This window comes from Ranitomeya imitator, chromosome 5, assembly GCF_032444005.1.
Source record: "Ranitomeya imitator isolate aRanImi1 chromosome 5, aRanImi1.pri, whole genome shotgun sequence".
In the NCBI taxonomy this organism is placed as follows: Eukaryota; Metazoa; Chordata; class Amphibia; order Anura; family Dendrobatidae; genus Ranitomeya; species Ranitomeya imitator.
This window is the reverse complement of record NC_091286.1, coordinates 228,655,936-228,886,295: the sequence shown is the minus strand read 5'-3', so window position 1 is coordinate 228,886,295 and position 230,360 is coordinate 228,655,936. Positions and strand designations below refer to the sequence as shown.

The 230,360-nt window shown below is 45.0% G+C and overlaps 2 protein-coding genes across 6 annotated transcripts; one reads left to right on the top strand and one right to left on the bottom strand.

Moving 5' to 3' along the window:
- Positions 1 to 2,407: 2,407 nt before the first annotated feature.
- Positions 2,408 to 137,223, bottom strand: REPS1 (RALBP1 associated Eps domain containing 1). Of its 4 annotated transcripts, none has more exons than XM_069725937.1 (20): positions 136,574 to 137,223; positions 124,723 to 124,846; positions 110,601 to 110,794; positions 93,102 to 93,255; positions 90,799 to 90,923; positions 76,535 to 76,697; positions 73,293 to 73,356; positions 69,187 to 69,341; positions 57,190 to 57,308; positions 53,707 to 53,787; positions 48,912 to 48,999; positions 46,197 to 46,289; positions 38,184 to 38,256; positions 27,691 to 27,809; positions 25,636 to 25,700; positions 19,659 to 19,838; positions 19,247 to 19,339; positions 17,689 to 17,831; positions 15,340 to 15,445; positions 2,408 to 3,524 (listed from the first exon to the last, which is right to left on the bottom strand). In XM_069725937.1, the coding sequence occupies exons 1-20, from the start codon at positions 136,724 to 136,726 to the stop codon at positions 3,456 to 3,458; spliced, it is 2,361 nt and encodes a 786-aa protein (XP_069582038.1). In that variant the 5' UTR covers positions 136,727 to 137,223; the 3' UTR covers positions 2,408 to 3,455. The 4 variants fall into 4 exon arrangements, with proteins under 4 accessions (XP_069582038.1, XP_069582039.1, XP_069582040.1 ...); XM_069725938.1 differs by having other exon boundaries at positions 90,862 to 90,923; positions 136,574 to 137,222; XM_069725939.1 differs by lacking the exon at positions 53,707 to 53,787.
- A 65,113-nt stretch (positions 137,224 to 202,336) lies between these two features.
- On the top strand, positions 202,337 to 211,852 carry ABRACL (ABRA C-terminal like). 2 transcript variants are annotated; one of them, XM_069725935.1, is made up of 3 exons: positions 202,337 to 202,470; positions 205,989 to 206,059; positions 211,445 to 211,852. In XM_069725935.1, exons 2-3 carry the CDS (start codon positions 205,999 to 206,001, stop codon positions 211,627 to 211,629), a joined length of 246 nt encoding a protein of 81 aa, XP_069582036.1. In that variant the 5' UTR covers positions 202,337 to 202,470; positions 205,989 to 205,998; the 3' UTR covers positions 211,630 to 211,852. The 2 variants fall into 2 exon arrangements, with proteins under 2 accessions (XP_069582036.1, XP_069582037.1); XM_069725936.1 differs by lacking the exon at positions 202,337 to 202,470 and adding an exon at positions 202,621 to 202,678.
- Positions 211,853 to 230,360: the final 18,508 nt, after the last annotated feature.

Genomic DNA, 230,360 nt, shown 5'->3' with positions numbered 1-230,360 from the left:
GGCGCCGAAATAGAGCGCCGGAAACAATGCGGCGTGAGGGAGGCTGGCGCCGCTGAAGGGCGCCGCAGACAACACCCTCCCGCGGCGCCAGAGCAATGCGCCGCAGGGAGAAGCGGCGCGACAGCCTGCAGGTCACAGAAGGGCGCCGCAGATAACCACCTCCTGCGGCGCCAGAGCAATGCGCCGCAGCGAGAAGCGGCGCGACCGCCTGCAGGGCTGCCGCGCAAAGGATGTGCCCAGAGTAAAAACCGCAGCGCCGGTAATGCGCCGCGGAAGGAGCGTACGGCAGCCATAGAGCTGTCGTGGAAGAAATGCTGGCCACAGGGGAAAAGAGCGCGGTGGCCTAAAAGGGGGCCCCCGCGCTGGAGAGCAGAAGGCCCCTGCAGAAAAGGGGAAGAAATGTGGAAATACCAGCCGCGCCACCGAAAGACAGGCAATGACCGGGTAAGCGAGTCGCCAGGGAGCCCCTAACAAGAACCCTATCAAAGGTCTGGGATGGGAGGGGAAGGGAGAATATACTCACCTAAAAATTCCACGCGTACTAACCTTGAAAAAGGGTTGAGACGTCCAGGGAGCTGATGGACGTCCTCGTCTCCTCAACCGACAGGCTCTGGTGGGCGAGTGGGTGGGTGACGGAGCCAGGACCGGACTTCTGAGCACGCTTGTGTGCTAGGCTCTTGGTCCTGGAGAGGGATCTATGAGGATACGGGGTGGCAGTACACACCGTACTCATAGTCCGCCTTGTGGGACTACAGGTGTGACTGTTCACCCTGTATCCCTCCGGGAAACCTGTAAAGGAAGCGACGCACATAGAGGTAGATAAGGGTCTAATGAAAGACCCGTGTCCACCTCCTACTGACACTAAGCTAAACTGAAGAGTATAATGCCAGTCGGTGGGGTGTACACTGCAGAGGAGGAGCTAACTTTTTTATTTGCATAGTGTCAGCCTCCTAGTGGCAGCAGCATACACCCATGGTTCCTGTGTCCCCCAATGAGAGGCGATAAAGAAATTATGTCCTCCCTCTTTCTGCAACTGGATCTGTCCATATCTGAACTTCTTGAGTTTCCTCCCTCTACTAACCGAATTTGCCATTTCTGTGGGTAGCTCTACCATAATTCTAAGCAGTACAGTGACTGTCTTGGAGTTGAGTCTTGGACTCAACTCTTTCCTTCACCCGTTATAGCAAATCACTTGCTCGCTCATATTACATGCAAGTCAAACATTTTGATAATTCAACCTTTTATCTTTTAAACTGCATAGATTCCCTTCTGCCAGGACTGCTGCAACTCTCTACTATTTGGTCTCCCTCAACCTCTCTCCATTTTATCCTGAATGCAGCAGCCAGGGTTATGTGTCTGTCCACCCTGTGCCAGTCATTACACTGGTTACTCATCAGCTACAGAGTACAATGTAAACTTATCACCTCACCTACAAAACTGTCCACAGTTCTGCACTGCTCTACAGATCCTGCCTCATCTCTGCATACCACCTACCTGTGCTCTCCTTTTCGCTAATGACCTAACACCAACATCTGAAACCCCCACTACCATCTCTGGGGCTTCTCTCGAGCTGCACCAGTTTATTGGAATTAACTCAGACAATCATGTTAATCACCAGTTTTAAGCATCCCTAAAAACACATTTCTATAGACTGGCCCATCACCTCCCCTCTAACTATTCCCTGTTCTTTTCCTAATGTTTCTTCACTTTGTGACTGCACTTAGACACAGGTTGATGACTGGTTCATGTAGCTTTCTTTGAATCTTTTTGTAAAGTTATGATTGGACCATACACGACAAGCATCCTCTTAATTGTAGCATAATGTATTACTCGTGTCTTCTATCGTTCGCCCATATCACCTCTGAATTGTAAAGTGCTGTGGAATATGTTGGTGCTATAGAAATACAATAATTTATCAACTTTGGATAATAAGGTCACCTGCATGATGGTCGTCTCATACCAGCCTAAGGCCGGAGTCACACTAGAGCGAGATACAGCAGAGTCTCGCAGGTTAATAACAAGCTCTGGCACCGGTACTCCAGAGCGGAGCGTGCAGCTCCATGTATTGCTATGCGGCCACACGCTCCGCTCTGGAGTGTCGGTGCCAGAGCTTGGTTTTAACCTGCGAGACTCGGCCGTATCTCGCTGTGTGTGATCCTGGCCTAAGATGGAATACATCAATCTAATTTTTGCCTGTCTTACAAACCCCACTTTGCCATCAGATGGAACATACAAAAAAAAAACAAAACAAAACGTAGCATGTCAGAGAGCAGTTAAAGTGGAGACCCTCTGTAAGATGCCATAACAAAGGGTAAATGAATGGTCATTGTGTGCACATAATATACATTAAAAAAAAAAAAAAGCTGAAAATGAATCTGCAGGACAAATGGAGGGAGGATCCGAGTGGTTAAAATATTGTGCTGTTTTATTGGTGTAAAAATCACACTTTTGCTAGATCTGATTCTGCAGAGATACATCCATGCACTTTAACATCTATGATCCCACAGCCAGAATAAGCTATTAAATACAATAGTTGCTGTTAGTCAGCTTACAATTCAAATTTACATATGAGATCAAAAGGTGTATATCATACAATATAGAACAAAACCCTATTACAGTACGGCAACCTGAAGAGCAGGAAACACTCGGAGATTGCTGCGATTAGTAAAGCCTGTCTATAGTTCAAAGTAGTAAGGCCTTCAGGAGATGGAAGAGAACCCAGAAATATACTGCTCCGGAGAAAACTGAATAGTCAGGATCAGCAAGGGCAGTGTAGGATACAAACAAAACGTGTCCTATCCAAGGGACAAGGTTTTGGTGAAGCCGACAATTAAGACGTGCAAATCCAGGAAGGGAGTGAAAAGACAAATGCCATTTTTATGCATGTGATATGCTGTGAAGAATGAATCACCTTTGGATTAGGTTTAGTAGGTTAGACTGTGATTGAATAATGAGTTAGTAAACTTTCATATACTACTGAATCAGTCCCCCTCGTCCACTGTATTATACAAAGTGACGGTCGTGTGTGTATGGTGCCAGACACATGGCCACCACATCGGCTGTAACAGTCTCACTCACATGATTACAATTCATAGTGCTTTAGAAAGAAATCTGAATACACTGCCAGGCAGATATGACAAGATGGCGCAACCATCAGAAATACTTTGTAAAGTATAGCAACCAGGAATCTCCTTGGCATTTGCCCGACTGCTACTTATTACAGACCATGCTGCTCCTCCACCATATGCAAACTTCTTGGATAGTTAGCTAGGTCGTGACGTACATGCGGAAAAGGTAAAACAAGGGCGGTGGGGAGAGGTCATTCACTTAATTCACTTCTTTGAACTAGTGTAAGGACAGATATGGCAGAGCAATGGAGTCGCATCACTGCGAAGAGCTGGGAATCTGGGCTGGTTATAGAGCAGGACTGTTTTCATGGATACTGAAGAGTTTATTTAGAGGTGAGAAAATGGCCGCAGTTGTTCCAGTTGAACTTCCAAAGATATCCTTTCTTCAAGAACGTCCTGAAACGAGGCAAGGCAGAAATGACAGTGGTTAGGCTTGCGGCTTTGTACACTTGATGTCTCAGTTCGCAATTAATTCTTGTAAAACAGTGCCACTGCTACAGAGCATAAGTATAGACAGATGCAAGTGTGCAGCTGCGATCACCTGTGCTAGCACTACACCAGCCCTGCTATGTATAGCGTGATTATAGCTAGCCACGGGCTGACAGGCATGGGGGTCATCAGCAGAACGAGCAATGACATGCCCCCCGCCTGCACATGTTAAATGACACGGTCAGAGATTGATAGCAGGATTTAACAGGTCAACAGCTGTGAGTGGAGCTTCACCCACGTCTGTTAGAGGCACATGATGGCTGATTAAAGGGAACCTGTCACCCCCAAATCGGAGATGAGTTAAGCCCACCAGCATCAGGGACTTATCTACAGCATTCTGGAATGCTGTAGATAAACCCCCGATGTATCCTGAAAGATGAGAAAAAGAGGGTAGATTATACTCACCCAGGGGCGGTCCCGCTGCGGTCCGGTACGATGGGCATCGTGGTCCGGGGCCTCCCATCTTCTTACAATGACTTCCTCTTCTTGTATTCACACTGCGGCTCTGACGCAGGCGTACTTTGTCTGCCCTGTTGAGGGCAGAGCAAAGTACTGAAGTGCGCAGGTGCCAGGAAAGGTCAGAGAGGCCCAGCGCACTGCATCAGACTGCCCCCCAGGTGAGTATAATCTAACGTCTTTTTCTCCTCTTTCAGGTAACATCGGCAGGTTATCTAAAGCATTACAGAATGCTGTAGGTAAGCCCCTGACGCTGGTGGGCTTAGCTCATCTTCGATTTTGGGGGTGACAGGTTCCCTTTAACCCCTTCATGACCCAGCCTATTTTGACCTTAAAGACCTTGTCGTTTTTTGCAATTCTGACCAGTGTCCCTTTATGAGGTAATAACTCAGGAACGCTTCAACGGATCCTAGCGGTTCTGAGATTGTTTTTTCGTGACATATTGGGCTTCATGTTAGTGGTAAATTTAGGTCAATAAATTCTGCGTTTATTTGTGATAAAAACGGAAATTTGGCGAAAATTTTGAAAATTTCGCAATTTTCACATTTTGAATTTTTATTCTGTTAAACCAGAGAGATATGTGACACAAAATAGTTAATAAATAACATTTCCCACATGTTTACTTTACATCAGCACAATTTTGGAAACAAAATTTTTTTTTGTTAGGAAGTTATAAGGGTTAAAATTTGACCAGCGATTTGTCATTTTTACAACGAAATTTACAAAACCATTTTTTTTAGGGACCACCTCACATTTGAAGTCAGTTTGAGGGGTCTATATGGCTGAAAATACCCAAAAGTGACACCATTCTAAAAACTGCACCCCTCAAGGTACTCAAAACCACATTCAAGAAGTTTATTAACCCTTCAGGTGGTTTTGAGTACCTTGAGGGGTGCAGTTTTTAGAATGGTGTCACTTTTGGGTATTTTCAGCCATATAGACCCCTCAAACTTACTACTGAGTAAAAAAATGTTACTAAAAGATAATTTTTGTGACTAAAAAGTTAAATGTTCATTTTTTCCTTCCATGTTGCTTCTGCTGCTGAACATTTAACTTTTTAGTCACAAAAATTATCTTTTAGTAACATTTTTTTTATTTTCCCAATGGTAAAAGGAGAAACCGAACCACGAAAGTTGTTGTGCAATTTGTCCTGAGTACGCTGATACCTCATATGTGGGGGTAAACCACTGTTTAGGCGCACGGCAGGGCTTGGAAGGGAAGGAGCGCCATTTGACTTTTTGAATCAAAAATTGGCTCCACTCTTTAGCGGACACCATGTCACGTTTGGAGAGCCCCCGTGTGCCTAAAAATTGGAGCTCCCCCACAAGTGACCCCATTTTGGAAACTAGACGCCCCAAGGAACTTATCTAGATGCATAGTCAGCACTTTGAACCCCCAGGTGCTTCACAAATTGATCCGTAAAAATGAAAAAAGTACTTTTTTTTAACAAAAAAATTCTTTTAGCCTCAATTTTTTCATTTTCACATGGGCAACAGGATAAAATGGATCCTAAAATGTGTTGGGCAATTTCTCCTGAGTACGCCGATACCTCATATGTGGGGGTAAACCACTGTTTGGGCACATGGTAAGGCTCGGAAGGGAAGGAGCGCCATTTGACTTTTTGAATGAAAAATTATTTCCATCGTTAGCGGACACCATGTCGCGTTTGGAGAGCTCCTGTGTGCCTAAACATTGGCGCTCCCCCACAAGTGACCCCATTTTGGAAACTAGACGCCCCAAGGAACTTATCTAGATGCATAGTGAGCACTTTGAACCCCCAGGTGCTTCACAAATTGATCCGTAAAAATGAAAAAGTACTTTTTTTTTCACAAAAAAATTCTTTTAGCCTCAATTTTTTCATTTTCACATGGGCAACAGGATAAAATGGATCCTAAAATGTGTTGGGCAATTTCTCCCGAGTACGCCGATACCTCATATGTGGGGGTAAACCACTGTTTGGGCACACGGCAGGGCTCGGAAGGGAAGGCGCGCCATTTGACTTTTTGAATGGAAAATTAACTCCAATTGTTAGCGGACACCATGTCGCATTTGGAGAGCCCCTGTGTGCCTATGCATTGGAGCTCCCCCACAAGTGACCCCATTTTGGAAACTAGACCCCCCAATGAACTTATCTAGATGCATATTGAGCACTTTAAACCCCCAGGTGCTTCACAGAAGTTTATAACGCAGAGCCATGAAAATAAAAAATAATTTTTCTTTCCTCAAAAATGATTTTTTAGCCTGGAATTTCCTATTTTGCCAAGGATAAAAGGAGAAATTGGACCCCAAATATTGTTGTCCAGTTTGTCCTGAGTACGCTGATACCCCATATGTGGGGGTAAACCACTGTTTGGGCGCACGGCAGGGCTCGGAAGGGATGGCACGCCATTTGGCTTTTTAAATGGAAAATTAGCTCCAATCATTAGCGGACACCATGTCACGTTTGGAGAGCCCCTGTGTGCCTAAACATTGGAGATCCCCCAGAAATGACCCCATTTTGGAAACTAGACCCCCAAAGGAACTAATCTAGATGTGTGGTGAGGACTTTGAACCCCCAAGTGCTTCACAGAAGTTTATAACGCAGAGCCATGAAAAAAAAAAAAATTATTTTCTCAAAAATGATCTTTTAGCCTGCAATTTTTTATTTTCCCAAGGGTAACAGGAGAAATTTGACCCCAAAAGTTGTTGTCCAGTTTCTCCTGAGTACGCTGATACCCCATATGTGGGGGTAAACCACTGTTTGGGCACATGCCGAGGCTCGGAAGTGAAGTAGTGACGTTTTGAAATGCAGACTTTGATGGAATGCTCTGTGGGCGTCACGTTGCGTTTGCAGAGCCCCCGATGTGGCTTAACAGTAGAAACCCCCCACAAGTGACCCAATTTTGGAAACTAGACCCCGAAAGGAACTTATCTAGATGTGTGGTGAGCACTTTGAACCCCCAAGTGCTTCACAGAAGTTTATAATGCAGAGCCGTGAAAATAATAAATACGTTTTCTTTCCTCAAAAATAATTATTTAGCCCAGAATTTTTTAATTTTCCCAAGGGTAACAGGAGAAATTTGACCCCAATATTTGTTGTCCAGTTTCTCCTGAGTACGGTGATACCCCATATGTGGGGGTAAACTACTGTTTGGGCACATGCCGGGGCTCGGAATTGAAGTAGTGACGTTTTGAAATGCAGACTTTGATGGAATGCTCTGCGGGCGTCATGTTGCGTTTGCAGAGCCCCTGATGTGCCTAAACAGTAGAAACCCCCCACAAGTGACCCCATTTTGGAAACTAGACCCCGAAAGGAACTTATCTAGATGTGTGGTGAGCACTTTGAACCCCCAAGTGCTTCATAGAAGTTTATAATGCAGAGCCGTGAAAATAATAAATACGTTTTCTTTACTCAAAAATAATTATTTAGCCCAGAATTTTTTATTTTCCCAAGGGTTACAGGAGAAATTGGACACCAAAAGTTGTTGTCCAGTTTCTCCTGAGTACGCTGATACCCCATGTGTGGGGGTAAACCACTGTTTGGGCACACGTCGGGGCTCAGAAGGGAAGTAGTGACTTTTGAAATGCAGACTTTGATGGAATGGTCTGCGGGCGTCACATTGCGTTTGCAGAGCCCCTGGTGTGCCTAAACAGTAGAAACCCCCCACAAATGACCCCATTTTAGAAACTAGACCCCCCAAGGAACTTATCTAGATATGTGGTGAGCACTTTGAACCCCCAAGTGCTTCACAGACGTTTACAACGCAGAGCCGTGAAAATAAAAAATCATTTTTCTTTCCTCAAAAATGATGTTTTAGCAAGCATTTCTTTATTTTCACAAGGGTAACAGGAGAAATTGGACCCCAGTAATTGTTGCGCAGTTTGTCCTGAGTATGCTGGTACCCCATATGTGGGGGTAAACCACTGTTTGGGTGCACGTCGGGGCTCGGAAGTTAGGGAGCACCATTTGACTTTTTGAATACAAGATTGGCTGGAATCAATGGTGGCGCCATGTTGCGTTTGGAGACCCCCTGATGTGCCTAAACAGTGGAAACCCCTCAATTCTAACTCCAACACACCCCTAACCCTTATCCCAACTGTAGCCGTAACCCTATTCACAACCCTAACCCCAACACACCCGTAACCCCAACACACCCCTAACCACAACCCTAATTCCAACCCAACCCTAGCCCTTAGGCTATGTGCCAACGTTGCGGATTCGTATGAGATTTTTCAGCACCATTTTTGAAAAATCCGCGGGTAAAAGGCACTGCGTTTTACCGCGGATTTCCAGTGTTTTTTGTCCGGATTTCACCTGCGGATTCCTATTGAGGAACAGGTGTAAAACGCTGCGGAATCCGCACAAAGAATTGACATGCAGCGGAAAATACAACGCAGCGTTCCAGCGCGGTATTTTCCGCACCATGGGCACAGCGGATTTGGCTTTCCATATGTTTACATGGTACTGTAAACCTGATGGAACACTGCTGCGGATCCGCAGCGGCCAATCTGCACCGTGTGCACATAGCCTAATTCTAAAGGTATGTGCACACGCTGCGGAAAACGCTGCGGATCCACAGCAGTTTCCCATGAGTTTACAGTTCAATGTAGACCTATGGGAAACAAAAATCGCTGTACACATGCTGCGGAAAAACTGCACGGAAACGCAGCGGTTTACATTCCGCAGCATGTCACTTCTTTCTGCGGATTCCGCAGCGGTTTTACAACTGCTCAAATAGAAAATCGCTGTTGTAAAACCGCATTGAAATGCGCAGAAAAAACATGGTAAATCCGCCATAAATCCGAAGCGGTTTAGCACTGCGGATTTATCAAATCCGCAGCGGAAAAATCCGCAGAGGACCAGAATACGTGTGCACATACCGAAACCCTAACCCTAGCCCTACCCCTAACCCTTCCCCTAACCCTACCCCTAACCCTAGTTCTTACCCCAACCTTAGTGGAAAAAAAAATAAAAATATTTTTGTTATTGTCCCTACCTATGGGGGTGACAAAGGGGGGAGGGGGGGGGGGGGTCATTTACTTTTTTTTTTTTATTTTGATCACTGAGATATAACCTATCTCAGTGATCAAAATTCACTCTGGAACGAATCTGCCGGCCGGCAGATTCGGCGGGCGCACTGCACATGCGCCCGCCATTTTGGAAGATGGCGGCGCCCAGGAAAGAAGACGGACGGTCCCCGGGAGGCCAGGTAAGTATAAGGGGGGGGAGATCAGGGCACGGGGGGGGGGGGCGTCGGAGCACGGGGGGGGGGGGGGGGATTGGAACACGGGGGGGGGGGTGGATTGGAGCACGGAGTGGGGGATCGCTGTGCGGGCGGGTGGATCGGAGCACGGGGGGGGGGGAATCGCTGTGCGGGGGGGGGGGGATCGGAGTGCGGGGGGGTTTGATTGGAGCACGGGGGGAGCGGGCAGGAGGACGGGGGAGCGGAGCACAGGACCGAGGGGAGCAGACCACAGATCGGGGGGCTGGGGGGGGCGATCGGAGGAGTGGGGTGGGTGCACATTAGTGTGTCCAGCCATGGCCGATGATATTGCAGCATCGGCCATGGCTGGATTGTAATATTTCACCATTTTTTTTAGGTGAAATATTACAAATCGCTCTGATTGGCAGTTTCACTTTCAACAGCCAATCAGAGCGATCGTAGCCACGAGGGGGTGAAGCCACCCCCCCTGGGCTAAACTACCACTCCCCCTGTCCCTGCAGATCGGGTGAAATGGGAGTTAACCCTTTCACCCGGCCTGCAGGGACGCGATCTTTCCATGACGCATATGCTGCGTCATGGGTCGGAATGGCACCGACTTTCATGACGCAGCGTATGCGTCAAAGGTCGGGAAGGGGTTAAATCAGCGATCATGTACGGGGAAAGATGTGGGCTTGGTGTGCGAGCCACATCACAGGCAGGGACACTACATATGGTGCAGTTTACTTCATATGTCATGAAGGGGATAAAGCTTGCCACAAACATGAAATATTGCCCAGTTTATTGGAGTCGTTCTAGCATTTAACCCCTTAACGGCATCGGACGTACTATACCGTCCGATGCCGGCTCCCCTGCTTTGATGCAGGGCTCCGCGGTGAGCCCGCACCAAAGCCGGGACATGTCAGCTGTTTTGAACAGCTGACATGTGCCCGTAATAGGCGCGGGCAGAATCGCGATCTGCCCGCACCTATTAACTAGTTAAATGCCGCTGTCAAACGCAGACAGCGGCATTTAACTACCGCTTCCGGCCTGGCGGCCGGAAATGACGTCATCGCCGACCCCCGTCACATGTCCGGGGGTCGGCGATGCGTCTCCATTGTAGCCATAGAGGTCCTTGAGACCTCTATGGTTACGGATTGCCCGTCGCTGTGAGCGCCACCCTGTGGTCGGCGCTCACAGCACACGTGCAATTCTGCTACATAGCAGCGATCAGCAGATCGCTGCTATGTAGCAGAGCCGATCGTGCTATGCCTGCTTCTAGCCTCCCATGGAGGCTATTGAAGCATGGCAAAAGTTAAAAAAAAAAGTTAAAAAAAATGTGAAAAAAATAAAAAAAACATTAAAGTTTAAATCACCCCCCTTTCGCCCCAATCAAAATAAATCAATTAAAAAAATATCAAATCTACGCATATTTGGTATCGCCGCGCTCAGAATTGCCTGATCTATCAAATAAAAAAAAGTATTAACCTGATCGCTAAACAGCGTAGCGGGAAAAAAACTCGAAACGCCAGAATTACGTTTTTTTGGTCGCCGCGACATTGCATTAAAATGCAATAACGGGTGATCAAAAGAACGTATCTGCACCGAAATGCTATCATTAAAAACGTCATCTCGGCACGCAAAAAATAAGCCCTCAACCGACCCCAGATCACGAAAAATGGAGACGCTACGAGTATCGGAAAATGGCGCAATTTTTTTTTTTTTTAGCAAAGTTTGGAATTTTTTTTCACCACTTAGATAAAAAATAACCTAGTCATGTTTGGTGTCTATGAACTCGTAATGACCTGGAGAATCATAATGGCAGGTCATTTTTAGCATTTAGTGAACCTAGCAAAAAAGCCAAACAAAAAACCAATGTGGGATTGCACTTTTTTTGCAATTTCACCGCACTTGGAATTTTTTTCCCGTTTTCTAGTACACGACATGCTAAAACCAATGATGTCGTTCAAAAGTACAACTCGTCCCGCAAAAAATAAGCCCTCACATAGCCAAATTGACGGAAAAATAAAAAAGTTATGGCTCTGGGAAGGAGGGGAGCGAAAAACGAACACGGAAAAACGAAAAATCCCCCGGTCATGAAGGGGTTAAGCCCCGAGGGTGGTTTGCACGTTAATGACCGGGCCAATTTTTACAATTCTGACCAAAGTCCCTTTGAGATTATAACTCTGGAACGCTTCAACGGATCTTGGCGATTCTGACACTGTTTTCTCGTGACGTATTGTACTTCATGTTAGCGGTAAAATTTATTCGATATAACTTGCGTTTATTTGAGAAAAAAACGGAAATTTGGCGAAAATTTTGAAAATTTCGCAATTTTCCATCTTTGAATTTTTATACCCTTAAATTACAGAGATATGTCATGCAAAATACTTAATAAGTAACATTTCCCACATGTCTACTTTTACATCAGCACAATTTTGGAACCAACTTTTTTTTTTGTTAGGGAGTTATAAGGGTTAAAAGTTGACCAGCAATTTCTCATTTTAACACCATTTTTTTTTATGGACCACATCTCATTTGAAGTCATTTTGAGGGGTCTATATGATAGAAAATACCCAAGTGTGACACCATTCTAAAAACTGCACCCCTCAAGATGCTTAAAACCACATTCAAGAAGTTTATTAACCCTTCAGGTGTTTTACAGGAATTTTTGGAATGTTTAAATAAAAATGAACATTTAACTTTTTTTCACACAAAATTTATTTCAGCACCAATTTGTTTTATTTTACCAAGGGTAACAGGAGAAAATGGACCCCGAAAGTTGTTGTACAATTTGTCTTGAGTACGTTGATACCCCAAATGTGGAGATAAACCACTGTTTGGTCACATGGCACAGCTCGGAAGGGAAGGAGCGTTATTTGACTTTTCAATGCAAAATTGACTGGAATTGAGATGGGACGCCATGTTGCGTTTGGAGAGTCACTGATGTGCCTAAACATTGAAACCCCCCACAAGTGACACCATTTTGGAAAGTAGACCCCTTGAGGAACTTATCTAGAGGTGTGGTGAGCACTTTGACCCAACAAGTGCTTCATAGAAGTTTATAATGCAGAGCAATAAAAAAAAAAAATCATATTTTTTCACAAAAATGATTTTTGCCCTTAATTTTTTATTTTCCCAAGGGTAAGAGAAGAAATTAGACACACAAAAGTTGTTGTGCAATTTGTCCTGACTAATTTGTCTAACGCAGATTATTTCACAAAAATGATTTTTTAGTCCCCAGTTTTGTATTTTCACAAGGGTAACAGGATAAATTGGACCCCAAAAGTTGTCCAATTTGTCCTGAGTACGCTGATACCCCATGTGTGGGGGAGAAGCACTGTTTGGGCGCATGGCAGAGCTCGGAAGGGAAGGAGCGCCATTTGTAATACAGACTTACCGTAGATGGATTGGTCTGCAGGCATCACGTTGCATTTGCAGAGCCCCTGATGTACCCAAACAGTAGAAACCCCCCACAAGTGACCCCATATTGGAAACTAGACCCCCCAAGGAACTTATCTAGATTTGTTGTGAGAACTTTGAACCCCCAAGTGTTTCACTGCAGTTTACAACGCAGAGCCGCGAAAATAAAAAAAATCTTATTTTTCCCACAAAAATGATTTTTAGCCCCCCACATTTTTATTTTCCCAAGGATAACAAAAGAACTTGGACCCCAAAAGTTGTTGTCCAATTTGTCCTGAGTACGCTGATACCCCATATGTTGGGGTAAACCCGTTTGGGCGCACCGGAAAGCTCGGAAAGGAAGGAGCACTGTTTTACTTTTTCAACGCAGAATTGGCTGGAATTGAGATCGGACGCCATGTCGCATTTGGAGAGCCCCTGATGTGCCTGAACAGTGGAAACTCCCCAATTCTACCTGAAACCCTAATCCAACAAAACCCCTAACCCTAATCCCAACGGTAACACTAACCACACCCCTAACCTTGACACACCCCTAACTCTAATCCCAACCATAAATATAATCCAAACCCTAACTTCAGCCCCAACCCTAACTTTAGCTCAGAACCCTAACCCCAACCCTAACCCTAGCCCTAACCCTAGCCCCAACCCTAGCCCTAACCCTTACGGGAAAATGGAAATAAATACATTTTTTTTATTTTATTATTTTTCCCTAACTAAGGGGGTGATGAAGGGGGGTTTGATTTACTTTTATAGCGTTTTTTATATCGGATTTTTAGGATTGGCAGCTGTCACACACTAAAAGACGCTTTTTTTTATAGCAAAAAAGGTTTTGCGTCTCCACATTCTGAGACCTATAATTTTTCCATATTTTGGTTCACAGTGTCATCTGAGGTCTTGTTTTTTGCGGGACGAGTTGACGTTTTTATTGGTAACATTTTTGGACACGTGTCAGTTTTTGATCACTTTTTATTCCGATTTTTGTGGGGCAGAATGACCAAAAACCAGCTATTCATGAATTTCTTTTGGGGGAGGCGTTTATACCGTTCCGCGTTTGGTAAAATTGATAAAGCAGTTTTAGTCGTCGGGTCAGTACGATTACAGCGATATCTCATTTATATTTTTGTTATGTTTTGGCGCTTTTATACGATAAAAGCTATTTTATAGAAAAAATAATTATTTTGGCATCGCTTTATTCTCAGGACTATAACTTTTTTATTTTTTTGCTTATTATGCTTTGTGGCGGCTCGTTTTTTGCGGGACAAGATTACGTTTTCAGCGGTATCATGGTTATTTGCATCCATCTTTTTGATCGCGTGTTATTCCACTTTTTGTTCAGCGGTATAATAAAGCGTTGTTTTTTGGCTCTTTTTTTTCCTTACGGTGTTCACTGAAGGGGTTAACTAGTGGGACAGTTTTATAGGTCGGGTCGTTACGGACACGGAGATACTAAATGTGTACTTTTATTGTTTTTTTTTTTAGATAAAGAAATGTATTTATGGGAATAATTTTTTTTTAAATTTATTTAGTAATTTTTATTTTTTTTTTACACATGTGGAATTTTTTTTTTTTTACTTTGTCCCAGGGGGGGACATCACAGATCACCGATCTCACAGTTCGCATAGCACTCTGTGAGATCGGCGATCTCACTCATCGCTGCAGGCTTACAGAGCTGCAGCCTGCTCCTGACCCGTAAGTACTCCCTGCAGGACCCGGATGCAGCCCTGCAGCCATTTTGGATCCGGGGACTGCAGGGAGAAGACGCTCGGTACAAGATGAGCACATCACCTTGTACCGATCGTCTCAGGGAAGCACGCAGGGAGCCCCCTCCCTGCGCGATGCTTCCCTGTACCGCCGGCACACCGCGATCATGTTTGATCGCGGTGTGCCGGGGGTTAATGTGCCGGGAGCGGTCTGTGACCGCTCCTGGCACATAGTGCCGGATGTCAGCTGCGATAGGCAGCTGACACCCGGCCGCACTTCCCCCGTGAGCGCGGCCGATCGCCTATGACGTACTATCCCGTCGGTGGGAATTAAGGCCCACCCCACCTCGACGGGATAGTACGTCATATGAGATTAAGGGGTTAACTTTGATCCATTTTGCTCCATCCATTTACATAAAGAGACTCATTTTATCTCTATACATTTTTGTCAATCTTATTAAAAACGGTACATAAAAAGGGTTCTTGCAACACAACTGTAAACTACATCTTTATGCCCACCTCAACTAGGCATTTACATCTGAAAATGAGTCCATGTGCTCTGCTGCACATCTGCATCATTATAATCAATGGCACTGTCCTCTCATATGCCGGAATCCCTTTCTGCAGGGGTTTGGACGCAAGTTCTGACAAAGCCACTAAACAGGCAAACGGATGTGAACATAGCAAAAGGCGTTTCACCCACGAGTCCTTAATCATAGCAAGTATTCCTGTAATCATGTCTAGTGTCCAGAGTTATGTGTATTCATGGCTTTTATTGAAATTAAAATATTTATTTTTTTCAATTGGAGCCAGATTGCAACTTTTTAGCTTTATTGTTCATTCGAGGAGATCAGCCCGTTGTTGTCTGAGCATCGTTGGATGGATTTCTAATTGCATTTTTTCAGCTTCGCGATGAGCTGAAACTATTCTTTTCTGCGTTTCCATCATTCAGGAGGTGGTTACCTTTAACTGCTGCTGTAATTCACTGTTCAGCCGTGCAAGAACTGTGTTTGTTTCTTTATTGCGTCGAATGGAGGCCTGGATTGCTTTTTTGTCCTTTCCAGCTGATCTAAAAACAATAAAATGTAAAAATGTCAGTCATTAGAGATTTACATCCACTTGTGGTGTTCAGTTAAAACGTTCATAGAAGAATAATTCTGATAAAGGGGTTAGAGAATTAACTTGAGAGTGACAAGGGAAACTAATCAAATTTGCAGACGATGCAAAGCTAGGATGGATAGCTAAAGGCCCCTTCACATTAAGCGACGCTGCAGCGATACCGACAACGATCCGGATCGCTGCAGCGTCGCTGTTTGGTCGCTGGAGAGCTGTCACACAGACAGCTCTCCAGCGACCAACGATGCCGGTAACCAGGGTAAACATCGGGTTACTAAGCGCAGGGCCGCGCTTAGTAACCCGATGTTTACCCTGGTTACCAGCGTAAAAGTAAAAAAAAACCAAACACTACATACTTACCTGCCGCTGTCTGTCCCCGGCGCTCTGCTTCTCTGCACTCCTCCTGTACTGGCTGTGAGCACAGCGGCCGGAAAGCAGAGCGGTGACGTCACCGCTCTGCTTTCCAGCTGACCGACGCTCACAGCCAGTACAGGAGGAGTGCAGAGCACAGCGCCGGGGACAGACAGCGGTAGGTAAGTATGTAGTGTTTTTTTTTTTTTTACTTTACGCTGGTAACCAGGGTAAACATCGGGTTACTAAGCGCGGCCCTGCGCTTAGTAACCCAATGTTTACCCTGGTTACCAGTGAAGACATCGCTGGATCGGTGTCACACGCCGATCCAGCAATGTCAGCGGGAGATCCAGCGACGAAATAAAGTTCTGGACTTTGTTCAGCGACCAACGATCTCCCAGCAGGGGCCTGATCGTTGGTCGCTGTCACACAGAACGATTTCCTTAACGATATCGTTGCTACGTCACAAAAAGCAACGATATCGTTAACGATATCGTTATGTGTGAAGGTACCTTAACACTAGAAAAGACAAAGGATTCAGAAGGATCTAGATAAGCTTGAACAATGGACAGCGACTAATAATGGTATTTAACAGGGAGAAATGCAAGATTCTACATCTGGGCACGAGAAACGAAAATTACATCTATAGAATGGGATGAACAGAGCTAAGCAACAGCACATGTGAAAAAGACTTGGGTATACTAATAGATCACAGACTGGACCTCAGTCAACAGTGTGATGCTGCAGCAAAAAAGGCAAACAGTTCTAGGATGTATTAAAAAAAGCATAGAGTCCAGATCACGTGAAGCAATTATCCTCCTCTACTCCTCCTTGGTCAGGCCGCTTCTGGAATACTGTGTCCGCTTCTGGGCAGCACATTTTAAAAATGCCATTTAAAAACTGGAATAAGTTCAGAGAAGAGTTACCAGGATGTTAAGCGGACTGCAAAGTATGTCCTATGAGGAACGGTTAAAGGATCTGGGAATGTTTAGCTTGCAAAAAACAAGGCTAAGAGGAGACTTCATAGCGGTCTACAATTATCTGAAGGGATGTCACAGTGTAAAGGGATCATCCTTATTCGCATTTGCACATGGAAACATGAGAAGCAATGAATGATAATAAAAGGGAGAATATAGATTAGATATTAGAAAAAACTTTTTGACAGTGAGGGTGGTCAATGAGTGGAACAGGCTGCCATGAGAGGTGTTGAATTCTCCTTCAATGGAAGTCTTCAAACGGAGGCAGGGCAGACATCTGGCTGAGATGGTTTAGTGAATCCTGCATTGAGCACGATGACCTTTGAGGTCCCTCTAACATTATATGACAAACAGACTAAAGTTTAAAAGGATTCCTGATCCATGGGATAAGGGATAACTATCTAATCGCTGGGGATTCAGATGCCGTGGCCCCAGTAATCCTCAAAATTGGGGCTTTGAAGAGCCACGGCTGAACAGAGAAGAGGTCGATCACGCATACTACTGCTCCATTCACTCGAATGGGATCTCAGAAAATCACCCGAGAACAGCACTCTGATCAGAACTCCCATTAAAAATGAATTGAGCGGTAGTGTGCATGGACTGCTTCATTCAGCTGGGGATCTGCCGCGCCATGGATCTCGGACTTAGTAATTAACTTTTAATTCCATACAAATTATTTTTCCTTGCAGCCATAAGAGTTTACAGCCAGAAGCTGAAAGCTTGTACAGAACCAATATTTCTCACTGCTGCAAGATAGACATAACTCCACCCAATCTAAGCTATTACCTGACCTAAACCACAAGTCTCTTGGCACAATGTATTAGCATTGAACAAGTGTTTCAGCCTGAGAAAATGTCATTCAGGTTACCTTGGGATAGACGGCTGGGGGGCAAGTACAGTACCCTGCTTCTGATTGGATTCTTCCACTTCTGGTCTGAGTTCATCTTCAGATTTTAACCGTCTACGGACAGGTTTAGGAGGTGGTGCAAGAGGTGTGCTGCTGACTTTTCCCTAATAAATTTGAAAGGGAGAAAAAAAAAATAGAAGACCTATTATCTAAATAAACGCACTGCAGACATGTATACAGTAGGATGGAAGGGTTTCAAAGTTCCCACCACAAATGGGAAAGCAAGAGGCCAAAGTGGAATGGTCTGTTCCTGGTTTACATCTATGGATGACTGAGGGAAAAGCACTCCCAGCTATTTTACACATGTGTTGTAGTAGAAGTGTATTAGAATTCGTACCAATCGTGGTCTTTCCAGAATGGCTCTAGTCCTTTCCTGAACTCCAACGACCACGGAGTATTTACTGGGTGGGGCAGTGCGGCTTACCAACTGTAAAGCCGGGCCTAAACCCCAGCGCAGGTGGGACAGGGTGATTTCATGCCACGTAGTCCACGTAGATCACTGGAGATTGCCATGTTACTATGTAAGGATTTTAACACTTGCACTACGTACATATTTCGAAAACATTAGGATGAACAAATGCTGGGAGAGTATCTCACCACAATGCGGTGAGCAGTGACTGTTGCTGCGCTGGCATACCTGTATGGGGGCGTATAACAGACGACGATCACATCACAATGCTCGGACAGGCCGGCAGCTCTCCTGACCAGAGGGTCACAGCATGTATTTCTATGCAGCCGTCACGCTCGAGTCAGTAGAGTAGCCGACCAGTCCACGCACAGGGATGCGATCCTCATCGGTGTTAGAAGTCTGCCGGACTGAGCCCCAAGACCAAGCTGGCGGCTCCCAGGAGTAATAGTCAATTTTTTCACATGTAAGTAGACAACAGACTAAATGTACAATGTTCAGATCATCAGTGGCTAAAGTCCTTCTCTATAGTACCGACAATCTCTAAGTGTGTAAACCATATGGAAAATGCCAAGAAAATATACAGATGCAACCTCACCTGAGACGGACTAAATAAAATATACCAAGATCTATTTCCACTATGAAACATATGGTGGGATTGCGGGGTGATCTCTTCATTATGAAAAGCAACCAGCGAGGTTTTATCCAGAATTTGTAATTCTAAAATGTCTAACGGCTGAACAAGCGCAACTAACGCTAAATGTAGATGCTTTCTATGTGGCCACGAGTATGAAGATAGCCTATTGGAAATAACCAGAGCCTGCGACACTTGCTGAAATCATTACCAATCAGTGACCACTGCATACCTGAACGATCTATTGCCCTTAGCCTAATATAGTCACAAGCTTTTTATTAATTGGAATGTATGGACTGGACTCATCCTATAATATCAAAGCACTGACATCCATTTCTTGTATTTATTGGATTCTAAATGTACAGAACTTCCTGTGCACCAATGATTGTTCCATAACTTTGCTGTGAGGTTTTATTTGGCGTTCCGTTGTTTTACACATAAACCTATGAACCACTGTGGAAGCACATACAGATACTTACTGAATTTGCAGGGACGACAGCAACAACTGCTTTCTCTTCAACGCGTCCATTTAACTTGGCACTGCGGACCCCATCAGCTGATGGCTTCTCAGCCTATTGAGGTAATAAGGAGACCGCTTTAAAGGATACAATAACCCAATCAAGCATTTTATTTATATACATATATTAATAAAAAAGTGTACAGAGATGGTTGACAGATTTGCATGACATTGAGGAACAACATGTAATGCCATATATATCAAGAATGCAGCTATGAATATAACACAAGGTTAATTAAGATCATCATATTAGTCATGTATGAAATCTAGCAGCAGAATAAAATGTCTCTGGTATAAAGTGTAAAATGGTTCTCTAGAGCTGTGAAATCCTGTGTGAAACCTTGTTCATTTCCTGAATTCTGAGTTCTTCACACCTGTACAACTTCTGGTTTCTCAGGATCCTCCGCTTGCTCTTCTGTCACACATGATGTAAATACTTCAAACTGACTGAAGTCCGCAAAATTTGGCTGCTCTGGAATTTGCTGGGGAGATGTACTTGAATGAGATAAAAGACCTTCAGCATCCACTGAGCGGTGCACATGTGAGCCAGAGGTCTGGAAGGAATATGAACAAGGACATGATGAAGCAAAGCTTTGTATTCAATGCACTAGTAAAAACCCAGCAGCCTGTGTTGTGCTTTTGTCCAGTCGTTACACCGATGCCTCCACCTTGTGCCCGTCATTGCACTGGTTACCCATCTGTGGCAGAGTGCAATATAAACGTCTCTCTCACCCACAAAGCTATCCACAGTTCCTCACCACAATGCATCTCCTACCTCATCTCCGTCTAGCACCCTACCTGTGCTCTCTGTTCTGCAACTGATCCAAGACTAACACCCTCCATAATCCGAACCTCTCACTTCCATCTCCAAGAGTCCCAGTTTTCTGGAACTACCCCATACGATTTAAAACCAAATAATAACTGCTCTCTGTTACTGCTAAACTAAATTTTACTCTGAATCTGGTCCCTGCTATTCTTTGTCTCCACATCCTCCATGCACACAATAGCACTTGGTAATTGTAATTTGACACATACTGGCTGAAGACCGGATCATGCAGCTTTATTTGAAAACCCCTATTTATTATAATAAGCAGGATCCTCACTCCTTGTGTAACTGTTGAACAGTGCTACTTGGTACTATCTTAATTTTATGTATATGTCCTCTCTTAAAAAGGGACTGTCAGCACAGAATGACTTTTCAAACCCAGCACAGGCGCTCTGTTCATCATGCCGTGGCCAAACACTTAAATGCAGCATCTCACCTGCTTATTCTCTCTCTATCTCCACACTTCCCTCTGATTGGCAGCACTGGCTTTAGAGAGTCAGAGTGGGGCAGAGATACCAAGCAGGTTGGAAGGTGCAGTAAATGTTTGGCTACGCCAAGCGAGCACGGAGCACCTGAACTTTGAACAGTCATTCTGTGCTGACAGAGGCCCTTTAATTGTACAGTGCTACTGAATTACTACTGTCCTTAAACCCAACAAGATGTAATTTGCGCACCGTATAACTATGGTAGGCACAGAATGCTTTACAATAGCTCCCTTCACTTTGTACAGTTCAGGAGATTTTAGTGGAGTATACATCACCAAATATTTCCAATATACACAAGGAGAGGATTATGTCGATAAACAATCATGAGGAAAACCAAGTACACCCTCTTAATTCTATAATTTTACATTTCTGGGTATAAAAAAAGATCTGATCATTTTGGGATTTCAATGAATAAAATGAAGACGTGTGGTCTGTGCCACGTTTGAGGAAAACCAAACTCTGTTTGTCAGAACAAACATCTATCAACTGACAAGCATGGTGGCGGAAGGGTGATCATTTGGGCTGGTGTTGCAGCCATGGGGATACATGCACCTATGAACCAAGCGGGCGCTCATTGCTAAAGAGGTGTCAAACATGTGGACGCTACATGTGGTTTATGCTAAATAACCAAGACACTACTGTATCCGATACACAAGTAGTGTCCAAAACCATCAGCATATATGGCAGAAACTTGGCATGCCAAACGGTAATAAGGTGGATGCTCGAATATGTTAATAAGCTATCCACAAATGTACAGAAAACCATTTTGGTCTCAGACCTTCATCAGTGTACGAATTGCTAGTGAATACACAGAAAGGACAATGCAGGAAAAGTACCGTGAACACAGCGTCCATCGTTGGCTACAGGCAAGCTTACCAGTGGCGGACGCCGGTTTCACCATGCTTTTCCTGCATGCTCTGCGGACACCACTGAATCATAGGCCAGACAATATCCAAAGTGACTCCATCTACCTCATTATAGGGAACTAGCCATTTACAGTGTCTTCAATAAAATGGCGTCTGAGATCACGTTATGCTCACTTGTTGACTCCAACACCATTTTATTGAAGAATTCTATTACGGTAACATAACAGTGCGCAAGTTCCAGCCATTGTCTTTTTCCCTATGGCTATCATGTGCACACTGCTATGTTCATGTAGTAGAATTCTTCAATAAAATGGTACAGAAGTCAGTACATGCGCATACCGTGCTATCTGGCGCCATTTTATTTAAGGCACTGTTTGCAAATTTGCATGTACAGAGTCTTCAATAAAATGGCGCAGAGATCGCAGTATGCGTATGTTCACTCTACCGCCATTTTATTAAAGTAATGAACTATGTCACCATAGCAGTGTGCATGCGCAGGCAGTGCACCCAGCTATGTTGACATTGTAGTAGAATTCTTCAATGAAATGTTGCCGCAGTCAACGAGTGCGCATCCAGTGATGTCTAGCACCACTTTGTTGAAGACAGTCTGAATTTGCATACACGGTGTCTTCAATAAAATGGCGCCGTGGTGTGGTATGCGCACACGCCGACTCGGCCGCCACACTGAGCAGGCCATCCAGGCATCGGACAGAAGGCTGTATTCACCATTCTAGACAAAATGTTCCATCGGGGGTTCTGTCTGAATCACATATTTCAGAGATTACACGGAAACTCTGGTGTGAGCACTGGGTAAATCTGAGCCAAGCCTTACTGCAATCCTTAGGAGGCAGAGTTAACCAAATCAACAGCAGGTGAAGAATTTGTTCTATTTTTTTTTTTTTTTTACGCAGTTTCTCGTGCAGTATAAGTGATTAGACGACTTTATTTTTCAGGTTGGTGCGATTGCAGATTTATATAGTTTTTTTTTTTTTTACACTTTTTTTTGCAAAAACACGATTTTCATTGCCATATTTCAAGAGCTAGAATTTTTCTATATTTTTGCTGAGAGTCATATGCGAGTTTGTTTTTTGTGGGACAAGTTGATGTTTTTATTGCTACCATTTTTGGGCGCATGAATTTTTTGATCACTGATACAGAATGAACAAAAACAAGCAATTCAGGAATTGTTCATTTTTTTATGCCGTTCACCATGTCCTAAAATTGATAAGGCAGCTTTATTCTTCGGGTCAGTCCAATTACAGCGATACCCCATATATATCATTTTTTTAGTTTTTGCTGCTTTACATAAAAACTTTTATAGAAAAAAAATTGTTTTTACATAGCCATTTCTGAGAACTATAGCTTTTTCATTCCTCCGCTGATTGAGCTGTGTGGCAGCTTGTTCTTTGCAGGACAAGATGTCGTTTTCACCGATACCATTTTTATTTCCATTCGAGTTTTGATAGTGTTTTATTCCACTTTTTGTTTGGCAATATGATGAAAAACCACAGGTTTTTGCCAGGTTTTTTTTTTTTTTTTTTTAACGGTGTTCACTGAAGGGGTCAACTAGTGTGACAGATTTATAGATCAGGTTGTTCTGGATACAGCTACACCAAATGTGTATTTATTATACATAAATATAGTTATTTATTGATATATTTTTTTTGTCTTCGTATAGGACTTCAACTTTTATTTCAACTTTTATTTCTCTTATCACTGGTATCATGCATTGCAATACAGATGTACTGTAACGCGTGAGACCTGGCAGCTTTACACTGGCAAATCGCCTGTTAGACCCAGCCAGAAGCAGGGTCTAACAGGTCACCGTAGCTGACACACCCAGAGTTCGTCATGTGACCTCAGGCTGCCATGACAATTCTCAGCTCCTCTGTAATCACCTCACGGTGGTGCAGGAGGGGTGAGAGGCTCCCACTTACATCATCTAGAAGATAAGACGGTTAACATCACCGGGACCCAAGCCAATCCGGTCCCTATGATGTAGTCTGTCTGAATTAGCGTTCTGGAGATCCACAGCTTTGCAAGATCACGGATTGTAGAGAGACACATTGGTGCTGCACAAAGCCCATTTATTTATGGTTGGCGGCTGTGAAGGGGTATTAATACAGGTTTTTAAGACAAAGCCAAGAGGAGACCTTTCAGTCTCAAATTTCCTTCATTGAGTCTCCACTACTAGATTTAGCATAAAAAAACAGTACAAATAACCGATCAGCATCCAGCAATTTTATTGAATATACTAAGGCTATGTGCACAGAGAGGTTTATTTTTATTTTTTGAAGGAGTTTTTGTCCAAATTTTCCTTTAAAATCTTCAAACTCTGAAAAAACTTGGGAGTTTTCACTCAGTTTCTGCTCCAACTCAACAACAACAAAAAAAAAAACATCCAGACAGAACAGTTTTGCTACATCAGCGGTCAGATTTGTAGAAGGCATCCTCTACAAACAACTGATGGGCTGAGTATTTACCCATTACAATTTCTAACCTGCCCTTATTCTTTTGACTTGATTTATTAACCCCTTCATGACCTTTGGATTTTTTGTTTTTCCGTGTTCGTTTTTCACTCCCCTCCTTCCCAGAGCCATAACTTTTTTATTTTTCCGTCAATTTGGCCATGTGAGGGCTTATTTTTTGCGGGATGAGTTGTACTTTTGAACGACACCATTGGTTTTAGCATGTCATGTACTAGAAAACGGGAAAAAAATTCCAAGTGCGGTGAAATTGCAAAAAAAGTGCAATCCCACACTTGTTTTTTGTTTGGCTTTTTTGCTAGGTTCACTAAATGCTAAAACTGACCTGACATTATGATTCTCCAGGTCACTACGAGTTCATAGACACCTAACATGACTAGGTTATATTTTACCTAAGTGGTGAAAAAAAATTCTAAACTTTGCTAAAAAAAAAAACAAAAAAAAAAAAACAATTGCGCCATTTTCCGATACTTGTAGCGTCTCCATTTTTCATGATCTGGGGTCGGTTGAGGGATTATTTTTTGCGTGCCAAGATGATGTTTTTAATGATAGCATTTTGGTGCAGATACGTTCTTTTGATCGCCCGTTATTGCATTTTAATGCAATGTCACGGCGACCAAAAAAACGTAATTCTGGCGTTTTGCATTTTTTTTCTCGCTACGCCATTTAGTGATCAGGTTAATGCTTTTTTTTAATTGATAGATCGGGCGATTCTGAGAGCGGCGATACCAAATATGTGTAGATTTGATTTTTTTTTTAAATTCATTTATTTTGATTGGGGCGAAAGGGGGGTGATTTAAACTTTTATATTTTTTTTTATTTTTTTCACATTTTTTTTAACTTTTTTTTTTTTTTACTTTTGCCATGCTTTAATAGCCTCCATGGGAGGCTAGAAGCAGGCACAACCCGATCGCCTCTGCTACATAGCAGCGATCTGCTGATCGCTGCTATGTAGCTGAAAATCAGGTGTGCTGTGAGCGCTGACCACAAGGTGGCGCTCACAGCTGCCGGGGATCAGTAACCATAGAGGTCTCAAGGACCTCTATGGTTACTATTCTGAAGCATCGCCGACCTCCGATCATGTGATGGGGGTCGGCGATGCGATCATTTCCGGCCACCCGGCCGGAAGTGGTAGTTAAATGCAGCTGTCTGCGTTTGACAGCGGCATTTAACTAGTTAATAGGTGCGGGCAGATCGCGATTCTGCCCGTGCCTATTACGGGCACATGTCAGCTGTTAAAAACAGCTGACATGTCCCGGCTTTGATGCGGGCTCACCGCCGGAGCCCTGCATCAAAGCAGGGGATCTGACCTCGGACGTACTATCCCGTCCGATGTCAGAAAGGGGTTAAAAAGGATCAGGAGTTCTCTCTCCCTGTATAATTATTGGATGACTGTCGTAATACTTGATGTATATGGTCATATTGACCTGCTCTATAATTATCTGACCTAAATAAAGATTTTTTCCAATATCTGAGTGATCACAGTAATTATAGGGAATAATAGGGAGGTGTATTTATCCTACCCGATGGTCAGAACCACAAGATGGTTTCTAACCAACAACACAGTAAGAGCAGGCTAATAAGAGTGCAGGACGAATACTACAAACATGCTGGGCTATGGTCAGTCAAATTCTAGCAGTGTGTCTAGAGAACCTGAAGACCCTACAACAGCCTATACTGTCACATACCTGAGTAGGCAAAGGCCGGGGAGGAACGGCAGGTGGATGTGGTACTGCGGCAGGCTGGGGCTGTCCTGTGATAAGAGAGAAGACAATAAGACCACCTACATGACCTCACAGGCTTACCGTGTGGCATAGCACTGACACGTGACCAGTTACAGAGCAGTGTCCATCTCTTCCCATGGCCACATTTACCGTGTTACAGTACATGGATATGACCACAGAGAACACCACTTCATAGATCTGTAGTACTACAAGGCTATGTTCAGACATTGCATTTTTGATGCATTTTCTCCCGCATGCAATACCTGCTCTCTTGGCACTAAAGATGCAACGTTAAAAAAAAAAAACAGGTTTTGTTGAGTGTTTGAGGCAGTTTTTCCCTGCGGTTTTGTCAGGGTACATTTGTCTCTTGTGCATGATCATAAAGTTTAGTGCATAGAAAAAAATTCCCCACCCCTGCTGTAATAGACATGGTGTAGACACTTAACCATACATCTATTATCTCCCTATTGTACCCTGATGGTGACACCTCCATTTTTTTTTATACCAACAGGGAAGTTTTATTTAGTAGGAAATGCGTTTCCCATTTCTACTGTCCAAACCTTTGGTGCATCTTATAGTAAGGCATGCGATAAAGTCTGACATTATATGTATGTACACAATAAGACCACGTCCATGACCCCACATGCTTACAGCGTGGCACTTGGCAGGACACACACATACAATGGGTCTGCAATTAAATTAAGGAGACCTCCTCATGGGATAAGTTGTCCACGGAGACTGCTCTCAATGCTGCAGCACTTCTCCATAACAGTGTGCAGGCAAAGAAATGGGAGAGTGGTGGCAACGTCTCTTACCACATAAGAATATCATGGAGGAAACCGCTCATCCTTGTGACCTGCATTACTGTGGTGCTGTGACATAAAGGGAATCTGTCAGTAGGATCAATCCTTCTACAACATGTACCGTATATAGTCATAGAACGCTGAATAAAATGATACCTTGATGTCTGTAATCCAATGTTTTATTCCATAGAAATCCAGGTTTCTCATATGTAAATGAGCTGTTCAGTGCTATGGGACGGACACTGATCTGCATGAGAATCTGCCTCCAGAGAATATTTTACGTAAAGCTGGGGAGTTACCAGTGTGAGACATGTAATGGCTGCCCTCTCGTGATCTCACTGCAGAGCTGTGTGTGATTATAACTGACACATCTGCAGGTTCCTCTGAGCTTCCATCTCACAGGCAGACAGGGTTGTAATATTGTTGCAATACAGCAGAGATGGGAGAGCTGCAGCAAATGTGTTTGTAAGAAGACAAAGTTCAGTTTTCCTATTCTGTGTTACTTACATGTCTCACACTAGTAACTGCCCCTTCATATAAAATAAGCTCTGGAGGCAGATTCTCATGCAGGTCAGTGTCCAGCCCACCGTCCTGAACAGCTCATTTACATATTAAGAAAAACGTGGATATCTCTGGAATAAGACATCAGATCACAGATCTCAAGGCATCACTTTATTCAGCTTCCTATGACCTGCGTGCCCATATAGACGGCTTAGAAGAGTTGATCCTACTGACTAATTCCCTTTAAGGAAAATGAAAAAAAAATAAAATAAAGCTAAAAAATTGGGACTCAATTTAGTTCAGTGAAGATTTTTTCTTTTTAATGTTCCCTTTAAGAGATACCAAATGTGTCCGTGTGTAAATAGTTTATATATAGCTACCAATAAATGAAGCACAAAGCTCTGCAATTGTGCCTACTCTAGTCTTGCCATCCTGCATTTCCTGGAATATAACCAAATCCATCTCCTTAGGGAGTGAGTGTAATAGTTAAGACACATTTATTGGCATTTTCCAGGACATTTTCACAATGCTAAAGTGATCGTAAGATCGCCAACACTACTTTATCAAGAATTCCCTGAGGAGAAGAATGAAAGGTCTCTAAGTTATAAGGATCCCAGCAGTTCTGTTTTAGTTCTCATCCACTGTTATTCTTCCCAAAGGAAAAAATTTTTACTATAAAACTTTCTACATCCAGTTAACTTACAGAAGTCCTCACCTGTTGTAACTGCAAATGTTCTGTTCATATCCAAGGATGAGGAGCGAGAATGGGACGCGTGCGGTCTTGGTGGAGGAGGTGGTGGTGCTGTGCTGTCTGGAGAAGTGCCAGAATGGGACCTACAATAAAAACAATGACACTTCAAACAAAAAAAAAAACACTTAAGAGTTAAAACAATCAGTCACAGTAGCTCACCATTAAAGTCACCGCTTCAATTTGTCCATTTCTTGCTTCTATTTGTGTGCATTCAAAAGAAATGCTGCTCACTGTCCTAATGAGCCAATGCTGGACAGATGCAGGGCACAGAGCGGGCGGTGGGCTGCTGGATCTGCACACTGCCACCTACTCTGCATCATTCAAGGCATCTAGTTAAACTACTAAGTAGGTGGAACAGATTTTACAGAGCCAAGTTGTCATAGAAACAAGTGTCTTTTAGGGCGTTGGTTAAATATCACATAGGACACAGGTAGAGAAATTATTTCAACATCTGACTGTTAGGCAACTCCTGTTTACCGGCTAAGAACATTGTGGCTTTTTTGTGTTATTTTTTTTTATGTGTGTTTTATCAATATACTCCCAACATGAAACCAAGGTAGTTGTTAGATTGAAGTCCAAAGAAAAACCTGATCAACAGGTTCAAGCTAAGAACCCCGTCGTGACGGTAGAGTGTGGGCTAGGGGAATACAGGAGATATGGTGGGGTTAGTGGGTTCTCCACTAGAAATAGAAAACCATTAAAGAGCCCATATAGGGCACGGCTAGAGGATTTCTATCATGCTAAGCTCAGTGTGAGGCATCTCAGATACAAATAACACACATATGCTATATATAGTATATGTGTGTTTACTATGAGACTGGCTGATTATAACCCTACTAGATGGAGGCCTGATGCTATCGCATTGGGAGGGCGGTAAGGTCACGATGGGGGCAGGCTTTGCAGCGTTGATCGCATCGGGAGGGCGGTAATGTCATGATGGGGGCAGGCTTTGCAGTGTTGAGAATCTCTCCCCCCCATGTGCTCACCCACATATCCACTCTCTCTTTCCCCATGTACTGACTTCTCCCGTCTGTGCTCTGTTCTTTGACCTTTCTACCCCATGTGCTATCCCCCTTGTCTGCTGTCTCTCGCCTGTAGACACGTCGCACATCTGCCGCCAGGATCAGCCGAATGATTCACTGCACCTGCGGTGTGTGTGTGTGTGTGTGTGTGTGTGTGTATGTATATGTATGTATATGTGTGTGTGCTTCCATCACTTGGGTGCCCCAATATGGTGGTCGGTAAACTTCCGCCTCTTGGAATTCTGAGATCCGGACACATCTGGACAGAACAGGATGTGAAGACATTACAAGATAAGTATATGTTAAGATAAAAGCATCCTTGTCCTTACGGATGGCGGAACGAAAAAAAGATGTTCCGAACTACGCAATACTTTGAAGAAAGAGAGCCGGTCATCTCCTGGCCCTGGTGGAGATAGTGCTTATATAATTGCCTTAAGGAGAGCAGATGGGCAGGAGGATAGAGATACTGTGGGCATACTGGAGGTGATGGAGGGCTTTTATATTAATCTATATAGATCACAGGCACAGCCGACAGATACAGAGATTAATGATTTTTTGGTCAGAGCTGAGCTTCCCAGATTGCCTGCAGAGAATCAGCAATTATTGGATAGACCGTTTAGCTTGAAGGAGCTGGAGGTAGCGCTGGCCTCTATGGCTAATGAAAAGGCTCCAGGGGGGGATGGTTTGCCCTGTGAAGTATACAAAAAAATATGGGAAATGTTTGCTACCTGCTTTGCTGGAAGTATATAAGGCAGGGTTGGAAAGAGGTGAACTCCCACAGTCCATGCGGGAGGCAATTATTGTTGTGCTCCCTAAGAAAGGCAAGGACCCTACTGAGCCGGCCTCGTATTGCCCAATCTCACAGCTAACGACGGATGCAAAACTTCTGGCTAAAATGATGGCTAACCGCCTTAATAAAGTTAGAACATCTATAGTGCATGGGGATCAGGTGGGCTTTATACCGAACAAATCCACAGCAACGAATTTGAGGAGACTTTTTATTAACATGCAAGTGAAGGCAGATAGCCTAGGGCATAGAGCGATCTTGTCGTTGGATGCGGCCAAGGCATTCGATAGCGTAGAGTGGAAATAATAGGGCCAAGGTAGGTGTTAATGGGCGAATGTCTGAGGGGTTTTCCTTGTTTAGAGGCACACGACAGGGATGCCCTTTATTGTTTGCTATACCAATAGAGCTACTGGCGGCAGTGATTAGAAGGGATCAAAATATTGCAGGATTTAAAGATGGGATACATGAGGAAAAAGTGGCACTCTATGCTGACAACATGTTGCTATTTTTGGGAGATGCGGAGAACTCCCTGGGGACGGTGATGAAGGTTCTAGACGAATATGCCGGTATATCTGGGATCTGCATTAACTGGGATAAGTCCGTTTTGTTACCGCTGGATGGTGGGACACTTGTTGTAGCCAACTCCGGTTCAGGTGGTTACAGAATTCACTTACCTGGGCATCAGGGTGTCAAATAATATTGAAGATTATGAAAGACTTAATTTGAACACGCTGCTAGGTAAATTTAAACAGAAGATTATGGCATGGAGGAAATGACATTTAACAATGACCGGGCGTGCTAACTTAATAAAGATGATACTTATGCCTCAGCTTTTGTATGTGCTACACAATGCACCGGTTTGGCTGCCTCAAAATAGATTTGATAAAATTAGCGCCATTTTCCGTGATTTGATATGGAAAGGAGGTTGAGCACGTATTAAGCTAGAACTGTTGCAATGTCCAAAAGATGATGGAGGTTTGGCGGTTCCCAACTCATGGCTGTATTACATTGGGTCCCAGTGCCAGCATTTGGTGGGATGGGGGGGATCACGATCTTATAAGCTCAGTGGGGAAGGTTATTTCTCATGTGGTGGGGAGGGGTCCACTGTTGGCTGCTCTGGAGGCGGGTAAATTTCATCTGAATCGTAAAAGGTTTCCAACTTTGGCTTAAAGGTACCGTCACACTAGACGATATCGCTAGCGATCCGTGACGTTGCAGCGTCCTCGCTAGCGATATCGTCCAGTGTGACAGGCAGCAGCGATCAGGCCCCTGCTGTGCTGTCGCTGGTCGGGGAAGAAAGTCCAGAACTTTATTTGGTCGCTGGACTCCCTGCAGACATCGCTGAATCGGCGTGTGTGACACCGATCCAGCGATGTCTTCACTGGTAACCAGGGTAAACATCAGGTAACTAAGCGCAGGGCCGCGCTTAGTAACCCGATGTTTACCCTGGTTGCCATCCTAAAAGTAAAAAAAAAACCAAACACTACATACTTACCCAACGCTGTCTGTCCTCCAGCACTGTGCTCTGCACTCCTCCTGCACTGGCTGTGAGCGTCGGTCAGCCGGAAAGCAGAGCGGTGACGTCACCGCTCTGCTTTCCGGCCGCTGTGCTCACAGTCAGTGCAGGAGGAGTGCAGAGCACAGCGCTGGAGGACAGACGGCTGTAGGTAAGTATGTAGTGTTTGTTTTTTTTTACTTTTAGGATGGTAACCAGGGTAAACATCGGGTTACTAAGCGCGGCCCTGCACTTAGTAACCCGATGTTTACTCTGGTTACCGGCATCTTTGGTCGCTGGAGAGCGGTCTGTGTGACAGCTCTCCAGCGACCAAACAGCGACGCTGCAGCGATCCGGATCGTTGTCGGTATCGCTGCAGCGTCGCTAAGTGTGACGGTACCTTTACTTGAAAAACTGTGGAAAAAATAAAGCTATGGAGGGGTATAGGGGAATACACGAGATACACAGACATTTGGTATGAACTGCTAAGTCTATGGAATTTTGGACACTGGAGAAGAATAGGTATATGGTATGTGTCGCAGCTGCTAGATGGTGAGACATTTAAAACATTTTAAACACTCAGGAAAGAGCTACCTTTGGAGCATACTATGTTTTACCAGTATCTACAGTTGCGACACGCATTCTCTAGACAGTGGAGAAGGTCACTGATAGTGATACAGAGTGACAGTATGTTGAATATACTTGGTCCACAGAGGGGTACTAGGGGTATTATATTTCTAATTTACAGGGGACTGCTGGATACATTTTTGGATAGACACCCATTGATGGCTAGAGCTAAATGGACAAGGGATTTGGGAGACATATCAGATGATCTGTGGGAGTCGATTTTACAATATGTCCCTAGAATATCTATAAGTGAATCTGGGAGGGTGTCGAAGTTATTCGCTATACATAGGGTATACAGGACACCTGTGTGGATAAAAAAAGCTGGACTAAGGGCGGACTCTGGATGCCCGAGATGTACAATGGATGAAGCTGATATTCTTCATATGCTATGGTCTTGTCCAAGACAACAGGCATTTTGGATTGTGGTTCTAAATTTAGTGGAAAGAGTGACGGAAGCAACTATTACTCGAGATCCATTGACGTGTATTTTAGGACATGTAGAGGAGGTGGCGTCGGATGAATGGGGTTGGCTAGCAATAGCCAGACTGCTTTATGTTGCAAGGAAAACTATCACATTGCACTGGTTAGATGAAAATCCTCCTACTAGGAAGGAATTTGTAAATAGAGTCAATTTTGTAATCCTTATGGAGCGAAGAGTATACATGAAAAGAGGCAAGATGAACCACTACGGGAATATCTGGGGGGCTGGTTAGACTTTCCCAGAACGGTTTCCGCAGAACTAGATAAAAATAGGATATTCGGGTAATAAAATAAGTACAACATTGTAATACATGGATAAGGATTGTAGAAGCGTGACGGGGAGTAGGGGGAGGTTTTGTTGTTATGGGAGGGGGGAGGGATGTGTTTGGTGTATTTACATTTATTAAAGGGAACCTGTCACCCCGTTTTTTGAGATTGAGCTATAAATACTGTTAAATAGGGCATGCGCTGTGTGTTCCTATAGTGTATGTAGTGTACCCTGATTCCCCACCTATGCTGAGATATAACTTACCAAAGTCGCCGTTTTCGCCTGTCAATCAGGCTGGTCAGGTCGGGAGGGCGTGGTGACATCGCTGGTTCTTCCTCAGTTTTACGTTGGTGGCGTAGTGGCGAACAAGCAGCGCGCGATCTGCGCTGTAATCCCTTGCATCGGTGGGGGCGGCCATCTTCCTGGGGCCGCGCGTGCGCAGATCGAGTGCTCTGCTGCACGGGGCTTCAGGAAAATGGCCGCGGGATGCCGCGCGTGCGCATTAGAGATCGCGGCGGCCATTTTCCCAAAGCCGAGTTTGCAAGGGATTACAGCGCAGATCGCGCGCTGCTTGTTCACCACTACGCCACCAACGTAAAGCTGAGGAAGAACCAGCGATGTCACCACGCCCTCCCGACCTGACCAGCCTGATTGACAGGCGAAAACGGCGACTTTGGTAAGTTATATCTCAGCATAGGTGGGGAATCGGGGTACACTACATACACTATAGGAACACACAGCGCAGGCCCTATTTAACAGTATTTATAGCTCAATCTCAAAAAACGGGGTGACAGGTTCCCTTTAAAAAATAGGGAAAGTATTATCATTTGTACTCTAATGTATGCTTATGTATGTAATGTTATCCTGTTTTTTTCAATAAAAAGTATTTGATTTATAAAAAAAAAAAAAAAAAGATTAACCCCTTTACCCCCAAGGGTGGTTTGCACGTTAATGACCGGGCCAATTTTTACAATTCTGACAAGTGTCCCTTTATGAGATTATAACTCTGGAACGCTTCAACGGATCCCAGTGAATCTGACATTATTTTCTCGTGACATATTGTACTTCATGATAGTGGTAAAAAATCTTTGATAGTACCTGCGTTTATTTGTGAAAAAAACTGAAATTTGGCGAAAATTATGAAAATTTCGCAATTTTCCAACTTTGAATTTTTATGCAATTAAATCACAGAGATATATCACACAAAATACTTAATAAAATAACATTTCCCACATGTCTACTTTACATCAGCACAATTTTGGAACCCAAATTTTTTTTTGTTAGGGAGTTATAAGGGTTAAAAGTTGACCAGCAATTTCTCATTTTTACAACACCATTTTTTTTTTTTAGGGACCACATCTCATTTGGAGTCATTTTGAGGGGTCGGGTCTATATGATAGAAAATATCCAACTGTGACACCATTCTAAAAACTGAACCCCTCAAGGTGCTCAAAATCATATTCAAGAAGTTTATTAACCCTTCTGGTGCTTCACAGGAATTTTTGGAATGTTTAAATAAAAATGAACATTTAACTTTTTTTCACAAAAAATTTACTTCAGCTCCAATTTGTTTTATTTTATTAAGGGTAAGAGAAGAAATTGGACCCCAAAAGTTGTTGTACAATTTGTCCTGAGTACGCCGATACCCCATATGTGGGCGTAAACCACTGTTTGGGCGCATGGGAGAGATCCGGAAGGGAAGGAGCGCCGTTTGACCTTTCAATGCAAAATTGACAGGAATTGAGATGGAACGCCATGTTGCGTTTGGAGAGCCCCTGATGTGCCTAAACATTGAAACCCCCCACAAGTGACACCATTTTGGAAAGTAGACCTCCTAAGTAACTTATCTAGAGGTGTGGTGAGCACTTTGACCCACCAAGTGCTTCACAGAAGTTTATAATGCAGAACCGTAAAAATAAAACAAATTTTTCCCCACAATTAATTTTTAGCCCCCAGTTTTGTATTTTCCTGAGGGTAACAGGAGAAATTGGACCCCAAAATTTGTTGTCCAATTTGTCCTGAGTGCGCTGATACCCCTTATGTGGGGGGAACCACTGTTTGGGTGCATGGGAGGGCTCGGAAGGGTAGGAGCTCCATTTGGAATGCAGACTTAGATGGAATAGTCTGCAGGCGTCACATTGCGTTTGCAGAGCCCCTAAAGTACCTAAACAGTAGAAACCCCCCACAAGTGACCCCATATTGGAAACTAGACCCCCCCAGGGAACTTATCTAGATGTGTTGTGAGAACTTTGAACCCCCAAGTGTTTCACTACAGTTTATAACGCAGAGTCGTAAAAATAAAAAAATCTTTTTTTTTCCCCACAAAAATTATTTTTTAGCCCCCAGTTTTGTATTTTCCTAAGGGTAACAGGAGAAACTGGACCACAAAAGTTGTTGTCCTATTTGTCCTGAGTACCCTGATACCCCATATGTTGGGGTAAACCCCTGTTTGGGCACACGGGAGAGCTCGGAAGGGAAGAAGCACTGTTTTACTTTTTCAACGCAGAATTGGCCCCTGATGTGCCTAAACAGTGGAAACCCCCCAATTATAACTGAAACCCTAATCCAAACACACCCCTAACCCTAATCCCAACCCTATTCCCAAGTGTAAATGTAATCTAAACCCTAACTGTAACTTCAGCCCTAATCCTAACCTTAACTTTAGCCTCAACCCAAACTGTAGCCCCAACCCTAATCCTAATGGGAAAATGGAAATAAATACATTTTTTAAATTTTTCCCCAACTAAGGGGGTGATGAAGGTGGGTTTGATTTAATTTTATAGCGGGTTTTTTAGCGGATTTTTATGATTGGCAGCCGTCACACACTGAAAGACGCTTTTTATTGCAAAAAATATTTTTTGCGTTACCACATTTTGAGAGCTATAATTTTTCCATATTTTGGTCCACAGAGTCTTGTGAGGTCTTGTTTTTTTGCGGGACGAGTTGACGTTTTTATTGGTAACATTTTCGGGCACGTGACATTTTTTGATCGCTTTTTATTCCGATTTTTGTGAGGCAGAATGACCAAAAACCAGCTATTCATGAATTTCTTTTGGGGGGAGGCGTTTATACCGTTCCGCGTTTGGTAAAATTGATAAAGCAGTTTTATTCTTCGGGTCAGTACAATTACAGCGACACCTCATTTATATCATTTTTTATGCTTTGGCGCTTTTATACGATAAAAGCTATTTTATAGAAAAAATAATTATTTTTGTATCTCTTTATTCTCAGGACTATAACTTTTTAATTTGTTTGCTGATGATGCTGTATGGCGGCTCGTTTTTTGCGGGACAAGATGACGTTTTCAGCGGTATCATGGTTATTTATATCTGTCTTTCTGATCGCGTGTTATTCCACTTTTTGTTCGGCGGTATAATAATAAAGCATTGTTTTTTGCCTCTTTTTTTGTTACGGTGTTTACTGAAGGGGTTAACTAGTGGGCCAGTTTTATAGGTGGGTTCGTTATGGACGCGGCGATACTAAATATGTATACTTTTATTGTTTTTTTTATTTAGATAAGGAAATGTATTTATGGGAATAATATATATATATATTTTTTTTCATTATTTAGGAATATATATATATATATATATATATATATATATATATATATATATATATATATATATATATATATATTTTTTTTTTTAACACATTTGGAAAAAAATTTTTTTAACTTTTTTACTTTGTCCCAGGGGGAGAACATCACAGATCGGTGATCTGACAGTTTTACACAGCACTCTGTCAGATCACCGATCTGTCTGAGAGCACTGCAAGCTTCACAGTGCCTGCTCTGAGCAGGACCCGGATGCCGCGGCCATCTTGGATCCGGGCCTGGAGCAGGGAGGGAGGTAGGGAGACCCTCGCAGCAACGCGATCACATTGCGTTGCTGCGGGGGGCTCAGGGAAGCCCGCAGGGAGCCCCCTCCCTGCCCGATGCTTCCCTGTATCGCCGGCACATCGCGATCATGTTTGATCGTGGTGTGCCGGGAGCGGTCCGTGACCGCTCCTGGCACATAGTGCCGGATGTCAGCTGCTGACACCCGGCCGCGATCGGCCGCGCTCCCCCCGTGAGTGCGGCCGATCGCGTATGACGTACTATCCCGTCGGTGGTCATAGGGGTCTACCCCACCTCGACGGGATAGTACGTCTAATGTCAGAAAGGGGTTAAAGCATCCCAGCTTGTTTTTTTCCATTCGTACTTAAAAGGGAATGTTTTTACTACAAAATCTGAGAACAGTATAATGGTAGGGGCAGAGGTGCGAACTTCAGCTTTCATTTAATGCATCCCTTGTCTAATATTCTGCACTACTTCTGTACTGCAGGGTATTAGACTTGTCAGTTTTATACTGAAAGGATGCCCAACAGGCCACAGTACCTGGTAGACCTGGAGGCGCTTTAGGTGCCATGACAACCAGCGGCTCCCTGTGATTGAGTTGCAGGGATGCCAATGGGTTGAGACACAAACATCTAAAGGAGATGTAATATATGTATCTATATATCTTTAAGCAGTTCGGTTTAACAGATAGCCGAGCTCCTGCTGTAAAACAGAATATAAATATACACACACACGATTCTGTTACAGTAGGTGCTCAAATATTGGTTAAGTCGAACTCCTGTGGCTTGGGCACAGTTTGTGTACCCACATGATCACCAAGATGCACTGGTACTTCAATGTTTGGCAAACTACCTGCAAGATAAGACATACTAGTAAGTCCAATAATGGGAAGGGATTATAATAGCCAAATCAATTGTCAGGAGAGTAAAACTATTCTCTGTCTGTAATACGAATTAACATGTATGAATCTTAAGATGAAGAAAACAAGATCAGCTTTCAAGCAGACTCAAGTGTTCGGCTGTGTGCCCATGTTGCATAAAACGCATAAAAATGCTTAAAAAAACGCATTCCCATGCAATCCTATTGGATTCCGCAGTGGCTGTGCCTATGCTGCGGCTATTCACGCTGCGGAATTGCATAGCGATAAAATCCACAGCATGTTCATTATTTCTGCGGAATCGCGGCGATTCCACCGCCATAGGATTGCATTGAAACGCTCACTTTACACATGGTGGGCATAGCCAAATGCGTAAAGTGGGCGCTTCATATGCAGATGGTACTCAGGGTCTGGAGGAGAGGAGACTCTCCTCCAGGCCCTGGGTACCATATTCCTGTAAAAAAAAAAATTAAAATAAAAAATAGGGATATACTTACCATTTGATGGCCCCCGAAGTCCTCCCGCCTCTCAGCGGTGCAGGCGGCGGCTTCCGTTCCCAGGGATGCATTGCACGAAGGACCTGGGATGACGTCGGTCACGTGACGTCACAAAGGTCCTTCATGCAAAGTATCCCTGGGAACGGAACGTACTGGGAGCCACGCTGAGGAGATCGGGGCCGTCGGAAGGGGAGAATAACCATATTTTTATTTTTTTAAACATTCTATCTTTTACTATTGATGCTGCAGAGGCAGCAGCAATAGTAAAAAGTTGGTAACACTTGTCAAGTGTCACCAACCTGTCAATCACTTTTCCAAGCGATGCTTCAAATCGCTTGGAAAAGCGCAAGCATTCTGCAAGCTAAAAACGCTTGTGTTTTGCGGGAAAACGCATGAGAATTCCACATGCGGTTTACCCACGACAGGGAGTTGCGGAAATGTGGCGGACATTTCCGTAGCATTTCTGCAACGTGGGCACATGGCCTTAAAATTCAAAAATCCAAAAGAAATAACAGATTACACAGAAAAAGGAGTACAAATATAGAAGAAAAAGAACTAGTACTCACCGCTGCCTTGTAGCCACACTTCCAATCTCTTCAGGATCAGAGTTATAACTGTCCGAACTGCTATAACCATCTGCTGCAAAATCATAACAAAGAGTACTTCTATTACTTCACACCATGAAAATGCAGTCCAACGTGCAGGCACAATGTTACAGAGCAGGGGGAGCGGAGTAGACTAATATATAGTCAGGTCCAGAAATATTGGACAGTGACCGAAACTTTGTGATTCGGGCTCTGCATGCCACTATTTAACCCCTTCACAATCTTGCGATTTTCCGCTTTTCCACATATTTATTTTTTGCTCCCCTTCTTCAGAGAGCCATGGCTTTTTATTTTTTCATCAATATGGCCACGTGAGGAATTGTTTTTAGCAGGACGAGTTGTACTATTGAACGAAACCATTGATTGTACCATATAGCATACTGGAAAACAGGAAAAAAAAGCCAAGTGCGGTGAAATTGCAAAAAAAAAAGTGAAAATTCCATAATAGTTTTTTTTTTTTAAATTTACCATGTTCAACATATGGTAAAACTGATTCCCCAGGTCAGTACGAGTACAGAAATAAGAAAAGCCTATACATGTTTGGTATTTAAGTGGTGAAAAACATGGAAATTTGTAAGAAAACTTTTTGCTTATGTCGTTATTTTCAGAGACCCGTAACATCTCCGTTTTACGGGATCGGAGTCTTGGTCATGCCATTTACATTACAATGTTGTGGCAGGCAAAAAACAGGATTTTTGGTTGCTTACCGTAAAATCTGTTTCTTGAAGCCTCCATTGGGGGACACAGGAACCATGGGTGTATGCTGCTGCCACTAGGAGGCTGACACTATGCAAATAAAAAAGTTAGCTCCTCCTCTGCAGTGTACACCCCACCGACTGGCATTAAACTCTTCAGTTAGTGAGAAAGCAGTAGGAGAAAGAACAAGGTTGAAAAACCATAACCACAAACTTGAGAACTGTAAACGTGAGAACAGTCAGAGAACATATAACAAAAACATTGGGAGGGAGCTGTGTCCCCCAATGGAGGCTTTAAGAAACAGATTTTACGGTAAGCAACCAAAAATCCTGTTTTCTTTATCGCCTCTCATTGGGGGACACAGGAACCATGGGATGTCCCAAAGCAGTCCCAAGGGCGGGAAAAACAGACTTCCATCAGGTCAGAGGACTCACCACTGCCGCCTGCAGGATCCTTCTGCCTAGGCTGGCGTCCGCCGATGCGTAGGTATGGACCTTGTAAAATTTGGCGAACGTGTGGATGGAAGACCAAGTTGTCGCTTTGCAAAGCTGTAGGGCGGAAGCCCTGTGGTGCACCGCCCAGGAGGCGCCGACTGCCCGGGTAGAGTGAGCCTTAATCCCAGGAGGGGGCACTCTGTTCTTGACCCGGTAAGCCTCCAAAATTGCCATTCTGATCCAGCGAGCAATAGTCGCTTTAGAAGCCGGCTGGCCTCTGCGCGTGCCATCAGGAATGACGAAAAAAGAATCCGTCTTCCGGAAAGTGGACGTTCTGTCCAGATAGATCCTCACAGCCCTGACAAGGTCCAGCTTGTTCAACGATCGCTCCAGAGGATGAGTCGGAGCTGGACAAAAGGAAGGTAGAACGATGTCCTCGTTGAGGTGGAAGGTGGAAACCACCTTAGGAAGAAAAGAAGGTGGGGGCCAGAAGACCACCTTGTCCTGGTGAATGACCAAAAACGGAGGACGGCAAGACAGGGCGGCCAGCTCGGAAACGCGGCGAATGGACGTGATGGCCACAAGAAAGGCCACCTTCCATGATAAAACTGATAGAGGAATCTCCCCAAGAGGTTCAAAGGGAGAAACCTTCAGAACGTCCAGTACCAGGTTTAGGTCCCATGCCTCCACAGGGGCCCTGTACGGCGGGACGGCGTGGGCTACCCCCTGAAAGAAGGTCTTAACCTGTGGCCGAGAGGCCAAGGTCTTCTGAAAGAGGATGGAAAGCGCAGAGACCTGACCCTTCAGGGAACTAAGAGCCAGGCCCGAATCCAGTCCTGCCTGAAGGAAGGCCAAAAGAGAAGGCCGGGAAAAAACCATAGGCGGAACGCGGTTGGACTCGCACCAACGGAAGTAGGCCTTCCAGGTGCGGTAGTAGATCCTGGAAGACGAAGGCTTCCGAGCCTGAATCATGGTGTGAATCACCCGGTCCGAAAGGCCGGACGCCCTTAGAACCGCGGTCTCAACAGCCACGCCGTTAAACTGAGCGACCGAGAATTCGGGTGGCAGATCGGACCCTGGGACAGCAGATCGGGCCTGTCTGGAAGGCGCCAGGGAGCGTCCGCGAGAAGGTTGACGAGCTCCGCGAACCAAGCTCTCCTGGGCCAATCCGGGGCGATTAGGATGACCGGCACCCCTTCCGCTTTGATCTTCTTCAACAGTTTGGGAAGTAATGGAAGGGGTGGGAACAGGTAGGGCAGCTCGAACTGTGACCAAGGAATGGCCAGAGCATCGACGCCCACTGCGAGAGGATCGCGGGACCTGGAGACGAACTGCGGAACCTTCCTGTTGACTCGAGACGCCGTGAGATCCACATCCGGAGTTCCCCATCGAAGACAAATCTGATGGAATACCTCCGGATGCAGGGACCATTCCCCTGCCGCGAGGCCCTCGCGGCTGAGGAAGTCAGCGGCCAAGTTTTCCACGCCGGGGATATGCACCGCGGATATCACCGGAACCGTTGCCTCTGCCCAAAGGAGGATCTTGGATACCTCGGCAAGGGCCAAGGAGCTCCGAGTCCCCCCTGATGGTTGACATATGCCACAGCCGTGGCGTTGTCCGTCTGGATCCGGACTGGAAGGCCCCTGAGGATCCTTTCCCAGTGGCGGAGGGACAGAAAGATGGCCCGAATTTCGAGGACGTTGATTGGCAGAGATGACTCCTGCGGCGACTAACGGCCCTGAACCGTCAGGTGGCGAAAAACCGCACCCCAGCCGATCAGGCTGGCGTAAGTTGTCACCACCTGCCAGTGAACCGGAAGGAAGGACCTGCCCTGGGAGATGAGAGGTGACGTCAGCCACCAGTTGAGAGACCGCCTGATCCAGGGAGAAGACCGACCTGTCCCACTGAGACAGAATGGCTTGCTGAAGGGGTCGCGAATGGAATTGGGCGAAGGGAATCGCTTCCAATGTAGCTACCATCCTCCCCAGAACCTTCATGGCCGAACGGAGGGAGGGAGGTCGAGGACCCTGGAGCAAGCGTATGTCCCGACAAAGAGTGGATCTCTTGTCTTTGGGAAGGAAGACTCTGCTCTGACGAGTGTCGAAAAGCATGCCCAGAAAGATGATGCGCTGAGAAGGAATAAGGCAGGACTTCTTCCGGTTTACCAGCCACCCGAAACGGGCTAAGGTGTCGAGAACAATGGACAGGCTTTCGTGGGCCTGAGCAAAGGACGGAGCCTTGATGAGGATGTCGTCGAGATATGGAAATAGGACCAAGCCTCTGACTCTCAAGATGGCCATCAGCGCCGCCATGATCTTCGTGAACACTCTTGGCGCGGTTGCGAGACCGAACGGCAGGGCGACGAATTGAAAATGATCTCGTTGCACTGCGAAGCGCAGGAAACGGTGATGTCCGGGAAATATCGGGACATGGAGGTAGGCGTCCTGGATATCTATTGAGCATAGAAACTCCTGAGCCTCCATGGAAGCAATTACTGAACGAAGGGATTCCATCCTGAAGTGTCTCAGGCGAACTCTCCTGTTCAGCAATTTGAGGTCCAGAATGGGGCGAACGAAACTGTCGTCTAGGAGGAGGGCGACGAGGCTTAGCCTGGGGGAGAATAGAACTTGTACCCCCGGTGGCGTCCTTAATTATTTGGTCCAGCTGGGAACCAAAGAGACGAGAGCCCTGGAAGGGCAGACTAGTGAGGGACTTTTTGGAGGACAAGTCCGCCTGCCAGGCCTTGAGCCAAACGGTCCGGCGGATGGCAATGGCATTGCTGGAAGCTTGAGCCGCACAAGACGCGACATCCAGGGAGGCAGAAACCAGGTATTCACCAGCGTGGGAAATCTGGTTGGCAAGTTCCGCTAATTGCGCGGGAGGCGCCCCGTCCAGGATACCTCGCCGAAGATCCTTGGCCCATTTTGAAATGGATTTTGAAGCCCAAGTGGACGCAAAAGCTGGACATAGAGCCGCTGAAGCCGCTTCAAAAGCAGATTTCGCGAAGGATTCTATAACTATCGTTAGAATCCTTCAGAGATGCTCCGCCGGACAGAGGAAGCACCGTGTTGGTGGACAGCCTGGACACAGGTGGATCCACCGAGGGAGAGACCGTCCAATTGGCGGTAAGTTCTGGAGAAAAAGGATATAGCACACCCAGGCGTTTTCCCCTCTGAAAACGCCTAGTGGGGTTCTCTCTCTCTCTGGACAAGATTTCCTCGAATTCAGGATGAGGAGCGAAAAATTTAGAAGGTGGTTTGGCCCGTCTAAACGAAACCGCCTGATCTGCGGGTTCCGTAGAGGGATCCTTGATGCCACAGGTTTGGTTTATTGCCCCAATGAGGTTCTGTACTGTCTCACTCATGGTGGCGATTTGGTTAGGATCCAGCTCCGAAATATCCTCCGAAGGCGCATCAGATAATGCCTCGCCTGACTCAGGGGAGGAGGATCGGTGGGACACCAACCGCGGGGGAGGGCCAAGCGGCGAGATGGAGCGCGAAGAGGACTCAGACCGACGTTCCTGTCTGGACCTTTTGTGGCTTATCAAGGAGGGCTTGGGCGGCGGTTCCTGCGACCCGCTGGCCACTGCAGGGGTCTGCAGGGGTAACCGATCCAGCGCGGACACTAGGGTTTGAGATACCCGTGTTAAATCGGCCACCGATTGTGAAAGAGGCGGCCCAGCCTGGGATGGGGGGGATCACTCTCGGGCGGAACAGCCGGGGGATCCTGGGCGGTGGGAACAATCGGGTTGCTGCAGGACTGACACAGCGGGGAGGACTGACCTGAGGGAAGTTTGCTGTTACAGGACGAACATGCAAAGTACGTGACTAAGGCAGAAGATGAAGAAGTCGGAGGACGAGAGCGGCCCCCTTTAGAGTTAGACATTTTGAAGAGGTCCCTGAAGAAAATGCCAGCAGGTTAGGGGACAGTGGGGCAGAGGAGGGTGTCCGTCTGCAGTGCAGAGCTACTCACGGCAGACGAAAAACCCCGGATACCAGGAGCTGCAGGCCTGGAGGAAGATGCTGTGGATCCCCAGTGCAGATGGCGTGCTGTGTTCCCAGAAAGAGCGCTCTGCGAAGTTCCACCTGGCGCAGGTGCGTGGCACGATGAAGAAAACTCGTGCCCTGAGCGTCCAGTAGCGGCGTGGAGGAAGGGGCGGAGCCAGCCGAGATGGCGCCGGTGGGTGGGGAATGCAGGGCAGAGTTTGTCGGGCGGGAGAAAGCCCGCCCGATGATACCGGAAGTGGGCGGAGCGCGTCACCGGAAGTAGGCCCCGGGGAAAGCCGGGGCCTAAATTAGAAGCCGGTGACCGCAGAAAAGGTGGTAATCGGCGGTGCGGCGCAAAAAACAGTGCGAGCGCCGCTCGGCTGATAGGCGCGGCAGCCGCCGCAGGAAAGGGGGAGCGCCGATGCCGGCGCCGGAAGTAGGTTGAGAAGTGCGGCCGCAGAAAAAATAGCGGTGCGGCTGCCAGTAAGGCGCAGCTCTGCTCAGAAGGAAAGCTGCGCAGGAAACGTAGGGAATCCACAGAGCCCCCTAGGAGGAGTAGCGACTGATAGGGAGCACAAATACTCACCTAACTTCCCACGCCGTCGGTACTAACCTTAAAAAAAAGGAAGGTATTAGACGTCCGTGTAGGTGGTGACGGACGTCCTCGTCTCCTCCGACCGACAGGCTCTGGTGGGCGAGTGGGTGGGGGACGGAGCCAGGACCGGACTTCTGAGCACGCTTGTGTGCTAGGCTCTTGGTCCTGGAGAGGGATCTATGAGGATACGGGGTGGCAGTACACGCCGTACTCATAGTCCATAATGTGGGACTACAGGTGTGACTGTTCACCCTGTATCCCATCCGGAGAACCTGAAAGAAAAACGACGCACATTGAGGTAGATAAGGTCTAATGAAAGACCCGTGTCCACCTCCTACTGACACTAAGCTAAACTGAAGAGTTTAATGCCAGTTGGTGGGGTGTACACTGCAGAGGAGAAGCTAACTTTTTTATTTGCATAGTGTCAGCCTCCTAGTGGCAGCAGCATACACCCATGGTTCCTGTGTCCCCCAATGAGAGGCGATAAAGAAAAACCCCTTAATTCTGGCGTTTCCATTTTTTTTCTTGTTACACCATTAACAGATTGGATTAATTCATTTTATATTTTGATAAATCTGACATTTCTGAAAGCAGCCATAACAAATGTGAATTTTTTTTGTTTTATTTTTAATGGGGCAAAAGAGGTGATTTGAACTTTTTTAAAAACATTTTTTTTCACTTTTTACTTTAATAGTTACAGTACCTTAGAAATCATGAAGCTGCGTTCATTCAATCACCTGTGCTATCCCCATAGCGGGGTCTTCAGCCTGCCATGTCTAGCATATGTAGCATAAATCATTATCTCCTATGAATGTTAGCCATGAGCCAGCGTTCATGGGAGATTCACAATCACAGGCACTGGGGTCTTCTGTAGACCCCTGACTATCTTGACAACCCATAGGCGCCCCGCGATCACATGACAGAGGCGTCGATAGGCATGACTTTCTGTCTGGTTTGAACACTACATGAAAAAAAAACTGGTGCAAATTATAAAAACTATCTGTACATGTAAAGATAAACAGTGGAAATTAATTATCATATATACTCATGTATAAGCAGAGTTTTTCAGGACATTTTTATAATGCTGAAAAAGCCCCCATGGGCTTATACTTGAGTGAGGGTTCCACTTACAGTATTTTTCAGACTAAAAGACTGAGTAGGAGCGGAGGAGCTAAAGAGAAATGAATATTCACTGCTCTCCACGGCATGGGAGTGGAGATATTTGTGCAGGTGTCTCTGAACATTAGAACAATGTATCTTTCTGAAGTGCTTTTGCAGCCAAGTGGGGTTCTGATTTGCCTCTAGCAATCCTACGAGCAGATCTCACTGAAATGTTGCTTTGTCTTCCAGACCTTTTCTCAACCTCCACTGTTCCTGTTAACTGAGTCTTCTTAGTTACCTAACTGAGGCAAAGGCAACTTCAAAACGCTTTGCTATCGTCTTCTAGCCTATACTTTGTGGGCCATTTTCAGGACGCTACGCAGCTGCTTAGAAAAACTCATTGCTGCTGTTTTTTGGCACAAGGTTAGAGGAGGCTGGGTTTTTATAAAGCTGGCAAATTTGCATCACATGGATTTTCCTAATAATGATAGTGAACCAGGCATAACCCTAACAGGCTAAGGTCTGAAACTTTGGTCAAGGTTATCCGCGCACACAAATCTCCAAGGGCGGCATTTTTTTTTTTTAATCAGCCCATTTTCCTTTTCGTAATTTTTAAAATTAAAAGATGAAAATATATATATTTTTTTCCCTAAAATTCAAAGGAAATGTGTCATCTTTAACTTAGGCCTTTTAGAGATCATTTAAACTCAACTTGATTAACTGTTCACAATAACAGTAATTTTTTTTTTTTTACCAGGGGTGCCTTAACGTTAACATGCCAGTGCAATATATTGTAGCTGTTCACTATCTGGCATTCAACCTTATTCTATATCACCATTTGGGCTTGTTAGTACATAGTACCCCTTTATTAAAAAGGGTCAGAAAATCCCGCCCTTAACACATCTTTTAAAAGAAAGGTAATGTGGCCAACCTCGCAAACTCATTCTGCACGGTGTTTCAATCAAATACAAAAAAAAAATAAAAAAAATTGGTTCATAATTTCAGAGATGCTTGATAGCCAACATACAGAAAACTTAAACGGTTGATCATGTCAGGTCTAATGGTTTCAACACAGTTTCCTTGTACTAAACAGGAAATTACACTTCTGAAGAAAAAGGATTGTATAATGTATAAAAACACCAGCCATTAAGTCATTACTTACCAACTGGATTCCCAGAACCAAATTTAACAGATGAGCTTTCCTCTGGAAGTTCTTGAGGTTTTACATTTATAGGACTTGTGGGGTTGGCAGAATCTAGAAAATGCAGATAGACTGAATAAGTAAATAGCCTGAAAAGTTTTAGGAATTGGTCAGGATTAAAATATGCCGTTATTTTTATTTAATCATTTGGCTTAACAAAAAGCTCTACAAACTACACTGCTCAAAAAATAAAGGGAACACTCAAATAACACATCCTAGATCTGAATGAAATATCCTCATTGAACACTTTGTTCTGAACAAAGCTGAATGTGCTGACAACAAAATCACACAAATTCAACAATGGAAATCAAGTGTATTAACCAATGGAGGCCTTGATTTGGAACGATACTCAAAATCAAAGTGGAAAATCAAATTACAGGCTGATCCAACTTAGGTGGAAATGCCTCAAAACAAGGAAATGATGCTCAGTAGTGATGAGTGAGTATACTCGTTGCTCGGGTTTTCCCCGAGCACGTTTGGGTGGTCTCCGAGTATTTGTTAGTGTTCGGAGATTTCGTTTTCATCACCGCAGTTGAATGATTTAAAACTATTAGCCAGGCTGAGTACATGTGGGGACTCTCTAGCAACCAGGCAACACCCACATGTACTCAGCCTGGATAATAGCTGTAAATCATTCCACTGCGGTGATGAAAACAAAATCTCCTAACACTAACAAATACTCGGAGACCACCTGAACATGCTCGGGGAAAACCTGAGCAACGAGTATACTCGCTCATCACTAATGCTCAGTAGTGTGTGTGTGTGGCCTCCACGTGCCTGTATGACCGCCCTACAATGCCTGGGCATGCTCCTGATGAGGCGGCGGATGGTCTCCTGAGGGATCTCCTCCCAGACCTGGACTAAAGCATCCGCCAACTCCCGCAGTCTGTGGTGCAACGTGACGTTGGTGCAAGACATGATGTCCCAGATGTGCTGAGTCGGATTCAGGTCTGGGGAACGGGCGGGCCAGTCCATAGCTTCAATGCCTTCATCTTGCAGGAACTGCTGACACACTCCAGCCACATGAGGTCTTGCATTGTCCTGCATTAGGAGGAACCCAGGGCCAACAGCACAAGCATATGGTCTCACAAGAGGTCTGAGGATCTCATCTCGGTACCTAATGGCAGTCAGGCTACCTCTGGCGAGCACATGGAGGTCTGTGCGGCCCTCCAAAGAAATGCCACCCTACACCATCACTGACCCACTGCCAAACCAGTCATGCTGAAGGATGTTGCAGGCAGCAGATCGTTCTCCACGGCGTCTCCAGACTCTTTCACATTTGTGGCCTGCTGGAGGTCATTTCGCAGGGCTGTGGCAGTGCTCCTCCTTGCACAAAGGCTGGGGTAGCGGTCCTGCTGCTGGGTTTTTGCCCTCCTACGGCCCCCTCCACATCTCCTGGTGAACTGGCCTGTCTCCTGGTAGCGCCTCCAGCCTCTGGACACTACACTGACAAACAGCAAATCTTCTTGCCACAGCTCGCATTGATGTGCCATCCTGGATGAGCTGCACTACTGGAGCCACTAGTGTGGGTTGTAGAGTTCGTCTCATGCTACCACGAGTGTGAAAGCACAAGATTCAAAAGTGACCAAAACAAGCATTAGTACCGAGATGTGGTCTGTGGTCCACACCTGCAGAACCACTCCTTTATTGAGTGTGTCTTGATAATTGCCATTAATTTCCATCTTTTGTCTATTCCATTTGCACAACAGCATGTGAAATTGATAGAATGCTTACTTCTAAAGTGCCATAATATTTCGCAGCGCTTTACAGACATAACTGCTCCTTTTGGGGCTCACAATCTAAATTCCCTATCAATATTAATATATAATATATATATTGCATTAATACAAATAAAGCTTTAGACTTTTGCATACTTTTATACTTAATGACAAGTAAAAGGTTAAGAAAAAAAATAGCAGACCGCATGAACATAGCTAAGGTCCTATTCACATGTGATCACAAGTAAGCAGATTGGATAGCGCTCAGACTGATCACTGAAAACTAAAGTCAGTGAGTTAATTCACAAGTGTGATTTTAGGCACACACTGGGAAAAATCATAATGGTTCTGTGAAAAGAGGAATGCAATCAGAGGAAAGGTAGATACAGCTAGGAGAGGGATTCATGGGGGGGGGCCTGACTATTGACTCCCCCAGCTATCCTGAGGTCAAGACTTTGGAACCCCAAAAACAGAGTTCTGTAACTGCGTTCCTGTGTGGAGCAGAGGTGTGCATGCATAGCCTCCATTACATTAATTGCCTAAAGGGACTGCTGGAGATCTGTACTCTGAACTCTCAATGAATGGAGAGGAGGCCGCACATATATAACTTCTATATTCAGGTAGAGGCTGTAAAGGACCAGAGGTCAGATACGCAGGGATCCGCAATTTATCACCCATCTGGTGGATAAGGGATAATGAACACAAAGTTGTTACAATCTGATAGGATTTAAGAGGCTGAATATACCCAACAAATTCTGTCACTGGATGTAACGCTCACAAACATCCTCCTTCCATCCCTCTAAATGCTGTAGTGCAAAACATGTCTGGAAAAAGTCAAGATGTATTGATAGAAATTACAGAAACAAAAATGGTGACGATATGAAGCATTTAAAGAAAATGTTTGTTGTTGTAAACATTACAAGCTTTGGGAAAGTAACGTCATAGGAGGGCCTCTCACCGCTTCCAGTTCTCTTAAGCTCCATTTCCTGCAGGTGAATTTTACTTGGCGTCATCCGGATTGGGACTGGATGGACTATAGCGGTATCCTGTCAATAAAAGGGAAAGATCTCAAAAATGTGAAAATACAGAAAGGACAAGAGTAAAATGATTCATGCGCTTCTTTATTCTGACGGACTTTAAGGGTATAGAATATAAGAATGCTGCCACTGATTAATACTACCAATTTTTCTTTGAAAACATTTCTAAACATGCTATTGACATGAAATTCTCACCAGATGTTGTAACAATTTATGGCCAGGTGTAATGATAAAGGGAAAAGGTACTGAACACTTCAACTGATTTTTTTTTTTTTTTTTTTATAGGTTATGTGCACACGTTGTGAATTTGCCTGTGGATTCGCAGTAGTTTTCCATCCGGTGTACAGTACCATGTAACCCTATGGAAAACAAAATCTGCAGTGCACATGCTGCGGAAAATTCCACGTGGAAACGCTGTGGTTTATTTTCCGCAGCATGTCAATTCTTTGTGCAGATTCCGCAGCGTTTTACACCTATTCCTTAATAGGGATCTGCAGATGTAAAAACACAGCTAAAATCCGCACAAAAACTGCACTAAATCCGCAGTAAATCCATGGGGAATCCGCAATGTGTGCACATACCCTAATACTTCATACATAAGTTTTTGTTGGTGATGACAGCTTCCAAACTCCTCCTGTATGGAGAAACTAGTCACATGCATTTCTCAGGTATGATTTTAGCCCGTTCTTCCACACAAGCACTCCTCAAATTCTGAAGGATCTGTGGGCTTCTTTTATGAACTCTGAGCTTTAGTTCCTTCCATAAATCTTCGATTGGATTCAGGTCAGGTGACCATTCTCTGTAACACATTGAGAGTGCTTGCTTGGCTGTGTGTGTTTGGGATCTTTGTCTTGCTGAAAACACCACCCTCATCATCTTGGTAGATTGCAGCAGATTTTTATCAAGAATGTCTTGGTAAATTTGTCCACTTACCCTTTCTTAAAATAATACGAAAGCTTGCCAGTGCCATATGCTGAAAAGCAGCCCAACACCATGATGTCCACACCTCCAAACTTCACTGTTGGTACCGTGTTTTTGGGGTTATATGCTGTGTCTATGCCTCCAAACATGGTGTGCATTATGGCATCCAGAGACCTAAATTTTGGTCTCATCTGACCAAACTAAAGTCTCCCAGTATTTCACAGGCTTGTCGAAATGTTGTTGAGCAACTTTAAACACACTTGAACATGCTTTTTGTTCAGCAATGGAGTCTTGCGTGGTACGTGTGCATACAGACAATGGAGGTTGAGTGCATTACTTATTGCTTTCCTTGAAACAATTATACCTGCCGATTCCAAGTCTTTCTGTAGCTCTCCATAGGTGGTCCTTGGCCCTTGGACAACTCTTCTGGTAATTGTTTTCACTCCTCTGTCTTATTTCTTGCGGGGAACATCTGGCTGTGATCGGTTTATGGCGAATTGATGTGCTTTTCACTTTCGGATTATGGCTGGCTCACTGGTATTGCCTATCATGAGACGTTTGTGTGGCACCTTGGTAATGACACTTCTCTATAGGCCATCAGTTGAGCCAGCTGATAATGTTTTTCACTAAGTGGCAGGATTGCTTTCTAATTACTGATAGAGTTCCGTTGGTGTCATGACTTTCCATGGCTTTTTGCACCTCTTTCTTTATGTGTTCTATACTTTTTCCCTGTGTCACTTATTATTACACCCAATTTATAGACATCTATGGTTTGATTTCTTTGTCTCTTGATTGGTTGGGTTGTTACAGACATCAGGTGAGAACCATTAGAAATACATTACTTAACGTGCGCACAGGAAAAAGATGCACTAACCAAATATAGTCACACATGCTACACGTTTTTGGCCATTGTCTGGCTGTGATGGAATTGCAAAGTACATTAAGCACTAAACAAAATCAGGTAAACTAAATGTATAATGGACAAAAAAGTTTATACTTTTTAGATGATAATTTCCTTTTTCCAGCATTAAATCTTCCGAACCCGATAAGATTCAGCAAAAAATACTCCAACTTTACTCTTGCACTGTGTTATACAAAGCTATAACGGTGCCCATACATGTCTATATGGGGATTTTATATGCAGAGGGGCTTTTGTCTCGCTTAGCTGCAGTACAAATCTAACAGAAATAAGTTTAGCCATGTTTTTGGAAGCTGTATGTCCAGGCTCGGGAGACAGAGCTCTGAAGGCAAGGCTCTGTACAAATGGCAGCGGATTAGTACAAGGAGATGGTAAAGGACTCCGTGCACCACATACACATGCTTGAATTCACTGCACAGACATATTCAGATGTCCGTACAAATCGGTCAGTGATCAGACCGCAATGCACAGACAGGACGCAGAGCTTCTGAAACTTTCACATTCAGGGCAAGATACCCACAGCCAGTCTGTGCATTGTGTTAGTCTGCCAAAGACTTCAGTATTACGGTGCTGAGGAATAGACGGAGATCCACCTGCTCTTCTGGTGCACAGTGTGTAAATCTAAGGAGACCCCTTAGTTTCCATTTTCAGTGTGCAAGCTTCCTAAATTGTTTCTCCTGCCAACCCCAATTAGTTGCTTCCTCCAAGCTTGTGGGCTCATTTAGATGTCTCTAAAAATCTCGGATTGATTTGTACAGACGTCTGAATTCGCCCTAAAAGCTTGGAGGAGGCAACTAATTAGGGCTGGCAGGAGAAAGATACTGTATGTCCCAGCTGAAATGTCACATACACAGACACGCAGCAGAAAGAGTTTTGGTTCAGGGCAGGCATAATGAACTAAATGGTGTACTCTGCATCATGGCCAGTTAGACAGAATACTACATTCTCAAGGTTATTCTGCTGTAGTCAAGGGAGGAGGCGCCTTCTGAGTGAAAGATATGCTTGTATACATGGACAACAATCATTCTGAAGAGCTAAAGGGAATGGGAGGGGACATCAGAAAATGACCCACTGTGTAAAATCAGGTTTTTGTGTTTAAGAGGACAGAACACCAAATTTTCATGTTTAATTGGACACACTAATGTAATCGCAGCTGCAGAACTGAATAAATGAATATATATATTTTTCTGGAGATAATTAGCAATCAAAGTTAATAAGTTAAAAAGAAAAAAAAAAGTCACGTTTAAAGCATGTAATAGAATTTTCCCTAGAGGCGTTACTTCTGCCTGCATAATGCTGGCCAGTTATAAGCAAGCGGCAACAAAGGAGAAAAAGATCAGGCATTCAGCATGGCTTCGAAGAGGCTTCTCAGCATATGAAACTTATGACAGGCCAACTTTCCTGGGGTACCCTCCTGCATGATGAGAAAGCACTGGCTGGGAGGGCAGCACAGCTGAGATTAGCTGGGCCACATCACAAACATTTCAATCCATAGCAAGGAGAATACAGCAGCGTATCAGGTTTCATGAAGAAGTAGCCCCTGGTAATGACAGCATGATCGCACTGTGGAGCCTGAGCAGTAGCACAGTAGACATTAGTGTGATTACATCTCATACGCTGAGAGACCTGTTTACGCTACTGTGGCGGCATGTTCTTTCTCCAGTGGTTTTCCACCTGCTTATAATAGGTCAGTATTATATATAGGTACACAAAGCACACATTCCCAGTGAACACTGTCTGGTAACAACTCCTTACGTGTCAAATACTTTGATTGCTAATGTGTCTACAACAGAGAGGCAAAAATATATTTGGAAAATGGGGGGGGAAAAAGCAGTCATCTATTGATCCCCCGCCTGGTGGGGTCCTCCCTAAGTCACTGACTGACTGCAGTGGTAAGTAGATAGATGAGCAGTGGCTGGGTTCCCCTCTCCTGTCCTCATCTCCTTCTCTTCAGGTACTGTTTGGCAATCAGTGCCCAGAAGAGAACAAGAGGAGGTAAGTGGGGGACATGGTCAGCAGAATGGAAGATCTATAGGGGCCTTTTTTTTTCTTTTTCAATAGCACACTGCAGTTATAGGTTAAAGGAGAGGGGTAAAAAAAAACCTCTAAAAAACCGCATAAAAGATCTTCATATTTGCCATAAGCTACAAACCCTGATTTTATGTGATAGGCAGCTACATAAAGTGAAGGTTTAACATATTGGAAAAAAAAAATGACAAATGTAAAGATTTTTCACTAGAAGATGAAATAAAACATTAATATGAAGCTGTAAAGGCGTTCTCCAGCACTTAGTACTGTGACTGTTTGGTTGGAATATTGCATACAGGTGTAGTTTATGCGTACTACTTGGGTATAGAATGTCCCTCTATAGCCACGTGTACACACACTGGTCTATATAGGGTGAAAACCTAGATCATATAGGAAATGTGCAGTTCAGTGACATATGCCTGTGGGGGGTAATGAGTCTGCAAATTAGGCTTGTGATAAGAGATGTGCAGGAATATGTTAGAACCCATAAGTAAAATGCACTGATAAAACTGAAACTAGTCAAAGAAAGAAGTCACACTAGGATTACGGTTATTATCGACTGATTATATGGACATATCGGACGCTAGGAAAATAATACCATCTAAAAACATTTACTGTTCATCTTCCATTTCACTCATGAATAACACAGGTCTAATGTCACAGAAGCCTATACTGCTCCCATCTTCGCAGAAATGAGAAAATAAAAGCTTTTTCTACAGATCAGGCCTATCCACCATTAGAAGCATTGAATCATGCAATAAAATAAAGAATTGCAGAGCTCCACTGTACTGAAATTCGTGTTAATACATTGATTAATATCAAACAAGCGAGCTATGTGATTGACTTACAGGATCAGCTGGTGCAATGTTAGAATCAAATTGGGTCAGAGTTTGTGAGCTTGAAGAGCGTTCGCTAAATGTCTCCCACTGCTGAACAGACAGAGGAGACACAAGTCAGCATGATAAGAGGAGAGGAAAAGATCGGAGCAGAAACAAACCCTCATTCATGGCTTCCACTGCCAGCTCTGTGCCAATTCTACAGGTAGCGTGGGAGAACACATACAGATCATACACTATCCCCCACACTTGGAGCTTGAGAAGCAATCATTGGGTTTTTATAGTTTAGTAATTGGCATAAGATACCAGTCCGTGCAATCCATTCTGCAAGGATTAAACTGATCGATATCACACTGATTAATGGGACAGGTTAATAAGAACTGTGCAATAACATGAGGACACGTAGAACGATATGTGAACCGGGCTTTCTTCCCCACACAGTTGTGCAGAAGAATAGCGGAAAGACTGGCCTCTGGCCAGGACAGGGTTATGTATCATGCAATACATAGGATGATATGATCAGAGCACTTACAAAGCAAACCAACCACGTCTACAAAAATAATGAAACAGGCACGTGACATGAGGATGGTGGGCCTGCCATTATGTGAGGAGACACTATGGCCAGCACAATTCCCAGGATCGGCCAGTGTGCAATAGCCACAATAAACACTTTACATTATCCATTACTTGAGGCAATCGATTTTATTTCTATGCCTGCATTTGTGGCTAAAAATCAGCTTGCAAGTCAGTTTCATTCAAACTTTTGCAGGTTCTTAGTTTCCCCTGCACATTCCGCTTTGACGCAAGAAATCAGGGGAGAGGTCAGAAAAAGATAAAAGTGTTAGAAACTCCCATTGGACCAGGAAAACGAGCTCACTGGGGGATTCTCGGCTACCCCATTGTGCAACCAGTGTTATCCAGTGTAAAAACGGCAAGGAGTGCAAAGTGTCATCCATTTTAACAATTGTTTTTAGCCAAAAATACATGCATTTAACAAAAAAAAAAGTGTCCCCAAAGGTTGGCAGCTCCTTTATTCAGCAGTGTATGATAAGCGTGTGAGTTTGGGACAGGTCACATATTTCATTATTTATTGAATGAGTGGGAAAGCATGCACAATCACCTAGCACAGAGTCATTAGGAGTAAAGAGCACAAGCACACCAGGGACTGCAGTAACCATGGCACATATACAGTTCTCCTACGGTTACATCAGATAACAGCTAGGAATAGGAATCAATAACACTTTGCACGAGTTCTTTATCAAACAGAATTACTACACAAATATATATACATTTTCTATATTACAGGATTATCTCGGAAATGTATCACATTACTATGAAACCATACACTTGCTCATTGGAAGCGGCATTTCCCTTTTTTTCTCCGATCATCTGGAACTCTGTGTTGTAGGTAGTAAAATAACAGATGCACCTAAATAATTTGTAGCTAAGGGCAAGTTCACACACTGTGGTCAAATTGTAGTTCTAGCAGCAATATGAGTAATTGATCAGTGTGCGGACTCAGACAGCATAACTGAAGATATTGGTCAGATCCTAAGATTTTATATTTTTTTGTTACAAAACAATACCCACCCACCTAAAGAGGTCATAAAGGATCAATGGGAAAGTTTTTTTTTTAATTTATTCAATGTAACTGATCACTGTTTAGCACTGCAGCGCTGGGGTCCTGGGTTTAAATCCCACTAAGGACAACATCTGTGATGAGTTTGTATGTTCTCCCCATGTTTGCGCGGGTTTCCTTCCACACTCCATGGGGACAGTAATGGGGGATTTAGAGTGTAAGCCCCAGTGGGGACAGTGTGGTCTGTAATTGAGGAATATGATGGTGCTATATTAGTGAGCAGAATAAATACTGGACATCCATAGGAGCCCCAGTCACCGGTGAAACAGCCTTCACATTGACAACTCCCTGCAAAACTGATCCGGCTCTGCTATGCCAGCAGACAACCGGCGACCATGAGATCACAGGGCCCGATAGAAGCGTCCTATTCGGCTTCTATTATTCTATTAACTACTCAGCGTTATTTGATAGCTGTATAGCAGATGTAAAAGAAGACAGAAGCAGTGATAACTTCCATCTTCTTGAAGGGTCCTGCAATCAGATGGAGAGCTCCTGCAAGACTGTTGGATATCACTTTACACTTGGGGTCTGTACTGCCACTAAACTAAGACAGTGGGCATTCTTGGAAGGAGTTAAATGAGAGTTCTGCATTTTAGTATCATTTGAGAGTTTTCTGGAAGGATACTAATGTCCCATCCTTGGGATAAGTCATCAATATCAGATGGTTTGGGGGTCTGACCTGCACGATCTTCATGTAGTGACAGTACATTGTGCATAGAAAGGGGTCAAGTCCACAGCATAAATGATCATTGCAGATTTCAAATCCACAGCATCGGTCAATTAACATTGCAGATTTTGTGAAAGGGGAATTTTGAGGGAGCCGGTCACGAAAAACACTATTAACCTGAAGATATGGGGTTAATCTGCTGGTTAATAGCATTCTGAACTCATGTAGCCACCGCACTGAAAGCCCGGTTGCCAGGAAGAAATTACCTTAAAGGGAACCTGTCCCTCCCCCCACCCCCATGCGTTTGTAACTAAGAGAGCCACCTTGTGCAGCACTAATGCTGCATTCTGACAAGGTGGCTCTTTTAGTTCTTGGTGCTGTAACTGCAGAAATAATCGATTTTGCAATTTGTCCAAAATACCTTGAAATAGTTCTGGGGGCAGGTCTTTCCCGCCCTAATGCAGATGCAGCACCACCGTCACTCATGCCCTCTTAGCGCCGCCTCCTAAGCATTGTTTTCAACTGTCTTGGCGCCTGCGCTGTTATCTTATGCCTTGGGCATGCAAAGTTAGCGCTGCCCGTCTTCTGACATCATTTGATATCTAGCTGACTGCACCTGTGTGGCTGCGCTGCCCGAGATCCCGCCCCGCAGTGTCTTCTAATTTATTCACACTCCGGGGCGGGATCTCGGGCAGCGCGGCCGCACAGGTGCAGTCAGCTAGACGTCAAATGAAGTCAGAAGACGGGCAGCGCTAACTGTGCATGCCCAAGGCATAAGATAACAGCGCAGGCGCCGGGACTGTTGAAAACAATGCTGAGGAGGTGGCGCCAGGCGCCAAGAGGGCATAAGTGACGGCGGTGCTGCATCTGCATTAGGGCGGGAAAGACCTGTCCCCAGGACTGTTTCAAGGTATTTTGGACAAATTGCAAAATCGATTATTTCTGCAGTTGCAGCACCAAGAACTAAAAAAGCCACCTTGTCAGAATGCAGCATTAGTGCTGCACAAGGTGGCTCTTTTAGTTACAAACGCCTGGGGGGGAATGACAGGTTCCCTTTAATTCCTCCTGGCAGCTTCTCTCTACACTGTACAAGTTGGAATCAATCTGTATGAATGTAGGTTTGTTTTGTGAAATTACAAGAAAGGATAAGCAATACAATACAAGAGCCATGTCTGGTGCATATTCTTACCTCACTACTTTGGTTCATCTCTGGCCATGTCTGATTCAAAGATGGCATAGAGGGTGATTTACTTGGAGGGGGGTCAACAGGAGAACTTGAAAATCCTACCTCACTAGATTGTTCTCCAGCTAAGAAAAAAATAAATAAAATACACAAATAAAAAGCATAAGCTTCCATAAGTGATTTATTAGAAAACAGAACAAATTGAAATCTCTTGCTGAGACACTGGAAAACATGATCAGTGCAGTTTTTTACGGTCCCCAGTCACGTGATCGCCGTTATTTACCGAATAACAGTGATCACAAAAAAAAAATACTGATTTAAAATTCATTTCTCTCTCCTCGGATATGATTTAACATATCAGAAAAGAGAGAAATGGGGTCCCCCCGAGTACTCCCCGATACCTCCTCCTCCGGCCCTCTGCGTCATCTTCATGGAAAAAAAAATGGCAGGCACATGCGCACCTGCTGAGATCTGCTGGCTGGTATCTAGGCAACAATAGGGAATTTTTCCTTATTGGTTCCATTCGATCACTGTGATAGACCCCTATCAGAGTTATCAAAATAAACATAGTAAATCAAATCCCCTTTGTCACCCCCGTTAGTTAGATAAAAATGATAAAATAAAAAAAGAATAAAAAATGTATTATTTCCATTCTTTGCAGCTAGGGTTGGGGTTAGGGTTGAATTTAGAATCTGTTTTTTTTTTTTTCTACTTTTGTAAAAAAAAAATTACGACTATATGATGGTTAGTGTTGGGCGCAAGTGCTGGCTCCTCTAGTTTGCATTGGGCGCTCGGGTATGCACGGAGTATCGCAGATCCCTGTATGTTTTTTTTGGGTGTAACAGCTGAAACATGTGGGGCCAGGATTCGATCATGTCACTCGAGTACCAGCAATATTCAGTGCATACCCAAGCACCCGATGCAAACTGGAGAAGCACTTGTGCTCAACACTAATGACGACATATTCAATATGACAACCTAATGTTATCAAATTCTGTGTCGCAACTGGGGATTTATTATGATGGAATATAGGCTGAACTGGATGGACAAATGTCTTTTTTCGGCCTTACTAACTATGTTACTATGTAACTGTACGTTCAAAATGTTCACTTTACCTTGAGGGGTCTAGTTTCCAAAATGTATGTATGTATGTATGTATGTATGTATGTATGTATGTATGTATGTATGTATGTATATATGTGTGTGTGTGTGTGTGTGTGTGTGTGTGTGTGTGTGTGTGTGTGTGTGTGTGTGTGTGTGTGTGTGTGTGTGTGTGTGTGGTGTTTCCTCTGTTTAGGCACATCAGGGGCTCTCCAAACGCAACATGGCGTCCGCTCCCGATTCCAGACAATTTTCGGTTCAAAAAGTCTAACGGTGCTCCTGTCCTTCCCTGAGCCCTGCCATGCGCCCAAACAGTGGTATTCCACCACATATGGGGTATTTATGTGCTCGGGAGAAATTGCACAACAAATTTTGTGGTCTATTTTCTCCTTTTACCCTTGTGAAAATAAAAAAAAAAAAAGTTTGGGTCTAAAGTAAATTTTGTGTGAAAAAAAAAAAAATGAACATTTTTTCCTTCTACATTTCTTCAGCTTTCGTGTAGCACCTGAAGGGTTAAATAAACTTCTCGAACTTCAACTTTTAACCCTTCTAACTTCCTGTCCCAAAACAACAACAACAAAAAAATATGTCAATTAGACATGTGGGAAATGTTATTTAACTATTTTGTGTGACATAACTCTGGCTTAAGGGGACAAAAATATAAAGTTTGAAAATTGCAATATTTTCAAATTTTTTGCCAAATTTGTGTTTTGTTTGGTGTTTTTTAACCCCTTCAAGTCGCGGCCCTTTTTCATTTTTGCGTTTTCGTTTTTCGCTCCCCTCCTTCCCTGAGCCATAACTTTTTTATTTTTCCGTCAATATGGTCATGTGAGGGCTTATTTTTTGCGGGACGAGTTGTACTTTTGAACGACATCATTGGTTTTACCATGTCTTTTACTAGAAAACGGGAAAAAAATTCCAAGTGCGGTGAAATTGCAAAAAAGTGCAATCCCACACTTGTTTTTTGTTTGGCTTTTTTGCTAGGTTCACTAAATGCTAAAACTAACCTGCCATTATGATTATCTAGGTCATTACGAGTTCATAGACACCTAACATGACTAGGTTATTTTTTATCTAAGTGGTGAAAAAAAATTCCAAACTTTGCTAAAAAAAAAAAAAAAAAAAAAAAAAGAAGTGCCATTTTCCGATACCCGTAGCGTCTCCATTTTTCGTGATCTGGGGTCGGGTGAGGGCTTATTTTTTGCGTGCCGAGCTGATGTTTTTAATGATACCATTTTTGCGCAGATACGTTCTTTTGCTCGCCCGTTATTGCATTTTAATGCAATGTCGCGGCGACCAAAAAACGTAATTCTGGCGTTTCGGATTTTTTTCTCGCTACGCCGTTTAGCGATCAGGTTAAGGCTTTTTTTTAATTGATAGATCGGGCGATTCTGAACACGGCGATACCAAATACGTGTAGGTTTGGTTTTTTTTTAATTGTTTTATTTAGGATGGGGCGAAAGGGGGGTGATTTAAACTTTTATATTTTTTTCATATTTTTAAAAACATTTATTTTTACTTGTGCCATGCTTCAATAGCCTCCATGGGAGGCTAGAAGCTGGCATAGCCTGATCGGCTCTGCTACATAGCAGCAATCATCAGATCGCTGCTATGTAGCAGAAATGCCGACCACAGGGGGGCGCTCACAGCAGACCTGCATCAGTAACCATAGAGGTCTCAAGGACCTCTATGGTTACCTTCCTGATGCATCGCCAACCCCCGATCATGTGACGGGGGTCGGCGATGACGTCATATCCGGCCGCCCGGCCGGATGCGGTAGTTAAATGCCGCTGTCTGTGTTTGACAGCGGCATTTAACAGGTTAATAGCGGCGGGTGAATAGCGATTTCACCCGCCGCAATTGCGCGCACATGTCAGCTGTACAAAACAGCTGACATGTCGCGACTTTGATGTGGGCTCACCGCCGGAGCCCACATCAAAGGGGGAGACACGATATGAGCAGTACATGCACAATTTATATAGAAGAAATGTTACCACTATCATAAAATACAATATGTCATGAAAAAAGTCTCAGAATCACTATGATCCGTTGCAGTTTTCCAGAATTATTACTACATAAAGTGACACTGGTCAGAATAATAAAATTTGGCTTGGTCATTAAGGGGTTAAAACAAGATGAAACTGGACAAACATGCAGACCCCTTATTTTCTGTCCAGCGCCTTGTCTACTTTTTGCCTGTTATTCATTTGTGTCTTATTCTTTTAACTTACACCTTTTTTAATGGTAATTTGTCATCATATTGTTGCTGCGACATCTGGGAGCATCATAATGTAGGGCACAAACCACGATTCCAGCAACGTCTGACTTACCGAGCAGCTTGCTGTCATTTTCATAAAATCACTGATTTGCTAGTCCTCTAGTGATAATCTGCTAATAAAACAGCGACATTGCTGGAATTTCGGGTCTCTACCTCTACATAATGCCGCTTTCAGATTTGGTAGCAAAAACCTGGTGATAAAATAGACTTTAACCCCTTAGTAACAGCCAATTTGGTACTTAATGACTGGGCCAAATTTTACAATTCTGACCACTGTCACTTTATGAGGTTATAACTCTGGAACGCTTTAATGGATCCCGCTGATTCAGAGATTGTTTTTTCGTGACATATTTTACTTCAAGTTAGTGGTAAAATTTCTTCGATATTACTTGCGTTTATTTATGAAAACAATGGAAATATTGCAAAAAAAATTTTTTTTAAATTTTTCAAGTTTTCAAAATTTGAATTTTTATGCTCTTAAATGAGAGATATGTCACAAAATAGTTAATAAATACCATTTCCCACATGTCTATTTACATCAGCACAAATTTGGAAACACTTTCTTTTTCCATTAGGAAGTTTTAAGGGTTAAAACTTGACCAGCAATTTCTCATTTTTATAACAAAATGTACAATTTTTTTTTTTTTGGGGGGGGACGACATCACATTTAAAGTCACTTTGAGGGGTGTCCATGACAGATAAAACCCAAAAGTGACACCATTCTAAAAACTGCTCCACTCAAGGTGCTCAAAACCACATTCAATAATTTTATGAACCCTTTGTGAAGCAATGTGGAAGGAAAAAATTAACATTGCGATCACATCAGAGAGAAATTAAATAAATGGCACATCGGACTTTTTATTTTTTGCGGCCACCGCTACACTGTTAGTAGCGGCGATCGCAAAACTGGGTCGGTAAGAAACGACCCGAATTATGCTCTTTGGGGTCTTGGCTATCCCCGGCAGCCGAGGCTCCGAGATCTGCCGAGTACCGCATGCGCCCGCCATTTTTTCTGGGTAAAGGTGGCAGCGCCCATGGGGGGAGGAAGTAGGAGGACCCACGGACACCGGTAAGTAATCGGGGACCCCATTTCTCTCTCCTCTGATTTTTTTTTGCGTCTGCCGGTAAACTGTTAATTACTGGCAATTGCAACCCAGGGGTCTGTAAAAAGGAGATTTTTGTGTACTCACCGTAAAATCTTTCTCCGAGCCAATCATTGGGGGACACAGTAAACACAAAGAATTAACTCCTTCTCTGCAGTATACACCCCTTGACTGGCCAGTAACGACCCAGTTCGGTAGTAAAGCAGTAGGAGTATAAGAAAAACCAAGACAAGTAAACCATGTCAAAAACTGAGGAACAAACCACAACCAGCCAATAGGCTAACAGGGTGGGTGCTGTGTCCACCAATGATTGGCTCGGAGAAAAAGATTTTACGGCGAGTACACAAAAATCTCCTTTTCTCCTACACCTCATTGGGGGACACAGGACCATGGGATGTCCAAAAGCAGTCCCTGGGTGGGGAGCAATTGCACTGCTAAAACCCCATGTACCACTGGCTTACTGAGGTACCGCAGTCTGCAGAATGCGCCTGCCAAGGGCAGCGTCTGCCGAAGCCTGGGTATGAACGTAATATTGTTTCGTGAAGGTATGCAGACTGGACCAAGTCACAGCTTTACAAAGCTGTTGTGCTGAAGCCTGGTGCCGAATGGCCCAAGAAGCACCGACCGACCGAGTCGAATGCGCCTTAATCCCTGCTGGGACAGGGGTGTTCCTGAGGCGGTAGGATTCCTGAATAGTGGAGTGAATCCACTTGGCTAGAGTGGCCTTTGAGGCGGGTAGACCTTTCCTATGTCCCTCTGGAAGCAAGAACAGGACATCCGACTTACGGAAGGGAGCCGTGGGAGATATGTACCACCGAAGAGCTCTAACCACATCCAGAGTATGGAGAGCTTTCTCGATACGATGGGTTGATGCCGGACAGAATGAAGGCAAGACAATGTCCTCATTTAGATGAAAGGAGGAGACGACTTTAGGTAGGAAAGAGGGATAGGTTCTCAACACTACCTTGTCTGGATGAAAAATCAGAAAAGGGGGTCGGCAAGAGAGGGCCGCCAACTCAGAAACTCTCCTGATTGATGTAATCGCCACGAGAAAGACCACCCTCCAAGAAAGGAGGGTGAGAGAGATGTCCTGCAATGGTTCGAAAGGGGCCTCCTGAAGAACTCCGAGAACCAAGTTAACCCTTATCTGACCTTGGACGGGATAGTACGTCCAAGGTCAGATCCCCTGCTGTGATGCAGGGCTCCGCGGTGAGCCCGCATCAAAGCCGGGACATGTCAGCTGTTTTGAACAGCTGACATGTGCCCGTAATAGGCGCGGGCAGAATCGCGATCTGCCCGCACCTATTAACTAGTTAAATGCCGCTGTCAAACGCAGACAGCAGCATTTAACTACCGCTTCCGGCCGGGCGGCCGGAAATGACATCATCGCCGACCCCCATCACATGATCGGGGGTCGGCGATGCGTCTCCATTGTAACCATAGAGGTCCTTGAGACCTCTATGGTTACTGATTGCCGGTGGCTGCGAGCGCCACCCTCTGGTCGGCGCTCACAGCACACCTCCATTTCTGCTACATAGCAGCGATCAGCAGATCGCTGCTATGTAGCAGAGCCGATCACGTTGTGCCTGCTTCTAGCCTCCCATGGAGGCTATTGAAGCATGGCAAAAGTAAAAAAAAAAAAGTTGAAAAAAAAATGTTAAAAAAAATTAAAAAAATATAAAAAGTTTAAATCACCCCCCTTTCGCCCCAATCAAAATAAATCAATAAAAAAAAAAATCAAATCTACACATATTTGGTATCGCCGCGCTCAGAATCGCCCGATCTATCAATTAAAAAAAAGCATTAACCTGATCGCTAAACAGCGTAGCGGGAAAAAAATTCGAAACACCAGAATTACGTTTTTTTGGTCGCTGCGACATTGCATTAAAATGCAATAACGGGCGATCAAAAGAACGTATCTGCACCGAAATGCTATCATTAAAAACGTCATCTCGGCACGCAAAAAATAAGCCCTCAACCGACCCCAGATCAAGAAAAATGGAGACGCTACGAGTATCGGAAAAATGGCGCAATTTTTTTTTTTTTTTTTTTTTTTTTTTAGCAAAAAGTTTGGATTTTTTTTTCACCACTTAGATAAAAAATAACCTAGCCATGTTAGGTGTCTATGAACTCGTACTGACCTGGAGAATCATAATGTCAAGTCAGTTTTAGCATTTAGTGAACCTAGCAAAAAAGCCAAACAAAAAACAAGTGTGGGACTGCACTTTTTTTGCAATTTCACCGCACTTGGAATTTTTTTTCCTGTTTTCTAGTACACGACATGCTAAAACCAATGATGTCGTTCAAAAGTACAACTCGTCCCGCAAAAAATAAGCCCTCACATGGCCAAATTTACAGAAAAATAAAAAAGTTATGGCTCTGGGAAGGAGGGGAGTGAAAAACGAACACGGAAAAACTAAAAATCCCAAGGTCATGAAGGGGTTAAGATCCCATGAAGCCAAAGGCATTCTGTAGGGAGGGACCACCCAGGAGACTCCTTAGATGAACGTCTTAGCTGGCAGTCTGGAAGCGATGTTTCGTTTGAGCATTGCACCATGAAATATATATATATGACATATGTGCATGAATACGGGTTTCCTAGCACAAATCATGGTAGAAGAAAATCCCTGGAGAGAATCCGGCTTGGGCTAAAATCCAGGATTCAACGGCCACGCTGTCAAAGACAGGAGAGTTCTGGTGGCAAATCGGGCCCTGTGAGAGAAGATCCATGCGATCTGGAAAACGCCAGGGGACGTCGGCGACCATTTGGACGAGTTCCGCGTACCATGCTCGGCGCGGCCAGTCCGGCGCAACGAGGATCACCGGTCTCCCCTCTGCCCTGATCTTCTTGATGACTCTCGGGAGCAGAGGAAGAGGCGGAAATATGTATGTATGGCAGCTGGAACCGATGCCACAACAGGACCAGAGCATCTGCTCCGATGGCGCAAGGATCGCGGGATCGAGCAATGAACTGGGGAACCTGATTGTTTAGCCTCAAGGCCATGAGATCCACATTCGGCGTCCCCCAGGGAAGACAAATCTGCTGGAAGACTTCCAGATGGAGGGACCTCTCGCCCGAGGCAAGACCTTGGCGACTGAGGAAGTCCGCTTCCCAATTCTCCACACCCGGTATGTGGATCGCCGAGATGAGCGAATTATTGGTCTCGGCCCAGCGTAGGATGTGGGAGACTTCGAGCATGGCTGCCCTGCTACGGGTTCCCCCTTGCTGGTTGATACACGCCACGGCTGTGGCGTTGTCAGATTGGATTCTAGTGGGATGGCCTGCAAGAAGGTGGTGAAAGTTGTGTAAGGCAAGTGTGATTGCTCGAATCTCCAAGATTTTGATTGGAAAACGCGACTCTCTTGTGGACCAAAGACCCTGTGCCATGTGGTGATTGAAAACTGCGCCCCAGCCCAAAAGGCTGGCATCGGTGGTCACCACTAGCCAGCGCACTGGGAGAAAGGACTTCCCTTGTTCCAGGGAGGACTGCAGCGTCCACCACCTGAAGGTCTGCCTGACCTGTGGGGACAGATGAAAATGACTGTCGAGGGAGAACGGACTCCTGTCCCAGGCTAACAGCAGCGCCTGTTGCAGGGGACGGAGATGGAACTGCGCAAACCGAACTGCTTCCATCGCCGCAACCATTTTCCCGAGGATGCGCATCGTTAAGCGAATGGAGTGAGGGACTGGGTGGGAGAGCTTGCGCGTGCCCTGTTGTAAGGACAAGACCTTCTCTGGAGGGAGAATGACTAACCCGCGGGAAGAGTCCAAAATCATGTCTAGGAAACAGATTTGCTGAGCCGGCACTGGAGAGGATTTCTCGAAGTGGATTTTCCAACCCAGGCGAGAAAGAGAATCCACACTGATATTTACAGACTCCTCGCAGGCAGAATGGGACGGACGATTGATTAATAAGTCCTCCAGATATGGAAGAACTACCACTCCCCGAGCGTGAAGAATGGCCATGACGGCTGCCATGACATTCGTGATGACTCTGGGGGCAGTGGCGAGTCCAAAGGGCAAGTCCAAAAACTGGAAGTGTTCTTCCTGGACTACGAATCGCAGGAACTGCTGATGAGAGGCAAAAATTGGGATGTCTAGATAAGCATCCTTGATGACTATGGATGCAAGGAACTCTTTTTCCAGGGACGCAACAACGGAACGGAGCGAGTCCATCCTGAAGTGTAGGACCCGTACGAACTTGTTTAGCAGTTTGAGGTCCAGTATGGGCCGTAGAGTCCCATCCTTTTTTGGGACCACAAATAGGTTGGAGTAAAACCCCTTGAACCTTTGGTCTCGAGGGACCGGAACGATGACACTGTCCCTTTTGAAGCGCCTGTATGGCCTGAAGATGTGACGCCCTTGATTTGGGGGGAGAGAAGACTGGAAGAAGGGAGGGACTGAAGTAAATTCGATTTTGTATCCGAAAGACACGAGCTCTCTGACCCACTCGTCGTGAACGACTGAGAGCCAATTTTGACGGAACGAAAGAAGACGTCCGCCTACTTTGTCGGTGTCCGCCGGACACGTCGACGAGTCATTGTGTAGAAGGTTTAAGGGATACGGATGCCTTAGGGCCAGAAGGTCTCGGGCGGGGCTTCCAGGAACGGTTAGGTCTGTATGAGACCTGGGGATTTCTGTTTTCCTGCTGTCCTGAACCAGGGGAAGTGGAGGACCAACTGGAGCTGTTAGGAATGGACCAGAATCGAAACTGTTGTTGATTCCGAAAAGGCCGGGCAGGTTTTTGCTGGGGAAGAAATTTACTCTTCCCTCCAGTAGCGTCAGAAATGATTTGGTCTAGTTTTCCCCCAAATAAATGGCCAGCTTGGTAAGGTAACGAAGTCAGCGACTTTTTAGAAGCAGAATCTGCTTGCCAATCACGGAGCCACAAGGCCCTCCTCATGGAGATAGCGTTTGCAGCCGCTTGCACTGCGCAATTAGCAGCATCTATGGAAGCATTAACTACGAAATCTCCGGCCTGAGCTATCTGGTTAGCTAGTCTAGCTGCCTCTGGTGGGAGATTACCGTCGTGGACGGTAGAGGTTAACACCTCTGCCCGGGAAACCATTGTCTTAGCCACCCAGGTAGCGGCAAAAGACGGAAGGAGAGCGGCTCCTGAGGCCTCAAAGACTGAGCGAGCCAGGTAGTCAATTTGACGGTCAGAATGATTTTGACTGATGAATCATCAGACTGATAAGATAAAACTGTTTTGGATGCGAATCGCGATACGGCAGGATCCACAGAAGGAGATAGAATCAACTCCATCAGGTCCTTGGAGAAAGGATATTTAGCTTCCGTGGCTTGAGCCGTAAATCGCTTCTCCGGGTGTTCCCTGTGTTTTGGACAATGTCCTGAAACTCAGGGTGATTAGCAAATATCTTTTGAATGCATTTAGTCTTTTTAAAAGACATGACGTGTTCCTGAGTGGATACAGATTCCTCGTCCACCATTAGTGTTTCGTTGACAGCCTCAATAAAGGGAGTCAAGTGTCTCCTGACCGATAGAGGAATCTTGGGTTAAAGATTCCTCCGACTCGTATTCCAAGTCATGTACGCTGTGACCCTCGGGGGAGCGAGAAGATGAGCTCGTAGATGCTGAAGCTCGAGCTTGTACGGGAGAGGAGGAAAGGGTCCTTTTTCTGGCACCCCGAGATTCCTGTAGTACAGAACACCCCCTGTGGTCGGACGGCCCCGCATCGGTGCCAGATTCCGTTGCAGTCGACGGAGGTGAGTTCTGGCTTAGGGAGGATCCCCGCAAAAGAGTCCAATGCCTTGACCAAGGAATCCACTGAACGTGACAAGGACGTGGCCCACTCAGGAGGGTTAGGCTCGACGGGGTCGGTGGAGACATTGGAGGTGGAGGCAGAAGGCGGCTGCGCACAGGCCTGGTCACAGTTCTGGCACAGAGGAGTATTGTGGGCACGTGGCAACGCAGAATTGCAAGTGGCACATGAAGTAAAGAACACAGTGTGATTTTTTATTGACCCTTTTAGCCTCCTTAGATTGAGACATAGTGTATGTCTATTCTCCAATAAACTGCGATAGCAGGGCTATGGGTGCAGAGAAGGGGTTAAGCTTTTCCATATGGAGTGGAGCAGCTTACCCACGGTCCTGTGCTGGCGTCCCCAGGGAGGAAGAGAGCGAAGTAGCGTTTTTGGCTGAATTATCCCCCCCAGAAGTGGAGTCCCAAAATGGCGCCCGAGATTTGCAGGGCTCTTCTCGTTCAGAGCGAGAAGCGAATGAATAGTGGGCGGGGCTATGGCGGTGGGAGGGAATTTTTGAACTGCGACCTAGTCCAGCTGAAGAAGCCGGGGACTAAATTTGTGGAGCGCGCCGGCGGCCGCGCCTAATGATCGTCGCCGTCATCTAGCCAGCGGTACCTCTCCCCAGGGACCCGGACCGCACCTTCCCACGCCAGCAGCGTGAGGAAGGGTAGTACTCACCGAGGAGGGAGCCAGCTCCAGCTCAATCGATCCTGCCCTATGCCGTGGGATGGAGAGCGTCCTGATGTGTGCCTGCCGCAAGGGACTTACGGCTACTGTGGGGACTACATGACGCAGTCAGGTGAGGACTTAATTGCGGAGGAGCCCGGGAGATGCACATAAGCAGTGTACTCTGTGTTCGCCATCTTACAGGGGGGCGATCGGGACCGTACAGGAACTGTCGCCCTAGCGTAGATTAGGCGTGCCCCAGTCGTCGCAGGAGAGATACGGGGAGGTATACTTGCCGTGCTCACCTGTTCATGGTTCGGGGGAGAGCAGACCCTGAAAAGGAATCCGTCGCCCCCTTCACGCCGTTAATTTAAAAATAAAAATTTACAGAAAAAAAACAAAAACAAAAAAAAAAACGTTGGGGTCTGAAAAACAGACCCAAGTGCCTCCTACAGACACTAAGCAAGAACTGGGTCGTTACTGGCCAGTCAAGGGGTGTATACTGCAGAGGAGGAGTTAATTCTTTGTGTTTACTTAGTGTCCTCCTAGTGGCAAGCAGCATAACACCCATGGTCCTGTGTCTCCCAATGAGGCGTAGGAGAAAACAGACCAGAATCATGTTCTCTGGGGTCTCGGCTACACCCGGCAGCAGAGACCCTGGAGAAAATCCAACTCTGGGGGGCGCTATACACTTTTTCCATATGCTGTGGTTTAAGTACCCTTAACTACAGCCGTTAAAAGGCGTATTGGCGGTTTTTAAGGGCTTAAAGGGAATCTGTGTGTGTTGACAGTTTGTTTTTTCTCCATTTTTTACGTTTGCCATGATGGCTTGGGTTTGGAGTTTCCAGCCGATTCATCAATTGCAACTTTTTAAAAAGTACATATTTATTTTCTAAATTTTAACCTTTTAATCCTAAAAGTTTGTGTGAAAAGGTAAAAACAGACCATTTTATATTTTGTCAAAATTTCATAAAATACCTGTGGCATTTTGAAGAATTTGGTGCAAGCAAAAAATAAAAAGCAAACATAATGAACAGGGCCTTAGACATGTCTTTTTTTTTTTTTTTAAAGGCCATAAGCTAAGAAGTACCTGCAGTATCATCCAAGTCTATGAGCTTAGGCATTAAGCTTTCAGGTAGTTTTTCAGGCAAATCATATCCATTTTTTCGAGCAACTACAAGATGAAAAGCAGCACAGAATTCATCCAACGTCAACGCTCCATCCTTATCAAAATCTGAGAGCTCCCTACAATGAGAAATTATTATAAGCACACAACACACTGCTTAGAACAATTTAGTACACCCCATCGAAGTGTCACATTTTAATCAATATCTCACGTAATACAAGAACAATTTCAGAAATTTTGACAACAGAGTTTCATAGAATACTTTAACCCATAACATGAAAGGATAATAATATAAGTCATTATAAAATTGTCAGTTTTATTCAAATTAGTTGGTGATTAGTTGGAGTGTATTCATTTCTGCATCAACAACTACATACAGTATTTTGTATGACCTCCATGATTCTTAGGCTGCCGTCACACTAGCAGTATTTGGTCAGTATTTTACATCAGTATTTGTAAGCCAAAACCAGGAGTGGGTGATAAATACAGAAGTGGTGCATATGTTTCTATTATACTTTTACTCTAATTGTTCCACTCCTGGTTTTGGCTTACAAATACTGATGTAAAATACTGACCAAAGACTGCTAGTGTGACGGCGGCCTTAAGGACAGCACCCAGTGTTCTAGGCATGGCATGAACAAGTTGGCGACATATTGCAAAAGCGATCTTTTTCCGTTCTGTAGGTACAACCTCCTTTACAGCCTGGATAATGTGATGCTCCACTAGTCTTTTCAGAAGTCCCCATAGGTGATCAATTGGAGACAAGATTGTTCGATCAGGAGACATAATTGGTCATTAAATCACTTTCACTCTGTCTTACTTCAAAAACGCAAAAGATGTGTGCTTGTCAAAATTTTGGAAATTGTTCTAGTTTTCAGTGACAGATTGATTAAAATCTTACTTTTAATGCACTCATTTATGCTAAGCACTGTATATACACAAACGAGCATATAAATATCTCCAAATAAAAGATTTAAAGGAACCAGTCACCAGTTTTGGCCGATATGAGTTACGGCCATCAACTTTCAGGGCTGATATACATCATTCTGTAATGCTGTATATCTGCCCCCAACCCGATCTGTAAGAAGAAAAAAAACTTATTATACTCACCTGCGGGGCGGTCCAGTCCAAGGGGTGTCCCTCTTCTTGATCCTGCACCTCCCATCTTCTTACGATAGCCATACTCCTCCTTGGTTCGAACGGATCACACGTCCCTGCATCATCCACAGGCTCCCCGGCATCGCGCTCCTGCGCAGACGTACTTCTCTGCCCTGTTGAGGGCAGAGCAAATTCCTGCAGTGCACAGGCGCTGGGCCTCACTGACCTTTCCCGCTGCCTACACACTGCAGTACTTCACTATTCCCTCAGCAGGGCAGATACGACTGCGCAGGATCACGGTGTCAAGTAGACTCTGTGGATGATGCAGGGACATGTGATCCATTTGATCCAAGGAGGAGGATAGCGATCGTAAGAAGATGGGAGGTGCAGGATCAAGAAGAGGGACACCCCTCGGACCGGATCACCCCGCAGGTGAGTATAATAAAAGTTATTTTTCTTCTTACAGGTTGGGTTGGGGGCAGATATACAGCAATACAGAATGCTGTATATTATTATTCATTTTTATAGCGCCATTTATTCCATGGCGCTTTACATGTGAAATCAGCCCTGAAAGGCGGTGGCCGTAACTCGTATCGGCCAAACCTGGTGACACGTTCCCTTTAAATAGATTTCAAACATTGTGAATACAAGAGATACACATGTACCTCCAATTTAAAAAAAACAAACAAACAAAAAAATACAAACAATTTTCCATAAATGAGTAGTACCAGAAAAGATGATACACAAACATATCTTACTACAGATAAATACTCCACTTCCCCTTCACTGGGCCATCACTCTGAATTCACTGGTAAAATCCATCTCCAGAGAGGAGACAAACGTTCAGATCACCCAGAGATCGGATTACAGATGCTGCTCATAGAAGTCAATGGGAAGAAGAGGCGGAGGAGGGAGAAACAGACTCTGCAGCCTCTCATAGGTTTACTATCTGATCCCAGAGAGGGAATTAGAGCAGTGCTGCTGAATATCATCCTCCAAGCTGCTGATGTATCGGATGGTGTGCTACAGAGAAATAGGGGAGCAGGGTTTTCTCTTTTCTATGACATGTAAGGGAAACCTCAGCAGTTATTCTGAGTGAGAGGAGTAAAGGTGTTCGAGAAGTGGAGAAAGAGGCATTTTTCTAGAATAAGGTACATAAACTTCTTGTTCTTTAAAATTGATAAAAAGCATGTTTATATCTGCATGTACATAAAAGGGTTATTCTCAGCTTGTCTCTTGAGCAGCACACAACTTTCCAGTGTTTTTCACTTCCCGATTTCTGGCAGCACCAGCTCTTCTCCTTGAGTGCTATGGATTGGCGTGTGGCAGAGTTGTAGTATTAGGATATGTAATTATGTTCAATAATCATCCCTGAGAACGGATCCAGCAGGAATAAGGACAAACAGAAGCTGTGCAGACAACTTTTTATCCATATATTAAAAAAAACTAAACAAACCCTCACTTCATCTTGATCTTTTTTTCCCCCTTTTTAACAGACTATAGAAAATGGATCAGTTCATCAGCCATCCCTTTTTCTTTCATTTGGAGAGGATCCATTTTTTTGCTTACCGGATCAGTTTCAAAACAGATGGCTATCTAACTGATCCATTTTCCATAGATCCAGTTGAATTTTCTTTTTAGCTGGACAGAAGTTGTGTCTGCACACCTTTTTGTCCATGGATAGCGGCGGCATCCATTCTAACAGATGATTATTTACTATAGATGTGCATATAGCCTTAACAGAACTATTAGGGTGCGTGTCCACTGTCTGGATTGACAGCGCGGAAAGCCCGCACCGCCCAAAGCACCGCCCCTTCTGTACGCACGGTGAATCTCTGCACCCTATACATAGGACCCGGTTATTTACCTTGCGGCAACGGAGCGCCGCCGCAAGGTAAACAGACATGCTGCATTCTAAAAAGACACGCCGCATGTCCGGAAACACAGGGCCGCCAAGTGCGTGTTTCATAAAATCGCCTCCACTATGCTGTAACATCTGGACGCTGCGGGTTGAATGCTGCGGCTGTACGCAGCGTTCAATCCGCAGCTAATTCGGATGTAACCCGGCCCATGGACACATACCCTAAAGCTCAGCACAGTTCTGCTGTAACACAATAAGAGATCAGTTTGGTCTGAGTCTGCACTGTTACCACTATATTTACACTGAGATAACAGGGCAATTGAGAAAGCTCACGTGAGAGCAGAGATTATGAGAACTGCTCTAGAAACAAATAATGATGGGGATGGTGATTTTACAAGATTTATTATAGCAGCTTGTCAGGAGCGGAAAGGGAGGTGGATCTGAGCAGCTAAATCAATAGAAATCAATAGGATGGAAAGAAGTGACTAGTATGTTAAGAGTTAATGCCTCTCCTGGAATATAACTAGTGAGCACACTTGGCCAGGCACCATGGAAACCAGCTGTGCACTATGAAAGCTAAAAGCTCATTAAAAAAAGAGTATTAAAAGAAAAAACAAGTCAATTACAAACTTGCTTAATTTCACACCAACTAAAGCAATTTAACAACATGAGTACCCCTTTAATGGGGTTGTCCATTACTAGGACAACCTCTTCTGAATCTGATTTTTTTTCCCCCATTAAAACGAAAAAATCTAACTTCACCCCCACCCCGTACTGGCACCATTCCAGCAGAATCGGCACTTGAGTTCCCAGGGCTCACATGAGGCCATGTCACGTGAGCCATGTGCCCAATCAGCACATGCATCACTGTCTCCGCTTTCGGACGCATAATTAATCTAGAAAAAGGTGGAAACAGCGACACCAGCGCAAATTGGGCACAAAACTCATGTGACGCAACAACATCATGTGAGCCCTGAGAATGCAAGTGAGTGGAAGTGTTCTTATTCTAAAGGGGACAAACATTCATATCAAGAAAGGGTTGTCCTTGTAGTGAACAACCCGTTTACCACAAATAAACTAGATGGTTTACAATATACACATGGAAACGTACCATATATGAGAAAGCTCTGGAATTGGAAGCTTAGATTTTGTAAAAAATTCTTTTGCAGCTGATCCTACAAAAAAAAAAAAAAAATCTGTTCAGTGTAAAAATATACAATCACTTTGATGGACCTGAAAAACACGAAGATGACAAAATGTATAAAGCCTCTACTAATAAGCTGCAGTGCCACAACATACAGCAATGCCCCATTCCCAAAGGAAAAAATATATATCTTAGGTCAGAGTTCACTTTTTACTTCAGGGAATCTGTCAGCAGCATGATGTAGGGATGGGAGACTGGATTCCAGCGATGCACCACAGTTTACTGGGTGCAGCAGCTGTGGTAGGATCGCAGACCTAATAATGTGGAGCCGTTTATAGCCCCAGCGCACCGATTAGTAACGTTTTTCAATATACAGTGTACCCAGAAAATCTGGCAATCAGTGGTGGGGTGTGGTTGGACCCAAGCTCCAATTTATAAAGAGCAGAGATTTTCTTGACAATCTTGATGAAGGGGAATGGTGGAGTAAGACACTTCTGATCCATGAACATAATTTCCCTAAGAAGAGTAAGATTTCTGGGGTCGGGAACGCTTATGAATAACGATAGATAGAGTCATTTTATGCACAAAGATTATGTGGAAATTCTAGTCTGACTGGCTAAATATCTAAGCATCAGTAAAAGATCCACATAACAAAAGTCTACAATCAAAATACTCATCTAGATAAGATAGGGAAGGCTTAACCCTTGTGACGCACGAGTTGTTTAGGCCAGGGGTCCCCAACTCCAGTCCTCAAGGCCCACCAACAGATCATGTTTTCAGGATTTCCTTTGCATTGCACAGGTGATGCAATTATTACCTGGGCAAGACTAAGGAAATCCTGAAAACATGACATGTTGGTGGGCCTTGAGGACTGGATTTGGGGACCCGTGGTTTAGGCTATGTGCACACGTTGCAGATTTGACTGGAATTTCCTGTGCAGATTCTGCATTTCTTGGCAGAAAACGCAGATCAGAATCTGCGCCTTTTTTTGGTCTGTGCACACGTTGCAGATTTTTGTGCGGATTTCTTCCTTTTTTTTTTACCCCTGCAGATTTCTATTATGGAATGGGTGCAGAAACGCAGCAGACCTGCACATAGAATTGACATGGTCCTTTTTTTCAATCTGCTGCGTTTTCCGTCCAGAATTTTCCGCACCATTAGCACAGCATTTTTTTTTGCCATTGATTTACATAGTACTGTAAATCACTTGCAGATCTGCAGCGTTTCTGGGCGGAATAAAAAGCTACAGTTCTTGCAGGAAATCTGCAACATGTGCACATACCCTTATAGATAATTTCAGAATACACATTACTGCTTTGCTGCCATTCACATCATTTACACCAAAACATTTTATATTTAGGATTAAAGGGAACCTGTCACCCCGAAAATCGGGGGTGAGGTAATCCCACCGGCATCAGGGGCTTATCTGCAGCATTCTATAATGCTGTAGATAAGCCCCCGATGTTACCTGAAAAAGGAGAAAAAGACGTTAGATTATACTCACCCAGGAGCGGTCCCGCTGCTGGTCTGGTCAGATGGGCGTCTCCGGTCCGCTGCGTCGCCTCCCATCTTCTTTCCATGACGTCCTCTTCTGATCTTCAGCCACGGCTCCGGCGCAGGCGTACTTTGCTCTGCCCTGTTGAGGGCAGAGGATAGTACAGCAGTGCGCAGGCGCCGGAAAGGTCAGAGGCCCGGCGCCTGTGCACTACAGTACTTTGTCTGCCCTCAACAGGGCAGAGCAAAGTACGCCTGCGCCGGAGCCGTGGCCGAAGATCAGAAGAGGACGTCATGGAAAGAAGATAGGAGGCGCCGCAGCGGACCGGAGACGCCCATCTGACCAGACCAGCAGCGGGACCGCCCCTGGGTGAGTATAATCTAACGTCTTTTTCTCCTTTTTCAGGTAACATCGGGGGCTTATCTACAGCATTATAGAATGCTGCAGATAAGCCCCTGATGCCGGTGGGATTACCTCACCCGCGATTTTCGGGGTGACAGGTTCCCTTTAAAAACATTTTAAAGTGGGTTGCACCATAAATGATAACTTGCGGGTAGCTGTGACACCCCCTCTTGATTGCGCTGTTTAAATGGTACATTGTCTCACATGTTTACCCCTCCGCCATTGTCTATATGACTGCCAAGGCCAAGTTCATGCTGATTTCAGTTTGATAGTTGTGGTCACCAGGAATGTTATCGGGCAGGACACCATGGTGCAACTATTTAGGCTGCATCCCATTCTATATAAGGGACAACTACATACATTTGTGGATCAAGGTATACAGATACTGCACGAGTTGTACACTATCAGCAGTAATCCATGCCATCGGACATCTCAATTTATCGGTGACTTATTGCACTAATTTGTAGCACATTGACGGGTTGTGCGTTGTGGCCACCTGCAGTATCAGTGACTTTTAGTGGGTAGACGTCACTTTGAATTCCATGTTTGTACACTATACACAGAACACCTTAAAATGCATAAAGGACCTTAAAACAAGCCCCCAACTACACCTCAAAACTTAGTACAGAACAATCTGAACATCAATGTAACTTATAGGTTTGAAAAGTATATTAATCAGTGTAAAGGCTCATACTCATTGTGTTTAAATTAGACAAGTGCAATCCGATGGAAAAAAAAACAAAAAACGGATTGCACTCTTAGTAGTGTTAGTCAATGATTCTGTGTTCATCTGCAATTTTTTTCTCAGCTCGGACAAGGAAATAAATGGCAGCATGCTACGAGTGACCGCGTATATTGGACAAGACTCATCAATGCAAGTCAATGGAAGAGCTGAGGACAAGCGCCAGAACTGACACATCTAATACATGAGCCAGTTCTGGTGTGGCTGAAGGCTGATGTTCTTAGTCTAGGAGGGGGCCAATATCCATGGCCCCTTCCTAGGCTATTAATATCAGCCTGAAGCTGTCTACCTAGCCTATGATGGTTATTAATAAAAGGGGGACCACGAGAGAGAGAGAGAGAGAGAGAGAGAGAGAGAGAGAGATGCCGCAAATGCAACAGCAGACTTGAACACGAAAGGCATGATTTTCTTTGTTAGAACTGTGTCCGTTAGAAAGTGCTGTGCTTGAATGGAAGTGTCATTTTGTGCAGAAAGACTCCCTTAAAAAAAATCTCCAGTTTTCCTCGGTCTACAAATGCGTGATCCTTAAGTGGCAGACGAGAAAAAGTTAGGAATGGTTACAAGTCTTACCTGGGATGAATCCATTTAGATCAGGCTGAATGTTCTTGAACTGATTGACATAATACTGCCTTTGTTCATCAGTTATCTTCCAGGGATCGTCATAACTACTGGATTGTCTACGAATTTCCTTTGTGGTAGTAGCAGAAGCCACAGTGCGTACAGTTGTCTGGTCCTGGAATTACAGGTTAAGTCTTCCCTATTAATCTTCGAGATTATTAGAAAAGGAGGGAGACAGACCTACTTAACTGGAGAAAGCACAAAGTTATTGACAGATTAAAGTCAGAGTGCAAGTAAAAGTCTACGAAAATAGATCCTTAAAAATCAGCCACTTGCATGCAAGCAGGATTGAAACAAAAACAACATTTCTACAAGAAATGGAAGTTTTAGAATAAAAGCACACATAGTGTTCATTAAATGGATTAGTGATGCATGCTTTCACATGTAATGGAGTGAGGAGGAAACAAATCAGAAGTATGGTCAACTGGGATAGCCTGGAAGCATGTTAGCAGAAATGTGGTGATTTCAATAAAAAAAAAAAATACTTATCTACAGACATTGTTCTACATAAGGTTAAAGAATAGCCAGCATTGTAAGTTTTATTTCAGAGATCAGTAGTACAGATGAAAATAATAAACTTTATAATATATCAGTTATCTGCTTCTTTCTCCACAGAACTGATATTTCACTCAAAATTCTCAATTTTGGGGTAAAATCTATATTCAGTTAAGAAATGTTCCATTACTGAGATAGGAGATGGCAGTTACTACTGATAAGATTCTCTGTAGATAGAGGGACTCACATCTACACACAATCCTTCAGCCGATTCATCCCATCCCTTTCATCTACTACTGTATATACTGGTAATTGTCTAAGGATCACTTCCGTCTGTCTGTCTCGGATATTCATTGGTCGCGGCCTCTGTGATGGAAATCCAAGTCGCTGATTGGTCTCGCCAGCTGCCTGTCATGGCTGCTGCAACCAATCAGCGACGGCCACAGTCCGATTAGTCCCTCCCTACTCCTCTGCAGTCAGTGCCCGGCACCCGCTCCATACTACCTTGCAGTCAGGGCCCGGCGCCCACTCCATACTCCCCTGCAGTCAGTGCCCGGCGCCCGCTCCATACTCCCCTGCAGTCGTCAGGGCCCGGCGCCCGCTCCATACTCCCCTGCAGTCAGGGCCCGGCGCCCGCTCCATACTCCCCTGCAGTCAGGGCCCGGCGCCCGCTCCATACTCCCCTGCAGTCAGGGCCCGGAGCCCGCTCCATACTCCCCGCAGTCAGCTCCCGGCACCCGCTACATACTCCCCTCCAGTTACAACTCACACAGGGTTAATGCCAGTGGTAACGGACCGCGTTATGCCGCGGGTAACTCACTCCGTTACCGCCGCTATTAACCCTGTGTGATCAAATGTTTTTACTATTGATGCTGCTTATGCAGCATCGATAGTAAAAAAAAATCTAATGTTAAAAATAATAATAATAAAAAAAAAACCTGCTATACTCCGTAGTCCAACGATGCGCTCCCGCCAGCTTCCGGACCCAGAGATGCATTGTGAAATTACCCAGAAGACGTAGCGGTCTTACGAGACCGCTAAGTGATTTGGGTAATTTCTCAATGCATCCTGGGAACGCAAGATGGCGGCAGCCGCGCGCATCGCCAGAGGTTCGCTGGATCTACGCTGGATCCCGACGGGTGAGTATATAACTATTTTTTATTTTAATTATTATTATTATTTTTTTTTAACAGGGATATGGTGCCCACACTACTAAATACTACGTGGCCAGTGTTAGATACTGCGTGGCTGCTATATACTACGTGGCCAGTGTTCTATACTATGTGGGCTGTGCGATATATTACGTGAGCAGTGTTCTATACTATGTGGGCTGTGCGATATATTACGTGAGCTGTGTTCTATACTATGTGGGCTGTGCGATATATTACGTGAGCTGTGTTCTATACTATGTGGGCTGTGCGATATATTACGTGAGCTGTTTTCTATACTATGTGGGCTGTGCGATATATTACGTGAGCTGTGTTCTATACTATGTGGGCTGTGCGATATATTACGTGAGCTGTGTTCTATACTATGTGGGCTGTGCGATATATTACGTGAGCTGTGTTCTATACTATGTGGGCTGTGCGATATATTACGTGAGCTGTGTTCTATACTATGTGGGCTGTGCGATATATTACGTGAGCTGTGTTCTATACTATGTGGGCTGTGCGATATATTACGTGAGCTGTGTTCTATACTATGTGGGCTGTGCGATATATTACGTGAGCTGTGTTCTATACTATGTGGGCTGTGCGATATATTACGTGAGCTGTGTTCTATACTATGTGGGCTGTGCGATATATTACGTGAGCTGTGTTCTATACTATGTGGGCTGTGCGATATATTACGTGAGCTGTGTTCTATACTATGTGGGCTGTGCGATATATTACGTGAGCTGTGTTCTATACTATGTGGGCTGTGCGATATATTACGTGAGCTGTGTTCTATACTATGTGGGCTGTGCGATATATTACTTGAGCTGTGTTCTATACTATGTGGGCTGTGCGATATATTACGTGAGCTGTGCGATATATTACGTGAGCTGTGTTCTATACTGCGTGGGCTGCTATATACTACGTGGGCTGCGTTATTTACTGCGTGGCTTATTTTAACGCATAGGGTATTCTATATATATATATATATACACACACACACACACACATATTCTAGAATACCCGATGCGTTAGAATCGGGCCACCATCTAGTTTAAAATAAGCTCTGGAAGCGCTACGTCCAAAGATCTTAACATCTCAATTACATAGTAAGGAAAACATCGACTTCTCAGGAATAAGACATCAGATGGCAGATATTAAGGTATCACTTTATTCAACTTTATGACCTGTGTGTCCATATAGACGGATTAGGAGGTTTAATCCTATTGACAGAATCCCTTTAAAGAGAGAATGTAGTGGAAGATCTCCTGAAGAGCATGTTCTCCTGGATCCATGGTTTATCTACAGAAGAAAAAAATCCACTGCCCATTTTTCCCATCTCCAGTATGTCAACTGCAAAAAGCACTGGAATATGAAGTTTCAGAGCTTTCTTCACCGCTGAAGGGCTCCTGGTACCCCTTCCTCACTCATGGTTCAAACATTGCCAGCACGTCAGTAGTTGATCTGTATTCAAACAGGACTATTCAGGAGAGTTAGGAGGGGGAACAGTGTGAAATAGTCAGATCGATTATTTTCATCAAAGGAAAGGAGGAGTCAAATAGAACAACTTGGTTGAGGACAGGAAGGTACAACCAACTTGAGCAAGGCAAGTCTACCAGCAAAAAAAAAAAAAAAAAATTCACTTAACCTAGGAGAATTCTAGTGTGGGAAGCTTCTAATAGCTTTTTTTTTTTTTTTTTTTTTTTAGCAATATCCGAGTTAGAGACACACCTGTGGATGTATTTTAATACACACCTGAAACATGCCGTTTCTTTGTGTAGCATCATGGGAAAGTCTAAGGAAAACAGCCAAGATATCAGAAAGAGAATTGTGGCCTTGCACAAGTCTGGCTCATCCTTGGGTACAATTTCAAGATACCTGAAGGTGCCTTGTTCAGCTGTACAAACAATTATACACAAGTGCAAACAAGATGGGATGTCCAGCCATCATACCACTCAGGAAGGAGACTGGTTCTGTGTCCCAGAGATGAACGTGCTTTGCTTCGACATGCGCATATCAACCCACGGGCAAAAGCAAAAGACCTTGTGAAGATGATGGCGGAATCTGGTAAGATTGTGTCAATATCCACTGTGAAACAAGTACTGTTATCAACATAAGCTGAAAGGCCACCCTGCCAGGAAGAAGCCATTACTCTTTAAACATAAAAAAGCCAGACTAATGTTTGCAAATGCACACAGGAACAAAGACCTTAATTTTTGGAGGCATGGCCACTGATAGGATGAAAATTGAACTTTTTTAGCAGAATGACCATCCTTACGTTTAGAAGAAAAAGGGAGAAGCTTGGAAGCCTAAGAACACCATCCCAACTGTGAAACATGGGGGTGGCAGCATCATGTTGTGGCGTGGTCTTAAAGCCAAGACCTGAACTTTTAAAGTATTTGTGGCTAGTCCCTGTTCCAATTCCTTGCAGAAACTCTAAGACAGTTGTTATTGGAAACTCCCTCTTCTAACTTGGAACCTGAAAGGAAGTTCCTCCAGGTATCCCCCCCCCAGCAGTTTGGTAGTTCCTATATGGTCTTCTCTACTCCTGGAAACATTCACGATCAATATTATGGCTAATATTCTGAGGAGCTGCACCAGAGAAGTCTGGGTGACCAGCCTTTTGACCATTGCCACATATTAGGGCTCAGAGTAACGGCCCCCGACCACCTGCTCTATATTTCCACGAGGAGGGGACTTGGAGAAGCAACATGTGCCTGTTCAGACTGGATTGCCCAGTCATGCACCGCGACGTCTGCTTGCGTCATAAGGGCGCGTTCTCACCCCGCGCGTGCGCACTAGCCTCTGGACCTGGACTGCGGGAAGATTAAACCAAGAACAGTTAGTACATGGATAATGGCAGAGCATTAGGATGTTACACACATTACTCATCCAGGAGATGACGTCTATTCCGAATCCTTAGGTGTCTAAACCCTAAACAAGGGTTGGATGTTATTGCAACTAAGGAATACACAATCCGGCAGGTAATATTTCCTAACATCACCAGAGTTGGCCTTCTCATTAGAAACGTTGAAAGGGAAACGTGGATCATCACTCCTATTTTACTGACATTACACGCATATACATATCCTAAGAGGCAAGCTTGTCAGTATTATAGACAGCCATGGAGGGAGTAGCCATACTCTATGGCTAGAGAAAAGCAGGATTCTTCCCACCAGAGAGATGCTGATTCGCCACAAGGTGCCAAAGGCAGACATGCCGTCCCTGGTAACCATAATGCAATGTACTTATGGGACGAGAATCTGTCTACTGGATGTTAATCAAGGAAACCAGCCCGATTGTCACATGTGGAATTGGGAAGGATTTTTTCCTTCCACCCCTTGGTATTTTCTGCTCCCAGGACAGTAGTCTATCTCTTTATAGGTTGAGAAAAACTGTTCCATACGGAAGAACTGCTAATTTACTCAGATAATTAAAGCAAAGCTGCTTGCTAAGCCCTGTTGTAAAGAATGAATCAACAGAAGTTAGAACTGGGTACAAAACCACTAGGACTCTATAAGCCAGGGTTGGGGCCCCAAGACAAAAAATGAGAAATGGTAGACCAACAATATGCCTTGTGCGTGGCTGCAAGCCTAAATCAGAAGGTCTAACCCAGAGCCAACCGAAGTACTAGCATAGGGGCACTGAAGCAATATGATGCAATAAGATGACCGTAAGCACACATTTTGATGCATGGAGGCGCTATTCATGCAATGTGAAGCAAAAGCACAATGAAGCATCACGATGCAATATGATGCAATACAATGCATAAAGGCAATATGAAGCACTATGATGCAACATGATGTAATATGATGCAACATGATGCACAGAGGCACTGTCAACTATGATGCACAGAGGCAATAAGAAACACTATAACACGTGATGCACAGAGGCACTATGATGCAATATGATACACAGAGGCACTCGATATGATGTATGGAGGCACTAAGATGCGACATGATGCACAGAGGCACTCAATATGATGCATAAAAGCACAATGATGCAATATGAAGCAGAGGTACTCAATATGATGCATAAAGGCACTATAATGCAACATGATGCACAGCGGCACTCAATATGATGTATAGAGGCACTTAATATGATGCATAAAGGCACTATGATGCAACATGATGCATAGAGGCTCTCAATATGATGCATAGAGGCACAATAATGCAATATGAAGCACAGAGGCACCCAGTATGATGCATAGATGCACTATGGTACAATATGACACCCAGAGGCACTCAGTACGATGCACAGAGGCACCATGATGCAACACAACGCGCAGAGGAACTCAATACGATGCCTAGAGGTACTATGATGCAACAAGATACATAGAGGCATGCAATATAATGCATAAAAGCACTATGATGCAATATGATACACAGAGATATGCCATATAATGCATAGAGGCACCAAGATGAAATATTATGCACAGAGGCACCTAGAATAATGCATAGAGGCACTATGATGCCATAAGACACACAGTGGCACTCAGTAAGATGCACAGAGGCACCAAGCTGCAACATGATGCAGAAGCACGCAACATAAGGCATAGAGGCACTATGATGCAATATGATACGTAGAGGCATGTAATATAATGCACAGAAGCACTATGATGTGACATGATACAGAGACACTCGATATAATGCATAGAAGCAATATGATACACAGACACGCAATATAATGCATAGAGGCACCGAGACCCACAGGGCACTCGGTAAGATGCATAGAAGAATCATAATGCAATGTGTTGTACTCAATATAATGCATAAAAGTATCAACATGCCATGTGATGTCCAGCCACACACAATATAAAGCATAGAGCTACAGTCATGCTTGAAGATGTCAAACCGGCCCATAGTTAAAAGCAAAAGAACAATCTCTCAGAGATACTGATAAGCCTCCACTGAATAGTATATCTCATTTGTCCGACTGACCCCACCCGAAGGAGCTAACTAATGAGCCTCAGCTGAAGGGCAGTCTTCATGGAGAGAAAGTGCTTCATTAACACTATATGTCCTCCCAAGGCATAGAGTAGTTAAGTTGCAAAGAAAAGTGAGACACCTGTTTATATTGAGTCCAATCAGAAGGCTCTGCGCAGACAAGACATGCAACTAACTTAAGCCGAATCATGAGATGTAGCCTGAACATACGGCCTTATTATAGCCTAGAGGTCCAAGTTCTGGCTGTGTATATGTAAAAACATACCTCGCATATGAAGCTCTAGCACAGCTTAGCACAAAGGCATGAGCTATCAACAGAACATTCCGCCATGCACTTACCTGTGCTGGCTCCTTATCTGCTAAAAAACAGGGGGAGCTGATAACACCGAGAGCCCATCATGAGGGGAAGCGGCGTCCCATCAGGAATGCTGTATTGCGGTCAATGATTTTCTCTCCCCCATGAGGTCCAGGCATGGCAACCGAAGTAGCGGTGGCTTGCCAGTCGGCGTTGGCGCAGAGTGCCTCCACTGCGGGCGGAAGCGCTCCATCCAGGAGTCTCTTCACTGGGCTCTGTGGCTGAGGGACTCCTCCCCGGAGGGTTTCAGCCCTGGGCTCAGCTCCTGTGTTTCTCTGGAGAAGATTCTGGGAGAGGCAGCATGCGGCTTTTTTTTTTTTTTTTTATTTTAACGCTGCACACCTGGCCCCGGCTTTTGCAGATTGCAGGCTTACGCTTCAGGAGGGAGAGCGCCACTCTCCCCGTAACCACAGAGGGACCCCCCTGTATGTTTATCGCTGCTGCGGCATCTCTTTTTTTTTTTTGTGGCTAGTGCTGCTGTTTGCGCTGCGGCCTGTGCTGCGGCTTGCCCTTTAACAACTGATTACTGAAGCAGCCTCTTTTTATGCGGCGGCGATTCCCACCGCTTGATCCAATTATGCGCCTGCACAGAAGCGCCTCTTCCGGCGCCTGCGCAGGAATGCTGTCTGCCGGCGCCTGCGGAGTGTGCCATTATCGCTCTTTCCACCAGCTTGCGCCCGCGCAGTTTGCTCAAGATGGTGCCACACATGACCCGCTGCCCACTGGAGCTCCCGGTCTCTTTGCAGCCTGCCCTAACGCGCGGTTCCCTGCACGCCGGACGGCTATGCAGTGTGCAGGCTGATGCTTCCAAAGGGAGAGCCGCGCCGTTCCTCCCGCAACCACAGAGGGACCCCCCTGGATGTTGCCGCTGCTGCATCTTACCTGGAGAGGTGACCGCGAACTCCATGTCACCTCCCCCACACACCCTAAAGGCCTAAGGTACCGTCACACTAAGCGACGCTGCAGCGATACCGACAACGATCCGGATCGCTGCAGCGTCGCTGTTTGGTCGCTGGAGAGCTGTCACACAGACAGCTCTCCAGCGACCAACGATCCCGAGGTCCCCGGTGACCAGGGTAAACATCGGGTTACTAAGCGCAGGGCCGCGCTTAGTAACCCGATGTTTACCCTGGTTACCATCCTAAAAGTAAAAAAAAAACAAACAGTACATACTTACCTACCGCTGTCTGTCCTCGGCGCTCTGCTTCTCTGGTCTGGCTGTGAGCGCCGGGCAGCCGGAAAGCAGAGCGGTGACGTCACCGCTCTGCTTTCCGGCCGCTGTGCTCACAGCCAGACCAGAGAAGCAGAGCGCCGAGGACAGACAGAATATGTATGTATATAGCAGCCACATAGTATACAGCACAGGCCACGACATATTCTTGAATACCCGATGCGTTAATACAGGCCACGCAGTATATAACAGTGGCCACGCAGTATATAACACAGCCCACACAGTATATAACATTGCCCACATAGTATATAACACTGGCCATGTAGTATATAGCAGCCATGCAGTATATAACGCAGCCCACGCAGTAGATAACATTGCCCACATAGTATATAACACTGCCCACGTAGTACATAGCAGCCATGTAGTATATAACAGCCCACGCAGTATGTAACACAGCCCACATAGTATATAGCAATGTGGGCACTATATGCGTTTAAAAAAAAAAGACTTAAAATAAAAAATAAACATATACTCACCTTCCGTAGGCCCCTTGTAGTCCTGCCGCCTGTGTGTGGTGCACGTGGCAGCTTCCGGTCCCAGGGTTGGCATGAGCGCAGGACCTGTGATGACGTCGCGGTCACATGACTGACGTCATGGAAGGTCCTTCTCGCATAGCATCCTTAGCACCGGAACCTGCCGCTTGCACTGCCGAGGACAGCGCCACGTCGGAGGGTGAGAATAACCTTTTTTTTTTATTGTTATTTTTAACATTAGATCGTTTTACTATTGATGCTGCATACGCAGCATCAATAGTAAAAAGTTGGTCACATAGGGTTAATAGCTGCATTAATGGAGTGCGTTACACCGTGGAATAACGCAGTCCATTAACGCTGCTATTAACCCTGTGTGAGGAGCGGCCATGTTGCTGCCGGACTGTGCCCGTCGCTGATTGGTCGTGGCAATGGTTGTGGGCGTTTTGCCACGACCAATCAACGACTTGGATTTCCATGACAGACAGAGGCCGCGACCAATAAATATCCATGACAGGCAGACAGACGGAAGTGACCCTTAGACAATTATATAGTAGACTAGATGGTGGCCCGATTCCAACGCATCGGGTATTCTAGAATATGTATGTCCACGTAGTACATTGCCCAGCCACGTAGTATATTGCCCAGCCACGTAGTATATTGCCCAGCCACGTAATATATTGCCCAGTCACGTAGTATATTGCATAGCTACGTAGTATACAGCACAGAGCCACGTAGTATATTGCCCAGCTACGTAGTATATCACCCAGCCACGTATGTCACAGGTTAAAAAATAAAAAATAAACACTCACCTTCCGATCCAAGGGCCCCTTGTAGTTCTGTCGCCTGTTCACCAGCTTCCGGTCCCAGGTTGTGATGACGTCGCGGTCACATGACCGTGACGTCATGGAAGGTCCTTGTCGCATACCATCTTTAGCATCGGAGCATCGCGAAAAGTGGGAAAGGCGCCGGAGGGTGGGTATATGATGATTTTTTAAATTATTTTTAACATTAGATCTTTTTACTATTGACGCTGCATAGGCAGCATCAATAGTAAAAACTTGGTCACACAGGGTTAATAGCGGTGGTAACGGAGTGAGTTACCGCTGGCATGAACCTTGTGTGAGCGGTGACTGCGGGGAGTATGGAGCGGGCACTGACGGCAGGGGAGCAGGGAGGGACTAATCGGACTGTGGCCGTCGCCGATTGGTCGCGGCAGCCATGACAGGCAGCTGGCAAGACCAATCAGCAACTTGGATTCCATGACAGACAGAGGCCGCGACCAATGAATATCTGTGACAGACAGACGGAAGTGACCCTTAGACAATTATATAGTAGTTAACTCTGGAACGCTTCAACGGATCCTGCCGATTCTGACACTGTTTTCTCGTGACATATTGTACTTCATGATAGTGGTAAAATTTCCTCGATATTACTTGCATTTATTTGTGGGAAAAAAAAAGAGGAAAATTTTATTTTATTAACCCTTCAGGTGCTTCACAGGAATTTTTGGAATGTTTAAAAAAAAAAAAAATGAACATTTAACTTTCTTTTTTACTTCAGATCCATTTTGTTTTATTTTACCAAGGGTAACAGGAGAAATTAAACCCCAAAAGTTGTTGTGCAATTTGTCCTGAGTACTCCGATACCCCATATGTGGGGATAAACAACTGTTTGGGCGCATGGCAGAGCTCAGAAGGGAAGGAGCACGTTTGACTTTTCAATGCAAAATTGACTGGAATTGAGATGGGACGCCATGTCGCATTTGGAGAGCCCCTGATGTGCCTAAACATTGAAACCCCCCACAAGTGACATTTTGGAAAGTAGACCCCCTAAGGAACTTATCTAGATGTGTGATGAGCACTTTGAACCCCCAAATGCTTCACAGAAGTTTATTATTTAGAGCCGTAAAAATAAAAAAATATTTTTTTCACAACAATGATTTTTGCCCCAATTTTTTATTTTCCCAAGGGTAAGAAAAGAAATTGGACTCCAAAAGTTGTTGTCCAATGTGTCCCGAGTACGCAGATATCCCATATGTGGGGGTAAACCACTGTTTAGGCGCACGGCAGAGCTCAAAAGGGAAGGAGTGCCGTTTAGAATGCAGACTTAGATGGAATAGTCTGCGGGCGTCACGTTGCGTTTGCAGAGCCCCTAATGTACCTAAAAACAATAGAAACCCCCCACAAGTGACCCCATATTGGAAACTAAACCACCCCAAGGAACTTATCTAGATGTGCTCAGAAGGGAAGGAGCACGGTTTTACTTTTTCAACGCAGAATTGGCTGGAACTTGATTGGACGCCATGTCGCGTTTAGAGAGCACATGATGTGCCTAAACAGTGGAAACCTCCCCCAATTCTAACTCCCCCCAACCCCAACTTTAACCCCTTCATGACCTTGGGATTTTTCGTTTTTCCGTGTTCGTTATTCACTCCCCTCCTTCCCAGAGCCATAACTTTTTTACTTTTCCGTCAATTTGGCCATGTGAGGGCTTATTTTTTGCGGGACGAGTTGTACTTTTGAACGACATCATTGGTTTTAGCATGTCGTGTACTAGAAAACGGGAAAAAAATTCCAAGTGCGGTGAAATTGCAAAAAAAAGTGCAATCCCACACTTGTTTTTTGTTTGGCTTTTTTGCTAGGTTCACTAAATGCTAAAACTGACCTGCCATTATGATTCTCCAGGTCAGTACGAGTTCATAGACACCTAACATGACTAGGTTATTTTTTATCTAAGTGGTGAAAAAAAATTCCAAACTTTGCTAAAAAAAAAAAAGAAATTGCGCCATTTTCTGATACTCGTAGCGTCTTCATTTTTCGTGATCTGGGGTCGGTTGAGGGCTTATTTTTTGCGTGCCGAGATGACGTTTTTAGTGATAGCATTTTGGTGCAGATACGTTCTTTTGATCACCTGTTATTACATTTTAATGCAATGTCGCGGCGAGCTAAAAAACGTAATTCTGGCGTTTCGAATTTTTTTCTCGCTACGCTGTTTAGCGATCAGGTTAATGCTTTTTTTTAATTGATAGATCGGGCGATTCTGAGCGCAGCGATACCAAATATGTGTAGATTTGATTTTTTTTTTATTGATTTATTTTGATTGGGGCGAAAGGGGGGTGATTTAAACTTTTATATTTTTTTATTTTTTTAACATTTTTTTCAACTTTTTTTTTTTTTTTTTTTACTTTTGCCATGCTTCAATAGCCTCCATGGGAGGCTAGAAGCAGGCACAACTCGATCGCCTCTGCTACATAGCAGCGATCTGCTGATCGCTACTATGTAGCAGAAATGGAGGTGTGCTGTGAGCACCGACCACAGGGTGGCGCTCACAGCCACCGGTGATCAGTAACCATAGAGGTCTCTAGGACCTCTATGGTTACCATCCTGAGCCAATCGCCGACCCCCGATCATGTGACGGGGGTCGGCGATGACGTCATTTCCGGCCGCCCGGCCGGAAGCGGTAGTTAAATGCCGCTGTCTGCGTTTGACAGCGGCATTTAACTAGTTAATAGGTGCGGGCAGATCGCAATTCTGCCCGCGCCTATTACGGGCACATGTCAGCTGTTCAAAACAGCTGACATGTCCCGGCTTTGATGCGGGCTCACCGCGGAGCCCTGCATCAAAGCAGGGGATCTGACCTCTGACGTACTATCCCGTCCGAGGTCAGAAAGGGGTTAATGGGAAAATAGAAATAAATATTTTTTTAATTTTATTATTTTTCCCTAATTAAGGGGGTGATGAAGGGGGGTTTGATTTACTATTTATAGCGGGTTTTTGTTTGGCAACTGTCATACAATAAAAGATGCTTTTTATAGCAAAAAGTCTTTTTGCATAACCACATTTTGAGAGCTATAATTTTTCCATATTTTGGCCCACAGAGTCATGTGAGGTCTTGTTTTTTTTGCAGGACGAGTTGACGTTTTTATTGGTATTATTTTCGGGCACATGACATTTTTTCATTGCTTTTTATTACGATTTTTGGGAGGCAGAATTAACAAAATCCAGCAATTCATGAATTTCTTTTGGGTGGGGCGTGTGGTAAAATTGATAAAGCAGTTTTATTCTTCGGGTTAGTACGATTATAGCGATACCTCATTTATATAATTTTTTTATGTTTTGGCGCTTTTATACAATAAAAACTATTTTATGTAAATAATAATTATTTTTGAATCGCTTTATTCTGAGGGCTATAACTTATTTTTTTGCTGATGTTGTATGGCGGCTCGTTTTTTAAGAGACAAGATGACGTTTTCAGCAGTACCATGTTTATTTATACCAGTCTTTTTGATTGCGTGTTATTCCACTTTGTTTTTCGGGATGATGATAAAGAATTGTTTTTTGCCTCTTGCCGTGTTCACTGAAGGGGTTAACTAGTGGGACAGTTTTATAGGTTGGGTTGTTACGGACTCTGCGATACTAAATGTGTACTTTTATTGTTTTGTTTTTTTTTTTATTTCGATATAGAAGTGTATTTTTTTTGAAAAATATAGATATATTTTTCTTTATTTAGGATTCAAAAAAAATATATTTTTACACTTTTTTTAAATACTTTTTTACATTTTCCCAGGGTGGGACATCACTATATAAAGTCAGATCGCTGATCTGACACTGCAGTGACAGGCAGTGCAGGAGGCTTGCAGGCACCTGCTCTCGGCAGGCACTGACAAGCCACTTCCCTGCAGGACCCCGTGGCCATCTTGGATCCGAGGGCCTACAGGGAGGAGACCCTCGGAACACCACGATCACATCGTGCTGTTCTGAGGGTCTCAGAGAAGCACGCAGGGAGCCCCCTCCCTGCACGATGCTTCCCTGTGCCACCGGAACGCTGCAATCTTGTTTGATTGCAGTGTTTCGGAGGTTAATGTGCCGGGAGCGGTCCGTAATCGCTCCTGGCATATAGTGCCGGGGGTTAGCTGTGATAATCAGCTGATACATGGCTGCGATCCCCCCCATGAGCGCAGCTGATCGCGTATGACGTACTATCCCGTAGATGGTCATACGGGCCCGGGTCACCTCGATGGGATAGTACGTCTGATGGCAGAAAGGAGTTTAAGTATTGCATGTTTCAGACGCATAACTGTTCTTTTTGTGAAGTTAGAGTTTACCTATCTTTTCTGATCATGTGAATCAGTCTTTTGCAGGTACAAAAGTCAGTCTTTTCTACCTACAACCTCCTGCATCCATGCTTTTAAGGATTGTCAAATAAGGGTTTTTATGGGACAGCGAGTGCCGCTTTCTCTTCCCTCTTTGGAACAGACTGATAGCTGTCAGATTTCCTGTGTGCCCATGCATGTACCGTACTTTTGGGAGGAAGCGGTGGTGAGGTTGATCTTACTGCAGATTCCCTATAAACTTCGCAGTTGAAAAGGCTATAATTAAAAAAAAGTTTGAAATTGTTGCAGTCGTGAAAGCCTGCCTTAAGGCAATGAACTATTGTACCTTGCCTTCTACAAAATAGAAAACAGAAGGCAAAAGTGAAACAAAAAGTGATGGAAAATAAAGCCATTCTAGTGCTGCAAATTAAAACAAAGCAAATGAATATGCAACTAATAAAATGTCACACCTGGACAGAGGCGGGATGCATGGCTAAAAGAGCACTGCTTGGTGGAGTATCTGCAAAACTGACCCAATTTTCCTGATGTGGAAGTGGCGAGTGTGCTGGCCATGATCCGTCACCCGATGAACCACCTAGGCAGAAATCCAACAAATTAAGTATATGCAACAAAGATTTCAAGATTTCAAAAAATTCAGAGCAACTTCAGAATATATAACCTAGAACAATATTTGTGAACTTTAGCTGTAATCAGGGGTGTGACATCCCAGATGTGAAACATGGGAGACAGTCTGGCGATACTGCTGACCATAGTAGCATGTATAGACAGAGGCTGCTCACAGTAGCACGAGCAACATGGGGCCTGGCGTGATCATGTCGAAAATGGTTCCTGACCAAGGCAGGCAAGCATGTCCAGATGGAAGTAAAGCCTCTTATGGACAATGATCTGGACTGCGCCTTTGTCATGATGACGTCAAGTACACGATGGCTAAAACAACTTTGGGGTTGTAGTCAGGTGAAATTGGATTGCCACAAATTGGTAGTGGCTGGACCAGATAGCAAAGCAACACTGCACCTTGACGAGAGGAATTCACCCTGACTGTCCTAATGAAGTCTGTTTGGAAATGTAGCACCTTGAGAAGCGGTTGAGGCCTTTGAGGACTAAAAATCAGTATACCATAGACATGATTTTAGTTCCCCAGTCAAACCAAGACCCCCTGCTCTGAAGTCAGGATGCACAAGCCAGAGTAGCAAGGAAAAAACAGTTTTGGGCACATTGTGGCCTGTGGCAACCACCAGACTCCCTGATGTCCTCTGAAAAGGCTTGAGTCCCTAGCAAGTCAGCCCAAAAACTTCTACGTTGTGGAATATCGGCATGCAGAGGGGTCCAATAACTCTCTCTCTTGCAGGCATTTCCACTGGAAAATGGGCTAGAGAGTGTGGTTGGAATCCGCTTTGAATGTCCAAATCCCACTACTCGGAAGTTATGGAGCGACTATTGGTAGAGAGTCTGGCCCTTTAGGGAGATATTAGGGAGTGTTCACTTATATTGAGAAAATTCACCAGTCTGGGGCTGCCCACTTTTATTAAATAAAAAGAGCAACTCCTACTGGTGACGGGTAGTCTTTTTAAAGTACCTCCGTCTGCCTCCTAGTGGCAGCCATATATGGCTGAAGGTACTTACTTCACTCCATGGCAGGGACAAAAAAATTGTACAAAACCCTAAAGAAAGTTTTTTTTATGTCTAAGATTTATTTCAGCCCACAATTTACTAAAACTTGTGCATGCCCTCATCATCTCCGGCCTCGATTACTGCAACACCTTCCTCTGTGGCCTCCCCGCTAACTCTTGCACCACTCCAGTCTGTCCTCAACTCTGCTGCCCGGCTAATCCACCTCTCTCCTCGTTACTCCCCTGCTTCTCCCCTCTGCAAATCCCTCCACTGGCTCCCAATTCCTCAACGAATCCAGTTTAAACTACTAACGCTGATCTACAAAGCCATCCACAACCTGTCCCCTCCCTATATCTCTGAACTAAAATCCCACTATCTTCCCTCACGTAATCTTCGATCCTCCCAAGACCTCCTACTCTCCTCCACACTTATTTGTTCCTCTCACAACCGCCTCCAAGATTTCTCCAGAATATCCCCGTCCTCTGGAATTCCATGCCTCAACACGTCCGACTATCCACCACCCTCGGATCCTTCAGACAGAACCTGAAAACCCATCTCTTCAGGAAAGCCTATAGCCTGCAATAACCGAGCTGCCGCCTCACCACCACCCTCCGAGCTGCAGCCTCACCAACCACCCGAGTTGCTGTACCCTGACCGTCTGTCTCTTCCCCATTAACCCGTAGAATGTAAGTCCGCAAGGACAGGGTCCTCTTCCCTCTGCACCAGTCTGTCATTGTAAACCTGTTTACTGTAAACGATATCTATAACTCTGTATGTAACCCCTTTCTCATGTACAGCACCATGGAATTAATGGTGCTATATAAATAATAATAATATCAAAGTCTGACTTCCTGCACCATAAATCACAAAAGGGGCATAATTGTTCCCAAATTCAACCACTAAAAAATAATTTAAAGAAAAATTCCTTGGAGTAAATGGTTTTGGAGGTACTGACCAAATTTAAAAAAGACAAACGCATTTCATTGCAGCTAATCCCTGCTGTGACTCATTGGGGCCACACCAATTATGCCAATGATATAGCTAAATATAATTTGCTTTGTCATACATATTCAACATACACGCAGGTTGCTTGGACATTAGCAATGGAAAAAGGGGTTTCTAGGTCAGCATACAAACGTACCTGTCTGCGTTTCGTTGTAAGGTGTCCAAAATGGACCAGACCCTGATACAGCCCGTTCATTGTTTCCTCCACTGGCGTGTCGGCTGTGCTTCCTCCAACTATGAGGAGACGATGGTGGAGACTGCTCAGGGGATACTACGGGTGAAGTGGACTCCTTAGCAAAAAAAAAAAAAGGGAAGAAATAAATATTATTATACTCTTAGTGGTAGTAAAATGTTTTATGTGTATAAGGCAGTTCTCAGTAATGTAATACATTGCTAGTAAGGCCAACATAGCTTATTGGCTTGTTTAGGTCACAAAGTCAGAGTAGTCACTGAGGGTGGACAAACAAAAAGGTAGACCTATAGTGTCTTATTGAATCCAACCTCTTAAAGCATCCCAAGCCTCGGATTCGATGGCTCCATTCTTTCCTCAGACCCATTTTTCTCTGCTTGACTGCCAGCTCACCAACTATGTAGTGAAGTCAGCAAGTTGTCAGGGGACAATGGGGCTGGTCAATAGGGAAATAGCGCTAGGGAGGCAAAAGCTTCTTAAGTGCTCTGACACATCCAGAGCCTCTTTTGTATATGAATCAAAACAGAATTTGGTAAGGGAGTAACACATTCAATAAGTAACATGTAGATGACAATATTTTTCCCAGAGCAACATGACCATTAAAACAGTATTGTGGGGTGCAATGTTCTGACGGATTTCCATCCGTTGCACCACAGATCAAAATCTAACTCAGAGCCAAAGATAAAGACAGACTCGATAAGTCACTGCACTAAGGTAGTGTTATATATAATAAATAATCTTTATTTTTATATAGCGCTAACATATTCCGCAGCGCTTTAGTTTGCACACATTATCATCGCTGTCCCTGATGGGGGCTCACAATCTAAATTCCCTATCAGTATGTCTTTGGTATGTGGGAGGAAACCGGAGTGCCCGGAGGAAACCCACGCAAACACGGGGAGAACATACAAACTCCTTGCAGAAATGGTCCAAGGTGGGATTAGAACCCAGGACCCCAGCGCTGCAAGGCTGCAGTGCTAACCACTGCGCCACCGTGCTGCCCTGATATATGCAATCTAAGGAATGTCCAAGTTCCCTTAAGAATTATTATTTTTTTTTTAGTAACTCAAAAATATCCACAAGGCTGGTTTATTTCAGTCCTCATAAACCACATAATCAGAAAACGTAAATACAGCCTTTGTCTGGCACGAGGTAAAACAAAGTAACAAGTGCATACAATAGTGCTGGTTAGCCCACCTGGCAGGAGATCTGCCACCTCCGCACACACAGTCCTGCCTGGGAGTGGGATTTTCAAAGTGAACCACAGCCAGGGGTGGAGATATGGTGAGCAGAGGTCTCTCCCAACCAGTCATGGCTGACTAACCCGTCTCAGCACTTAGTGTGCTGGAGCATTTTCGCACTTGTACGGAAGCATTACTTTAAGTTGACCTTCCAATCACTAGTTGTCTGACAGTCATCTTAGGCTATGTGCCCACGTTCCGGATCTTTAGCGTTAAAGCCTTTCAGGAGGTTTTCCGCTGCGGAAAAACTTAAAAAAACGCTTAGATTAAGCATCCATCATTTTAATAAATTCAGCACAGCAATTTTTGTGCCCATGCTGCATTTTTTTCCGCAGTGGAAAAGCATTGCAGAAAAAAATGCAGCATGTTCATTAATTTTGCGGAAAATTGGCAGTTTTGCCGCTATAGAATTGTATTTGGACCATTGTTAAAAAAAAAAAAAAAAAAAAACTGCAAAAAAAAAAGGCGGAAAAAGCTCGACAAATATGAGATAAAAATGCAAAAAAACCGCAAGCGGACTTCCTGCGAAGGGAGGCCAGATTTTATCAGGAAAATTCTGCATACTTTCAGCAACGTGGGCACATAGCCTTAGGCTATGTGCACACCTTCAGGATTTCTTGCAGAAATTTCCTGAGAAAATCCTGAGATTTTCTGCAAGAAATCTGCATGTGTTTTTTACGCGTTTTTACCGCGTTTTTGGTGCGGATTTTTCCGGACATTTCCCAATGCATTATATAGTGGGAAATCCGCAAAAAATCCGCAAAATTAATAAAACACGCTGCGTTTTTTTCACTGCATACACGTTAAACCTGCTGTATTCGGCTAAAAATACACAACTGCATATAGTATAGGGCAGGGTTCCCCAACTCCGGTCCTCAAGAGCCACCAACGGGTCATGTTTTCAGGATTTCCTTAGTATTGTTCAGGTGATTGACTTGTTGCCTGTGCAGGTTCTGCAATTATCACCTGTGCAATACTAAGGAAATCCTGAAAACATGACCTGTTGGTGGCTCTTGAGGACCGGAGTTGGGGAACACTGGTATAGGGTATCATTACAGGGCATAAACATTAACCCATTCCACCTATATGATAAATCACCGTTACATGGTATTAACCCCTTAATGACCACCAATACGTCTTTTAACTGACCTGAGATATAAGAGAATAGCCTCCCCATACAGATGACAATCCAGCATCTGTCGGTTGTACACTATAGCTGACAACTTGCTGTACCAGCCACGATCAGTATTTGCACCATCTAAATCTGTTTAACCCCTTAGATGCTGCTGTCAATAGTGACTACATCATTATAAATGGTTAACAGTGTGTGGGGGCTTCTTCTTTGTCACAATTGGTGCCCTCAGATCATGATTTTGTTGTCCTGATGTTTGCCATGGCAATTCATGACCAAATAGTGGCCTTAGAGTCTGACGGCTGTAGTAATCTGTTTAGAAGTTAGCAACATTTAGGTGGTAAAAATACACATTTTCATTTCTGTCATACCACTTTGCATTAATTCCTGTAAAGCACCTGAAGGGTTAATAAACTACCTGACAGCAGTTTTCAATATGTTTAGGGGTGCTGTTTTTAAAATGGTATCACGTTTGTGGGTTTCCCAATATATGGGACCCCTAAAGTCACTTCAAACATGGATAAGTCCCTAAAAAAATAAATTTTGTAAATTTCTTTGAAAAAATGAAAAATTGTTGCTACATTTTTAAACCTCCTAAAATGCTAACAAAATAAAATAACATTTTACAAATGGTGCTGATGTAAACCAGACATGTGGGAAATGTTATTTATTAATGGTTTGCTGTTGTATGACTATCTGGATTAAAGGGATAATCATTCAAATTTAGAAAATTGCTAATTTTTTAACATTTTTCTAAAATTTTTGATATTTTTTATAAATAAACACAAAAAATGTTGAACAAAATTTACCATTATCATCTAATATATAATTGCCTAGAATACTACTTCCTGCAATTTGTGCCAACTTCCTGTCCGGAGCTAATGTCCGGAGCTAATGTCCGGAGCTAATGTCCGGAGATAAGTGACATCAACAGTGTCCAGTGTCTGATTGGTTGCCGCCTGCTGCGAGCGACCAATCAGAAACGTGCCGTACTGTGACACACTCCGCCCGCCATTTTGGTGTGATTTTTGAATTTTTACCTCACAGCAAGTTTCTACTGCGTGGAGGCGGGCCCAGTGACGTTGCTCTTCAAGCTCCTGCCAAATTTCGTCAAAAAAATGATAATACCATTTACCAAAACTATATATATATTTAGTTGTGAAGTGGTTCAGTGACATTTTCACACCAATTTTGAACTTTTGTTTGGTGTTTTCTCCATATACTGCCTATTATTCACTGACTGTTATACTGAGAGACTGCCGTTTATTAACCTCTTCTTTGCCACATTGGGTATATTGCTCTATTATTTGCCACATAAGGACATTGTCCATTATTGCCCAGCAATTTCTCTGCAATATAAACTGCCTATTTATTAATATCTGCATTCCTGCAAAGAACTATTGCCTATTATTAACTGGGTATTTTCCTACTACCTGACATTGTTCTTAAGCAAAGAACCGTTGTTGTGGCATTTGCCACAACACGCAAAGTTGTCGTCTGATGTCTTTCATCCCTCCCCTCATAAGCATGTTCATGGATCCTGTGTAACTGTACCTTAAATAACAAGAATTGTCAAGAGCTGGTGAGTGCAGCCATTTTTTGTTCTTTCTTACTATTATTTATTAATTGTATTATTTTTACATTTGAATAAATAAAGTATATATGGATTCTAGACTCCCGATTCTTTAGAATCGGGCTGCCATCTAGTAAAGTATAATGTGTTACGAAAAAACAATCTCAAAATCACTGAGATTTGTTGAAGCGTTGCAGAGTTATTACCACATAAAGTGACACTGGTCAGATTTCAAAAATTTGGCTCGGTCACTAAGGGGTTAAACTAGTCATCACTACAGATAATCATTCTCTAAATTGCATATAGAAGTAGATAACATTAGCTGAGGAGTGTAAGACTAAATACCTCCGTGGAGCTCATGGAAAGTAACAGGTATGTAATGTCCCGCTGCCCAAACGCGCGTTTCGCCACATTTGCTTCTTCCTAGTGGCGTCCCCAATTTAAAGAGAATGATTATGTGTAGTGAAGGCTAGTTATAATATCATGTAACAGGAATTTATATCATAAAATAAACAGTTTTTAATGGTACAATTTCGGTGTCTATACGTCTGAGGATTTCTTCCCCCGTGTATGTGAGACAGGATATTAGAATATAAAACAAAAAAAACTTCCTTCTCACCCCCAATGGGGGTGGTCTTTGTTGTCCTTTCTCAGTCTCGGGTCCTCTACCAGAGGCTTGGGAGTTTGAGGGTTCTGCGCAGGATCTTAGTTGTTCCCAGCATTGCGCTTTTCTGGACAGAGTTCAGATGTTGCTCCTGGGATCTGTTGTAGCCACTTTCCCAACTTAGGGGGTCACTGCTCCAAGTGCTCCTATCACCCAGGGAATCACTGTTGCCTTCACCTTCCACATCTTCTCTAGTTCTCCTTTGAGGCCCTGGTATTTCTCCCGATTTCCATATTCCTTCTTTCTGATGTTGCCGTCACTTGGCACTGCCACATCCATTATCATTGCTGTCTTCTGATCCTTGTCTACTATCACAAATATCTGGTTGGTTAGCCAACATCTGCTTAACTGTCTGGAACTTGAAGTCCCACAGGATTTTCATTCTCCACCACTTTTTCTGGTGTCTCCCACCTGACCCATCTGCTGTGCCGATGTTCCTGTATACAATTCCGCTACTTGGTTGTGGCGTTCGGTATACGCTGTACCTACTTGCATTTTGCACCCTGCCACTATGTGTTAGGCTGTTTCTGACGTTTCTTTGCATAGTCCACTATTGCTCAAAAAAATAAGGGGAACACTAAAATCCCATATCCTAGATATCACTGATTGAAATATAGGGATTTTTGTGTACTCACCGTAAAATCCTTTTCTCCGAGCCATTCATTGGGGGACACAGACCATGGGTGTATGCTGCTGACACTAAGAGATACAAAAAAAGTTAGCTCCTCCCCTGCAGTATACACCCCCCTGCTGGCTCTCAGCTAACCAGTTCGGTGCAAAAGCAGTAGGAGAACAATAATATATTAGAATATAGCATGTCAAAACATATATGAGAGTATTGCACGTCGAATTATATATATATATATATATATATATATATATATATATATATATATATATATATATATATATATATATATATATATATATATATATATATACACACGTTATAAAAACAACCACAAGCTAATAACAGGGTGGGAGCTGTGTCCCCCAATGAATGGCTCGGAGAAAAGGATTTTACGGTGAGTACACAAAAATCCCTATTTCTCCTTCGCCTCATTGGGGGACACAGACCGTGGGACGTCCCAAAGCAGTCCCTGGGTGGGAACAACATCAGATCAGGCCCTGTGTAATGCCACTTACAAGTGCGCCACCACGGCCTGCAGAGTCCGCCTGCCCAGACGTCTGTGGAAGTCTGGGAATTATAGTGCTTCAAGGATGAATGCGGACTGGATGATCCCGCAAAGCTGACAACGTGCTTTGCCGACGCCTGGCGTCTAGACCCTCCGAAAGCTCGATTGATCGATTGGAGGGAAAATAAGCAGACGACCCACATGGAAGGACTTCTGAATGTGTAAAGAATCCACCAGGCAAAAATGGCCGAAGAACGGCTAAGCCCTCCCTGAAAAAACACCAGGGAGCCCAATGAGTTGTCCATCCTCTCAAAGGACGCCGTCCTGAAAGGGTATCTACTCAGGGCACTCAACTTGTCCAGGGTATGGGGAACCCATTCAGTTTAGTGGACCGGAGCCGAAAGAGAAGAGGGAAGAGCGATGTTCTCGGAACAGTGGAAGTACGATACCACCTTGGTAACAAGGGAAGGGAACGGTCTGAGGACAACCTTGCCTTGATGGTAATAGGGAAAGAAGGTCTGGAGGAACAGAGCTGCCAGCTACGAAGACTCGTCTGAATTTACTTGGACAGTGCAGATCTCCCAGGATCAATGGGGCCTTCCTGTTTCCTTAAGACCCTCAGTGCTAGTGGAAGAGGCGTGATTGAGCTAGTATCACAGAAGAACCAGAGCATGCACTGCGATGGCTTTTGGATCTCGAGGCCTAGCCATGAACTCAAGTGCATTTGTGTTCAGTGTGGACGTCCTCTGATCTACGTCTGGAGTGCTGCAGTGAAGGCAGATATGCTGGAAGCCTTCCAGATGAAGTTCCCACTCACTGGGGCGAGACCCTAGCGGCTGAGGAAAAAACTGCCACCCTGAGGACTACTTCCTGGGATGAGCAATGCCAAAATCACCAAGAGCTAGATCTCAGCCCTTCAGAGTGTGAGGTACATAGGACAAGGTGCCTGCCCGCGGGACCTGCTAGATAATAGAGGTATTGCACAGCCGTGATAATATCCAACTGAATTTGGATGGGGTCACCTGCCAGAGGACATTGTGCCTGATGAAGGAGCCGAGGTGCCGTCCGGATCCCAAGAAGAAAACAGGTCGGAAAACTGGATTCCCGAAATAACCAGAGGGCTTGAGCAGTGTGGTGACTCTCCGTAGTCACTAGCAACCATTGAACCGGGAGAAAGGATCTCCCCCAGATGAGAAAGATGCTCAGAGCTTACCCTCTGGAAACCTGTTTGACCTGCAGAAAAAAAAAAACAAGCGGAGCAAAGTGAACTGCCTCCATTGCTATTAACCCACCCAAGGATGCTCATAGCAAATCAGACGGAATGAGGGCAGGTATGGACTGGGGCTGGAATCAGTCCTGTCTTGAGAACCCGCTTCTTTCATTCAATGATATAGCAGAAAAGAAAGCCCACAACCAGACAGGCCGTTCTGGCATTTGCCATTGAATTGCCGGAAGACTATTCCGGCCCGGAATGAGGGGATGAATGACCAAGTGCGGGGGGCTGTCCATTTTAGGGCCACGGCCTTGCCTCAAGGGAGGATTCCAACCCTCCGGAGGTGTCTAGGATCATCCTTAATAAAGATAGGCGCCGGGCTGGGAATGAGGAAGACCTGTCTAAGTCTATCCGCCAGCCCAGGAGAGGAAGGGTAACGTAAGCTATATATAACCGGGTTCGGCGTAATCCTGGAAGAACGGCTGGAGGACGACCAGATAGGGGAGGACAGCCACGCACCCAGAGTGCCAGAGGGACATGACTGCCACCATGATAATGGCGAACAAACTGGGAGCGGTAGCCCAGCCTAAAGGCGAGGACGTGACTTGAGAAGGAACACATCCCCAATGACGATGGATGCCAGAAAACACCACCTTTTTTCATTGAAGTGATGGCCGAATGGAGGAACTCCATCCAAAGAAGGAGGACCTCTTTGAAGCCTGTAAGAAGTTAGAGGTCCAGGATCGGTCTTACTTTTCGGTCCTCTTTGCTGGAACCAAGATCCCCTAGATCTAAACTGTCCTGGACAATCCTTCCGCTGTTGGTTGGATCTATAGGACACTTGTGATCCTTTGTTCCTAGGTAGGGAACACCCCCAACTATTCACACCGAATAAGCGACCACTCTGTAAGGGTGTGATGTCAGAGGATTTTTTTTTTTTGAACGCAGAGTATGCCTCCGTTCTCAGATCCATAAAGCCCTTCTGAAATAAATGGTATACACTGCGGACAGCGCCGTGCAACTAGCCGCATAGAAATCCTCCTGCTCACGAAATTTGATTGGCCAGCTGTACTGTCTCCGGAAAGAGAGAGAACTAATCTGAAACAAATAAATATAGACCAACACTGGAACCATCAGTAACAAGAGCAACACAGACTAAACACCCTGTGGTGGGGTGTATAGCACATTTACATAGGACGCTCCTATGTGTTGCGGACACTGCCCCAAATCTTTTCTGTTACTGTGAAGCAAGGTAGCTAACGTCTCCAGCCAGTAGACCATTGGTCTGGAAAACCCGTGCGGGCTAAGGAAAGGTAAAAAATGCTGAACTCTATGCCGCAAGACAGAGCGAGACATTGTCTAACAGTCCATGGTATTTTTTAAAAAGATCAGTGATACTGTTAGATATTCCATAGAAGTTAAACTGCCAGGTAGCAAAGTGCACGGCTGCATCCGCCAGGTGAGGAAAACAAGCCATCTCCTGAGTAGCTGCCGTCATTGAATGTGCCGAGATAAAAGGATGAACTCTCAATCCACCAACCCTGAACAAGGAGGTGGAGAGGAAACGTCCGCCACCACGCATCGTCCGTTAAATAGTGGCGATGCAGAGGAGAGCTGCTCTGACGTCAAATGGAGGGCATCTGTACATCCACGGAGTTTAAGTCCCCGGGATGACCGGGTTGGCATTATTCCCAACTGTAGAAGAGTATACATGGGGGCAACACTCCATGTGCTCATTTGATGATTGTGTGAGGAGATCGGTGTCCTCTGAAGGACCCGTCGCCCAGAGTACGCGTGGAAGTGACACTGCATGTGCTCATTTATTGATGATGTGAGGTAATCGGAGTCCTTTGAAGGACCCGTCGCCCAGAGGTAAAGTACTGCGGAATATGATGCCGCTATATAAATAAAATTATTATTATTATTATTATAATAGAGTATACGAGAAGGCAACGCTCCATGTGCTCCTTCCGCACCATGTGCTCATATGATGATGGTGTGAGGAGATCGGAGTCCTTTGAAGGACCAGTCGCCCAGAGTATACGAGGAGGCGACGCTCCATGTGCTCGTTCGCTCCATGAGCTCATTTCATGATGGTGTGAGGAGAACGGTGTCCTTTGAAGGACCCGTCGCCCTTAAAAAAAACAAACAAAAAAAAACAAAACAGTTAAACCAGCCATGGCATCTGGAGTCGCTTGAAGAGGTATCTGTTTCTAGAGCAAGACCATTTGAGATTGCTCATGGTAAGGCCGGAATCCTGGACTCCCATGCTGTATAAACACCAGTGTCTTCCACTACGTTACTATGGTGCTCGCCAGTCAATCTCTTATCCGGATGATCTGTCCCAGAAAAAAAAAAAAAAAAAAAGGGCAAATGCACTACTAGGGAGTTTATCTCCGTTTGGAGAAAAAGCAGCCTGATCTAGGGCAGAACCATGGTCCTTGTGAAATCGACGGATTAGTTGATGGCCAAAATAGGCGTGAGGGAAAGCAAGAAGCGAAGCTCCCGATTTAGAGACGCCTGAATGTGTAGAATTCTTGTGGCCTTTGCTAACCAATGGTCCCCGAGTAGGGGAGGATCCATCTGTATTGAGCCTGCGAGCACTCCAAACCACAGCGGGTTCAAATAGGATACAATCTATTGGTCCGAGAAGCCTGGATTGCGGCAGTGACGAACTCAGAGGAACTAGGTATTCTGGGGAAAAAGGGATCGACGGCGGAAGGCTCCTGCGCTCATTTGAACTAAATATTCAGACCGGCTTCGGGCTGGTTATGAGCCTTTCAGACCGTGCTGGGGATGTGGGTTTAAGACCAGGGAAAGCTTGTCCTGTGCCTTTAAGACCAGAGAATGCTGGTCATTTACCCTTAAGACCAGGGGATGGTGGTCGTGTACGTATAAGACCAGGGGTTGCTGGTCGGGAGCCTTAAGAATAGCTCTAGGACCAGGGAATACGGGGCATAGCGCTCATGCTGGTCGTGCGATGATGCCGGTCGTGCGTACCTACAGGATCAGCTTTATGGGCATGGAGCGGTGTCTCCCTACCCGGTTCCAGGAAAACCCCGGTCAGCGTTGGAAGAGATTCTCCGGCGCTGAAAACCGCAGGGACCGATGCAGCAGCCGCTTCCGGGTATACACAGCTTGTGTCCGGAAGCCACAGGGGGATGAACATGGCCGCCGAGAATATGGAGTGTTCTCATCTGGAGCGAGAAGCGCCTGAATGGGGGGGCGGAGCCTAAACGTGCGGCCTAGCATGGGCGGAGACTCCGGATTGCGGCCTACACCAAGGCAAAGCCGGGGGCTAAATTTTTGGTGCCGGCCGGCGCCGAGAGAGAAAGGAGGGGAAAATGAAAAAGGGGGTTACCGCCGCTTGCGCAGAGCCCTCCAGCCGCTCAAAACCCAGCACTTACCTAGAAATCTGCCGCAAGGCAGAGTATGCAGCTCTGTTTAGCAGGACATAAAGAAGGGAACCTCTGCTGTCGCTGCTGCTTGGACGGTGCAGTGATCGAGACAAAACCTCAATCCATCCTCCCATTAGCATGGAGGAGGAGAGGAACCGTCCGCCTCCTTGTACCATCCGCTTTTAATAGTGGTGGTGCAGTGGGGGCTGCTCGGACGCCACACTGAAAAGTGCCTCAGAACAGCCGAGGGTAAACCTGGTGTGCAGGGCTGAATGTCCGGCAATAGGCCTGGCTGCAGAAGAGGATACTGGAGGTGACACTCCAGTGCTCGTCTGATAAGGGGGGGGATGGGGGAGATCGGTGCCCTTGAAGGGGCCCGTTGCCCCTAGGATCAGCTCAGGCAGTGGCTTCCCACGTCGCAGGAGGGAATACGGAGAGGTAAAACTCCCGTGCTCGCCTGTTGTTGGTTCGGGGAGAACGGAACATGAAAGAATCCGTCGCCCCATTCGTCCGTTGTAAAAGGTAAAAAGATAAAGAGTTCTGGGTCTGAATAGCAGACCTGTCCGTGTGCCTCCTACGGACACTAAGCAAGAACTGGTTAGCTGAGAGCCAGCAGGGGGGTGTATACTGCAGGGGAGGAGCTAACTTTTCTTGTATCTCTTAGTGTCAGCCTCCTAGTGGCAGCAGCATACACCCACGGTCTGTGTACCCCAATGAGGCGAAGGAGAAATTCCAGTTGTACATCTTTATTCATTACATAGCGGAATGTGTTGAGAACAATAAACCCTCCCCGGAAGAAGCCCACGCGAAACGTGCGTTGGAGCTGCTACTTAGCGCGCACTGACAGATACGTTTATGGGTGAGTCCAGATGTCCTTAAAGGGGTATTCCCTTATACTTTGCATTATGTTAGGCAGGTTAGAATAAGGGTTGATGGAACATTTCATGTTTGCCGTTTCTATTGCTGATTTAATTTATATACTTACCCCTGTACTATAAAATGTATTGGATTCGTGTTATTATGACAAGGTGTATGGACTGTACCTCCAGGGTCTGCTGGACAGCCCTTTCTGTTACCACAGTGACGGAGCTATCCCACATGAGTCTTTTTGTCTGTGATTTGTTCATGCCTGTTCTTATATAGGCTATTACTATCTATTTACAAAGAAAATAGTTATTTTATTAATTTTTGTTTGGACTTGTACTCCTTTTCCTTTGTTATTTTAGCTGTGTGCTTAGGGTCATTGTCTTGTTGTAAGGTGAACCTTCAGCCAAGTCTGAGGTCCAGAGCACTCTGGAAGAGGTTTTCATCCAGGATATCTCTGTACTTGGCCGCATTTATGCTTCCTTCAATGGCAACCAGTGGTCCTGTCCCTGCAAATTAAAAACACCCCCATGGCATGATGCTGCCACCACCATGTTTCACTGTTGGGATTGTATTGGGAAGGAGATGAGCAGTGCCTGATTTCCTCCACATATACCGCTTAGAATTATCACCAAAAAAGTCTATCTTCGTCCAGAGAATCTTATTTCTCATAGTCTGGGAGTCTTTCGTGTGTTTTGTTTCGCAAACTATGCAGGCTTTCATATGTCTTGCACTGAGGAGAGGCTTCTGTAGGGCCACTCTGCCATAAAGGCGCGACTGGTGGAGGGATGCAGTGATAGTTGACTTTGTGGAACTTTCTCCCATCTCCCTACTGCATCTCTGGAACTCAGCCACAGTGATCATGGGGTTCTTCTTTACCTCTCTCACCAAGGCTCTTCTCCCACGAATGCTCAGTTTGGCTGGACGGCCAGTTCTAGGAAGACATCTGGTGGTCAAAAACTTGTTCCATTTAAAGGGAACCTGTCACCCCGAAAATCGCGGGTGAGGTAAGCCCACCGGCATCAGGGGCTTATCTACAGCATTCTGTAATGCTGTAGATAAGCCCCCGATGTTACCTGAAAGAGGAGAAAAAGACGTTAGATTATACTTACCCAGGGGCGGTCCCGATGCTGGTCCGGTCGGATGGGCGTCTCAGGTCCGCTTCTTCTTCCATGACGTCCTCTTCTGATCTTCAGCCACGGCTCCGGCGCAGGCGTACTTTGTCTGCCCTGTTGAGGGCACAACAAAGTACTGCAGTGCGCAGGCGCCGGAAAGGTCAGAGAGGCCCGGCGCCTGCGCACTGCAGTACTTTGCTCTGCCCTCAACAGGGCAGACAAAGTACGCCTGCGCCGGAGCCGTGGCTGAAGATCAGAAGAGGACGTAATGGAAAGAAGATGGGCGTCTCTGGTCCGCTGCGGCGCCTCCTATCTGACCTAACCAGCAGCGGGACCGCCCCGGGTAAGTATAATCTAACGTCTTTTTCTCCTCTTTCAGGTAACATCGGGGGCTTATCTACAGCATTACAGAATGCTATAGATAAGCCCCTGATGCCGGTGGGCTTACCTCACCCGCGATTTTCAGGTTGACAGGTTCCCTTTAAGGATTATGGAGGCCACTGTGATCTTAGGAACCTTGAGTACTGCAGAAATTCTGTTGTAACCTTGGCCAGATCAGTGCCTTGCCACAATTCTGTCTCTGAGCTCCTTGGCCAGTTCCTTTGACCTCATGCTCATTTTGGTCTATCAGTTTAATTAAACACAGCTGGACTCCAATGAAGAAGTAGAGCCATCTAAAAGGAGGATCACATGGAAATGAACAGCATGTGACTTAAATATGAGTGTCTGAGCAAAAGGGGTATGATTACTCTCCGTACCCACTGGGTGTATGTGTATATGTACCTTTGAACTATATATCTATGTATCTCTATCTATCCACTCGAGTATAAGCTGAGATTTTCAGCCCATTTTTTGCGGGGCTGAAAGTCCCCCTCTCGGCTTATACTCGAGTCATACCCAGGGGTCGGCAGGGGCTGTCTAATTATACTCACCTGCTCCTGGCGCGGTCCCTGCAGGTCTCCGGCTCCCTGGCCCCCAGCTTCTTCCTGTACTGAGCTGTCACATGGTACAGCTCATTACAGTAATGAATATGCGGCTCCACCTCCCAAAGGGGTGGAGCCGCATATTCATTACTGTAATGAGCGGTAACGGTGACCGCTCAGTACAGGATGAAGCTGTGGCGTCGGGGAAGCAGGGATGGCACAGTGCCATGAGAAGGTGAGTATAACGGGGAGGGGAGCGCAGTGCTCTGCGCGATATTCACCTGCTCCCCGTTCCGGGCGCTGCTCCATCTTCAGCGTCTTCCGCAGTGACGCTCAGGTCACAGGGCGCGATGAAGTGGTTAGTGCGCGCCCTCTGCCTGTACGGCAGTGCAGAAGACGCTGAAGATGGAGCGGCGCTGGAACGAGGAGGTGAATATTGAAAGTGCCGGGGGCCTGAGTGACGGAGAGGTGAGTATGTGATTTTTTTTTTTTTATCGCAGCAACAGCAAATGGGGCAAGTGTCTGAATGGAGCATCTTATAGGGCATAATCAACGTTTGTGCAGCACTATATGGGGCAAGTGTCTGTATGGAGCATCTTATGGGGCCATAATCAACATTTGTGCAGCATTATATGGGGCAAATGTGTCTATGGAGCATCTTATGGGGCCATTATTAACCTTCATGCAGGATTATATGGGGCATATTTTAATATGGAGCATCTTATGGGGCCATCATAAACTTTATGGAGCATTATATGGGGCTCCTGATTCAATATGGATATTCAAAAACACAACCTACTGATGTCTCAATTAATTTTACTTTTATTAATATCTATTTTTACTTTTGACATGCACCAGTAGCTGCTGCATGTCCCGCCCTAGGCTTATACTCGAGTCATTAAGTTTTCCCATTTTTAAGTTCCACCACTTAAAAAAGATGAGAAGCGTCTGTAATTTACATCATAGGTAGACCTCAACTATGGGAGACAAACTGAGAAAAAAAAATCCAGAAAATCACATTGTCTGTTTTTTTTATCTTTTTTTTGCATATTATGGTGGAAAATAAGTATTTGGTCAGAAACAAACAATCAAGATTTCTGGCTCTCACAGACCTGTAACTTCTTCTTTAAGAATCTCCTCTTTTCCTCCACTCATTACCTGTAGTAATGGCACCTGTTTAAACTTGTTATCAGTATAAAAAGACACCTGTGCACACCCTCAAACAGTCTGACTCCAAACTCCACTATGGTGAAGACCAAAGAGCTGTCAAAGGACACCAGAAACAAAATTGTAGCCCTGCACCAGGCTGGGAAGACTGAATCTGCAATAGCCAACCAGCTTGGAGTGAAGAAATCAACAGTGGGAGCAATAATTAGAAAATGGAAGACATACAAGACCACTGATAATCTCCCTCGATCTGGGGCTCCACGCAAAATCCCACCCCGTGGGGTCAGAATGATCACAAGAACGGTGAGCAAAAATCCCACAACCACATGGGGGGACCTAACTGCAGAGAGCTGGGACCAATGTAACAAGGCCTACCATAAGTAACACACTACGCCACCATGGACTCAGATCCTGCAGTGCCAGACGTGTCCCACTGCTTAAGCCAGTACACGTCCGGGCCCGTCTGAAGTTTGCTAGAGAGCATTTGGATGATCCAGAGGAGTTTTGGGAGAATGTCCTATGGTCTGATGAAACCAAACTGGAACTGTTTGGTAGAAACACAACTTGTCGTGTTTGGAGGAAAAAGAATACTGAGTTGCATCCATCAAACACCATACCTACTGTAAAGCATGGTGGTGGAAACATCATGCTTTGGGGCCGTTTCTGTGCAAAGGGGCCAGGACGACTGATCCGGGTACATGAAAGAATGAATGGGGCCATGTATCGTGAGATTTTGAGTGCAAACCTCCTTCCATCAGCAAGGGCATTGAAGATGAAACGTGGCTGGGTCTTTCAACATGACAATGATCCAAAGCACACCGCCAGGGCAACGAAGGAGTGGCTTCGTAAGAAGCATTTCAAGGTCCTGGAGTGGCCTAGCCAGTCTCCAGATCTCAACCCTATAGAAAACCTTTGGAGGGAGTTGAAAGTCCGTGTTGCCAAGCGAAAAGCCAAAAACATCACTGCTCTAGAGGAGATCTGCATGGAGGAATGGGCCAACATACCAACAACAGTGTGTGGCAACCTTGTGATGACTTACAGAAAACGTTTGACCTCTGTCATTGCCAACAAAGGATATATTACAAAGTATTGAGATGAAATTTTGTTTCTGACCAAATACTTATTTTCCACCATAATATGCAAATAAAATGTTAAAAAAACAGACAATGTGATTTTCTGGATTTTTTTTCTCAGTTTGTCTCCCATAGTTGAGGTCTACCTATGATGTAAATTACAGACGCCTCTCATCTTTTTAAGTGGTGGAACTTGCACTATTGCTGACTGACTAAATACCTAAAAACTTTTTTGCCCCACTGTATGTATATACACACACAGTTTTTTAAAGTCATTTTCTTGTGCAAACGTAGTAAAAAAATATCAGATTGATTATCACTAATTGCATTCACCCACACTATAAAACTGTGTCTATATCAGGAGGGGGTATAGCACGTTGACAGAAAAATTTTAAATTTTGGAGTTTCTATTTTTGCGCTTTTTGGGTATTTACTATACAGAATAAATAGTTTTAAATTTGATAGATTGGCCCCTAGTCCGTTAGTGGTGGATGACAGCTGTTTAACACTGCCAGAACCAACCTAGTGTGGAGCACTCCGTTACGACATAATAATAATAATTTTATTTATATAGCGCCAACATATTCCGCAGCGCTTTACAAATTATAGAGGGAACTTGTACAGACAATAGAAATTACAGCATAACAGAAATCACAGTTCAAAATAGATACCAAGAGGAATGAGGGCCCTGCTCGCAAGCTTACAATCTATAAGAAAAAACGGGTGACACGAGAGGTACATGGTAACAATTGCTTTAGTTATTCGGACCAGCCATAGTGTAAGGATCAGACGTTCATGTAAAGCTGCATGAACCAGTTAACTGCCTAAGTATGTAGCAGTATAGACACAGAGGGCTAATAACTGCATAAAGTGTATGAGAACATGATGCGAGGAACCCAATTATGTTTTTTTTATTTTTTATGGGCCACACAGGGATAGTTAGGGTAATGCGTTGAGGCGGTAGGCCAATCGGAACAAATGAGTTTTTAGGGCGCGCTTAAAACTGTGGGGATTGGGGATTAATCGTATTAACCTAGGTAGTGCATTCCAAAGAATCGGTGCAGCACGTGTAAAGTCTTGGAGACGGGAGTGGGAGGTTCTGATTATTGAGGATGCTAACCTGAGGTCATTAGCGGAGCGGAGGGCACGGGTAGGGTGGTAGACTGAGACCAGAGAGGAGATGTAGGGTGGTGCTGAGCCATGGAGAGCTTTGTGGATGAGGGTAGTAGTTTTGTACTGGATTCTTGAGTGGATGGGTAACCAGTGTAATGACTGGCATAAGGTAGAGGCATCAGTGTAACGGTTGGTGAGGAATATGATCCTGGCTGAGGAATATGATCCTGGCTGCAGCATTCAGGACAGATTGGATTGGGGAGAATTTGGTAAGAGGGAGGCTGATTAATAGAGAGTTACAATAGTCCCGACGAGAATGAATAAGTGAAACAGGTCTATTACACTCTAATATTAAAGGGAACCTGTCACCTGAATTTGGCGGGACTGGTTTTGGGTCATATGGGCGGAGTTTTCGGGTGTTTGATTCACCCTTTCCTTACCCGCTGGCTGCATGCTGGCTGCAATATTGGACTGAAGTTCATTCTCTGTCCTCCATAGTACACGCCTGCGCAAGGCAAGATTGTTTTGCGCAGGCGTGTACTATGGAGGACAGAGAATGAACGTCAATCCAATATTGCAGCCAGCATGCAGCCAGCGGGTAAGGAAAGGGTGAATCAAACACCCAAAAACTCCGCCCATATGACCCAAAACCAGTCCCGCCAAATTCAGGTGACAGAGTCCCTTTAACATTTTAATGTTTTTGAAGTGTCATCTAGTTACACAGGTCTTGTAGTACATTGTTGTGTATAATAAAAGTTGGTGCTCACTCAGTTTCATTATGCGTGGTGCCAATCAATCATTTTATTAGAAAAAAAAAAAAAGATGAATTTTACCTGTTCTGTTGGACCATGAGACGGAATAGCATCATGACTGACTGAGCTTTTCTTGACGTTAGTTCTGCCAGGAGGAGGTGGAATAACTCCTGAATAAGACGAGGAGTTATCACCGTCTGAACCGTGGGCGACCGAGTGTCTTGAATCTTGCTCGTTTTTCGACACCAGGAATCTCGGAAGAGGCAGATCCTTAACTGAAATAGGAAGAGAGTGATTTCCATTTGGCTTTTTGTTAATAGATAACGGCGTTAGTTTCTGGCTCATTGTGGCGGTTGTGTTTGCTGGAGTGGCAGGTGGACTCACCACAATTGGTTATCACATTAGATTCTCAAAACTTGAAATTACCGTGTCATTTTCACAGCATGAGATGAAAGCTTTCTGTCAGAAGCGATGGGCCGCAAGAGAGCTGCAGCTTGGGTCTGATTAGATTATCCCTATAATCAAATTCATTGTGGCTTCTACCTGTCTATGGCGGGGTTCACATAACATTTTTCCTGCGTTTTTTTTGGCAGTGAAATCCACCTCTCTAGTCAAAACTCTGCATTCAAGACATCCATTTACAGGATTTTTTCAGTTTTTTTTTTGCAACATTTTCTGGGTGTGGATTATATGCTTTGGCTACAGTCCATGTTTAACCCCTTTCTGACATTAGACGTACTATCCCGTCGAGGTGGTATGGGCCTGTGTGACCACCGACGGGATAGTACGTCTAACGCGATCAGCCGCGCTCACGTGGGGAGAGCGGCCGGGTGTCAGCTATCGCAGCTGACATCCGGCACTATCACGGACCGCTCCTGGCACATTAGCCCCCGGCACATTGCGATCAAAGATGATCACAGCGTTCCGGCGGCATATGGAGGCATCGCGCAGGGAGGGGGCTCCCTGCGTGCTTCTCTGAGCCCCTCGGAGCAAAGCGATGTGATCGCGTTGCTCCGAGGGTCTCCTACCTTCTCCTCCCTGCAGGCCCGGATCCAAAATGGCTGCGGGGGCCTTCCGGGTTCTGCAGGGAGGTGGCTTTCAAGCGCCTGCTCAGAGCAGGCTCCGGGAAGCCTCCCTGCACTGCCTGTCAGATCGCTGATCTGACACAGTGCATTGCAAAGTATAGTGTGCGCGCCGCCCTCTGCCTGAACAGTCAGTGCGGAGAGACGCTGGGACAGGACGCTGAGGAGTTGCAAGCAAGCGAGGTGAGTATGGCATTTTTTTTATTTTTTTTTTATTACAGCAGCAGCATTATATATACCGGTAGCAGTTTTATATGGCACATCTATGGGGCAATAATGAACGGTGCAGAGCACTATATGGCACAGCTTTATATGGAGCATCTATGGGACCATAATGAACGGTGCAGAGCACTATATGGCAGAGCTTTCTATGGCACATCTATGGGGCAATAATGAACGGTGCAGAGCACTATATGGCAGAGCTTTATATGGAGCATCTATGGGACCATAATGAACGGTGCAGAGCACTATATGGCAGAGCTTTCTATGGCACATCTATGGGGCAATAATGAACGGTGCAGAGCACTATATGGTAGAGCTTTCTATGGCACATCTATGGGGCCATAATGAACGGTGCAGAGCACTATATGGCAGAGCTTTCTATGGCACATCTATGGGGCCATAATGAACGGTACAGAGCACTATATGGCAGAGCTTTCTATGGCACATCTATGGGGCCATAATGAACGGTGCAGAGCACTATATGGCAGAGCTTTCTATGGCACATCTATGGGGCCATAATGAACGGTGCAGAGCACTATATGGCAGAGCTTTCTATGGCACATCTATGGGGCCATAATGAACGGTGCAGAGCACTATATGGCAGAGCTTTCTATGGCACATCTATGGGGCAATAATGAACGGTGCAGAGCACTATATGGCAGAGCTTTCTATGGCACATCTATGGGACCATAATGAACGGTGCAGAGCACTATATGGCAGAGCTTTCTATGGCACATCTATGGGGCAATAATGAACGGTGCAGAGCACTATATGGCAGAGCTTTCTATGGCACATCTATGGGACCATAATGAACGGTGCAGAGCACTATATGGCAGAGCTTTCTATGGCACATCTATGGGGCAATAATGAACAGTATGGAGCATTATATGTGGCACAGCTTTATACAGAGCATCTATGGGGCAATAATGAACGGTATGCAGCGTTATATGTGGCACAGCTTTATATGGAGCATCTGATGGGGCAATAATGAACGGTATGGAGCATCTATTTTTATTTTTAAATTCACCGGTAGCTGCTGCATTTCCTACCTACGCTTATGCTCGAGTCAATAAGTTTTCCCAGTTTTTTGTGGCAAAATTAAGGGGGGGGGGAGTTCCGCTCATACTCAAGTATATACGGTAGCTGGTTTTTGTTCATTCTGCCTCACAAAAATAGGAATAAAAAGCGATAAAAAAAAATGTCACGTGCCCGAAAATGTTACCAATAAAAACGTCAACTCGTCCCGCAAAAAACAAGACCTCAAAGGACTCTGGGGACCAAAATATGGAAAAATTATAGCTCTCAAAATGTGGAGACGCAAGTTTTTTGCAATACAAAAAGCGTCTTTTAGTGTGTGACGGCTGCCAATCATAAAAATCCACTAGAAAACCCGCTATAAAAGTAAATCAAACCCCCCTTCATTACCCCCTTAGTTGGGGGAAAAATAATAAAATTTTAAAAAATGTATTTATTTCCATTTTCCCATTAGGGGATGGGGCTAAAGTTAGGGTTTGGATTACATTTACAGTTGGGATTAGGGTTTTAGTTAGAATTGGGGGGTTTCCACTGTTTAGGCACATCAGGGGCTCTCCAAATGCGACATTGCGTCCGATCTCAATTCCAGCCAATTCTGCATTGAAAAAGGAAAACAGCGCTCCTGCCCTTCCGAGATCTCCTGTGTGCCCAAACAGTGGTTTATCCCCACATATGGGGTATCAGCGTACTCAGGACAAATTGAACAGCAGCTTTTGGGGTCCAATTTCTCCTGTTACCCTTGGGAAAATACAAAACCGAGGGCTAAAAAATAATTTTTGTGGAAAAAAATAATTTTTATTTTCACGGCTCTGCGTTATAAACTGTAGTGAAACACTTGAAGGTTCAAAGTTCTCACAACACATCTAGATAAGTTCCTTAGGGGGTCTACTTTCCGAAATGGTGTCACTTGTGGGGGGTTTCAATGTTTATGCACATCAGGGGCTCTCCAAAAGCAACATGGCGTCCCATCTCAATTCCAGTCAATTTTGCATTGAAAAGTCAAATGGCGCTCCTTCCCTTATGAGCACTGCCATGCGGCCAAACAGTGGTTTACCCCCACATATGGGGTATCAGCGTACTCAGGACAAATTGCTCAACAACTTTTGGGGTCCAATTTCTCCTGTTACCCTTGGTAAAATAAAACAAATTGGAGCTGAAGTAAATTTTTTGTGAAAAAAAGTTAAATGTTCATTTTTATTTAAACATTCCAAAAATTCCTGTGAAACACCTGAAGGGTTAATAAACTTCTTGAATGTGGTTTTGAGCATCTTGAGGGGTTCAGTTTTTAGAATGGTGTCACACTTGGGTATTTGCTGTCATATAGACCCCTCAAAGTGACTTCAAATGTGATGTGGTCACAAAAAATGGTGTTGTAAAAATGAGAAATCGCTGGTCAACTTTTAACCCTTATAACTCCCTAACAAAAAAAAAAAAAATGTTGCTTCCAAAGTTGTGCTGATGTAAAGTAGACATGTGGGAAATGTTACTTATTAAGTATTTTGTGTGACATATCTCTGTGATTTAAGGGCATAAAAATTCAAAGTTGGAAAATTGCGAAATATTCAACATTTTCGCCCAATTTCCGTTTTTTTTTTTGTTTTTGTTTTTTTACAAATAAACACAGGTAATAGCAAATAAATTTTACCACCATCATGAAGTACAATATGTCACAAGAAAACAATGTCACAATCATCAGGATCCGTTGAAGCATTCCAGAGTTATAACTTCATAAAGGGACAGTGGTCAGAATTGTAAAAATTGGCCTGGTCATTAACCCCTTTCTGACATGGGACGTACTATCCCGTCGAGGTGGGGTGGGCCCCCATGACCATGGACGGGATAGTACGTCCAGCGCGATCGGCGGCGCTCACGGGGGGAGCGCCGCCGATCGCGGCCAGGTGTCAGCTGTTTATCGCAGCTGACATCCGGCACTATGTGCCAGGAGCGGTCACGGACCGCCCCCGGCACATTAACCCCTGGCACACCGCGATCAAAGATGATCGCGATGTGCCGGCGGTATAGGGAAGCTTCCCGCAGGGAGGGGGCTCCCTGCGGGCTTCCCTGAGCCCCCCGCAGCAACGCGATGTGATCGCGTTGCTGCGAGGGTCTCACCTCCCTCCCTGCTTCCTCCAGCCCCGGATCCAAGATGGCCGCGGATCCGGGTCCTGCAGGGAGGGAGGTGACTTCACAGAGCCTGCTCAGAGCAGGCACTGTGAAGGCTGCAGCGCTGCATGTCAGATCAGTGATCTGACAGAGTGCTGTGCACACTGTCAGATCACTGATCTGTGATGTCCCCCCCTGGGACAATGTAAAAAAGTAAAAAAAAAAATTTCAAAATGTGTAAAAAAAAAATAAAAAAAAATATTCCTAAATAATGAAAAAAAATATATATATTATTCCCCTAAATACATTTCTTTATCTAAATAAAAAAACAAAAACAATAAAAGTACACATATTTAGTATTGCCGCGTCCGTAACGGCCCGACCTATAAAACTGGCCCACTAGTTAACCCCTTCAGTAAACACCGTAAGAAAAAAAAAAAAAAAAAACGAGGCAAAAAACAACGCTTTATTATCATACCGCCGAACAAAAAGTGGAATAACACGCGATCAAAAAGACAGATATAAATAACCATGGTACCGCTGAAAGCGTCATCTTGTCCCGCAAAAAACGAGCTGCCATACAGCATCATCAGCAAAAAAAAAAAAAAAAGTTAGTCCTGAGAATAAAGCGATGCAAAAATAATTATTTTTTCTATAAAATAGTTTTTATCGTATAAAAGCGCCAAAACATAAAAAAATGATATAAATGAGGTGTCGCTGTAATCGTACTGACCCGAAGAATAAAACTGATTTATCAATTTTACCAAACGCGGAACGGTATAAACGCCTCCCCCAAAAGAAATTCATGAATAGCTGGTTTTTGGTCATTCTGCCTCACAAAAATCGGAATAAAAAGCGATCAAAAAATGTAACGTGCCCGAAAATGTTACCAATAAAAACGTCAACTCGTCCCGCAAAAAACAAGACCTCACATGACTCTGTGAACCAAAATATGGAAAAATTATAGCTCTCAAAATGTGGTAACGCAAAAAATATTTTTTGCAATAATTAGCGTCTTTCAGTGTGTGACGGCTGCCAATCATAAAAATCCGCTAAAAAACCCACTATAAAAGTAAATCAAACCCCCCTTCATCACCCCCTTAGTTAGGGAAAAATTAAAAAAATGTATTTATTTCCATTTTTCCATTAGGGCTAGGGTTAGGGCTAGGGTTAGGGTTTGGGCTAGGGTTAGGGCTAGGGTTAAGGCTACAGTTAGGGTTGGGGCTAAAGTTAGGGTTGGGGCTAGGGTTAGGGTTAAGGCTACAGTTAGGGTTGGGGCTAAAGTTACGGTTAGGGTTTAGATTACATTTACAGTTGGGAATAGGGTTGGGATTAGGGTTAGGTGTGTGTCAGGGTTAGAGGTGTGGTTAGGGTTACTGTTGGGATTAGGGTTTCAGTTATAATTGGGGGGTTTCCACTGTTTAGGCACATCAGGGGCTCTCCAAACGCGACATGGCGTCCGATCTCAATTCCAGCCAATTCTGCGTTGAAAAAGTAAAACAGTGCTCCTTCCCTTCCGAGCTCTCCCATGTGCCCAAACAGGGGTTTACCCCAACATATGGGGTATCAGCATACTCAGGACAAATTGGACAACAACTTTTGGGGTCCAATTTCTCCTGTTACCCTTGGGAAAATACAAAACTGGGGGCTAAAAAATAATTTTTGTGGGAAAAAAAAAGATTTTTTATTTTCACGGCTCTGCGTTATAAACTGTAGTGAAACACTTGGGGGTTCAAAGTTCTCACAACACATCTAGATAAGTTCCATGGGGGTCTAATTTCCAATATGGGGTCACTTGTGGGGGATTTCTACTGTTTAGGTACATTAGGGGTTCTGCAAACGCAATGTGACGCCTGCAGACCATTCCATCTAAGTCTGCATTCCAAATGGCACTCCTTCCCTTCCGAGCCCTCCCATGCGCCCAAACGGTGGTTCCCCCCAACATATGGGGTATCAGCGTACTCAGGACAAATTGGACAACAACTTTTGGGGTCCAATTTCTCCTGTTACCCTCGGGAAAATACAAAACTGGGGGCTAAAAAAATAATTTTTGTGGGAAAAAATTTTTGTTTTATTTTTACGGCTCTGCATTATAAACTTCTGTGAAGCACTTGGTGGGTCAAAGTGCTCACCACACCTCTAGATAAGTTACTTAAGGGGTCTACTTTCCAAAATGGTGTCACTTGTGGGGGGGTTTCAATGTTTAGGCACATCAGGGGCTCTCCAAACGAAACATGGCGTCCCATCTCAATTCCAGTCAATTTTGCATTGAAAAGTCAAATGGCGCTCCTTCGCTTCCGAGCTCTGCCATGCGCCCAAACAGTGGTTTACCCCCACATGTGGGGTATTGTCGTGCTCAGGACAAATTGTACAACAATGTTTGGGGTCTATTTTCTCCTGTTACCCTTGGTAAAATTAAACAAATTGGAGCTGAATTAAATATTTTGTGAAAAAAAGTTAAATGTTCATTTTTATTTAAACATTCAAAAAATTCCTGTGAAGCACCAGAAGGGTTAATAAACTTCTTGAATATGGTTTTGAGCACCTTGAGGGGTGTAGTTTTTAGAATGGTGTCACACTTGGGTATTTTCTATCATATAAACCCCTCAAAATGACTTCAAATGAGATGTGGTCCCTAAAAAAAAAAAAATGGTGTTGTAGAAATGAGAAATTGCTGGTCAACTTTTAACCCTTATAACTCCCTAACAAAAAAAAATTTTGGTTCCAAAATTGTGCTGATGTAAAGTAGACATGTGGGAAATGTTACTTATTAAGTATTTTGTGTGACATATCTCTGTGATTTAATTGCATAAAAATTCAAAGTTGGAAAATTGCGAAATTTTCATAATTTTCGCCAAATTTCCGTTTTTTTCACAAATAAACGCAGGTACTATCAAAGAATTTTTACCATTGTCATGAAGTACAATATGTCACGAGAAAACAATGTCAGAATCACTGGGATCCGTTGAAGCGTTCCAGAGTTATAACCTCACAAAGGGACAGTGGTCAGAATTGTAAAAATTGGCCCGGTCATTAACGTGCAAACCACCCTTGGGGGTAAAGGGGTTAACGTGCAAACCACCCTTGGGGGTAAAGGGGGTTAATAATGTTTTATTCACCCAAAACAGAACAAAAACAGTTTATTTTTTCATTGTTATCATTGCTTATTATGGGTGAAAGAATGCTGCAAAAAAAAAAAAAAAGCTGAAAGAATTGATATGCTGAAGATTTCAGAAACGCTGCAGATCTCAAATTCAGTCAGGAAACAGGCGTCTGCATGTAACAAGCGCGATTTATGAAATCTCAGAACTTCTGCAGGTACTGTAAAAAGCAGTTTTAACTCGCAATTAAAAAAAGCGGATAAAAACCGCTGCATGTGAACGTAGCCTACTGCAGCTGGGAGTGGTTGCCACCTGTATTCGGTAACTCTGCTAAACAGGGAGAACAGAACTGAAGGATTTACTTTACTTGCATTCACTACTAATAATGGGTCTAGCACAGATTGAGTTAACTCCTTCGTGACTGGGCCAAATTTCTGAAATCTGACCAGTATCCCTTTATGTGGTAATAACTCTGGAACGCTTAAACAAATCCCAGTGCTTTGGAGATTGGTTTTTTTTTCTGAATTAGCCATATTAGGGCTTGTTTTAGTGGGACGGTTTGGAGTATTCGTTTATACCATTTTTTTTTATTTTATTTTTTTTACACACGACTTTTTGATCACTTTTTTATGAGTCAGTATGATGAAAAAAGTGACATTTTGGCCATTTTTAAATTTTTTTTTTATGGCATTCACCATAAGGAATAAATAACGAGCCAGTTTTGTAGAGCGGATCATTCCAGATGCAGCGATACCAATTGTGTAATTTTTTTGTTGATTTTTGTTTTATCGCAAATGCTGTGTTTTGTGTGAGGAAACGGCTTTTCATGATGTGCTTTTTTGTGTGTTTTTTTGTTTACACTTTGTCCTATAATAAATATATATATATATTTTTTCTTACTTTGATCACTGGTAGCTGGATCTCACAGGCCACTGTATCCTGGGGTCATCACATGACCTCAGGGTACCAAGACAATCATCGGGACCCGTGATTCTCATTGAGGGGGTCCAATGGTAAGCAAGGTGGTCTTGTGACCCTCTTGCAACCAGTTAAATACAGCTGTTGCGATTTTACAGCGGTATTTAAGTGGTTAATCGGTCTCAAAACCAGCTGGGGCGGATACAGCAGGGTGTCAGATGTCATGTACAGCTGACAAAATTGTGCAGCTAGGTGGCAACATTCTCTTATTCCTCACTGTTAAAGGGAAGGTGCCACCAGTTTTCTTGTATTTTGTTTTTTTGTGAAATTAAGCTTAAAATAGTAATTAAAATGTATTAATGCAATGTTTGCACTGTTTGCAAACATTTCTATATGAAAAATATTATATATTTTTCTACAAATATACATATTTACCACTAGGGGGAGCATTTTCCGTTTTAGACCTCAAGCAGCTATAGTAAGATTTAGCAGCTCTGCCCCAGGGATATTAGACCACCCAAAAGGGGAGGGAAATGGTGATGTCAGCAGTTACTGCTCCAACAGTAAGAATGAAGAGCAGCATCACAGGGCAGCACCATTTTGTGTGTGACTGCCCTGTGACCTGCTATCACCAGCAGTTACTGCATCAGAGTGACAGCTCGTATATGTGACAGCTCGTATATATATATATGCAGCATGCATGTAGCACGCATGTAGCACGTATGTATGTAGCATGCATGTAGCATGCATGTATGTAGCACGTATGTATGGAGTATATATGGAGTATGTATGGAGTATTTTTTTTTTTCATTCAGCACATTAGCCGGATGATGGGACTATTACTGTCCCATAATTGGCTAATGTGTCAATTACTGTCATTGTAGCAGGCAGCGTCCGATGGGACTTGTAGTCCCATCGGACGATGCTTGCACACACGCACAGAGACCCCCCCACGCCGCACAGAGAGGGAGAGCGACACAGGGGGAGAGTGCAGTTTACCGGAGATCACTGGGATTGTGGGGAGACAGAGCAGAGGGAAGCACACAGGGCAGAGTGTGAGAGCAGAGGATGTGTGCCCAGAACCTGCAGTGCCTGGAGTACAGAGGAGCAGTCAGTGCTTCTGTCCTGCGATAGAGAGTAAGTGGAGCTCAACAAATAGCACAGGGCTATAATAAAATGGCAGCTAGTCACACCTACAGCAGTGAGTTGTGCAGCCCACAGAGGCGTGCCCAGCTCACTGCTAATGCTGCTGCAATGTTACAGATAGGAGATAATAGACCGGCTCGGACCCTATGTCCATGGGGTGCCGTAATCTGACACTGATAGTGACGTGCTACTGCTGCAAAACCAAGATGTCAGCCCCCAGTTCCTTCTTTTTACTCATATAACACACGGAATCTGTTTTACATGCATTCAAATCTGGGTTATAACAGCATGTTATGCTACATTACATTGATTAATTAATGATCTACAAACGCGGTACCTTCCCTTTAAAAAGCTGTGCTGAGTAATAAGGTCCCTTAATGACTGCCGTTAAAAGGTGTATTGGCTGTCATTAAAGGGTTAAACATGATGCCAAATGCGTTTGCTTTTTTTTAATAAAGGTGGAAAAGGACGGCTGTTTTGAGTTATACGTTTTAGGGTTATATTTTTTTTAAAACAAAATATGAAATTATGACCCTGCACTTAGGAAGAGGTATTGGGATTATCCAAGTGCTTCCTCTGATAGGGATTGTAGAGTAAAAATACGTAAAGGAACCACTCACCTACAGCAATAGTGTGCACAGAATAGGTTAGCAGCCTTGTGGTGCCTTCATGCGAAAATAAAATTAGGCATGTATATTTACTGAAAAAGTCAGGCTTTAGAGCATACACAGAAAGCTAGAGTTCCAATGCAGGTGGATATATTCTCCTACATGTAAATTCAAGAGGTGTTCATTTTCCAGCGCTTTTCCTTTTACTTTACATATCTTAAAAGTTTATTAACCCTTCAGGTGTTTCACAGGAATTTTTGGAATGTTTAAATAAAAATGAACATTTAACTTTTTTTTCACAAAAAAATTTACTTCAGCTCTAATTTGTTTTATTTTACCAAGGGTAACAGGAGAAATTGGACCCCAAAAGTTGTTGAGCAATTTGTCCTGAGTACGCCGATACCCCATATGTGGGGGTAAACCACTGTTTGGGCGCATGGCAGTGCTCGTAAGGGAAGGAGCGCCATTTGACTTTTCAATGCAAAATTGACAGGAATTGAGATGGGATGCCACGTCTCAAAATGGCGCTGGCGGCGCCTGCACAGTAGCGTCCATCGGCAATCCGATCGACGTTACTGCCCAGGCGCCATTTTGCTAGAGCAAAAAAAAAAAAAAAAAAAAAGATTTGTCTCCTCAAAGATGGTGCCTGCGCAGTAGCATCTATTCTATCGGATAAAAAGATTCAGCACAAATTTAGATCACTAAATAAAATAATTTAATGATTATAGATGCTGCAGCAAATGTGATTTTTTTTTCAATACATATTATATTCAGTATGTAAAATAGGGGGCATAAAAAAAGTTTGCATTGCTGCATCTATTCAAAGACTAGACTATCAAAATTAATTACCGTATGTACTTGAGTATGAGCCGACCCCCCTAATTTTGCCACAAAAAACTGGGAAACCTTAATGACTCGAGTATAAGCCTAGGGTGGGAAATGCAGTAGCTACCGGTAAATGTCAAAAGTAAAAATAGATACCAATAAAAGTAAAATTAATTGAGACATCAGTAGGTTAAGGGTTTTTGAATATCCATATTGAATCAGGAGCCCCATATAATGCTCCATAAAGTTTAATGGCCCCATAAGATGCTCCATATTAAAATATGCCCCATATAATCCTGCATAAAGGTTAATAATGGCCCCATAAGATGCTCCATAGAAACATTTGCCCCATATAGTGCTGCACAAACGTTATTGCCCCATAAGATACTCCATACAGACACTTGCCCCATTTGCTGTTGCTGCGATAAAAAAAAAAAAAAAAAAAAATCACATACTCAGCTCTCAGTCCCTCAGGTCCCCGGCACTTTCAATGGTCACCTGCTCCTCGTTCCGGCACCACTCCATCTTCAGCGTCTTCTGGACTGACGTTCAGGCAGAGGGCACGCACTAACCACATCATCGCGCCGTCTGTCCTGAGCGTCACTGCAGAAGACACTGAAGACAGAGCGGCGGCTGGAACGGGCAACAGGTGAATATCGCGCAGCGCTCCCCGCAGGGCCGGCTCCAGGTTTTCGAGGGCCCCGGGCGAAAGAGTCTCAGTGGGCCCCCCCCCTTTAACACATACCCCGATTTATGATGCACAGATACGGCAGAGAAATGTATAGAACAATGCCAGATTTCAGTTCTTACATGAGTGACAGCTATTGTAGATTCTGCAGTGTATATATACAGGAGGAAAGGTGCTGTGCAGTGTATATATACAGGAGAGGTGCTGTGCAGTGTATATATACAGGAGAGGTGCTGTACAGTGTATATATACAGGAGAGGTGCTTTTCTGTTTTGAGTTTTTCTATGAAACAAAGACTTTTCTACATAAACAACGTTGTTTGGTTTTGCGGTCCCAACAGATCTGTGCTACAAAGTAACAGGCGGCTCGGGCATTAATGAGGGACCTGATGCTGAATCCTTTCCACAAACCCTAATGACCCAATTAGCGCCCCGTCATTAGAAGCTCATTAAACGCCTCCCTGTCCTCAGCAGTCATGTACAGTATGGGGGGATCCTGCAGCCCACCCCCTGACTGCTCCATACCATACACTGCCCTCTGTCGCGCTCACTATTACCCTGTGCATTTCTCCGTCATCGTTACCCCATGTTACACTTGTCACCCCCCCCCCCACTACAGAGTAGCAGGGCAGCCAATGTCACCCCCTCCCGGACCCTAATGGCAGCAGGAAATGTCTGCTCCTCTATTGGGTTGGAACCTGATTTAATCAAGGAATAATGTGGATTTGTTGCCGGTGGCCGCAGGGGAAGGGTTAAGTGATGCCATGTCCGTGGTGGGAGCAGTGGCAGCTGCTGGGACCTGGACAGAGACAACCAATGTTGCTGTGACTGCACAGTGTGACCTGGAGGAGAGAAGCTGAGACTCCAGAGCAGAAATCACCCACATGCCAGCACTGGGCAGAGTCCCTCCAGTCACCAGCCAGGGGCCACGGGGCCCCAATGTACAGCCCACAGCTCAGTTTTATCCATGGCAGCAGCTCCCCTTCCTCCTGGCATCTGGTTAACCCCATTTATGCGGGTCGGATTGTTATCTTTAAGGTTTAGCAATAACCTTCATACAGATGGGAAGGGGTTAAGCTTCTTCCTACCCCACTGGTGCAGGTTTGGTGCAGCATGCATGTATTCTGGGTGAGCTGGGCGGCTACAGGCTGCACCCCACCAGCTGCTCCTCCAGACATCACCCACATTTTTAGGCAGCGGAGACAGACAGCAGCAGACTGAGCCACAACTGCAACCACTGCTGGATACCTTTGCACTCACTGGGGCACTAGTAGGACGGAGCTCCTCGGAATCTGCCTGATAAACTTCAGCACTGTCTGCAGCCACCCAGGGGGGAGAGCAGAGAACGTGCTCTCTCCGCCCACAAACAGTCACACTGGCTGCCTCTCCGTCCACAAACAGTCACACTGGCTGCCTTCTGTTAACCCCTATGTGTGCCTGCCTGGCTGCACTGACTGAGTGAGAAGATGCTTGTGTCAGAGCTGGCACATAGGGGTTAAGAGAACGCAGCCAGCAGTGACTTTGTGGGGGGAGAGAGCATGTTATCTCCTGCTCTGCTCTCCCAGCTGTATCTATGACAGCATGAGTGGGCCCCCCCCCTCTCCCCAGGGCCCCGGCATTTGCCCGGTGTGCCGGGTGCTGACGCCGGCCCTGGCTCCCCGTATACTCACCTGCTCCTGGCGCGGTGCAGTCCCTGATTTCCTGGTGCCACAGCTTCTTCCTCTACTGAGTGGTCACCGTTACCGCTCATTACAGTAATGATATGCGGCTCCACCCCATGGGAGGTGGAGCCGCATATTCATTACTGTAATGAGCGGTACCATGTGACCACTCAGTACAGGAAGAAGCTGCCAGCGCCAGGGAAAAGACGTACAGGGACAGCGCCAGGAGCAGGTGAGTATTATTAGACAGCCCCCGCTCCCCCTCCCCTGCCGACCCCTGTGTATGACTCAAGTATAAGCCAAGAGGGAGACTTTCAGCCCCCAAAAATGGGCTGAAAACCTGGGCTTATACTCTAGTATATACGGTAACCGTCATAAAGAGGGGGGGGAAAAAAACAGAATTCGGATTTTTTTTATCAACATACCTCTTTAAAAATGTAATACACCACACCACCAAGATATACTAGGTTGCAACCACTAAAGCCATCAAATCATCATAGGGGAGAAAAAAAAAATTGGGAGGTTTTTTTTTTTACAAAACTTTTTCACAACTAAAAAAAAAAATGTGTGTGGACGTAAAAATAAAAAGGGTATGGCCCTTTACAGAAGGGTAGGGAAAAATGTGTAAAGGAAACTGGTTTGGGAAACATGGGGATAATTCAGCCATTGACTGACTTAATACATTTGCCCTCAATCTTTGTTTTGGCTCTAAAATAATTATCCGCACACCAAATGTAAATTAAAATGTTACACATTCTGCATTTCTGATGGAACCTGTCGTATCACATGGCAGAAACTTTTGAGGAGCCACTTACCAGTGTTTAAGCTTTCGACTCGCAGCGGTAAGCCAGACTGTGCCACAGCTACAAGCTTCAGGGCAATGTAGAACTGGCTTCTTCCAAAGTAGCCAAGCCTCGTTGCTCCACATAGCTCCATGATCTGAAAAATATTGGCAAGAAGAGGAGGAGTGTAACTATAAACTAGATACAAATTAAGGTAGGACATAAATCAGACCTAAAGCAGAGGACAGCAGGTCAAGCGCTAAAGTCCCAGGAGCCATCGGATGCGCGATACTGTATCGGTAACACTAAGCCAACATCCTATGTGGGCTCCCATGTCTCCTACTGAATGTAAAGATTGGGACCGAAGTTCAAAATGGCCTCATGCTTCTATCTATGGTAACAAGATAGGTCAGGTTGACATATTTAACCAGGATCTACATTATTCTACAAGGTATTTGTTCGGAGGGGGAAAGCCCAAATCTTAGCTTCCTATTCACAACAGACCTGTAAAGTTTTGACTTCTCGTCATGACTCACACCAACACAATTGAACTATTCTACCAGTGATGAAAGCTATTCTCTAATAAACAAGCAACCTGGCAGGTTCTTCTAGCATTGCTTGTGAGATCACACCCAAGAATAAAAAGCTGAACTAATTCTTCCCTTATGAGTAGGTTTAACATGGACATGAGGCCTTTATGGCCATCCAGCACCTAGGTGTTGGCTAGCTACATGCATGGAACAAGAATATCTTCTGAAACACACATAGGATCAAAGGAAAAACATTGGGCCCATTCATCAAAGCTTGTACGACACTATTCTGGCGTGAAAAGCTATGTTGTGTTGTATCATTTGGTCACAACGCGGGGCGACGCTAAAATTTTGCGACTTTTGGAGTTCTCACCCAGGGCACAGCTGGGGCCGGACGGGGGCCACTTGTCAAATTCATGATGACCTGTGGTGTACACAACGCCTCAAATCTTTCTCCGGCAGGGACTGGAGTAGGATTTGTGGCCAGGCACGCCAAGGTGTACACCACTCGACAAATGCTTCCAATTCACGAAGAGGCATACCTTCTAATTAATGCCAGCATGAACGCCAGTCTTCATGAATTGGATCCATGAATCTGCACACACAGACAAAAATGAGCAAGTCTCATTGAAAATATGGAAGAATCATACATTTTGCAATTTATTGAATTCAGTCAGTCCATGTAAAAAATAAAGATATGGTCATTTGAACAGCTCCATTGAATGACACTGGTCTGAGTGCAGTCTGTTTTCTCAGCACCTGGGTCGTGTGAATGTAGCCTTACTCTGCCGGATGGAGCAATGTTTTTCTACTATCACACATGTCGTTGCCATTTGCTGTGGACTATTTAAGGAAGAGGCCCATTTAGGAACGGGAAGGCATCTATACCCGAAACCGGCCCATCTAATAAGCTTATCCGCCTGTGCACCTATACTTGGGCCTTTTGTCTCAGGACTTTACATATAAGCGTCCGTTAATCTTTAGGTCTGAGCAATTTCACTTCTTGAAGAATTGGATTTGTACAAAATAATACAAGTTTATTTATGCCAGAAAGCCAAAACTAAAGAAGCACTGACTTGTTACTGCTATGTACAATGGCATGTGAACGTATTCATCTCTTGGCTTTTTACCTATATTGTTACATTACAACCTGTGTTTATTTTTGTAATGCATCAGCACTAAATAGTCTAAGTTGGTGAAGTGAGAAAAATATAGGCATAAATTAAATAGATCAGATCAAATAACTAAAAAATTGCTGTGTGCATATGTATTCACCCCATTTGCTATGAAGGCTCTAAAAAATTCTGGTGCAAGCAAATGCTTTCATAAGTCACATGCTTAGTGACAGGAAGCCACCTGTGAGCAATCTGAATGTCACATGGTCTGTCAGTATACACACCTTTTCTGAAAGGCCACAGAGGCTGCAACACCATTAACCAAGAGGCACCACTGACCAAACACCACCATGAAGACCAAGGAGATCTCCAAACAAGCCAGGGACAAAGTTGTTGAGAAGTACAAGTCAGGGTTGGGTTATAAAAAGATATCCCAATCTCGGACGATCTCCCAAAGCATCATCAAATCCATCATCATCAAATGGAGGCTCTACAAAGTACTGACTTTAGGGGAATGAAGAGTTATGGACACTGAAGTTTTTAGTTAGTTTTTCCCCATTTGTTGTTTGCTTTACAATAAAAAGAAAACCAAATGTTCACATTTGTAGACATGTTCTTTACATGAACTGATGCAAACCCTCAAAAAAAGTGAAATTCCAGGTTGTGAGGCAGAAAAAAAAAAAAGCGAAAAATGCCAATGGGGCGAATACCTTCGATATATATAGACACACAGATTACAATCTCTTACAAGCTAGCGCTGTTATAATTTGGAGACAACATATGATCTTCGTGACATCTTTTATAGTGCATAGAGAACCTGGCAGTCACCAGCCTACTGCTCACATACCAGCTGAGAGTGGGTGCCGACACCTACCTGACCACAGCCATTACTCCGGCACCCGACTAAAACCCGCACGCTGAGTGCAACCAAGTGTTCACATGTTACAAATGAAATGTGGGAATAAGTCACTGGTAAAACCTCTGAACTCTCGAGAACAATGGGATCCTATGGATAAATAATAAAGTTGTAATCACGGGACAATCCCTTTAAGAAGTGTAAATGAGAGTGACATGTTGTGAGTAAGATACGGCGGATGGGTCAGGCCAGTTTCCTGGTTTCTGTATCTATTTTCCCTGCTTATCTGAGCTTTTGGGCAAAAAAAAAAAAAAAAATAGCATGCTGCAGCCAAGATGTAACAGACCAACTTGTAGCTAGGGAAAAACATAAGCAATGTTTTTTCTTTAAGGGTATGTGCACATGTAGAATGGTCCACTGCGGATTTTTCTGTAGTGGATTTGATAAATCTGCAGGGCAAAAACGCTGCTTTTTTTGCTGCAGATTTATCGCGGTTTATCTGCGTTTTTCACTGCAGTTTTACAACTGCGGTTTTCTATTGGAGCAGGTGTAAAACCGCTGCGGAATCCGCAGAAAGAAGTGACATGCTGCGGAATGTAAACCTATGCATTTCCATACGTTTTTTTCTGCAGCATGTGCACAGCGTTTGTTTCCCATAGGTTTACATTGTAATATAAACTCATGGGAAACTGCTGCGGATCCGCAGCGTTTTCCGCATCGTGTGCACATAGCCTTATACATTTTTAGATTGACTTTAAAAGAGATTTTCCTTTTTTCTTTTTAAAGATGCCAAAATGATTGTTGAATAGTGAGGCTACGTGCACACGATGCGGATTTTGCTGCGGGTCTGCAGCAGTTTCCCATGAGTTTACAGTACAATGAAAACTTATGGGAAACCAAAAACGCTGTGCCCATGCTGCGGAAAAAGCGTGCGGAAACGCAGCGGATTATTTTCCGCAGCATGTCAATTCTTTGTGCGGAATCCGCAGCGGTTTTACAACTGTTCCAATAGAAAACTGCAGATGGAAAACCGCAGCAGAATCCGCATTAAAAACCGCAGCGGTTTTGCACTGCGGATTTATCAAATCCGCTGCGGAAAAATCCGCAGATTTTTCTACGTGTGCACATAGCCTTAGATAACCATTTGCATTGCAGTGGGTGAAGGGGCCGCCATCCTCCTCTGATCCATAGACAGAAGGGGGCCGCTTGGTCGTTATAATTAAAATGCCTCTACTCATATTGTTATTCTATATCTTGATCTATGGGAAGAGTAGACCGGTAAAGCCCTCATATACAAAACGTGATTGTCATGTTATATTGTGGCTTAAAAAACCTGCACATTCTCAACCGGGTCCATCCCGGACTGATACACCAACTTCTCATCCACTTTACTGCTATGGTAATACGCCTTTATCAGTCCCGTGGGCACACCTGGCATCTGATCCATGCTGCCCGATCTGTGGGCCGCAGGTATCAGGCACTGGCTGTATGATCTCAGCCTGGCATGTCCGATTCTGAAATGCTGCGGAATTTCAAAGAACAACTTTAATAAGTCTCTGCCTACATGAGTGTACAGGGAGAAGCCACGGCCTGCCCAACTAGTCTACAGCGTGGTCTCAGTCCCTGGCGGCTTTTAAAAGGGGCTGTCCACTACTAGGACAACCACATGATCAAAATGTGTGGCCCAGACTTCGCCTTCATGCTGGATTTGGCCAAAGGCGGGGACAGTGATGCCAGCTCTGATTGGGCGCCAGTGTCATGTGTCACAACAGCAGCACAAGAGCCCCGGGGAGAGCGCGTGCAGACACTGTGGGAACGGCACTGGTACAGGAGGTGAGTATAGGCCAAGTGAGTGGTATGAGAATCTGCCCAAGTAGTGGACAACTCTTTAAAGTATGTCTTTCTGTGAAAAGCTGCAAGGTTTATATACCTGCCCCCTGACGAAGCCGACGCAAAACGCGCGTTGGGGCTGCGGCGGTGACCCCTGTAGACCGTAGACCGACTGTATGGGTAAGAGCCACTAAACCGGTTTAAGTATGATATAGGCCGTTTTTTTGATTAGCGGCACCCCACTTGGGGTATTAGCAGTGTACGAGGGTTTACCGTTGCTTTGATTTTTTCAGTGCTATCCTAAGTCTCCCTTATTGTATGTTCTGTATATGTTATGACTTTGTGGTTTTAAATATTGTTAAATAAAAACATTTTTACATTTCTAAATATGGGACGTGTACTCCATGTGTTTCTTCTTGGGTTTTCTAAAGGTTTATATACAGTGGGGCAAAAAAGTATTTAGTCAGTCAGCAATAGTGCAAGTTCCACCACTTAAAAAGATGAGAGGCGTCTGTAATTTACATCATAGGTAGACCTCAACTATGGGAGACAAACTGAGGAAAAAAAAAATCCAGAAAATCACATTGTCTGTTTTTTTAACATTTTATTTGCATATTATGGTGGAAAATAAGTATTTGGTCAGAAACAAAATTTCATCTCAATACTTTGTAATATATCCTTTGTTGGCAATGACAGAGGTCAAACGTTTTCTGTAAGTCTTCACAAGGTTGCCACACACTGTTGTTGGTATGTTGGCCCATTCCTCCATGCAGATCTCCTCTAGAGCAGTGATGTTTTTGGCTTTTCGCTTGGCAACACGGACTTTCAACTCCCTCCAAAGGTTTTCTATAGGGTTGAGATCTGGAGACTGGCTAGGCCACTCCAGGACCTTGAAATGCTTCTTACGAAGCCACTCCTTTGTTGCCCTGGCGGTGTGCTTTGGATCATTGTCATGTTGAAAGACCCAGCCACGTTTCATCTTCAATGCCCTTGCTGATGGAAGGAGGTTTGCACTCAAAATCTCACGATACATGGCCCCATTCATTCTTTCATGTACCCGGATCAGTCGTCCTGGCCCCTTTGCAGAGAAACAGCCCCAAAGCATGATGTTTCCACCACCATGGTTTACAGTAGGTATGGTGTTTGATGGATGCAACTCAGTATTCTTTTTCCTCCAAACACGACAAGTTGTGTTTCTACCAAACAGTTCCAGTTTGGTTTCATCAGACCATAGGACATTCTCCCAAAACTCCTCTGGATCATCCAAATGCTCTCTGGCAAACTTTAGACGGGCCCGGACATGTACTGGCTTAAGCAGTGGAACACGTCTGGCACTGCAGGATCTGAGTCCATGGTGGCGTAGTGTGTTACTTATGGTAGGCCTTGTTACATTGGTCCCAGCTCTCTGCAGTTCATTCACTAGGTCCCCCCGCGTGGTTCTGGGATTTTTGCTCACCGTTCTTGTGATCATTCTGACCCCACGGGGTGGGATTTTGCGTGGAGCCCCAGATCGAGGGAGATTATCAGTGGTCTTGTATGTCTTCCATTTTCTAATTATTGCTCCCACTGTTGATTTCTTCACTCCAAGCTGGTTGGCTATTGCAGATTCAGTCTTCCCAGCCTGGTGCAGGGCTACAATTTTGTTTCTGGTGTCCTTTGACAGCTCTTTGGTCTTCACCATAGTGGAGTTTGGAGTCAGACTGTTTGAGGGTGTGCACAGGTGTCTTTTTATACTGATAACAAGTTTAAACAGGTGCCATTACTACAGGTAATGAGTGGAGGAAAGAGGAGACTCTTAAAGAAGAAGTTACAGGTCTGTGAGAGCCAGAAATCTTGATTGTTTGTTTCTGACCAAATACTTATTTTCCACCATAATGTGCAAATAAAATGTTAAAATGTTAAAAAAACAGACAATGTGATTTTCTGGATTTTTTTTTCTCAGTTTGTCTCCCATAGTTGAGGTCTACCTATGATGTAAATTACAGACGCCTCTCATCTTTTTAAGTGGTGGAACTTGCACTATTGCTGACTGACTAAATACTTTTTTGCCCCACTGTACCTGCCTGAGACGTACAGCTAGTCCTGTAGATTGGGCCGCATGTAGCAGCTCCCAGGTTCCCTTTAAATCCAATTCAGTACTCTGTAAATCCATTCTACATCAAGCAGGAAAAAAGGCGAAACACCCCCCTCCCTAAAAAGGTGAAACGCAAGTCAGATTTTTCTTCTTGTGCAGAAGATCACACAAAACAACGGATTTGCAACAACAAGCCTGACCCAATTTTTCATTCGTCTATTTCTAACATCTGTGTGTCTTTCTTATGAAGCAGCAGAACTACTGCAGGTTTCCCTGGGCTCCTCTTACCACTGTGGTGCCAATTTTGGCTAGCTAAGCTCACCGTGGGAACGTGGCCTTTGTTGAGTTTTTGCCACTGTAGAATTTCTGCACCTATTTAACCTCTTAGTGACGGAGCCAAATTTTTTTCTATCTGACCAGCGTCACTTTATGTAGTAATAACTCTGCAACGCTTCAACAAATTCCAGTGATTTTGAGACTGTTTTTTTCGGGACACATTATACTTTATGATAGTGGTAAATTTAGGTCAATAAACACAAAACTTATTTATAAAAAAATATCAGAAATTTGAGAAAAATGTAAAAAAAAATTTAGCAATTTTCAAACTATGAATGATTATCCCTTTAATCCAGATGGTCATACAACAGCAAAATATTAATAAACAACATTTCCCACATGTCTGCTTTACATCAGCACCATTTGTAAAATGTTGTTTTATTTTATTAGCATTTTAGGAGGTTTAAAAATGTAGCAGTCATTTTTCATATTTTCAAGGAAATTTACAAATTTTTTTTTTTTTTTTTAAGGACCTATCCATGTTTAAAGTGCCTTTAGGGGTCCCATATATCAGGAAACCCCCAAACGTGATACCATTTTAAAAACAGCACCTCCTGACATATTGAAAATGGCTGTCAGGTAGTTTATTAACCCTTCAGGTGCTTTACAGGAATTAATGCAAGTGGCATGACAGAAATGAAAAAGTGTATTTTTACCAACTAAGTGCCTCTAACTTCTAAACATATTACTACAGCTGACAGACTCCACTATTTGGTCGTGAAGTGCCATGGCAAACATCAGGACTAGGGTTGAGCGACCTTGACTTTTTTAGTGTCGAGTCGCGAAACCCGACTATCTCAAAAGTCGAGTGAAATCGGCCGATTATGGCAAAAAGTCGAGGATCGACCGAAACACGAAACCCAATGCAAAGTCAATGGGGGTCTCTCTCTCTCTCTCCGTCCCTGAACTGAAAAGCTGGTGTTACACATTGCAAATCGCTACAGCGCACAAGCGACAACATGGCGATAGGCGTCCATGCCCCTAAGACCTATGTCATCACTCTGCCCACGCTCCTTCATTGGCTGAAAAAATGGCGCCAAGCGCGTCATACGAAACGCGACTTTGGCGCGAAAGTCGCGTACCGCATGGCCGACCCCACACAGGGATCAGGTCGGGTTTCATGAAACCCGACTTTGCCAAAAGTCGGCGACTTTTGAAAATGAACGATCCGTTTCGCTCAACCCTAATCAGGACCACACAATCATGATCTGAGGGCACCAATTTGGATGAAGAGGAAGCCCCCACACTCTGTTAACCATTAATAATGATGTAGTCACTATTGACAGCAGCATCTAAGGGGTTAAACAGTGCAAACACTGATCGTGGCTGATGCAGCAGGTTGTCAGCTATAGTGCACAGCCGACAGCTGTGGATTGTCACCTGTATGGGGAGGCTGTTCTCATATCTCAGGTCAGTTAAAAGACGTATTGGCTGTCATTAAGGGGTTAAAAACTTAGGTTACCTGTGGTTTTTCATTGCTTTTTTTAAACATTGTTTTGTGTCTCTTTCTTGTGTCATGCTTTAAATAGAGCTGCTTTGTTTTTGATAGGTCATGATATTTGGCCTTGACAAAACTGTATTGCTATACTTGGCCCAGATTACATGCATTTTTAATGTGCTTCCACAGTGGAAAAGCACAAGAACACCTGGGCCTTTACCTGCAGATTGGCGGCATCTACAAGTCTATGGGGAAAGTCCGCACATAGAACGCTGCCCACCCGCAAGAGAAATGCTGCAGAGTTGAAACCTGCACCGCAGGTCAGTTTACAAGCAGAAAAAAAAAAAAAAAGCACAGTGGGCGTGAGATTTCTACTACTCCCACCAGCTGACAACCGATGGGGACGGAGCCATCACCAGTGTAAAATTACACTGGGCGATAAGCTGGCATAAGCGATCTAATCACCTGCCCAACGAGCAATACACCCAATGAAAGAACGCTTTGCTTACTGCTTGTTTACGGGGGCAGATAATCTGGAGCGAGTGGTCCTACATTTACTGACACGTCTAAATGCACCCTTAAGCCTCACTCAGGCGTCCGTATTGCATGTACATGTACCCTTTATAGTCTATTGGGCTGTTCACATATCTGTTTTTGCATACCTACTGGTCCACAAAAAAAAAAAAAAAATCACAAGCGATATCTCCATCAAAGCTCCCCATACAGGTTTATGGGTGTGTGAAATGACAGACAGCATTAGTGTATAGATCATGTGCTGTCCGTAATTAGCACTGTAAGCAATAGGAGAGGCTTGCTAATTTACCTATAGATGAAAAGCTCTAAACAGATGAAAAATGGTCTGTGGGCATAGTTACAAGAAAAATCATGGCCATCTGAAAGAGGCATTGGGCTACATTCACAGATCAGTGGCAACAGAACATGCTCGAGTGCCAACAGTGTTTTTGGCGTGCTCGAGTAATATGTCCGAGTCCCCGCGCCTGCATGTCGACAGCCATAACACATGCAGGGATTGCCTAACAGCTGCCGCGGGGACTTGGACATAGGATTAGTGCACACCAAAGAGAACACCTTATCCGAGCACGTTCGCTCAACACTAATCCCCATCCATTTCAATGGTGGAGTCTGATCCATGACACGCTGATTCTCACAGACTGGACACACGGACCCATATTTAAAATGGATGTGGATGAGTCAATGAAACTATTGGTCAGTGTGCTGTCTGAGAAAAGAAACTGGAAAGCACACAAAAGTGTGAATTTAGGCTTAGTCAGTGGCAGACTGACCGCACACAGATGCCAATAGGTTGAATCAATCAGTTGAAGGGGTGAGTTTGGTGGAAGTCTGAAGGCCTAGAGAAACAAAACTACTATAACAAAACGAGTCTATCAGGCGGGCATACTGGTGGAAACCTCTGGCACTACTTGGCAATTCACAGTACCAATCTGTGGGCACTTCTGCGTCTGCCATTTGGACATTGCCAACATAAGATACAGTGATGTGGGATTGGATCAGTCTAACCTGAAACACGGACTGATTGTAGCTGCAGAGCCAAGAAACACAAGCACTCTCTAGGAAGGATCCAAACACTCAACTAGAGCCACGGTCAGTCTCTCAGCTCAGTGTCCGGAAGCCAGAACCAGGAGTGGAACAAGGACGGAGGTAAAAGACTCACCAAATACTGAGGGGGTGAACATGGCCCGATACGTACGGGAGCTACCATTAACCCAGGGCCACTGTATAATGTTGACACGTTGCAGCATAGTGCTATAAGTGGGATCACACTGTGACCCGAAAAATACCGCAACTATAACAAGCAAGAGGCAAAAGGAGTATCAACTTTTGCAACTCGGTGTGGTATATTGTGGGACGCCATGCAACTCTATAGCAAACGGCATAAGCAGCGGCCACGTGTCACTACCAAAGCCACCGTACAGCAGCGATCACCGGCCACGTGTCACTACCAAAGCCACCGTGCAGCAGCGATCACCGGCCACGTGTCACTACCAAAGCCACCGTGCAGCAGCGATCACCGGCCACGTGTCACTACCAAAGCCACCGTGCAGCAGCGATCACCGGCCACGTGTCACTACCAAAGCCACCGTGCAGCAGCGATCACCGGCCACGTGTCACTACCAAAGCCACCGTGCAGCAGCGATCACCGGCCACGTGTCACTACCAAAGCCACCGTGCAGCAGCGATCACCGGCCACGTGTCACTACCAAAGCCACCGTGCAGCAGCGATCACCGGCCACGTGTCACTACCAAAGCCACCGTGCAGCAGCGATCACCGGCCACGTGTCACTACCAAAGCCACCGTGCAGCAGCGATCACCGGCCACGTGTCACTACCAAAGCCACCGTGCAGCAGCGATCACCGGCCACGTGTCACTACCAAAGCCACCGTGCAGCAGCGATCACCGGCCACGTGTCACTACCAAAGCCACCGTGCAGCAGCGATCACCGGCCACGTGTCACTACCAAAGCCACCGTGCAGCAGCGATCACCGGCCACGTGTCACTACCAAAGCCACCGTGCAGCAGCGATCACCGGCCACGTGTCACTACCAAAGCCACCGTGCAGCAGCGATCACCGGCCACGTGTCACTACCAAAGCCACCGTGCAGCAGCGATCACCGGCCACGTGTCACTACCAAAGCCACCGTGCAGCAGCGATCACCGGCCACGTGTCACTACCAAAGCCACCGTGCAGCAGCGATCACCGGCCACGTGTCACTACCAAAGCCACCGTGCAGCAGCGATCACCGGCCACGTGTCACTACCAAAGCCACCGTGCAGCAGCGATCACCGGCCACGTGTCACTACCAAAGCCACCGTGCAGCAGCGATCACCGGCCACGTGTCACTACCAAAGCCACCGTGCAGCAGCGATCACCGGCCACGTGTCACTACCAAAGCCACCGTGCAGCAGCGATCACCGGCCACGTGTCACTACCAAAGCCACCGTGCAGCAGCGATCACCGGCCACGTGTCACTACCAAAGCCACCGTGCAGCAGCGATCACCGGCCACGTGTCACTACCAAAGCCACCGTGCAGCAGCGATCACCGGCCACGTGTCACTACCAAAGCCACCGTGCAGCAGCGATCACCGGCCACGTGTCACTACCAAAGCCACCGTGCAGCCCCATCCTTGGATACACAGCCCCCATTATATCAGATGGAATGCATGTAGTGTTCCTTCTACAGATGCCGTGTACAGACCAAACCACCATACTCAGGACTCTGCACTCCTCTTTCTGCAGCGCCCCAAACAGGAGGTAATATGAATTACAGCATCTGATAGATCAGCACATGACAAGTCATAACATCACTCACTTAGGCCGAATTCTGATGGCCAGGTATTGCGGTCAGAGTACGGATAGGCACATATGATACGGACGAGTATGGGTCAGGAAATAGACGGATGTCTGAACTCGGGCTTAAATGGATCTCAATTACTCGTGGTAAAATGGTGATAGGAACAGTCCAGGATGGGCACAGGACTCACCGATCTTAACCAACAGGAGAACTTTTTGGCAAAAGGCACAACTAATCCACTGAAATAGTTAATAATGTGACAGTTTAACTTCAACTTTTATGGAAAAATCAGATGTGAGGACCCGAGACCCAAGCACTTCCCCACAGACCTGGGGGTCGTACCCAGGGGTCAGAGGTTAGCACAAGATTACCTGCAGGGAGACCTCACTGGGGAGCTGGGCGGCTCGGAAGAGCTCCAGCACCCGGCCATTGGAGGCCACCTTCTTGGTGCTGTCAGTGTCACAGTAGGCGAACAGGTCAGAGTAGTACTTCTGCTCAGCATCGCTGAGGGACAGGCCTTCCATGCTCCCCGGCCGGGCGACCCTCACTTCCAGGGCTGGAAACACCACACAAGTCCCCCCGAAAGCCAGGAGCGGGGGGCTACAAGCCACATGTGCCACACCACAAGTCAGGGCAGCTGTGGGCGAGAAGACACATGTGCCCTCACCAGTAGCCAGGGACCTAGGGGGCTACAAGCCACATGTGCCCTCACCCACACGCGCTGGGGGGCACCGCTGTCCTCATGTGCCAGCAGCAGGTGGGGAGGACCGCCCCTCTAAGCGCACAACTTCCCTCAGCGGCCGGGAAGAGAAGCCCGGTGCTCCGGGTCACCGGCCACAGCCCAGCCGGACGGTAAGCGCTCGGCTGCCACCACTCCGCAGCTCCTGTGCGCCCCTGGATGACGTCGTCACATACACAAGTCCGAAAAAGACGTGAACTGAGGAGCCGGATGTAGAGCAGGGCACCCTTCACCCGCCGGACTGACAGGTCTGGGAGGAGCAGCAGACACAGCACTGCCTCTAGTGGTGGGGAGGGATATCCAGCGAAAGGGGCCGCGCGCTCGTCACTGCCCAAGGCGAGAGCGCGTGCGCGAATTCACAGAGCGAGCACAGACGTGACTTCAGCGTCACCCAGTGGTACTGTGCGGTGTTGCATCTTCCGCTCAGGTTCTCAGTGAATTACAGTTGTGGCCAAAAGTATTGACACCCCTGCAATTCTGTCAGATAATACTCAGTTTCTTCCTGAAAATGATTGCAAACACAAATTATTTGGTATTATCTTCATTTAATTTGTCTTAAATTAAAAAACACAAAAGAGAATGAAGCAAAAAGCAAAACATTGATCATTTCACACAAACCTCCAAAAATGGGCCAGATAAAAGTATTGGCACCCTCAGCCTAATACTTGGTTGCACAATCTTTAGCCAAAATAATTGTGACCAACCGCTTCCGGTAACCATCAATGAGTTTCTTACAATGCTCTGCTGGAATTTTAGACCATTCTTCTTTGGCAAACTGCTCCAGGTCCCTGATATTTGAAGGGTGCCTTCTCCAACTGCCATTGTTAGATCTCTCCACAGGTGTTCTATGGGATTCAGGTCTGGACTCATTGCTGGCCACCTTAGAAGTCTCCACTCTCCAGTGCTTTCTCTCAAACCATTTTCTAGTGCTTTTTGATGTGTGTTTTGGGTCATTGTCCTGCTGGAACACCCATGACTAGGGTTGAGCAAAACGGATCGTTCATTTTCTAAAGTCGCCGACTTTTGGCAAAGTCGGGTTTCATGAAACCCAACCCGATCCCTGTGTGGGGTCGGCCATGCGGTACGCGACTTTCGCGCCAAAGTCGCGTTTCATATGATGCGCTTGGCGCCATTTTTTCAGCCAATGAAGGAGCGTGGGCAGAGTGATGACATAGGTCTTAGGGGCGTGGACGCCTATCGTCATCTTGTTGCTTGTGCGCTGTAGCGATTTGAAATGTGTAACACCAGCTTTTCTGTTCAGGGACGGAGGGGAGAGAGAGAGAGAGAGAGGGGAGAGAGAGAGAGAGAGGAGACCCAGCTTTCCCACACTGGGCCCTACATTATGCTGCTAATTTGTTGGCAGTCTTCAGACTTCATAATGCCATGCACACGGTCAAGCAGTCCAGTGCCAGAGGCAGCAAAGCAACCCCAAAACATCAGGGAACCTCCGCCATGTTTGACTGTAGGGACCGTGTTTTTTTCTTTGAATGCCTCTTTTTTTCTCCTGTAAACTCTATGTTGATGCTTTTGCCCAAAAAACTCTACTTTTGTCTCATCTCACCAGAGAACATTCTTCCAAAACGTTTTAGGTTTTTTCAGGTAAGTTTTGGCAAACTCCAGCCTGGCTTTTTTATGTCTCGGTGTAAGAAGTGGGGTCTTCCTGGGTCTCCTACCATACAGTCCCTTTTCATTCAGACGCCGACGGATAGTACGGGTTGACACTGTTGTACCCTCGGACTGCAGGGCAGCTAGAACTTGTTTGGATGTTAGTCGAGGTTCTTTATCCAACATCCGCACAATCTTGCGTTGAAATCTCTTGTCTATTTTTCTTTTCCGTCCACATCTAGGGAGGTTAGCTACAGTGCCATGGGCTTTAAACTTCTTGATGACAATGCGCACGGTAGACACAGGAACATTCAGATCTTTGGAGATGGACCTGTAGCCTTGAGATTGCTGATGCTTCCTCACAATTTGGTTTCTCAAGTCCTCAGACAGTTCTTTGGTCTTCTTTCTTTTCTCCATGCTCAATGTGGTACACACGAGGACAGGACAAAGGTTGAGTCAACTTTAATCCATGTCAACTGGCTGCAAGGGTGATTTAGTTATTGCCAACACCTGTTAGGTGCCACAGGTAAGTTACATGTGCTGTTAATTACACTAATTAGAGAAGCATCACATGATTTTTCAAACAGTGCCAATACTTTTGTCCACCCCCTTTTTATGTTTGGTGTGAAATTATATCCAATTTGGCTTTAGGACAATTCTTTTTAAGACAAATTAAATGAAGATAACAAATAATTTGTGTTTACAATCATTTTCAGGAAGAAAATGAGTATAATCTGACAGAATTGCAGGGGTGTCAATAATTTTAGCCACAACTGTAGTTTATCCTCTTGTTTATGTTTATTTTTCACTCCCTCCTAGACCCTTCACAGTCCGGCTTCAGCCCCCTACATTCGACTGAAACTGCACTCATCAAAGTGACCAATGATCTTCTGACAGCAAAGTGTAACAGTGACTGCTCTCTGCTCATGTCCCCATAAGACCCACTTATTTTAAAATAAATGACACCACAACCTTATTGGTGGAATAAAAATTTGGCCGTGAGGTTTTATTTAGGGTTACAAACAACTTGAATAAAAACCAATAAATAAACTTCATAAGTTAAAAGGCATATTTTTCAAAAATCCATTAGCCAAATCCACTCAAAGAAGGGTGATTTTTACCCAATAAATAAAACCAAACGACAGGATAATGATGTCAATATACAGGGATGGAGGGTGGGCTCTTCTTTCTTCAAGCACCAGCGCAATGACAGGTGCTGACAGGAACCGGGCTTATATTTACACAAAAAACACCGCCAAAAACCAACGGACCAATCAGGGTCCGCAAATATGAGCGCGCAAAAAACAGATAAAACTGCTTTAAGCCGCTTTACATAAAATCACCACAAAATTGACCTAACCTTAACCTTGGAATTTAACCCATTAAGCGACATGGGGTCTATGAGGACATGAGACCCCCGCTTTATTTCCTGTGTTTGAGGGGGGGGGGGGGCAAACATTCTTCTCAACCTTTCTGCAGCTTTCGACACTGTCGACCACCCTCTCTTACTCTCTAGGCTCCAGTCACTTGGCATTAAGGACACTGCTCTCTCCTGGTTCTCCTCCTATCTTTCTGACCGCTCCTTCAGTGTTCTGTTCTCTGGCTCCACTTCATCTCTCCCTCTCACTGTTGGGGTACCTCAGGGCTCAGTCTTTGGCCCCCTTCTCTTCTCTCTCTACACGGCCCCAATTGGACTGACCATTGTAGTAGTATGCAGATACTGAGTATGTCACCACAGAACAGACAGACCAACAGTTGAGGGGTTTAATAACAGGAATCAGGTTCTCCTCACAGGGAGGAAGCAATGGAAAATAACTAGCAATAAAACAGTGCAAAATTATGGGAGTCAAACAGTGTAACAGAAGTAAGCAGGATTTCTTGAGAAAAGAACACTTATCAGTCTGATGAGGACTTGCTTGAAGGGTCGTCTTCTCCAACGTAGGCACCAAGAGCCTCTCACCAGGAATCAGGGGCTCTGCACTGTTAAGTCTCTCACCAGGAATCACAGTCTCTGTACTGATACCGCGGGTACCAGGGGGTCGCAGTCTCTGCACGGGCCAATGTCTCTGCACTGGTCTCAAGGCGCCCCTCTGCTGTCACAGCAGAGTCTGCTTTCATGTACTCACAAGATGCAGTCTTTCTGGGCAATCTCCCTGTATTTGTCCTCTGACCGGGAGCTCTCTCTCTCCCGGAGCACAGCTACGCCCTGCTCTGACCGCTGCTCACGCTGCTCTGTTCCTTGCGCGCGCGCCTTTCCCGATCTCTGCCCGGCTTCCTTCGTGTCCCAGTCCCTAGGTCTGCCCCCTGGGGAACCTGTAGCACAGCTCAATGGTTCCAGGCACAGAGCCGAGAAGGTAACCGCCCCCGGACTCTTCTTGTGTTTCACCTCCTTACACCATCAGCAGATTTGGCTATCAGTACCATCTCTATGCCGATGACACACAACTATACACGTCATCCCCTGACCTTACTCCCGCTGTACTACAGAACGCCACTGACTGTCTGTCTGCAGTCTCCAACATCATGTCCGCTCTCTATCTGAAACTCAACCTCTCCAAAACTGAACTTCTTCTGCTCCCACCATCTACTAACCTCGCTAAACCTGATGTTTCCCTCTCCGTGGGGGGCACCATAATAACACCCCGGCAGCAGGCGCGCTGTCTGGGCGTTACATTTCACACCAACCTTTCCGCTCTTCACCAGTCGTTACACTGGCTGCCCATTCATTATAGAATCCAATTCAAAGTACTTGTTCTCAGCCACAAAGCTCTCCACAGTTCGGCACCCCCTTACATCTCCTCCCTTATGTCTGTCTATCGGCCTAACCGACCACTGCGCTCTGCAAATGACTTTGGACTAACCTCTGCACTAATCTGTACCTCCCACTCCCGACTCCAAGACTTCTCCCGTGCTGCGCCAATCCTCTGGAATGCTCTACCTCAAGAAATTAGGACCATCCACAATTTGCATAGTTTTAGGCGCGCCCTCAAAACACATTTGTTCGGAGCGGCCTATCATTGTTCCCTAATAAAAGTCATTTTATGTGTAAGGGCTCATGTGTAGCCCAATTCACTATCTCCATCTATCCCCCCCTGAAGATGGCTGGACCATCATTGTAAATACACACATGTACCTTGTATCTCCCCCACATCATTGTAGATTGTAAGCTCTCACGAGTAGGGTCGTCTTATTGTGCTTTAATTATTGTATTGTTAACGTTGTGACCTATGACTTGCGTTTGAAACTGTCAAACTGTAAAGTGCTGCGGACTATGTTGGTGCTATATAAGTAAAGATTATTATTATTATGATAGGTCCCAATAAAATATGCCATCATGCCGCAAAATAACCGTACCGTCATGATCCGGGTCGGGGTTTGCTTTCTGCATTCCGAACTTGTACGTGGGGGGGGAGGGGGTTAACCTTCTCTACTTGACTTCTGACCTGTGCATCCATCTCTCATTTCTGTTTTGGATTGTTCTGTCTGGCTCTAACCTTTTGTGTTTTTGGCTGTTTTTCATCTCGTCCTCTTGTTACCGCACTCCCTACCGGCTTTCCGACCTCTGGCTTGCTTCAGACCTTGCACCAGCCTTCCCCTCTGACACTGCGTTCCTGGCTGTTGCTGACTTTGGCTTGTACGACCTCTCTACCGCCCTCTAGCAGTGTTTGCTCAGCTCTACTGGTCTTCAGTTGAGGTGAGCTCCTGTTACCTCCCTTCCTCGCCCTCTGGTGGTTGTTCCTGTATTGCACGACACATACCCCTTTTTCTTGCAAATGTCAGGAGAAACTTGCAACGTGGACACACTTCCCAACTGTGTCCCCCAGCATTCCTCTCTGTCCTAAGGTTATCCCAATAGCATTCCTCTCTGTCCTCAGGCTGTCCCCTTAGCATTCCTCTCCGTTCTCAGGCCATCCCCTTAGCATTTCTCTCTTTCAGCTGTCTTCTGTACTCTCCGGATGTCTCTCTGGCTCCTCTGCTCTCAGCCCAAGGCACATCATAACGTTGAACTATACAATGTGCTGTGGACCAGGAGCGAAAAGAAGCATCTAAAAGCCGCTGTGACGTGAATTGGCCTGAGGTGCTGAAGAGGTGAACTGACTTTGGACTCAAAAGAACAATATAAAATATAATGGTAATTTTGACGGAAAGTTAATAGAGCTCATTATAGTCAATGGGGAGAGTCGGGCTCTGGTGGTGTGTCTACTGATGAATCCATCTCCAGCTGCTTTCCGTTGCTCTTTTTTTTCTACAAAGGAAAAGGACAACAGAAGTGTTTAGTAGCAGTGTGAACACAGTCTTAAACATTTTTTTAAACATTTTATTTATGTGACCAGGATAGAGTGCAATAGTAAATAGGTGTGGTTAGGGGTGTTGTTAGGGTATGTGCACACGTATTCTGGAGGACTGCCGATTTTTCCGTAGCGGATTTTGAAAAATCTCAGTTCAAAACCGCTGCGGTTTTTACTGCGGATTTATCGCGGTTTCTACTGCGGATTCCGCTGCGGTTTTACACCTGCAGTTTTCTATTGGAGCAGGTGTAAAACTGCTGCAGAATCCGCAGAAAGAAGTGACATGCTGCGGATTGTAAACCGCTGCGTTTCCGAGCGTTTTTTTCCGCAGCATGTGCACTGCTGATTTAGTTTCCCATAGGTTTACATTATGCTGTAAACTCATGGGAAACCGCTGCGGATCCGCAGCTGCGGAAACGCTGCGGATCCGCAGCAAAATCCGCAGCGTGTGCATATAGCCTTAAGACTACGCTGGTCCATGTGTCATTGATCCCCTGTGATGCGATCGCGGGACACTGATGGGTTGCGGTAGTAGCCGGGGGTCTGCTGAACACCTTTGTACATGCCATTATGGTGCACAATTGAATTCCAGCTTGCGGATGGGCTTCATAGGAGACTGTGATTTTAGTTTTTTTTATTTCCAAACGATATTGCGAAATATAGTATGAATGATCAAACAATTGCAGATTCAAGTCCCCTCGGGTTACTAAAAAATATACTAAAAATAAAACAAAGGTTTTTAAAAAAGTGAAAAAAATCTAAACGTTTAAATCAACCCTAATTTACCCCCATTAAAAATAAAGAAATAAAAAATGTAATAAAAATACACATATGTGGTATTGCTGTGTCCATAAAAGTCCAATATATCAAAAAGTAAAATTAATTAACCAAATTGGTAAAGTCTGTAAAAAGACAAAAAAAAGAAAATGGCAGAAGTGGGTTTTTTTCTGCCATAACAACAATACAAAAGAAGAAAAATAATTAGAAGCTATCAAAATATATCTACACCAAAATTAAATTAATAAAAACAAGCCCTCACACAACTCTATTGACCGAAAAAAGAAAATGTTACAGGTCTCAGGAAAACGGCGAAACAAGCAAAATGTTTATTTTACGAATTTCTTTTTTTTTCACCATTTAAATAAATAAAAAAACTATGCATGTTTGGTTTCATGATTCCTTGTATCTGTGTGTCTGAAAGCAGTGAGTGGCAGTTCCACTGTTCAATGTAAGGGTACCGTCACACTATAACATTTCGATCGCTACGACGGTACGATTCGTGACGTTCCAGCGATATTGTTACGATATCGCTGTGTCTGACACGCAGCAGCGATCAGGGATCCTGCTGAGAATCGTACGTTGTAGCAGATCGTATGGAACTTTCTTTCATCGCTGGATCTCCCGCTGTCATCGCTAGATCGGTGTGTGTGACACCGATCTAGCGATCTAGCGATGCGATCCAGCGATGCGTTCGCTTGTAACCAGGGTAAACATCGGGTAACTAAGCGCAGGACCGCGCTTAGTTACCCGATGTTTACCCTGGTTACAAGCGTTAAACTAAAAAAAAACAAACAGCACATACTTACATTCTGGTGTCCGTCAGGTCCCTTGCCGTCTCTGCTTCCCGCACTGTGACTGCCGGCCGTAAAGTGAAAGCAGAGCACAGCGGCTGTGCTTTCACTTTCACTTTACGTCCGGCAGTCACTGAGTGCGGGAAGCAGACTGCAAGGGACCTGACGGACACCAGAATGTAAGTATGTGCTGTTTTTTTTTTTTTAGTTTAACGCTTGTAACCAGGGTAAACATCGGGTAACTAAGCGCGGTCCTGCGCTTAGTTACCCGATGTTTACCCTGGTTACCCAGGGACCTCGGCATCGTTGGTCGCTGGAGAGCTGTCTGTGTGACAGCTCCCCAGCGACCACACTACGATTTACCTACGATCACGGCCAGGTCATATCGCTGGTCGTGATCGTAGGTAAATCGTATAGTGTGACGGTACCCTAAGGCTGGGGCATGCTGAGCTGTCTGTATGGTGACGGACAGCTCAGCCGTCCAATCGGAGGCTCGGGTGTGCTGAGCTATCAGTGTTGTGAGTGACAGTCTAGTCTCTCAATCATGTTTCTTCCATGTGTCTCCTGGCTATTTAGCTGGCTCTCTGCCTCCAATTACTGCCAGTTGTAGCTTAGCTCAAGTGATGTGTGTTTGCGCTGTGTTGTGAGTTCTTATATTCTGATCTTTGTTGCCCGACCTTGAATTTGCCTTTGACCATACGTTTACCTAGCCTCTTTGTCTTGATCCGCTACCTTCCTGAAATTCTGACCTTGGACCTTAACCTGACTATGCCGCTGTCTTTCCTGCGACAAACTCTCTTGGTATCTGACCCCGATCTCTTGACTATCCTGCCTCATGCCTTGTTTATAATGCAGCGCCCCAGAGACCTGGTCGTTGCAGTATGGCCCCAAGGCGAGTAGCGGTACATCCGATGGCACTAAAGAGTTCTCCTGACCAGGTATGACTAGAACACATTACACTTCACACTCCGGCCACTAGGGGGAGAAAAAGGCTTTATTTATTGGGCCACTCCTCACACTGGTAAAACTAGGGGCTGGGGAGGAAGTTAGTCAGAAGCTGACTGGGTTGGAACCAGGCAACATCCCGTGGCAGGGGGTGTTGCAGGGAGAAGGCACAGGGGGGTCCCTGTCAGGCGTGGGAACCTGGCAGGCGCCTAGCGAACAGAACAGAACGGAACCGCGCCTGCACACCTTGCGGCGGTATCCAAGAGAGAGACACGAAGGGAAGGATATTGTGGAACAGTGTAAACGAGATCAGCACAAAGGAGAGCCAGTAAGAGTCGTGCCGAGAGAGGAAGGCAACATCTTACTGAGGCGCGTAGTCGGTGGCCGGATCTCCGTAGGAGTAACTGACTTCAGGCCTTACTTCAAATTCCGCTGGACAGTTGATCATAGGTTGGCTGTCTACCTTTTACACCTACAAAGACATAGGGGGCAACATTGGGAGAGGGGCATCTCTAGGGTCCCGGAAGACCTCCAAGCCTTCCCGTCAAACGGGTGGCGTCCTAGCCATACTATATCTGGGGGACGTTAGAAACTAGCAACATCTGGAACCAAAGAACGAGAGAGAGAGAGAAAGCTGTAGAGAACGAACGAAGGAGAACAGCAGTTGTGAGGACTATTCCGAATGCTCAGCAGGGTAGGACAACAACACACAGGCGCTATTGGTAGGCAACGATTTCCATCTGCGAGGGAAACTCTGGATGTGCCCATCGGACCGGCCGGTCTCTGATAGCCTGGTTGAACGTGCTCTGGACTGAGTGTACTGCAGCCTTCAGTAAAAGGTGAAGCGACTGCAACCCTGTGTCCTCGTTATTGCCTGCACCTCACACCATCTCCATCCACACTACTGGGAAGCCCTGGGGATTTACTTCACCTGTGGGAAGGTATACCATCCGGCTGCTATTCCATCACCCCAGCGGACCCCACAGCAGCGTCGGCCACCTGACCGAACACCACAGGTGGCGTCACGAACCCCTGACAGACTGTACTACCACTTTTATTGGAAGCCCCTTAGCAGGGTCACGACCGGGTCCAGCCACCGTGACAACCGCAGAACCAAAGGAGAAGGGACCGGTACCGAGAACTCGTGGCCCTGTGTCTGGGGGCGCTCCAATAACATCACTGTAATCGTACTGATTTGGAGGATCATATTGCCAGGTCATTATTAACACAATATTAACGCTTTAAAAGCAAAAAAACATTTGCTGAATTCCATGTTTTTTTGCAATTCCACTTTAATTTTTTTTAAACACTTTGAATGGTAAAATGGATGATGTCATTCAAATGTACAACTCGTCTTGAAAAAAACAAGCCCTTGAATGTGTATCTCGATTTAGAGATAAAAGGTATGGCTGTTGGAAGAAGGGAAAACGCAAAAATGGAAAACTGGCATGAAATGCCACGGAAAGAACTGCCACAGTGCATCCATTGCTTCTCTTCCTTGAAATAAATTTTTGCAGCAGAAGAGATTGAGGAAAGGTGTCAATGGTGCTTAGAAATGGAAGATTGGCATAAAAAAAAATAGCGTGACTGGTATTTTCTACATTAAACCCATAAAAATGCACTAAAAATGCACTGCTGAGGCCATGTTCACACATAGCGTAAATACTGCATTTTTGTACTGCATTTTTACTGCACATTTTCTGCATGTGTCCGCACCACATGACGCAATAACAATCTTCTAATTATTGCCTGGTTGCTTCTATGCATTTTTTTAATGTGTTTTTGGTGTAGAAGTGTCACAGCGTTTTTAATGATTTTTTTTAAATAGTACAGAAAGCTTTTATTCTGCACTTAAAAATGCAACAGCATTTTTTTACATGCAATCCCACACTTGTTTTTTGTTTGGATTTTTTACTAGGTTCACTGAATGGTAAAACTGTCCTGCCATTACAATTCTCCAGGTCATTATGAGTTCATAGACACCAAACATGTCTAGGTTCTCTTTTATATAAGTAGGGAAAAAAAATTCCAAACTTTGCTAAAAAAAAAAAAAATTGTGCCATTTTCCGATACCGGTAGCGTCTCCATTTTTCGTGATCTCGGGTCGGGTGAGGGGTTATTTTTTGCATGCCCAGCTGATGTTTTTATTGATACCACTTTTGTGCAGAGACGATCTTTTGATCGCCCGTTATTGCATTTTAATGCAATGTTGCGGTGACCAAAGAACGTAATTCTGGTGTTTCAAAAATTTCACGCTGCTTAGTGATCAGGTTAATGCTTTTTTTATTGATAGATTGGGCGATTCTGAATGCAGCGATACTAAATATGTGTAAGCTTGATTTTTTTTGTTAATGTTTTATTTTGAATGGGGCAAAAGGGGGGTGATTTAAACTTTTATATTTTTTTCACAATTTTTTAAAACTTTGTTTTTACTTTTGCCATGCTTCAATAGCCTTCATGGGAGGCTAGAAGCTGGCACAACTCGATCGGCTCAGCTCATCAGATCGCTGCTATGTAGCTGAATTGCAGGCTTGCTATGAGCGCCAATCACAGGGTGGCGCTCACAGTAAACCGGCATCAGTAACCATAGAGGTCTCAAGGACCTCTATGGTTACTATGCAGACGCATCGCTGACCCCAGATCATGTGAAGGAGTCGGCGATGCACTCATTTCCGGGCCGATGGCCGGAAGCGCCGGTTAAATGCCGCTGTCAGCGTTTGACAGCGGCATTTAACTCGTTAAGGCTACGTTCAGATTTGCGTTGTGCGCCGCTGCGTCGGCGAAGCAACGCACAACGCAAATAAAAACGCACGCAAAAACGCTGCATTTTGCGACGCATGCGTCCTTTTTTGCCGAAATTTGGACGCAAGAAAAATGCAACTTGTTGCATTTTCTGCGCCCAACGCTTGCGGCCAAAAAAACGCATGCGTCGCACAACGCAGCACAACGCATGTCCATGCGCCCCCCATGTTAAATATAGGGGCGCATGACGCATGCGTTGCCGCGTTTCCCGACGCAGCGTCGGGAAACGCTAACGTGAACGTTGCCTAATAGCAGCGGGTGGATCGCGATTTCACCCGTCGCTATTGCGGGCACATGTCAGCTGTTTAAAACAGCTGACATGTCCCGGCTTTGATATGGGCTCTGGCGGGGGTTCTGACTTCGGACGTACTATCTCGTCCGAGGTCAGAAAGGGGTTAAGGGCTACATTTTTTCTTTTACCTATTAATACCAGAAAGTTTGATGGCATATATTATATAACTAATTTAAAATGTGCAAGGTTTGTGGTAAGGGACGGGGAAGTGGACGTGCTACTGATGGCGCACGCAGAGGCTGAACCCGTAGGCCAGGTGAAACTGCCTGTTTCAGGAGCACAACAAACACACTCATCCACGAGTCCTAGCTTCCTGTCCCACTTTGCAGGTGGACCACATAATCTGCACCCTAATTCTCCTTCCTCTCACCATGGCAAGTACCAGGTGCTGGCCTGAACTGCTGCTAGCATTCTGTCAGAGCGGGTTTTTAGTACTGCCGGGGGCAAAATAATTTATAGGCACATCCGCCTGTCAACTGAAAATGCTGACAGGCTGACTCTCATCAAAAATCGCTGTGTTGTGTGGGTTGTTTTGATTACAAGGAAACCAAATGTGTCCATGTTGTTTGCTAATTTCTGATGCTTATTATTGTTTTTTACAGTGCATTACAAATGACATTTTTATAATTGTTTTTCATTATTTTTTATTTTATACAAATAATTAAATCTGACTTATTTTCCCTCCAGAATACAGGTACATAGAAATACACTGCTATATCCAGATGTATTCCTATGTATTCTGCCTGTGGAATCAGAGGAAAATCCCCCCCTTTCTTGTCAGATTAGGCTGTGGCTCAAGTTTTAGCTACTGTCTGCAATGATACAGGTCTTGGGTTCAATTCCTGGGGAAATCAGATCACAAGAAGTATTTGCAGAGAAAAGATACTGACTCTGCATTTCGAGAAGGAGAAGCTATGGAGAGATGACAACGCTGAGAGAAGACAATGCATGGAGAGAGTGAGTGGAAGGCAGGACACAACCCAGACCTGTTGGGACCTGTTGGGACAGCAGGACAGCACACTCAAATTAGGATAGTCCGGCTGAATCAAGCACGGTTGGGAGCTATGCTCTTATATGCAGATGCCCTCATCAATGAATTACCTGACAGGTTCCTTTTCATCATAAAGAACAAGTTCCTTTAGTTAACGCTGTCAATAAACAGTGCCCTCATGTATGTAAATGAAAATCTAGAGCTGGTTTGAGCCCAGTCAATACCCATATAATATTTGCAGCCAAACCAGTGTGAATGTAAACTATGATAAAAAATGGTGTGGCGTATACACAAAGGATATTGGGAAGTGGTATAACTTTTCACTTATATAGCGCTTAAGAAGTCAAGCATTTTTGCCTTGTCAATCGTATTTCCACATAATGCAGATTGTAATCTTTTTTTAAGTAGGGTCCTCTTTCTTCTTGTTTAAATGGCTAATTACCCTGTACTGTCTAATTACGATTATATATAAAAGATGGAGGGACCATAACATATTTATATAACTTATATTTATATAACTTTTAGATGTCTATAGTTAAGTAATACAAATTAGGAATTCATGCTATTACCTAGTGGGGTTTTTTAAGTGAAATAATTAGAAAACGTTATCTAAAAGGATAGATTTATAATCAAAGAACAAAAGCCTCTTTTTTACTTCCCTGAATATGTATACTGCTTATTTGTTATTAGTCTTGTGAATTTTCCTTCTATATTTATACTTTTCATGTACCATACATGTCTGTCCTGCAGACATTTGGCTTTACTCCAGTTAGACATATGACTATTTTAAAGATAATTTTTAGAATATTTGCAATTTAACCCCTTTACCCCCAAGGGTGGTTTGCACGTCAATGACCAGGCCAATTTTTACAATTCTGACCACTGTCCCTTTATGAGGTTATAACTCTGGAACGCTTCAACGGATCCTGGTGATTCTGACATTGTTTTCTCGTGACATATTGTACTTCATGATAGTGGTAAAATTTATTTGATAGTACCTGCGTTTATTTGTGAAAAAAACGGAAATTTGGCGAAAATTTTGAAAATTTCGCAATTTTCAAACTTTGAATTTTTATGCAATTAAATCACAGAGATATGTCACACAAAATACTTAATAAGTAACATTTCCCACATGTCTCCTTTACATCAGCATAATTTTGGAACCAAATTTTTTTTTTGTTAGGGAGTTATAAGGGTTAAAAGTTGACCAGCAATTTCTCATTTTTACAACACCATTTTTTTTTAGGGACCACATCTCATTTGAAGTCATTTTGAGGGGTCTATATGATAGAAAATACCCAAATGTGACACCATTCTAAAAACTGCACCCCTCAAGGTGCTCAAAACCACATTCAAGAAGTTTATTAACCCTTCAGGTGTTTAATAGGAATTTTTGGAATGTTTAAATAAAAATGAACATTTAACTTTTTTACACAAAAAATTTACTTCAGCTCCAATTTATTTTATTTTACCAAGGGTAACAGGAAAAAATGGACCCCAAAAGTTGTTGTCCAATTTGTCCTGAGTACGCTGATATCCCATATGTGGCAGTAAACCACTGTTTGGGCGCATGGGAGAGCTCGGAAGGGAAGGAGCGCCGTTTGACTTTTCAATGCAAAATTGACAGGAATTGAGATGGGACGCCATGTTGCGTTTGGAGAGCCACTGATGTGCCTAAACATTGAAACCCCCCACAAGTGACACCATTTTGGAAAGTAGACCCCATAAGAAACTTATCTGGATGTGTGGTGAGCACTTTGACCCACCAAGGGCTTCACAGAAGTTTATAATGCAGAGCCATAAAAATAAAACAAAAATTTTTTCCCACAAAATTATTTTTTAGCCCCCAGTTTTGTATTTTCCCTAGGGTAACAGGAGAAATTGGACCCCAAAAGTTGTTGTCCAATTTGTCCTGAGTACGCTGATACCTCATATGTGGGGGGGAACCACCGTTTGGGCGCATGGGAGGGCTCGGAAGGGAAGGAGCGCCATTTGGAATGCAGACTTAGATGGAATGGTCTGCAGGCGTCACATTGCGTTTGCAGAGCCCCTAATGTACCTAAACAGTAGAAACCCCCAAGTGACACCATTTTGGAAAGTAGACCCCCTAAGGAACTCATCTTGATGTGTTGTGAGAGCTTTGAACCCCCAAGTATTTCAGTACAGTTTATAACGCAGAGCCGTGCAAATAAAAAATATTTTTTTCCACAAAAATTATATTTTAGCCCCCAGTTTTGTATTTTCCCAAGGGTAACAGGAGAAATTGGACCCCAAAAGTTGTTGTCCAATTTGTCCTGAGTACGCTGATACCCCATATGTTGGGGTAAACCCCTGTTTGGGCACACGGGAGAGCTCGGAAGGGAAGGAGCACTGTTTTACTTTTTCAACGCAGAATTGGCTGGAATTGAGATCGGACGCCATGTCGTGTTTGGAGAGCCCCTGATGTGCCTAAACAGTGGAAACCCCCCAATTATAACTGAAACCCTAATCTAAACACACCCCTAACCCTAATTCCAACGGTAACCCTAACCACACCTCTAACCCTGACACACCATAACCCTAATCCCAACCCTATTCCCAACCGTAAATGTAATATAAACCCTAACCCTAGCTTTAGCCCCAACCCGAACCCTAACTGTAGCCCCAACCCTAACCCTAACCCTAACCCTAGCCCTAACCCTAGCCCTAACCCTAGCCCTAACCCTAGCCCTAACCCTAGCCCTAATGGGAAAATGGAAATAAATACATTTTTTTTATTTTTCCCTAACTAAGGGGGTGATGAAGGGGGGTTTGATTTACTTTTATAGCGAGTTTTTTAGCGGATTTTTATGATTGGCAGCCGTCACACACTGAAAGATGCTTTTTATTGCAAAAAATATTTTTTGCAATACCACATTTTGAGAGCTATAATTTTTCCATATTTTGGTCCACAGAGTCATGTGAGGTCTTGTTTTTTGCGGGACAAGTTGACGTTTTTATTGAAAACATTTTCGGGCACGTGACATTTTTTGATCGCTTTTTATTCCGATTTTTGTGAGGAAGAATGACCAAAAACCAGCTATTCATGAATTTCTATTGGGGGAGGCGTTAATACCATTCCGCGTTTGGTAAAATTGATAAAGCAGTTTTATTCTTCGGGTCAGTACGATTACAGCGATACCTCATTTATATCATTTTTTTATGTTTTGGCGCTTTTATACGATAAAAACTATTTTACAGAAAAAAATTATTTTGGCATCGCTTTATTCTCAGGACTATAACTTTTTTATTTTTTTGCTGATGATGCTGTATGGCAGCTCGTTTTTTGTGGGACAAGATGACGTTTTCAGCGATACCATGGTTATTTATATCTGTCTTTTTGATCGCGTGTTATTCCACTTTTTGTTCGGCGGTATGATAATAAAGCGTTGTTTTTTGCCTCTTTTTTTTTTTTTTCTTACGGTGTTTACTGAAGGGGTTAACTAGTGGGACAGTTTTATAGGTCGGGTCGTTACGGACGCGTCGATACTAAATATGTGCACTTTTATTGTTTTTTTTTTATTATTTAGATGAAGAAATGTATTTATGGGAATAATATTTTTTTTTTTTTCATTATTTTGGAATTTTTTTTTTTTTTTTTCTTACACATTTGGAAATTTTTTTTTTACTTTTTTACTTTGTCCCAGGGGGGACATCACAGATCAGTGATCTGACAGTTTGCACAGCACTCTGTCAGATCACTGATCTGACTAGCAGCGCTGCAGGCTTCACAGTGCCTGCTCTGAGCAGGCTCTGTGAAGCCACCTCCCTCCCTGCAGGACCCGGATCCGTGGCCATCTTGGATCCGGGGCTAGAGCAGGGAGGGAGGGAGGTAAGACCCCCGCAGCAACGCGATCACATCGCGTTGCTGCGGGGGGCTCAGGGAAGCCCGCAGGGAGCCCCCTCCCTGCGCGGTGCTTCCCTGCACCGCCGGCACATCGCGATCATGTTTGATCGCGGTGTGCCAGGGGTTAATGTGCCGGGGGCGGTCCGTGACCGCTCCTGGCACATAGTGCCGGATGTCAGCTGCGATAAGCAGCTGACACCCGGCCGCGATCGGCGGCGCTCCCCCCGTGAGCGCTGCCGATCGCTATGACGTACTATCCCGTCCAGGGTCAGATAAGCCCAGGGCACCTCTACGGGATAGTGCGTCTAAGGTCACAGAGGGGTTAATATTTTTACAGAATGTCTGGGTGAGGTCTTTGAATAATATCTAGAAAAGGATTCACACAAGATTAGATGCAAAGAGATGTTGGTAGAGTGGTCTTGGGTGGGTGGAGAGATGAGACCTTTGGACACAGTAGAAATCTTCAGCATTTCTGTTGAGAATCCTCCTAAAGAATAATAAAATTATCCTAAAGAATAACAAAAATGCATATCTAGCACATTATCTCAAAGCCAAATGACATAGGAGTGGTGATTTGTGTTGAATTTAAAAACATATACTGTATACATGGAACATATATGAACACATGCATGCATGGAATTAAAGTGTGCTGTGTTATATTCTTTCAGGTAGAGCTATCTATTAAGCTATATAAGGGAGATGTATCATAACAGGTTTAAGGCTATGTGCACACGTTGCAGATTATTTGCGTTTTTTTAGCGTTTTTGCGCTATAAAAACGCTATAAAACCGCAAATAATCTGCATACATTAAGCATCCTATCATTTTTAATGAAATCCGCAACTTCTGTACACATGATGTGCGTTTTTCCGCATGAAAAACGCATTGCAGAAAAATAATGAACCTGCTCATTAATTTTGCGTTTTTTTCGCGGTTTTCCCACTGTCTAATGCATTGGGAAATGTCCGGAAAAAAACGCGCAAAAAATGCGTCAAAACCGCGCAAAAACCATGCAAAAAAACGCATGCGGATTTCATGTGGAAATCTGGCAGAAATATCCGGATTTTCACAGGAATTTTCTGCAGGAATTCCTGAACGTGTGCACATAGCCTAAAAGAAGAGTGTAGTTTTTATGACATTTAATCTAGTTGTTACTGTCTCGGCACAAAATGACGGGCTTCAGGCTTCATCTGTGCTAATCTAGGCCTTAGACTTTCCAGGAGTTAAGCCTCACTTTCCATTTGTCTCTGTTCCAGCTAGGTGCCCAGCCGCTCCTGGCTCTTATCCAGCGATGAAGTTCTATTCACAAGCTTAGGGCTCATACTCGTGAGAAACTCGGATGAGTCTCGCATGTTAATACCCAGCGCTGGATTGGGTACACCTTGTGGAAGTGGGATGGCTTATCTGCTTTCTTGATCAAAACAGTGTCAACTAAGTACCCTATGTTATTTACACATACTATTACTACTTATTTATTTACTGCAGGGTATTTGCTCATTTTATTTTTATTCTAGCTTATGTTTGTTAATGGCCATAATGTGAATGTGTACCTACACATTGCACATATACCAACAGGTGTTCCAACTCATTAATTTGATGTTGCTTTTATTGAGTGTTCTCATAGTGGAACTAAAAAAAATGTTACAAAAAGATGTTGTCAACACTGGTGTCAGGTATTCTGGGACCAGGGTCTCTGCCACCAGGAGAGCCCTTACTTACCCTGTTCCCCAGATTACTTCTGATGGTGAAGAAGCAGGGCCACGTAACTTGCCTTAGCTCTTGAATCCACCCTCAGTCTGTACCCTTCCCCCAACCAGGGAAGATGGGAGTTCTGGTGCACTGTAATGCACCAACCAGGCTAACAAGGAAATACAAACAGGGAAAGTAAAATACCAATCATACAAATATACTCACCCAAACAACAGAGGTAAACACCGGAGAGCGGAGGATGGGGAAAAACCAAAGTAGCAGTAGAAGGGGATTAGCAGTAGAAGGGGATTAGCAAACAACCAAAACCTCCCAACAGTCCTAGACAAATCCACCAAACGCCTTCTCAAACAACAACAAAGCACAAGCTCCTAAACCATGTAGCATGAAGCTATCTCTAGCAGTGAGTGATTGCCAGGGCCCGGAATATAAAGGAGAGGGGAGTGGCTAACAGTGAACAGCTGAGAGCCTTAATGCAGGCAAGCTTCCAAGAGCTTTCAACTTCAAACAAGTTTTATTGACACCAGTGTACATACGGGAAAAACACTTATATGCAACATTTCGGACACACAGAGATTTTATCATGCCAAAAAAAGAGCGTGCAGGGTGTTTTTTTGGCTTGCCAAAAACCCTGAGTGGCTGAAACATCATTTTTTTTCCTGTGTGTACACTGGTGTCCATAATTTTTGAAGGCGATTAGCTGGGGCCTTGGATCCTTGGATTGCTAACAAACCCAGAGACCTACTTTGTTTGAAAGAAAGATCACATTGATTTTGATGGTGCTCAGTTATTGGCAGTTATATCAACAACTTTGGCAAGCGCAGAGCCCTTCATCCAGTTTTGGAAGGGTTAAGAGAAAATAGGATTCCCTACACATCAGTATTTCCCTTCCAACACTAGATTCGTACCAATTGGAGAACCTTTTAGTTGCAAAGCCCAGGTGGACTTCACAGCTTCCTTAACCCCTTTCTGACTTCGGACGGGATAGTACGTCCGAGGTCAGAAGCCCCTCTTTGATGTGGGCTCTGGCGGTGAGCCCGCATCAAAGGCGGGACATGTCAGCTGTTTTGAACAGCTGACATGTGCCCGTAATAGGCGCGGGCAGAATCGCGATCTGCCCGCACCTATTAACTAGTTAAATGCCGCTGTCAAACGCAGACAGCGGCATTTAACTACCGCATCCGGCCGGGCGGCCGGAAATGACGGCATCGCCGACCCCCGTCACATGATCGGAGGTCGGCGATGCTTCTGAATAGTAACCATAGAGGTCCTTGAGACCTCTATCGTTACTGATCGCCGGTAGCTGTGAGCGCCACCCTGTGGTCGGCGCTCACAGCACACCTGAGTTTCTGCTACATAGCAGCGAACAGCAGATCGCTGCTATGTAGCAGAGGCGATCGTGTTGTGCCTGCTTCTAGCCTCCCATGGAGGCTATTGAAGCATGGCAAAAGTAAAAAAAAAAGTTTAAAAAAAATGTGAAAAAAATAAAAAAAAATATAAAAGTTTAAATCACCCCCCTTTCGCCCTATTCAAAATAAATCAATTAAAAAAAAGTCGAACCTACATATATTTGGTATCGCCGCGTTCAGAATCGCCCGATCTATCAATAAAAAAAAGAATTAACCTGATTGCTAAACGGCGTAGCGAGAAAAAAAATTTAAAACGCCAGAATTACGTTTTTTTGGTCGCCGCGACATTGAATTAAAATGCAATAACGGGCGATCAAGAGAACGTATCTGCACCAAAATGCTATCATTAAAAACGCCAGCTCGGTGTGCAAAAAATAAGCTCTCACCCGACCCCAGATCACGAAACATGGAGATGCTACGAGTATTGGAATATGGCACAATTTTTTTTTAGCAAAGTTTGGATTTTTTTTCACCACTTAAATAAAAAAATAACCTAGTCATGTTAGGTGTCTATGAACTCGTACTGGCCTGGAGAATCATAATGGCAGGTCAGTTTTAGCATTTAGTGAACCTAGCAAAAAAGCCAAACAAAAAACAAGTGTGGGATTGCACTTTTTTTGCAATTTCACCGCACTTGGAATTTTTTCCCGTTTTCTAGTACACAACATGGTAAAACCAATGATGTCGTTCAAAAGTACAACTCGTCCCGCAAAAAATAAGCCCTCACATGGCCAAATTGACGGAAAAATAAAAAAGTTATGGCTCTGGGAAGGAGGGGGGCGAAAAACGAACACGGAAAAACGGAAAATCCCAAGGTCATGAAGGGGTTAAGGACCTACTTCTGCCAAGAATCATCATCACAGATTGACCAACTTATCCACTTGTATTACTAGACCCCCACGTTAACCTGACCATCCCCTGTCAGCAGAGCAGTAAGTACACATTGTTGGCCTCCCATCTCTCTCTTTTGTCCCTGATACCCTGGGCAAGGAGTGATGTCCCCAAAACTGTTAGCGTGTTGTAAGCTGAAATTAGTTCCCATCCCGCTACCCCATTTTCTCCTTTTCTTCCCCCTTTATAGGCTATTAAAACCTCTTTAATATCATTATGTCCTTTGGCCTGTCATATATTTATGATTATTTTCTTAAAAGTTATTGGAACATACTGTTCTGTCTCCACATAAGGTGAATGGAGGTGTAGCTGACTGAATAGGTGCTGTGAGATATTTTCCTACCTTTCGTATCCAAAATGAGGAGCAGACAGGACCAGTGCAGACTCAGAGTTCGTAGACTCGAATTTAGAACCACAGCTTGGGTATAATTCAAGACTTGGTTTATATACAAACATAAATAATGCTTATAGGTACGATACTGTAACTTTCTCTGATCCCGTTGATGTCGGTTGCTGTTGGTCAAAAATTGATGTCTCACAGACATTTGGGCTATAAAATAGCTGCCTAGAGCAAGTGACCCATCAACTGCTGTGTGAAGACACGCTCAGTTTGAACCAACTTAATTGGAACTAACAACAGTAAGCGGTAAACAAATACTGGCCATCAGATGGTGGCATAGAGAGATAATATATTTAGCAAGTAACAAACAAATGCAGAACTTATTTTCTAAGTGTGCAAACCAAACAGCTGAATAGTAATTATATCTGGGGCAACAGCATACCTTCTTAACCCCTTCCCGACCTGTGACACAGCGTATGCGTCATGAAAGTCGGTGCCAATCCGACCTGTGACGCATATGCTGTGTCACAGAAAGATCGCGTCCCTGCAGATCGGGTGAAAGGGTTAACTCCCATTTCACCCGATCTGCAGGGACAGGGGGAGTGGTAGTTTAGCCCAGGGGGGGTGGCTTCACCCCCTCGTGGCTACGATCGCTCTGATTGGCTGTTGAAAGTGAAACTGCCAATCAGAGCGATTTGTAATATTTCACCTAAAAAAATGGTGAAATATTACAATCCAGCCATGGCCGATGCTGCAATATCATCGGCCATGGCTGGAAATACTAATGTGCCCCCACCCCACCCCTCCGATCGCCCCCCCAGCCCCCCGATCTGTGGCCCGCTCCCCTCCGTCCTGTGCTCCGCTCCCCCGTCCTCCTGTCCGCTCCCCCCGTGCTCCAATCACACCCCCCCGTGCTCCAATCAAACCCCCCCGCACTCCGATCCCCCCCCGTGCTCCGAACCACCCCCCCTGCACACCGATCCACCCCCCCTGCACACCGATCCACCCGCCCGCACACCGATCACTCTCCCCCATGCTCCGATCCCTCCCCCCCGTGCTCCGACGCCCCCCCGTGCCCTGATCTCCCCCCCCTGTGCCCTGATCTCCCCCCCTTATACTTACCGATCCTGGCGGGGTCCGTCCGTCTTCTTCCCCGAGCGCCGCAATGTTCCAAAATGGCGGGCGCATGCGCAGTGCGCCCGCCGAATCTGCCGGCCGGCAGATTCGTTCCAATGTGAATTTTGATCACTGTGATATAATCTATCACAGTGGTCAAAATAAAAAAACAGTAAATGACCCCCCCCCATTTGTCCCCCATAGATAGGGACAATAATAAAATAAAGAATTTTTTTTTTTTTCCACTAAGGTTGGAGTTAGAACTAGGGTTAGGGTTAGGGTTAGGGGTAGGGTTAGGGGTAGGGTTAGGGGTAGGGGTAGGGTTAGGGGTAGGGGTAGGGTTAGGGGTAGGGTTAGGGGTAGGGGTAGGGGTAGGGGTAGGGTTAGGGGTAGGGTTAGGGGTAGGGGTAGGGTTAGGGTTTCGGTATGTGCACACGTATTCTGGTCCTCTGCGGATTTTTCCGCAGCGGATTTGATAAATCCGCAGTGCTAAACCGCTGCGGATTTATGGCAGATTTACCGCGGTTTTTCTGCGCATTTCACTGCGGTTTTACAACTGCGATTTTCTATTGGAGCAGTTGTAAAACCGCTGTGGAATCCGCAGAAAGAAGTGACATGCTGCGGAATGTAAACCGCTGCGTTTCCGTGCAGTTTTTCCGCAGCATGTGTACAGCGATTTTTGTTTCCCATAGGTTTACATTGAAATGTAAACTCATGGGAAACTGCTGCGGATCAGCAGCGTTTTCCGCAGCGTGTGCACATACCTTTAGAATTAGGCTATGTGCACACGGTGCGGATTTGGCTGCGGATCCGCAGCGGATTGGCCGCTGCGGATCCGCAGCAGTGTTCCATCAGGTTTACAGTACCATGTAAACCTATGGAAAACCAAATCCGCTGTGCCCATGGTGCGGAAAATACCGCACGAAAACGCTGCGTTGTATTTTCCGCAGCATGTCAATTCTTTGTGCGGATTCCGCAGCGTTTTACACCTATTCCTCAATAGGAATCCGCAGGTGAAATCCGCAGTAAATCCGCAGGTAAAACGCAGTGCCTTTTTTTTACCCGCGGATTTTTCAAAAATGGTGCGGAAAAATCTCACACGAATCCGCAACGTGGGTACATAGCCTTAGGGTTAGGGTTGGGTTGGAATTAGGGTTGTGGTTAGGGTTAGGGGTGTGTTGGGGTTAGGGTTGTGGTTAGGGTTACGGCTACAGTTGGGATAAGGGTTAGGGGTGTGTTGGCGTTAGAATTGAGGGGTTTCCACTGTTTAGGCACATCAGGGGGTCTCCAAACGCAACATGGCGCCACCATTGATTCCAGCCAATCTTTTATTCAAAAAGTCAAATGGTGCTCCTTCCCTTCCGAGCCCCGACGTGTGCCCAAACAGTGGTTTACCCCCACATATGGGGTATCAGTGTACTCAGGACAAACTGGGCAACAATTACTGGGGTCCAATTTCTCCTGTTACCCTTGAGAAAATAAAAAATTGCTTGCTAAAACATCATTTTTGAGGAAAGAAAAATGATTTTTTATTTTCACGGCTCTGCGTTGTAAACGTCTGTGAAGCACTTGGGGGTTCAAAGTGCTCACCACATATCTAGATAAGTTCCTTGGGGGGTCTAGTTTCCAAAATGGGGTCACTTGTGGGGGGTTTCTACTGTTTAGGCACACCAGGGGCTCTGCAAACGCAACGTGACGCCCGCAGACCATTCCATCAAAGTCTGCATTTCAAAACGTCACTACTTGACTTCCGAGCCCCGACATGTGCCCAAACAGTGGTTTACCCCCACATATGGGGTATCAGCGTACTCAGGACAAACTGGGCAACAATTACTGGGGTCCAATTTCTCCTGTTACCCTTGAGAAAATAAAAAATTGCTTGCTAAAACATCATTTTTGAGGAAAGAAAAATGATTTTTTATTTTCACGGCTCTGCGTTGTAAACGTCTGTGAAGCACTTGGGGGTTCAAAGTGCTCACCACATATCTAGATAAGTTCCTTGGGGGGGTCTAGTTTCCAAAATGGGGTCACTTGTGGGGGGTTTCTACTGTTTAGGCACACCAGGGGCTCTGCAAACGCAACGTGACGCCCGCAGACCATTCCATCAAAGTCTGCATTTCAAAAGTCACTACTTCCCTTCTGAGCCCCGACGTGTGCCCAAACAGTGGTTTACCCCCACATATGGGGTATCAGCGTACTCAGGAGAAACTGGACAACAACTTTTGGGGTCCAATTTCTCCTGTAACCCTTGGGAAAATAAAAAATTCTGGGCTAAAAAATTATTTTTGAGGAAAGAAAACGTATTTATTATTTTCACTGCTCTGTGTTATAAACTTCTGTGAAGCACTTGGGGGTTCAAAGTGCTCACCTCACATCTAGATAAGTTCCTTTCGGGGTCTAGTTTCCAAAATGGGGTCACTTGTGGGGGGTTTCTACTGTTTAGGCACACCAGGGGCTCTGCAAACGCAACGTGACGCCCGCAGACCATTCCATCAAAGTCTGCATTTCAAAAGTCACTACTTCCCTTCTGAGCCCCGACATGTGCCCAAACTGTGGTTTACCCCCACATATGGGGTATCAGCGTACTCAGGAGAAACTGTACAACAACTTTTGGGGTCAAATTTCTCCTGTTACCCTTGGGAAAATAATAAATTGCAGGCTAAAAAATCATTTTAGAGAAAATAAAATTTTTATTTTATTTTCATGGCTCTGCGTTATAAACTTCTGTGAAGCACTTGGAAGTTCAAAGTCCTCACCACACATCTAGATTAGTTCCTTTGGGGGTCTAGTTTCCAAAATGGGGTCATATGTGGGGGATCTCCAATGTTTAGGCACACAGGGGCTCTCCAAACGTGACATGGTGTCCGCTAATGATTGGAGCTAATTTTCCATTTAAAAAGCCAATTGGCGTGCCTTCCCTTCCGAGCCCTGCCGTAAGCCCAAACAGTGGTTTACCCCCACATATGGGGTATCAGCGTACTCAGGACAAACTGGACAACAACATTTGCGGTCCAATTTCTCCTATTACCCTTGGCAAAATAGGAAATTCCAGGCTAAAAATCATTTTTGAGGAAAGAAAAATTATTTTTTATTTTCATGGCTCTGCATTATAAACTTCTGTGAAGCACCTGGGGGTTTAAAGTGCTCAATATGCATCTAGATAAGTTCCTTGGGGGGTCTAGTTTCCAAAACGGGGTCACTTGTGGGGGAGCTCCAATGCATAGGCACACAGGGGCTCTCCAAACGCGACATGGTGTCCGCTAACAATTGGAGCTAATTTTCCATTCAAAAAGTCAAATGGCGCGCCTTCCCTTCCGAGCCCTGCCGTGTGCCCAAACAGTGGTTTACCCCCACATATGAGGTATCGGCGTACTCGGGAGAAATTGCCCAACAAATTTTAGGATTCATTTTATCCTATTGCCCATGTGAAAATGAAAAACTGAGGCGAAAATAATTTTTTTGTGAAAAAAAAAAGTACTTTTTCATTTTTACAGATCAATTTGTGAAGCACCTGAGGGTTTAAAGTGCTCAATATGCATCTAGATAAGTTCCTTGGGGGGTCTAGTTTCCAAAATGGGGTCATTTGTGGGGGAGCTCCAATGTTTAGGCACACGGGGGCTCTCCAAACACGACATGGTGTCCGCTAACGATGGAGATAATTTTTCATTCAAAAAGTCAAATGGCGCTCCTTCCCTTCCGAACCTTACCATGTGCCCAAACAGTGGTTTACCCCCACATGTGAGGTATCGGTGTACTCATGAGAAATTGCCCAACAAATTTTAGGATCCATTTTATCCTGTTGCCCATGTGAAAATGAAAAAAATTGAGGCTAAAAGAATTTTTTTGTGAAAAAAAAGTACTTTTTCATTTTTACGGATCAATTTGTGAAGCCCCCGGGGGTTCAAAGTTCTCACTATGCATCTAGATAAGTTCCTTGGGGCGTCTAGTTTCCAAAATGGGGTCACGTGTGGGGGAGCTCCAATTTTTAGGCACACGGGGGCTCTCCAAACGTGACATGGTGTCCGCTAAAGAGTGGAGCCAATTTTTCATTCAAAAAGTCAAATGGCGCTCCTTCCCTTCCAAGCCCTGCCGTGCGCCCAAACAGTGGTTTACCCCCACATATGAGGTATCAGCGTACTCAGGACAAATTGGACAACAACTTTCGTGGTTCAGTTTCTCCTTGTACCATTGGGAAAATAAAAAAAATGTTGCTAAAAGATAATTTTTGTGACTAAAAAGTTAAATGTTCATTTATTCCTTCCATGTTGCTTCTGCTGCTGTGAAGCACCTGAAGGGTTAAAAAACTTCTTGAATGTGGTTTTGAGCACCTTGAGGGGTGCATTTTTTAGAATGGTGTCACTTTTGGGTATTTTCAGCCATATAGACCCCTCAAACTGACTTCAAATGTGAGGTGGTCCCTAAAAAAAATGGTTTTGTAAATTTCGTTGTAAAAATGAGAAATCGCTGGTCAAATTTTAACTCTTATAACTTCCTAGCAAAAAAAAATTTTGTTTCCAAAATTGTGCTGGTGTAAAGTAGACATGTGGGAAATGTTATTTATTAACTATTTTGTGTCACATAACTCTCTGGTTTAACAGAATAAAAATTCAAAATGTGAAAATTGCGAAATTTTCAAAATTTTCGCCAAATTTCCGTTTTTATCACAAATAAACGCAGAATTTATTGACCTAAATTTACCACTAACATGAAGCCCAATATGTCACGAAAAAACAATCTCAGAACCGCTAGGATCCGTTGAAGCGTTCCTGAGTTATTACCTCATAAAGGGACACTGGTCAGAATTGCAAAAAACGGCCAGGTCATTAAGGTCAAAATAGGCTGGGTCATGAAGGGGTTAAGTTAACCTAATTTAATTTGCTGTGCTCCTTGGCCTTAAGTCATATTTGATATTTGCATTCTACTAGGGTTTTGGAACCTCTTGTTTTGTGTCCTAGCCTTAGGATATATAATATGATTTTCTTTTTTGTTTAACTTATAGGTTGTTACACATTTAAATTAGTCCGCTGGCCTGGAGACATATTTATAAGGTCTTTCTAACAGGTTTGTAGAGATTTTCTCATGATGCAATTTTCTCGTGTTTTCTCGATCAGGTTGCACACAATATCCTATCCAGGTATTTAGATAGTGACCTTAACTGGTCAATGTTGTTATTGTTTAATCACTTGTAGGTCTTTGGGGGTCCCTGTTTTTCCTAATTTCAATAATAGAGAGCTGCTGTATGTACAGTAAAAGAGATCTTGGAGTTTACTCCCTTCTTCTCACTGTGATGTATTGCTGTGAGATATGGAAAAATGATATATGCTTTATATCATTTTCCTATTCAGTTTGGCCCAAAATACTTACTATAAACTCAGCCCCCCACCCTTGCATTCCCCAGGCCATAAAGGGAAGTGAAATACACCTCAGTCAATGGGACCTCATTATCAAGGGAAGGCACTTCCTTGGAGAGAGCCGATCAATGTTTTTCTTTGACCCAAGCAACAAAGCCTCTGAAGCTCTCCAGGGGGCCAAAAGACCATAGACCCTGTGTCCCCAGCAATTATCACAGGGGTGTGAATTTGTGTGCAGGACCAGCCAACTGGAGTCCTTTGTTTCTCTTAGGCTGACATGTGGCACCACAGATCCCAGCAACGCTCTGAGATATTGAATCTGGAACATGACCTATAACAGAATGCAATATCTGAGCCTAGCCGAGCACATAATCGGAATCGACATTCCTTTCCCCACATGCCATACTATGCAGCCACCTCCAGAATCTTGCATTATGGAGTTATAAAGCATAGCTACCAGGAATTAAATATGGTAGCCATATTTGGTCTCCCAGCACAGATAAAGTCCCGCAGAACCCATTGGCGCTGCCACCGTTCCATTTGGACCTTCGGACGTAGAGTTATGGGCCATCCATGGTTCTGCCTGTAAAATCATACTCTAAGAAATGGGAGGAGGGAGGTGGCCCAGCCCAGGGGTGGGCGCAGCGTGTGGGAGGGAGCAGTCTAGGTGATAATAGGCAGCTCTTCATTTTGGACTGAGTTCTTCTACTGGCAGGAGGACTATTACCTGATGGGGCCAGGGAATCACGTAACTAAGATTTGGACCTGTGATCCATCAGCACCTCCCTGTGGTCACATGCTACAAAACACAGTAATTAAAAACCTATCTGTACCCTACCCTTGTACTACACTCCTTACTATATACCTGTATATCTGCTTTTGTATATACACTGTTCAAAAAATAAAGGGAACACTTAAACAACAGAATATAACTCCAAGTAAATCAAACTTCTGTGAAATCAAACTCTCTACTTAGGAAGCAACTGTTTGACAATCAATTTCACATGCTGTTGTGCAAATGGAATAGACAATAGATGGAAATTATTGGCAATTATCAAGACACACTCAATATAAGGAGTGGTTCTGCAGGTGGGAACCACAGACCACATCTCAGTACCAATGCTTTCTGCCTGATGTTTTGATTACTTTTGAATCTTTGTTGTGCTTTCACACTCGTGGTAGCACGAGACGGACTCTACAATGCACCCAAGTGGCTCATGTAGTCCAGCTTATCAAGGATGGCACATCAATGCGAGCTGTGGCAAGAAGGTTTGCTGTGTCTGTCAGCGTAATGTCCAGAGGCTGGAGGTGCTATCAGGAGACAGGCCAGTACACCAGGAGATGTGGAGGGGGCCGTAGGAGGGCAACAACCCAGCAGTTGGACCGCTACCTCCGCCTTTGTGCAAGGAGGAACATGAAGAGCACTGCCAGAGCCCTGCAAAATGACCTCCAGCAGGCCACAAATGTGCATGTGTCTGCACAAACGGTTAGAAACCAACTCCAAGAGGATGGTCTGAGTGCCCAACGTCCACAGATGGGGGTTGTGCTCACAGCCCAACACCGTGCAGGACTCTTGGCATTTGCCACAGAACACCAGGATTGGCAAATTTGCCACTGGCACCCTGTGCTCTTCACAGATGAAAGCAGGTTCACCCTGAGCATGTGACAAAGTCTGAAGATGCCGTGGAGAGCGATCTGCTGCATGCAACATTCTTCAGCATGACAGGTTTGGCAGTGGGTCAGTAATGGTGAGGGGTGGCATATCTTTGGAGGGCCACACAGCCCTACATGTGTTCGCCAGAAGTAGCCTGACTGCCATTAGGTACAGAGATAAGATCCTCAGACCGCTTGTGAGACCATATGCTGATGCGGTTGGCCCTGGGTTCCTCTTAATGCAGGACAATGCCAGACCTCATGTGGCTGGAGTGTGTCAGCAGTTCCTGCAAGATGAAGGCATTGAAGCTATGGACTGGCCCGCCTGTTCCCCAGACCTGAATCTGATTGAAAACATCTGGGGCATCATGTCTCGCACCGTCTACCAACATCACGTTGCACCACAGACTGTCCAGGAGTTGGCAGATGCTTTAGTCTAGGTCTGGGAGATCCCTCAGAATAGCATCCGCAGCCTCATCAGGAGCATGCCTAGGCATTGTAGGGTCATACAGGCACGTGGAGGCCACACACTACTGAGCATCATTTCCTTGTCTTGAGGCATTTCCACTGAAGTTGGATCAGCCTGAAACTTCATTTTCCACTTTGATTTTGAGCATTATTTCAACTCCAGACCTCTGTGGGATATTAGTTGTGATTTATGTTGATCATTTTAAGGTTTTATTTTTCTCAACAATTCTACTATGTAATGAATTAAGATTTACAACTGGAATATTTCATTTAGTGATATCTAGGATGTGGAATTTTAGTGTTCCCTTTATTTTTTTGAGCAGTGTATATACTTGTTTGTTTCTAGTGTGCCTTTCAGCGATTAAATATAAAATTAATCTTGGGTCTTCTTTTATCTCAATTTACTAACCCCCATATCCACACGCTCAGTTGATTATTATACACCACCCTGGTGGGTTTCTGACCCGATATAAGCCTGGGAGCTTATATCAAATGAGGAACTGGTGGCAGCATACCGTACTGTTAGTGAGGAACTCTGATAGTGATGGCCGGGAGTTTTACATATACAGTACAGACCAAAAGTTTGGACATACCTTCTCATTTAAAGATTTTTCAGCATTTTCATGACTATGAAAATTGTAAATCCACACTGAAGGCATCAAAACTATGAATTAACACATGTGGAATTATATACTTAACAAAAAAAGTGTGAAACAACTAAAAATATGTCTTATATTCTAGTTTCTTCAAAGTAGCTACCTTTTGCTTTGATGACTGTTTTGCATACTCTTGGCATTCTCTTGATGAGCTTCAAGAGGTAGTCACCAGAAATGGTCTTCCAACAATCTTGCAGGAGTTTCCAGAGATGCTTAGCACTTGTTGGCCCTTTTTTTTCATTCTGCGGTCCAGCTCACCCCAAACCATCTCGTTTGTGTTCAGGTCTGGTGACTGTGAAGGCCAGGTCATCTGGCATAGCCCTCATCACTCTCCTTCTTGGTCAAATAGCCCCTTCACAGCTACAGATCTCTGCTGTAATTACCAATTCATGGCAGGAGGTCCTACTTCGATGGAGATTGATGTGTCAGCTCTCTCTCACTTTCCCAGTTATAATTACTCCCATATGTTGAACATGAAAGTGCTATGTCCCCTTTCTGGAGATGTCTTTATGGATTTTAAATTTTTTTCTTCTACAAACATTGCCAGAGATGCCCTCACTCATGCTAGCATTACTAAATGTTAGAGGATTTAATACCACACTTATATACTCCCAAATATTATATGGGATGGATAAGATGGGAGTAAAAGTCTTTTGTGTGCAGGAAACTCATTTTAAGTGTGAGCATTTTCACCAAGTTAAAAAAAATCATTATTTTATTCAGTGGTTTCATAATAGTAACACATTATAATCTAACTTTAAATACTTTAGAATTGCCATACACATGAACATGCCATACATGTTTCTAGAGATAGGGTAGGGATGAGAATGGGTGTTACCTGTTTCTGAAGGTTTCTATTTTGATCTAGATTTGTACTTCAGCCAATTTGTATATCTCAAACAAGCATCCAGCCATTGATATCTGAGATGGTTGTAAGGTTTCCTGGAGGGTATCCTACTCTTAGGTGGTGAATTGACAGGAAATCTGACAGCAGGTTTTTATTATTTAATCTGAGCTCAACATAATATAGGGCCCAGGACCCCGAATCCAGGGATGTGTCACTTATTAGGCTGTGTGTTGTAGTCTCAATATAATCAGTGATTTATCAGCAGGAGATTATCACTAGAGGACTACTTCTCACATGCAGACTAGTCCAGCTAATCATTGTAACCCTGTCCTCACTACTGAATAGCTGTTTGCTGACAATTCACGCTGTACATCGGAAGCTGCTGTCATGGGGATGTCACGTCCCCCTGGAAAACATGAAGTTAGACGGTCACGTCGGGTAATGAATCGCAGTCCTCTTTAGAAATGGTGTGATTGATGTCCTAATTTAATTGGATTTCTTTTTCCTTCAGTGCTGAGAGGGTTAAGGACTTTTACTCCCTCTATATATAAGGGCTGTGGGCATTTAGTCCCTGCCGGTGAAAGATTCGTCTTCCTGTGCAGTGAGTTAATCTAAATAGTTGAAGTTTGGAGTTAGAGTTGTAGTGTTCTGTAGTTTGCTGTTTTACGTGCGTTTATCTCCTGGTCCTTTTTCCAATTTACTTTATTCCTCCCTGTCCCTTTTCTCCATACTGTTGCTTAGTGCTTTTGTTTGACAGAGGTTTTCTACTATCCCCGTTTTGTCTTTGTGTCTGGTTTACCTTTCATTTTTGTCCCATGCCTGATGTGGTGGTGAAGGGGACAAATTTGGGTTTTTACAGGAGCATAGTAAGGTTGGAGACTTGGGCCTCTCTACCTTTAAGAGTACTTCTGGGACAGGGATAGTTAGGGTCCCAGCTCCAGGGACAGATTGAGGCCCCTCTTCCTTACTGAAGACCATCACAGCTGCCAGTCAGGAATGTGGATGGGGTTACACAAAGCACAGACATCTCAACTCTTCTACATATACATCATACAAGGAATTATATGAAAACTACACCAAGCAACCCAGTTAGTGATACATCCATGGAATCAGGTTTTCCTGCCCTATATTATGCAACTCTCAGATTATCCAGAAAACTTGATGAGATTCTCTTTAATCTGACAGTTAACAAGCTCTTAGACTCCTCCATGGTTAAGTCCTCAATCCCTCCTTCACAACTGACTATACTAAAAGGAAACCTGACAGGTCCCCCATGCCCGCCAACCCAGCTGCCATCTACCCGAGGTCAGTCCTGGTGTAGCACCTGGTCCACCTCCTTTGTCTCTCCTGAGATAATGGTATTGTCAGGTGCTGTGTATCTAAGGTCGGATTAGGTGAGGCTCCTAGCCCTACAGGCTTTCCATGGCCCGGCACAGTGGTTTCACAACCTAGCCCTTTACAGGGGTCAAAGGTTCATGTACTTTGGAGGCTCTAAGGTCTACGTTCAAATGGTCCATTAGACATAGGAAGTTGTACGTTAGAGTAGATAGCGTTGATTTACGAGGACATAAGCAGATGGAGAGCCATGCCAAAGAAAACAGCATTAATGAGTATAGTCCAGTGAGACCCATTGCTTCCAGCTAGCACCATGAAACCAGTCCATCAAACATCAGAATGCAGAGTAGTAGAGCTGGAAGTTAGGAAGACCAGTACCATCCTTAAGTGAAGCTCTACTTATTAATTTATGAGCTAGTTGTGGTCCACTTAAACCCCAAACAAATTTACCGCAAGTTGAGCTCAGTTGTATTAAAAAAACGAGGGTGGAAATTTAATTGTGACAAATTTAATAAGGGTTGAGATGTTTGGGGAAAATGTTCATTTTCAGTAGATTAATTCTGGCAAACCAAGATAACTATTAAATGATTTTAGGTTGTTCAGGGTGTGGTTCAGTGAAGGCTGGTATCGGGGCCGGCGTCGGCACCCAGGAAAGTCACTATGCGAACCCAGTGCCAGGGCCCACAAGTGGCACCCCTGCCATTTACTCATGGCCCTGGCACTTTATTTACCTCTCCACACTGCGATATCTTCTGCATCTCTTGACTCTGATGTTTCAGGTCAAAGGACGCAATGACATCATGTCTGTGCACCCTCTGTCTGAACAGTTAGTGTAGAGACAGAAGACGGTGATGCTGAGGAGTCTGGAGCAGAGTAGCAACCAGCTAGGAGAGGTATTTATTTTTTTTACAGTATATGTTTGAAGCATTATCTGGGGCCCATTATATATGGAGCATCATATGGGGTCCATTATTCTGTATGGAGCGCTATGTGGTGCTCATAATACTGTATGGGGGACTATACTGTCTGGTTTCTGAGCTATTGATATCACTCATGTAATGTAAGGAGTAAAATCGTTGGCATTGTACTATACCTATATTTCTCTGCCGTATCTGTGCATCATGGATTGTGGTATGTGTTAAAGGGGCCCACTGAGACTCTTTCACCCTTGGCCCACAAAAAAACGGTGGCGGCCCTGGCTGGAATATTAAGGTGAAATACTTGAGAGAAATCTGATGGCATCTGAACACCAAAATATTTCAGAGGCAGAGCATTAACAAAATGTGGATTAATCCGTAGTGTCTGTACTTTGGATGCTGGGATGGCATAGGTGAGAATTTCTGATTTAGTCAATCTGTGCCTTAAAGTTTCCTACTGAATGGGAAGAGTATTGTAATTTTTATGTAAAAAAAATTTGGTAATTGTTTAGTTTACAGCTGTAACACAAAAAACATTCGGCAAAAGGTTTGAATTTAGGCACCTCGTCTAGGGCCTAGAACTGGAGCTCAGTAGTTGTAAAGAAAATAATACAGAGGCATGATATGACCAGGTCTTGATTCAACTGAGGCAGAGGGGCCCCAACCAAGGAGGTAATGGCTGACTAGAATATAATTCTGATATATGAGTTATGGACTGACACGAAGTATGTGTAATCTGTAACGCTGGTGGGTGTGTGGACCCACTGCGCTATTGGCCGGGCTTACCTTAGAGGGGCATAACTAAGTGTCCACTGGGACTTCACTAAGGCCTCTGATGGTGAGGATAGGCTGGGCTGCCAGTAGACACTAGGCACCACTCCATGACTGCAGCAGCTGGCCGGAGGCAACAACCAGGGGACGAGAAAGCTGTTGTGTAGGAAGCTGATGAGCCATGTTGGGATGGATAAGGTTGGCAGCGGATCTGAAGTCTAGATCTGCTGTAGAGAGAGACTACTAGTTTAGGGAAACAAACTCTCAGTTGACTAGTGAGACTCAGTTGACTAGCGAAAGTGCTAATTTACATATGAAAAACTGAGTTTAAAAAAATATCTTTATAAAGTGTTTCCCCAAACATAATTATGGATGACCTGTAGGAAGGTACAGTATATGCAGGCAATGGTTGTAGGAACATTGGAACCACGGATTCAGACTGGACGATGTACAGATGAGAACTGGCAGGTGCAGGCAACAGCTGACAGGCAGGTGAGCACGGCTGATAGACAGGCAAGTATACAGGAATACGAGCACTGTGACCTGAGAACTAAGAGTGTTTAGGAACAAATTTACAACCTTGCACAGGCACCTCCATGTTGGAGGAGGTGCCTTAAATAGTACGTGTCCTCCAGCAATGGGCTGGAGACACTATATGAGGACATGCGTGGATCCTTTAAGAGGGGGGAAGTGAATGCACACCTTAAGCACAGTGTCTGGGGATCTGCGGGCAGTGAGCGCATGCCAAGCAGATACGAAAGGAGACAGAGCAGGACGGGGCCCACAGCGGTGAGCATGCATTTCTGCAGGAGAAGGGTAGAGGGCAGAGACACTGGTGCTACAACCCAACTTTTCTATAATCCAGACTTTCCTCCATGCATGAGGGAATTAATGTTAAGGAATTCATGTTAAGGGCATTTGGCCATAAACTAAAGGTACCGTCACACTGAACAATATCGCTAGCGATCCGTGACGTTGCAGCGTCCTGGATAGCGATATCGTTCAGTTTGACAGGCAGCAGCGATCTGGATCCTGCTGTGCCATCGTTGGTCGGAGCAGAAAGTCCAGCACTTTATTTCGTCGCTGGATTCCCGCAGACATCGTTGAATCGGCGTGTGTGACGCCGATTCAGCGATGTCTTCACTGATAACCAGGGTAAACATCGGGTTACTAAGCGCAGGGCCGCGCTTAGTAACCCGATGTTTACCCTGGTTACCAGCGTAAACGTAAAAAAAAAAAAAAAAACCTACATACTTACATTCCGGTGTCTGTCCCCCGGCGCTGTGCTTTCCTGCACTGGCTGTGAGCGCTGGCCAGCCGTAAAGCACAGTGGTGACGTCATCGCTCTGCTTTACGGCTGGCCGGCGCTGACAGTGCAGGAAAGCACAGCGCCGGAGGACAGACACCAGAATGTAAGTATGTAGTGTTTGTTTTTTTTAACGTTTACGCTGGTAACCAGGGTAAACATCGGGTTACTAAGCGCGGCCCTGCGCTTAGTAACCCGATGTTTACCCTGGTTACCAGGGGACTGGCATAGTTGGTCGCTGGAGAGCTGTCTGTGTGACAGCTCTCCGGCGACCACACAGCGACGCTGCAGCGATCGGGATCGTTGTCTAGATCGCTGCAGCGTCGCTAAATGTGACGGTACCTTTAGACTGCAGTTTACGCTCACAATTTCTATTGATTTACCAACCTTAGATGATCTTATAAACGGCTATACAGATAAACCCTTGTAATGGTTTTCTTATTTACAATTACAGTAATTTGTTTCAACCTTTTGGGTTGCTCTTGATACTAAAAGATGAACTATCTTTGCATTACACCTAGTGCAATACTCTGCCCCAACATGAGCCATCTCTCAAATATATGCAAACATCTACTCACATGCTAGTTCTGATACTATTTGGTTAATTAAAAAATTGGAGAGCTTGTGCTTCACAGAACGATGGGACAAGGTGTTTCTTTGTGCACCCAAATTACTAACAGCATGATGAGCCGCAGAAAAAAAAAATCAAAATTATTTCCAGGTGCTAATGTGGTCCAGGTGAATTACGTAAAATATACCCTCCAGTCCCTAAACAGTGATGGCGAAGTAAGAATGCAGATGGTACTATACTTTGTATATGGAGAAAATGCCCACAGATTCACCTTCTTTGGGACAAGGGCCTGTTTCATCAAAGAATTCACTGTAAAATTCTAGCGAAAAAGCTTTGGAAAGCCCAAAAACTTAGAGTTGCACCAACATTTTGCATCTTTTGTTGTTTTCACACCAGTTTCTGACAAAGTGGGGCAGAACTAGAGAGAAATGGGGGCATGGCAACCACCGCTTATCAAATGAATGACTAGTGGCAGCGTTCACAATGCCACAAATCTTACTTGACTCGGGGCTGGAGTAGGATTTGTGGCAAGGCACACAGAGGTGTACACGTCTTTGTGAATCAGGAGCTTCTGACTTTAGCATATCTCCTCAGCACCTGCATGAACAACACCAGTCTTGATGAACAGGGCCCATTGTCTTTGTTACGTTTACATGTTACTGGATGAAATTATCCCCAGGTCTCCACATATCGGGCTCTTCTCTATGATTCCTTGTTAAAGTTATTGAAAATAGTGTGTAGAAGCACTGTCACATAGCTGTTCACTCCATCCTCCCAAGAAACTGGCATTCTAGCACAGCTCCCTTAATCTTAGATTGGGTATCAGAGATGGATTTCCTGTGTTGGATGGAGAGATTGTCTTCTAATGACAAGATTAAGACGTTGAGATGCTTCCGAATGTGTCAGACTTGGATTAGATTCAAAGAATAAAATTAATATCATTTAGTTCTTTTAGGATAATTAAAAAAAACACACAAAATTGAGCCTAACTTAAGTTGGTACACATGCAGAGGTTAAACGCATGTTCACATTGGCCACAAAACATTAAAACCTACACGAGAAAAAAGTAAAGGAAAACCCTGATGTAACTAAGTAAAAATGCAAAAGTGCATTTAAATAACACAGAGTTTTTAGTAATACTGTTTTTTGACAAAAAAAAAAAATAGCACAAAAGCCATCCCACCTCGTCACGGTAACTTTGATCGGAACAGTCCTACACAGTCTAATATTAAAACCTTACCATGTGTCAATGTTGACCTCAGTGTGAATAAGGGCAGACGAAAGGACTGGGCCCAACCAGTGAAACACTAGACTGGGGAAGCCTTATGTAGTCTCTAGCTCAGAAACAGGGAGGCCACACCCCGGCTTGCACAGAATGCAACAATACAGAGAAAAAAAACACACAAAATTGAGCTTAAGTTGGTATACATGCAGAGGTAAGGGTGGTTTCACACTTGCGGTTTTTTTTTGCGTTTTTGCGGTAAAAAACGCAAAAAAAGCATGCGTTTTTTTTCCCCTATACTTAACATTAAAAACGCATGCGTTTTGACCCGTTTTTGCAACGCATGCGTTTTTTCTCTGCATGCGTTTTGTTGCAGAAATGCAACATGTAGTAATTTTAGCAGCGTTTAGCGGCGTTTTTTCGCTGTAAAAAAACCCATTGATGTCTATGTAAACGCATGCGTTTTTAAGCACATGCGTTTGCATGCATTTTTAAATGCATGCGTTTTTATAGAAAAACACAAGAATACACACTTATAAGCCATCCCACAACCCTAACCCTAAAACACAAACTCTAACACAAACCCTAACCCAAACTGTAGCCCTAACCCTAGGAATCCTAACCCTAACTCTTAGGGTTAGGATCCCTAGGGTTAGGGTTACGGTTAGAGTTAGCGTTTGTGTTAGGGTTAGGATCCCTAGGGTTAGAGTTTGTGTTTTAGTTAGGGTTTGTGTTAGGGTTAGGATCCCTAGGGTTAGGGTTTGTGTTAGGGTTAGGATCCCTAGGGTTAGTGTTAGGGTTAGAGTTTGTGTTAGAGTTAGGATCCCTAGGATTAGGGTTTGTGTTAGGGTTAGAGTTTGTGTTTTAGTTAGGGTTTGTGTTAGGGTTAGGATCCCTAGGGTTAGGGTTTGTGTTAGGGTTAGAGTTTGTGTTAGGATCCCTAGGGTTAGAGTTTGTGTTAGGGTTAGGATCCCTAGGGTTAGGGTTTGTGTTAGGGTTAGGATCCCTAGGGTTAGTGTTAGGGTTAGAGTTTGTGTTAGAGTTAGGATCCCTAGGATTAGGGTTTGTGTTAGGGTTAGAGTTTGTGTTAGGATCCCTAGGGTTAGGGTTTGTGTTAGGGTTAGGATCCCTAGGGTTAGGGTTTGTGTTAGGGTTAGGATCTCTAGGGTTAGTGTTAGGGTTAGAGTTAGGATCCCTAGGGTTAGGGTTAGAGTTTGTGTTAGGGTTAGGATCCCTAGGGTTAGGGTTTGTGTTAGGGTTAGGATCCCTAGGGTTAGGGTTTGGGTTAGGATCCCTAGGGTTACTAGGGAACCTAACCCTAACTATTTGTTTATAGTGGGTTTTCTAGTTGATTTTGATGATTGGCAGCTGTCACACACTTCTCATCATGCGTTTCAAAAACGCAAACGCAGGAAAAACGCGTCTAAACGCGTTTAAACGCAAAAACCGCATGCGCTTAAAAAAACGCTGCGTTTAAACACGTTTTTGCACCAAATGCGTTTGCGTTAAAAACCCTGCGTTTTAAAACGCAAGTGTGAAACCAGCCTTAAACGCATGTTCACATTGGCCACAAGGATAATTAGTCTGGTCTGATGTAGGGGATGTTTCTGGTATTGCGACTAGTGTTGAGCGATACCGTCCGATACTTGAAAGTATCGGTATCGGATAGTATCGGCCGATACCCGAAAAATATCGGATATCGCCGATACCGATATCCGATACCAATACAAGTCAATGGGACATCAAGTATCGGAAGGTATTCTCATGGTTCCCAGGGTCTGAAGGAGAGGAAACTCTCCTTCAGGCCCTGGGATCCATAGGGAGGTGTAAAATAAAGAATAAAAATAAAAAATATTGATATATTTACCTCTCCGGCGGCCCCTGAACTCAGCGCGGGTAACCGGCAGGCTTCTTTGTTCAAAATCAGCGCTTTTAGGACCTGAGAAACACGTCCCGGCTTCTGATTGGTCGCGGGCCGCCCATGTGACCGCCATGCGACCAATCACAAGCCGCGACGTCACCGCAAGCTATTGACGCGCTCATTTTTAAAAATGAGCGCGTTAATGGCTTTGAAAGACATAGCGGCTTGTGATTGGTCGCGTGGCCGCGACCAATCACAAGCCGCGACGTCACCGCAAGCTATTAGCGCGCTCATTTTTGAAAAATGAGCGCGTTAATGACTTTCAAAGACGTAGCGGCTTGTGATTGGTCGCGGCCACGCGACCAATCACAAGCCGCTATGTCTTTCAAAGCCATTAACGCGCTCATTTTTAAAAATGAGCGCGTCAATAGCTTGCGGTGACGTCGCGGCTTGTGATTGGTCGCGGCCGCGACCAATCACAAGCCGCTACGTCTTTGAAAGTCATTAACGCGCTCATTTTTCAAAAATGAGCGCGCTAATAGCTTGCGGTGACGTCGCGGCTTGTGATTGGTCGCGTGGCGGTCACATGGGCGGCCCGCGACCAATCAGAAGCCGGGACGTGTTTCTCAGGTCCTAAAAGCGCTGATTTTGAACAACGAAGCCTGCCAGTTACCCGCGGACTCACCAGGGGCCGCCGGAGAGGTAAATATATCAATATTTTTTATTTTAATTCTTTATTTTACACATCTCTATGTATCCGATACCGATACCCGATACCACAAAAGTATCGGATCTCGGTATCGGAATTCCGATACCGCAAGTATCGGCCGATACCCGATACTTGCGGTATCGGAATGCTCAACACTAATTGCGACTCCTCCTCACTCCCCACCCACCGGTTTCATCCCCGTCACGTCTTTTTCTTACCTTTTTCTTTTCATTCTATTCTATTTTTTTCCCTTTTAATTGGGTAATTTGGGCAATACAGGTGCCATTAGGATTTTATTACTTCACATAAAAAACACACACATTTAGTTCTTTTAGGATAATTAAAAAAAACACACAAAATTGAGCTTAACTTAAGTTGGTACACATGCAGAGGTTAAACGCATGTTCACATTGGCCACAAAACATTAAAACCTACACGAGAAAAAAGTAAACGAAAACCCTGATGTAACTAAGTAAAAATGCAAAAGTGCATTTAAATAACACAGTTTTTAGTAATACTGTTTTTTGATAAAAAAAAAAAATAGCACAAAAGCCATCCCACCTCGTCACGGTAACTTTGATCGGGACAGTCCTACACAGTCTAATATTAAAACCTTACCATGTGTCAATGTTGACCTCAGTGTGAATAAGGGCAGACGAAAGGACTAGGCCCAACCAGTGAAACACTAGACTGGGGAAGCCTTATATAGTCTCTAGCTCAGAAACAGGGAGGCCACACCCCGCCTTGCACAGAATGCAACAATACAGAGAAAAAAAACACACAAAATTGAGCTTAAGTTGGTACACATGCAGAGGTAAGGGTGGTTTCACACTTGCGGGGTTTTTTTTGCGTTTTTGCGGTAAAAAGCGCAAAAAAAAGCATGCGTTTTTCCCCTATACTTAACATTAAAAACGCATGCGTTTTCACCCGTTTTTGCAACGCATGCGTTTTTTCTCTGCATGCGTTTTGTTGCAGAAATGCAACATGTAGTAATTTTAGCAGCGTTTAGCGGCGTTTTTTTGCCACGAAAAAAACGCATGCGTTTTTTCGCTGTAAAAAAACCCATTGATGTCTATGTAAACGCATGCATTTTTATAGAAAAACACAAGAATACACACTTATAAGCCATCCCACAACCCTAACCCTAAAACACAAACTCTAACACAAACTCTAACCCTAACCCTAGGGATCCTAACCCTAACCCTAAAACACAAACTCTAACACAAACTCTAACACAATAACACAAACCCTAACACAAACTGTAACCCTAACCCCAGCCCTAACCCTAGGGATCCTAACCCTAACCCTAGGGATCCTAACCCTAACCCTTAGGGTTAGGATCCCTAGGGTTAGGGTTACGGTTAGAGTTAGCGTTTGTGTTAGGATCCCTAGGGTTAGAGTTTGTGTTTTAGTTAGGGTTTGTGTTAGGATCCCTAGGGTTAGGGTTTGTGTTAGGGTTAGAGTTTGTGTTAGGGTTAGGATCCCTAGGGTTAGGGTTTGTGTTAGGGTTAGGATCCCTAGGGTTAGGGTTAGAGTTTGTGTTAGGGTTAGGATCCCTAGGGTTAGGGTTTGTGTTAGGGTTAGGATCCCTAGGGTTAGGGTTTGTGTTTTAGTTAGGGTTAAGGCTTGTGTTAGGGTTAGGATCCCTAGGGTTGGGGTTTGTGTTAGGGTTAGAGTTTGTGTTAGGATCCCTAGGGTTAGGGTTTGTGTTAGGGTTAGAGTTTGTGTTAGGATCCCTAGGGTTAGGGTTTGTGTTAGGGTTAGAGTTTGTGTTAGGATCCCTAGGGTTAGAGTTTGTGTTAGGATCCCTAGGGTTAGGGTTTGTGTTAGGATCCCTAGGGTTAGGGTTTGGGTTAGGATCCCTAGGGTTACTAGGGAACCTAACCCTAACCCTAAGTATTTATGTTTATAGTGGGTTTTCTAGTTGATTTTGATGATTGGCAGCTGTCACACACTTCTCACCATGCGTTTCAAAAACGCAAACGCAGGAAAAAACGCGTTTAAACGCATCTAAACGCGTTTAAGCGCAAAAAACGCATGCGCTTAAAAAAACGCGTTTAAACGCGTTTTTGCACCAAATGCGTTTGCGTTAAAAACCCTGCGTTTTAAAACGCAAGTGTGAAACCAGCCTTAAACGCATGTTCACATTGGCCACAAGGATAATTAGTCTGGTCTGATGTAGGGGATGTTTCTGGTATTGCGACTCCTCCTCACTCCCCACCCACCGGTTTCATCCCCGTCACGTCTTTTTCTTACCTTTTTCTTTTCATTCTATTCTATTTTTTTCCCTTTTAATTGGGTAATTTGGGCAATACAGGTGCCATTAGGATTTTATTACTTCACATAAAAAAGAAGAAATATGCCCCGCACAACTTAGTATTAAATTAATGCACATGTGCACAAACACAGTGGCCAATATACTAACATATACATACACGATGCGTCAGTATACTGTGATTAATGAATACATGAATTATAATATTGCTGCAAACATTAAAAACATAAAGGTACTTAGCAGTTTTGGATCAAAGAGCACAAAAGCTTTCCAACCAAATCAAGACGACCTTTTAACATGGATGGTCCTTAAACACTGAATGTCATACCTTTCTATGTGCCAAAAAAGGCCTCATCTGAATGGGGAGTGAAAAGGAAACCAGGCATAGCTCATAATCAATACTGTAATCAAGTTTAATTCATGTGTAAGAAAACAAAATAATATGGGCAAAATGGTTCCGGTAAGTAGAAACTGGAAAGACGTGTGTCGGCGCAAGAACAGTTAGGTTTTAGACTCTGCCTACAGTTGGGCAGAGCAAAGTGTGTGTGTTAACCAGCGTTGACCCAGCGCAGGTGCCAGATTTCATTCGGCTATGTGGATGAAACAGGACACGTCATCCACATTATTCACAGCGGGAGGAAGGCATTTAGCAGGGAAGAGGAGGCACAGGTGCAGCTGCAATGTCTCCCACTGGACCGGACCGTGTGAATTTGCATAGGTGTAGGCTGGAGCACTTCAAAAGGTGTTTTGGGGGATATACCAGGAAGTCAAGACATAATATTCAAGTTTCTAAAATGCAGCACAGGTGCTGAAGAAGATGGTGATATTGGTTCATATATGAAAAACTGATGACAGGTTCCCTTTAACCCCTTTACCCCCAAGGGTGGTTTGCACGTTAATGACCGGGCCAATTTTTACAATTCTGACCACTGTCCCTTTATGAGGTTATAACTCTGGAACGCTTCAATGGATCCTGGTGATTCTGACAATGTTTTCTCGTGACATATTGTACTTCATGACAATGGTAAAAATTATTTGATAGTACCTGCGTTTATTTGTGAAAAAAACGGAAATTTGGCGAAAATTATGAAAATTTCGCAATTTTCCAACTTTGAATTTTTATGCAATTAAATCACAGAGATATGTCACACAAAATACTTAATAAGTAACATTTCAAACATGTCTACTTTACATCAGCACAATTTTGGAACCAAAATTTTTTTTTGTTAGGGAGTTATAAGGGTTAAAAGTTGACCAGCAATTTCTCATTTCTACAACACCATTTTATTTTAGGGACCACATCTCATTTGAAGTCATTTTGAGGGGTCTATATGATAGAAAATACCCAAGTGTGACACCATTCTAAAAACTACACCCCTCAAGGTGCTCAAAACCATATTCAAGAAGTTTATTAACCCTTCTGGTGCTTCACAGGAATTTTTTGAATGTTTAAATAAAAATGAACATTTAACTTTTTTTCACAAAAAATTTAATTCAGCTCCAATTTGTTTTATTTTACCAAGGGTAACAGGAGAAAATGGACCCCAAACATTGTTGTACAATTTGTCCTGAGTATGCCAATACCCCACATGTGGGGGTAAACCACTGTTTGGGCGCATGGCAGAGCTCGGAAGCGAAGGAGTGCCATTTGACTTTTCAATGCAAAATTGACTGGAATTGAGATGGGACGCCATGTTTCGTTTGGAGAGCCCCTGATGTGGCTAAACATTGAAACCCCCCACAAGTGACACCATTTTGGAAAGTAGACCCCCTAAGGAACTTATCTAGAGGTGTGGTGAGCACTTTGACCCAACAAGCGCTTCACAGAAGTTTATAATGTAGAACCGTAAAAATAAAAAATCATATTTTTTCACAAAAATTATCTTTTCGCCCCCAATTTTTTATTTTCCCAAGGGTAAGAGAAGAAATTGGACCCCAAAAGTTGTTGTACAATTTGTCCTGAGTACGCTGATAGCCCATATGTGGGGGTAAACCACTGTTTGGGTGGATGGGAGAGCTCGGAAGGGAAGGAGCGCCGTTTGACTTTTCAAAGCAAAATTGACAGGAATTGAGATGGGACACCATGTTGCGTTTGAAGAGCCACTGATGTGCCTAAACATTGAAACCCCCCACAAATGACACCATTTTGGAAAGTAGACCCCCTTAGGAACTTATCTAGATGTGTGCTGAGCGCTTTGACCCAAGGGCTTCACAGAAGTTTATAATGGAGAGCCGTAAAAATAAAACAAAAATTTTTTCCCACAAAAATTATTTTTTAGCCCCCAGTTTTGTATTTTCCCGAGGGTAACAGGAGAAATTCGACCCCACAATTTGTTGTCCAATTTGTCCTGAGTGCGCTGATACCCCATATGTGGGGGGGAACCACTGTTTGGGCGCATGGGAGGGCTCGGAAGGGAAGGAGCTCCATTTGGAATGAGGACTTAGATGGAATGGTCTGCAGGTGTCACATTGCATTTGCAGAGCCCCTAATGTACCTAAACAGTAGAAACCTCCCACAAGTGACACCATTTTGGAAACTAGACCCTCTAAGGAACTCATCTAGATGTGTTGTGATAGCTTTGAACCCCCAAGTGTTTCACTACAGTTTGTAACGCAGAGCCGTGAAAATTAAAAAAAAAAATCTTTCCCCCCCAAATTATTTTTTAGCCCCCAGTTTTGTATTTTCCCGAGGGTAAGAGGAGAAATTCGACCCCAAAAATTGTTGTCCAATTTGTCCTGAGTACGCTGATACCCCGTATGTTGGGGGAAACCAACGTTTGAGCGCATGGCAGAGCTCGGAAGGGAAGGAGCGCCATTTGGAATGCAGACTTAGATGGAATGGTCTGCAGACGTCACATTGCGTTTGCAGAACCCCTAATGTACCTAAACAGTAGAAACCCCCCACAAGTGACCCCATATTGGAAACTAGACCCCCCAGGGAACTAATCTAGATGTGTTGTGAGAACTTTGAACCCCCAAGTGTTTCACTACAGTTTATAACGCAGAGCCGTGAAAATAAAAAATCCTTTTTTTTCCCACAAAAAATATGTTTTAGCCCCGAGTTTTGTATTTTCCCAAGGGTAGCAGGAGAAATTGGACCCCAAAAGTTGTTGTCCTATTTGTCCTGAGTACGCTGATACCCCATATGTTGGGGTAAACCCCTGTTTGGGCACACGGGAGAGCTCGGAAGGGAAGAAGCACTGTTTTACTTTTTCAACGCAGAATTGGCTGGAATTGAGATCGGACGCCATGTCGCGTTTGGAGAGCGCCTGATGTGCCTAAACAGTGGAAACCCCCCCAATTATAACTGAAACCCTAATCCAAACACATCCCTAACCCTAATCCCAACAGTAACCCTAACCACACCTCTAACCCTGACACACCCCTAACCCTAATCCCAACCCTATTCCCAACCGTAAATGTAATCTAAACCCTAACTGTAACTTTAGCCCCAACCCAAACTGTAGCCCTAGCCCTAACCCTAGCCCTAACCCTAATCCTAACCCTAGCCCTAACCCTAACCCTAGCCCTAACCCTAGCCCTAACCCTAGCCCTAACCCTAACCCTAGCCCTAACCCTAGCCCTAACCCTAATGGGAAAATGGAAATAAATACATTTTTTTTAATTTTTCCCTAACTAAGGGGGTGATGAAGGGGGGTTTGATTTACTTTTATAGCGGGTTTTTTAGCGGAATTTTATGATTGGCAGCCGTCACACACTGAAAGATGCTTTTTATTGCAAAAAATATTTTTTGCGTTACCACATTTTGAGAGCTATAATTTTTCTATATTTTGGTCCACAGAGTCATGTGAGGTCTTGTTTTTTGCGGGACGAGTTGATGTTTTTATTGGTAACATTTTCGGTCACGTGAAATTTTTTGATCGCTTTTTATTCCGATTTTTGTGAGGCAGAATGACCAAAAACCAGCTATTCATGAATTTCTTTTGGGGGAGGCGTTTATACCGTTCCGCGTTTGGTAAAATTGATGAAGCAGTTTTATTCTTCGGGTCAGTACGATAACAGCGACACCTCATTTATATCATTTTTTTATGTTTTGGCGCTTTTATACGATAAAAACTATTTTATAGAAAAAATAATTATTTTGGCATCGCTTTATTCTCAGGACTATAACTTTTTTATTTTTTTGCTGATGATGCTGTATGGCGGCTCGTTTTTTGCGGGACAAGATGACGTTTTCAGCGGTACCATGGTTAGTTATATCTGTCTTTTTGATCGCGTGTTATTCCACTTTTTGTTCGGCGGTATGATAATAAAGCGTTGTTTTTTGCCTCGTTTTTTTTTTTTTTTTTCTTACGGTGTTTACTGAAGGGGTTAACTAGTGGGCCAGTTTTATAGGTCGGGCCGTTACGGAAGCGGCGATACTAAATATGTGTACTTTTATTGTTTTTTTTTTTTATTATTTAGATAAAGAAATGTATTTATGGGAATAATATTTTTATTTTTTTTTTCATTATTTTGGAATATTTTTTTTTATTTTTTTTTTACACATTTGAAATTTTTTTTTTTTACTTTTTTACTTTGTCCCGGGGGGGACATCACAGATCAGTGATCTGACAGTTTGCACAGCACTCTGTCAGATCACTGATCTGACATGCAGCGCTGCAGCCTTCACAGTGCCTGCTCTGAGCAGGCTCTGTGAAGCCACCTCCCTCCCTGCAGGACCCGGATCCGCGGCCATCTTCGATCCGGGGCTGGAGGGAGCAGGGAGGGAGGTGAGACCCTCGCAGCAACGCGATCACATCGCGTTGCTGCGGGGGGCTCAGGGAAGCCCGCAGGGAGCCCCCTCCCTGCGCGGTGCTTCCCTGTACCGCCGGCACATCGCGATCATCTTTGATCGCGGTGTGCCGGGGGTTAATGTGCCGGGGGCGGTCCGTGACCGCTCCTGGCACATAGTGCCGGATGTCAGCTGCGATAAACAGCTGACACCCGGCCGCGATCGGCGGCGCTCCCCCCGTGAGCGCTGCCGATCGCATATGACGTACTATTGCGTCCTTGGGAAGTAAAGCCCACCCCACATGGACGCAATAGTACGTCTAATGGCAGAAAGGGGTTAAGATTCTAACATCCTGGAAAAAAAAAAAAAAGACATTTCAAAAATGATGTTACATATTAACTATTTTTGTGATATAACTATCTGATTTAAAGGAATAAACATCCAAAGTTCAAAAACTGCTATTTTTTTTTTTTTAAATTTAACCCTGGTCTTCCACAGAGACCAGAATAGGGCAAGTCTCTTCCTAACACAGTCCCATAATAAATAATAATCTTTATATAGCACTAACATATTCTGCAGCGCTTTACAAGTTGCACACATTATCATCCCTGTCCCCGATGGGGCTCAATCTAAATTCCCTAACAGTATGGCTTTTTGGAATGCGGAGTACCCGGAGGAAACGCATGCAAACACAGGGAGAACATAAACTCTTTGCAGATGTTGTCCTTGGTGGGATTTGAACCCTGGACCCCAGCACTGCAAGGCTGCAGTGCTATCCACTGAGCCATCGTGCTGCCCATATGGAAGGGTCTTCACAACTCCCACCACATGTTTTACATCTTCACGGTCGGGTACTCTCGGAGTTCCCCATGTATACACACCACCCCCACTTTCCGTACATTGGGGTTGTCCCAGGCAACAGGAGACCCATGGACCAGAGTCACTAAGCTCTCGGCATCCAAAAGAGCCTCCGTTTGGTACGCATTGACTAGTACCTGGCACAGTTGGGGTTCGCTGCTGGCAGTGCCTGTAGTTACAGTGCAGAGTGTTTGGGCATACATAGACACACGGAAAGTATACCCGCAGTTCATGGGTTCAGCTGTCAGAGGGCAGTTGACAGCCACATGTCCGGGCCCTTGGCACCACTAGGCAGACTAGGGGCCGTTTTAGGGGAAGCTCTTGTCACTTTCACTTTAGGATACCCCCTCAGTAGGGTCTCGGTCCGGTATGGCCCCATCAGAGGGTCAGGGACCTTTCCCCAGGTTCCAGAGCTTGCGGTGCCCAACGTGACAGCTGAAGTGAAGCAGTGTCACGTATAAAGTCCTGAGTGGCTGTATACCGCTCAACCAGTCCAACCACCTGGTCTAGAGTGCCCAGGTCCCCATACCCCACCCGATGCTGTATGGCTGCTGGCAGAGCCCTCACCAGCCGGTCGACCACCACTCTCTATACCATCTGGAAAGGAGTTAAGGTCTCAGGCTGAAGCCATTTTTTACCAGCTGCAGCAAGTTATGTGCCTGAGACCTGGCGGGACAATATTCCGCAAAGGACCACTGGCACATCCGCTGAGCCCGCACATATATATTAACCTACCAGTCAGGCAAGGATCTCACCTGTCAGCTTCTCATAGACCAGTGCATCATCCCGACTTAGGTCCAGGTAGGCGTTCTGGGCATCTCCCATCAGGAAGGGGGCCACCACTTCAGCCCACTGGGTCATCGGCAGGCTCTGCTGTTTAAACACGGTGAGGAAAGCCTCCAAATCGTCCTCAGGACTCATCTTCCTCAGCGCTAACGGAATTTGTAACGGGCCTCCGAACAGAACGTGCTCACTGGTGTGGACGTCTCTCGCAGAGCCACGATCTCCTGCATCAACAGGTTATTTGTCTGCTGCTGCCTCCGAAACTGCAGCTGGAGCTGCTCCTGCTGTCGTTGTTGATAGATGACCAACTGCTTCAGAAGCTCTTCCATCTTGTTGGCAGAATTGGGCTGCAGGCCTAATCACTGACATGCAGCACGCTTTGGGGTATCCCTCAGTTCACACTGACTGCATTATCCAACCATATGTAGTGCCGCGGTGTTCACACCATGCAGTAATGAGGCACTGACCCAAGAAAAGGTCACAGCAAATGTATTTAACTGTCCAAACAACTCACAAAATGAACAGTACACGGTATCCTGTTGTGAATTCTGTGGCCAAGCTCCCTCCTGTGGTCGAGAGTGGTACTTCGGCTGGTTCTGTCTGTGAGCTTCCTTTGGTGGATGAGAGTGGTACTGCGGCTTCTGAGTTTCCTTCCTCAGGTGATGAGGTTAAGTCGTTAGGTGCTGCTCTATTTAACTCCACCTGGTGCTTTGATCCTGGCCTCCAGTCAATGTTCTAGTATTGGTCTTGCTTCCTCCTGGATCGTTCCTGTGGCCTGTCTATCCTGCATAAGCTAAGTTTTGCTTGTGTTGTTTTTTGTTTGCTATTTTTTCTGTCCAGCTTGCTATATTGGTTTTTCTTGCTTGCTGGAAGCTCTGAGACGCAGAGGGAGCACCTCCGTACCGTTAGTCGGTGTGGAGGGTCTTTTTGCCCCTCTGCGTGGTTGTTTGTAGGTTTTTGTGTTGACCGCAAAGCTATCTTTCCTATCCTCGGTCTATTGAGTAAGTCGGGCCTCACTTTGCTAAATCTATTTCATCTCTGTGTATTTTCATCTTACTCACAGTCATTATATGTGGGGGGCTGCCTTTTCCTTTGGGGAATTTCTCTGAGGCAAGGTAGGCTTATTTTTCTATCTTCAGGGCTAGTTAGTTTCTCAGGCTGTGCCGAGTTGCATAGGGAGCGTTAGGCGCAATCCACGGCTACCTCTAGTGTGGTGTGATAGGATTAGGGATTGCGGTCAGCAGAGTTTCCACGTCTCAGAGCTCGTCTTATGTTTTTGGTAAATGTCAGGTCACTTTGTGTGCTCTGAACCTCTATGTCCATTGTGGTTCTGAATTACCTGTTCATAACAGTATCCACCGTATAGCAGCCGAGGCGTCAGAACAGTCCATATCTGAGACTGGTTGCCGGGGGCGACTGTACCACCATATCACGCTGCCAGGCGTTCCCTTCCCTTGGCTCTGTGTCACCTCACACAAGCTGGATGCTGCAGTCACCTGCTCTGCTACATGCAATCAAGCACTGACACACCCAACCCTTTTCTGCAGGATTTTTAAAATGGAATCTGTGGCCATGGGCCACTTGTAAGACCGGCTGGAGGGAGCGAACTGCCCCACTACCATCCTGTAGTTCGCTCCAAAAATAAAAGCCCATGCTGGGTTTTCTTAAATCTGCCTTGGGCAAATAGCTTGTCCAAGACCACACTTACTTTTATTTTGCACTGCAATCAGAGCTATGCCTGTGACTGCAATGCACTCCAGCGGTCTTAGTATACTTCTATGCGCATCTTGAGGGACACATAGCGACCCTCGCATATAACACCCGTCACTGCCTCACACAGACATACAAATATTCACTAATATATAGCAGAGGAATGCACCGGAGAGTGGAAGATGAGGAAAACCAAAGTAGGAGAATGAAAGGGAATTATCACACAAACTAACCTAAGCAACAATCAGATTAACCAAACAAACGCCTCCTCTCATATAACTATCCTCCTAGCCATCTAGCACAAGCTAGCTCTTACAATGTGTGTCAATCAGGACCCAGACTATACAGGGGAGTGGCTAACCGAGCTCAGCTGAGAGCTCAGACTCCCAACATGGCCAATTAACCCCTGTACTGCCAAAAGAAATTTACACCGTTTAAAAAAAGAAGGTGAAGAAAAGTTAATTCCTACCAGGCCGCGTTCCAGCGGCATCCTCTCCCTAAAACATCTGAGGTACAGACTAGGCTTGAGCGAAACAGAGAGAGAGAGACAGAGACAGAGAGTGTAAAAGTCGCTCATCCCTAGTACAGATGCATCATCGCATGGCAGAGACGTCATATGCTGGAGACATACGTGTTATGATCTGGTGGCCTAGCAGCAGCATGTGACGTACTCTGGAGAAGGTGGTACCTGTACTGATCGCAGACCCTGAACTTAGCAGCGCAACTAGAAATAGCCGTGGGATGTACCTAACACTCCCTAGACACCTCGACACAGCCTAAGGACTAACTTCCCCTAAAGATAGAAATGGGAAAACTATCTTGCCTCAGAGAAAATCCCCAAAGGATAGACAGCCCCCCACAAATATTGACTGTGAGAGGAGAGGGAAATGACAAACGCAGACTGAAATCAGGATTGGCAAAGGAGGCCTTACTAGCTAAAAAGAAAGAATAGGACAGAGAACTATGCGGTCAGTATTAAAACACTAGAAAATATCCACCACAGAAAATACGGATCACCACATCTGACTAAAGACATGGAGGGTATATCTGCATCTCCAGAGATACCGCTTGGCTGCAAAAAATCCTTACACAGACAAGCTGGACAAGACAAAACATGAAAATGCACTGAACTATAAGGCCCACAGCATGTGGACAGCAAAAACAAAGCCAGGACTTATCTTTGTTGAAAAGCACAGCAAACAGGAGAGACCAGTAAGGGATGTGAATCCTCCAAAAACAACTGGCACTGACTAAAGGATCAAGCAGGACTAAATAGCTGAGTCCAAATTGCAAAAAGTGAACACACCTGATAAATGCTGCGATCCAAAGACAGCAGCACTACCACTCATAACCACCGGAGGGAGCCCAAGAGCAGAATTCACAACACATACGTGCCGACTTCAGCTGCTGGCCTCTGATTGGCTGGTGGCTGTTAACTATTGCCACACATCAATGGATTTCAAATGAACGTGCATCCTCAGTTACTGAAGCAGCAGAATCAAGCCTCTAGGGCCCGGTGAGCAAAAGCAAAAAAAAAGGGGAACCCGGACCGCACCTCATCTTCCTGGCACATTATATCTCCGGCACCACACCTACTAGGCACAATATATTGCCAGAACCTCACATTCCTTGAATAGTATCTTCCTGCCACAATGTATAGCCGGCACACTATATAGCCGGCACCTCACCTTCCTGGCACACTATATAGCCAGCACCTCACCTTACTGGCACAGTATATTGTCAACACCTCACCTTCCTGGCACAAGTATATTGCCAGCACCTCACCTTCCTGGCACAGTATATAGCCGTCACCTCACCTTCCTGGCACACTATATAGCCAGCACCTCACCTTACTGGCACAGTATATTGCCAGCACCTCACCTTCCTGGCACACTATATAGCCGGCACCTCACCTTCCTGGCACACTATTTAGCCGGCACCTCACCTTCCTGGCACAGTACATTGCTGACACCTCACCTTCCTGGCACTGTATTTTGCCGGCACCTCACCTTCCTGGTACACTATATTGCCGGCACCTCACCTTCCTGGCACAGTATATAGCCGGCACCTCACCTTCCTGGCACTGTATACAGCCGGCACCTCACCTTCCTGGCACTGTATACTGCCGGCACCTCACCTTCCTGGCACTGTATACAGCCGACATCTCACCTTCCTGGCACAGTATATAGCCGGCAACTCACCTTCCTGGCACACTATATAGCCAGCACCTCACCTTACTGGCACAGTATATTGCCAGCACCTCACCTTCCTGGCACACTATAAAGCCGGCACCTCACCTTACTTGCACAGTATATTGCCAGCACCTCACCTTCCTGGCACACTATATAGCCGGCACCTCACCTTCCTGGCACAGTATACAGCCAGTACCTCACCTTCCTGGCACAGTATATAGCCGGCACCTCACCTTCCTGGCACAGTATATAGCCAGGACCTCACCTTCCTGGCACAGTATACAGCCGGCACCTCACCTTCCTGGCACAGTATACAGTCGGCACCTCACCTTCCTGGCACAGGATATAGCCGGCACCTCACCTTCCTGGCACAGTATATACAGCCGGCACCTCACCTTCCTGGCACAGTATATATAGCCGGCACCTCACCTTCCTGGCACAGTATACAGCCGGCACCTCACCTTCCTGGCACAGTATATAGCCGGCACCTCACCTTCCTGGCACACTATATCGCCAGCACCTCACCTTCCTGGCACAGTATACAGCCGACACCTCACCTTCCGGCACAGTATACAGCCGGCACCTCACCTTCCTGGCACAGTATACAGCCGGCACCTCACCTTCCTGGCACAGTATATAGCCGGCACCTCACCTTCCTGGCACAGTATATAGCCGGCACCTCACCTTCCTGGCACTGTATATAGCCGGCACCTCACCTTCCTGGCACAGTATATAGCCGGCACCTCACCTTCCTGGCACAGTACATTGCTGACACCTCACCTTCCTGGCACTGTATACAGCCGGCACCTCACCTTCCTGGCACAGTATACAGCCGGCACCTCACCTTCCTGGCACAGTATTTTGCCGGCAACTCACCTTCCTGGTACACTATATTGCCGGCACCTCACCTTCCTGGCACAGTATATAGCCGGCACCTCACCTTCCTGGCACTGTATACAGCCGGCACCTCACCTTCATGGCACTGTATACTGCCGGCACCTCACCTTCCTGGCACTGTATACAGCCGACATCTCACCTTCCTGGCACAGTATATAGCCGGCACCTCACCTTCCTGGCACACTATATAGCCAGCACCTCACCTTACTGGCACAGTATATTGCCAGCACCTCACCTTCCTGGCACACTATAAAGCCGGCACCTCACCTTACTTGCACAGTATATTGCCAGCACCTCACCTTCCTGGCACACTATATAGCCGGCACCTCACCTTCCTGGCACACTATTTAGCCGGCACCTCACCTTCCTGGCACAGTACATTGCTGACACCTCACCTTCCTGGCACTGTATTTTGCCGGCACCTCACCTTCCTGGTACACTATATTGCCGGCAGCTCACCTTCCTAGCACACTATATTGCCAGCACCTCACCTTCCTGGCACTGTATACAGCCGGCACCTCACCTTCCTGGCACAGTATACAGCCGACAACTCACCTTACTGGCACAGAATATCGCCGACACCTCACCTTCCTGGCACAGTATACAGCCAGTACCTCACCTTCCTGGCATAGTATATCGCCGGCACCTCACCTTCCTGGCAGTGTATACAGCCGGCACCTCACCTTCCTGGCACAGTATATAGCCAGCACCTCACCTTCCTGGCACACTATTTAGCCGGCACCTCACCTTCCTGGCACAGTACATTGCTGACACCTCACCTTCCTGGTACTGTATTTTGCCGGCACCTCACCTTCCTGGCACACTATATTGCCAGCACCTCACCTTCCTGGCACTGTATACAGCCGGCACCTCATCTTCCTGGCACATTATATCTCCGGCACCACACCTACTAGGCACAATATATTGCCAGAACCTCACATTCCTTGAATAGTATCTTCCTGGCACAATGTATAGCCGGCACAATATATAGCCAGCACCTGACCTTACTGGCACAGTATATTGCCAGCACCTCTCCTTCCTGGCACACTATATAGCCAGTACCTCACCTTACTGGCACAGTATATTGTCAACACCTCACCTTCCTGGCACAGTATATTGCCAGCACCTCACCTTCCTGGCACAGTATATAGCCGGCACCTCACCTTCCTGGCACACTATATAGCCAGCACCTCACCTTACTGGCACAGTATATTGCCTGCACCTCACCTTCCTGGCACACTATATAGCCGGCACCTCACCTTCCTGGCACACTATATAGCCGGCACCTCACTTTCCTGGCACACTATTTAGCCGGCACCTCACCTTCCTGGCACAGTACATTGCTGACACCTCACCTTCCTGGCACTGTATACAGCCGGCACCTCACCTTCCTGACACTGTATACAGCCGGCACCTCACCTTCCTGGCACTGTATACAGCCGACATCTCACCTTCCTGGCACAGTATATAGCCGGCACCTCACCTTCCTGGCACACTATATAGCCAGCACCTCACCTTACTGGCACAGTATATTGCCAGCACCTCACCTTCCTGGCACACTATAAAGTCGGCACCTCACCTTACTTGCACAGTATATTGCCAGCACCTCACCTTCCTGGCACACTATATAGCCGGCACCTCACCTTCCTGGCACAGTATACAGCCAGTACCTCACCTTCCTGGCATAGTATATCGCCGGCACCTCACCTTCCTGGCACTGTATATAGCCGGCACCTCACCTTCCTGGCACACTATAACGCCGGCACCTCACCTTCCTGGCACAGTATACAGCCGGCACCTCACCTTCCTGGCACAGTATACAGGTCCTTCTAAAAAAATTAGCATATAGTGTTAAATTTCATTATTTACCATAATGTAATGATTACAATTAAACTTTCATATATTATAGATTCATTATCCACCAACTGAAATTTGTCAGGTCTTTTATTCTTTTAATACTGATGATTTTGGCATACAACTCCTGATAACCCAAAAAACCTGTCTCAATAAATTAGCATATTTCACCCATCCAATCAAATAAAAGTGTTTTTTAATAACAAACAAAAAAACCATCAAATAATAATGTTCAGTTATGCACTCAATACTTGGTCGGGAATCCTTTGGCAGAAATGACTGCTTCAATGCGGCGTGGCATGGAGGCAATCAGCCTGTGACACTGCTGAGATGTTATGGAGGCCCAGGATGCTTCAATAGCGGCCTTAAGCTCATCCAGAGTGTTGGGTCTTGCGTCTCTCAACTTTCTCTTCACAATATCCCACAGATTCTCTATGGGGTTCAGGTCAGGAGAGTTGGCAGGCCAATTGAGCACAGTAATACCATGGTCAGTAAACCATTTACCAGTGGTTTTGGCACTGTGAGCAGGTGCCAGGTCGTGCTGAAAAATGAAATCTTCATCTCCATAAAGCATTTCAGCCGATGGAAGCATGAAGTGCTCCAAAATCTCCTGATAGCTAGCTGCATTGACCCTGCCCTTGATGAAACACAGTGGACCAACACCAGCAGCTGACATGGCACCCCACACCATCACTGACTGTGGGTACTTGACACTGGACTTCAGGCATTTTGGCATTTCCTTCTCCCCAGTCTTCCTCCAGACTCTGGCACCTTGATTTCCGAATGACATGCAAAATTTGCTTTCATCAGAAAAAAGTACTTGGGACCACTTAGCAACAGTCCAGTGCTGCTTCTCTGTAGCCCAGGTCAGGCGCCTCTGCCGCTGTTATGGTTCAAAAGTGGCTTTACCTGGGGAATGCGGCACCTGTAGCCCATTTCCTGCACACGCCTGTGCACGGTGGCTCTGGATGTTTCCACACCAGACTCAGTCCACTGCTTCCTCAGGTTCCCCAAGGTCTGGAATCGGTCCTTCTCCACAATCTTCCTCAGGGTCCGGTCTCCTCTTCTCGTTGTACAGCGTTTTCTGCCACATTGTTTCCTTCCAACAGACTTACCATTGAGGTGCCTTGATACAGCACTCTGGGAACAGCCTATTTGTTGAGAAATTTCTTTCTGGGTCTTACCCTCTTGCTTGAGGGTGTCAATGATGGCCTTCTTGACATCTGTCAGGTCGCTAGTCTTACCCATGATGGGGGTTTTGAGTAATGAACCAGGCAGGGAGTTTATAAAAGCCTCAGGTATATTTTGCATGTGTTTAGAGTTAATTAGTTGATTCAGAAGATTAGGGTAATAGGTCGTTTAGAGAACCTTTTCTTGATATGCTAATTTATTGAGACAGGTTTTTTGGGTTATCAGGAGTTGTATGCCAAAATCATCAGTATTAAAACAATAAAAGACCTGACAAATTTCAGTTGGTGGATAATGAATCTATAATATATGAAAGTTTAATTGTAATCATTACATTATGGTAAATAATGAAATTTAACACTATATGCTAATTTTTTGAGAAGGACCTGTACAGCCGGCACCTCACCTTCCTGGCACAGTATACAGCCGGCACCTCACCTTCCTGGCACAGTATATAGCCGGCACCTCACCTTCCTGGCACACTATATCGCCAGCACCTCACCTTCCTGGCACAGTATACAGCCGACACCTCACCTTCCGGCACAGTAAACAGCCGGCACCTCACCTTCCTGGCACAGTATACAGCCGGCACCTCACCTTCCTGGCACACTATATCGCCCGCACCTCACCTTCCTGGCACAGTATACAGCCGACACCTCACCTTCCGGCACAGTAAACAGCCGGCACCTCACCTTCCTGGCACAGTATACAGCCGGCACCTCACCTTCCTGGCACACTATATCGCCAGCACCTCACCTTCCTGGCACAGTATACAGCCGACACCTCACCTTCCGGCACAGTATACAGCCGGCATCTCACCTTCCTGGCACAGTATACAGCCGGCACCTCACCTTCCTGGCACAGTATATAGCCGGCACCTCACCTTCCTGGCACAGTATACAGCCGGCACCTCACCTTCCTGGCACAGTATATAGCCGGCACCTCACCTTCCTGGCACAGTATATACAGCCGGCACCTCACCTTCCTGGCACAGTATATATAGCCGGCACCTCACCTTCCTGGCACAGTATATAGTCGGCACCTCACCTTCCTGGCACAGTATACAGCCGGCACCTCACCTTCCTGGCACAGTATATAGCCGGCACCTCACCTTCCTGGCACAGTATATACAGCCGGCACCTCACCTTCCTGGCACAGTATATATAGCCGGCACCTCACCTTCCTGGCACCGTATACAGCCGGCACCTCACCTTCCTGGCACAGTATATAGCCGGCACCTCACCTTCCTGGCACACTATATCGCCAGCACCTCACCTTCCTGGCACAGTATACAGCCGACACCTCACCTTCCGGCACAGTATACAGCCGGCACCTCACCTTCCTGGCACAGTATACAGCAGGCACCTCACCTTCCTGGCACAGTATATAGCCGGCACCTCACCTTCCTGGCACAGTATATAGCCGGCACCTCACCTTCCTGGCACAGTATATAGCCGGCACCTCACCTTCCTGGCACTGTATATAGCCGGCACCTCACCTTCCTGGCACTGTATATAGCCGGCACCTCACCTTCCTGGCACAGTACATTGCTGACACCTCACCTTCCTGGCACTGTATACAGCCGGCACCTCACCTTCCTGGCACAGTATACAGCCGGCACCTCACCTTCCTGGCACAGTATTTTGCCGGCACCTCACCTTCCTGGTACACTATATTGCCGGCACCTCACCTTCCTGGCACAGTATATAGCCGGCACCTCACCTTCCTGGCACTGTATACAGCCGGCACCTCACCTTCCTGGCACTGTATACTGCCGGCACCTCACCTTCCTGGCACTGTATACAGCCGACATCTCACCTTCCTGGCACAGTATATAGCCGGCACCTCACCTTCCTGGCACACTATATAGCCAGCACCTCACCTTACTGGCACAGTATATTGCCAGCACCTCACCTTCCTGGCACACTATAAAGCCGGCACCTCACCTTACTTGCACAGTATATTGCCAGCACCTCACCTTCCTGGCACACTATATAGCCGGCACCTCACCTTCCTGGCACACTATTTAGCCAGCACCTCACCTTCCTGGCACAGTACATTGCTGACACCTCACCTTCCTGGCACTGTATTTTGCCGGCACCTCACCTTCCTGGTACACTATATTGCCGGCAGCTCACCTTCCTAGCACACTATATTGCCAGCACCTCACCTTCCTGGCACTGTATACAGCCGGCACCTCACCTTCCTGGCACAGTATACAGCCGACAACTCACCTTACTGGCACAGAATATCGCCGACACCTCACCTTCCTGGCACAGTATACAGCCAGTACCTCACCTTCCTGGCATAGTATATCGCCGGCACCTCACCTTCCTGGCAGTGTATACAGCCGGCACCTCACCTTCCTGGCACAGTATATAGCCGGCACCTCACCTTCCTGGCACACTATTTAGCCAGCACCTCACCTTCCTGGCACAGTACATTGCTAACACCTCACCTTCCTGGCACTGTATTTTGCCGGCACCTCACCTTCCTGGTACACTATATTGCCGGCACCTCACCTTCCTGGCACACTATATTGCCAGCACCTCACCTTCCTGGCACTGTATACAGCCGGCACCTCATCTTCCTGGCACATTATATCTCCGGCACCACACCTACTAGGCACAATATATTGCCAGAACCTCACATTCCTTGAATAGTATCTTCCTGGAACAATGTATAGCCGGCACAATATATAGCCAGCACCTCACCTTACTGGCACAGTATATTGCCAGCACCTCTCCTTCCTGGCACACTATATAGCCAGTACCTCACCTTACTGGCACAGTATATTGTCAACACCTCACCTTCCTGGCACAAGTATATTGCCAGCACCTCACCTTCCTGGCACAGTATATAGCCGGCACCTCACCTTCCTGGCACACTATATAGCCAGCACCTCACCTTACTGGCACAGTATATTGCCAGCACCTCACCTTCCTGGCACACTATATAGCCGGCACCTCACCTTCCTGGCACACTATATAGCCGGCACCTCACCTTCCTGGCACACTATTTAGCCGGCACCTCACCTTCCTGGCACAGTACATTGCTGACACCTCACCTTCCTGGCACTGTATACAGCCGGCACCTCACCTTCCTGACACTGTATACAGCCGGCACCTCACCTTCCTGGCACTGTATACAGCCGATATCTCACCTTCCTGGCACAGTATATAGCCGGCACCTCACCTTCCTGGCACACTATATAGCCAGCACCTCACCTTACTGGCACAGTATATTGCCAGCACCTCACCTTCCTGGCACACTATAAAGTCGGCACCTCACCTTACTTGCACAGTATATTGCCAGCACCTCACCTTCCTGGCACACTATATAGCCGGCACCTCACCTTCCTGGCACAGTATACAGCCAGTACCTCACCTTCCTGGCATAGTATATCGCCGGCACCTCACCTTCCTGGCACTGTATATAGCCGGCACCTCACCTTCCTGGCACACTATAACGCCGGCACCTCACCTTCCTGGCACAGTATACAGCCGGCACCTCACCTTCCTGGCACAGTATACAGGTCCTTCTCAAAAAATTAGCATATAGTGTTAAATTTCATTATTTACCATAATGTAATGATTACAATTAAACTTTCATATATTATAGATTCATTATCCACCAACTGAAATTTGTCAGGTCTTTTATTCTTTTAATACTGATGATTTTGGCATACAACTCCTGATAACCCAAAAAACCTGTCTCAATAAATTAGCATATTTCACCCATCCAATCAAATAAAAGTGTTTTTTAATAACAAACAAAAAAACCATCAAATAATAATGTTCAGTTATGCACTCAATACTTGGTCGGTAATGCTTTGGCAGAAATGACTGCTTCAATGCGGCGTGGCATGGAGGCAATCAGCCTGTGACACTGCTGAGATGTTATGGAGGCCCAGGATGCTTCAATAGCGGCCTTAAGCTCATCCAGAGTGTTGGGTCTTGCGTCTCTCAACTTTCTCTTCACAATATCCCACAGATTCTCTATGGGGTTCAGGTCAGGAGAGTTGGCAGGCCAATTGAGCACAGTAATACCATGGTCAGTAAACCATTTACCAGTGGTTTTGGCACTGTGAGCAGGTGCCAGGTCGTGCTGAAAAAATGAAATCTTCATCTCCATAAAGCATTTCAGCCGATGGAAGCATGAAGTGCTCCAAAATCTCCTGATAGCTAGCTGCATTGACCCTGCCCTTGATGAAACACAGTGGACCAACACCAGCAGCTGACATGGCACCCCACACCATCACTGACTGTGGGTACTTGACACTGGACTTCAGGCATTTTGGCATTTCCTTCTCCCCAGTCTTCCTCCAGACTCTGGCACCTTGATTTCCGAATGACATGCAAAAATTTGCTTTCATCAGAAAAAAGTACTTGGGACCACTTAGCAACAGTCCAGTGCTGCTTCTCTGTAGCCCAGGTCAGGCGCCTCTGCCGCTGTTTATGGTTCAAAAGTGGCTTTACCTGGGGAATGCGGCACCTGTAGCCCATTTCCTGCACACGCCTGTGCACGGTGGCTCTGGATGTTTCCACACCAGACTCAGTCCACTGCTTCCTCAGGTTCCCCAAGGTCTGGAATCGGTCCTTCTCCACAATCTTCCTCAGGGTCCGGTCTCCTCTTCTCGTTGTACAGCGTTTTCTGCCACATTGTTTCCTTCCAACAGACTTACCATTGAGGTGCCTTGATACAGCACTCTGGGAACAGCCTATTTGTTGAGAAATTTCTTTCTGGGTCTTACCCTCTTGCTTGAGGGTGTCAATGATGGCCTTCTTGACATCTGTCAGGTCGCTAGTCTTACCCATGATGGGGGTTTTGAGTAATGAACCAGGCAGGGAGCTTATAAAAGCCTCAGGTATATTTTGCATGTGTTTAGAGTTAATTAGTTGATTCAGAAGATTAGGGTAATAGGTCGTTTAGAGAACCTTTTCTTGATATGCTAATTTATTGAGACAGGTTTTTTGGGTTATCAGGAGTTGTATGCCAAAATCATCAGTATTAAAACAATAAAAGACCTGACAAATTTCAGTTGGTGGATAATGAATCTATAATATATGAAAGTTTAATTGTAATCATTACATTATGGTAAATAATGAAATTTAACACTATATGCTAATTTTTTGAGAAGAACCTGTACAGCCGGCACCTCACCTTCCTGGCACAGTATACAGCCGGCACCTCACCTTCCTGGCACAGTATATAGCCGGCACCTCACCTTCCTGGCACACTATATCGCCAGCACCTCACCTTCCTGGCACAGTATACAGCCGACACCTCACCTTCCGGCACAGTAAACAGCCGGCACCTCACCTTCCTGGCACAGTATACAGCCGGCACCTCACCTTCCTGGCACAGTATATCGCCGGCACCTCACCTTCCTGGCACAGTATATAGCCGGCACCTCACCTTCCTGGCACAGTATATAGCCGGCACCTCACCTTCCTGGCACAGTATATAGCCGGCACCTCACCTTCCTGGCACAGTATACAGCCGGCACCTCACCTTCCTGGCACAGTATATAGCCGGCACCTCACCTTCCTGGCACAGTATATACAGCCGGCACCTCACCTTCCTGGCACAGTATATATAGCCGGCACCTCACCTTCCTGGCACAGTATATAGCCGGCACCTCACCTTCCTGGCACACTATATCGCCAGCACCTCACCTTCCTGGCACAGTATACAGCCGGCACCTCACCTTCCTGGCACAGTATACAGCAGGCACCTCACCTTCCTGGCACAGTATACAGCAGGCACCTCACCTTCCTGGCACAGTATATAGCCGGCACCTCACCTTCCTGGCACAGTATATAGCCGGCACCTCACCTTCCTGGCACAGTATATAGCCGGCACCTCACCTTCCTGGCACTGTATATAGCCGGCACCTCACCTTCCTGGCACAGTATATAGCCGGCACCTCACCTTCCTGGCACAGTACATTGCTGACACCTCACCTTCCTGGCACTGTATACAGCCGGCACCTCACCTTCCTGGCACAGTATTTTGCCGGCACCTCACCTTCCTGGTACACTATATTGCCGGCACCTCACCTTCCTGGCACAGTATATAGCCGGCACCTCACCTTCCTGGCACAGTATATAGCCGGCACCTCACCTTCCTGGCACAGTATACAGCCGGCACCTCACCTTCCTGGCACTGTATACAGCCGACATCTCACCTTCCTGGCACAGTATATAGCCGGCACCTCACCTTCCTGGCACACTATATAGCCAGCACCTCACCTTACTGGCACAGTATATTGCCAGCACCTCACCTTCCTGGCACACTATAAAGTCGGCACCTCACCTTACTTGCACAGTATATTGCCAGCACCTCACCTTCCTGGCACACTATATAGCCGGCACCTCACCTTCCTGGCACAGTATACAGCCAGTACCTCACCTTCCTGGCATAGTATATCGCCGGCACCTCACCTTCCTGGCACTGTATATAGCCGGCACCTCACCTTCCTGGCACACTATAACGCCGGCACCTCACCTTCCTGGCACAGTATACAGCCGGCACCTCACCTTCCTGGCACAGTATACAGGTCCTTCTCAAAAAATTAGCATATAGTGTTAAATTTCATTATTTACCATAATGTAATGATTACAATTAAACTTTCATATATTATAGATTCATTATCCACCAACTGAAATTTGTCAGGTCTTTTATTCTTTTAATACTGATGATTTTGGCATACAACTCCTGATAACCCAAAAAACCTGTCTCAATAAATTAGCATATTTCACCCATCCAATCAAATAAAAGTGTTTTTTAATAACAAACAAAAAAACCATCAAATAATAATGTTCAGTTATGCACTCAATACTTGGTCGGGAATCCTTTGGCAGAAATGACTGCTTCAATGCGGCGTGGCATGGAGGCAATCAGCCTGTGACACTGCTGAGATGTTATGGAGGCCCAGGATGCTTCAATAGCGGCCTTAAGCTCATCCAGAGTGTTGGGTCTTGCGTCTCTCAACTTTCTCTTCACAATATCCCACAGATTCTCTATGGGGTTCAGGTCAGGAGAGTTGGCAGGCCAATTGAGCACAGTAATACCATGGTCAGTAAACCATTTACCAGTGGTTTTGGCACTGTGAGCAGGTGCCAGGTCGTGCTGAAAAATGAAATCTTCATCTCCATAAAGCATTTCAGCCGATGGAAGCATGAAGTGCTCCAAAATCTCCTGATAGCTAGCTGCATTGACCCTGCCCTTGATGAAACACAGTGGACCAACACCAGCAGCTGACATGGCACCCCACACCATCACTGACTGTGGGTACTTGACACTGGACTTCAGGCATTTTGGCATTTCCTTCTCCCCAGTCTTCCTCCAGACTCTGGCACCTTGATTTCCGAATGACATGCAAAAATTTGCTTTCATCAGAAAAAAGTACTTGGGACCACTTAGCAACAGTCCAGCGCTGCTTCTCTGTAGCCCAGGTCAGGCGCCTCTGCCGCTGTTTATGGTTCAAAAGTGGCTTTACCTGGGGAATGCGGCACCTGTAGCCCATTTCCTGCACACGCCTGTGCATGGTGGCTCTGGATGTTTCCACACCAGACTCAGTCCACTGCTTCCTCAGGTTCCCCAAGGTCTGGAATCGGTCCTTCTCCACAATCTTCCTCAGGGTCCGGTCTCCTCTTCTCGTTATACAGCGTTTTCTGCCACATTGTTTCCTTCCAACAGACTTACCATTGAGGTGCCTTGATACAGCACTCTGGGAACAGCCTATTTGTTGAGAAATTTCTTTCTGGGTCTTACCCTCTTGCTTGAGGGTGTCAATGATGGCCTTCTTGACATCTGTCAGGTCGCTAGTCTTACCCATGATGGGGGTTTTGAGTAATGAACCAGGCAGGGAGTTTATAAAAGCCTCAGGTATATTTTGCATGTGTTTAGAGTTAATTAGTTGATTCAGAAGATTAGGGTAATAGGTCGTTTAGAGAACCTTTTCTTGATATGCTAATTTATTGAGACAGGTTTTTTGGGTTATCAGGAGTTGTATGCCAAAATCATCAGTATTAAAACAATAAAAGACCTGACAAATTTCAGTTGGTGGATAATGAATCTATAATATATGAAAGTTTAATTGTAATCATTACATTATGGTAAATAATGAAATTTAACACTATATGCTAATTTTTTGAGAAGGACCTGTACAGCCGGCACCTCACCTTCCTGGCACAGTATACAGCCGGCACCTCACCTTCCTGGCACAGTATATAGCCGGCACCTCACCTTCCTGGCACACTATATCGCCAGCACCTCACCTTCCTGGCACAGTATACAGCCGACACCTCACCTTCCGGCACAGTAAACAGCCGGCACCTCACCTTCCTTGCACAGTATACAGCCGGCACCTCACCTTCCTGGCACAGTATATCGCCCGCACCTCACCTTCCTGGCACAGTATATAGCCGGCACCTCACCTTCCTGGCACAGTATATAGCCGGCACCTCACCTTCCTGGCACAGTATATAGCCGGCACCTCACCTTCCTGGCACAGTATATAGCCGGCACCTCACCTTCCTGGCACAGTATACAGCCGGCACCTCACCTTCCTGGCACAGTATATAGCCGGCACCTCACCTTCCTGGCACAGTATATACAGCCGGCACCTCACCTTCCTGGCACAGTATATCGCCCGCACCTCACCTTCCTGGCACAGTATATAGCCGGCACCTCACCTTCCTGGCACAGTATATAGCCGGCACCTCACCTTCCTGGCACAGTATATAGCCGGCACCTCACCTTCCTGGCACAGTATATAGCCGGCACCTCACCTTCCTGGCACAGTATATAGCCGGCACCTCACCTTCCTGGCACAGTATATAGCCGGCACCTCACCTTCCTGGCACAGTATACAGCCGGCACCTCACCTTCCTGGCACAGTATATAGCTGGCACCTCACCTTCCTGGCACAGTATATATAGCTGGCACCTCACCTTCCTGGCACAGTATACAGCCGGCACCTCACCTTCCTGGCACAGTATATAGCCGGCACCTCACCTTCCTGGCACAGTATACAGCCGACACCTCACCTTCCGGCACAGTATATATAGCCGGCACCTCACCTTCCTGGCACAGTATACAGCCGGCACCTCACCTTCCTGGCACAGTACATTGCTGACACCTCACCTTCCTGGCACTGTATACAGCCGGCACCTCACCTTCCTGGCACAGTATACAGCCGGCACCTCACCTTCCTGGCACAGTATACAGCCGGCACCTCACCTTCCTGGCACAGTATACAGCCGGCACCTCACCTTCCTGGCACTGTATACAGCCGGCACCTCACCTTCCTGGCACAGTATACAGCCGGCACCTCACCTTCCTGGCACACTATATCGCCGGCTTGCAACCTCCTCCCCGTTTCCTCCCGGCTGCCATTCTATAGGCTTCTCCCCGCTCCTATGGGCGGCCCCGGTGCTGCTAACATTACCTCCATCCTACACGTTCTCTTCCTCCTTCCTTGCACTGACCTGGAGCCGGTGTGAGCCGTCCTGCCGAGATCACCGGAGCACACGGACCAGGTGAGCAGCCGGCACCTAGCGATCACCTGGCGGATGTGTGGGGGGCTGCAGGGCATCGCCGTGCCCATGTATGGCAGCATCTGCGTGCTCATTAGCATGTGATGTCATGTGGAGAGAATCTGACATCGGGGGCGACGGACGGAGAAAGTCCCGGGGAAAGCGCAGAGTAGTGCAAGGAGCCGCAAGCCCACAGGAACGGGCACTACAGGTGGGCGGCAGCGCCAAGTTCAGCGGGAACACTTGGGCATGAGCCAGACTACCAGCTCTGTGTTATTAGAGTGCACATAATAAACCCGGTGACGGTAGTGAACATGAGCAGGTGGGGTCCACAGCTGGATACACGGTGTGCGGGGGTCCACAACTGGATACACGGTGTGCGGGGGTCCACAGCTGGATACACGGTGTGCGGGGGTCGGCAGCCCTGTCCTCTGCTTTGGGGTGTATTGCAGGATGCTTCGCCATTTACATCACTTATATCTGTGCAGATTGCATTTCATCTGATCAATGAGGGTGCTGGATATTGGCCCCCACCCAATCACAAGAAAATTAAATTTCTATCATTTTTATTTTCATGAGTTTTGGAATGCATTTCACATTAAAATCGTTGTGAAGACCACCCATGGCTGCAATAAATGCCTCATTCAAGCAGATTCCACCATGGAAATCTGGCTATCCACTTGTGGATCAGTCCCACTGAATGGCTGTACAAAGTGGAGATTGACAGCAGAAAGCAAAGGGTCGGCCTGACTTTCCTGCCGCAGATTCCGAAGTCATCCTTGTGTTACCCCAATGGTGGCTTCACATGGACCATGATCTCCTGTCACTGACAAAGTGTGGACTTGCTGCAGATATCGCCCTTTGCAGTTCCGCAGCACTTCTCCTGCACATCCACATATAAGCCATGTCTATCCTTGTGGATCTGTAGGTGGCTTAACATTTTTGGGGTGTCAATCCATTCCTTAGGAGGTGTTCGCAGAGCTGCCACCTCTCCGGCAGACCCGGCGTGCCCAATTCATAGTGCCCAATTCATTGCTTAAGCTCCTTGTTATACGTCATGCACATTCCAGGGTACCTTGTGACACTTGGAACATCTCATGATTGCCCTACTTTTCCATAATCTCAGTATTTTCGTGTAATTTCACACGTTTAGCCGTAATTCTCGTTCAGATGGATTCTATAGTTCCCCGATATAAATGAATAGAGTCTTCCGAGGACATTGATTTTGGCTGAAGAGAGCGATCTTGTGTGTAGGCAATACAGATGGATAGATGGCTGTTTGCTGTGGCGTAACATGAAGTCTATGGGCCCCAATGCAGGAGCTCCAATGGGGCCCCTGATTAGTGCAAGTCTTTATTAGTAATGGGTTTTCATTTGGGCCCCCTGGTCTGCAGGGTCCAGGTGCGGTTGCGACCCCCTACACCTGTTATAATTACACCCCTGGCTATAGTGTTTGGGGTATAGTCCCCTTCAAGCTACAGGGGTGCACGGCTTGCCGGGGGTGGTCCGCTCCTAAAGTTCTCCTGCAAACGTGTGACTAATTATTACGGGGTGTTACCGGTCCTCTTGTCAGTGGAACATGTCCCTTACACAGTCCGACAATATTCAGAGTCCTGGTGGCAGAAAACGACTGTCTGCGTATAGGGCTGAGGTGCAATACCAGACACAGCCTTTGCACAGGTATGGCGCTGTTCCCTGAAGGGGTAAAAAAAAATAAAAATGTATAAATATTATTATATAAATATAAAAAAAAAAAAACTGCACACAAGTATTTTGTGGCTGTCGGCAGGAAAGCGTGGGTGTGGGCAACTCTTCCTCTTGGTCACTTGAAAACTTCCGTAAAGTCGGCTTCCTGCCCTGTATGTGTCGCTCAGGGAAGGCTGTGTCTTGTTTATTCACCAGGAGCCTGTGCGGACATGCAAACTGCCCGAATGCTAGAGCCGTTAATAATCTGGGTGCTCCACAGCACCAACTCTCAGACTGATGCCCACCATGAGTATTTGCTGCCTTCCTCATGCTGCACATTTTCTTTTTTTTTTTTTTACTTTCCGTTTTATTTTTGCATTTTCAGTGCGGTTTTTACGTGTGTTTTTTTTTCTACTGCAGATTTTATTTTTTTCTGGTCTGGCCATGTTTTAAATAAACGGTTACTTAGCTTTGATAAGACTTTACTGATCAAGTCATCTGCAGATGTACGGCGTTTTTATGGTGTTTCAGAAACGCTGAAAAATTGCAGTTGTAGATTTTCTACATTTCAAGTCATTGTGGAAAATCTTCAGTTTACGCAGTGTTTATTTATTTATTTTTTTATTCATTCCACTCACCCCCGCCATAGGCATTTTTTATGATTTTCTACATCACAACCTGTAATGTCACTGTTTTGTTTTGTTATGTTTTTTTTTTCTTTGAGGGTTTGCATCATTTGGTTTTCAGTTTATTGTGAAGCAAACAACAAATATGACAAAATAACTGAAAACTTCAGTGTGCATAACTATTCACCCCCCCTAAAGTCAGTACTTTGTAGAGCCTCCTTTTGCGGCAATTACACCTGTAAGTTGCTTTGGATAAAGCTCTGAGCTTTCCACATCTTGCCACTGGGATTTTTGCTCATTCCTCAAGGCAGAACTGCTCTAGCTCCTTCAAGTTAGATGGTTTCCTCTGGTGAACAGCAATCTTAGTCTGACCACAGATTCTTAATTGATTAAGGCTGGGCTTTGACTAGGTCACTCCAAAACATTTACATGTTTCTCCTTAAACCACCCAAGTATTGTTTTAGCAGCAGTATGCTTTGGGTCATAGTCTTGGATGTTGAACCTCCGTCCCAGTCTCAAATCGCTGACAAACTGAAACAGTTTTTGCTGAAGAATATCCTTTTTTTTATCACACCATCAATCTTCCCCCTCGACTTGGGCCATTTTCGCCGTCTCTGCGGCCGAAAAACATCCCCACAGCATGATGCCGCCACCATGTTTCACTGTGGGGATGGTGTTTTTGGAGATAAGGAGCTGTGTTCGTTTGGCACCAGACATAGCGTTTAACTTGGTGGCCAAAAAGTTAAATTGTGGTCTCATCTGACCACATCACTTTCCTCAAACATTTATGGAGTCTCCAGCACTGACTGACAGCAGCTCAGCTTTAGAGCTTGCTGTCAGTCCTGGGGACGTGGTTACAGCCACCCCGCTCATTACACAGAGCATTTATTGAACCCACTCTGGCACCACCCTTATTACTGAAAGGTAATTTGTGTCACTGTCCAAATATTTCTTGACCTAACTGTATATCCTTCCATGTTAATCAGAAGAATATATATTACATTCAGTGGTCAATCTATGATGCTACATGAAATACTCAGCAAACTAATTTTAAAAAATAAGACCTTGTTTTAAGAGCCAGACCCATGACTATGACTTTAAGGGGTTGCTTGGGTTGAGGCATTCTCTTTAAATTGCAATACACAAAATCTATGTAGTGAGGAATTCATGTCTAGTGTTCTATAAAATATTTGAATTATGTTGTTTCAGGTCGATCACAATGAATGTAGATCATGAAGTCGGTCTTCTTGTAGAGGAGATTCGTCGTCTTGGCACGAAAGGTAAATATTAGATAAGATACCCAATTTGCAATATTTTTGGTACTAAATGAGAAGCTTCTCAATATTGATAGAAAAATAATTGGATATGTCTTATCTTTAAAGGGGCATTTAAAGCTAAATTTCTTTAGTCACTCTGTAACTGCAGATTTGTGAATCCTGACAGTGTGTATTATGCACAGTGTCAGGATTCCCACCAATTGGCAGATCAAGGAGATGGTCCTGTGTCTGTCTGTATGCAATTTGCATGCTCTGTAGAGAGAAACGAATGAAAATCTTCCCAGCATATAATTGTTGGTATGTAAATGGCGTACTGGCGGTCACGTAAACCCCACACCTTCGCTCGATCTGGCAAGCTAGTGGAATCCTGACCGTGTGGAAGTCATGGTATGACTGCATAAATTTTAGCTCAATCCCTGAAAACCCCTTTAACAGGTAACGGCATTTCTGGCTCCACAAGTGCAGAAGACCTTATTCATACAGCAGTTTTTTGTATCAGTGAAACCAAGAGTGGAACCTGCGTAAAAGTGGGGTACACTCACCTCGAAGAGTGGAGGAAAGTACAAGCACAACTCTATGTAGCACATTGTGTTAGTCCTCACACTTGTGGACATCACAGATATAAAAGTATTATTCATATTAGGTTTTTCTATTCCATTTCTAAAGAAATTTTTTTTTTTTTTTTTTTACTGTCCAAATCTGAAATCTTTCACTGTTCTTACTAGCGCCTGGGCCATATTAGACTCGTATGCCCCAAATTATCACTTTTTTTTTTGCCAGATTTCTGGCATATAACATTTTGAAAAATCGCAGTACTGGACAGATCTGCAAAAGTTGGTGGAGCACAGGTAAAACAGGGGAGTGGGGATGTCTGCCCAACAAATTCTTCAAAAGGTACAAGACTTTAATAAGAGTAACTTGCGTCAGAAATGTATTCCATTTCAAAAACCTGACCGGCACATCCAAACATAGACTCAGTGTGAACAGGTGCTGAACCTAGAGTCGCCAACTTGTATATAGTTAAGTAAATAAGGCAGCACACTGCAGCGCTAGAACATGCGAACTTGAAAAACGAAATTTGAACTGCATTACTGCACTAGAAATATGAAAAATGAGAGCTTTTAGCGCATAAAAATGGCCAATTTTATGTGTACCTGGTAGCCCCTTTACGGCATCTCTCTTATACCAGGTCCTAAACTTGCCTTACCTCGCTGAGAATAAACGTCTCCATCTGAATGGGTACATGTGAAAACCTCTTACTTACGATCAGAAGGCTAGAGAATACATTTCAAAAACCTGACCGGCAAGTTTGTATGTTCTAGCGCTGCAGTGTGCTGCCTTATTTACTTAACTATATACGAGTTGGCGACTCTAGGTTCAGCACCTGTTCACACTGAGTCTATGTTTGGATGTGTCGGTCAGGTTTTTGAAATGTATTCTCTAGCCTTCTGATCGTGCACTCCGCCTCCTAGCTTCAGGTGTTTTAATTACAGCAGGTCCAATACCCCTCCACAGAGAGAGAATTTTAGTCTAGGAAGAGGTTTCACAAGTACCCATTCAGATGGAGACGTTTATTCTCAGCGAGGTAAGGCAAGTTTAGGACCTGGTATAAGAGAGATGCCGTAACGGGGCTACCAGGTACACATAAAATTGGCCATTTTTATGCGCTAAAAGCTCTCATTTTTCATATTTCTAGTGCAGTAATGCAGTTCAAATTTCGTTTTTCAAGTTTGTATGTTCTAGCGCTGCAGTGTGCTGCCTTATTTACTTAACTAGAAATGTATTCCAGTCCCTGGGGTAACATACCAATGATAAGATGCACCTAGTTCATTAAGTGGCATGCTCCTTTTAAAGTGACTCTATCACCTGAATTTGGCGGGCTATGTAAATGCCCTGTGTCCGGTCCGATGGGCGGTGTTTCCTCTTCTTTTATTCACCCCTTGCATTCCCGCTGTCCGCAATATTTTTGTGAAGTTGAGTAGGTTTCCTCCGTAGTTCACGCGTGCGCAATGCAATCTTGCCTTGCGCAGGGTATGCTTTGCCCAACTGCGGGCAAAGCCGAAAAGCATTACTGCGCATGCGCCACCGCACTATGTCCCGGAAGTATTTCGCTGTGTTCCGGGACATAGTGCGGCGGCACATGCGCAGTAATGCTTTTTGGATTTGCCCGCTGTTAAGCGAAGCATACTGCGTGTGCGCAAGGCAAGATTGCATTGCGCGCGCGTGAACTATGGAGAAAACCTACTCAACTTCAAGAAAATATTGCAGACAGCGGGAAAGGAAGGGGTGAATGAGAGAAGAGGAAACACCGCCCATCGGACCGGACACAGGGCATTTACATAGCCCACCAAATTCAGGTGACAGAGTCCCTTTAATGAGTTGGGTGCATCCTACTGCTGAACGCCCACGTTTCATGGCTCTCCCGGGGATGGTGTGACATGTCATGCGATCCGTGCAGCCAATCAGTGCTGGGTTCACTCTACTTCCTATGGACGTAGTTGACATCCGGAGGAAATTAGAGCAGCCACATTTGTCCGATTGGGGGGGGGGGGCAGAGTGAAGTCAGCGCTGATTGGCCGCAGGGATAAGAGTGAAGTAGCCAAATAAAATATGGTGTAACTACCACTGTAAATGATAAAATATGAGAAATACAAGCATAAATTGCTCTATAGATAAGGCATTCCAGGGGAAGACATTTGGTCTGGTCGTGAAGGGACTTGTCCACACAAGATTTTCTACTTGTTTCACTCCAGATGGAATGCAGTTATGTAAAACATTGTGCAAGGAGATCTGAGTACCAGAAAAGTTGCATTTCCCCATGATTCCTTTTTGTGAAGATGATACAAATGTTCAGAACAGTATATCTTGTTGATGATTGATTCCTATAAAGGCTTACTTATACGCTGCACAATTATTAAGCAATTTATAGTTTTGATTAATCATTTCATTATTGAGCAATTTTGGTGCTGTCAGTCAATCCAAAAAGTTAATACATCTGAATATTTATGAAAGTAAAAATAAGGCTTTGTCTTTCTTGGGAAAATATCTGTGTGGGCACAATTTTTGGGCAGAATTATTATGCAAGTAAATGAAAAAATGCATTTGTTTTTTTTTCATCTGTTAAAGTGAGAATGATAACCAAGCAAATCGTAATGTACAAAAATACATTTCTAACATTTTTTAAAAAAAAATCTGTGACCAATAAAGCCACCCTTCTTTTCGGTAACCATCATAAGCCTACCAGCCATTGAGTCTGTCAGTTTCTTAATCTGTTAACGATCAACTTTTCGGGCAGTACCCACCACAGCTTCCTAGACACTGTTCAGAGAGGTGGAATGTTTTTCCGTCTTCTTAAATCTCCCATTTAAGGGCCCACAAGTTCTCAATAGGGTTTAGGTCAGGTAAGGAAAGGGCAAGTACTTTGATGCATGAGATGAAGCATTGTCCTACATAATAATGTTTTTTCATGAAATGCTTTTTCCTGTACCACTTCTTGAAGAATGTGTCTAAAAACTGGTAGTAGGTTTGGGAGTTAATTTTCAGTGTATCCAGCTAACACATCTTTAATAATTCCAGCCCATACCAGTGCTCCACTTCCACCTTGCTGGTGTCTGAGATTATGTGGAGGTCTGTGGGCCCCTCTATCTGGTCTATCAAGAGTGACCCTCATTCCATCAGTCCATAAAATCTTTGGAGATTTCTTGGCCGAGACTTCACATTTCAACATGTGTGTCTTGCTCATTGGTGGTCGGGTTTCAGCCGCCTTAATCTTGGCCATGTTTGAGGAAAACGAGCTGCCTATTAATTTTGCACACCTTGATAGAGTGCTGTATCTTTAGGCCTCATCCTCCCTCATTATACAAATACAAATCATCTGATCTGTTGCATTCAAGTTTATACTGCTTGGAGTTGGAAAATCTGCATAAAAATGATAACATGGTAAAAATACTCACTTGCCTAATAATTGTGCAGTGTATGGACAATTTAAGACTACTAGATGGTGTCCCGATTCTAACGCATCGGGTATTCTAGAATATGTATGTAGTTTATTTATAAAGTTTTCAGAATAATGCAATTTATACAAAGGATTCGGCCGGCCGCGACCAATTAGCGAAGCATGGTTCAAATTCTGCGCCAATTCGCGGGCGGACTGTGACTGTCGCTGATTGGTCACGCCCGGCCGCGAACAATCAGTGAAGCCAGGGCCGGCTCCAGGTTTTTGAGGGCCCCGGGCAAAAGAGTCTCAGTGGGCCCTCGTCTTTAACACATACCACGATTCGTGATGCACAGATACAGCAGAGAAATATAGCACAGCCATGTAGTATATAACACAGCCACGTAGTATATTGCCCAGCCCACATAGTATATTGCCCAGCCCACGTAGTATATTGCCCAGCCCACGTAGTATATTGCCCAGCCCACGTAGTATATTGCCCAGACACGTAGTATATAACACAGCCCATGCAGTATCTAACACAGCCCACGTAGTATATAGCATTGTGGGCACCATATCCCTGTTAGAAAAAGAATTAAAATAAAAAATAGTTATATACTCACCTTCCGTCAGCCCCCGGATCCAGTCCAAGCGTTTACCGATGCTCCTCGCGACGCTCTGGTCCCAAGAGTGCATTGCGGTCTCGCGAGATGATGACGTAGCGGTCTCGCAAGACTGCTACGTCATCATCTCGCGAGACCGCAATGCATGGACCCAAGCGTCACGAGGAGCGGGAAAGGCCTGGGTTGTATCCGGGGGCCGACAGAGGGTGAGTATATAATGATTTTTTTTTTTTTTTTAATTATTTTTAACATCAGATCTTTTTACTATTGATGCTGCATAAGCAGCATCAATAGTAAAAAGTTGGTCACACAGGGTTAATAGCAGCGTTAACGGAGTGCGTTACACTGCGGCATAACGCGGACCGTTAACGCTGCCATTAACCCTGTGTGAGCGCTGACTGGAGGGGAGTTTAGAGCGGGCACTGACGGCAGGGGAGTAGGGAGCGGCCATTTCACGGCCGGATTGTGCCTGTCGCTGATTAGAGACTATGGCTCTTATCATGTGTATCATGATTAAGGACAGTTCTCTCCGAAACGCGTTGGTTTTGCCTTGATGCATTATTTTTAATGTGCTTGGAACCTTTTAAGCTGTACTAATAAACTGGTGAAGTTTTATATCCAAACAGCTGAATACCTTTGTTTGTTTTGTCTATTGTATACCTCCTGAGTGAGTTCACAAACAGTTTGCACTTGGCGTTATATGTATGGTTTTGCTGTGAAAAGTCGACACAGCTTTTTGCATAATTTCTATTTCTTTTATTTTTTTTTAAATTGTTCAACCTAATAATCTTGTCCAAAAAATTAGTAATTTTTTATTTCATACCTTTACAGGTAATGATGGAAAACTCAGTGTAAAGTTTGGTGTACTATTCAATGACGACAAATGTGCTAATCTATTCGAGGCTCTCGTTGGGACCCTTAAAGCTGCCAAACGGAGGAAAATCATCACATATAGTGGAGAATTGCTTCTACAAGGGGTTCATGACGACACGGACATCGTGTTACTTCAGGATTAGAGAAGAATGGCTGTTTGTGCCTTTTTGAATGCAAGATTAAAGATGTTCATCTCTATAAATTGTGCGCGCAGTCAAGACCTAAAATTGTGTATTTTTCTAGTGGGACGTCTGCAATACATTTTCAGCCTATTTTTTGCTTTCCTTTGGAAGAAGAAGACATACATTCCATTTTGTTACCTGAAAGAACCACAATTGCAATAAAGCTTTTTCAGAAATATTCTAAGATAGTAATGTATGCGTTCCTGAATCTCAACCATTCGATGCTACACATCTATAATATAACGCTGGGAGCGTCACTCTGTCCGAAGCCTTTATAGACTGCGCAAGCGCCGGCGCAGTCTGGACCCCACAGAGTGACGCTCCCAGGAGATCGCGGTATGCGTAAGCACTGAACGCATACCGCGATCTCCAACGGAGAAGCAGGGACGTGCCAGGAGGGTGAGTATGTTATATTTACCTGTCCCGTTCCACCGATGCGCGCCGCTCCGTCCTCCACATCCTCTGCCTGTGACGTTCAGAGGGCGCGATGACGTGCTTAATGCGCGCCGCCCTCTGACTGAACAGTCACAGCCAAAGGAGCCGGAAGACGGAGCGGCGCGCGGTGCTGGATCAGGGCCAGGTGACTATAGCAAGTGCCGGGGGCCTGAGCCAGCGGCGACTCCGGCACCTGACGCCCACAGCGCGCCGGTGTCCCACCTGCTCAGGCCCCCCAGGCACTCGGCGCCCAGTGACGATAGGTGAGTATGTTGTTTTTTTTTGTTTTTCTTATTGCATCAGCATACAGGGCATATAATCCTATGGAGTATCTTATGGGGGCCATCGACCATAACGGAGCAGCATTACAGGGCATATAATTCTATGGAGCATCTTATGGGGGCCATCAACCATATAATGGAGCAGCATATGAGGCATATGCTATGGAGCATCTTATGGGGGCCAACAACCTTTATGGAGCAGCGTTTGGGGCATATGGATGGGAGCAGCAAATTACAGAACGGTGGCGCAGGATGGGAGCAGCACATTACAGAACTGTGGCGCAGGATGGGAGCAGCACATTACAGAACTGTGGCGCAGGATGGGAGCAGCACATGACAGAACGGGGGTGCAGGATGGAAGCAGCACATGACAGAATAGGGGTGCAGGATGGAAGCAGCACATGACAGGATGGGAGCGCAGGATGGAAACAGCAAATGACAGAATGGAGGCGCAGGATGGGTGCAGCACATGTCAGAATGGGGGCACAGGATGGTAGCAGCACATGACAGAGCTTGGGTGTAGGATGGGAGCAGTACATGACAGAATGGGGGCACAGGATGGGAGCAGCACATGACAGAATGGGGGCGCAGGATGGGAGCAGCACATGACAGAATGGGAGAGCAGGATGGGAGCAGCACATGACAGGATGGGGGCACAAGATAGGAGCAGCACATGGCAGGATAAGGGCGCAGGATGGGATCAGCACGTGACAGGATGGGGGCGCAGGATGAGAGCAGCACATGATAGGATGGGGCGCAGGATGGGAATAGCACATAACCAAAATGGAGGCACAGGATGGGAGCAGCACATGACAGCATTGGCATACAGGATGGGACCACCACATGACAGGATTGGGGTACAGGATGGGAGCATGTGACAGGATGAGTGCTCAGGAAGACAGTAGCACATCACAAGATGGAGGCACACAAAACAGGATGGGGGCTGCACATGACAGGATGGGGGCGCAAGATGGTAGCAGCACATGACAAGATTAGGGCGCAGGATGGAAGCAACACATACCAGGATGGAGACCATATACCAATATAAATGCTCACCACCCAGGCATAGAACGGGTTTAATAGGTAGTCTATAATACAAGGCTGGGAGCGTCACTCTGTCTGAAGCCTTTATAGACTGCGCAAGCGCCGGCGCAGTCTGGACCCCACAGAGTGACGCTCCCAGGAGATCGCGGTAAGCGTAGAATGCACACCGCGATCTTCAACAGATAGCAGGGACGCGCCAGGAGGGCGAGTATGAACTACATTCACCTGTCCCGTTCCAGCGCTGCCCACCGCTCTGTCCTCCGGGTCTTCTGCCTGTGACGTTCACAGTTCAGAGGGCGCGATGACGCGCTTAATGCGCGCCGCCCTCTGACTGAACAGTCACAGCCAGATGACCCGGAACACGGAGCGTTACGCAGCACTGGATCAGGGCCAGGTGAATATAGCAAGTGTCGGGGGCCTGAGCTAGCGGTGACTTCGGCACCTGACCCCCACAGCGCGCCGGTGTCCCCACTTGCTCAGACCCCCAGCACTCGGCGCCCAGCGACGATAGGTGAGTATGGTATTTTTTTTTTTATATATCGCAGCAGCATACGGGGCATATACTATGGAGCATCTTATGGGGGCCATAACCCTTTATGGAGCAGTGTACGGGGGCATATACTATGGAGCATCTTATGGGGGCCATAAACCTTCATGAAGCAGTGTACGGGGCATATAATATGGAGCATCTTATGGGGGCCATAAACCTTTATGGAGCAGTGTACGGGGCATATACTATGGAGCATCTTATGGGGGCCATAAACCTTTATGGAGCAGCGTATGGGGCATATGGATGGGAGCAGCAAATTACAGAACGGGGGCGCAGGATGGGAGCAGCACATGACAGAACGGGGGCGCAGGATGGGAGCAGCACATGACTGAATAGGGCAGCACATGACAGAACGGGTGTGCAGGATGGCAGCAGCACATGACAGAACGGGGGTGCAGGATGGCAGCAGCACATGACAGAACGGGGGTGCAGGATGGAAGCAGCACATGACAGAACGGGGGCGCAGGATGGGAGCAGCACATGACTGAATAGGGCAGCACATGACAGAACGGGTGTGAAGGATGGCAGCAGCACATGACAGAACGGGGGTGCAGGATGGAAGCAGCACATGACAGAACGGGGGCGCAGGATGGGAGCAGCACATGATAGAATGGGGGCGCAGGATGGCAGCAGCACATGACAGAACGGGGTTGCAGGATGGAAGCAGCACATGACAGAATGGGGATGCAGGATAGCAGCAGCACATGACAGAACGTGGGTGCAGGATGGAAGAAGCACATGACAAAACGGGGGCGCAGGATGGGAGCAGCACATGACAGAACGGGAGCGCAGGATGGCAGCAGCACATGACAGAACGGGGGCGCAGGATGGGAGCAGCACATGACAGAACAGGGGCACAAGATGGGAGCAGCACATGACAGAACGGGGGTGCAGGATCGAAGCAGCACATGACAGAACGGGGATGCAGGATGGCAGCAGCACATGACAGAACGGGGGTGCAGGATGGAAGCAGCACATGACAACGGGGGCGCAGGATGGGACCAGCACATGACAGAACGGGAGCGCAGGATGGCAGCAGCACATGACAGAACGGGGGCGCAGGATGGGAGTAGCACATGACAGAACAGGGGTGCAGGATGGAAGCAGCACATGACAGAATGGGGCGCAGGATGGGTGCAGCACATGACAGGATGGGGACGCAGGATGGAGCAGCACATGACAGGATGGGGGCGCAGGATGGAGCAGCTCATGACAGGATGGGGACGCAGGATGGAGCAGCACATACCAGGATGGGTGCAGCACATGACAGAATGGGGACGCAGGATGGAGCAGCACATGACAGGATGGTGGCGCAGGATGGAGCAGCTCATGACAGGATGGGGGCGCAGGATGGAGCAGCACATACTAGGATGGAGACCATATACCAATATAAATGCTCGCCACCCGGGCGTAGAACGGGTTCAATGCTAGTTATATATATATATATATATAGAGAGAGAGAGAGAACAAAACAGGAGCAGCATCAATATTACGGAATCGTGGTGCAAAGCTTTCCAAACCAATGGTCCAATGGATTCAATTATAAAAGTAAAAAAGGAAAACAGCACACAAAAAATAGAAAAAAAAGAGGGCTTTTAATGCCTGAACGGCGTGGCAACGTTTCGGATATGGTATCCTTTTTCAAGCTTTGCTTGAATTAATATATATATATAATATATATATATATATAACCTCATTAAATCAAAATTATGTACACCCTGATGTGCAGTGACTTGGCACATCAGGACATACATGTATGTGATCAGGATGGCATGAGGACAGAAATTCAGTGCCATCCACAGCAGAAGTCCGCAGTAAAATTCATGTGATGGGATCAAAGCTAGTCCTCTAGCACCCCCCCCCCACCCCCCAAGAAAAAAGCTGGTCCATCTTTGTTTTTCTTTTGGTTTTGTTTTTAAGCTACCGGTATTCATTGTACGGCGAAAGTGACTTGTATACATGTCAAACCATCAGTACAGGAATGTGGCACGGCACCATAACCATAGTAAGTACAGGAATACAGAAAACAGCGTATGCACACAGCAGTGGTGCTGATCACCATCTTCCCTAGTTTCCAGCGCCGCTCTGGTCTTCTGAGTCACGTGTTGGCGTTTCTGACTCTCTGGCTCACACTTGGCACAATATGTACGGCAAATTGAAAGTCGAGTTTAAAATTTAAGCCTATGGAGCCTCATTCAGACAACAGGGCTCATTATCTTGCTATTTATTATCCTTCTTTAGTCTGCAACAATGTTAAGGGGAGCTTGACATCATATACATCCAGCCCAAAACATGAGCAGCATGAATAAAAAATTGGCTGTATCATTTCAATCAGGTGTTTTATTCAGGTATTTTCAGGGGAAAAAAATACATTTAACACCTAGGTGTCACAGCCAGTTTTAGACTTTATGCCAGTTATCTTTTTGTTCACTTTTCTATTGTTGCGTTTTAGGACGTAACTTTTTTGGGGTGACATTCACATGAGGCTTGTTGACTTTTATGGAGTTGAGTTACAAGAGATGGAGCTATCCTGGAAGAGGTACACCATGTCACAATGGGATGGCTTTTACAATTTTTTTTAAATCAAAATAGTATCAACGAAGTATCCTATGTTATTTACATGTATTATTACTATTTTTGTTTGGTTACTTACTACTGGGTATTTGCGCATTGGTTTTTATCCAGGTGTGCCTGCCCATTTCTTCAGTTTTACTTATACCAGCATGTGTAAAGGCCAAAAAAAGTAGTACTAAATTAAAAGGCCCATTTTTCTAGAACTATATGATTAAAAACAAAAGAAAGGAGGGGAAGTAATGGGAATAAAATAAGAACAAAAACTCTACATATTTGACCTGAAGACGGGTCCACTTTAACAGCAGGGTTTAAAACATTTTGTGTGTACATTTTTCAAGTCGTTTAGGACCTAAAATGCACAGATCGTAGGTATGTAAGGGAAATGCACTCACAAGATGAAAAGATTAGATAAATTTGTTAAAAGCAAGGAAAAAAGTCCCCAAATGGCACAAATTATTTTTCCCACATGAGAAATAGAATACAACTGCAATATAAAGATATAAACAACTCAAGAGAAAAGGGAGTAGCAAAAATACCACCGAACCATAAAATACAATAGTAAACTTTATTAACTTGACAGACAAAATCAAATTAGACATGATGCAATAAAAGATAAGGTAGAAGGAGGAGACATGCAGGTCAACTAAGGGAAGACTTTGGGTCCAACATTAGACTTGGGCAAGCAGAGAGAGTAAGTATTCACATTGAAGTGTTCAGAAAACGGCACAAATAATATCAATAAGAGAAAAATCGGATAAAGTTCTATGGTTTATCTATGCGTTGTCCAAACATATAGTGCTCAAGTAGAATGACTGCTTACCCATCAAGAGTCCGGACCTTAAACAGCGTTTCACATGCTCGTTTTATCAAAGGGGAGGTGGGAAAAGAGCCCGAACCCAAGTTACTCTGCTTTTTACACCTCGAGTATAACGGTGGACACACAGTTATTTGTTATACACTCAAATCTAAAATTGTCCCCCTCTCTTCTACATGCCCCTAGCAAGCCAACCTTTAGCCTCAAGGACTAATGTATGAACATATAAACTAATCCCTCAGTGAAAATTGTATACAATGGCTTTAATGTGCTGTTTGTGATTTTCACGGATCCATAGCCTTGTATTGGTAAATTTAATCCGTGACGTGAATTAAAAACGTGTTCAGCCTCATAGATTCTAAAGGTATGTTCTATCCGTGAAAAACACAGGACAAATATTTGACTCACAGACGTCTGAATGAGGCCTAATGCACAGTAGACTAAATTAGTGTCCCAAAAATATAGAGGAAAAGAGGGGATGTGGGGAGTGCTAAGGAGCATATCAATTCTGATCATCTGGCTTCCACTGTCTTACATCAAAGAAAACACTATACCCAGATGATACAGCATTTTGTTTTTTAAATGTGAACAAACCCAAAAACTCCACAAACCAAAACACTTCAGGGCTGTTTCGGATGTCCATAATAATTGGTCCAATGCCAGATCGAAAAGCGCTGGCTGGCCGCACAGCTCCTGATCCGAGCGTGATAGTCATGGCTCCATGAGTTTTGCTCGGACACAGGTCCGTCAACAAACAGATGTAACACAGACAACCATAAAAGATGATGGAGTAGCAACAAGCGATAATATGGATAAAAATAAAAAAAAAATGTTTATTGTACACTTAGATAAGAACAAGTCATACGAAATCCATATAAGCACAATATAATTAGACGGAGGAGGACAGGAAGGTAAGTAAGGGGTGGATGAAAGGTCAAAAGCTTGAATGGACTAGGGAGAACCTGGGTGGAAAAATACTACAAATGTACCAAGGCAATAAGATATCAGTAGTGGGGTAAGAGAATACCCATATGAAATGGCCATAACAGAGTTGTATCACCCACTGATATGCTTACCCATAATGAATCCAGACCAAGACAGCACCCCAGGTGGCCTCTGACGCACATTTCGCATATTCAGCTTTTTCAAAGGGGGGTGAGTGTGGTGTCCCATCTTCCTAAGGGCAGAGACACACTACCATATTTCTCATGTGAGAATTGCATAGTAAAACTTGTACTGGCTGTCGGCACTCCTGACTGAGCTTGACAGCTGCATAGTAATCCGTTATGCTCGGGTCAGGAGAGGTGGCAGCCAGTCCGTGCAGTGGGATGTGATTATCGCTCGAGAAATATGGCAGTGTCTCTCTGCCCTAACCCCATATATAGGGAAAATCAAACAGGCGCATGCGCTCCGAGATCCAGCCGGCCGCGATGTCACTTCCTCCGCTGCCGTCATGTCACACCACGCATGCGGACACAAAAAGCCCAGTGACGTCAACAAACATGTGCAATGTGAGATACTGATGGCCGCCGAGAAAGCAAAGTGCCAGGTAAATCCCAGTGCGGCAGCCATTATCTAGAAGAACACAGGAAGCTGCCATGATGTGAGAGAGTCTCTAACATGTACCAGATCAGTAGAAATGGAGAAGAGCTGAAATATGAAGATGAAATTATGTATTAAGGGCATGATGGTGTAATAGTTTTCAGTAATAAGAACCAAAAACAAGTGACATGTATGGGACTAAAGGTCCAAATATTTGAAAGGACTAATAATAAGATGAAATGTGAGGGGAGATGAAGACCAAAAAAGGGGAAAATAGGACACAAATAAATAAATATAATGAATATATTATCATGACTCATAATGAATCTAAAAAATAATAAAGGAAAGAGAAAAAATTATGCAGGGCATAAAGCCATAAAAGAACATACAGTGCAAAAAATATATAATAAAATAAAAAAGATGTGTATCATGTCCCAGATATATATAGCAGCTCCAAATGTCACAGTAAATAGTACACTGCTCAAAAAAATAAAGGGAACACTTAAACAACAGAATATAACTCCAAGTAAATCAAACTTCTGTGAAATCAAACTGTTCACTTAGGAAGCAACACTGTTTGACAATCAATTTCACATGCTGTTGTGCAAATGGAATAGACAACAGATGGAAATTATTGGCAATTATCAAGACACACTCAATAAAGGAGAAGATATGCATATGGGGACCACTGTTATGATCAAGTGGCCTTGGAGCAGCATGAAATGACCTTCGCTGGAGCAGTGGTAACTTTACTGACCGCAATCCCTGATCCTATCACCGCAACTAGAAGTAGCCGTGGGGTGTGCCTAACCAGACCTAGACACCTCGACACAGCCTAAGGACTAAATATCCCTAAAGATGGAAATAGGAAAACTCTCTTGCCTCAGAGTAGACCCCCAAAGGATAGGTAGCCCCCCACAAATAATGACTGTGAGTAGGAGAGGAAAAGACACACGCAGACAGAAAACAGGGATAAGCAAAGGAGGCCACTTCTACCTAGATAGGAAAGGATAGTACAGGATACTATGCGGTCAGCATAAAACACAACAAAATATTCACAGCAGAAAAATACAAAAACTCCACCACCTAACTAAAGATGTGGAGAGTATATCTTCGACTCCAGCGAGTCCAACTAGACTGAGAAAAACATCAGGCACAGTCTAGCAGGAACAAAATTGAAACAAGATAAGCACAGAAAATAAACACAGAGCAGTGTGTCTAAAAAAATGAAGAAAACACTTAGCTGAATTGGCAGCAAGCAAGAGGGGCCAGGCAGAGGACCAACACTTCCAAAGGAACATTGACTACTGGCAAGGACTAATGAGTCCTGCACAGCTAAATACCCCAGTCTGAATTGCAATTAGCAGAAACACCTGTCCAAGACTGCTGCACAGGAATAACTGCTTTACCATCAACAACCACCGGAGGGAGCCCAAGAGCAGAATTCACAACAGTACCCCCCCCTTGAGGAGGGGTCACCGAACCCTCACCAGAGCCCCCAGGCCGGTCAGGACGAGCAAGATGAAAGGCACGAACCAAATCAGCGGCATGGACATCAGAGGCCGAAACCCAAGAATTATCCTCCTGGCCATAACCCTTCCATTTGACAAGGTACTGAAGCTTCCGCCTCGAAAAACGAGAATCCAAAATCTTCTCAACCACATATTCCAACTCCCCATCGACCAACACAGGGGCCGGAGGATCAACAGAGGGAACAACGGGCTCCACATATTTCCGCAACATCTATGGAAGACATTATGGATAGCAAAAGAGGCTAGAAGCGCCACAGCGCGCACAGTTCTGCGCTCCCGCAAGGGCCGATCAATCTGAATGGCCAGAGACATAGAATCACTCAGATTGGAGGGTGTGGGAAACCCCACCATAACATCTTTAACGGATTCAGAAAGACCCTTTCTGAAAATTGCCGCCAAAGCATCATTATTCCATTTAGTCAATACAGACCATTTTCTGAATTTCTGACAATACAATTCTGCCGCCTCTTGACCCTGAGACAGGGCCAACAAGGTCTTCTCAGCTTGATCCACCGAATTAGGTTCATCATACAGTAATCCTAACGCCTGAAAAAAGGAGTCTACATTAAGCAAAGCAGGATCCCCAGATTCCAGGGAAAATGCCCAATCCTGTGGATCACCACGCAGCAGGGAAATTATGATTTTAACTTGTTGAATGGAATCACCGGAGGATCGAGGTTTCAATGCAAAAAACAGTTTATGGTTGTTTTTAAAACTCAAACATTTGGACCTGTCACCAAAAAACAAATCAGGAGTAGGTATCTTCGGTTCTAAAGCAGGAGTCTGAACAATGTAATCAGAAATACCCTGTACTCTAGCAGCAAGCTGGTCTACACGAGAAGCTAATCCCTGAACACTCATGCTAGCACAAGGCTCTTCAGCCACACAGAGATAAAGAGGGAGGATAAGACAAAACAGACTGAAGAAAAAAAATGGCTCAGGATCTTTCCTCCCTTCTTCTGAGATGCAATTAACTCATTGTTGGCCAGTAGTACTGTTATGATCAGGTGGCCTTGGAGCAGCATGAAATGACCTTCGCTGGAGCAGTGGTAACTTTACTGACCGCAATCCCTGATCCTATCACCGAAACTAGCAGTAGCCGTGGGGTGTGCCTAACCAGACCTAGACACCTCAACACAGCCTAAGGACTAAATATCCCTAAAGATGGAAATAGGAAAACTCTCTTGCCTCAGAGTAGACCCCCAAAGGATAGGTAGCCCCCCACAAATAATGACTGTGAGTAGGAGAGGAAAAGACACACGCAGACAGAAAACAGGGATAAGCAAAGGAGGCCACTTCTACCTAGATAGGAAAGGATAGTACAGGATACTATGCGGTCAGCATAAAACACTACAAAATATCCACAGCAGAAAAATACAAAAACTCCACCACCTAACTAAAGATGTGGAGAGTATATCTGCGACTCCAGCGAGTCCAACTAGACTGAGAAAAACATCAGGCACAGTCTAGCAGGAACAAAATTGAAACAAGATAAGCACAGAAAATAAACACACAGCAGTGTGTCTAAAAAAAATGAAGAAAACACTTATCTTAGCTGAATTGGCAGCAAGCAGTAGGGGCCAGGCAGAGGACCAACACTTCCAAAGGAACATTGACTACTGGCAAGGACTAATGAGTCCTGCACAGCTAAATACCCCAGTCCGAATTGCAATTAGCAGAAACACCTGTCCAAGACTGCTGCTCAGGAATAACTGCATTACCATCAACAACCACCGGAGGGAGCCCAAGAGCAGAATTCACAACAGACCACATACCACATCTCGGTACCAATGCTTTCTGGCTGATGTTTTGGTCACTTTTGAACGTTGTGTAACATGTAATCCCTTAAAACGTAAATTTATTAATATATATTAAAAATACCATTTCCCAGTGAGACAAAGAAATACAAAATCAAAATATGCACCTATCCTATCAGATATCCCTACACTTCACTACTCTCCCTACCTACCAGTGGAGGTTGGCACCCTAACAGATCGATTTGGCGCCCCCACTCAAAGGCGGCTGACCCCAACTTGCCCTATTAAGTGTCTAGCAAGCTACAGGTGGGAAAACAATAAGCTGTAGAAAGAGATGAAGGAAGGTCTGAAGAATACGCTAAGGTGCACAAAAAAAGAACAAAAGTAAATAAATACCCCCAAAAGCTGTATAGCATAGTGTAACAAAACTTCTTATGTGTGCTGCATACAAGCAAAACACTATCACATAAGAGCTAAGCCCATAGTATACTGGCTAAGCACACACAACTAGAATACACAGATACAGCCAGCACTACAAGGGGTCACAAGTACCAGCGTAATAGAAAAAATAACCGGGGTAGGTAAAATAACCTTAGAATAACCAGGTTCAATGTATGTCAATCAGACTGTTAAAGACAGACCTTCTTGATAACAGCCTCAGGCACAATGTGCCACTGGTGCCAGGGTAAATAATGGGTGATGTGACATAACATCCATATATATCCAACATGAAGGACAGTATAATCGTCACAAAGCACACTAAAAAAATCTATTCCTTCCCTGAACACCCGGCTGAAGACAGATCAGCGTTACAACCATATACAGTCTCAGCATATTAATGCATATGATATACAAGACAACCAGAGGAGGACATTAGCCCAAATCAACTTAGCTGCCAGGTAATCGCCCCGACGCGTTTCCCCGTAAAGACGGTTCCTCAGGAGGCAGGGGATATCAGAACCAAAGAAACACAGATGCAGGCGCCATGATGCTTGGACAAGCCTCACTGGGAAATGGTATTTTTAATATATATTAATAAATTTACGTTTTAAGGGATTACATGTTACACAACTTATTATTCTCCCTAGGTTACATATTTTTTCTTTTGTACATTTACTTTTGAACGTTGTTTGTGGTAGCATGAGACGGACTCTACAACCCACAAAAGTGGCTCAGGTAGTACAGCTCATCCAGGATGGCACATCAAGGCAAGCTATGGCAAGGTTTGCTGTGTCTGTCAGCATAGTGTCCGAAGGCTGGAGGCACTACCAGGAGACAGGCCAGTACACCAGGAGATGTGGAGAGGGCCGTAGGAGGGTAACAACCCAGCAGCAGGACCGATACCTCAGCTTTTGTGCAAGGAGGAACAGGAGGAGCACTGCCAGAGCCCTGCAAAATGACCTCCAGCAGGCCACAAATGTGCATGTGTGTGCACAAATGGTTAGAAACCAACTCCATGAGGATGGTCTGAGTGCGCCCCCCGCATCCTGGTGCCCTTATTAACCAGCACCTGCCTCTCAGTCCTTGCTGGACAACAGTGTTCTGCTTGAGCTCTAGCTTGGTGCTTTGCTTAGTGTTCTGTGTGTGTTATTTGTGCAGTACTGGTACCTCTGGTTCTGCTACCCTTAGTTTCTGTTTTCTTTTGGTTTCTGCAGCTTTCTCTGTGTTTTCTACTAGGAGGTGACCCGTTTTTGTACCCAGTTCTTAGTTCTTTTAGGGTGGCCCTTCCCCTTATCTATAGATCTTCATTTGAGATTAACCTAGGATCGTCGGTGGGTCTATTCGGAGGGAATGGGTCGCCCACTCTATCATAGGGTTTCAGCCTAGTCATAGTGCAGGGTCAGTTTTCCCCCTTCTACCTTAGTCCTGTGTTGCAGATCCGTAACAGAGAATTCTCTGCTGTTATGATAGCCCCCTTCCTGGGTGTTACCTTTCTGGAGTTCCTGCTCCACACGCTGACCTCCTGTCAGTCCTCTCTCCTTCAGGGAAGCTGCTGAACTGAAATCACTGTCCCGGACAATGCATTGCTCACCAGGCCACCTGACAGTCCAGATCCACAGATGGGCTGTAGCTCCCCCAATGCAGTGCCGTTGCAGAATCTTCATATATTCGGCCTTTTTGTGCGCTCTTCAAGACATCCGTCCCCACCTGGGACCGTCCAACACACAGGCCACTGCGTGTGCTGTTCAGGATGTCTGTCCCCACTTGGGACCAACCAACACACAGGCTTCTCAGTGCACTATTCAGGAATCCGGTCCACACACAGGACCTCCCAACACACGAGTTGTCCAGGATCTACACACTCTCCATGACAGAGGCCATGTGACCAATCCCTGGTCACATTATGTAGTTGTAACCACTCCCATAGATGGGTGGTGTGTGTGGTTAGCCAGACCCATCCAGCTCCCCAGCTAAATCTGCAAGCCTCCCTTTATAAACGATACAAATACTTGTGGGACTACATGTCCCAGAACAACAACATTACTGGCTTACAGCGCAGACTTCCTTTGCGACACATACCGGCCATTTACAATCCTGCCAGTCACTGTTTAACCATCATAATCACAGAAACACCTCCATGCGCATCCCGAGGAGCACCTACAGCACCCCCTAGCTGTAACAGGGGTCACTGCATCGCAATGTATATATATATATATATATATACATATATATATACAGTGGGGCAAAAAAGTATTTAGTCAGTCAGCAATAGTGCAAGTTCCACCACTTAAAAAGATGAGAGGCGTCTGTAATTTACATCATAGGAAGACCTCAACTATGGGAGACAAACTGAGAAAAAAAAATCCAGAAAATCACATTGTCTGTTTTTTTTATCATTTTTTTTTGTATATTATGGTGGAAAATAAGTATTTGGTCAGAAACAACCAATCAAGATTTCTGGCTCTCACAGACCTGTAACTTCTTCTTTAAGAGTCTCCTCTTTCCTCCACTCATTACCTGTAGTAATGGCACCTGTTTAAACTTGTTATCAGTATAAAAAGACACCTGTGCACACCCTCAAACAGTCTGACTCCAAACTCCACTATGGTGAAGACCAAAGAGCTGTCAAAGGACACCAGAAACAAAATTATAGCCCTGCACCAGGCTGGGAAGACTGAATCTGCAATAGCCAACCAGCTTGGAGTGAAGAAATCAACAGTGGGAGCAATAATTAGAAAATGGAAGACATACAAGACCACTGATAATCTCCCTCGATCTGGGGCTCCATGCAAAATCCCACCCCATGGGGTCAGAATGATCACAAGAACGGTGAGCAAAAATCCCAGAACCACGCGGGGGGACCTAGTGAATGAACTGCAGAGAGCTGGGACCAATGTAACAAGGCCTACCATAAGTAACACACTACGCCACCATGGACTCAGATCCTGCAGTGCCAGACGTGTCCCACTGCTTAAGCCAGTACATGTCCGGGCCCGTCTGAAGTTTGCTTGAGAGCATTTGGATGATCCAGAGGAGTTTTGGGAGAATGTCCTATGGTCTGATGAAACCAAACTGGAACTGTTTGGTAGACACAACTTGTCGTGTTTGGAGGAAAAAGAATACTGAGTTGAATCCATCAAACACCATACCTACTGTAAAGCATGGTGGTGGAAACATCATGCTTTGGGGCTGTTTCTCTGCAAAGGGGCCAGGACGACTGATCCGGGTACATGAAAGAATGAATGGGGCCATGTATCATGAGATTTTGAGTGCAAACCTCCTTCCATCAGCAAGGGCATTGAAGATGAAATGTGGCTGGGTCTTTCAACATGACAATGATCCAAAGCACACCGCCAGGGCAACGAAGGAGTGGCTTTGTAAGAAGCATTTCAAGGTCCTGGTGTGGCCTAGCCAGTCTCCAGATCTCAACCCTATAGAAAACCTTTGGAGGGAGTTGAAAGTCCGTGTTGCCAAGCGAAAAGCCAAAAACATCACTGCTCTAGAGGAGATCTGCATGGAGGAATGGGCCAACATACCAACAACAGTGTGTGGCAACCTTGTGAAGACTTACAGAAAACGTTTGACCTCTGTCATTGCCAACAAAGGATATATTACAAAGTATTGAGATGAAATTTTGTTTCTGACCAAATACTTATTTTCCACCATAATATGCAAATAAAATGTTAAAAAAACAGACAATGTGATTTTCTGGATTTTTTTTTCTCAGTTTGTCTCCCATAGTTGAGGTCTACCTATGATGTAAATTACAGACGCCTCTCATCTTTTTAAGTGGTGGAACTTGCACTATTGCTGACTGACTAAATACTTTTTTGCCCCACTGTATATATATATATATATATGTATATATATATATATTTTTTTTTTATATATATATATATAGTACAGACCAAAAGTTTGGACACACCTTCTCATTTAAAGATTTTTCTGGATTTTCATGACTATGAAAATTGTACATTCACACTGAAGGCATCAAAACTGTGAATTAACACATGTGGAATTATATACTTAACAAAAAAGTATGAAACAACTGAAATTGTCTTATATTCTAGGTTCTTCAAAGTACCCACATTTTGCTTTGATGACTGCTTTGTCTCAACTTATGGGTTAATGTCTCCAGAAGCACAGCCTAGGCATAACATACTGGTGACTGCACTGTACTGGTCACTACAACATCAGTTTGCAATTTTCACTTGCCAATATTCATTGCTGCTTGTTTCTGGAAAACACCCATGGAGTCAAAATCCTCACTACACCTGTAGAAAAATTCCCAAAGGAGTATAATTTCCAAAATGGGGTCACTTGAGGGGGGATACTGCTCTTCTAACAATTAGGGACTCCGTATATGGAGTTCGCAAACTATTCTAGGAAAATCTGTGCTCAACTAGTTAGATAGCGCTCCGTTCCTCCCGAGTCTCTCCGTATGGCTAAGTAGTACTGTACAGCCACATATGGGATATTGCTACGTTCAGTAGAAATCTGGGGACAAGTTATGGTGCCATTTTCATCTACTTCTTTTGTGAAAATGTAAAATCTGGGGCTAAAACAAAATTATAAGCCGACCCGAGTATAAGCCGACCCCCCTAATTTTGCCACAAAAAACTGGGAAAACTTATTGACTCGAGTATAAGCCTAGGGTAGAAAATGCAGCATTTACCGGTGAATTTCAAAAATAAAAATAGATGCTCCATACCGTTCATTATTGCCCCATAGATGCTCCATATACAACTGTGCTATATAGAATGCTCTGCACCGTTGATTATGGCCCCATAGATGCTCCTTATAATGCTGTGCCATATATGCTCTGCACCTTTGATTATGGCCCCATAGATGCTCCTTATAATGCTGTGCCATATATGCTCTGCACCTTTGATTATGGCCCCATAAATGCTCCTTATGTTGTGCCATATATTACTTTTAGTAGCGTATCCTCTGTTTGATCCATAAATACCACCATATCATCAGCATAGAGGCCAATAATATCTACCCGATCTGCAATGCGTATCCCCTTGATGTCGCTGGAGGATCTCATCTGTATTGCCAGAGCCTCTATTGCCAATGCAAATAGAGCAGGGGAGAGAGGGCACCCCTGGCGAGTCCCTCTATGTAAAGAAAAAGGCTCGGATATTGAGCCATTCACTATCATACGCGCCCTAGGTTTCGTATATAATGTTCCTATCCCTTTCAGAAATCTGTCCCCAAAACCATACTTCCGCAAACATGCAAACAGAAAGGACCACTCGAGGGAGTCAAAAGCTTTGGCTGCATCCAGCGATGCCAATGCCCACTTATTATCTGGCTCCAAAGAGCTATATTGAATAACCGATTGGACCCGTCTAATATTGATGGAAGTACTTTTCCCAGGCATAAAGCCTGTTTGATCCGGGTGTATGAGATCTAATATAATCGTATTCAGTCTGGTAGCCAGAATTTTAGTAAAAATCTTGTAATCTACGTTCACCAGGGATATAGGTCGGTACGATCCACAATCGAGAGGATCCTTCCCCTCTTTCCTGAGTACTATAATATTGGCATCATAAAACGTTTCAGGGACAGACTCTCCCCTCCATATTCCCCCGAGTACCTTCAATAGAAGTGGTGCCAACTTGTCCCTGTATTTCCTATATAGCTCAATGGGGAACCCATCAGGACCCGGGGCCTTCCCTGTAGCCATGTCCGCTATAGCCTGCTCCACTTCCTCCAAAGCAAACTCCGCATCCATAAAGGCCTGTTGGGATGGGCTCAACGAGGGAAACGTTATATCCGATAAATAATCCAAACATTCATTAGTATCAAAACCGCTACCAGATTTATATAACAAATTATAATAATCGTGAAAACCTTGAAGTACCTCATCAGTAGAGGATACTAATGTGCCATCAGGCATACGGATTTGTAATATTGTGTTGGATGTATTGTGTTGGCGCACTAAGAAAGCCAAGAGCGTACTGGCCTGGTTCCCCAGCTCAAAATAGGACTGGCGGGTAAAGAATAATTTACGTTTCGATTTAACGTCTATATGTTGGGCATACAATCTCTGGGAGGTGAGCCACTCAGCCCTGTTACTGCTGGTCTGATTTGCTATATATGTAGCCTCTGAATCCTTTAATCGTTGCTCCATCTCATCATCCTCCCCCGCCGTCACCCTTCTAATGTAAGAGATTGTAGAGGACAAGCATCCCCTTAAATATGCCTTCAGAGTGTCCCAAAATAAACCAAGATTCTGGGGTTCTGGATGTGCTAAAATAAAACTATTTAATTGTTCGACTGTCCTGTCACTTGAATCTATCAATTTCAACCAGAAAGGGTTTAATTTCCAGGATCTATTGTTATTGGATTGACCATATTTAAGTTTAAGAATTACTGGACTGTGGTCCGAGATCCCTCTGTCACCATGTTCAATATTATCCACCTGCAGTGCCACGCCACTAGATCCAAATATATAATCTATACGAGATAAAGATTGTTTAGTGGATGAGTGGCAGGTATACCCTCTATCCTCCGGATGACTCATTCTCCACAAGTCCAACCAACCGCTGCCATCCATAAACAGCGCCAGCTGGGAGGGCGATTGAGGCAAAGACTCCCCGGATACTGTGTTATCCAACCTCACTCTGTCCTTAGAATGGTCCATTACTAGGTTGAAGTCACCCATGCAGATAACATTGGCATCTGGATATTTTAAGGAGAAACCCAATGCCATACGGAGAACCGACATATTAGCAGGGGGAGGGTTATAAACACAAAGTATCACATATTCACATGAATTGAGAATTGCATGTACAAAAACAAAGCGGCCCTCCGGATCCCGCCGTGCCTCCCTCGCCTCCCACCTAACCCGCCTGTGTATCAATAAGGAGACCCCTCTTGAGTAGCTAGTATGGAATGCATGGAGCGACCACTGTACCCATGGCTTTTGTATACATCGAACCGTATCACTAGTCAGGTGTGTCTCCATCAATGCCACGACATGAGGATTGTGTTTTTTGATCTGTGAAAATACTTTAACTTTCTTCCGAGGAGTCTTAATACCCCGTATGTTCCAGGTCATATATATAATTTCAGATCCCATATTTATATAAAAAGAGAAAAATAATATATGTCAACAATATTATACGGGCGTGATCCAGAGACACCCCACAGAGCAAAAAAAATCAATATTGGCGGCAACCATATACATCAAACAGTCAGAACTAGTGCATAAACTCAAACCCAACATAACTTGAACAATAGAGGAGCATGCTTCCATACTCCCACAGTCAAATAGAAACGGGGATACCCTCACTGAATTCAGTGTCCGGTATTCTTGACTTCTTTCGCACCTATGTAAAGAGCTCTATTTATATTGCCATTTGATAAAGAACCCAAATTAGGAGTTTTTTTGGGCTTTGGACCCTCCGTGAGACCGCAACCATTCGGCCACTTCTGCTGGGTCTGTAAAAAATAAAGAGGATCCATCATGGACAATGCGGAGCCGGGCTGGATAGAGCATGGAATAAATTATATTCTTGTCTCGAAGTAGCTTTTTGACTTCCATAAATCGTGCCCGCTGTTTCTGGAGCTCCATGGAGAAATCCGGAAAAATCGATATGATGGTATTGTTGAGTTTAATGGGGCCCTTCTGCCTTGCCAAGCGAAGAATAGCATCTCTATCTCTGCAATTAAGGAGGCGTGCCAGAAACGGTCGAGGTGGAGTTCCAGGGG

What these genes read in the sequence shown, in the direction of transcription:
- ABRACL (XM_069725935.1), top strand. Translation starts at nt 205,999, where the DNA reads ATGAATGTAGATCATGAAGTCGGTCTTCTTGTAGAGGAGATTCGTCGT. An exon ending in TCGTCGTCTTGGCACGAAAG is followed by an intron (nt 206,060 to 211,444) that starts GTAAATATTAGA and finishes ATACCTTTACAG; the next exon opens with GTAATGATGGAAAACTCAGT.
- REPS1 (XM_069725937.1), bottom strand. Translation starts at nt 136,726, where the DNA reads ATGGAAGGCCTGTCCCTCAGCGATGCTGAGCAGAAGTACTACTCTGAC. An exon ending in TCTAAATGGATTCATCCCAG is followed by an intron (nt 73,357 to 76,534) that starts GTAAGACTTGTA and finishes TTTTTTTTGTAG; the next exon opens with GATCAGCTGCAAAAGAATTT. An exon ending in CCCCAGCCGTCTATCCCAAG is followed by an intron (nt 15,446 to 17,688) that starts GTAACCTGAATG and finishes TATTGTTTTTAG; the next exon opens with ATCAGCTGGAAAGGACAAAA.